Source organism: Schistocerca serialis, chromosome 1 (assembly GCF_023864345.2).
Source record: "Schistocerca serialis cubense isolate TAMUIC-IGC-003099 chromosome 1, iqSchSeri2.2, whole genome shotgun sequence".
Lineage (NCBI taxonomy): Eukaryota > Metazoa > Arthropoda > Insecta > Orthoptera > Acrididae > Schistocerca > Schistocerca serialis.
The window spans coordinates 1,274,734,737-1,275,023,094 of record NC_064638.1 but is presented as its reverse complement, the minus strand read 5'-3'; the positions used below and the strand labels follow the sequence as shown (position 1 = coordinate 1,275,023,094).

Genomic DNA, 288,358 nt, shown 5'->3' with positions numbered 1-288,358 from the left:
GCAACGCAATCTGACTTTCAAAAATCCCTACAAAAAAAAGGCCCTGACTAACATTAACCTATGCGTTTCACAAATCGCTTACCTCACAAAAATCTTGGCTACTCCCGCTACTGCAATACAGCTAGCGCCACTACTGACAGCTAAATAAAAGATTCAAACTATGGAAGGCACTAACTACTGATAGGCATAGTTAGCAAATGAAAGATATTAATAGAGAACAAACAATGTATTTACCTTAATATCATCATAATATATATAGCAGTTCATGACAAATTACAAAACTCCGCCATCTCTCTCCCCACATCCACCACTGCTGGCGGCTCACCTCCAACTGCGCAACGCTACGCGCTGTTCACATCCAGCTGCCGCTGCCCAACACTACAATGGCAGAGAACAATGCAAACTAGCCACAGACTGCACACAGCACAGCCAGTGATTTTTATACATTGTTTGTTCTCTAAAAAAAAATAAAAAAAATGTAGGTAGGCTATTTATGTTTTCTTATTGGCAACGTTACGTAGCGGTCTGTATAAAAATCACTGGCTGTGCTGTGTGCAGCCTGTGGCTAGTTTGCATTGTTGTCTGCCATTGTAGTGTTGGGCAGCGGCAGCTGGATGTGAACAGCGCGTAGCGTTGCGCAGTTGGAGGTGAGCCGCCAGCAGTGGTGAATGTGGGGAGAGAGATGGCGGAGTTTTGTAATTTGTCATGAACTTCTATATATATTATGATGATATTAAGGTAAATACATTGTTTGTTCTCTTTTCATTTGCTAACTATCCCTATCAGTAGTTAGTGCCTTCCATAGTTTGAATCTTTTATTTAGCTGGCAGTAGTGGCGCTTGCTGTATTGCTGTAGCTAGAGTAACCAAGATTTTTGTGAGGTAAGCGATTTGTGAAACGCATAGGTTAATGTTAGTCAGGGCCATTTTTTTTGTAGGGATTTTTGAAAGTCAGATTGCGTTGCGCTAAAAAAAATATTGTGTGTCAGTTTAAGCACAGTCGTGTATAATTGTTCAAAAGGTGACGTTTCACATCAGCTGCAGAACGGAATGACGACAATGAAAACTTGTGCCGCGCTGGGACTCGAAGCCTCATTTCGCGAGCAGTCGCCTTACCATTTGGTTATCTATGCATGACTCAGAGCAAGACGCAAACTTCCATATGTCGTGTACCATGCGTCTACGGCCTGTACTCGTACATCCGTTTTGTATATTCCCCTATAGATCAGACGTTGCACTTGAAAGTCGCTTGCCTGGTATCGGCAGATAAATGCGATATTGCATGTCCAAAGGAACTTTGCATCGTAAACAGAATAACACAGGCACTGCAATTTAGTAAATTAAATGTTTTCCATTAATGTGCAGATGGATATCGTTGAACTTTAGTGTTCGCGAAATACATTACGACTCTTGACTGGAAGGTGTATCGGGATTAGTCGCGAACAAGTTGAAAACGTCACCCCTCACGGAACAGAGAACTCCGAGTGGGAGCAGAAAAGGGGAAGTGTTCTAGGCAGCCTAATCTCGGGATGAAGATTACGTGTCTTTGGACGGCACCGCAAAACTACGTCCATTCAATGTAAACAGGACTCGGTCCGAAGTCCGGCTGCTGGATACACGGACGGACTTGTGGAACCAAAGTTGAGATACCTACTGGGCGGCGAACCGAGTCTGGAGCCGTAAAGTCAGCATCTGCACACAGCCCAAGGGGCAGGGGCTCCTCCAAGTTTGCTACTTCCACTCCGTCCGACACCGTCTCTCTCTCTCATTCTCTTTCTCTTTCTCTCTCTCTCTCACCTACTCTACCCTCCCCCTCCATTTCTCCTTTGCAACCACTGCCACCGGCCACGCCTCTGTCTGTGCACAAGCACAGGCTCTCGGGCACACACGAACGCGTATGCCCGACTACAGCGGTGAAGAAAAATTCGCGCACTCTGACTTCGCAGCGCTATTTCTCACATACCAGCAAAACAAAAATGTCTCTCAGAAAATTTACTTCTGCGCGTATTACCAGCAGTAAATGGACGTTAAACATTAGCAATCTTGCAACACTGTAATCACATGTACGATAATTACCGCTGTCAGGAAATCGCAGTATCGTTGTGCAGTTGTAGCAGTGGATAGCGTTTTAGGTTGCTCTACGAACACAGAAATAGAAGTACAATCGTTTTCATTGGTCAGCTTTTAAAGGAGCCTTTTGCACACCGTGGATGCGAATTGTTTCGCACCAGTGCATCTGCTAGATTCCAAACCTGTTTTCTTTGTACCCTCCCCTAACTGATTAGTACCAACCATTACCCTTGTCACGTTCAGGTCCATTGCATTTCGTTAGGACATTACGTCACCTTTAGAGCTAGCAACGTTCTTTGCAAATAATTTCCAAACTCGGTTAGCATTTGTATATATATTATCACCATAGAACCACTAATTATGCCTTTCAGCATTGCGTCTGATATGCGCATGCTGGTTAGCAAGTATCACCATGCGATTCTACTGTTATTATTATTATTACTACAATCGACGGAAATGTGGAAACATTACGTCCATTACCTTCAGGGAAACAATGTGATTAGAAAACGAACATTTCACGGTTAGCATTGCCGGGATGAATCGTGCAGAAGCTGTAAGAGATGTGATGCGCGTAAGGTGGAGCACCCCGCTGCAACTAATGACGTATTTACACTATATGCGCTGTTCACCAGGTAGGCCCAAGTTCTACATCTACATCTACATCTACATGACTGCTCTGCAATTCACATTTAAGTGCTTGGCAGAGGGTTCGTCGAACCACAATCATACCATCTCTCTACCATTCCACTCCCGAACAGCGCGCGGGAAAAACGAACACCTAAACCTTTCTGTTCGAGCTCTGATTTCTCTTATTTTATTTTGATGATCATTCCTACCTATGTAAGTTGGGCTCAGCAAAATATTTTCGCGTTCGGAAGAGAAAGTTGGTGACTGAAATTTCGTAAATAGATCTCGCCGCGATGAAAAACGTCTTTGCTGTAATGACTTCCATCCCAATTCGCGTATCATATCTGCCACACTCTCTCCCCTATTACATGATAACACAAAACGAGCTGCCCTTTTTTGCACCCTTTCGATGTCCTCCGTCAATCCCTCCTGGTAAGGATCCCACACCGCGCAGCATTATTCTAACAGAGGACGAACGAGTGTAGTGTAAGCTGTCTCTTTAGTGGACTTGTTGCATCTTCTAAGTGTCCTGCCAATGAAACGCAACCTTTGGCTCGCCTTCCCCACACTATTATCTATGTGGTCTTTCCAACTGAAGTTGTTCGTAAAAAATGGTTCTGAGCACTATGGGACTTAACAGCTGTGGTCATCAGTCCCCTAGAACTACTTAAACCTAACTAACCTAAGGACATCACACACATCACACGACCGTAGCAGTCGCGCGGTTCCGGACTGCGCGCCTAGAACCGCGAGACCACCGCGGCGAAGTTGTTCGTAATTTTAACACCCAGGTACTTAGTTGAATTGACAGCCTTGAGAATTGTACTATTTATCGAGTAATCGAATTCCAACGGATTTCTTTTGGAACTCATGTGGATCACCTCACACTTTTCGTTATTTAGCGTCAACTGCCACCTGCCACACCATACAGCAATCTTTTCTACATCGCTTTGCAACTGATACTGGTCTTCGGATGACCTTACTAGACGCTAAATTACAGCATCATCTGCGAACAACCTACGAGAACTGCTCAGATTGTCACCCAGGTCATTTATATAGATGAGGAACAGCAGAGGTCCCAGGACGCTTCCCTGGGGAACACCTGATATCACTTCAGTTTTACTCGATGATTTGCCGTCTATTACTTCGAACTGCGACCTTCCTGACAGGAAATGACGGATCCAGTCGCACAACTGAGACGATACCCCATAGGCCCGCAGCTTGATTAGAAGTCGCTTGTGAGGAACGGTGTCAAAAGCTTTCCGGAAATCTAGAAATACGGAATCAACTTGAGATCCCCTGTCGATAGCGGCCATTACTTCGTGCGAATAAAGAGCTAGCTGCGTTGCACAAGAACGATGTTTTCTGAAACCATGCTGATTACGTATCAATAGTTCGTTCCCTTCGAGGGGATTCATAATGTTTGAATACAGTATATGCTCCAAAACCCTACTGCAAACCGACGTCAATCAAATAGGTCTGTAGTTCGATGGATTACTCCTACTACCCTTCTTAAACACTGGTGCGACCTGCGCAATTTTCCAATCTGCAGGTACAGATCTGTCGGTGAGCGAGCGGTTGTATATGAGTGCTCCTAGCGGAGAAACGCGCTCTTGACAGAATCCGGGTACATTCGTACACATATCTATTTTCTTCTTGAATTACTCTAAAACAGTGTGGCAGAGTTATGGCATACACAAACGATGAATATGTGAATATGCTTCTGATTCTTGGTGCGTCTGATAACCGGCTGGTGTTGCCGCTCGTGATATCCTGGTACACGTCATCCAGATCAAAATGTGTTTCGTCGTCTGGAGCTGCGCCTTCGAGAGACAGCTTCCCTCCTTCCACCGTCGAATAAGAGAGGTCGTGCACGTTCCCTATGGGGTCTTTGATGTCTTTAGCGTCTCTCTTGTCTCCTGTGCTTCTTCCTTCACGGGGTGTTGTGTGATGTCCTTAGGTTAGTTAGGTTTAAGTAGTTCTAAGTTCTAGGGGACTGATGACCACAGATGTTAAGTCCCATAGCGCTCGGAGCCATTTCTTCCTTCACGCTCCTGTCATTAGTCCCTTTCTTTCCCTGACCTCTTCTTCCGCCCTTTTCCTCCCTTCCCTATCAATAGTTTGCCATTTTATGGACATTTTAGTTCCCTCTTCTAATATGGGGTTTTATCGGTTTTAGTTAATCCAAGGTCGGAGGGACTGCTGACCGCGTAGTTTGGTCCCTTCTCCACCCAACCAACTATCCACGGACTCGCCGTACTCCAGCTACCGAGGAAGCACTTCTGGAGGTCATACACCATGGAGCCCAGCGAAGTACGCGTAGCGTAGTGAGTCAGCTGTGCGTATCGCAACGTACTCTCCCTGGCGTGCTGCGCGTGCATGGCTGCTCCCCTGTCATTATTCCTTAACCCAACGCCTGGATGCAGTTCCACCAACAACAGGAAGCCAACGACGATTATATGGTCGGATGAAGCACCGTACACTCGTGAGGGCGTCTTCAATATGCAGAATATCCACCACTGGTGTGACGTTAACCGTCACGTCACCCGCGACCGTGGATATCAAGTTCGCTTCGGCATCAACGTCTGGCCCGGAATGTTGGGAGACAGGAAATTGGGTCCCTCCTTGTTGTCTGGCTGGCTGCTGCATCAAGATATCACGCATTCCTTTCAAACTATTTGCCTGACTCACTGGAAGATGTTCCACCTCCTGTTCGGCAGAGGTTATGGTTCCAACATGATGGTGCACATGCACACCATGGAATTAATGCGCAACGGTATTTAGACAGAACATTTCCAGGGAAATGGCTCGGACGGGAATGTCCTGTTGTACGGCCTTCGCGTTCAGCTGACCCAAATCTCCTGGATTTCTTCCCGTGTTGACACTTGAAGGGGCACGTGCATTCTACTCCACTGACACATGTGAAAGCACTGATATCACGTGTTTATGCAGTTCTTGTAACTATTAATGCAGCCACGTTACGAATATTCCAGAAGTCTATGATCGAGCAGGTCGCGCCATATTTGAACGTACGCTATCCACTGCACCAACTGCACAGCACAATTCCGATATCCGACCGAAGTAGCTACCGTACATGTGATTACAGCGTTACCAGATTGCCAATCTTTAATGTCCATTTACTGCCGGAAATATGTGCTGGACGCACATTTTTGAATTTCTAGTGTGTGAGGAATCGCGCTACGAAGTCCGAGTGTGCGAATTTTTCTTCACTCTCATACAGTGTCAAATATTTCCTGTATATGTGTCTCCGCAACCATAACAAAATGTTTAACAAAAGTAGTTACCCGCATCTGTCTATAAAATATTTGTTGCAACCTGCTATCGGCCAGTTTCACCTCACACGTCATTATCAAAAATGGTTCAAATGGCTCTGAGCACTATGGGACTTAACGTTTGAGGTCATCTGTCCCCTAGAACTCAGAACTAATTAAACCTAACTAACCTAAGGACATCACACACATCCATGCCCGGGGGCAGGGTTCGAACCTGCGACCGTAGCGGTCGCGCGGTTCCAGATTGAAGCGCCTAGAACCGCTCGGCCACACGTCATTTTCAAACGAGTTTTTAACCCGCCCAACGAACGACGGATAATAAAGAGAAACGTGACGGTGTTAGTCACACAAAATTGTAACGTAAAGGTAAAACCCCACCTGTTTAGAGCGTACTAACATTTTCCCGTGCACTAATGTATTGTCTAGTTCCATGCCTGTGACTTCTGTATTACAGTTGTAGTTACCGAAGGGACGGGGAAAACCGATATATTAAAATTGATACCAGTATTTTAATTCTGAGTTATAGTTCTGTTTGATCTCGATTATAACAGTTTTTTCCAATTTTTCACTAATATCGGAGTAAAAAAACGAGATATCAATTAGCCATGGCACCAGCATTAGCCTGGAAATATATTTAAAACGTGATGTAGCAATGGATTACAATGGTTCACGTGCTTTAGAAGATTAAATATTTCTCCGCCGTTTCTGTGAAATAATAAAAGAGGGAGGAAATTATGGTGACAGTAATAAATTAAAAACTTAGCAACAATTCATTCGTAGCATAGAATAAAGATAACGTGTAGCTGATCTACTGCCTGTGACTACGTGACACGGCTTAACCCGCTTATAGCCCTTGAAAACGGACAAATTCACACGAAAAATAGAGTTCTACCTCAGTTCTCACCTTTAGCACGGTCTATTCGTAATACCCAGTTAGTGGTTGTTGTTGTTGTGGTCTTCACTCCTGAGACTGGTTTGTTGCAGCTCTCCATGCTACTCTATCGTGTGCAAGCTTCTTCATCTCCCAGTACCTACTGCAACCTACATCCTTCTGAATCTGCTTGGTGTAACCATCCCTTGGTCTCCCTCTACGATTTTTACCCTCCACGCTGCCCTCCAATACTAAATTGGTGATCCCTTGATGCCTCAGAACATGTCCTACTAACCGATTCCTTCTTCTAGTCAAGTTGGGCCACAAACTCCTCTTCTCCCCAATTCTGTTCAATACCTCCTCATTAGTTATGTGATCTACCCATTTAATCTTCAGCATTCTTGTGTAGCACCACATTTCGAAAGCTTCTATTCTCTTCTTGTCTAAACTGTTTATCGTCCACGTTTCATTTCCATACATGGCCACAGTCCATACAAATACTTTCAGAGACGACTTCCTGACATTTAAATCTATACTCGATGTTAACAAATTTCTCTTCTTCAGAAACGCTTTCCTTGCCATTGCCAGTCTACATTTTATATCCTCTCTACTTCGACCATCATCAGTTATTTTGCTCCCCAAATAGCAAAACTCCTTTACTAATTTAAGTGTCTCATTTCCTAATCTAATTCCCTCAGCATCACCCGACTTAATTCGACTACATTCCATTATCCTCGTTTTGTGGACAACCGTTGTAAATTTGAATCACTCTATTTGTAACTGAAGTTTTATAAGCCGATGTCCTAACTGACTGGACGTAGTACTTTCCTTTCTGCCTTATAACATCTTGATGAACTTTGAAATTTATGTATATTACACAAAGAACAACATGATACGTTTCTGCCGTATAGCATGTTGATGGACACTGAAATTTTTATATTACAAAAAGATCAACATGACTAGCGTATGTAGCAGGGAGCAAATGTGCGTTTTAAGTGAGCTATCGTAGTATTTTTACGCCCTTTATTTCGTAAACAGTGTGATTTGTGGGCCAGATGCAGGTGACAGCTGCCGCTGGAGCGCACTGCCATTGCGTGTACCACGTTCACACACGTGTACCGTATGCACAACGAAGGCCCCGAGAAAGACAGGCCGTGGCGCGTAGGTCGTAGCACGTGACACTGTATGTCTTACGAGTGACAGCAGCCGTCTCCGGTGGAAGGCGAGTAATTATTACACAGCAGTTTAATAATCCTTAACTGGGCGTCTAAATGCATGCGACAAAATTCAGACCTTTAGTGGGTACTTTTTCAATATAATATTGATTTGCCGTGGTCCCTGCACGTAGTCGAACGTGCCCAGAGTGTTGCGGACAAGCCTACAAATGTGACGTCACAAGTTCGTTGCAGGTCCCGTATATCTCGTTGGCCCCGTATGCACAAAGTCGCATCGTTCCTGAGCTTTCGGCAGCACGTTGAACTCGGAAAGCTCAACGCTGACGTTCGAAAGTACCATCCGTATGCCGACGGCTTAATGTGGGCCGTGAGCTGCCGAGCCGGAAACACGAAGGGTGTGTTCTACTCGACCTATACGGTCTCGTGACTTGGCTGCAGAACTATGTTGGGATTATTGATGGCGTTCCCGGTTAATATTGACGGATGTCGATACGACTACCCGACGGTAGGGGATTCTGTCACGCCTAAACTTCCTGGAGGAGAGTTTTATTCGCATACAGCCTATGTCACCACCAGGAACTGTGGAATTAACGGTACGTTTCTTCTACATCTACATCTACATCTACGAGGTGCGACAATAAAGTAATGAGACTGATGTTAAAAAAAATGTTGCTTACCGTTTTAGTCAAGTTTAGTGTTGTCTCCTTCCAAGTAGTTCCCTTCTGATTGCACACACTTTTTCCAGCGCTTCTGCCATTGATGGTAACGTATATGGAACTCATCTTTTGTAATTTCCTCCAAGACCCTCGCCACAGCTTCTTGGAATCTTGTATTGTTTGAAAATTGTGTCCCTTGACCGCCGTTTTGATTCTTGGATATAGAAAAAAAGTCTCAGGGAGCGATATCTGGTGAATAAGGTGGCTGTGGTAATACTGAAATTTGTTTTGAAGTAAAAAAATTGCTTTACTGACAGAGCAGTATGGGATGGTGCATTATCGTGGTGCAGAATCCAATTGTCAGCAATGTTGGCACGGACGCGAAGAACTCTTTTTACAAAGTTTTTCTAAAATTTCTTTGTAGTAATATTCGTTAACTGTTCGTCCAGGAGGCACCCACTCTTTATGAACAATTCCCTTGGAATCGGAGAAGCACACAAGCATGCATTTCACTTTCGACTTTTACATGCGAGCGTTTATAGGTCTGGGTGATCCCTTTGAGCACCATTGCGAACTTTGGCGTTTTTTCTCTGGATCATACTGAAAAAAACCAACTATCATCACCAGTGATAACACGGCTCAACAATTCTGGATTGATTTCCGTTTGCTCTAACAAATCGGCTGCCACATTTTTCCGTGTTTCTCGCTGTTGTGGTGTGAGATTTCTGGGTACCATTTTTGCACAAATCTTTCACATACCAAGATCTTCAGTTATTATTAGACGAACCGTTTCTCGATTGATGTTCAGTTCTTCTGCAATCATTTTCACGGATAATTTTCAATCAGATCCTACGAGTTCACGCACCCTGGCCAAGTTGATATCCGTCCGTGAGGTTGATGGTCATCCACTGTGGTCTTCACCTTCAACATTCGTTCTGCCTTCACTAAACATTTTATGTCAACGAAAAACTTGAGGTCTTGACATAACCTCCTCTCCAAAAGCCTTCTGAAGCTTACCGTAAGTTGTCGCGTTTTCACCCAATTTAACGCGAAAAGAAATGGCGTACAGTTGCGCAATATTATGCGGTTCCATTTCCTTGACGAGTGACACAAACACGTGTTAACTTATTACAGCACAACTCACGACTGAGCAGTTGCATCGATGTGCCCCTTGGACTAGAAGCAGCTTATAGACCAAGGTCAAAGATATTGTTCCTACGCAATCCGGCAGAGTTGCTACATCTTGCAAAGGAAATCAGTCTCATTACTTTATTGTCACACCTCGTACATCTACATGCACTCACTCCGTCGTCAGGTCACAAGTGGCCCATCGGGACCATCCGACCGCCGTGTCATTCTCAGTTAAGGACGCGGATGGGAGGGGCGTGTGGTCAGCACACCGTTCTCCCGTCCGTTATAATGGTTTTCTTTGACCGGAGCCGCTACTATTCGGTCGAGTAGCTCCTCAATTGGCATCACGAGGCTGAGTGCGCCCTGAAAAATGGCAACAGCTCATGGCGGCCCGGATGGTCACCCATCCAAGTGCCGGTCATGCCCGACAGCGCTTAACTTCGGTGATCTGACGGGAACCGATGTATCCACTGTGGCAAGGCCGTTGCCTACATCTACATGGATACTCTGCAAATCACATTTAAGTGCCTGGGAGAGGGTTCATCGAACCACCTTTACAATAATTCTCTATAATTCCAATCTCGTACAGCGCGCGGAAAGAACGAACACCTATATCTTTCCGCGAGAGCTCCGATTTCCCTTATTTCATTATGACGATCGTTTCTCCCTACGTAGGTCGGCGTCAAAAAATATTTTCGCATTCGCAGGAGAAAGTTGCTGATTGAAATCTCGTGAGAAGATTGCACCACAACGAAAGAACTCCTTTGTTTTAATTACGTCCACCCCAAATCCTGTATCATTTCAGTGACACTCTACCCCCTATTTCGCGATAATACAAAACGTGCTACTCTTATTTGAACTTACTCGATGTGCTCTGTCAATCCTATCTGGTAAAGATCGCACATCGCGCAGCTGAATTCTTAAAGCGGGCCGACAAGTGCAGTGTAGGCAGTCTCTTTAGCAGCTCTGTTACATTTTCTAAGTGTCCTGTCAATAAAATGCAGTCTTTGGTTAGCGTTCCCCACAACATCTTTCATGTGTTCCTTCCAGTTTAAGTTGTTCGTAATTGTAATTCATAGGTATTTAGTTGAATTTACGGCCTTTAGGATTGACTGATTTATCGTGTAATCGAAGTTAGCACTCATGCGGATGACCTCACACTTTTAGTTATGTAGGGTCAACTGCCAATTTTTGCACCATACAGATACATTTTCTAAATCGTTTTGCAATTTGTTTTGATCTTCTGATGACTTTGCTGGTCGATAAACGACGATATCACCTGCAAACAACCTAGGACGGCCGCTCGGATTGTCTCCAAAATCGTTTAAATAGATACTCAGACGATATTTCACAAGCACTCAATTTCACTGCTTCGGTAGTACAGTGCCAAAGCCTTCAGGAAATCTAAAAATACGGAATCAATGTGAAATCCCTTGTCACTCGTACTCAACACTTCGTGTGAGTAAAGAGTTAGTTGTGTTTCACAAGAACGATGTTTTCTAAATACGTGTTGACTGTGTGTCAAAAGACCGTTCTCTTCGAGGTAATGCGTAATGTTAGAACATAATATATGTTCCAAAATCCTGCTGCCTATCGACGTTAACGATATGGGCCTGTAATTTAGTGGATTACTTCTACTGCCTTTCTTGAATATTGGTGTGACCTGTGCAACTCCCCAGACTTTGGGTACGGATCTTTCGCCGACCGAACTGTTGTATATGATTGTTAGGTATGGAGCTATTGTATCAGCATACTCTGAAAGGAACCTAACTGGTATACATTCTGGACCAGAAGACTTGCCTTTATTAAGTGATTTAAGTTGCATCACTTCTCCGAGGATATCTACTTCTACGTTACTAGTGTTGGCCGCTGTTCTTGATTCGAATTCTAGAATATTTACTTCGTCCTCTTTCGTGAAGAAATTTCGGAAGGCTGTGTTTAGCAATTATGCTTTGGCAGCACTATCGTGTATAGACAGCTTAGGTCATCGGTCGTTATGCTTACACACTACTTAATCTAACTTAAACTAACTTACTCTAAGGACTACTCACACACCCATGCCCGAGGGAGGACTCGAACCTCCGACGCGGAGAGCCGCGCGAACCGTGGCAAGGTGCCTCAAACCACGCGGCTACCATGCGCGGCCCATAGCGTTTGTCGGGGATGCAGTAGGGAGACTGGTTGCGTCACTTCAGCAGCCACCAATCACTCCCCAAGATTTGCGAGCAACTCCGCAGGAAGAATTGGCGTTATTGCCTCAACACGACAATGATGACGTTATTCACAACGTACTCTGTTGCTGCCAGAGATTGTCACACACCATAGTGAGCTCTTTAACCAGTTGTCGGAGTGTGTGTGCAAATCTGTTACGTTGAAAAAAACAAAGAACATATTCGTCTACAGTTATGCTTGTAGCAGTTGTTTATGTTCTATGTTCTTTACATTGTTTCTACTTCGCTGTCGTCTGTTTACACTGTTTTGTCGCAAAACTTGTAAAATTTTTGTTTGTTGCTTTAATTTCGGACTCCAGTGTAGATGTAGAACGACGTACTTTCCCACAGCTGACCAAAAGCCTCCATGGCAGAAGAGGGAGAGTTGAGGACGCTATTAACGTTCCATCGCTCTTGTACAACGTCAAGTTGTTCTAACCAATGTCCGGCCTAGTTCTGTGGCGGTCGTTGAAACTTCGACAACAGTGGACGCTGCTGCGCTCGGAATTCGCGCGCTTGCAAACGTCAGAGCGCAGAGCAGCGGTGTGGTTCCGCGGTGTGTGGCAGTGGTCGCTTTGTGCCCTTAACGTGCTGTGGCCGCTACCACGCAGTCTCTGATGTGTGAACACTCTACACCTTTTCCTGCGACAGTACACAGGCTTACTTCTGTAGCGCAGTTAACAAACGATTTGCACACGCGTAACTCTTTTACCTCTTGTAACAACAACGACTCTGTACTATTGTACATATAAGTAATTCATTTCATCTGCTTTTACGGTAAACCTGTGTCATTGATGTTCTGATTTCATTTCTTTTTGTTTCATGCCATTATGTTAAGAAAACTGTAAACAAGTTTCAATGTGAATGTTAATGTTTATGTCAAATGTCAAGTAATATTGTAATAGAATTGAAATATAACAAATGTTGAAACTGTTGTAAGATGTTTAAAATTGTAACTGTGCGTCTGGTCCATTCGTAGGCAATGTGTTAGGATATGTAGAATGCAAAACCTCGGGTGAATACGCGGTCTGTCAGGGAGCGGTAAAAGGTGGATGGCAGGCGAGCGCGGGAAAATGCGTCCGAGCACTGCACGCCACAACGGGCACGGTAGTAGTTAAGAGTTTGGCACTGGTCTGAGCAACACCTTCTGGAGCGAGGGGGTTCTCCTGGAAGACACAGCTTCACTGAGCCTCGCGTATGCCGTTCCAACGCCCACACAGCATGGCAAAATTCCATAGGCACTAAATGGAAACGTATTGCTACGCTAAGAAGAATTAAAGTGCCGATACGTCAAGAGCCATAGCTGTGGTTGTATGTGTGCTCTGTGCCTCGCCATCTCGCCGCCCGCCAACCGCCGCATCGATACTAGCAGGTTGACACTTTTAGTACTGTATTCGTATCGATCAGAGTGAACTGTGTTTGTTTGGTGCAATAATAATCTAAATTTTACCAGAACTTTCCCATCATTTAATTATCCTCACAACTAACCTAGACAGGGTCCTTTCCAAACGTTGCGCAATCCGAGTGCCCCGAAATGAATATTAAAATTTGCGTTAATAATAATTAGTTGCAGAACTAGCTATATTAGAAAAATGTTTAAAGAAATTTTTTGTTAATGAACCAGTAAATGAATAGCGAAGGTTTAACGAAGTCGAAAGATAACTTTAATATTGACATAGTAATGAAATATATTATTTCGAGACAGATTTAAAGGCATTTAAATGAGCAGTAAATAAGAAACTTCCTGGCAGATTAAAACTGTGTGCCCGACCGAGACTCGAACTCGGGACCTTTGCCTTTCGCGGGCAAGTGCTCTACGAACTGAGCTACCGAAGCACGACTCACGCCCGGTACTCACAGCTTTACTTCGGTAGCTCAGTTGGTAGAGCACTTGCCCGCGAAAGGCAAAGGTCCCGAGTTCGAGTCTCGGTCGGGCACACAGTTTTAATCTGCCAGGAAGTTTCATATCAGCGCACACTCCGCTGCAGAGTGAAAATCTCATTCTGGAAACATCCCCCAGGCTGTGGCTAAGCCATGTCTCCGCAATATCCTTTCTTTCAGGAGTGCTAGTTCTGCAAGGTTCGCAGGAGAGCTTCTGTAAAGTTTGGAAGGTAGGAGACGAGGTACTGGCAGAAGTAAAGCTGTGAGTACCGGGCGTGAGTCGTGCTTCGGTAGCACTTGCCCGCGAAAGGCAAAGGTCCCGAGTTCGAGTCTCGGGCGTGCACACAGTTTTAATCTGCCAGGAAGTTTCATATCAGCGCACACTCCGCTGCAGAGTGAAAATCTCATTCTGGAGCAGTAAATAAGATGAAAAGAGTAGTAATATATGTATTGGAAATCTTGAACGCACAATAAATTCAGTAATCATTTTTTTTAAATTCAGCGATCATAACAGTTTCGGGGTCCCCCCCTCATTCATTTTAATTCTGAAGTATTCTAAATTGGTTTGACCAGCAAAAGTTAAAGTCAATATAAAAGTCAAAATTTAGCAGTGTTTTACCCTTCATCAAAATTGACATTTTGTGTGTGGCACGAAAGTGCAATTTCTAGGGTAATCTATGCCCGATTTTAATCAGATTAATAGACAGTATAAAGTTTTGTAGTATACATTATAGTTTAGTGTTATGTATTCATGGTTTTCCATGTCAGTACAGAACGTGAAACTATCAGTTCAATAGATTTTCTGGTTCTAAGATTCTACTATATTATGCAGTGTTACAACTTGTTGTTTTGTATAAATATATACCAACTTGTACAGGGAAGAAACTCAGTTAATGCCTAATTAGGCTGTCGACCGTATTATTATCAAATTGGTAGCATCTTCTGGGCTGCTTTGGGTCCATCCTGACGTGTAATTGCATTTCGGACTTACTTGACGGATCATTGTTATTACAGGGTGGATGTAAGTCTGATTTGCCACCATTCAGGTCGATATATATACGAAAATCCTTTCTCATTAGGTGAATCCCGCTCACTGACCATACCACAGGCTTTAACGAGTACCGTGTCAGGGATTACACTCTGACAGACCGCTCGTCAGTTTTCTGCCTCATCCTCCGCAAGGCTTCTAGTCAGCTCCTCCCTCCACACTTAAATTAGTCCCAACTGATTCACTTAATGGATGTTTCCGTTATAACTGAGAGAGAAGTAGTGATGACTGCTCAACATGTGCAATGGTTGGACTAGATTATGGAAAGAAAGGGAGACATGCTTGCTCGGTTGCGCTGTTTTATTTGATTACGAGCAGCACCTGTGCAACGTCCTCAATACGTTGGATGCGTCAGAGGTGGTCAGAATTGTGTTCTGTGTAGTTCAAAGTGAATTTTGTCGGAGCTAAGCGAATTCGAGCGTGAGCAAATTCTTGGTCCGAGTGTTTGGTGTTCTCAGAGGAACAGTAGCGAACATTTATAACGTGTACAGGGAAAGCGGAAAAGCATCAGTCTCTAAGTCACAACGCATACGAAAGTGTGTGTTGAGTGATCGTGACAGACGGTACTGAAGAGGATATTAATTTATGAGAGCCTTTCTCGTGGAGAAAAACGGTCATGTAGCGAAAATATTTTAAAAATGGGTTACAAACAATCTTAACCGCAATAAAATATTTATTTTCAGTGGTTTAGGTCAAAATGTGGCTACCTTCAAAACATTTATACTTATTGACACACACAGTGGTTACGGTTACTACGAGCCACACCAAAAGTTCGGAAACGGGGCCAAATTAATAGTAGTTTACTGTCGAGTTGAGATTTTCACAAATGTTTTATTTGTATCTTACAGAAACTAGCAGTGCGGCAATAAAGAGCCTTTTATACACGCTGCTAACGGCAATCAAGTAATTCATAGCAATACAACAATTTTTTAAAAATTTTAAAAAACACACAAAAGCTAGCAGTACGGCAATAAACAACCTTTTAAAACACACCGCTAACGGCAATCAAGTAATTTATAGCAGTACAACAATTTAAAAAATTTAAAGAACATTAGTAAACAGGCTACTAAAGTAAATACAGAACTTTGTTAATAAAGTACGGTGAGGTAGTGAAGCCACCAACACCGCCATTAAAAAAAATTAAACAGGTCTCAGCAAACACACTTTTAATGGCAATAAAAGGAATTTACAAACTTGGAGAAATTTTAAAAAATTTTAAACAAAGTGTCCTGGAATATCATTAGAAGAAAACAGATATGACGGACCCGTGTAAGGCGGCCACAAATCACCCACTCGGGGATGCTCAGGCTAGACAGAATACTGAGCAATTTAAATACGCCCGTAAACACAATTGCCACCCTCAGGTTGGTCAAAGCACCGACTTTTAGCCAGCGAAAACTTACAAGATGGCTTAACTTGCTGACAGCATTAGAGCTAACCTCGTGCAAGGAAACATTACACCACACCGTCCTGAATGAGCGACCACATGATCAACCAACAAGAAGCACGAATTTACTCATAATACACGACAGAATAGCGAAACAATTAAACTGCCAAAATTAAACCTCCCATTGGACACTAACGAGAGGAAGAGCAAAGATCACTTTCTTCAATTACATCGGTGCCGGGGACAGGAAACCCGGTCGCCGGAGGCCACAAGGCGGAAGAGACGCTGGTTACACAAAATTATTACTCAATGATTAAACCTCCCATGAACTTAACTTGCAATTATGCTCGAACAGGCAGTACACGACCTCCGATGGCAAGGATCCACACATCCGTCCGCGCACGCGTCGCCAGCGTACCCAACACGCCACGGTCACGCGACAACACGCTCTGTCACCGGAGTTCACGTCTTCTCTGCAACGTTGACGGGTAGTGACCGCTCCTTCATGTTAGGTGTCTCCTTTTTTAACTCCAGTGTTGAAACGGAGGATTTAAAGAAGTTTGTTAACGTCCTACCAAGGCGAAATGAACAGCAACTACTCGTGGGGCGATTCTGTATACAACCAAGACGCGGGGAGCTCTTCCGTCAACTCGACCCGCTCGTTACACACAACCGACATACATCACGTGGCGACTCGGTACAACCGACCACGCCTGCTTCGCGCCGGAGAGTCACATTGCCCTCCCGTGTCCACCACACTCTCTCTGCGCGCGACGCCCCTACTTGCGCACCACCACACGAGGTTACAACCGGTCAAAGATCTCACTTCCTCCATAGCAGTTTCCCGGAAGCAAAAACGCAGGTATCGATAGCAGAGGGAAAAGACAACCAAGCAGCCACTTAATGACAGACAACATATCAAACAAACTGTCAGGGGAAGAAAAGGAAAACCAATGCAATCCAAACAAAAGGTGTAGCACGAGTCGATACACGACTCACTTATTTGTAAATACAGGACGAATTTAGAGTGCAGTATGATAATAAAACTAACATGTCAGATCCGTAACATACAACCAAAATTAAAAGAAGAAACTGTACCCTTGATGGTAAGCAGCGGCGACGAACGAAACTGGTGACATCACGAACATCAACAGCTAAAAAGAGAGCCACACAGTTGTTACGTAGATACGCGATGCTCCGCCCACCTCATACCAGATTACGCCAGCGATAGCCAATCAAGCAAGTAGGATGTAAACCAGTAGTTACAACAATGTATATACAGCACTGCCACTACGATCTAGGAGCAGTCTACAACACCTGACACGCATTTCTATATGTCTGCTTGCGCGCCAGTACGGTTATAACATTCATTTGCCGTCGCAGCTCAGAAATCGTCTTCCAATGGATGGCGTGCTTCGACACGTCAACGCCGTATCCATAGGAATCACTGGCGCACTTAACCACCGTCTTTGCTAGCATCCGATCTACGACTTTGTAATGGTTATGGTCAGGTAGTTTCTTATTCTATGTTGTTGTTGTTGTGGTCTTCAGTCCTGAGACTGGTTTGACGCAGCTCTCCATGCTACTCTATCCTGTGCAAGCTGCTTCATCTCCCAGTACCTACTGCAACCTACATCCTTCTGAATCTGCTTAGTGTATTCATCTCTTGGTCTCCCTCTATGATTTTTACCCTCCACGCTGCCCTCCACTACTAAATTTGTGATCCCTTGATGCCTCAGAACATGTCTTACCAACCTATCCCTTCTTCTGGTCAAGTTGTGCCACAAACTCCTCTTCTCCCCAATCCTATTCAATACTTCCTCATTAGTTATGTGATCTACCCATCTAATCTTCAGCATTCTTCTGTAGCACCACATTTCGAAAGCTTCTATTCTCTTCTTGTCCAAACTGTTTATCGTCCATGTTTCACTTCCATACATGGCTACACTCCATACAAATACTTTCAGAAACGACTTCCTGACACTTAAATCTATGCTCGATGTTAACAAATTTCTCTTCTTCAGAAACGCTTTCTTTGCCATTGCCAGTCTACATTTTATATCCTCTCTACTTCGACCATCATCAGTTATTTTACTCCCCAAATAGCAAAACTCCTTTACTACTTCAAGTGTCTCATTTCCTAATCTAATTCCCTCAGCATCACCCGATTTAATTCGACTACATTCCATTATCCTCGTTTTGCTTTTGTTGATGTTCATCTTACATCCTTCTTTCAAGACATTGTCCATTCTGTTCAACTGCTCTTCCGAGTCCTTTGCTGTCTCTGACAGAATTACAATGTCATCGGCGAACCTCAAAGTTTTTATTTCTTCTCCATGGATTTTAATACCTACACCAAATTTTTCTTTTGTTTCCTTTACTGCTTGCTCAATATACAGATTGAATAACATCGGGCAGAGGCTACAACCCTGTCTCACTCGCTTCCCAACCACTGCTTCCCTTTCATGTCCCTCGACTCTTATAACTCCTATCTGGTTTCTGTACAAATTGTAAATAACCTTTCGCTCCCTGTATTTTACCCCTGCCACCTTTAGAATTTGAAAGAGAGTATTCCAGTCAATATTGTCAAAAGCTTTCTCTAAGTCTACAAATGCTAGAAACGTAGGTTTCCGTTTCCTTAATCTTTCTTCTAAGGTAAGTCGTAAGGTCAGTATTGCCTCACGTGTTCCAGTATTTCTACGGAATCCAAACCGATCTTCCCCGTGGTTGGCATCTACTAGTTCTTCCATTCGTCTGTAAAGAATTCGCGTTAGTATTTTGCAGCTGTGACTTATTAAACTGATTGTTCGGTAATTTTCACATCTGTCAACACCTGCTTTCTTTGGGATTGGAATTATTATATTCTTCTTGAAGTCTGAGGGTATTTCGCCTGTCTCGTAAATCTTGCTCACCAGATGGTAGAGTTTAGTCAGGACTGGCTCTCCCAAGGCTGTCAGTAGTTCCAATGGAATGTTGTTTACTCCGGGGGCCTTGTTTCGACTCAGGTCTTTCAGTGCTCTGTCAAACTCTTCACGCAGTATCGTATCTCGCATTTCATCTTCATCTACATCCTCTTCCGTTTCCATAATATTGTCCTCAAGTACATCGCCCTTGTATAGACCCTCTATATACTCCTTCCATCTTTCTGTTTTCCCTTCTTTGCTTAGAACTGGGTTGCCATCTGAGCTCTTGATGTTCATACAAGTGGTTCTCTTATCTCCAAAGGTCTCTTTAATTTTCCTGTAGCCAGTATCTATCTTACCCCTAGTGAGATAAGCCTCTACATCCTTACATTTGTGCTCTAGCCATCCCTGCTTAGCCATTTTGCACTTCCTGTCGATCTCATTTTATTCTATGACTGAACAGAATAGTGTAAGTTGTAATGACATTGTTTAATATTGCAATCTTGTCACGGAAATACGAGCTTTTACACAGTTCACAGTGTGACAATGTTAAGACAGTTGTCCAAATGACGCAGCGCGGCCTCTGAAAGTGAACTAATCCCGAAGCAACACTATTACATTGTAACTGTGAGAAAGTTAAATAATCCTAAACACAACAATATTAAATTTTAACTAGAAGTTTCTTTACATAATTATTCTTACAGTTATATTATGATGTTGGTCAGTAATACGATAAATCATCCGATTCCGGTTCAAAGTTCGGTACTATTTTTAGGATGACAATGAAGTCTATGGTGGATGGTTAGTTATGTGACAAATTGAGCAAAAGATTACCCAAGGTCGCTCGAGTTTACAGTGGACGCAAGCTGGTGAAACAACAAGTTTACACCTCTGGACGCAGTATTTACCTTAGCTGTGATGAGTTGTCGTGTACATGGCTGCTCTCGCCCACTGAAATTCCTATAAAGTCTAATTACGCCTTTGCTGAATTTTACAGCAGAAACTCTCCCTATGTTTCCCAATATGCAAGAAAACATGAACTCTTCCTTAGTCTCAGACTAAGGTGACATACACGCGCATGGCTGGAGCAGCGTGCATATTATAATGCCCTCTCCATTCTCCCAAGAACAATTAACTAACTGGCTGGTTCGTTTCTCCTCAGTTGGATCTCAACGATGCTACAGCTAATTTCTAGCTGGAGTTCAGCCGCTGTGAACGCAGCATTCACACAAATTTCTTCTCTGCGTCGTACAGAGCGTTACGCACTCCGTTCTGCACTTGACGACAGTTCAGAGAAGAGTCACCGAAAATTTCGCTCTCGTCTTTTGCACAGCCGAACTCTCTCCCCACCTGGGTTCTTTCGTTCTCCACGTCACGGCTTTTTTTCGGCCACTTTTGTGGAAACTCTCTCTACCAATCGCAAGGGTCCTACCATTGAACTACGTCGAAATCTCGGCACTTTACTCCTTCCCGGTGTGTTTCCGCCAATCGGACGTTTTGTACCTGCTCCAGACGCCCAAATTGTATGTGTGAAATCTTATGGGACTTAACTGCTAAGGTCATCAGTCCCTAAGCTTACACACTACTTAACCTAAATTATCCTAAGGACAAACACACACACCCATGCCCGAGGGAGGACTCGAACCGCCGCCGGGACCAGTCGCATCCAGAAGCCTAAAAAGTTATACATGTCTATCACGTGCATGCCACTTGCAGTTCACATGATCGAATGCGTCACTGGTTTTGTTCGTACCCCTTTGGAATTCCGAAACGCAGTTTTCTAAAGCTTCTTTCTGTCCTACTTCTGGCGGTCCGTTACTCGCCCTGCAATATGCATCACCTGTCCGGTCACTGACCCACCACTGTGGGACGCGCCCCCTTAAGAGTTTTCTGTAGTGCCTCCCGGGGTGCGACCTCTGCATCTGCCCACTCTGGCTTCCACACAAAACGTTTCCTCTCGCTGCTTGTTTCACCTTCTGCTCATTGGCATGCATTATATAGCAGTGGTATGCTAATACCGTCGATTGAGTGTCATCTCTTTTGCATTACATACTTATAGGCAAATCTCCTCATTACTGGACTGAGATTTTCACTCTGCAGCGGAGTGTGCGCTTACTTTCATATCAGCGCACACTCCGCTGCAGAGTGAAAATCTCATTCTGGAAACATCCCCCAGGCTGTGGCTAAGCCATGTCTCCGCAATATCCTTTCTTTCAGGAGTGCTAGTTCTGCATGGTTCGCAGGAGAGCTTCTGTAAAGTTTGGAAGGTAGGAGACGAGATACTGGCAGAAGTAAAGCTCTGAGTACCGGGCGTGAGTCGTGCTTGGGTAGCTCAGTTGGTAGAGCACTTGCCCGTGAAAGGCAAAGGTCTCGAGTTCGAGTCTCGGTCGGGCACTCAGTTTTAATCTGCCAGGAAGTTTCCTCCTAATTACTGCTGAAGTAGGATAGGTGCCATATTCACCTTCCCATCACGATGTATGAACTCTTATGTAAGGTGCGAAATTGACCTTCATTTATTCTGCTACCTTACAACTTTTCAACAAATCCTCGCAGAGGGATAGCATTGTTCTCGCAACAGATTATTGTTGGCTATCTCTTCTACGTATATTTTTATCACATATTGTCGCAATGCTGTCTACAGCAGTTATTTCATATAACGTAATGTAACTATTTCTTCCATTGTTTTAGCTTTTATGTAAATATTCTGCATGTAACGTAGTAACCACTGTGTTACGTCCTGTATCCCTGACTGGCTATCGCTGACGTAGCTCTGTATGCAGTGGGCGAAGCATCGCGTGTTTAAGCGCTTGCTCCGTTCACCGCCACGGCCTAGCGTCATAGCTATAATTTCTTCTTTTAGTTTTGGTTATATGTAATGCATTTTATATGTTACCACTATTACCAGACTTCCCTCTAAATCCATTCTGTACTTACATTTCAGTGTAAATGGTCTGAAGATGATCAAATTCTGACCAAAGCCAATGGCCATTCCATTTTTTTATTGCGCTCAAGACTGTTTTTAATCCATTTTTTTTAAGAAAAGTAAGAGGAGGGCAGTTGCAAAATTCACTGCGTAACTGAATGTCGCACCCGCGAATCCTGTCAGTATCAAAACAACACGAAGTTAGCTCCAGAATCAGGGAATGGAATTCCAAAACCGCACATCAGTGACACTAAAGCCGGTAGAAGGAAAAAGTGGTGCCAAAGTCATAAAGACCGGACCGTGGAGCGATGGAAGATAGCAATTTGGTCACATGAGTCTCGTTTCACATTGTTTCCGACTTCTGGCCGCGCTTACGTCCCAAGAGAGAAACATGGCGGGGGTTTGCTGATGATTTTGGCAGCCATATCGTGGCATTCCATGGGCCCGTGTTGCTGTGCAAGGTCGCATTACGACCAAGGACTATGCGAAGAAAATGAATCAGTGGTGACACGAAATTTAGCCGTAATGGCCATAGCCACAAACTGAACTATGTGTAAAGAAAATGGTTCTCAGACATTTACTTCGCGTAATTTTGACCGTGGATTTCCATTATTCAAACTCAAAAGAACCCGTTTTACTTCCAAAGCTAACTAAACTAACCACGTCAGAATTTGGTAACAAACTGCTAAAGAACACGAACACAAAAAAATCTCGTCAATAATTAAGGGAACTACTGTAATTTTGTTCATTTACTGCGAAAACCAAATACATCTACATCCATAATCCGCAAGCCACCTGACGGTGTGTGGCGGAGCGTACCTTGAGTACCTCTATAGGTTCCTCCTTCTATTCCAGTCTCGTATAGTTCGTGGAAAGAACGATTGTCGGTAGGCTTATGTCTGGGCTCTAATCTCTCTGATTTTATCCTCATGGACTCTTCGGGAGATATACATAGGAGGGAGAAATATACTGCTTGACTCCTCGGTGAAGGTATGTTCTCGAAACTTTAACAAAAGCCCTTAGCGAGGTACTGAGCGTCTCTCTTGCAGAGTCTTCCACTGGAGTTTATCTATCATCTCCGTAACGCTTTCGCGATTACTGAATGATCCTGTAACAAAGTGCGCTACTCTCCGTTGGATCTTCTCAATAATTGTGACAACAGCTGCAATAAAACAAATGAGAAAAGGCAGGTAGCAACTAGTATGAACTACTGTTAATGGAGGGGAAACAATGTCAACACAGAAACACTCTTTGCAGAAACTAAATTTACTTAAAGTAAGCAAATAATGACGAAGGTTCGTTATAAAAGAAAAAGAAATTACTTTTGAAACTCCGTGAAGTGCTTTAACTGCATACAAAGGGAGAGCGGTTGGCGTTGCAGCTTACCTGAGTATGTGGCTCTTAAAACGGCAGCTAGTTGGTGCTGGCAGCGTCATTAAAGTAGCTCCATCAGTTGTAAAACTGCTTATTATCTTTCTCCGGTTCGTGATATTGCCGTTCTTGGCGTTCCTTTGACCACAGTCCGGTCAGACGCAGCTGTTGATGTACAAATCCAAAGTCGCATCTGCACGGCAACAACGTTCCTTACACACACGTAATGTCCCGTAAACAGTTTTAAAATAGCATAACATACACTTCACCTCGCCGATCCCGAAACTATATCCGTCTGTTTTTAACAATCGTGATCGCGAATTCTCAGTTCTGGCGAAAAGATTGAAAGTCTCCACGACGACAATTAATGCTATACGCGACAAACAATTCACTGAGTTGTAAACAAGATCAGTTTTTTAAAGTATATCAGTTCGTACAACTCATTTAACTACAAAACGGTTTTCACCATGATGATCACTGACCATATCCATACAAACATTTTCTTTCACGAAATCCACGTCGAAATTTAGTTTAATCCGTGGCCGAAACATACGAACACAGCCATAAATTTTCGTATGTTTCTATCCAGCACGATTATACAACACATCTGCAGACAACTCACTGTCAATGTTGGTCTGCAACTATCGATATTGCGCTCGCATCACATTTCGTGTACACTAACCATTTGGCATATTACACTTAGTTTTCCACAGTGCATTTATGAAAAGCATTACAAAGAAGGTAAAACATACATTGCTCTCGCATCACATTTCGTGTACACTAACCATTTGGCATATTACACTTAGTTTTCCACAGTGCATTTATGAAAAGCATTACAAATAAGGTAAAACATACATTGAAAATTTGCAATATCAGTTAATAGATTCATGTAGCAATATCAACAAAACTTTTAGAAAGCATTCTTCCAATGAAGAGTGAACAGCGATCGGCGTAAAATATTTTACAAACGTTAGCAAGACAGTCTTGATCTCAACAGATGTTTATTTTGGATGGCTACCGGTTTCGGTCTATGATTTAGACCATCTTCCGGTTGTAGGCAACATGATGGTGACTGGTTGCGATGGACGGACCAGGATCAGTAATGATACGGACTTCAGCTAGGTCCGTCCAGCGCCACCATAGTGGCTACGGCCTGAAGATTGTCTAAATCATAGACCGAAGCCTGTTGCCAATCAAAATAAACATGGTGGGGTCAATATCAATAAAGCAAAACAGTTATATTTCATATTGTAGAACAAAACAAAAAATATTCTACACCATGAAATATCTATGTACAGATTAAAAGAAGGCAAAAGGAAAAAGAAAGAAGAAGAGAAAATTATCTCTCATAACTAGCAATTTCTTCACAAGGTCCACCCATGGTACAACTTTTATTTTGTAATTTCTAGTTACATGGGCAGTAATAAAATGACAATGTGTTCATTAATGTTAACACTAATCATATGCAACTGCACGCTTTCTCGGCGTATTTCAGCTACGAAATCTTCATGGGTTATCAGCCGAGTGGCGTTGTCTTCTAGTTGCAACGTTTCAATGGATTGCATATCCATTATATTTGCCCGAAGATGATGGATACGCAATGCATTGAAACGTTGCGACTAGAAGACCACGCCACTCGGCTGATAACCCTTGAAGATTTCGTAACAGAAATCATGTATACATATCCTGTAAACAGACTTGTTCCACAACATTTCGATACAAGACTCGTTCAAAAGGTCTGTGGGACCTGTAACTAACTAACTTCGTGATACTGTGCTCCAAGGCAATAAGGCCGCTGCTCACGCAGCTCGCATCCTCAAGGACTGTCGCATCCCCCCTGTCCACCAGTCACCAGACCTCAATATTATTGACCTCAATATTATTTGCGGTCTTCTTTGGAGAGAAGAGTGTGTCATCGGTATCCATCTCGTTAATCGTTAACTGAACTTGTAACTATTTTGCTGGAAAAATGGTATAGGTACCCTTCAGAACCATACAAGACCTGTTATTTATTCAATCCGAGACGAATGGAAGCGTCTGTGAATCCCACAGGGTTTCCTACACCATATTAGGCACGGTAGTGCGTTTTTGGTGTTTCCATATTTTTGACCACCCCTTCTATGTAAGACTGGTGCCGTATATGTAAACTGTCGCTTACAAATTTTGAAACCAGTTAAACCAAACTCATCCAAACGAAGAATTTTTTATAACAGTGATCATTTGAGTGGTACGGTACATAAATACACTACTGGCCATTAAAATTGCTACACCAAGAACAAATGCAGATGATAAACGGGTATTCATTGGACAAATATATTATACTAGAACTCACATGTGATTACATTTTCACGCAATTTGGGTGCATAGATCCTGAGAAATCAGTACCCAGAACAACCACCTCTGGCCGTAATAACGGCCTTGATACGCCTGGGCATTGAGTCAAACAGAGCTTGGATGGCGTGTACAGGTACAGATGCCCATGCAACTTCAACACGATACCACAGTTCATCAAGAGTAGTGACTGGCGTATTGTGATGAGCCAGTTGCTCGGCCACCATTGACCAGACGTTTTCAATTGGTGAGAGATCTGGAGAATGTGCTGGCCAGGGCAGCAGTCGAACATTTTCTGTATCCAGAAAGGCCCGTACAGGACCTGCAACATGCGGTCGTGCATTATCCTGCTGAAATGTAGGGTTTCGCAGGGATCGAATGAAGTGTAGAGACACGGTAGGACCTGTAACATGCGGTCGTGCATTATCCTGTTGAAATGTAGGGTTTCGCACGGATCGAATGAAGTGTAGAGACACGGTTCGTAACACATCTGAAATGTAACGTCCACTGTTCAAAGTGCCGTCAATGCGAACAAGAGGTGACCTAGACGTGTAATCAATGGCACCCCATACCATCACGCCGGGTGATACGCCAGTATGGCGATGACGAATACACGCTTCCAATGTGCGTTCACCGCGATGTCGCCAAACACGGATGCGACCATCATGATGCTGTAAACGGAACCTGGATTCATCCGAAAAAATGACGTTTTGCCATTAGTGCCCCCAGGTTCGTCGTTGAGTACACCGTCGCAGACGCTCCTGTCTGTGATGCAACGTCAAGGGTAACCGCAGCCATGGTCTCCGAGGTGATAGTCCGTGTTGCTGCAAACGTCGTGGAACTGTTCGTGCAGATGGTTGTTGTCTTGCAAACGTCCCCATCTGTTGACTCAGGGATCGAGACGTGGCTGCACGATCCGTTACAGCCGTGCGGATAACAACAACAACTGGTACCATGTGCACTGAGAAAACTGCAGATATGGGAAATTTACTTGACTGTTGCTAATGTCAAGATAAAGGGACACATTATAAGAGTAGCAGAACTGATGCAAACCCTCGTACGTGGTGATATGTCAGTCGACGGCGGAACGCGTAAAATACTCAGATTACAATGACTGAACAAATTTATTTGTCAAAGATTAGTGCCAAGTCTATTCCCATGTGGGAACAATAATGCTTCTGGTGGCTCGAGGCCGGTTAGACTGTCATTAATTTCTCAAACACCCAATTCGTAAAAATCAAAGTCCTATAGGACACTCAGTGTAAAAGTACAAACTGAACAAACAAAGTTTCAGTGCCATAGGTAGCAAAATTGTCTAAGTACGGCGTGTAGTCGCTTAAATGTTTAACAGGAATAAATTTACAAGTTCACAAGTCTGGCACAACGTGGCCGTGGACGCTGTTAAGACCACAGTGGGCAGCTCCTGAGTTCGTGGAGTCAGGCGTGAACGGTAGCAGCGTCATGGAGACGGCTGTCAAGTGAGAATCCTGACTGGTGGAATCCTTGTGGAATTTGCGCCTGGCCCAGGAAACTCACTCGGAGTGAAATGGTATGGTCTGGCCTTAGCGCTGCCCTAATTACTACTTCGCACCAGGATACATCTTGCCACTAATTTCTATTACGGGTCTTGCAGGATAGAATAGGTTGGTGCATCCCGAGGCCTCTAGTGCCGTTTAGTTTGGCTCCTGATGGACTATCGAAACATACCCACCTGTCATCCGGAAAATTGTCGCCTGTGTGTAGGTAGCTTCGAAACACTGATGTGATGTTGGTTGCCGATACTCCAGGGGTTAGGCCTCTATACAGCACTGGACACACCAGGTGACGGGTACAGAAACAGCAGCATGTGACAGCCACGTCAAGTAGAACGTAGGGTAATTCCATGGGTTGGTCTTTTAACTTTTCGCTGAGTTTGGGAGGTCGATGTCACGTGACACTTGTTTTCTTCTTAACGAGATATCACTCAAGGGAATGATGCTCATTTAACTGCATGACGCAAGATATCAAGAGGTTTATTAGATGTACGTTGTCGCAATTGATGGCTGACTCATTTAAAATCTAAATGGGAAGAACTCTGAAATATTATAAAACAGTCGATCTTTATATCATTCTAGGGCAGTAATGTGTTTAGTTTCTTCAGGACTGTACACTTGCTCCACGCAGCAAGTGGTACACAAGTAATGCTCTGCTTGACAAAAGAAAGAAATGAAGCACTCGTAACGGGAGGAGAAAACCAAATGAAACTTCATGTGTGCAGAATGTATGTGATGTTATTGCAATGATAACAATGTCAAGCAAAACTGACAAATTTCTAGGCGCTACAGTCTGGAACCGCGCGACCGCTACGATCGCAGGTTCGAATCCTGCGTCGTTCATGGATGTGTGTCATGTCCTTAGGTTAGTTAGGTTTAAGTAGTTCTAAATTCTAGGGGACTGATGCCTTCAGAAGTTAAGTCCCATAGTGCCCAGAACCATTTGAACTTGAAAACTGAGAAAGAACTTGGCAATTTGAGTCTAGGCTGGATATATGAACTGACTCAGTTTGGAAGAGTCTCTTAAAGCCGTTGCCTCCTCTCCGGAGGTGAACTGGCTCAGAACCTTGTAACTTCTCCTTGATATAATGGATATTGACACTGAGATATCTAACATTCTGTGTCGTGTCTGTTTGTTCTAAGTCGTGTCTCCCTACCAATTTCGTGCAACGACGCTCTGAGCATGTTTTTCAGCGAATTTACTAGTTTGAACCTGGGACCTGTTGCTGATAAGGAGACGCCAGACCACACATGACATGTAGAGTTCAGAAGCGTTAAGTGAGAGTGATATAATCAAATACTTCATGATTTCAGCATCAGCTCCACAGCACTCCCTGTAAAAGAATCTTCATACTAACTAAATTTTGTGGAAGGAGTTCAAGGCTTTCCTATTTTGTAGTTAGCTGGTAAAATAACGGCGAAAAAGCAGTTACGTTTACCATTGGAAATTTTATTCTACTCACAAAACATTGTTTATAAATTGCACTATTGATAAAAGGAAATATTTTAATACAGGATGATAAAAACCAACTGCGTTCAACAAAAATGTGAACGAATATTCCCTGAATGGGTTTCAAGTTCTACAATGGATTGAAGGATGACCTATGTGTTGTGGCGTAACAAGCTAGCTACGCCACACTGAGAAGGGAGCCGAAAGGCACGCGTACACACACGCCGACTGGCGTCAAGTCTGGAACAGGATAAGCAGTGAATTCTAATAAGGAAAGTATGCAGCTCCTCAAATACTTAATTTTATTCCATGTTGTGGTACATCGCTGTTGATAATACAAATAAGACTCTCTTCAGATACGGTTAATGGCACCTTGCTAGGTCGTAGCCATGGACTTAGCTGAAGGCTATTCTAACTGTCTCTCGGCAAATGAGAGAAAGGCTTCGTCAGTGTAGTCGCTAGCAAAGTCGTCGTACAACTGGGGTCGAGTGCTATTCCGTATCTCGAGACCTGCCTTGTGGTGGCGCTCGGTCTGCGATCACACAGTGGCGACACGCGGGTCCGACATGTACTAAATGGACCGCGGCCGATTTAAGCTACCACCTAGCAAGTGTGGTGTCTGGCGGTGACACCACATTCCTCCCCCGCAAATCGGCGAACGGTCGTGTGATAAGGCTTCCGCCCGCCGTGGGGAGGACCCCATGTTGACGGATGCGATGAGGTGGGGAGCCTAACAACAGGCGAGGCTGTGCCACCCGCACCCAGCCATTCGGTCCGAGGGGAGCTAGGAAACGCCTGAAAACCTAGTCCAGGGTGCACGCCAAAATGCGGTGTATGCGCCCGGAAAGAGACAGGAGGGGCCGAAGGGTCGACCTCCATTGCGTCGGGGTATCCGACGCGCGATGACGTCATGTGGTCCGAAGCGGGCAAGAGGTCCATGGCGGAGGACAGCTGGTCACGGGAAGCGATCGGCGGCGCGTGACCCAGGGAGGCGCTTGGCGGCTGCAGCGAAGCGTCGAATGCGGGCGGCGCCGGCGGGAGAACAGGCGGCGGCGGCGGCGGCTGCGGCGGCGCGTCGCCATGGGGCAAAATGGAAGGCATCGTCGGTAACACCTGGGGATGAGGCGAGCCAGTAGATGGGTCCCCAGGGCGCTGACCGGACGGCACCGTCGCTGAAAGCAGACGGGGAGCGGCAGAACCCGTACGACGACAGAGGCGCAGCTGATTGAGATGCCGACGCACCTCACCAGAGGCCCCCAAAACCAAATACATCGCGCGGCCGAGGCAGCGAAGAATGCGCCCTGCGAGCCAACGCCGTGAACCTCGATAGTTGCGATAAAATACAACGTCGCCTGGAGCAAAAGCAGAAGTCTGCCGCTGCACAGGAACCTGATGCGGCGGGTGCAGCAAAGACATCAAGGTTCGATGAGGACGATCGTGGAGCAACTCAGCCGGCGAGCGACCATCTCGGGGCTGAGAGCGATACGAAGACAAAAAGAGCAACAATGCGTCCTCCCGAGAATGCGACTCTTTCAACTTCAACATCTGTGACTTGAAAGTCCGGACCAATCGTTCAGCGGCACCGTTTGACTGAGGCAAAAACGGCGCGGATGTCAGATGTTGAATACCATTGGCCTGGCAGAATGACTGAAATTCTGCGGACATGAATTGTGGGCCATTGTCGGAAACAAGAGTCTGCGGAAGACCTTCAATGCAACAGATAGCAGACAACGCTTGGATGGTGGCAGAGGACGTCGTGGAAGACATCCAGACAACAAAAGGAAAATTACTGAAGGCATCTACCAGAACCAACCATCGAGCATTCCAGAATGGACCAGCAAAATCTATGTGCAAGCGTTGCCAAGGGGAAGTGGCTTTTGGCCATGCAAAGACTTTCCGCGGCGGTGCGGATTGTTGTTCGGCACACGCCATGCAAGAAGAGCACATATTCGTAATCGCAGCATCGATTCCGAACCAAGTACAGTGCTGACGAGCAAGTTGTTTCGTTCGCACTATACCCCAATGTCCTTGGTGAAGAAGCCGTAAGACAGAGGACTGTAACGAACGTGGGACCACGACTCTGGACTGATCATTATCAGAACGCAACAACAAAACACCACGTCGAACAAACAGTCTCTCCCTATGAGCAAAAAATCGGCGAACCAACGGATCCTCGATCAGAGACTTTGACAAAGGCCATTGCGTAGCAACAAAACGCAAAACGGTAGCAAGGACAGGGTCAGCAGCTGTGGCTGTAGCTACACGACGAAAATCAATCGGAAACGATTCGACCACTTCATCGATTTCCGAATCAATGAACATGCAAGCAAGTTCGGAAGAATCGAATGCTTTATCCTCAGCAACAGGCAAATGGGACAACGCATCGGTGTTTCCGTGCTTAGCAGTGGACCGATACAAGATATCGTAGCGGTACTGCGAGAGGAAAATAGACCAGCGAATGAATTTCTGCGCTGTACGCGGAGGTACAGGATTGTGCGGATGAAAAAGCGACGTCAAAGGTTTGTGGTCTGTGATGATGGTAAAGTGACGACCATACAAGAAATCATGGAACTTAGTAACACCATATACGAGAGCCACAGCTTCTTTCTCTATCTGTGAATAATTTCGTTGCGCAGACGAGAGCAATTTTGACGCAAAGGCAATAGGGCGATCATGCGAGCCAACTTTGTGCGCAAGCACAGCACCGATCCCGAAATCCGATGCATCTACCATCAACAAAAGGGGTTTCTGGGGATCGAATGGCGTAAGGCAAGTATTAGAAAGCAACGCCGATTTCAACTGGCGAAAGGCGCGTTCGCATTCCGTCGTCCAGACGAACGGAACACCCTTACAGCGTAAGCTATGAAGCGGAGCTGAAATAGAAGAGGCATTGCGCAGAAAGCGATGATAATAGTTAATTTTACCCAACACACTCTGTAGCTGTTTCACATTTTGTGGTGAAGGCAAATCTTTTATGGCACAGAGGTGCTCTGGACTCGGATGTATGCCTTGGGCATTGATGACATGGCCCAGGTATGGTAAGTCACGAGCAAAAAACACACATTTTTCCTTCCGCAAGCGAAGACCATTTTGTCGCAATACCTGAAATAATGTACGTAGGTGTGCTAAATGCTCGTCGGCTGTCTTTCCGGAGATCACAATATCGTCCAGATAGTTCGCAGCAGAAGGGACCGACGCACAAATAGTTTGTAAATATTGCTGAAACAATGCAGGGGCGGATGCACATCCGAATGGCAGTCTTTTGAATCGGTACAAACCAAGACGCGCTGGGATTCGGCGTCCACTGGGATTTGCAAGTACGCATCTGCTAGGTCCAACTTGGAAATGTATTTACCCGGGCACAGTTTATCAAAAAGATCTTCCGGGCGGGGTAAGGGAAAAGTTGCAGTCACTAGTTGTGGATTCACTGTTGCCTTGAAGTCCACACAAAGTCTCAGTTTTCCGGAAGGTTTTGGCAAAATTACTAAGGGTGAGGCCCAGAGAGAAGCTTGCACACGTTCAATTACACCCTGCGATTCTAAATCGTGTAATGTTCTTGCGACCTCATCACGCAATGCGTGGGGAACATTGCGCGCTCTGAAAAATTTCGGTTGCGCGTTTACTTTCAGTTCCAAACGTGCTTCATAGTTTTTAGCGCAACCTAAGCCCGGTGCAAAAATGTCAGCAAATTCTTCACACAAACGAGAAACACCGTCTGAAGGCACAGTCTGATTCACTGATAGGACCTGATTTACAATACACATGTTAAACAATTGAAATAAATCTAAACCAAACAAGTTCACTGCAGTAGAAGAACGAAGAACGTAAAATGACACAAGTTTTGTTTGTCCCTTGTATGTTGCAAGAAGAGTGCACTGTCCTAACACAGGGATCTGCTGTCCTGAATAACTTTTTAACTGAACATTTGTGGCACGCAACAGAGGTTTGCCCAGTTGTTTGTACGTGTCGTGATTGAGCAATGAAACTGGAGCTCTGGTATCGAGCTGGAATGGTATGACCTTGCCATTAAAGTCCAAATCTACAAAAAGTTTATTGTCCTGCTGACGACAAGAGGGACTGTTTTGTGCAATTTGAACAGACACTGGTACAGAATCACTCGCTAATTGACGTGATTTCCGGCGACGTCGACGCACACTGTTTGTGGGACGAACACAGTCACTGATAGAGACAGCGGCACTGGACGAAGTGGAATTAACTACATGAATGTCCATGGGCGAAGGTTCACGAGCCTGAGTGTCCTTGGTTCGATTCCGGCGCGAAGCAAAAGGCCTGGACTGATTATGATTGTCTGATCGGAGCTTTTTCTGGCAAACACTTTGAACATGTCCTGTCTTATTACAGAAAAAGCAAATAGCTTGGCGTGACGGGCAATTCGCACGCGAATGTCTAGTTGCACACCGCGGGCATGATTTCACTGCATTTGTGTGCTGGCGCGGCACACCTGGTTTAGAGCGTGGCGGCAGCTGTGCTGACGTGCGCGAGGGCAGTGGACCAGGCCGCTTAGCGCGCCCGGTGGGCCGGTTAATGTTACACACGGCTGGCGAAGTTTCAAAAGATTCCTGAGCACAGTCAAGTGTGTGTTGTCTATCTAATATGTCTATCACTTGCTGAAGGGAGGGATTAACTAGTTTCAATATCTGTTCCCGTATACGAACATCAGAAACGTTCTGTGCAATTGCATCACGCACCATAGTATCTGAATAAGGAAGGCCACAGTCACATTCAAATGAACAATCCCTAGTAAGGCCTTGCAAAGTTGCAACCCACTCCCTATTAGTTTGACCGGCTGTACGTTTTGTACGAAAGAAAGTATACCTTTTTGCAACTACATTAACTGTTTCTTTGAAATAGGCGTCCAATGCCGACAAAATTTCATCATAGGACAGAGTTGCTACGTCGCGTCGGGGAAACAATTTCACTATCACACGGTAGGTGGACACACCTACACACGACAATAAATGGGGCTACCGCTCGTTACCTTGAATTCTGTAGGCGGCGAGATGAAAGCCAAACTGGCGGGACCACTCAGTCCACGACTCATGCGCCTGGTCGTAGTGCCTAAAAGGCGGTGCAACTGCGAGTTGTGGCTGTGGTAGCGGTGAAGCGGCGGCTGCCGCATCGTGTTGCAGTGCACGTTGACCCTGGACGAGCTGTCCAAGGGCATCCAATAACGCCTGCGTCTGCTGATTCTGCAAGCGATAAAATTCGGACAGTACATCTGGAGATTGTGGCGAAGCCATGACACAAATAAATCAGAGCAAAGCAAGTAGAAAGAACACGATCCTTTAAGCCTCGTCGCCAATCTGTTGTGGCGTAACAAGCTAGCTATGCCACACTGAGAAGGGAGCCGAAAGGCACGCGTACACAGACGCCGACTGGCGTCAAGTCTGGAACAGGATAAGCAGTGAATTCTAATAAGGAAAGTATGCAGCTCCTCAAATACTTAACTTTATTCCATGTTGTGGTACATCGCTGTTGATAATACAAATAAGACTCTCTTCAGATACGGTTAATGGTGCCTTGCTAGGTCGTAGCCATGGACTTAGCTGAAGGCTATTCTAACTGTCTCTCGGCAAATGAGAGAAAGGCTTCGTCAGTGTAGTCGCTAGCAAAGTCGTCGTACAACTGGGGTCGAGTGCTATATCGTATCTCGAGACCTGCCTTGTGGTGGCGCTCGGTCTGCGATCACACAGTGGTGACACGCGGGTCCGACATGTACTAAATGGACCGCGGCCGATTTAAGCTACCACCTAGCAAGTGTGGTGTCTGGCGGTGACACCACACTATGCCATATCACATCTATAATCTAGGTTTAAGATAAGTTTCATAAAAGAGAAAACTATCAAAGTGGTCTACAGTGACCCTCAATTATCTTTAATTACTTATTTAACTTGTCGTAAATTACAGTGGTTGATGTGGCTTCTCAATAATTATATAACAGAAAAATCATCGCGTTTCAGATTTTAACTTCAAGTAGCAAATGTGAACACCATGAGATTTCATTTACGATTGACACTAGTCTTACGTAAAGAGGGGATGTAACACATGAGACTTCTGCAGTTCTGAGTGAAGTCTTATGATTCTTATATGGCATCACGTGCGTTCATTACCTTGTCGTTGGTTAGGCAGCGTCAGGGGGCAGCGGGTGGAGCAGCTCCACACACCTCGCCGTCTCGAAAGCAATTGCCCTTAATTTCTCTTTACTACAATTTACCAAAGCTGGTTTAAGAAAAAGGTATCTGGCTGTGTTTCCAACTGACCAATCAGGGTCTCAATGTTAACCTTAAGCTCCGCCTACAAAAGTTCTGTCTATCAAATGAGAAACGTTATACTTTTCGTGGTGGGGCAATGTTTTTAACGTTTGCAACGTAACAGAGACGCGTATATTCTCACGCTAAAACTTGCAGGTTGTGTGGCCCTTTTAGTGTTATCGTAAGATCTATAGTGTTCCTCTGGAGGGTTCTATCTTTTAACATGGGCTGGGGGTGGTCTTGGCGGTCGGCTGGCGACGTGGGTGTCCTATTGTCCGCTCTTATCGTAGGGCCTTCTAGCCTACACAGCTCTGCTCTCGACTTCTGTTCTCGTTTCTCGACTCGGAACTGCGTCTGTTTCATGGTGGGAAGGTATGACATGCATTTAGGCATTCTTGTGTTAGTCTGTGGTATTCCAGTTGCTCACTCGTTGATCGTATTACTTTGATTAATTTAATGTCAGTATTTATTCGGAGCTATGTGACATACTGCCGGATTTGCTATCATGTCAAGGTTTTCATGGAAGGTGTAGGATTTGCCTGACACCTTACAGATATAGTCGATTCCATGCTGGTCCCACACATCTTCAATCAGGAAGAGATCTGGGAGTAGCTCAATGCAGGCAAACAATTCATAGAGACATGTGTCTTGTGTGGACGTGCATTATCCTGTTGAGAAATGGCATCACAATATTTTCACATGAGGGCACAAGTTGTCCATGATCTAGTGTTGTGCTATCAAAGTTCTCTCAGTCATTACCAGCAGTTTCCAGAAAGAGATTTTCACTCTGCAGAGGAGTGTGCGCTGATATGAAACTTCCTGGCAGATTAAAACTGTGTGCTGGACCGAGACTCGAACTCGGGTCCTTTGCCTTTCACAGGCAAGTGCTCTAACCAACTGAGCTACCCAAGCACGACTCACGCCCCGTCCTCACTGCTTCACACCTGTCAATACCAGGTCCCGAGTTCGTGACTCGGTCTGGCACACAGTTTTAATCTGCCAGGAAGTTTCATTACCATCAGTGACCTAACGCCATGCTCCCCACACCATGATATCAGGAGTAACATTGCTACACATCTCCAGAACGTTGGAAGAATGGGGCCTCTCCCCATGTCCCCATCATAATCATTGACGATGGTCATCTGGTGTAGTGCAGAACCGTGATTCGTCACTGATCCGTGATGTCATTCATCATCAGTACATACCTTACAGTCTTAGCACCCCCCCCCCCCTCCCAAATGCAGCTATCTGTGCTGTGGTATAAAAGACACTATGCGTGGGACGGCAGTTCCTTGGTCTGGCTGTTGCTAGTCTCCCACCAACTCTGTGGGATGACACAGAGTGATACAGGGAGTCAAATAGTTGTCTCATATGGCAGGTGAAGATGTGACAGAGCTACAATGTACTTGGTGTATTAAACGGCACCCTCCCTTTTAGCAGTTACACAAGGTCAGCTGGAACCTTGATGGTGAATACCCCTGCCCACAATTTCACATTGCAGTACAACATCGGGCCACACTCACATATGAAAGCCCCTCAGATCTGGATATTGTATGAATCGACCAGCGAGCCAAACGGAGACTCACAATGACGCCCCATTCAAAATCTGTCAGATGCTGATAGCGCTGTCTCACATGAGTACGAGGATCCTCCATCCCTTTACAGTAGTCGCTCAAGATGTGACACTTTTCATGCATCTAGGTGGGTTCAGTGTGCTAACCACTGCGCCACCAAGCTCGGTCTAGTCATTTATTGCACTTATTTCGCTTCCAGAAAGGAGTTTCCTACAGCTTTATAAAACTATAACATTTGAGTTGTGTTTCTATTCTCGTTCTTTATTTCAGATTTCCATTAACTGTTCCACACATAGCTCGAAATACGTATGTGTAGTTTTGCCGTTTTCGTCTTAATAACTAACATCACATCATTATCATCATAATCATCATCTAAAGGCTAAGTCTTGTCGATGCAGCCGCTTTTGTCTATTTAATACTGTCATCTTCATTTCTTGATGATTCTGACGCTTTGTTGCTTTGATAGAGCTTAGGCAACTTTATTTAGTGGCCTCCCCTTGGTTCTCTAGCCCAAATTTTTCCCTTCCAATATGTCTGTCAGAAACTTGCGTCTAATTAAATGTCTAAAAAGTTGTTTTCGTTCGGTTTTTTTAGATAGGTGATATGAGGTTTCTTTGGCTATTTGACTTCTTTCGAAACACCTTCATTTGATTTTCGTTCTCCAAAGTCACAATTACTGCTTTGGTGTGCTTCTTGCACAGCCCTGTGGCAGTTCGCACCATAAGAACGTGTTGACATCGGTTTTTTCTTTCCATTTTGTACCAAATAACTTGTTCAGTAGTAGTTGTTATCGTTCATTAAAGCACGTTTAGCTGTTGCACTTCTTTTTTCTGCTTTCCATGCCGGATCTGTTTTTTTTCTGCAATTAAGGTGCCTAAATAACAAAAGTTATGGACTTTTCTCTTTGTTACAGTTGCTATTAGTTGTCCTTCTCCTCTTTTAGTTGCTTACTTTCAGGCATTCCTGTTTGCCATAAATTTTAAGTTCAAAATTTTTATCTGAAAATTTAGGTAGTATGTTCCACATACGTTTTTCTCTGTCGCTTGTTAAGGCACTATCATCTGTAAATCTTGTGCATTGAAGGGGATTCCGTTGTCTATATAATCAAATTTTTTCCTTTGATAATAGTCATAGTTTTTCAGTTAAAAAGTTAATTAACTAAGAAGATAAGGAGGACCCTTGTGTTCCTTCTTTCTAATTTTCGCTTTACGTTCTTCTCTGTTAATCTGTGTCGTTGCATGTTGGTTTCTTATATGTACCTTTAGAATGTTGTTTCCCTGTTGCCAGTCTAAGTAAGAAAATTTCGAGATTTCGAAGAGTTTCTTCCGCGTATTACTGTCGAATATCTTTTGTAGATCATTAAAAATTTCGTAATTATCTCTATTTAATTCCAACCTTCTCTCTAGCAAGTTCTTGAGTCCTATGAAACTTCTCTGATCCCTTTTTTTATTTAAAATCAAACTGATCATCTCCAAATGATAGTTCCATTCTGCATTTTATTATATTTCTCTGTAGGATGGATGTGAATGTTTTTGGTGCATGAGAAGTAAGTTTTATCGTAATGTACTTGGAAGCACTCTGTTGTATTCCCTGTTTTTATGAATCAGTATTGCGTTACTTTCTGAAACATCTTGTGAAAGTGATCTGTGATCATAACAATGGTTTGCAATTTTGGAAAGTTCATCTACCATATTTTTCCACTATTCTGACCAAGATCTGATGACAGTTCATCTGTATCTGGTGTGTTCTTTACTCTCAGTTCTTTCAGTGCTCTTTCAGAATCCATGTTCATTGTTAGAGAACTAACTTTGCTTGCCAGCACTTCTTGACTTTCTTTGGTGTATTCTTCATCTATGGTAACGTCTTTTCCTTTGAAAAGTTCGTCGAACTTTTCCTTCCATCAGTTGGCTTCTTCAACTGGGTTTAATAATAACTTTCCTTGTTTATCTTCTACCGCAGATGATCTTGTCCTTGACTTGGATTGTAATCGCTTTATCTTTGTGGATGCTTTATCGATCATTCTACTTTTTATATCAGTTTGTCTATCCATGCACGTATCATTTATGTAATGTTTCTCAGCCTCTCTGCATTTTGGTGCTATTGTACTCTTTTTGACTTTATCTTAGTTGGCCTCCTATTGTGGCTCTTTTTCTGTACATATTCCTTTCTCTCCCATCCTGGATAGCTATGGGTACCATTTGTTAGATTTCTACACCTTCCATTCACTAATATAAAATCAATTTGGTGCCCGTCATCATCACATGGAGCTTTTTGCTTGTACCTCTTTCGTGTATGTACTTTGAAGGTCGTGTTTTTTTCTGCAATTTCATGCTGGCAACTGCCTGTAACACGCCCGGGGGTACTAATGGTGGGGATCCCTTTAAACTGTTTTCGTCTCTTGACCGTGCGCCCTGTCCACACCACGTACCTGATACTCCATCGGCGGTGGTACTGTTCTGCTCCACACTGCTGCTGGCTTCCCTGAAATTATGTATCTCAATATGCAAGCGGATTTAGGGTAGCCACTCAACACTAAACACAACACTGTCCTACGTCTGGTATGAACAACTGTATTCTGAGGCGATAAGAAAATCGCAGGTTGCACTGTTTACATTCTAAGTCGTAAGTGTTTATCCGAATTAACATCTTGATGATTATCTGTCCACAATTATCACTTGGGCGATCGTACGTGTAACCGACGTGACCTGAGTGATTGTCGATGATGCGGAAGCCGAATGATAGAACGAAAGTTCTTACGCTCGTCACGCATACACAGATATTTGCCACCAGTCCTCCTTGACACTAGTAATGATATGGCACTGTTCATAAAGTTCAATTTTCAGATCTCACTTGTGCGAGTGACGATACGGAACGCGATGACCGAACGCACGTCCTCACGCTCGCTACAAGACACTGGCACTTGAATGCTCTCTTTTGTGGTAAATAGTATTACTGGTTCACGTTAGTTCATCTGGGAGACCGAACACGGCGCGGATGATTGGTGCTGTACGGTACTACACGCAAAGAGTGGATACACAAATACGTTATCGGTGGCACTGCTCATATTTAATTACTTCTTTGCGCCCCTTTTCACTGAATTCATTTCCACATCTCATCACTTCACCGTAATAGCGCTTGTAGCAACACTTAATTGTCCACAATAATACCTTTCACATGGAGAGAAACCCACAACACAACATAACAGCTCTGTGACCCGGCTGGACACTGCAAAACGCGGCCACCCGCAAAGATACTCCACAACCAAACCAGCGGTATGACAATACGCTCACAAGCCCAAATACTTAAAATGATAATCTCTTCTTAAACTGGTTTATTATCAGTATTTGTTACTTGTGTCTACCAAGTTCAATAGCCAGGGGAACTATTTGAAATGATATACGATCCCTTTCCCAGTCTCGGCTGAATACACCCACTCATAAATGGGTTACAAGTTGTAAGTAGGCTGTTTAGGTTTTTTTATTGGTAACGCCACCCTTGTATAAAAATCACTGGCTGTGCTGTGTGCAGTCTGTGGCTAGTTTGCATTGTTGTCTGCCATTGTAGTGTTGGGCAGCGGCAGCTGGATGTGAACAGCGCGTAGTGTTGCGCAGTTGGAGGTGAGCCGCCAGCAGTGGTGGATGTGGGTAGAGAGATGGCGGAGTTTTGAAATTTGTCATGAACTGCTATATTTATATATATATATATATGATGATATTAAGGTAAATATCTTTCATTTGCTAACTATCCCTATCAGTAGTTAGTGCCTTCCATAGTTTGAATCTTTTATTTAGCTGGCAGTAGTGGCGCTCGCTGTTTTGCAGTAGTTCGAGTAACGAAGATTTTTGGTGAGGTAAGTGATTTGTGAAAGGTATAGGTTAATGTTAGTCAGGGCCATTCTTTTGTAGGGATTTTTGAAAGTCAGATTGCGTTGCGCTAAAAATATTGTGTGTCAGGTTAAGGACAGTCATGTATAATTCTTCAAAGGGGACGTTTCATAAAGTGAATTGATTCCTAGAGATTGATGTAGGGTAATTACTTGTAATATGGTACCGTGTTTCCAGTTTCATCCGCCGTCACTGGATAGACAAGTGACAGATGGGGTCCGCCTTGTTTACAGTACTCGCCCTAAATAGCGCAACACATTTGCTGATTTCCTGCCGTTATAGGGGTGCCCCTGTGCAGGGTAGCAATGTGCGATGTTAGCAAAGCATCGCGTCTTATTTCTGTTTCATAACAGATGGTCGGTAACAGTCGACCCCAAAACATCTACTTCTTTAACATCGATGACTTTATATAAAGTGATAATAATCAAAATTAAAAAGAAATATATATTTATTAATAAATACTTCAGTAAGTAGAATTAAGTCAGGCACGATCTTTTTGTCTGCAGATTATAGTGCTTTTTCCACTACCTGTTCATGGTTCCAGTACTGATCCAGGTATTAATTGAGTCTTACTGTCCACTCTACATTCAACGTAAAACGGAAGTCTCCACCATTTTTGTAACGTGTTTCACGTCCGCCCCCGGTAGCTGAATGGTGTCGGCACGGTAGCTCAGCGTGTTCGTTCAGAGAGCTGGTTGTCCTCTGTAATAAAAAGCTTAGTGAAAGGATCAACAAACGAACTTGAACGGATGTCATGTGACGCTCTAACGACCAAAAAACGATTAGCAACGAACAAAATGCAAAAAAAAAGAAAAAATGGTCAGCGCACCGGAATGTCCATCCTAAGGGCCCGGGTTCGATTCCCGGCTGGGTCAGAGATTTTCTCCGCTCAGGGACTGGGTGTTGCGTTGTCTTAATCATCATCATTTCATCCCCATCGACGAGGAAGTCGCCGAAGCGGCGTCAGATTTGAAAGACTTGCATCCGGCGAGCAGTCTACCCGACGGGACGCCCTAGTCGCACGACATTTTTTTAACGTGGATCATAACAAGCGTAAGAATCAACAGCCGTTTTCAGCACTCTTCGTGGAATACGACGTCCCTACACTGTCATATCACTTTGTAAACATCTTTAATGTTACCACAGATTGCATGAGAATGAAAGAGATTTGAAAGTGTTTCTTATTTGTAGTAATTATCTTTCGAAGTAACAAACAAAAGAAATTATTCGAGTACTGACGTCTGAAAAACCTAAAGTGATGATATTTCGGTTTCCTTCGTACAGGTACTGTATTAATATAGAGTCTTTAGAAGAAGAAGAGAAAAAAAAACTGTCGAACTTTTAGAGAGGTGGTAGTACTTACGAATACAACAAAAAGAAGTGTAATAAACATACGCTCTAACATGCATGTCTTAAGAGCTACGAACATTCGTTTGTCTTCGATACTGTGAAACACATCTCATCTACGGAACAAGTGGTCATGACTCTTATGGCACGCATTTTAGAGCCCATGTTTACTGGCCATTTTTTCTTGTTCTGATGGGTACTACCACCCCTCAAAATATTCGACACTTTTTTAACACCATGTGGACCAAATGCAACGTATCATAAACGGAACATCGACTTACATAATACGAAGTATCATTTTTAGCGGTTAAAAACGAACTTTCGAAACAATGGAACGCGCCACTAGACGCTTTGAAAGCATGAACTGAATGAACAACTAAAGGCATTATTTCACAACAGCAGCCAATGTTCCTACCTTGGTACGTCCAAAAATATTGCTGCACCCCTCCCTCTCCCTTTGCACCTCCTCCCCCACGGCCTACCATGGGCAAGCTTGACAAGTCACAAACACGATCCACTGGTTTAGTTATGTTCACAAAAAAATTGTAATAAATGACGAAACAAATGATTCACAGTGATGACAAATTGCCATCACAGAAGATACAAGTACATCGCTGCTACGATCATTCACAGACTTCATTGTGAATATCAAAGCATTGATTTTCAAACTTCTGTCGTTGGCATTAGTAAAAATCGGTCGTCATCGAATAGCCCTAGTGCAAAGTGATTACGTCATATGGTGACGTGGCCAGGCAGCTGTCGCCTCTTCGATACGTAGTTCTGATCTGCAACGCTCCGCTGTGCTCAGCTGGGCTGCAGCCTCAGGAGGCGGCGGGACCGCGCAAAGGGTCCTCGGCTCCCGGGGTGGCGCCAACAAATTCATGAGCAACCCCTCCACCCTCCCCTCTCGTAAATACGAGGCACGCGCAGCACCCGCTGGCGGCTGGTCCTTAAAAACGAGCTGCCTCTAGCAGCCGCGCCGGTGCGTGACGTAACGGGTTTAAGGGGGCTGCTGGGTAGGCAACCCGCTGCGCCACCTCGCCTGGGGACGTGGGGAGCGAGAGACTCGGATGTCTGTGCACTTCACGTGTTTCCATTCACCCTTTGCACAAAGCACCGCTGCAGTACGTTACGTTACATTAGTAAACATCCACACCACCCCGACGAGTGGGTTTTCTGAGTTGTGGAAACTAGTCGAGGAGATCTTGTTGTACGTCATGAGCTACACTTCGAAAGTATTTTTTTGTCACACAGGTATTCGGGCGTACAGTTCATCGTCGGTCGCATCTGATACAGAGGATAAACAACAGAAGTATGTGTACATATGTCGGTAACACAAGAACACTTTGTACATCCTAAAATAGAAAAATAAGTTTACTCTCGAACTGTGCGCCTTTGCATCAACGACGTGCACATCAGGCATGAAATCTTGATGATAATTATAAATGACATCAGTCTAGAAAACACAGTACGCTCATGAATACTTGAAATATAATGCATACATGATCACTGCAGAGCCCAATAGCTCTTGTTAAAAATAAAGTGTCTTATTGTGGGTCGTTACCTCGTTATGTCTTTATGAAAAGACTCTTAAAATGACTGTACGCGCTTTCCAGCTATGTTCGCTGTCCACAGGAGCCTGAAAACTATTTTTGCAGTCAACCAGAAAGCGATAGAGAACATACTGACCCTAATTTCCAGTTTTCAAGTCGACATTACTCTTTGTGCTCACTGAAAGAATTTGATTCTACTTGCTATATACCCAGAGTGATAACGAACTATGACTATAAATAAAAGTTTTGAGTTTTAATTAATTGACGTGTACTGTAAAAATTCACGCACACAAAATACGAATCTTAATATTGTAACTAATACTCCTATCGGAAACAGAACTATTAACAGTCCAGAGGCGACCCCTACCGGAAGTTCCAAGTAAAGTGGTCTACCCCCTGACTTCTCATCACCAAAAGTGAATTGCTCGCCATAAAAGTGGAATATAATGTCGCTACTTGCCACGTGGTTTTGTCAACGTTAGAGGTGGCACACAAACAGTTATTTCCGTGAAACCTAAGAGATCCAGGACGGCGTACAGTCCCCACGAGTTCACTTCCTACTTTTACCAAAAACGCTTGTGGTTAGTGACTAGCACTGACGTCATCCGAGGCACAGCGCATGCCGTCGTTTGACTCACGCAGAGAGATTGATATTCCCCCACCCCCCCCCCCCCACCCCCCACCCCATCCCCACGGTGTAGTAAAACGCTGAAACTGGTCGCCAAATAAAGTAAAGTTGGAAAGGTGTTTAATTTGACATCCACTTAACTTTGTTGTCACTCCACCTAATAGCAGCATTGGCATACAATATTTAAGTCACGTACCAAATAAAAATATTCAATTAAACAACGGTTTCACGACTTCAGCAGATATGGGTCATATAATCATTCATTAAAGACTTCAAGAAAATCAAAATTTTGGCCTCAATATGTATTAAATGTGAAGGGAGCGGCACAATTACGATTAACAAACATCATCCACAGCAGACGCTACCATGTAGCCGGTTAGTAATAACGGTTGCCATACGTAAGGAGAAACACTAACAGCCGCTCACTAAGCTACACCAAAGTTAACTCTTAGCCTAGAGCGCTCATTTGATATTCGTTAACTTTAACGCAAGGTAAAACTTATTCAGTTAGTAAAGCAAAGCTAACTCCATTGATATAAAAATTAAGAAGTTTGTAAATAAACAGCTTTCCAACTTTGCTTTATTTGGCGACCAGTTTCAGCGTTTAGTACGCCATCTTCAGGCCCCTGGCCTTCGTGTAGGAAGAATCTACGTCGGTTGAGATCAAAACAGGGGCCAGCAATACTGTTATTTGTAGATACTTGCTACAGTGATCGGTTCAACTATCACCTGCCGACTGTTCAACAGAGGTAGATTCTTCTTACTCGTCGGCCAGGGGCCTGAACATGGCGTAGCAAAACGAAGAAACGTTGCCAAATAACATAAGGTTGGAAATTTGACGTCTGGAAGGTGTTTAATTTGACATCCTCTATCGAACAACCGAGTCCTGCAACCATTTCTAAAAAGATGGAATTACAGAGACGAAGTTAAGTGTTCAATAGAGCACATTACTTATTCAGATACCCGTTTCGGATAAGAGCCCTTCACGCCGTGGTTCATAATGACGCCAAGCTGGTCGAGTTGGGCCCGCTTCTGATGTCTGGAGCCTTGAAAGTTTGATTCTGAAGTTTCAAAACTGCGTGTATAAAATTTTAAATTGAGTAAAAAAATGTTATTTAACCCAACTGACTTCCAGTCACAGAAACGCGGCGCTCTGCTCCCCAGTCACATCCTGTGGCACATTGGCATGGCATATGTCACCCAATAACGTGATTAGTAATTAGAAGTGCCACTACTTAAGTCAGTTCTACACATTCACGAGTGGACTGGTGAGGACCGACCAAACTGCTGTCGTAATTCCGACCTAAATACGACTCGAGCCTCCATACAACTTACTGGGGCGGCGTGATGACCACCCAGGGGCGGCACTTCCACGGACATTGGTTCAGGCTGCAGGACGGGCGCCAACCTCGGTGACGTCAGTGATGACGGCGGCGACGGGGTGTCGACCTCCAATGGGCGCCACTCAGGATGGCGCCGGCAGCGACTGGAGGAAGAGCGGAGGTGACCACTGGAATGGACACCAGCGGCATGCTGAGTCTGTGGGCAAAAATTCTGCAGCAGAACCACTGACACACTCGGAAACGCGCCGCAGATGGTTCTAAAAAAAGTTCAAATGGCTCTGAGCACTATGGGACTTAACAGCTGAGGTCATCAGTCCACTAGACTTAGATCTACTTAAACTTAACTAACCTAAGGACACCACACACATCCATGCCCGACGCAGGATTCGAACCTCATTAGATCATTAGATTGACGGCGAAAAGATGCAGTAGACACATGGTGAATGCAGTAGGCGACACAAAACTGTTGAAAATCGGCTGACGTGACCATGCTCCATTGTCCAGGAAGACCTTTGTTAAGAGTTTTTGAGGCAAATGCGAAAGGTCAGTCAGAAGAAATACTGTGGGAAAGCCCATAATAAGCTGCATCCACAGGCGAAACCAATAATGTACTCTCAGTAGTGGTGGATCTCATGGGGACAACAAAAGAAAATTAGCGTGTATGTCTGTCTTCAACAACCATCGCGTGTTCCAGAATAGATGCAATAAATATGGATGTGTTTCCATGGTCCGGATATATGTGCCCACTCAAAGAGGCGTTGAGGTGGTGCTTACTTATCTTCAGTACAAACATGGCAAGAAGAGGTTATTTGATCAATCTAGGTCTCCATGCCCTACCAAGCACGATAATGTCTGGCTACTTAATTCATGTGAACCACACCCCAATGGCCTCGACGCAATATAGACCAAAAGTCCCGCTGCATGGAGTGAGCGACCACAATATGTGCATCATCGCAACAGCAGAGCACCTGACCACGTGGATAGCGTGTGACGGTGCAAAATGTAGCGATGCGCCACTGGGTAGGGAATTTCTTGCAAGCTCTGTGGCCGCCCACAGCACATCTGTTACAAGAGAATCTGAAGAGCTGATTCAGAAGCAGTTGCTGTGGCAACACATCGAAAATCGAGAAGAAAGTTTTGAAGACTCTCATAGTCCTTTGTATCGATTTGAAAACATGATCCCTGTAACGTCTCCTGGCAAATCACGTATTATATGTGGTAAAAAAAAGAGTAAAGAATAATTGAACTGGATGATTGTAATTGCGTGGACAATGATTGTGTGAACTTTATGTAATAAAGAGAAACCATTATGTGTCATGTTTTATACTTGTATAGAATTATGTACCGATATTTTTTTTTCTTTTTTTGAAGATAATAGCTGTGTTGACGAGTACTGAAACCGCCACAGACGATACTTATTAAATATCAAACAAAGATGAGAATATGTCACAACAAGTATAAATAGTAGTGACCTAGCATTAATTTCTCTGTCGTCTTCTTGGAGTTACGTGAGTAGGAAGAACCTGTGGCGTTATATTGTATGCTTGTGTAACATTATTTTGTCAAGATTGAGAGAAGGACGCCATTAGGTACTGATTTGTAAAGGTGTGTAAGAATTTAATCTGTCTAAATGTTTTGAATGGAACTACTTAGTGAACACTTGCATTATGATTTATAATAACCTTGCCTGGTATTTTATCCCGTCCTTTTAAGACATTTTCAGCTATTTAAACATTATTCGTGGTGCAGAGCTGCGGTACAAACGAATGAGCCGCTGCCGCGGCGCATTCAAACTCCATTAAATGAAATCAATCATACCGCAAAGAAGCGGACAGGTAATAGTGAACTAAAATTATTTCTTTCAGATTTCGGAGTTGCAGGGCAGAGCAGCAGATTTTATGATGTGTTTTACAGGTGGACGCAGGCTGCGTATATCATTAACAGTACAAAAAGATAATTTACCTTCATAATATAAAAGAAATCTTGCTGTGCGTAGTTCTGGTCTGGCAAACATTATAGTAAAAACATATTTTTCTCTGATAATAGTCTCATGTTCTCGTGTTAGTCGTGGTACTTATTGGTGTTTTACTGTTTACAAAAATCCACTGCAAAATTTTGATGTTGAACAAACATTGCGTACTGTATCATCAGTATTGATAACGAAATAATTTTCAGTAACCTTTTCAATAACTGTAAAGTAAGGAAGATATGTTGAACTTTATAGCGAGTTACAGTAACGAAACAATGTTCCTTTAATAGAAAGCCAGATCCAGAATAATAAGAACATAATATATTTTGTTTTGTTGAAAATTAATGCTCCAAAGAAAGTCACAGCGAAGCATCCCTAAAAAGTATTTCAGGGCTCTTTTCGTAGCAACATATTTTATCTCATATATTAGTTGTTACGCGAGCAATAGCAAAGCAGAGAGCCAGCGAAATCCCCCATATGAATCAAATACTGTGTCCGTACCAGCTAGTAACTGAGACAACAATTCAGCATTCGAATGTTGGGCAGTGGGCCTGTACAACAACTCATACTGAACATTAGACAATATCAAAGCCCAACGTCGCAATTTCTGCCCTTGGAAGAATTGAAAAAGGCTATTAAAGGAATTTTCAACCATTCAGTTATTGGTGGAACTTGGTAACAATGTACATAATGACGCGCACTTCTTTCCAAGCAGACTGAAATTGCCCTGTGGTTTGGTAAGAGTTTTTGAGGCAAATGCGCTAGGTCAGATGAAATCCTGTGGGAGAGCCCATAAGAATATGCGTCCACAGCTAACACAATAGGCTCAGCTGGATCAAATTGAATCAAACACTGACGACTTAATAATGCTTCCTTTAATTTCAGAAGTGCATGGTGACGTTCTTGGGACCACACAAAAGGAACATTCTTCTGGTGCAGCTAGTTCGGTGGAGCAGCAATCTGCGCTGCATTTGCAATGAATTTAATATAACAGGCGAGCTTCCCCACGACAACGTGGAGCTCCTTAATGTCACGGGGCGCAGCAGATCTCTAATCTGAGCCAAGTGCAAAGTAGCTGGATGAATACCCTGCACATTTATTAAGTGTCCTAAATAGTCAAGTTCTTCTCTCGAAGAAGGAGCACATTTCCTTGTCACAGAAAGAATTTGAAACAACCAGTCTAAATTTTCCAAATGCTCAGTAGGCGTACAACCCACCGTAGTGATATCGTCCAAATAGTTTGTACAAGAAGGGACGTTTGCTGTTAATTGTTCCAGGAGCCACTGCAAAATAGCAGGAGCTGAAACGCTTCCAAACGGTAGCGTCGAAACTGGAACAATTCCAGGTGAGTGTTTATCATAAAATATTTCTCGAACTCCTCATCTAACAACAAACGTATGTATGCCTCAAGTAAATCAATCTCGGAAAGGAATCCGCCTGTTCCACTCGATCCATTATCTTCTCCGGTCGTGGAAGAGGAAATGACTCTAGAGTTTTTAACATTTTTGAAATGTTAAGGATAATAAGTTGCCGTCTCTTCATCTAAGAATAGATGATGAATGCAGCTAGCCGCTAACTTTGTGTAATGTTTTGTCTGTATAGACGTGTATCTGTTGCCTTTAAGATCCCTTCACCTTCACACATAAATCTATACAGTAAAGTAAGGGCCTCCCATTTGTTGGCTGATCCGTGATAAGACAGGCGAAAAGTTAGACTAATGGAGGATTATTAGTATTAGCTCTATTTTCATTCGCTCTCTCTCTTTCTCTCCTTTATCTATGTACAGTTTTAATATAATATTTCATTACGTGAAATCAGCCAAATAGAATCTTTGGTGGAGTCCTTCGTCTTGGTATTCAGCAGCTGGCTTGCTGTAAGAGATCTTTACATTTATTATTACTGTTAAACACTACATTCAGTCGGGAGAATCAATCGTGTGGACAATTTGTTCCTTTTATGGAAGATTGCGAATTTCTGATGTGTACGAAGCCTTTTTGGACGATTTAACACAGACTCAGTGATTGTAGGCTCTTTTCGACACAACTGAAACTTCCCCACTAATTACAGGGCCAACGTGATCATCAAATTATTCAGAAAAAACTCATTCGTCCATTCACTCCAGAACAAAAAAGTCACAAACCTTATTTATGAAGGAAATTGTGTATTAAATCCATCTCCATTACATGTCCAGATCTCCGGTGATTCCACGTCTTAATTGTTATCCGTTTACAGTCTCTTTCTCTTCAAACAAACCGCTAGCGGCACAAATGTTAATTGGCTCGCTTTACCGAGAAGAAAAGCAGAATATGTATCTCTCAGAAACTCGTCAATCCCTCAACCGATACTCCAGAAGCTGTCCTAGTTACCACTCTAACAACCATGGAGAATGCATATATGCATCTCTGTTATTTCAAAGAATAAACGCACTAGAAAATACTTTGGCGTCGTCGAGCTGTCGCCTCATATGTTACGAGAAAATCAGATCAGATACTTTTCCAAAGTGAATGAATGTGGATGGTTTGATTGACAATGATTAATTGGTGCGTGGTAGAGGGTATTTTCTGTGAGGACATTACAATGCCCCTCGCAGCGAGCGAAGTTTGTGAGCCTAATTTTGATTTACCGAACACACTTCGCGAGCTATCTATTAGTGTGGGTAACCCGGAAGTGATGAGTGTCAGTCCTCCGACTGAAAAAAAAATTATGTTTAAGACAGACGAAGAAAAGAAACATTGAAAACAGAAGAAATGAAGAGACAGGTACCGCGGCTGTATTGCTTTTACGTGCATCAAGGTGTTATGTCTGTTGTGCACAACCAAGGAAGATGATCGTTCATGAAACTGTTATCAGGGTCTACCCATTCGGGAACTTTCTTAAGCAGGGAAACCTTGGAAAACCTCTTAAGCCTAGACCCCCAGCCTACGGTACATGGAAGATAGGAAAGCCTACAGAAGAGAAAAATTAATTTTGAAATTGATCTCTAAAGGAAAGATAGGGATCGATTTATATAACGATTTGGAGAAGAGTAATTTGTTCCTCTAGCTAAAAAAAATTTACAATAAATAACTCGAAGTTTTTTTTTACAATCTTGTTCCCAGGACAATATCTTGCGGTGCTGAAACTCCCCCGGATCTTGCATGTCCCCGACGTCCACCTTTGTAGTCGGTCTTCTACGCGGCCCACAATGGGAAGAGTAGAAGGGACAGGGATACCAGATTTCACATGTAACATTCATTCCAAAAGAATTAGCAATGACCGAAAGGGAAACTCTTCCTGTAAAAGAACTGGTTAGGTTGCACCGTCCAAGATTCTCCTTTTTGAAAACAAAATCCCTATGGCTTCATGCATCCTTTTTCTTACGATGTACTGCAATGAATTTAGCCATTGACTTAAAGTTTCCATTTATCCATTGACTAATGGTGTTGCCGAAAACATCATAATATTTACTCTAGTTTGAATTTTCTTTTGGACTTCGCATCACCACTTGTGCTTGTAAGTCCAAAAATTCTGACACATTTTCTGTCAATGATTTATTCTTCGTAATTTAAAGGATTCATGCAACTTGCAGTAGATTTTGGATTTAAATCATCGAATAATGGAAAGTGTGGTTCATTTTATACAAAGACATAATCCATCATTTCCTTGAAAAGTCATATCATTTATCTATGCTCATAAAATTTTTATCCTAAACACATATATTTCTCCGCTTGATTGCTGTAATGTAAAAGTTATTAGTAGTGAGGAATGGAAATGTATTTTCAAACAAAATTCCAAAGTGAACAAGACCCGTTAAATAACTACTAATTCTATGAATCTTAGTTTCTTTTGACATTCAACAATAAAGCAAGAACTCTTAACGTCTAATTATGACACTTTTTTGAAGTTCAACATCAATCAGTTTCACCTCGCGTTTGATGCGAGTCTCTTACAAAGCATATCTGTGTCGTCTATATCGATTCTAACTCTCGCGCCGACGTCAATTGTTTTGCGCGGGAAATTATCTTTGCGGCGTTAACCGTCACTCATGATTCACTGCCTAAACGCATCACTTCACACGTTTACACATCTAAGCGTGCACTTGAAATTATATATGTACATTCACTGGGAACCTCTTTTGATTATGCAGCGTCATTTTCGGGAAACATTTCTTTCTTCTTGAAGGTCATTCAGATCTTTTATAAATCTTGATGACATTAGCAATGCTAAAGTTCCATATTTACCCAAACACAGGGGAAGCCTATCTCCACTATCTTCTTTGCAGCACTCGATAGTAATAGTAACTATTTCTACAATCTGTGTCACAGATTAATTATTTCAGTTTAAAGTTTTCTAACAGTAAACACACACAATTTATTGTTATGTTTTTACGAGCGTTCATCTCTGTCACTCGCAACACCATTCCTCCCTATCTTCTAATCTTCATTAAATTTTTTCAAGTCGTTATGGGAAAATAACCCTTTCATTTTGTTAGATCCCGGGTATGCTAACAGATAAGCCCCAGGGTTCGGAATTTGTAGAATGAGGTATGGGCCATTCCCATTTCTTTATACTCTTCTTTCTTAAGGATGATTTGGTATGTCTTTCGACTAGTACCTTCTCTCCGACGTGGTACGCCTTACCCTCTTGATTAATTTGTCATATTGTTGTTTTCTCTGATCAGCCTTTTGCGTCATATTTATGATGGCTTGTCTTATTTTTTCTTCCCAAGGCATCTCAGTTTCCTGAGTTTTGGGGATACGTTCAGTCCAGAAGTTTTCTTCTTTTGCCTCGAACATCAATTCATGAGGTGTATATCCAGTGGAGGAGTGGGGCATGGTGTTGTATATCTGCTCAAATTCTTCCACATAATTTGCCCACGCAGTCTGCTTATTATGGCAATAGGTCCTCATAAATCGATTGAAATCTCTAAAAATTCTCTCAACCAAATTGCCTTGTGGGTGGTAAAATGATGTTAGTATGTGTTTCACACCGACTTGAGACACAGCCTGTTTCCATCGGAGTCCCGTGAATATCTTAGCATTGTCTGTTATTATCGCCTTAGGTATACTAATATGTGGAAGATAATCCCTTGTCAATCTTAATACAATTACTTTGTCTGTAGCCGCCTTTATCGGGTATAGCTTTACGTATTTCGTACACACATCAAGAAATGCCAATGCATATCTAACACCTCCTCTTGAAGTAGGTAACGGTCCACACAGATCGCACGAAATTAATTCTTTTGGTTCTCTGACTAATATAGAGCATAATGGGTGCTTACTCCATTTTGAATCCGGCTTTGCTTTTTGACAGATTATGCATTTCTTCAAGACCTCATGCACTCTGCGCTTTATGTTGGGAAAATAACAGTACACACTTATCTTGTCTGCACATTTTGTCGCACCGAAATGTCCCCAGGTTAAATGGGTGAACCATACGAGTTTCTCTATTTGCGCCTCAGGTATACAAACACACCAACGAACTTTGTTTGGCCTTCCACAGCGGAAAAATAATACGCCATTTACCAGCTTGTAATAATTTGCCATCTGATCCGAAGGTTGCTGTTGTAACCTTTGAATGACACTTCCCCATCTCTTTTCTGTAACTGTGCCATATGCGCACACAAATTGACGTAGTACGTCTTATATGGATTTTCCTGCAGCAGCAGTACAGGGAATTCTGAGTTATTATTTACTTCAATCTCTTTGGTCAAACCCTGTGGTGACCTTGATAGAGCGTCAGCAATAATGTTTTGCTGTCCTGAGACATGCACGATCTTAAATTGGTATTGTTGCAGAGCGAGAGTCCATCTAGCCAGTCTGGGGTGTAACAGTTTACATGTTTGTAAAAACGTTAATGATTGATGATCGCAATATACGATAGTCTTTGACCCACATAGATAATAATGAAATTTTTTAAATCCCCAGATGACCGCAAGAGCCTCTAATTCTGTCGTCGTGTAAGTTCGTTCACAGTTGGACAAAACACGACTAGCAAACGCAATAGGACAGAAGGAGAGTTGTCCATTTATCTTGCGTACTTGGAAAAGGCACGCTCCAATACCCACATTCGACGAATCTGTTGACAAGTAAAATTCTTCTTGCATGTCCGGATGGTACAAAAGCGGTGCATTTACTAATTGCTTCTTTATCTCTTCGAATGCTTCTTGACACTCTAATGACTAGAGCCAGGGCACATCCTTCTTTAGCAGACTATTTAGAGCTGCTGCGTTCATCGCCTGATTTGTTATGAATCTTCTAAAAAATGAGGCCAGGCCCATAAACCCTTTTAATTGCCTCCTACTCCTGGGTGTTGGAAACTTACTAATCGCAATTAGCTTCTCCTTGGTTGGTAAAATTCCCTTTGCGTCAATTATATGCCCCAGGCACTTGATTCTGTTTACTGCAAAATGGGATTTCTGTAGGTTAGCAGTTATTCCCGTGGTTTTGAACACGTCCAACACTCGGTTCAGTAAGGTAATATGCTCCTCCCAAGTTTTCGATGCAATAAGCAAATCATCAACAAACACTGTTATACTGCTTCTGAGTTCTGGGCCTAGTGCATAATCTAGAGCTGCTATAAAGATTCCGGCACTAATGTTGAGTCCGAAAGGAACTACGGTGAATTGGTAACTTCTTCCGGAATAAATGAAAGCCGTATACTTCCTTGATGAGTCATCCAGATTGACTTGCCAATAAGAGCTCTTTTACGAAAGATTGCGAATTCCTGATGTGTACGAAGCCTTTTTGGACGATTTAACACAGACTCAGTGATTGCAGGCTCTCTTCGACACAGCTGAAACTTCCCCACTAATTACAGGGCCAACGTGATCATCAAATGATTCAGAAAAAACTCATTCATTCATTCACTCCTGAACAAAAAAAGTCACAAACCTTATTTATGAAGGAAATTGTGTATTAAATCCATCTCCATTACACGTCCAGATCTCCGGTATTCCACGTCTTAATTATTATCCGTTTACAGTCTCTTTCTCTTCAAACAAACCGCTAGCGGCACAAATGTTAATTGGCTCGCTTTACCGAGAAGAAAAGCAGAATATGTATCTCTCAGAAACTCGTCAATCCCTCAACCGATACTCCAGAAGCTGTCCTAGTTACCACTCTAACAACCATGGAGAATGCATATATGCATCTCTGTTATTTCAAAGAATAAACGCACTAGAAAATACTTTGGCGTCGTCGAGCTGTCGCCTCATATGTTACGAGAAAATCAGATCAGATACTTTTCCAAAGTGAATGAATGTGGATGATTTGATTGACAATGATTAACTGGTGCGTGGTAGAGGGTATTTTCTGTGGGGACATTACAAGTTGTTTGCTGGTTTAACATTACCTTAAATTAGCACACAGACATGAACCTACTCATGGTTTTTGAGAATGACCAAGGGTTATAACCATTGACTTGCAGAAACGGGTTGGGTAACCCCATTGTGTCCCGTCTTTGCAGTTCCTAAGCAATTTGCAAGGGAGCAAGCGTTGCATGAAAAAATCGCGTTAGAGCGTTCTCTTTAACAGTAATGTGGCCTTCAAAATCATTAACCCTTTCTAAACGTGGTTTAAACAAATATTTATTCTCATTACACAAGTCAGAAACATTAGTACGAAGCACTGAAACACTGATTTGTAACACACTGTCTTGTAAGCACAGGTTGAACAGATCAAATAACTCTAAAACAAAAGTGTTTTCACTTTATTTAGAAATGAGTAGGCCTACATAAAACGACACACATTTCATAACACCACGAAAAGTTTCTGACAAATTATTGCACACGGCAAGTACTGGAATTTCTTGTCTGTCGGATGCAGATAAAACAGAAATAAATACGATACTGCAGCGTTTGTGTTGTTCAGAAATACAATGCAAAGCTCCTTTGGACAGGCAGGCACGTCTGAAAAAACTTCGCCGCATACAACGAGGTTGGCTATGGCAATGCGTCATGCTCGGATGGCCTAACGGTAAGGCGACCGCACGCAAGAAATGGGAAATCTGAGCTCGAGTCCAGGCCCTGCACAAATTTTAATTGGCGTAAGTTCTTTATACAGCTGCAAATAAATTTCATGTAAAACAGAAGTAGGTTGCTGTAATTGCGGGCTGCCGGACCTGTTGTGTGCCTTTATTAATGAGATAAAGAGAAGCACCAGCGTCTAGCTACAATTTTGTCTTTTGAGCCACTCTTAACTGAACAAAAAGTTTGTTGTCCTTTCCGCGTACGGCAGCAGAAGAGTTCCGCGATGCGGACGTGCAAACTGTTCTCTGCGCTGGCTTTAATGACCTAGCCGGTACAGGAAGCACGAGGGCCGGCCGGTGTGGCCGTGCGGTTCTAGGCGCTTCAGTCTGGAACCGCGTGACCGCTACGGTCGCAGGTTCGAATCCTGCCTCGGGCATGGATGTGTGTGATGTCCTTCGGTTAGTTAGGTTTAAGTAGTTCTAAGTTCTAGGGGACTGATGACCACAGATGTTAAGTCCCATAGTGCTCAGAGCCATTTGAACCATTTTTTTTGAAAGCACGAGTTAATAGCTTTGCTGCAGCCGTGCATCCGGCCAGCGCCGGTCGTTACCTTATGAACACACTTGACCCTGCTTTCCACAATGTAAATGCTTTGCATCACAAGGACAAGCTTTATGGTCACGATCTGAAAAACACTGAGGACTTCTTCACTGTATTCTGTAGTACATGTCGTGTATCACAAGACTGACTGGAAACTTTTCCCCGTGTTTGCACTACTTGTCAGTGCCATGTTTTGAGCCTCAAAATCAACTTCAGTTTTGTCCACAGCAGTTTGAGATTCCACAACAGAGGAGACTGTTTCCAGGTCGGGATCTGGCAATTTTAGAATGGCAGTGTGAAAACGTGTGTTTGACACATGTTACGTGATTGCACCACGTAACTTGACATCACTAGAACTGAGTCCACAAGAACACCTAAACCTACAATGTCTCGTTAGCCCCCTGAGCTCAATAGTCCTCTATTTGAAAGTTTGTGCTGACGCTGCTTGAGGCCAAAAAAATTAAGCCTTGCCGATGCGACGTGTACCTGACTGTCACAATGTTTGTTTAGCAGCCAAACAAATTTGTCATAACTTCTAGTCTTGGGACAGTTTGACACACAGACCGTACAGATCGACTCCGACTTTGAAAATAAACAATTCATTGCACTCCTTACCTGTAATGTTGAGGCAAGACAAACTCCAGGCGACTAAGACACGTGAACAATGTCCACACCGTAACACTTTCTGTTGTCTTTAAATGCGAACACAACACACAAACAGATTTATACCAGAAAAATGTAAATCCACCTGATGATGGAGGTCTAAACCTTTGAAACGCGTCGTGGAGATAAATAAGCAGTTACTGGTAACAGTAAACTTGTTGTTTCATTTAATACTTTCTGTTGTGTCCTGCCTACTCGTCGAATATGGGGTGCCTAGGAAACCTGCTTTCTCGGATCGCTAGGGCAACAATTCAATCGAATCGTATTAATGAACTTTTATTGCAGTAAGATAAAGGATGAAACTTTGAGAATTTACAGTGGTGTGTCGCAACAATGGGCGACACACAGAATAAGAAAATCACTTCAGTACACAGAATTCCTAATACGAGAGAAACAGTACAGTTCTCAAGTCGCTGCTGTGTGGCTCGTTGAACGGCTAGTCTCCAACTCGGCCGCTGCCAGGCGGCGCGGCGCTAGTGTTCTCTTCGCCTAGAGGCCGCTGCTGTCTCGGTGTCGTCCTAGAGAGGGGTCGGTCAGCGTGCAGTTGGCTGACGTCTTCCTTAACAGCCCCCCTCAGCTCTTTCGTTCCTGACTGTCGTGCCGGCGCTTGACTTTTATGCCGGAACACTTTCCAATCAAACCAAGTCCATAGAAACGACCTGCCTCGCCGCCATTTGTTGTACCGGACGAACAAACGCTCCTCGGAAGAATGATCGGTTCTTTTTCTGGACACCGCGAGGAGATCTAATGGATCATCGTAGATCGTACCACTCGCTCCTTCCGGCTCCTGGATTTTCTCCCTTACCATCTGCGCCCGTCCTGTCCGCCTCTCCCCCACCCTCACCTACTTTGGCCACACCATTGACCGTCACCTCACCTGGATCCCTCATCTCCGCTCCATCCAATCCAAAGCCCACAACCGCCTCAGACTCCTCAAACTCCTCTCTGGCCCGACATGGGGGTTGCACCCTTCTACCATCCTCCACACCTACAATTCCTTAATTCGTCCCATCCTATGTTATGCCAGTCCTACCTGGATATCCACCCACCCCCCCCCCCAAAATTCTATAAGTCCCTCCAGATCCTCGAGCACCACACACTCCGCCTCGCCTTCCGTATACGCCTCCCGTCCCCCACGCAGATCCTCCATGACCTCCTTCCTTTCCCCCATCTGCTCCTATTCTCCGCCTACACCCTTCATCTCTACACACTTCATCTCCTTTCCCAAGGTGGCTTCCGTCAACTTCCCCTCCCGGATGATGCCCTCCATCCCTCCATTTATCCCTCCTATCAACTCTGATCCTCACCCCCCCTCCTTTCCTCTGTCGTTTCCCCAAGCTCCCTCTGCCCCCTTTCCATCCTGTTTTCTCCCCACCTAACCTCTCTCTGCCTCCCCTCTCCCCCCCACCCCACGAGTTCTTTTGTATACCCCTCCTCTGCCTTTCCCCACTCGCTGTCGCATCTGCCCAGCATCTGCCCCCTCTTATGGGTCCTCGTCCTCCATCGACTCCTTTCCCCCCTTCCCCCCACTTCGTTTTTTCCTCTCCTTCCCCCCCCCCTTTCCTTTCCCGCCATCTGTCCGGGTTCCCCCCGTCTGCCCTCGGCTGTGGTGTCTCATATTTGTGCCAATTTTTTAGTGCAGTGTTCAAGTGAATGTTCCGTGTTGTTCTTCTTTCCAAAGTGTTGCGAACAGAAATCTTTCTGTCGCTGGATGTGAATTTTTATATCTCTTGCGAACAGAAACCAGACCGTGTCCATGATTTTTAATTGTCTGTCTATTATTTTACCTGTCTGCTTCATATGTATTTTATTAACATCATCAACCCTTTCTTCTATGTTTTAAGTTCCACGATTTTCCGCCATGTTACCGTTTAAGTCTCCGATTTTATCGCCTGTTTTTATTATTTATTATCTTCATCTTTTTAAAACAAATTCTGTACGCTGAGGAGCGGCGTACTAAGCTGCTTCCAGCCCGCCCCCTATGGGGGGGGGGGGGGCGGGGGGGGAATCGAAACTCAATAAAGAAAAAAAAATCGAATGGATGCAGACAGTCAGTAGCAACAAAAAAGTTTCTGAGACAAAGAAACTTGTTAACATAAAATGAAAATTTAAGTGGTAGGAAGTTTCTTCTAAATGTATTCGTATTTGCCTGAAGTGTAGCCTTGAACTGAAGTGGAACTTAAACGATACACAGTTCAAATAGAGAGAAGACAGAAGCTTTTCAAATGTGGTGCTACAGAAGAATATTAGTGACTACATGGAGGGATCAGATAACAGATAAATTGCTGAATCGAATAGGAGAGATAAGCAATTTGTGGTACAACTTATCTAAAAAAAAAAGTGATTGGTTGATGGAACAGATTACGAGGCACCAAGGAATCGTCGATTTAATAATAGGGGAATATGACGGGAGAGGCCGAAAATTGTAGACGGACATCAGAGTTTCAGTGTAGTACTCTGGTTACAATTGATATATGCTGCAGTAGGAACGCAGAGATGGAGAGGCTTGCACAAGATAGATTATCATGGAGACCTGCATGAAACCAGTCAAGGCCGCAACAGCGCTACTGCGGATGTAGACAGTGTAGATGTAGATACAGAACAAACCATAATTCTACATCACATTAGATAATTGTAATGGAACTAGCTGATAATAACCATCTCTGGGGTTTCACTTTTCTGTCAGTAGTTTTATAAAAATAATAACAGACAAGAAAACTGCAGCGACAGACCTTTTCGTTTCTTTTTTTTTTTTTTCTTCTGACAAGTATCTTACATATGCAGAAAGCCTTTACATTAAATTACATTCTTATATACTATATCTGATGTTTGGTTGTGTGACGCATACACATGTATATTTTCTGCTTGTCTGACACGCGAAAACGCAAGGTAGAGCTGACCATGTGAGAAACAGGGTTCCTCCAAATTCAGTCCGCAGTAGTGAAATGTTTGGCCTCAGCCTTATTGATTGGCATACTATAAGCTAATTTCATAGGAAATTGTAATCTTTTAGAAGAAAATGGCACATGAGTTGAGATCAGTGGAATTCTTGGTATGAACATCGATTTTTCTTTGCGTTTACCTGTTAAAATTATTACTTCAATAATATTATAAAGTAGTTGTTTGACACACACAATCTTGTGCCATTACATAATTTGGGTGAGTTAATATTTCCTAATAGGATTATTGGCAATCCAGTTTTCAGTTTTAGTGCATGCAGAGATATACTGGACGGCTTTAAACAGTTTGAAAATTCAGTTGCAAATTTGACGCTTTCTTCTTCATCCATTGCTGCATCTGTCGATTTATGTATTGTTTCTGTTGTGTCTAGACAAGACAGCCTAGACACAATGAGAGGAAGCCGAAAGGCACGCGCTTAAACTCACGCAGGCTGGCGTGAGGTCTGAAACATGATACGTAATGAATGCTATAAAGAAAAGTACGTAGCTTCTGGAATACTTAACTTTAATCCATAATTGTAGAACATCGCTCTTGATGATACATGCTTCATATAATAAATATCAATTGAATACGGCGCCTTGCTAGGTCGTAGCAATTGACTTAGCTGAAGGCTATGCTAACTATCTTCTCGGCAAATGAGAGAGTCTTCGTCAGTGTAGCATCGCTAGCAAAGTCGGTTGTACAACTGGGGCGAGTGCCAGGACGTCTCTCAAACCTGCCGTGTGGTGGCGCTCGGTCTGCTATCACTGACAGTGGCGACACGCGGGTCCGACGTATACTACCGGACCGCGGTCGATTTAAAGGCTACCACCTAGCAAGTGTGGTGTCTGGCGCTGACACCACAGTTTCTGCCCCTGAAATCATCTTTTATATCATTTAATTTATTTGTTGTACTACGTCATTCCTTGGTGTTAAAATTGTTCATTGACACAACCAGTCTTTATTTAGGTAGTTCATATCTATCGATGGGTACGCTTTGTCGATAAGCTGTTCCTCGGCTTCCGCCACACTGCATAATTATTGTGTTAAAATGAGTGTACCAGGGTACAGATCAAGATACTAAGTACCATTTACCTTTTCAATAAATTTGTGAGCTTTTGGATTTCCTGTCTCTACTGCACGCATATTTCTTTTTTTAAAGATAACTTTTCAACCTTATCCCAAATTATTCATCTCTTTAAGCTCGCGTTTATTTCATCTGCCGGTTAGCCGGTATTGATTTTGGAATTACCGGTAATGTTTGTCGAAAGTCTCCTGACGGTAGCAATAAAATCCCTCTCATTATTCCGTTACTTTTCCGAATATCTTGTAATGTTGTAACGATTGCTTGAAGACTTTTTTTTTTTGCCCATTGTACATTCGTCTTTTATAGTCATTTTGCATCGCGTCTTAAGTTTACCACGCACCGAAGATCTCTTTATATCACTGGCTGGAAACTCTAGGCAGAGATTACACCCCGCAATTTGTGTTGCATAAAAGCCATTCGTCTGCATGAACAGTATTGGCTACAAAGTGAAATATACGGACACACGCCCCATATTTTATATATTTTCTGATTCTTTCATTTGCAAAAATTAGGGATGCCACTAAGAAAAAGAACTGTAATTTAAACGTTTATTTAGTAAGCTAATGCAATAAAATCTTCTTGAGCTTCTTCTCGCATCTATCCGCAGTGTATCTGCGACGTTTCAGAAGTCATGTTCTCTGGCGATCTCGTACCCAGAGGATGGGGTAAGAGAACATGCCTTCCGAAACGTTACGGACACACTACAGCTATACGCGACAAGAAAGCTAAGAACATTTTACAGCAAAGAGACACGGGGAGAACCTCCATTTGAGTATCGTTTAATCAGTGTCTCCCGCTTATCGTCTCATTGAATTGTGGCTGCTGCATTGCTTCGTTTAATTGGTGGTTAGCGTTGAGTTTCACAGATGCAGGTATATACATTTTGCGCTGACAAAACGCAGGGTGACAGTAATTGTCTTGCGGAGTCCTTTGGAGCGAGAGTCAGTCACATCTTGGTCGGCGAAATTTTGAAAGCCACTTTTTACTTTAAGACTTGCGGTGAAATTTCAGAGCCGAACGAACACAAATCTAGATGGAGCTGACACTGCTTTGGTTTGAGAGATCGCACAATATTTTTGCACGCAGGGAACACATTGCTATTACAATCTTCTGCTCTAACTTCGTTCTACTTCCTATATTTCTTTGAAATTTCGTAAATTCAGGGTGTAAGACAGGGATATAGTCTTTCGCCACTATTGTTCAATTTGTACATCTCAGAAACAATGATGGAAATAAAAGAAGGGTTCAGGAGTGGTATCAAAATTCAAGGTGTAAGAATATCAGTGTTACGATTCGGTGATGCTATTGCTGTCGTTAGTGAAAGTGAAGAAGAATTACACTCTCTACTGAATGGAATGAATAGTCTAATAGCACAGAATATGCATTAAGAGTAAATCGACGAAAGACTAAATTAATGAGAAGTAGCAGAAACGAGAACAGCGAGAAACTTAACATCAGGATTGATGGTTATGAAGCAGATGAACTTAAGGAATTCTGCTACCTAGGCAGCAAAATAACCAATGACGGACGAAGCAAGGAGGGCATGTAAAGCAAACTAGTACTGGAGAAAAGGACATGCTTGTCCAAGAGAAGTCTAGTAGTATCAGACACACGCCTTAATCCGAGGAGGAAATTTCTGAGAATGTACGTTTGGAGCACAGCATTCTATGGTAGTGAAACATGGACTGTGGGAAAACGGGAACAGAAGAGAATCGAAGCATTTGAGAAGTCGTGCTACAGAGGAATGTTGAAAATTAGGTGGACTGATTAGATAACGAATGAGGAGGTTCTGTGCAGAATCGGAGCGGAAGAAGTATGTGGAAAGCACTGAAAAGGAGAAGGGACAGGTTGATAGGACATCTCTGAAGACATCAAGGAATGATTCCCATGGTACTAGAGGGAGCTGTAGAAGGCATAAACTGTAGAGGAAGACAGAGATTGGAATACATCCAGCAAATAACTGAGGACGTAGGTTGCAAGCGCTACTCGGAGATGAAGAGGTTGGCACAGGAGAGGATATTCGTGGCGGGCCGCATCAAACCATTCAGGAGGCTGATGACTCGGAAAAATGATTCAGAAATGTTACTGAAAGTGTGGCGAAACAAGCGCTGTATCAGGCGACCGAGTGTGCCGGGACTTAACCAGCTCACTGCTACAAGCTCACGTCATCATATTGCGCCTGTGCTTGGCATACAAGTATTGCATCATACTCTAAGGATGAAATTAAAAATTAAAATAGCTTTTCCAAGTATTGTCACCATATGCTTCAGTATATTAATGTTTAAATTGTTAAACCCCAATGTGATCAAATGGATATGTTTCCTTAAATACATAGTTTTAAATAAAAAAAATTGGCGCTAAATAATAAAGCTAGAATAACAAAAATTGTTCAGAATGTGCAAATGTATGTCAAAATAAACTGTTACAAGTGTCAACTTGATCGGAGTAAGATTTTGGTCAAAATCTGCGTTTTTACGAAAAATTGAAGGCACTAAATATTGGACACAGAAAAATGAAAATTGGTATGAAGCTTCTGTTTGATGTAAAAACACTGACTATGTGACCCCATTAAGCTACCTCTAATAGTTTTTGAGTAATTTACTAACAATTAAATTTTGAACGAAAACGTCGTTTCTTGTAGCAGATTAAATATTATTTACATTAAGGACAGAAGGTTGTGATGACTGCACTTGATTACATTCATTAAATAATGGAGATATAACAAGTTTCGAGACTTTGATTTTAGTGACAATCAATACAACGTCTCTTAAAGATGCAGTTCAGAGGTCATGTTCTACTGCCTGTCCCATTCTAAAAATTCTAGACGCCATAGTCTACATGCAGTCGAGCTAAACCTTTTCTGTAATTAAAGCCAACTTAACCCCATTCACGTAAAAGTTACGAAGATTGTAAATTGATACACAACAGCGTCATTAAATAATTTGTGTCCGAGAAAGCGGCTATTATATGCTGCTCTCTAGGCATACAGCAGATAACGACAGATGTTCCCTTCGGTCGTCCGCTGCGCCCATATATAAATACGGTCTGAGAGGCAGTGATACCCTCAATTCGCACCCAGCTATCAATCGGTCCGCGTCAGTCAAACGCCGGCTGACGCGCTGCCTCGCGTGACGTCACAGCCAGGCTGCTGCTAAATGCTAGCCAAACCGCGTGTCAGTTTCCACTTTTGTGGCGAGCAACTAACTTTGACGATTAGGACTCAGGGTGAAACAACATTTAATTGCAACTTACCGTAGAAGTCGCCTCTGAAATGCTCATAGTGCTGTTTATGATAGAGACGTTATTATTCTTATTGTCAGGAATATTAATAGGTTTGTACGTGTGAACTTTCACTAAATACACTAATCAGTTAGAACTCAAAGCTTTTATCTCTAATCATAGTTTCATATTCCGTTGAGTAAACAGAGATTAGAAACATTTCTTTCGGAGAGTACAAGAAGAATATGAAATTGCAGACTGGCAATTATGGTCAGTGTGTGCTCCATCACTTTCTGACTGACCGCAGAAATAGTCTCCAGTCTCTTGTGAAAGACGGCGAAGCTTTAACATTCTTACACAATATTTTACTAGCCCCCGCACAACAGCTCACATAATACCGAACTCTGTTCTTTTCTTCGTATACACACTGACGAGAATATATACATAGTCTTTAATAACCTGTTCTTGCATAATTCTTACATGATACCTCAGCTGCAAGCTGTTGTAGCAGTTATCTGTAGGACATTATCTTACAGTGTTATGAAAATGTTGCTGAATAATTGTCTTTCATTGTGGAAGTGATGTCCACGTGTATGAACAGCGGCTACTACTGTTAGTCACTTCTTGCACTAATGTTTCTTGAGTAACATAAACTGTTACTTGTGGGCACTTCCAAGGTAAGTGGACTTAACACGTTCTCTTGATGAATTTTGTAAGTTGTTTATGTCCGGGCACACCTTACAAGTTAGACTTATTTTGTACGAGGTTACGGAGTAAATATAGGTAAATTAAAACTTATCTCGTGATAGTGTCTCCGAGATTTATTCCCATTTGCCTCACTTACCACCTATCTTGCGCCTTCATAACCCTACAACAGGCGATGTTACGCATATTATACTATTTAAGAGTACTTTCCTACCCTGATTCCTAGCATCAGTAGCCGTGTAACTCAACAGTACGATCGCCTGTAATTGTCAACACCGGAAGGTAAGACGGCGAGCAGTGCATCCAGTAATCACATGCAATCTGTTGTGGACTGGCAAGACAGCCAATCCACAATGGACGGGAGACCGAAAGGCACGCGTTTAAGCTCACGCAGACTGGCGCGAGGTCTGGAACAGGTAAAGTAATTATACTATCAAGAAAAGTACGAAGCTGCTGTAATACTTAACTTTAATCCATAATTGGTGAACATCGCTCTGACGGTACATGCATGACAAGATAAATAGGAATTGACAATGGCGCCTTGCTAGGTCGTAGCAAATGACGTAGGTGAAGGCTATGCTAACTATCGTCTCGGCTAATGAGAGCGTATTTTGTCAGTGAACCATCGCTAGCAAAGTCGGTAGTACAACTGGGGCGAGTGCTAGGAAGTCTCTCTAGACCTGCCGTGTGGCGGCGCTCGATCTGCAATCACTGATAGTGGCGACACGTGGGTCCGACGTATACTAACGGACCGCGGCCGATTTAAAGGCTACCACCTAGCAAGTGTGGTGTCTGGCGGTGACACCACACAGTCCATTCCTTTGTGTCAGATCAAGACGTTTCTCTTCAAATGCTTGCAATTTGCACTCAGTGGCATACCCTTTATTGTTGGTTTTTCAGTATATTCAACCCTCTTTTGTTGGTTTTTCAGTATCTTCGTGTAAAGTTACAAGTTATGCAAATTGCACTCACATGTGTATTGCACGTTTGAATTCTGTAAGAGTCCAGTTACGTTCTCAAATTCTTTTTTGGGGCTGAAACCTTTCACTTGGCTGTCCTGTCATCATTAATTATATCGCAAGATATAATCGGTGTCGGGCGATGGATGGGCGATGGATGGGTGACCATCCACGCCGCCATGCGCTGTTGCCATTTTTCGGGGTGCACTCAGCCTCGTGATGCCAATTGAGGAGCTGCTCGACCGAAGAGTAGCGGCTTAGGTCAAGAATACCGTCATAACCTCTGGGAGAGCGGTGTGCTGACCCCATGTCCCTCCTATCCGCATCCTCCTCTGAGGATGACACGGCGGTCGAATGGTCCCGGTAGGCCACTCGTGGCCTGAAGACGGAGTGCAAGATATAATACATAATGATACCTTGCATGATTAGAACACACTCTCAAGGACATTCCGCCTGACACAATGCCTTCGCACTATGCTGTACCTTTTACCGTCGTACCTTTATCATGCCTTGACAGGGCTGCATGTCTTGCTTGCGCTGGTTCGAGAACCTGCTTTGCTGTGCTCCTTGTGACCTGTGTCAGGTTCCTGTCGCTACGGCCAAAGTACCTGTGGTTTGTATTACGCGAGCAGTTCTGTGCTTCATCTGCCTTCACGCTGTCAGCCTTACCCAACCAGAGCAGTGAGTACATATTTGATGTGGTTTTTCTGTGCCACCGGGAGTGCACTGCGCATATTTTTGAAACTGGCGAACTGCGTGTTGCCGTGAATAATTTAAGTCGCACAAATAATGCAGAGTGACACGTGTCAATATGTCCTGCAGACGACCCACGACGCGTGGCGAGGTGGTGTTCGTGAATTCCGAAACGAGTGACAAAATTTGTGTCGTCATTCCAGCCGCTGATGAAAAATTAAACGACCGCGTGTTGTTCGTGGTGCCTGGATGGGACTGTATAACCTGACGGCGAAGCTTCCACGGCCTGAAATCGAACTGCGCAGTCATACACCAGCAGGCGATGTTCCTTCACGTTACATTACTCGTTCTCCACTGATGTAGCAGGTCTCTGGGTGAATGCCGGACATTTGCCACGCCGGACGTTTGTCACGCCGGACATTTGCCACACTTCCCCTTCGCCAGCTAGCGATCCCTCAGGTAAGGGACGCCCTTCCTCGTACTACTTCTGTCAGATTTCAAACCGCCGTCTACACATCTTGCTCGATATAACCAGTACCTAAGGGACCTTCTCCTTCGACATCTTGGCCAAATACAGAGATTCTTTTCCGAAATAGAAATATTTATAACTTCTGGGAAACGAAAGCGATACCGACGATTATGTCAGTATGTAATTAGTTCTGCCAAGTATAAATATAGATCCCTCTGCCTGTACGGTAGTTTCCTTTCACGCTTACTGATCGCGATAGAAACAGTCCATCGCCATGGGAGCAACAAGAAAAGAACGATGAAACGAGAATGCAAATGTACGCTAATCATTTATTTTTGATCACTGCATTTGTGCCTACTTTAATTACTACAACTGCATGCCCAAAAGACAATAAGGAACGAAGAAATGGGTATGTGAATGTTTGAAAAGAAGAACGACATACTCCATATTAATTTACTCTCTAAAATGCGATATCCCTTGCGGCGAAACATTTGTTAATAAAGTGTAGCGGGACAATGTTCAAAACATGACTGAAAGTACGTTCATTAAATAGAGATAATAACATTTATGAGTCACATGTCATCTAAAGTCGACGTACAATTTTAAAATGCTAGAAATAAGGAAATGAAGTAATACAGAATGCTATGCTTGTAACGTACGTCGTTGTTCTACATTGTTTAGGTCTGGTATTTACAGGGTCACAGAGAAAACGTCATAGGTTTTGGAGGGAAAAGCCGTAATTGTAATGATCTGCACTACAACAGAAACAAGAAGCACAACTTAAGGAAAAATAATGTAATGTGTGTTCCAGCTCACAAGCGACATTGAAGCAGATAGTTCCTGTGACTTAGTTTGGGCAGAGGTTATAATCGACAACCGGAATAAATTAATAACTGGCTCCTTTTACCGACCCCCGGTCTCAGTTGCTGAATAGTTCAAAGAAAACTTGAGTCTCATCACAAATAGGTACCCTACTCATACAATTATAGTTGGCAGTGACTTCGAAATGAAATGTGTGTGAAATCTTATGGGACTCAACTGCTAAGGTCATCAGTCCCTAAGCTTACACACTACTTAACCTAAATTATCCTAAGGACAAACACACACACCCATGCCCGAGGGAGGACTCGAACCTCCGCCGGGACCAGCCGCACAGTCCATGACTGCAGCGCCTTTGACCGCTCGGCTAATCCCGCGCGGCTGGCAGTGACTTCAATCTACCTCCCGTATGTTGACAAAAATACATTTTCAGACCCTACTGTAGATAAAAAACAACTTCCGTAATTGTTCTAAATTCTTTTTTAAAAATATTTTGAAGAATTAGTTAACGAGGCCATTCAAATTGTAAATAGTTACGAAAATACACTTGACGTAGCCACAAATAATCCTGAGCATCACGACGGATACAGGGATTAATGAAGACACGGTCGTATCGAGACTCAATTCCGTAACAAAGAAATTCAACAAAACTAAACGCGAAATACATATATTTACAAAAGCAACTAAAAATTCGGTTGTCGTCCTTCTAAGAGACAGTCTCCAATCCTTCCAAACTATGTAAGTGAACACCACATGGGGCTTAAGAAATAGTATCAACAGCGCTCGTGAGATTAATACCAAATAAATTAATAAGAGACGGAACTGATCCCCCATGCCAGCCGGGGTGGCCGAGCGGTGCTAGGCGCTACAGTCTGGAACCGCGCGACCGCTACGGTCGCAGGTTCGAATCCTGCCTCGGGCATGGATGTGTGTGCTGTCCTTAGGTTAGTTAGGTTTAAGTAGTTCTAAGTTCTAGGGGACTGATGACCTCAGAAGTTAAGTCCCATAGTGCTCAGAGCCATTTGAACCATTTTTGGGCTGCATATGTACCACTCTTATTTTTAACTGAAGTGGTAATATTCATACATTATTATAAGCACCCAACAGACTAGCTACAGTAAGGGCACGGTAAGCTGAATTCCGGTCCCCAGGTACTGGTCTTTAAAAGGCGGTAATATGAGATACAATCACAAATGTTTACTAAATGTTTTGAATGTAATTGTTCTCCTACTGCCAAATTTGCACCATAGCACCTGACCGGTATGAGTCGCACACCTTTGAGGTGTCACTGCTGGAAGGCAAGCAATAAGTCATTCACCCCCTCTAACCCCATAGCGGCTGCGCTACTTGTCACTCTGCCCTTGAAGTAAGCGGCCAACTTTACTTAGCTCTAAGCCAGTTCACCATTGTCAGTTAAAATAAAGCACATTTTAAAATATCACTGCCTCTGCACGAATTTCTGTATCTGAACAGGAAAACTATACCTTTAAATAGCTCTTAACGTTAGTTGACGTTTCTGGATTCGGTTGTTAGTTGCTACATGCATAATATTCTAAAATACGGCTGAGAACCACTGGCCGCGAGACTACCTCATTCGGGCCGTGCAGTTTGATGACCAAGGGCCCAGAAGGTTTTAAACACATGTGTAACTATGTATCTGACTCCTTTCTTACTAATGTTAGCCCCCTGATCTCTTTGTAGAGGATGTCTTTGCTCCCAGTGTTAGAGTAATGAAATTCACTATTTTTTGAGAAAAGGCAAATGTTGCAAACGACATTTACGAATGTGTTTATTGTGAAGTGGTTGCCAAAATACCAAATTCTCTGCAGGATGTTGCAGAACTAACATCAAATACAATTATTTTAATATTCTTCTATATTCCATAAGTACTATCTTGTATCTTCAGTATCCCCAATAAAAAGTTCCACAACTCATTAATGAACGGAAATATGTTGAATAAAATAATTTCTTCACTTTTAAATCACCTGTGGTAGTTCAACAAATTTAGTACTTACTATGCCGGCCGCGGTGGTCTAGCGGTTCTAGGCGCGCAGTCCGGAACCGCGCGACTGCTACGGTCGCAGGTTCGAATCCTGCCTCGGGCATGGATGTGTGTGATGTCCTTAGGTTAGTTAGGTTTAAGTAGTTCTAAGTTCTAGGGGACTGATGACCTCAGATGTTAAGTCCCATAGTGCTCAGAGCCATTTTTTAGTACTTACTATACCTTTTTCTCATTACTTGAGAAGACTACTTTTAAAGCCAGTGGGATTCTATGAGCACTACTGAACTCTGTGTACTGAGGCTTGCCAAAATTCAATGATAATCCTTTTGTCTTGAACCATTCGTTGATGTTCACTTAAAACTTCCGGGCTAATAAGTCGTGGTCGATGTGTAAAACTCTCTCCTGACGTTCCGTCTCCGACTGCGGGAGACATTCTCCGAGGTACAGCGGCGAACTGCCGCAGCCGGAGACGAAACGTCAGGGGAGAGTTTCACACCTCGATCCAGCATATCAGCCCGAAATTCCAATCACCAACTTTCTCCTCCGAATGCGAAAATATTTTGTTAACACCGACCTACATAGGGAGGAACGATCTCCACGGTAAAATAAGAGACAGAAAGATATAGGTGTTCATTCTTTCCGTACACTATACGAGATTGGAATAATAGAGAATTGTGAAGGTGGTTCGACGAACACTCTGCCAGGCGCTTGAATGTGATTTGCAGAGTATCCATGTAGATGTAGATGAAGTGAAGACAATACCGGCTGTGAAAGCCTACATTGCATGATCATTAGTTGATGTTTTCGAGTGTTTCCTAACCTACTTTTTCAGTAAGGGAATGATACCGCTTTTTGTTCCAATATTTCAACTCCAAAAGCGGATGAATTTTGTATCTTCTGAAGCGACAAGCATAAAATCATTTATGTATCGTATATCAGAAACAACATAGGACCCAAAATAAAACCCTGTGGTACACCATGTCTGATTGCTTCAAAGTCTGAGTGCCTGTTATGTGACAGACAGGGAACTGCTGCATTATACTTTCTCTCATTCAGATGACATAAAAACTATGAACCTGTTGTTAATACTATTTCATAATATTTTAACTTTTATCCTACATATTTCTTGAGGAAAAACTATGAACATAAAATTAGAGGGATTCGATTGCATACAGAGGCATACTTACAATCGGTCTTTCTGCAAAAAATTCGCGACTGTAACAGGATAGTGGTGGGGGTGGGGGGTGGAGTGACAGTGATCCAATAACTTTTGTTATTATTCTTACCTTCAGATAGCTTGATATTGATCAAGCTAATCGTTAATCAAAAAAGCATTTCGTATAGAGAAATGATCTAAGCAGGAAAATGGCATCTTTAGATAAATTTATAGTATCTGTTCACCTATGCATAAGGAAGACTAACAAACATAATCCATAGAGTGTGTAACAACTCACTTCTAAAAGTTACAAACTCTATCAATCGTTTCCTGTAAGCAGAATTTGCATGGCATTTTGAGAAGTACAGCGTCCTGTAATAGGGAAATGAAGACAATGAGCTTACCAAAGATAGCAATAAAATTGCAGAAACTTTAAATAACGCTTTTTCTCTAAGTAGCACATCTTTATGTTTGAACACTTCCTTGTACATAGCGTACAGTTTTTAAGAAACTACTCTAAAAACGGGTTTGATAAAATTCAACTTTGCCTACATCTAATTGTACAAAAGAATTTTTTAGAGTTATACTCCCTTAGCAGTAAATGTTCAAGTGGTTGTGATGGAATCAGTAGAAAAGTATTGCAGTGGTATTCAACTTAACTTCATAATATACTACATTATGTACTTAGTGAATTTTTTCACAGTGCTATGTTTCTCTGACAGGCTAAAATATATCACGTCATTTCACAATAAAGGAGACAAATCATTAGGAAAGAATAACTGACTCATCTCATTACTGCCAGTATTTTCACATAATTGCGAGAAGATGATATACAACAGATTGTATAAACTATTGGCATACAAAATACACAGAGCAGCAAAAAGTCTGGATTTCAAAAAGGATTATGAACTTAGGCAGATTTATATTGACACATGATGCACTAGAATCGACAATAATAAGTTACTGCCACTGGGAACATATTGTGGCATGGCTAAGGCTTTTGACTGTGTGAACCATTATATCCTTAAGCATCTACATTTACACTCTGCAAGTGTCGGAGGGTGCAAACATGTAGATACATATGAAAAATGTTGTAAACAACAATGTGTATGAATAAAAATCAGTTGCTAAATGTATGAAAAATCATCACATGAGAACGGATTGAACGATTTTGTTGCGTTTTTGTTATTGCGTTCGTTATTGTCGGGACAAGGTTTGTATGAAAGAAAAATCTTGGGAAAAGTATTATTTTATGCGTATGTTAGTAACTGCGGATGGTAATATCATTTTTAGTATGAAAATGAAAATAAAAAATATTTTTGTGTTCAGTTTGACATTTCTGCTGTCACCCATTTTCATAACAAAAAAAATCATTTTGACAGTTATATACATAATACACAAACACATTTTGGAAAAATTCGGGAACTACCCTAAGTTACTGCATGTATGAAATATCATCAATTGAAAATGCTTTTAGTCTTCATTGTGTTCGTAATTGTCAGGACAAGGTTTTTATGAAAGAAAATTTTTTGGAAAATCCACCTGAGAAGTCTAAAATTAAAATCAACTGTGAAAGAGCATCGCTTGTGAACGGCTCGAACGATCTGGGAGGTTTTTTCCATGTGTGTGTTCATAACTGTGAATGGTAATATCATTTTTGGTATCAAGAAGGAAATAAATTTTTTGCGTTCAGTTCGATAGTTTTGCAGTCACCTGTTGTCATAACAAAAAAATCTGTTTTACGGTTATCTACTTAATATATATATACATATGTAATACATAAAAGATAAGTGTTCAGTTTGACAGTTCTGCAGTTCATATCAAAAAAAATCTGTTTATAGTTATGTACTTAATATATAAATATATATGTAATACATAAAAAGTAACGTTGTTACCGAAAATCTCGAATCGGTTCTTGACCGAATTACTACAAATTTTTACACGATACTCTAACATTCGGATGAACATAGGCAGATAGGCTACATATTTATGTAATATACAGGAGAAAATACTGTTATCGCACATATCGAAAAGCTCTTCACCGATTTACTTTCAAATTTTACACGATACTCTAACGAACATTCGGACAGACACATGCAATATATTTTTGTAATACATTACATACCGGTATATAAATATATATGTAACATAGAGAGGGGAAACTCTGTTACCAATAATCTCGAAAAGATCTTGACCGATTTCCTTCGAATTTTTACACTATACCCTACTGAATATTCGGAGAGAAATGGATAGAGAGGGCGAGCTGGAGATGGACAAACAGAAGGGGGGGGGGGGGGGGCAAGGTTATGCACAGAGAGAGTGAGGGGGGGGGGGGGGACACTTACGGAGCTACTGAACTTTCAGACGGAAATGAACGGAGGAGGAAGTGGCATCATATGCTGCATAATCGAGAGTATAATAGCGGGAGAGAAGATGCCAACCTGCCACTACAACGCGTCAGATGTAACTGAGCTATTTGGTTCGTTCGTACGTCGAATGGAAGTCAGCAACAGCAACAGCAGCAGCTGCTGTCACTTGGCAGACGTGTACCACATACTCGCTAGGGTGAGGCATTTCCGATTTCGGAGTATAAGTGATTTCAGTTGTAAGTAGGCTGTTTAGGTTTTTATGTTGGTAACACCACGCAGCGCTCTGTATGAAAATCGCTAACTGCGCTGTGTGCAGTCTGTGGCTGGTTTGCATTGTTGGAATATTCTAGTGTTGGGCAGCTGGATGTGAACAGCGCGTAACGTTGCGCAGTCGGAGGTGAGTCGCCAGCAGTGTTGCCAATTTAGCGACTTAGTCGCTAGAAATGGCGACTTTTGCCTTCGTCTTAGCGACAAAAAAAACTTTTTAGCGACAAAAATTATTTAGCGACTTATCTGGCGACTTTTGGAGCACTGACGACTTTTGAAGTACAAATCAAAACCATTTTAGGCCAGTATTTTCATTAACAAAACTAAGAATGGATACTACACTAACTTTGTTCTAGATTTACTAAGTTAAATTAAGTTCTTAGCAGATCATGTAGCATTGTTCACCATTTAGTAAACCTGAACGTGGGAATTCCCTACAGAGAAAGAAAACCTTAACTATAGAACAATTCATTAGTATTACCCACTATCCTGTTATCGTCGATAGCGTATCGATCTATAATTCTTCAACTTTTGACCTCCCTTTATTTTTCGAATTGGCAAAAAACATACATAATATTAAGTATAATAAAGTACATTTCTGTCCAGCAACCTGTAATTTTTCGAAATGTTAATTCGCAGTCAAATTATTACCACATGCACAGTGGTAACGCAAGAACAATTCGGTGGGGGTATCTCAGACGTTATTACGTTTTAAACAATGAACAATAGGACTGATATCGAGTTACCGAGTGAGTAGATTGTTTCATGACCTCTAGTTCGCCTGAGTTTTAATATTTTCTCAGTGATTATAAATTGGTGAAACTTATGTTGTGGTGGCTTACATAACGGATTTACCGCAGAAGAAGAAGCAGTACGCTCAAAAATATCGGGATGCGTGGGAGGCAGAACTTGAATTCAATGGGTGGCTGAAACCAGTCGTTGGAGACTTATCCAAGGCAAGATGTCAAGTATGTGTAACAGAGTTTTATGCTAAATTGTGTGATATTAGAAAGCATTCGAAAACTGTTAAGCGTAAACAAAAAATTGATTTAAAAAAACACAAACAACCTTAACTGTGAAAATTGTTCCGAAAACTACAGGTAGAATTGCAAGCAGAGCGGAAGACGCCCTTTCTTTATTATTGCTGAACATTGTTCTATTTTAGCTGTAGATCATTTAGGAATACTGTGCAAGGAGGTGTCTTCAGGTGATGAGGGCGCTAAAAACATGCAATTACATCGTACAAAGTGCCCTAACATTATAATTGAAGTTTTGGCTCTGTATTTGGTTGAAGATAGGTAACCAAAAATACAGTTTACTAATAGACGAGTCCACAGATGTATCAATATCTAAAATGCTAGGTACCGTTATACGGTACTATAGTGTTAACAACCAAACCATTAGATCAGCATTTATCAAACTCGCTGTAGTAGAAACTGAAGATGCAAGAAATCTGGCTGCTGTTCTTGTGAATTCTTTGAATGATCTCAAACTTCCAACCGCTAATATGGTAGGAATTGGCACAGATAATGCTTCTGCAATGGTTGTCATAAACAATGGGCTTACTCAATAGAGAATATGGTTTGAAGCATTTGGTATTGATCCACTGCATTTGTCACTCTCTTCAGCTTGCAGTTTCGCATGCCTCAGTGAATACCATACCTAGAAACATATAGGGCCTTGTACGGGAAACCTACAATTGGTTCTCCATTTCACCCAAAAGACAAGAGGAATATAAAAGGGTTTATGAGACAATAAATTGAGGAAAACAGCCACTAAAAATTTTGAAGGTCTGTGCAACACGTTGGCTTTTAATTGAACCAGCAATACGAAGAATTCTGGAGCAGTGGGAAGAAGTAAAGCTACATTTTTCACTTGCCATGGTTCAAGACAATTGTTACACTGCCGATCTTTTGTACAAGATGTATTGTGACGACTCAAATCATCTTTACGTGTTTTACCTTAAACATGCTTTAAAAGACGTACAAATAGCAATAAAAGCTTTTGAAGGAGAAGACAATGACCCCACTAAATTACTAGATACACTTGTATTTCTAATGCAGTCACTCGGACAAAACATAGTTTTTCCAACAGTTGATTTGTTGACAACACCAGTTGCAAGCGAATGTATGCACGCAAATCCGAACCTTGGTTTCGTGTTTGAACAGAAATCGTCCGAGTCAAGTTTGTCTGAAGAAAATAAAGTTTATTTGAAGAAGAGATGAATTCTGTTTAGTCTGAAACTCATAAAAGAAATTCAACAAAGACTGCCAAGTAACGTTACGATCCTGAAAAAAAGTCGATGCTGAATGTTGAAGAAACACTAAAAATAGTGCTGTAGCGGATGTAGCAAAAGAATTGGGTTTTAGTGGCGATTTCATAGACGGTATGCTGCAAGAATGGTATAATATCAACTTCATTAGGTGCATTAACACTATTAACACTGTTCGATTTTGGAGTGAGGTTTTGCAGTATAAAAATGCCGCAGGGGAGAATCCTTTTTCTTTGATTTCACAGTTAGCAATGACTGTTCTATGCCTACCGCATTCAAATGCAGAAGTGGAAAGAATATTCAGTTCTATGAACGTTATAAAAACTAAACAACGTAACAGATTATCGTTAAAGAGAATTAATGCTTCAATCATATTGAGAGACCAGCTGAAGAAACAAAATAAAGATTGTGCATCTTTTGACATACCGTCAGACGTATTGGAGCTTATCGGAACGAACAAAAGTTACTCTTTTGTGACAAAACCAGTCGAACTGCAACATCATCTTTTGAGCGACGTTCAACCCTCTACATCAACTACAGTTCTGTCAGAGCATGAAACAGAAGAGTTATTCGATCTTCTGAGTGACGACGATGAATAGTTCACATACCGGTATGTATATATTTTGTAACCTGAGTTCTTGCTTTCGTTTGTTACAAATATAGTTGTATATTTCTAGTATATTTGACTACTGTGATTGAAACAAAAATTTATGTGTTGCGTCAATTATGATAACATGTTTAATTAGACGTTAGCGTATTTTATATGTATGTTGTTGCAAGCGATGCGTCATTTAATTAAGACAATACAGCAATTACGTATGAGACAATTTTTATTAATACTTTATTACCCCCACTGGCTTATTGCACCATTCACACTAGGAAATTTTCAGTACACCCCTAGTAAAATCAGTTTTAGCGACTTTCTAGCGAGTTTTGATATTGAATCTAGCGACTCGGGTTTTTTAGAGTTAGCAACACTGGTTGGATGTGGGGAGAGAGATGGCGGAGTTCTGAGAGCGGATGATATGGACGTGTGTCCATGAGAAAGAGTAAATTCGTGAGACTGGAGCCGGCCGAAGTGGCCGTGCGGCTCTAGGCGCTACAGTCTGGAACCGAGCGACTGCTACGGTCGCAGGTTCGAATCCTGCCTCGGGCATCGATGTGTGTGATGTCCTTAGGTTAGTTAGGTTTAATTAGTTCTAAGTTCTAGGTGACTGATGACCTTAGAAGTTAGGTCGCATAGTGCTCAGAGCCATTTGAACCAATTTTTTTTTTTTTTTTGTTAACACTGGATGTCATGACCTCATATATATATATATATATATATATATATATATATATATATATATATATATATTGATTTTTGAACACTATCAAGGCAAATACATTGTTTGTTCTCTATCAAAATCTTTCATTTGCTAACTATGCCTATCAGTAGTTAGTGCCTTCAGTAGTTAGAATCTTTTATTTAGCTGGCAGTATTGGCGCTCGCTGTATTGCAGTAGTTCGAATAACGAAGATCTTTGTGAGGCAAGTGATTCATGAAAGGTATAGGTTATTGTTAGTCAGGGTCATTCTTTTGTAGGGATTATTGAAAGTCAGGATGCGTTGTGCTGAAAATATTGTGTGTCAGTTTATTGATGATCTGAATAAGTAAAGAGAGAAATGTCTGTGCACGTTCAGTTTTGCTCAGCTGTTTGAAAATCAAATAACGTAAGGGGTTTATCAGCACAATCGTTCATAAATTTTTCTAAGGGGAGGTTTCATACAGTCACAGCTGGGCTCAGGTCGCGCGCTGATAGACCGTGGGGTTCCTGCTCAGCAATATGCAATCACTTTACTGTTAAAAATATTGCTTCTCTTCCGCGTAAAATGTGAAGAGAATGTCTAATAAAATGTTATTTCCGTAGTTTAAGCCCTGGCGTACCTTTTACTAGTAATAAGTCCGTCCGTCAGGAAACTGAAATAAAATTTTTGGATCACTCCCTGCTTAACCCATGTGCGCACTGATGCTGACCAAGGGACCAATGCATTTTAAGTGGAATGAGCAAGGCAGGGTTACATCAGTGTTCGAATTTCCGGTACGCGGAGCTGACAGTTGCTTGCCGTTGCAGGCGCTGAAGAGTGATTATTTATAAATTATTATAGTTCACGTTTATAAGAAAAACTTGTCAAGTGTAAACATCCGTATAAAACAAAACGGCGTAATACCATCCACTGGGCTCTGCCAGGTAGTCAACATCGCGACGCATCGACACTAAAATATACATACAGGGTGTTTCAAAAATGACCGGTATATTTGAAACGGCAATAAAAACTAAACGAGCAGCGATAGAAATACATCGTTTGTTGCAACATGCTTGGGACAACAGTACATTTTCAGGCGGACAAACTGTCGAAATTACAGTAGTTACAATTTTCAACAACAGATGGCGCTGCAAGTGATGTGAAAGATATAGAAGACAACGCAGTCTGTGGGTGCGCCATTCTGTACGTCGTCTTTCTGCTGTAAGCGTGTGCTGTTCACAACGTGCAAGTGTGCTGTGGACAACATGGTTTACTCCTTAGAACAGAGGATTTTTCTGGTGTTGGAATTCCACCGCCTAGAACACAGTGTTGTTGCAACAAGACGAAGTTTTCAACGGAGGTTTAATGTAACCAAAGGACCGAAAAGCGATACAATAAAGGATCTGTTTGAAAAATTTCAACGGACTGGGAACGTGACGGATGAATGTGCTGGAAAGGTAGGGCGACCACGTACGGCAACCACAGAGAGCAACGCGCAGCTAGTGCAGCAGGTGATCCAACAGCGGCCTCGGGTTTCCGTTCGCCGTGTTGCAGCTGCGGTCCAAATGACGCCAACGTCCACGTATCGTCTCATGCGCCAGAGTTTACACCTCTATCCATACAAAATTCAAACGCGGCAACCCCCCAGCGCCGCTACCATTGCTGCACGAGAGACATTCGCTAACAATATAGTGCACAGGATTGATGACGGCGATATGCATGTGGGCAGCATTTGGTTTACTGACGAAGCTTATTTTTACCTGGACGGCTTCGTCAATAAACAGAACTGGCGCGTATGGGGAACTGAAAAGCCCCATGTTGCAGTCCCATCATCCCTGCGTCCTCAAAAAGTACTGGTCTGGGCCGCCATTTCTTGCAAAGGAATCATTGGCCCATTTTTCAGATCCGAAACGATTACTGCATCACGCTATCTGGACATTCTTCGTGAATTTGTGGCGGTACAAACTGCCTTAGACGACACTGCGAACACCTCGTGGTTTATGCAAGATGGTGCCCGGCCACATCGCACGGCCGACGTCTTTAATTTCCTGAATGAATATTTCGATGATCGTGTGATTGCTTTGGGCTATCCGAAACATACAGGAGGCGGCGTGGATTGGCCTCCCTATTCGCCAGACATGAACCCCTGTGACTTCTTTCTGTGGGGACACTTGAAAGACCAGGTGTACCGCCAGAATCCAGAAACAATTGAACAGCTGAAGCAGTACATCTCATCTGCATGTGAAGCCATTCCGCCAGACACGTTGTCAAAGGTTTCGGGTAATTTCATTCAGAGACTACGCCATATTATTGCTACGCATGGTGGATATGTGGAAAATATCGTACTATAGAGTTTCCCAGACCGCAGCGCTATCTGTTGTTGACAATTGTAACTACTGTAATTTCGAAAGTTTGTCTACCTGAAAATGTACTGTTGTCCCAAGCATATTGCAACAAACGGTGTATTTCTATCGCTGCTCGTTTAGTTTTTATTACCGTTTCAAATATACCGGTCATTTTTGAAACACCCTGTAAAAACTTAACGGAAGTACGATAGAGAAACCTCCTGCAACGCCACAGCGCTTCAACTTAAAATTAATATATGGAACATAAAATTGGATCTGGAAAACAGCACAAAATTAAGTAAATTTTTATTGATTTAAATCTAAAGGAATAGTTACACTTTTGGAGTAGTCAGGTAGTAAGACCGTTTCACTTCGAGAGCTAGGTCATGTAGGGCATTCATATCTCCTAAAGGTTTTTAAGTGAGCTCTGTTAACAGTGTAGAGGAAACAATTTCTGTCGGCAATGCTGTGGCGTAAGTTGTAATCATGGGCGGTAGATTACAGTGGAAAAAACATTAAAAATGTAATATGTAAAATATGCTTTACCAAAAGCAATACGACGACTTCTTCTTCAGATATTGATAAATACGCACAAATTGATGCCAAGATCTGTTATTCTCACTGTTGCACAGCCACTGTTGCACATAATTCTAAATACTACTATTATTTTCGGATCAAACTGGCTAACAGATAATTTTTCCCAGAAAGTTGTACAGAACGCCTGTGGACGGTGGGGAAGCTAGAGGGATGCGGGGGGTTGCGGTCTGCACCGGGTACCAGCTCTGTGGGGTTGACAAAACTTCTAGGTTCTCTGGCAAGAGATGTAAAAAATGTGATTTTTCGCCTTTTCATTCCTAACACTTATTGGAGCGGACAGGTAGAGAGAGAGCTTATAAACTAGGCCGACTCTTTACCGTCTACACTCGCGTTTTACCGCTAAAATAGCGCGTAAACAAAACTTATTTTCTCACAGTACCTGAGACATTGATGACAGCGATCTTAGGTCGATATAAATATTTTTGCAAGTGGCATTGTTAACGTAACTTGGCAGTGACTAAACTGTTTTTACGATTTAGCTGTGCTTAGAAGATTTCGTGCTGTTATTATTTCGCTGTTTAAGTACAGATTTGAAATTCTAAAATTCAAGAAAACCAATCCTTTATTAGTAACAAAGGTACTGTAATTACAAAAAAATTGAGGATGTATACTGGGGAGATATCCGGTTGTGGGTCTCATGGAACCAAATAAATATTTTTTCACAAAATTCGCAGTTGACTACATGTACCAATGTGAAAATATTAAATTACAGTTTCCTTCAAGATCAGGTTATCTAGTCGCTGGTATCGGTTTATAACAAAGACATGGGCGTTACCACAGTTAAACCGTGTATCTAAAATACCACGTTCTTGGATGCGACGCCTTTTCCAGAACCGTTTTACAATTTTTACATTCATTATGTAACACCAGTGGATGAGTATGGTACCCGTGTCGGATCAAAATGAACCGAGAGAATTTTCTTTTCTCTATTCTTTCTACAGCAATGTATTTTCTCTTATTGTCGACATGTTTGGAATACTGTAATGCGAGTCATTGTTGGTATTATTGTTCCACGTTTAACTGCTGTAACTATGCGTCTGCCCTGAAGCGAGTGTTGGCATTCTTGTATCATATCACTTTTCTTCGCGTAAAGGCAAGAAAAGTGACAAGAGGTTTCTTTTCGTCTACTGAAAAAGCCAGAAAATTCTTGCGGAATTACTTTGTGACGATGATGATGCATCTATAACAGGTTTCCTTAAGTTTGAATATGCTAAGGTTAAAGAAAGTTGATACGATACTTATTTAGGTGTAACCGCCACTTGTACATCTACATCTACATCCATACTCCGCACGCCACCTGACAATGTGTGGCGGAGCGTACCTTGAGTACCTCTATCGGTTCTCCCTTCTATTCTAGTCTCGTATTGTTCGTGGAAAGGATTGTCGGTATGCTTCTGTGTGGGCTCTAACCTCTCTGATTTTATCCTCATGGTCTCTTCGCGAGATGTACGTAGGAGGGAGCAATATACTGCTTGACTCTTCGGTGAAGGTATGTTCTCGAAACTAACAAAAGCCCGTACCGAGCTACTGAGCGTCACTCCTGCAGAGTCTTCCACTGGAGTTTATCTATCATCTCCGTAACGCTTTCGCGATTACTAAATGATCCTGTAACGAAGCGCGCTGCTCTCCGTTGGATCTTCTCTATCTCTTCTATCAACCCTATCTGGTACGGATCCCACACTGCTGAGCAGTATTCAAGCAGTGGGCGAACAAGCGTACTGTAGCCTACTTCCTTTGTTTTCGGATTGCATTTCCTAAGGATTCTTCCAATGAATCTCAGTCTGGCATCTGCTTTACCGACGATCAACTTTATATGATCATTCCATTTTAAATCACTCCTAATGCGTACTCCCAGATAATTTATGGAATTAACTGCTTCCAGTTGCTGACCTGCTATTTTGTAGCTAGATGATAAGGGATCTATCTTCCTATGTATTCGCAGCACATTACACTTGTCTACATTGAGATTCAATTGCCATTCCCTGCACCATGCGTCAATTCGCTACGGATCCTCCTGCATTTCAGTACAACTTTCCATTGTTACAACCTCTCGATACACCACAGCATCATCTGCAAAAAGCCTCAGTGAACTTCGGATGTCATCCATAAGGTCATTTATGTATATTGTGAATAGCAACGGTCCTATGACACTCCCCTGCGGCACACCTGAAATCACTCTTACTTCGGAAGACTTCTCTCCATTGAGAATGACATGCTGCGTTCTGTTATCTAGGAACTCTTCAATCCAATCACACAATTGGTCTGATAGTCCATATGCTCTTACTTTGTTCATTAAACGACTGTGGGGAACTGTATCAAACGCCTTGCGGAAGTCAAGAAACACGGCATCTACCTGTGAACCCGTGTCTATGGCGCTCTGAGTCTCGTGGACGAATAGCGCGAGCTGGGTTTCACACGACCGTCTTTTTCGAAACCCATGCTGATTCCTACAGAGTAGATTTCTAGTCTCCAGAAAAGTCATTATACTCTAACATAATACGCGTTCCAAAATTCTACAACTGGTCGACGTTAGAGATATAGGTCTATAGTTCTGCACATCTGTTCGACGTCCCGTCTTGAAAACGGGGATGACCTGTGCCCTTTTCCAATCCTTTGGAACGCTACGCTCTTCTAGAGACCTACGGTACACCGCTGCAAGAAGAGGGGCAAGTTCCTTCGCGTACTCTGTGTAAAATCGAACTGGTATCCCATCAGGTCCAGCGGCCTTTCCTCTTTTGAGCGATTTTAATTGTTTCTCTATCCCTCTGTCGTCTATTTCGATATCTACCATTTTATCATCTGTGCGACAATCTAGAGAAGGAACTACAGTGCAGTCTTCCTCTGTGAAACAGCTTTGGAAAAAGACATTTAGTATTTCGGACTTTGGTCTGTCATCCTCTGTTTCAGTACCATTTTGGTCACAGAGTGTCTGGACATTTTGTTTTGATCCACCTACCGCTTTGACATAAGACCAAAATTTCTTAGGATTTTCTGCCAAGTCAGTACATAGAACTTTACTTTCGAATTCATTGAACGCCTCTCGCATAGCCCTCCTCACACTACATTTCGCTTCGCGTAATTTTTGTTTGTCTGCAAGGCTTTGGCTATGTTTATGTTTCCTGTGAAGTTCCCTTTGCTTCCGCAGCAGTTTTCTAACTCGGTTGTTGTACCACGGTGGCTCTTTTCCTTCTCTTACGATCTTGCTTGGCACATACTCATCTAACGCATATTGGACGATGGTTTTGAACTTGGTCCACTGATCCTCAACACTATCTGTACTTGAGACAAAACTTTTGTGTTGAGTCGTCAGGTACTCTGTAATTTGCTTTTTGTCACTTTTGCTAAACAGACAAATCTTCCTACCTTTTTTAATATTTCTATTTACGGCTGAAATCATCGATGCCGTAACCGCTTTATGATCGCCGATTCCCTGTCCTGCGTTAACTGTTTCAAATAGTTCGAGTCGGTTCTCTAAGTCTAAGGTGTAGTGTTGAAAACGGTCACTTTGAATAAAGGCTCCTTTTTCTTGATCTGAAGTTAAAATCAAATGGAAAAAAAGTTAGACAAAGAGACCCTGCTATAAAAAGATCGCAACAACTATCAGTATGGTAAGTTGTGTTGTACAGTGTAACAATAACACATTCAAAATTACAAGGAAATACAATATGGATTAATTATTTAATGCAATTGTGACGTCAAATAATTGTGGTTTCACTCAGTATTTACATATTGAGCGCGTGATTTTAAGATAAAGAAATCTGCCTAATGATTCCTGTTCTTGAATTTCTGACACTTATAGGAAAAAACTACAGGAAAGCATATACCAATACAAAATATCTGACCATTGATCAGTAATTAATTCCATTGCGGGTGCGGTGCTTATTTCAGCAGTATTCATCTAACAACCCAAAGAAATCTGGAGCAAAAGGTAGGTGCTATGCTAGAATACAGATATTTCTACTTGCACACATTTGAGCTGTATGCAAGAACGCAGCCTGCACGACTAGCGGAGAAACACAACCATTGATAACTACACTAGTATTCCTCTTGAACCTTGATCGACTTGAATCTGGCTTTAATGGGAACATTACGCAAAAATAAGCGTGAAATTTCTGCTGACGTCCTGTCCAGTGAACGGAGAAATGTTGAGCTCAAATTCGCTTGGTTTTACAAGTGAGTAAAGTGTTTTATGTCCCGAGAAAATCTCGGTGTTTAGTTCAGATATAAGCAATGCAAAGCGATGCCAACATATTGAAGACACAGGTGCCTGTAAGAAAATGTGACTTTCTATGCCAGAGATAGGGGAGTGTTGGACACGTGAAAACATCTATGGCACAACCGTAGTCTTAGGTGCAAGACAGGTACATAGCCCCTTACTGTGTTGTAATTAAAACGTCTGCGCATTAATCTTCTATATCATTTAAAAAAACAGTAAAAGTTCAAAGAAGAGTATGTTTCAAGGAACTTAAAACTGACATGACATGGAGAAAGGTATTAGGAAATTGATAATAATTACACATACCATATTATCTGAGAAAATGCAGTTGTTTTGATGGATAGAGGAATACAAGCACCCTCTCTTCAGCAGTACAAAGAGTAACAAAAGCACCAGGAGATGATAACTGGCGCAACATACCAAAAAATTAAGAGAGTTCACATCTATTCTAGCACGAAAGTTAACTAGCACTCAACACAGTGTGCTAGGAGGGTGGGAAGTGTGTGCTAAGTGCTTTCCAAAGTTGTATGTACAAAATGTTTACCTAACTGAAGTAGTTCAATGCTACAAAATGTTTAGTGCTCTAATTACGGAATACCGTTTGTATACTAAGTTATCTTTCATACGATAAAACCTTTATTTGCACATAATAATTTCAGTGTAGTTCAGTGCTGATAGGTAAATGTTGTTAGCACTTCAGCAGTTAATACTTATTTATAATTATTTTGTTGCATCAATTAACAATTGTTCTTATTAAATAAACTTAATAAATTAATATAATTTGAAATATGTACAGAAACATGAAATGAGAACGTCCAAGTGAAGGACAGCAAAGAAGAAAACAAAGGGATAAAGATTGGGAAGACCAGTGGCTCCCCAGCTCAATCCTGAAATTCTCGAGTATTCAAGAAGCATCAGACCAAAATGACATGGGAGATGTAAATTTAACTCAGTCCGGGGGCGCATTTGTAGATGACGAAAGAACTAGCAGAAGTAACAAAAGTGAGGGGATGGTTTGAGAAAACATTCACTAAAAAACTAAAGAGCTTAAAGAAAATGTAAAAAATCTTGTAGCTATTTCTAATGTAAAAGAAAATAGGTTGGAAGGCAACGCACCATGTGAAGAGGGAGCAAATGAAGGAGAAACTATTTAAAGAAATAGTAATATTTTGTTTTGTGACATTTCTCAGAGATCTTTTCCCGTTCCACGGTTAAGGTCATTAAAACAGGAAGTGAACCATTTCAAAACAAAAATGGACAATCGTTTCTGTTAACAGACAAGGGGATACGGACAAGACGAAAAGTTAACGGATGTTGTTTCCATACCAATCAGCCAAACGTCGACAAAATTCTGAGGAACTGGATAGTCAAAGCCTGTACTGTTTTTTTTTCTGTATGCTCTTTGGTACATGCGTAAGTCTGAACAATACATGAAAATTTGTTATTGGTTTTTGAGCTTGGTGGATACTTAGTCCGAACTCGTATAATTAAGAAACCTCAGAAAAATATCAAATTTGTTTTCAAAAGAGGGAAACCTTAATAACAGGTTTGATTGCCATTCGAACAATTGATAATATTTCTCAGGCAGAATCTGAAACAGAAAAAATGGAATGGAGAGATATTTTAAAACGATTTGTAGATACTTCTGTGTTGTTGGCTGTTTACGAAATAATTAACATTATGAAACTTCCTGGCAGATTAAAACTGTGTGCCCGACCGAGACTCGAACTCGGCAAGAGTCTCGGTCGGGCACACAGTTTTAATCTGCCAGGAAGTTTCATATCAGCGCACACTCCGCTGCAGAGTGAAAATGTCATTCTGGAATTAACATTATACTTCTGTTACTTAACCGCTCGTGTTAAAAATTGCTTCCCTTGACGAAACTGTTCGATATTTTTTGGGATTCGTGGGCTTCTGAGAGGGAGAGGTTGTAAGAGGGGTACGGGATGGGGGACTGATGACAAGTTAAAATTCCGCACAGAGTAACAAGCAACTACCCACTCCACTGTCTGCAGGATTCTGTGTGCCACATGAGTAAACCGCCTCTGATTTCAATCAAACTTAGCTTTTCATTTCACCATAAATTATGTTGTCCTTCCTACACGTAGTTCCTCTGTACTGAATAATACTAGTATGCATCAGCCATTACCGCTACCGTATATGAGGTACTCCGAAAAGAAGCCTACACATTTATTCGCTCAGACTTGAACAGATATTAATCAGAATCAACACTGCACTGCATCTGGCAGATTCTATTTAAAATTACAAATTGTGTTGGCGTACAAATTGCACATACGTAGTTGTCATTGTCTTTTCTGATTACCATTTATCTCAGTTAGTGTGATTGCCAGGCGTAATTAAAGTGTGTCTGCGCAAGTAAAACGTGTGGATGCGTACGTTTAATTATTCCGTTCTTGATGTCGGTGTATGTTTACTGCGTTATATGTAGTACGGCTTCGTGAACAGGCGTTGCAAATAAATGTGCTCCATTATTAACATTCTGTCTCTTGTTCTCAAGGTTTTCAGTGTGTCTCCGCGCAGTTAATTATGGGCAGAGCTATTTCGTGTTTGATTACCGTGTCTTGTTACGTGATGGATAATAATCAGTGATAGTCCAGGCTTCAACTAGACCTAATTACAGTTAATTATGCACAATCGGCAAATTATTCGGAGAAACTAGGGTTGAACGTGTATAGCAGTTCTGTTGTGTATTACGATTCCGACACATGGGCCTCAGTAAAATATTTTAGGCAAGTTTAGAGAACGTTACCACAGTCACTATTCTTCTTTACAGGAACTGCAGATGAAAGCAATATTTGGCAAAAGCATCAGAATAGTTTTGTCTTGCACCTTCGATCTGGATAAAAGCCCTTCTGTACAAACTCAAAGAGCGGATGCCCTATATCCAGAACGCAAGTATCTCATATTGCAGTGTGTGACCTGACGATATATTCAGGAGCAGCACATACCAATGACGGTGCGTTTACGAGAGATTTTAACGTGCTAGTGCTCTCGAAGAGCATAAATCATATATCCGTAGGGCGTAAGTTATAATACAAACAAAATCCATCAATTGTGGGCTTCAGCTGGAAACTGCAAAATCCAATAAGGCATCACACAATTTCTGCTTTTGGCGTAGAGCTCGATCTTGCCTCTCACTGGCCAAATTCCTTTCCGGGAAGCAAAAATCTGACTTGTCGTATTCAGTATGTTATTCTACAGGATACTCTGGACCGTGAAATTCCATGCTGTGCCGTCACAAAACTCCACCAGTTGCACACCAACGCTTGTCTCCTTGTTCCGTGTTAGGACAGAGTCAGTGGTTGATTATTATAAAGTTTTGTGAAATTTATTCTTAGTTGAAGCTTAAGATAAGTCGCACATATTCCCCCCAAATTACTTGTTTCTCAGACCAGTTATATATGAGGGTGAGTCAAATGAAAACCTTAAATATTTTTTTAAATATTATTTATTGTGCAGAAGTGGTACAAAGCTGTATCAATTTTCAACATAATCTCCCCCACGCTCAATGCAACTCCTCTAGCGCTTACAAAGTGCATAAATTCCCTTAGAAAAAATTTCTTTTGGTAGTCCACGCAATCACTCATGCACCGCGTGGCGTACCTCTTCATCAGAACGGAACTTCTTTCCTCCCATTGCGTCTTTGAGTGGTCCAAACATATCGAAATCACTTGGGGCAAAGTCTGAGGAGTATGGTGGATGAGGAAGACACTCAAAATGCAGGTTCAAATGGCTCTGAGCACTATGGGACTTAACTTCTGAGGTCATCAGTCCCCTAGAACTTAGAACTACTTAAACATAACTAACCTACGGCCAACACACACAGCCATTCCCGAGGCAGGATTCTAACCCGCGACCGTAGCGGTCGCGCGGTTCCAGACTGAAGCGCCTAGAACCGCTCGGCCAAAATGCAGGTCTGTGATTGTTGCAACTGTTGTACGGGCAGTGTGGGGCCTTGCATTGCCATGTTGCAAAATGTCACCTGCTAACAGCAATCCACGTTGCTTTGATTTGATTGCAGGCCGCAGATGATTTTTTAAGAGATCTGTGTATGATGCACTGGTGACAGTGATCCTTCTATGCATGCAATGCTCCAAAATGACGCCTTTTTCTTCCCAAAAGAGAGTCAGTATAACCTTCCCTGCTGATGGTTCTGTTCGAAACTTCTTTGGTTTTGGTGATGAGGAATGGCGCCATTTCTTGCTCTCTTTGTTTCCGGTTGGTGGAAGTGAACCCACGTTTCATCCCCAGTAACGATTCTTACAAAAAAGCCTTCTCTTTCAAATCGCCGAAGAAGTTCTTCACAAGCATCAACACGTCGTTCTCTCATTTCAGGAGTCAGCTGCCGTGGCACCCATCTTTCAGACACTTTGTGAAACTGGAGCACATCATGCACAATGTGGTGTGCTGACCCTTGACTAATCTGTAAACATGCTGCAATGTCATTCAATGTCACTCGGCGGTTTTCCTTCACTATGGCTTCAACTGCTGCAGTGTTCTGTGGAGTCACAACTCGTTGTGCCTGCATCTTCCACTGAAGTCACACCATTTGCGAACTTCCTACTCCAAGCGTAGACTTGCTGCTGTGACAAACATGCATCACCGTACTGAACCTTCATTAGTCGACGAATTTCAAATAGGTTTCACACCTTCACTACGCAAAAGCCGAATAACAGAACGCTGTTCTTCCCTGGTGCAAGTCGCAAGTGGGGCGGCCATCTTTATACTGATACTGCGACGGTATCTGTGCATCTGCACTATGCTGCCACCTACAGACCATTCTGCACTTGTTTGTAGCACACTTACCAACTTACAGGATATCGGTGCGAAATTTCGATTTGTTATCACAAATGTAAGTTTTTCATTTGACTCTCCCTCGTAAAAACCTTCAAAACTCCGTTTCAACACCACAGGGGTCGAATTTTGGGTCTATGTCACACAAATAATGAACCCTTCAAATTTCATATCCTTGGATAAATGATTTACGGTGAGTGTATCAATTCCCACCGCTCGACAGTGATCAGTTTCAGGCTATAAGGGGTTGGATTTTACAAAATCCGTCCCTAGTGGGAACTGACGGCAGATGATAAGCATTCCCAGCAAATTTCATGTTTCTGAGTCCAATTATTAAGCTAGGTATGTTGCAACAAAAGCCAAGGGCCTTGCCATATTGCTAATACCTGTTCCCGCCGGATCAGTGAAGTTCAGGAACGCTGGGCGCAGCTAGTATTTGGATGGGTGACCATCTGGGGAAAACCGGATGCCAGTGGTTTTAAGGACAGACAAGTCATAGAAATGGCGTGAAATTAAAAGACTTGCATGAAACTGTAGTGCCACAAGACATTTTTTGTTCGCCCCCATAGCTGAGTGGTCAGCGTGCTCCTTTACTTGTGGGTTGAAGTGACTGCACATACAGGGTGTTTCAAAAATGACCGGTATATTTGAAACGGCAATAAAAACTAAACGAGCAGCGATAGAAATACACCGTTTGTTGCAATATGCTTGGGACAACAGTGCATTTTCAGGCAGACAAACTTTCGAAATTACAGTAGTTACAATTTTCAACAACAGATGGCGCTGCGGTCTGGGAAACTCTATTGTACGATATTTTCCACATATCCACCATGCGTAGCAATAATATGGCGTAGTCTCTGAATGAAATTACCCGAAACCTTTGACAACGTGTCTGGCGGAATGGCTTCACATGCAGATGAGATGTACTGCTTCAGCTGTTCAATTGTTTCTGGATTCTGGCGGTACACCTGGTCTTTCAAGTGTCCTCACAGAAAGAAGTCACAGGGGTTCATGTCTGGCGAATAGGGAGGCCAATCCACGCCGCCTCCTGTATGTTTCGGATAGCCCAAAGCAATCACACGATCATCGAAATATTCATTCAGGAAATTAAAGACGTCGGCCGTGCGATGTGGCCGGGCACCATCTTGCATAAACCACGAGGTGTTCGCAGTGTCGTCTAAGGCAGTTTGTACCGCCGCAAATTCACGAAGAATGTCCAGATAGCGTAATGCAGTAATCGTTTCGGATCTGAAAAATGGGCCAATGATTCCTTTGGAAGAAATGGCGGCCCAGACCAGTACTTTTTGAGGATGCAGGGACGATGGGACTGCAACATGGGGCTTTTCGGTTCCCCATATGCGCCAGTTCTGTTTATTGACGAAGCCGTCCAGGTAAAAATAAGCTTCGTCAGTAAACCAAATGCTGCCCACATGCATATCGCCGTCATCAATCCTGTGCACTATATCGTTAGCGAATGTCTCTCGTGCAGCAATGGTAGCGGCGCTGAGGGGTTGCCGCGTTTGAATTTTGTATGAATAGAGGTGTAAACTCTGGCGCATGAGACGATACGTGGACGTTGGCGTCATTTGGACCGCAGCTGCAACACGGCGAACGGAAACCCGAGGCCGCTGTTGGATCACCTGCTGCACTAGCTGCGCGTCGCCCTCTGTGGTTGCCGTACGCGGTCGCCCTACCTTTCCAGCACGTTCATCCGTCACGTTCCCAGTCCGTTGAAATTTTTCAAACAGATCCTTTATTGCATCGCTTTTCGGTCCTTTGGTTACATTAAACCTCCGTTGAAAACTTCGTCTTGTTGCAACAACACTGTGTTCTAGGCGGTGGAATTCCAACACCAGAAAAATCCTCTGTTCTAAGGAATAAACCATGTTGTCTACAGCACACTTGCACGTTGTGAACAGCACACGCTTACAGCAGAAAGAGGACGTACAGAATGGCGCATCCACAGACTGCGTCGTCTTCTATATCTTTCACATCACTTGCAGCGCCATCTGTTGTTGAAAATTGTAACTACTGTAATTTCGAAAGTTTGTCCGCCTGAAAATGTACTGTTGTCCCAAGCATATTGCAACAAACGGTGTATTTCTATCGCTGCTCGTTTAGTTTTTATTGCCGTTTCAAATATACCGGTCATTTTTGAAACACCCTGTATGTATATATACAGTGTGTTAGGAGTACAGGTATAACTGCTGTTTCCTGCACGCTCGTAACTGGTCCACAAACTAGACTACACCTGTCTATGTCCATGCCACCCACACTTCAGTAGTTGACCTGCAGCCCAGGGCAAAATAAACGGTAATACCTTGCTTGTGTCAAACGTACTTGGAGGTACTAACCAACCCAAAAACGTAATAGTTGTATTAGCTATAATTATTAATTCTGCAAATGAAGTAAATACTGATATAGTGTTGTTCAGCACGCTATCGTCACATCAATAAAACTTCTGCTCTTAAAACCCTGTATACGGGGTGATTCAAAATCACTATTACAGGTTTCTAGGGCCTGTAGAAGGACGTAGCACATGAAGTTTTGATAATAAGCCCATGTCCGAATATGTAACGTTTGGCTACAAAATAAATTTGAAATTCTGACCTCCTTCAAATTCCGTACTTCTTGGTACGCACAGAAGCTGAGAATAGAGGGCTGACGTCTGCACCTAGTGAAATTATGAGGTTGAAAGATTTTCTTCTCCTACTTCTACATGTGATACGCTTACCTCAATTTTAAAATACTCCGTACTGATAATCCCAATTCTCCAGGTTTCTCTTCTCTCCTCTACGAATCTGCATGGCCTGTATTTGCAGGTAAGACACTGATCTGTTAGCTTTCTTGACCCTGCTATCGTCGGCGGTGTTGCAAACACACCAGGATCTATACTAACTCTCTTCAGCACTTCAATTCTGCCATTATTTCCGTTATTGTGACATAAAACTGCATCATAGACACTTTTTGGGGTATTTCTCAAAATTTTCCGCGCCGTGTGCCTTATATTAAATTACTTTTTGCAGTGACGTCTATGTCGCTTCGGGTGTTTTTAAACCTTTCGTGGGCAAAATAATTGAGTAGTTTTTTTAATGAATGGAGAGCAGATAGCAGTTAACAGATAGGTATATTTATCATACAGAATATCAAATTTCCTCCACACAACAAGGTGGGAAGTATTCTTCCCACTGCCCTTCCTTGGAGTTAAATGACAAAAACAACTTTTTCAATATATGTCATATTTGTTTTATAAATTTACTTCTCTTGTTACAATGATTGTTCACAATTACTTGCCATGAAATTTTCTGAAACATGTGTCTATGCAAAGTGGTATTTGAGAATACGCACAAACGTAGCGAGTGCTCTTTTCTGCAGCTTTGCTACTACAATGACGGCACGTCCAGTAGGTTTCTCCTAAAATGGGTTGATGCTCCCTTACAGCCACATGACGGAAATCTTCAGGTACTTTACCCATTTCTGCCAGAAAGACAGGTTTTTGTCCACGCCTTTTTTGGGATGAGAAGCAAGCTATCAGTTGTCTGGCTAGATGGATCCTGTATGTGAGCTGATCATGCTCTCCACTTTCTCTTTTACTTATTTTCCACAGGAAAAAACTGTTCACTGCAGCAATGTCCACCAGGATAAAATATTCTGTGCCACCATCTTAGACAACGTCTGCCAATAGCATACCTTTCTCGTAATTGATCAAACTTACCGACACCACCCATTGTTTTGTTGTATTCTGCCACAACTTCAGGACAAGAAATCTCTGTACTAGTACCATTCTTGTTTTTCTTTTGCACTGTGGCTGTTTCTCATGGGTCATGAATTGAGGACAGGAAAGTGACTGCAGAAATGGCTCCTTTTGTTTCAAACTGGAATTCGCATCGTTCTAATTTTACGTTTTCCTTCATAAATTTTGGTAAATCAGAAGTATTTACCTTATACTATAGCTTTGAGGAAAAAATCACAAAATGTCACGCAAACAGCATTAAAAGGCTCCTCTACAGAGCGACACTCAGCTATACAATGCCTCTGCGCGAAGGTACAGCAAAAACGGCGGGAACTTCGGATTAGAAGTAGTACCCTATACTATTCACGAGGTGGTAGCACCGTACAGAGGTGGGAACTGTGAATCCCACGGGACTAGGAGCGAGATCATAGTGGAAAGCATGTTTCCCACGGCTCACGAAAGGGTTAAACGTTAATACGAATCAACTTGCAGAAGCACCTTCGTCATAACTACAGCAACGGCAGCGAGAAACTGGTATGTTCCATACTTGGAGGGCTGGCTGTAGCGCTCCTCTGATGCTCTGCACTCTCCACTTTGTTGAGGACGTCATTCGTCATTTAGAAGAGAACTCGAGGACAAGTACTCAAAATATGGCCCATGCAATGCGCTCTTACAGCACGCAGGTCAGTATTCATTATCTCTGCTGTGTGCGTACCGTGAAGCGGGAGACTTGAAAGTGATCCAGTTCTCAAATTGATTTTACAGCCAAGTGGTATATTTCCAGACATGGGTTCCTCGTCTTAACGTCATCTACTAACAAGGGGAGGCCGCCAATTGTGAAATTCAGATTCGATTCATACTGCGCATAATACAAGCTCATGGCCAGAGGTGTAACGTGGCAAAGCACCAAGATGCACTTCTCAGCCGTTGTCGAGAAAATCGACAGTTAAAAGAAACAGTTGCCGTGAAATACTCTCTACGGTTAATAATTTTCTATAGCGTCGTGGCGCAGCGGTAAGCGCTCGGGTTCATAATCCGTAGGTCGCCGGATCGAATTTATTAAAAAAAAGTTGCATGCCGCGAATTAATGAATTGCTTATGCATGTTGGTGAAGGCGGATCGCTCTCCAATTGTACCGCCTCCATTTTTCCGTTTGTTTAACAGGGTGTACCAAAGCTCTCACGCCCGCACTGATTTTCGACGATGTTATAAGTTGCGCTAGGGACCGCATCTACCTTCTTTCGATGTTAGCAGGCAACTACGCTGTTATGCGGCGGCTCGTTTCGGCCCATTCAACATCTGTCCATCAAGTGTAACGAGCGAGTAACGGAGTTTATATTTCATACCTGCCACAGCAAATTTGTGTTCGTGGGGTCTCTATTCTAATTCGAACGTTAGACTTACGCTATACTTATTCGATTCGGAATATCGTTTCTACGTCTTCCGTTAACTATACGTGGTTAACATTATGGAGACAATTAATAACATTTGTGAAATACAACTTTGTTTGCGGAAAACATAATGATGTTCGAAGTCGCCAGTTTTTCCACGACAAACGACTTTCAACATCTTATTATATGCATAATTGTTGCAACTGATTGCCGGGAATTATATATATGTGTGTGTGTGTATATATATACACATTTGAATAACAAAAAACAAATACTAAAAAAAAAGAAAGTTGCATGGCGCGAGATTCGATCCGGCGACTTCCGAATTACAAACCCGAGCGTTTACCGCTGCGCCACAACGCTGTAGAAAATTGTAAATCGTAGAGAGTATTTCACCGCAACGGTTTCTCTTTAACTGTCGGTTTTCTCGACAACGGCTGAGAAGTGCATCTTAGTGCTTTGCCACATTACACCTCTGGCCATGAGCTTTTATTATGCGCAGTATGAATCGAATCTGAATTTCACAATTGGCGGCCTCCCCTTGTAAGAGACCTTTACATCTTCTGGAAGCCTGTAATAGTAATTCTGAATCACTTTGTACATATAGGGGCACGGTAAATATACAGAAACGCCGCGTGAAACGCGTTCTTGAACGTAAACGCAGGTTCTAGCCAAGCCTGCAGATTGTGTTGTTGTATTTAACTAGGAACAGCACCTGTGCAACTTTCTCAATACTTTGCAGGTGTGAGTCCTGCTCAAAACAGGGTTTTGTATAGTTGTGAGTTAAGTGAATTCGAACATGGGCAAATTGTTGGTGTTCGTAAGGGGCGTGCTTCATAACCAAGGTAGTCGAAGTGTTTGACACTGCAAGAAACGCCATATCAAAGATCTTTACCACCCAGAGGGAAAGTCGAAAAACATAATCCACGAGTCACAGGGCGGATAAAAGTGTGTGTTGAGTGATCGTGACAGACGGTCGTCATTGTGACGAAAATAAGATCATGACAGCTGTAAAAGTCACTTCAGAACTGAAGGTCACAATCGCTAGCTAAAGAGAACACCAGAAATTGATAATCGGAGGGATAGCTACAATTCGAAACCCATCATCGGTGATGCACATGTCCGTCGCAAGAAAACGTGGTGCCGAAGCCATAAAACTGTGGAACAAAGGAAGAATAGTATTTGGTCAGATATGTCTTGTTTCACACTATTTCTCTACAAAGGAGACGTCGATGATTTGACACTGCTGTTAAAAGGCAGAAAATATGAAATCCACGCTTGGACTGGAAAGCAGATAACACAACATCTGAGCATAAAGTTTGCAGAACCAGAATTGTAATTCCTAGGTATTTAGTTGTATTTATGGCCTTTAGATTTGACTGATTTATCGTGTAACCGAAGTTCAACAGATATTCGTTTTAGTACTCATGGGGATGACCTCACATCTTCAGTTATTTAGGGTCAATGGCCATTTTTTGCACCATACAGATGTCTCTGCTTTGATCTTCTGATGACTTTATTAGATGATAAACAACATCCTGAGACAGTTGCTCAGATTGTTTCTTAAACCATTTATATAGATAAATTTGGTAGGTTAAATTAGCTGGCATTCGTACAAACACTGTTTATCAGTATAATGTGAGGTTATTGTTGATACAAAGTTGTTGTTGTTGTTGTGGTCTTCAGTCCTGAGACTGGTTTGATGCAGCTCTCCATGCTACTCTATCCTGTGCAAGCTTCTTCATCTCCCAGTACCTACTGCAACCTACATCCTTCTGAATCTGCTTAGTGTATTCATCTCTTGGTCTCCCTCTACGATTTTTACCCTCCACGCTGCCCTCCAATACTAAATTGGTGATCCCTTGATGCCTCAGAACATGTCCTACCAACCGATCCCTTCTTCTGGTCAAGTTGTGCCACAAACTTCTCTTCTCCCCAATCCTATTCAATACTTCCTCATTAGTTATGTGATCTACCCATCTAATCTTCAGCATTCTTCTGTAGCACCACATTTCGAAAGCTTCTATTCTCTTCTTGTCCAAACTATTTATCGTCCATGTTTCACTTCCATACATGGCTACACTCCATACGAATACTTTCAGAAATGACTTCCTGACACTTAAATCTATACTGGATGTTAACAAATTTCTCTTCTTCAGAAACGCTTTCCTTGCCATTGCCAGCCTACATTTTATATCCTCTCTACTTCGACCATCATCAGTTATTTTGCTCCCCAAATAGCAAAACTCCTTTACTACTTTAAGTGCCTCATTTCCTAATCTAATTCCCTTAGCATCACCCGACTTAATTAGACTACATTCCATTATCCTTGTTTTGCTTTTGTTGATGTTCATCTTATATCCTCCTTTCAAGACACTGTCCATTCCATTCAACTGCTCTTCCAAGTCCTTTGCTGTCTCTGACAGAATTACAATGTCATCGGCGAACCTCAAAGTTTTTATTTCTTCTCCATGAATTTTAATACCTACTCCGAATTTTTCTTTTGTTTCCTTTACTGCTTGCTCAATATACAGATTGAACAACATCGGGGAGAGGCTACAACCCTGTCTTACTCCCTTCCCAACCACTGCTTCCCTTTCATGTCCCTCGACTCTTATAACTGCCATCTGGTTTCTGTACAAATTGTAAATAGCCTTTCGCTCCCTGTATTTTACCCCTGCCACCTTTAGAATTTGAAAGAGAGTATTCCAGTCAACATTGTCAAAAGCTTTCTCTAAGTCTACAAATGCTAGAAACGTAGGTTTGCCTTTCCTTAATCTTTCTTCTAAGATAAGTCGTAAGGTCAGTATTGCCTCACGTGTTCCAGTGTTTCTACGGAATCCAAACTGATCTTCCCCGAGGTTGGCTTCTACTAGTTTTTCCATTCGTATGTAAAGAATTCGTGTTAGTATTTTGCAGCTGTGACTTATTAAGCTGATAGTTCGGTAATTTTCACATCTGTCAACACCTGCTTTCTTTGGGATTGGAATTATTATATTCTTCTTGAAGTCTGAGGGTATTTCGCCTGTTTCATACATCTTGCTCACCAGATGGTAGAGTTTTGTCAGGACTGGCTCTCCCACGGCCGTCAGTAGTTCCAATGGAATATTGTCTACTCCGGGGGCCTTGTTTCGACTCAGGTCTTTCAGTGCTCTGTCAAACTCTTCACGCAGTATCATATCTCCCATTTCATCTTCATCTACATCCTCTTCCATTTCCATAATATTGTCCTCAAGTACATCGCCCTTGTATAGACCCTCTATATGCTCCTTCCACCTTTCTGCTTTCCCTTCTTTGCTTAGAACTGGGTTTCCATCTGAGCTCTTGATATTCATACAAGTCGTTCTCTTATCTCCAAAGGTCTCTTTAATTTTCCTGTAGGCGGTATCTATCTTACCCTTAGTGAGATAGGCCTCTACATCCTTACATTTGTCCTCTAGCCATCCCTGCTTAGCCATTTTGCACTTCCTGTCGATCTCATTTTTGAGACGTTTGTATTCCTTTTTGCCTGTTTCACTTACTGCATTTTTATATTTTCTCCTTTCATCAATTAAATTCAATATTTCTTCTGTTACCCACGGATTTCTACTAGCCCTCGTCTTTTTACCTACTTGATCCTCTGCTGCCTTCACTACTTCATCCCTCAAAGCTACCCATTCTTCTTCTACTGTATTTCTTTCCCCCATTCCTGTCAATTGCTCCCTTATGCTCTCCCTGAATCTCTGTACAACCTCTGGTTCTTTTAGTTTATCCAGGTCCCATCTCCTTAAATTCCCACCTTTTTGCAGTTTCTTCAGTTTTAATCTACAGGTCATAACCAATAGATTGTGGTCAGAGTCCACATCTGCCCCAGGAAATGTCTTACAATTTAAAACCTGGTTCCTAAATCTCTGTCTTACCATTATATAATCTATCTGATACCTTTTAGTATCTCCAGGGTTCTTCCATGTATACAACCTTCTTTCATGATTCTTAAACCAAGTGTTAGTTATGATTATGTTGTGCTCTGTGCAAAATTCGACCAGGCGGCTTCCTCTTTCATTTCTGTCCCCCAGTCCATATTCACCTACTATGTTTCCTTCTCTCCCTTTTCCTACACTCGAATTCCAGTCACCCATGACTATTAAATTTTCGTCTCCCTTCACAATCTGAATAATTTCTTTTATTTCATCATACATTTCTTCAATTTCTTCGTCATCTGCAGAGCTAGTTGGCATATAAACTTGTACTACTGTAGTAGGCGTGGGCTTCGTATCTATCTTGGCCACAATAATGCGTTCACTATGCTGTTTGTAGTAGCTTACCCGCATTCCTATTTTCCTATTCATTATTAAACCTACTCCTGCATTACCCCTATTTGATTTTGTGTTTATAACCCTGTAGTCACCTGACCAGAAGTCTTGTTCCTCCTGCCACCGAACTTCACTAATTCCCACTATATCTAACTTCAACCTACCCATTTCCCTTTTTAAATTTTCTAACCTACCTGCCCGATTAAGGGATCTGACATTCCACGCTCCGATCCGTAGATACAAAGTACATATCAATTTTATAAGAATTTTATGCCTTTTGTTACCATACCGGTATACCTTGAGTTATTCCACTTCCTTGAAGAGTCTTCATCTGAATGAATGAAAAACACTGACCAAAATATGTTCTAGTAGCCAGCAGCTCGCAATAATGCCCCTCAGGCATACAGTATGAGAGTAGATACCTCTGCCAGTGCATGGTGTGAAACAGAAAAGCGTTTCGAAAATTAACACCAAGTTACATCAGAGAATCAAAATTTTAGGCAACTCTTTGTTTTCATTCTTATGTTGCAGTGCAATCTTAAATATAAACTGCAGTTGTCAGATTTTCATTTAGAGAAATCTAGTTTTGTGGTAACAAAGCTAATTTGTTGCTCTAATAACATATTAGTCCACTTTTTCACAAAACTTTCATTTGAACTAAGGTATTTTCATCAATTCCCACTGAGCTGGAAGTGGGACATAAGGTATCCCCATTTAGAACTCTAACAGATGGAACCAATAGATTTTGCATTTACCTCAGAACCTACAGAAATATTACCAGATTTTGTAGTCACAAATGGGGCGTTGCACCTTTTGCTATTTGTTACTGGAACCTTACTGTCAAGGAAAAAAGTAAGTAAAGCTGCCATCAACTCAAAGGTTGGCTTGCAGATCACAATGCTTTACTAGGCACTGCCCTATTGGAAGTGATATTCATTTGTCTTTAGAAATGCTGAACACAGACAATTATAACTACAGCTTAAAGTAGAGTCTGAATGACACTACATTTTCCACATTAATGAGTAACTGTCAGACATGAAAGACAGGAAGAGCATTATGAAAAATCGTAGGGTCACCAGTAACTGAACCTTAGATCCTTGATTTGTATTCTGGCAACCACTAAGCAAAATGTATAAGAGACTGAAACCACTGATGGAATGGTATGTGTGATGCAATAAACTGATTTGATATGAGAACACTCTTTATTCAATAATGTTCAGTTATAGTAACTATAAAACTAGTTATACAGGACATTTTGTTCTCATCCATACACATCTGTCAGTCATCTTTCACTCTCTCTGAATAACAGGGAACTGGACATATGTTCTCAATAGAATGGAATCACAGATATAAATAGCATCTTCAATTTTACCACCATATTTTATGGGTATAGTCTAGGATGAAATTGAAGTTTCTTATGATGTTTCAGAAATTATGGGTTGATACAAAGATGTAGATGCAGCCACACTTCTCAAATGGAGCACATTCTGAAAACAGCATTAACAGGTAATACGTATATATGGAGAAACATAAAATCTTGCAAAATGATTACACAAGCAACGACACATAAAGTACATTTTGTTAACATTACAGTATATGCAGATTTGTTAATGTGTGGTACATCAATTATTTTAATTAGCACCATGGAATTGCAACAGCATACACTTTATATAACATATCACATAATCTGACCAACAGCAATCACCAGCAGCATATATATTTCTCTCTCTTCACGTCTTGATGATATTTTCTGCTTTCTCCCCATCCAGCTTCATTTTTTTCTCGTTTGGGGAACTGTTGTAAGAAGGATCTTCACGTATCTTTCTTATTTCTGGAGAAACAGATCGATTCTCCTCCACCATCTGCAAATTATGATAATGCAGAGTAGAAAGCTGTTGACATTTCTACATATTTAAGTAACATATATCAAAACTGAGCCATTAAAATTGTAATTTAAAGTAACAACACAGTAACACTTACATCTTCATCATCGTTCAGTTCACTCAGAACTTCATCCAGTATTCTGGCCACATGATCAGCATTTTTCTGGCTGAAGACCATTGGCGGCTTGAACTTCAACACATTTCTGTCTGGGCCATCTGCACTTAGGAGCACACATTCTTCTTTCAGCCTATTTAAAAATAATTGAGCATTAGAAATAGACTGGTACATTTGGTACATGAGATAATAGGGAGATAAATTGAAGTTACAAATTTCAGTTATTAAGTTACTTTCATGCTCCATGATCATATTGCACAGTAAATCGCCATGATGTGGAACGAGTTATTTTACATTCATATTGCAAATTAATTTGTACATATATTTTCACTCTAATCATCACCTCCCCCGAAATGAAGATTGAGTTAGCAATTCCTGCCCACAACCTTTTACACGTTACAAATATAGCAGATTTTCTGTGGGATAGAAGGAGTTGTCATGGAGAAACTTTTCAATTTATTTTTAAATTTTACCTTGCTGTCTATTAGACATTTTATAGCACTGGATAAGTGGTCAAAAATTTTTGGTGCAGTGTGGTGCACCCTTTCTGTGCTAAAGACAACCTTTATGTTGAGTAATGAATGACAATTTTTCTTCTAGTGTTGTAATTATGTACCTCATTGTTCCTTTTGAACTGTAGTGGATTATTTACAACAAACTTCATGAGGGAATAAGTATACTGTGAAGCAGCAGTCAGAATGCCCAACTCCTTAAACAGATGTCTACAAGATTGTTGCAGGTGAGCACTTTCTTAAAGATGAGTTACCCCAGAACATTATTCCACATGACATTACTGAATGAAAATAAGAAAAATATATGAACTTACTGATTTCTCTCTCCCCAAAATTTGCAATGATTCTAAGTGCAAATGTGGCTGAACTAAATTCTTTTATGGGTTGTGATTTATTCATCTCATTATGTACAATTTTCAAATCATTTGATTTGATGTACAGGAGACAGGAGTTCCAACATGTGTTTTTTTTCCAATTTAAATTCTTATCAATATGGACACCTAAGAATTTTGAAGCTTCCACCCTATGTATTATTTCATCACCATGTGTTACACTTATTACTAGTGCAGTACCCCTAGAGGTGCAGAACTGAATATGATGTGTCTTTGTGAAATTCAGGGTAAGTCCATTCGCAGAAAAACAATCAATGATACTTCTGTGAACTTTGTTTACTATTTCTTCCATTTCTGCATGTATACTGGAAGTGAATACCGTACCAGTGTCATCTGTAAGAAGAATGAATTCTGCTTGTTGTACATTAGACAGTAGATCATTTACATATGTGAGTAACAGTAGTGGACCTAAGAGTGAGCCTTGAGGAACCCCATACGCGATTTCTCCCCAGTCAGAATTGATTGATGACTGTTCTCATTAATCAAGGACAGAAACTGAATCTGTTTGATTCACATTGCTGTTAGTAAAGTCTTAATTTCCCATTAGAGATAATAAAGTATCAGTTTTGTTATTAAATAAATAGCTGTAAATGGCACATGTTCAGGAATGTGTTTTTCTGTACTCATATGAAGTTAGTGCTTAACGGGTAATTAATTAATATGGCAATGGAAAACTGCAGATGGAACAAAAATATTATACGAATAAAGCTGGCTGGCCATACGTACCTGCAGGAGGCAAAAATCTTTGTACTGCCTCTAAAAGTACAAGTAGGTAACCTAGCTTTCAGAACTAGTAGTTCCTTCCTTGAGGAGAAAGGAGGAATATGTAGGATGAGTACATTGAGAAGCACTTCTGTCCAGAAATGATGAAGTTGGAGTGAGAAGTATAGATGGATTAAGACGAAGAGAAATAAAATTAATAGTAGAGTTACAAACTAGAAGGAAACGAAGATTGATTAGGGAGGGGGTGGGGGAGGGACTAAAGCAGGAAGGGGGGAGAATTAAGATTAAAAAAATAAAAGGCAAGTAAGAAAACAATAAAATGAGACACCAAAAAATAGAATAACAGTACTGAAAAAGAAGGTATGGAGAACAGCATGATTGTATGTTGTTAAAGTTATGTAAAGAAGAGTATCAGGATGTGAAGATATATGCTGTATGTGTAATATAAAGAAGGACAAGGGTTTGAAAACTGAATTACTCTATTTGACTTCCTATTTATGTGCTTATCTACTGCTCAGTGAGTAGTTGTCTTTCATGATACCATTGCAAATTATAAATGATAATGTAAATTTTAGTATGGAAACAACATTCAAAAACTACAACTGCCTTTCGAGGGCAAGTGCTCTACCAACTGAGCTACCCAAGCATGACTCACGCCCCGTCCTCACAGCTTTACTTCTGCCAGTACCTCATCTCCTACCTTCCAAACTATACAGAAGCTCTTCTGCGAACCTTGCAGAACTAGCACTCCTGAAAGAAAGGATATTGTGGAGACATGGCTTAGCCACAGCCTTGGGGACGTTTCCAGAATGAGATTTTCACTCTGCAGGGGAGTGTGCGCTGGCAAAGGTCCCAAGTTCAAGTCTTGGTCCAGCACACAGTTTTAATCTGCCAGGAAGTTTCATATCAGTGCACACTCCACTGCAGAGTGAAAATCTCATTCTGGATTCAAAAATTAGGTCAGGTATCTACTCAAATCATGAATGGTGGTTGATACTGCATACATGTACTTAAAGATTTTACACACACACACAAACAAACAAAAAAAAATAACTTTAATGTAGGGGAGCATTTGGATGCCAAAATGCAATTCTTATGCTTGAGTTTTTCAGTATTTATGTGCAAGTCTCCAGGAGCTGTAACAAAGGATAAGGAGAAGTGGAATATCAACATTGGGATCTGAAGGGATACTACAGTAAATATTAAGTACATAAGAATTTTTTTTTAAGGCAAATTAAAAAGTAAGCCAAAATAAAAATGAATTGGGTGAGAACATGTGAATGAAAGATACAAAGAAACACTTGTTTTAATACAGTATACTGAGAATATAAGAGATGGAATAAAAGGGAAGAAATTACCATAACTTTTAAATATTCGTCTTCAAACTGTTGTTTTAAATGTACTGTCTAAGTAACTTAAAAAGGGATTAGCATCTGGGGAAAGCTATGTACCTCTGCTTGCCTAACAGCTAATAAATATCTGCTGGACAGACTGCTCAGTAACTGTAGGTGTTATTTCTAAGTCAGGCACTGTTTGCCAGTAGCCATGTATTCTGGTTGACAGTCTTGTTGGCAGACAGGCAAAAGCAGAAGCCAGGACAGTAATAGCAACACAGCTGGCAAACAATGTGACTGCTGCCTTGTATTTCTTTATAACCAACTGCACTGATGTCAAGGGGTGCAAAAAAAGGTGTGGTTGTTAGACTGGTGGGATGAGTTTTTAAATCTGCAATATTACAAAAGTATGGTTTGATCACGGGAAATCTAACGATGTGAAATTACTGAGTCACAACAGAACAATTACAGAAAAGTTTAATATAATAATGGAGGAGATGCTGCGTTTCTTGGGTGAGAAGAGATTGTTAGTGCAGCAGAAATGAACAAAGGATTAGGAGAATTTCCAATATTTTATCTGAGAGCGTAACTGAGATATTTAGTCCACAATGATATACAAGTTGAGAACAGTAGCTTCTTGAGTTCTGTGGACAGTTAATGTGGGTTAATCTGTAAACATGATGTTACTGTATGTGTAGCATGTAAAGTCACAAAAAAAACTGCAACAGAACAATGTATTTGTATCATATGTGTTTACTCTATCAAAATTACAAAATAATTATTTTTTCCAACAGAGAGACTGCATGAAAGTAGATCAGTTTCAAGAAGTAATAATCTTCAGACAAAGATATTAGGAGAAAACAGATCTTGGAGGTATTTTATATGCACACCCATACTTCAGAAGCCATCTTGCAGTGTGTGGCAGAGTGTACGTGTATTAACACTATCATTTTCCCCCTTTTTTGTTCCATTTGTGGATGTTGTGTGGGAGGAACCACTGACAGTAAGCTTTGACTTCACTGTTGTGTTCGTTTTATGAGATATATGTAGCATACAGGGTGTCCACAAAGTCACACTATAATTTCAAAAAATCAAACTTGGAAACCATTAGAGACAGACATCCGTAGTTTGTTGTTAAATGTTTAACGGCTCTCCAAGTTTTTCCCTTTGTCTTTTGTTGTAAATTTGTCTCTGAATGTATAAAAATAGTGACATACCAGCAGAAGGTGTAATATGTCATCTGGTATGCAGAATCCAAATATATGACCCCAGTACTGCAGAGTTATCAACGACAATATGGGAGGGCAGCAATGGTAAAAATGGGCATAATGAGATGGTTCAAAAACTTTAAAAAGACAGGCAGTGTCCAAGACCTTCCTTGAAGTGGATGCCCCTGTGCCTTGAGCATGTGTTGCAGAGTGCAAGCTGTATTTCAACACAAGCCCCAAAGTCAGTTGTCATGCATCACGTGAACTGAAGAAACCGAGACCAGTTGTCCATTAAGTGTTACGTATTTTGTCGTCAAAGTGCAAATGTCCAAGCATTGCAGTCTGATGTCCATGCTGGCTTCACAATGACATTCCACACTTTTGGTCTTGTGGATTGCCGCAATAGTAGGATTTAAGGCTCTGATAATCCAGACAACACAAGTGAAAAAATCAATGATAGCACAAACCTTAATGTTTGATGTGGCTTAATGCACAATAGGGTGATGGACCAATTTTTCTTTGCAGAGAAAGCCATAATGGGATATGTTTATATGGACATGTTCGAACAGTTCCTGCTCCCACAGACTGAAAAGCTGCATCTGTCCATCATTCTCCAGCAGGATGGTGCACCCTTAGATTGGAGTATGAAGATGTGGGATGTGCTTAATGAGACATTTCCTGAGAAGTGGATGTATTATGATGATCCCATTGCATGCCCCCCCACAGTCTCCTGATGTCACACCATTAGACTTCTTTTTGTGAAGTTATGTTAAGGATCACTGTAAAAAATACCAGTCAATGACATTGCTACCATTTCTGCATGAATCAGTGAAACAATCAGAAATATTGATGCTGCAACAATGACCCATTCATGGGCAGAGCTCAAATATCACCTTGATGTTCTGTGAGTGATAAGTAGACCACACATTGAAATATTGACATAATAGAAAAAAACTTTGAGGGCTGGTAAATGTTTTACAACAAACCATGATGCTCTGTCTCTAATAGTTTCCAAACTATGATTTTTTGAAATGTCAGTGTGAACTTATGACCCCTACCAGAATTAGGTGGACTGATAAGGTAAGGAGTGAGGAGGTTCTGTGCAAAATTGGAGAAGAGAGGAATATGTGGAAGGCACTGACAAGGAGAAAGAACAGGATGATAGGACATCTGTTAAGGCATCAGGGAATCACTTCCATGGTTCTAGAGGGAGCTGTAGAGGGCAAAAACTGTAGAGAAAGACAGAGATTGGAATACATCCAGCAAATAACTGAAGATGAAGGTTGCAAGTGCTACTCTGAGATGAAGAGGTTGGCATAGGAGAGGAATTGTGGTGGGTCACTTCAAACCAGTCAGAAGACTGATGACCTAGAGTTTTAATAGTAATCATTTCTCTTATGTGCAATGCCACCTGCCACTGGAGTTTGGTGAACATCTCTGTCATGCTTGTATTAATCCTATCAGCTAACTGTTCCAGACTCATGAGCTATATGCAAGATTCAGTCAAACAAATGTTGTTAAGCCACTTCTTTTGTGGCTAGTTTCATTTCCTTAGGACCATATCAATAAATCTGTCTTGTATCTGCTTATCCTACAACTAATTTTATGTGGTCACTCAACTTAAGGTCATTTAACAAAGTCACTCCTAGTTATCTTACAACTGTTGCTGTTTCCAGTGATTTATCACCAGTACTATGATTCAACAGTAATTAGTCTTGCTGCCTATTGTATTCAATGCAACAGAACAGTAATGAGTCTTTCTGCTTATTTGTACTCAATGCAAAACATTTATTTATGCTGAGGGCCAACAGTCAATCTATGCACCAAGGTTTTCCTGCATTTTGCTACTGTTTCCTGACATTGCAACTTTTCTGTGTACAACTGCCTAATTTACAAGCAGTCTAATAGAGCTTTCAATGCCATCCCATTGATCATATTTATGTTTTGTGAACATTGTTATAATTGAACTTCAGCATTTTGTGGACAGAGTAGATTCAGTGCTGTTGGTTATAAGAAAAATATATATTTCAGCATTACAGATGATTATATGGTTAGCAGGTTTGAAGGCAATGATATTGGTATTGATGGTACTCTGCTTGTAAAGGCAACTTCATGGTGGTTAAGTTCATTATCCCTATACAATTCTGCTAACTTGTGGGAGCTTGAGACAGTAGGATGTAATGAATATTAGGTGAAGGTAGGATACAGCCAATATGAGAAGAAAAGAAGACTTCGATAAAAAAAGTCCCCCTTGTGGAAATATAATCAAAGGGAGAGTCTCATGTTCTTGATGCATGTTTAACACAGGTCAACTGCGGCAAAATTATTGCAACAGACTACCAGAAACCTTAAAAGTACTGAAACCAGATGCTGTCAGAAAATTTTGTTACAGGTTTCTAGTCATGAATGAGGTCATTTTCAACAGTAGAAGCATGGGTATGCCTGTGAATTATCTGCAAAGCAACATCAAAGTTGCACACAATCTCTTTATTCATCCATTAACAATATACATTGTATGGATGTAGTCAATTACAATATAGTTTCTTATATTTAATTTGTTTCAAAAACTTGTATAACAAATACAAATATTTTATATCAGTACATATAAATAATATTACTTTTCCATATTCAGATATTCTTCAATGTTATAAAAAATAAGTGCTAGTAAAAATTATTGAAGATCTACCTTGAATTTATGAAATTCTTTAATTTTCTTTATTGTACAAGGCAATGCACTATAAAGCATTCCAAGCTGGTAGTTTACACTTTTTTGGTAGAATGCTCCTTTGTGGGTGTCTCTGTGAAAATCATCCCTGTTCCTTGTTTCATGGTTATGAACCTGCTTATTTAATGTTGAAAATTTCTGGTGAGTTTTCAGAAAGCATACACATTCATAGATGTATAAGCTAGGAAGAGTCATTATTTTAAATTCTTTAAATATTTCCCTGCATGACACTCTGCAGGGAACCCCTTTCATTATTCTAATAGCCCTTTTATGAAGTTTGAAAGCTTGTTTCGGCATACCTGTATTTCCCGAGAAGATGAAACCATATCTAAGCAAACTGTTCATATAAACATAATAGGCACACAGCAATGATTCAGTGTTGCAATATTCCCGAAGCATTCTTATCACATAGCAGCATTTACTTAATTTTTTACTCAAAACTTCTAAATGCTTTTCCCATATTAAGTGCTCATCCACCCATATACTGAGGAATTTTGTGTATGGAGCTGTGCAATAACATAGTTCCCCAATTCAGCTTTTACTCTTCTTGTAGCTTTACTTTTAATATTACTGAAATTCATCAATACCTTTTTCTACTTATTTATGATCAAAGCATTATCGCTAAACCATTTTCCTGTCTCATTTATTGTCATAGAGACACTCTGCTGTAGATTATCCTAAGCGTATCCTTTTATAAAAATGCTAGTGTCATCAGAGAACATCACCATTTCTGCAACTGTCAGATGATTTGGCAGATTATTTATGTACACCAAGAACAACAGAGGGCCTAACATGGACCCCTGGGGCACTCCATAGCTAGTTTTATAGAAATCTGAAAGATACTCTTTGCTGTCATGACATATTTGTACTTTCTGTTGTCCATCAGAGAGATAAGACTTGAACCATTTGAAGGCAGGTCCTCAGAACCCATAAAATTCTAGCTTCATAAGCAATAAGTTGTGGCTGATTAAATCAAATGCTTTAGATAAATCTAAGAACATCCCACAGCTTAATTTGTTCTAGTCCAAGGCATTTAGAAACATTTTCATGTATTGGAAGACTGCCGTTTCTGTGGATCTGTACTTTCTAAACCCATTTTGAGCATTAGCCAGTATTTTATTTTTATTCAGGAAGTCAGCAAGCCTTTCATACATTACTCCTTCAATTACTTTAGAGAAACCTGACAATAATGACACTGGCCTATAATTATTTATGTCAGCTGCACTATCCTTTTTGTGAACTGGCTTTATCATGGAGAGTTTTTGTTTTGATGGGAACACCCCTGTCCTGAAGGAAGTAATAATAATGTCAGTTAGCTGAGTATCTATACTGGTAGAAGTATGTTTGATTTCCTTGTCTGGAATTCTTTCAATACCATAAGACATTTTATTTTTTAGTTTATTAATAGCATTTGTAACTTCACATTCTGTTACTGGGTACAGAAACATTGTCTTTTCACAAGTTGGTACTTTTATGTTTTTGTTGTTTGAATTGCACAGACTTTTAATTAGGTTTGGTGCTATGTTCACATAATGTCCATTGAATATATTGGCTACCTGTTGAGCATCTTCTATCACTTTGCCCTCACTTTTAATTTTGAAATTATGGGTCTTGGTTTTACTTTTTCCCATGCTATTGTTTATAACCTTCCAGATCGATTTTGATTTATTGCTTCCCTTATTAATGTATGAATCATTGCTTAGCCTTTTTGCTGCCTGTAAAACTTTCCTATAGACCCTTCTATATTTCCTATAGTATGGTTTTATTGTTGTATTTATTTTAGCATGTTTGATTAGGTTTCTAAGGGTGGTTGCTGATTTTTTTATCCCTTGTGTTACCTATGTGTTTGTCTTCTCACTTACTTTAATTCTTTTTAACAGGAATGCTACATCGTAGCAATAGTTATAATCAGTGAGAAAACTGTCATACATTTTGTCTGCATCATCAGTTTTTTCTAAGCCCCACTGCACCATTTTTAGCATACTATTACATACCCTTATGTTGTTTGCATTCATAAGTCTTCTTTGTACATATTTTTCAGTGACTGTGCATTTCTTATTGTTCTCATTCTTTATCATCAATTTTAAAAGCCATATGGTCAGAAAAGCCTGACTCTGTTATTTCAACTTTGTACTCACAGCTTTGTTTGTTGGTAAATATCTGATCAAGTGTTGTTTCAGACCCATCCCCATATCTGGTAATTTCCAGCATCATAGGCTGCATGTTGTATGTGTTAAACAAATTTAATAATTGTACATTGTTCTTATTACTTTTGTTAAAATTAATGTTAAAGTCACCAAGAACTATTGTGCATTTTGACCAGCCTCTCAATTCATTTAAAAGATCATCTATATCTATATAATATAAGAATTGGGTAAAGTCACCTGATGGGGACTTATAGATGGAAGAAATGATAGTTTGACAGTCTGTAAGTTCACAAATACAACTTTCAAAATCTTTTTCTGTGCACTTCACCTTGCTAAGTTTTACCTCCTTAGATTTAACATTACTGCTAACATAGATGCATACACCTCCACACTTATAAGTTTTCCTGCAAAAGCTACTTATTAAATCAGAGTCTGGTATATTTGCTGCACAAATCTGAGTGTCCTGAAGCCAGTGCTCACAGATACACAGCACAGAAACCTCCTTAAGATTACAGTTTAAAATTACTTCTACCTCATACATTTTGTAGCCAGGTCCTTGTACATTCTGATACAGCAAAGTCAAGCCACCTAGATTTGGTACACAGCTCACCTTAGTGTCCCCTTCAGGTTTCAAGCAAGTCTGACACATTTCAGGCTTGGTCAGCCTCATACGTTTCCCTGATCTGGTTTTGAGTTTTGAGATATATGTTCCTAATTGCTGTACAAGATAATTTGTTATTTACCATGCTAAGTACACTCCTGGAAATTGAAATAAGAACACCGTGAATTCATTGTCCCAGGAAGGGGAAACTTTATTGACACATTCCTGGGGTCAGATACATCACATGATCACACTGACAGAACTACAGGCACATAGACACAGGCAACAGAGCATGCACAATGTCGGCACTAGTACAGTGTATATCCACCTTTCGCAGCAATGCAGGCTGCTATTCTCCCATGGAGACGATCGTAGAGATGCTGGATGTAGTCCTGTGGAACGGCTTGCCATGCCATTTCCACCTGGCGCCTCAGTTGGACCAGCGTTCGTGCTGGACGTGCAGACCGCGTGAGACGACGCTTCATCCAGTCCCAAACATGCTCAATGGGGGACAGATCCGGAGATCTTGCTGGCCAGGGTAGTTGACTTACACCTTCTAGAGCACGTTGGGTGGCACGGGATACATGCGGACGTGCATTGTCCTGTTGGAACAGCAAGTTCCCTTGCCGGTCTAGGAATGGTAGAACGATGGGTTCGATGACAGTTTGGATGTACCGTGCACTATTTAGTGTCCCCTCGACGATCACCAGTGGTGTACGGCCAGTGTAGGAGATCGCTCCCCACACCATGATGCCGGGTGTTGGCCCTGTGTGCCTCGGTCGTATGCAGTCCTGATTGTGGCGCTCAACTGCACGGCGCCAAACACGCATACGACCATCATTGGCACCAAGGCAGAAGCGACTCTCATCGCTGAAGACGACACGTCTCCATTCGTCCGTCCATTCACGCCTGTCGCGACACCACTGGAGGTGGGCTGCACGATGTTGGGGCGTGAGCGGAAGACGGCCTAACGGTGTGCGGGACCGTAGCCCAGCTTCATGGAGACGGTTGCGAATGGTCCTCGCCGATACCCCAGGAGCAACAGTGTCCCTAATTTGCTGAGAAGTGGCGGTGCGGTTCCCTACGGCACTGCGTAGGATCCTACGGTCTTGGCGTGCATCCGTGCATCGCTGCGGTCCGGTCCCAGGTCGACGGGCACGTGCACCTTCCGCCGACCACTGGCGACAACATCGATGTACTGTGGAGACCTCACGCCCTACGTGTTGAGCAATTCGGCGGTACGTCCACCCGGCCTCCCGCATGCCCACTATACGCCCTCACTCAAAGTCCGTCAACTGCACATACGGTTCACATCCACACTGTCGCGGCATGCTACCAGTGTTAAAGACTGCGATGGAGCTCCGTATGCCACGGCAAACTGGCTAACACTGACGGCGGCGGTGCACAAATGGTGCGCAGCTAGCGCCATTCGACGGCCAACACCGCGGTTCCTGGTGTGTCCGCTGTGCCGTGCGTGTGATCATTGCTTGTACAGCCCTCTCGCAGTGTCCGGAGCAAGTATGGTGGGTCTGACACACCGGTGTCAATGTGTTCTTTTTTCCATTTCCAGGAGTGTATTTTTTGGGCCAGCAGTGTCTTTCGTATTCCACTTAGGCCTTGCATGACAAGTTTTCGAGAAGTTACAATTGTCAGAGGGTTCATGGTTACAACTGACAAGTTTTCGAGAAGTTACAATTGTCAGAGGGTTCATGGTTACAACTCTAAGACTAAATCATTGTATAAAATGATCAGAGGAAGAGTAAATATTATTATTATTATTATTTCTTTCTTTTCTCAGACGTTATGTCTGGTCAAAAATGGAAAGTGATGCGGACCTTGATCAAGTGTGACTTCCTTTTAACTGTACGGTATATGTTATATTGCTTTTAGGAACTTTCGGGTAATTGAACATGTATCAATAATTACGGATTTCTGTAGTTGTATATATAAGTTTGGATGTAGCTGTATTGCATTGATGTATTGGTGGATATTGTGTGGTATGACTCCTGTAGTTGATAGTATAATTGGTATAATGTCAACTTGATCCTGATGCCACATGTCCTTGACTTCCTCAGCCAGTTTGATGTATTTTTCAATTTTTTCTCCTGCATTCTTTTGTATATTTGTTGTATTGGGTATGGATATTTCGATTAGTTGTGTTAATTTCTTCTTTTTATTGGTGAGTATGATGTCAGGTTTGTTATGTGGTGTTGTTTTATCTGTTATAATGGTTCTGTTCCAGTATAATTTGTATTCATCATTCTCCAGTACATTTTGTGGTGCATACTTGTATGTGGGAACGTGTTGTTTTATAAGTTTATGTTGTAAGGCAAGCTGTTGATATATTATTTTTGCTACATTGTCATGTCTTCTGGGGTAATCTGTATTTGCTAGTATTGTATATCCGCTTGTGATGTGATCTACTGTTTCTATTTGTTGTTTGCAAAGTCTGCATTTATCTGTTGTGGTATTGGGATCTTTAATAATATGCTTGCTGTAATATCTGGTGTTTATTGTTTGATCCTGTATTGCAATCATGAATCCTTCTGTCTCACTGTATATATTGCCTTTTCTTAGCCATGTGTTGGATGCGTCTTAATCGATGTGTGGCTGTGTTAGATGATACGGGTGCTTACCATATAGTGTTTTCTTTTTCCAATTTATTTTCTTCGTATATGTTGATGTTATGTGATCTAAAGGGTTGTAGAAGTGGTTATGAAATTGCAATGGTGTAGCCGATGTATTTATATGAGTGATTGCTTTGTGTATTTTGCTAGTTTCTGCTCGTTCTATAGAGAATTTTCTTAAATTGTCTACTTATCCATAATATAGGTTTTTTATATTGATAAATCCCCTTCCTCCTTCCTTTCTGCTTAATGTGAATCTTTCTGTTGCTGAATGTATGTGATGTATTCTGTATTTGTGGCATTGTGATCGTGTAAGTGTATTGAGTGCTTATAGGCCTGTGTTGCTCCATTTCACTACTCCAAATGAGTAGGACAATATTGGTATAGCATAAGTATTTATAGCTTTTGTCTTGTTTCTTGCTGTCAATTCTGTTTTCAGTATTTTTGTTAGTCTTTGTCTATATTTGTCTTTTAGTTCTTCTTTAATATTTGTATTGTCTATTCCTATTTTTTGGCCGTATCCTAGATATTTATAGGCATCTGTTTTTTCCATCGCTTCTATGCAGTAGCTGTGGTTATCCAATATATAATCTTCTTGTTTAGTGTGTTTTCCCTTGACTATGCTATTTTTCTTACATTTGTCTGTTCCAAAAGCCATATTTATATCATTGCTGAATACTTCTGTTATCTTTAGTAATTGGTTGAGTTGTTGATTTGTTGCTGCCAGTAGTTTTAGATCATCCATGTATAGCAAATGTGTGATTTTGTGTGGGTGTGTTCCAGTAATATTGTATCCATAATTTGTATTATTTAGCATGTTGGATAGTGGGTTCAGAGCAAGGCAGAACCAGAAAGGACTTAACGAGTATCCTCGGTATATTCCACGCTTAATCTGTATTGGCTATGATGTGATATTATTTGAATTTGTTTGGATATTAAGTGTGGTTTTCCAATTTTTCATTACTATGTTTAGGAACTGTATCAATTTAGGATCTACTTTGTATATTTCCAATATTTGTAGTAACCATGAGTGGGGTACACTATCAAAAGCTTTTTGGTAATCAATGTATGCGTAGTGTTGTTTAGTTTTAGTTTGATATGTCACCTCTGCATCTATTATCAGTTGCTCTTTACATCCTCGTGCTCCTTCTTCTTCTACTTCTTCTTCTTCTTATTATTATTATTATTACTGTTATTATATTATCATTATCTTTGTTTTTATAGATGAGTGTCACTACTATGTACTTAAGTCTGTTGATTTTGGATTGACTGTTTTCAAAGGCATACCAACAGTAGCCCTGTTAAGGCAGCACAATATTTTAATATTGTGCTATAAACACTGGCGTAGCCCAAAGAATGGCCAGTGTGTGTGTGTGTGTGTGTGTGTGTGTGTGTGTGTGTGTAGGCCATGAAGATCCTGAGAAAGCTTACTTACAAATTTTCAGGAACAAGCCTTGATTGATGAATCTAGGAATACACAAAACACCCATATGTATTGCTCCCTTAGAGATTGTGAGGACAACATTGATTACAATTTGCACAGGGACATTTAAACAGTCATTCTTCGCATGCCCCACATGTATGTTTATATGCAGTTTAAAACTGTCACATAATTGCATAATTATGTGAATTTTTTTGACAATTGTCTTTGACATGTGCTAAAAAACCAGTATCCATAGGATACCACTGATGAAGGGCATGTGCACCCAATACTAGTCCAGCAATAGATAAATTGCCTCACTGAGCATTCCTTCTGATGTACGAGGGTTCTGCTTTTTCTGCTCCATGAAATCTCTTTCTATTTATAGACCACTTTGACCCTAGTTTCTTTAGGACTTCATTTGCTGAAATAACATTCCACTTGTATATCCTCTCTCTGTTTATGTTTCTGTCTTCAGCTTCTATTGGCCCAATTTGTGGTTTTTCTAGGCTGAGTTTGGCTTAATGTGTTGACTTGATCCCTTGTATGTGTCAGAATTTTGCCAGTGATTCTTGTTGGTGGCAGCCTGCTAATGTGCTCACAGAAGTTTAACCTTCATTTTCTGTCATCTACTGCCCAGTTTGGCACATTCACTGTAGTTTTTCTAGAGTGAAATATGTATCCCTCTTCTACCAGCTTTGGTCCAAGAATGTGCTGCATGCTGCTTTTTGTGTAGAGCATTAGTGTCTCATTTGCATACAACGTTTCAGCCTTTGTTATTGTATATTTTGTTATAGGGTCTGATCTTTGTGTGAATGGATATGCAGTTCTTATTACATATGTCCTGTGTCTTTCCATATGCTCACTACATTTTTTGTACTCAAGTCTTCAGTGAGCTCTCTCCTCTTGTAGATTCGAAGGTTTCACTTAGACTTTTGTTTATCTTGTCATATTTTGTGCATATTTTTGTATATTTAATTTTAAGCAGAAAATTCAGACTCCTAGACAGAGATTTGCAGGCCAAATTTTGTGTGTATTCTTTTAGTATTTCTCTTTGTTTGGTAGCTGTTACTTCTATACCTTAAAGTATGACTAGATCATCATCTTAAGATTGCCCTAGCCACATTGGTTTCCAATGTCCTTGGATTTTCAGTTCTTTTTCCCATTGTCTCATTACTCTGTCCAGGACTAGGTTGAACAATTGTGGAGATAATAATCCTTTGCCTGTGCATGCTGCAGTGTTGATCATGACGGGATCATAGATTTCATTCATTAAGTTAACTTTTGATGTTGTGTCAGGCAGTGTCCAAACAAAATCTGTTGGTCAAAGAAATCATATGCCTTCTTCTAATCTATGAAGGTGCAAATGATTGGAGCATATCTGATCACATTTATTTTAGAAATGTTTTAGATTAAATATTTGTTCTCTGCATGAATGACAACAGCAGAAGCCTGCCTCGTATTCACCAGTTTTGTGTTCTAATTGTTCCAGTGTTCTTTTCAGTAAACATGGTGAAGGAATTTTGTAGATCACTTGTAGCAGGGATATTCCTCTGTAGCTGTTAACATTCAACCTTACATCAGTGTAACACATCACTTATAGATTAGGTCTTAAGCCTGTTCCAAATGGCCAACTGATGCCTACAGGGCAGTACAAAGTGTGATCTGTGACTGTGAGACACGCAATAAGTATGTTGCCAATCTCTCTAACTGTTATTGCTAGTAGAGGAATCCTGTGATATTGCTGTTTCTTTATTCACAGCTCCTCGTTTGGCCCCATGCAGCTGAGTGGACCTTGTTCCAGACCTCCCTACCTTATAAAAAACTTGAGGAGGTACCAGCGATCAAACACGGATCCTTCCTCAACAAATATAGCAATGTTATCCAGTTGGTAATGGAAGTAGCCACTCCCAAAAAATAAATAAAACAAGTAAATAATTAGAGTTGCAGTTCTCTGTGACAGGCACTGTGGCCATCAGAGTGTATTAGTGTTATTCATGATTAGTGTTGTTACCAGTCTTGGTAGGGTATATAAGGTACAACAAAATCAATAGATGTTGAGTGATCACTAAGTGACACAGAGATGCTGCATTCTCATGTGAGACAGTGTTATCAACACCTGACAGAGTTTGAGTGGGACTCCATTTCGCCATTTGGTAGAGTCAGGCAATATCCAAGTTTGTAGGGCATTTGGGTGAGACAATGGCCTGATGTTGTACTGCATGGGAACGGGAGGTCAGGCATAGGCATCACTGACGTTCTGGTTGACCACATTTCACCTATGCAAGGTGGGATCACTGTATTTCACTCCACGCATTTTGTAACCCCTTCACATCTGCAACTGCTATCCAAGGAAGAGTAAAGGACGCCTTGCAACATTCTGTGCCATACTGTACCATGGGTCAGAGACTAGCAGCAGTTAGACCAGAGAATTACCATCCCGTGCATAGGCTGCCATTAACACCGCAAAGCAAGCAGCTGTTTTTTGAGTGGTGCCATGACCAAGAAGTATGGACTGCTGTTGCATGCCACCGTTTAGTGCTGAATTGCAGTTCTGCTTTATATCAAATGACCATTGTTGGCAAGTACAGTGGTAACCTGGGGAGAGGTACCATTCTTCCAATGCTTTGGAGAGTCAGAGTTATTTTAGTCTTAGTATCATCCTTTGGGTATGACTTCAGGTCACCACTGGTAGTGATTTAGGGAACAATGATAGAACAATTGTACATCACGGACATCCTTCCTCTTCGTGTGCTTCCTCTCATATGTCAGTATCTGGTACTATTTTTCAACAGGGCAACATTCACCAATGTACAACATGAGTCTCTATGAATTGCTTGCATGATACTGAGGTACTTCCCTGGCCAGAAAGATTCATTGATCTGTGCATGTGTGGGACCAGTTTGGATGCTGACTCTGTGTACCAGTGCCATTATCCTGATGTACTGCCAGCGACTTTTTCACTATGAATTTCAATTACAGGAAGTAGCCTCTCCTTCCAGGAGTGTGCAGGAGAACTGTTAAGTCTGGAAGGTATGAGATGAAGTAATAACAGAAGTAAGGCTGTGAGGGCAGGACATGAGGCATACTTGGGTCCCAGGTTCAGGCCTGAGGGCAGATCCTTCTGCATTATATTATTTCTATTGTCTCTGGCATCTTGCTAAAGCTCAATGTATTTCCTACAGGTAGGTTGTAAACCGTCAGCATCACTAGTCTGCACATTTTTGGATCCACTCTTGTACATAAAGAGCTTTCCAATACCAACATTTATCACATAGCATTGCCTGTCACTAAAAAAATTGTATATGTATGCAACTACTCCCCTTTTCCTTTTACTATGTCTACGTAGTATGATATTAGCTTGCTCATTTCAGTGATTTCCACTGATGTGATAAGTATAGCACAACTGCTGATATTCCATTTGACTTTCCACTTACAATATTGATATTATAAATTACTCCTTTTTATTTATGGGGGTTTTTGTGGTGTCACCGCCAGACACCACACTTGCTAGGTGGTAGCTTTAAATCGGCCGTGGTCCATTAGTACATGTCGGACCCGCGTGTCGCCACTGTCAGGGATCGCAGACCGAGCGCCACCACAAGGCAGGTCTCGAGATACGGGATAGCACCAGCCCCAGTTGTACGGACGACTTAGCTAGCGACTACACGGACGAAGCCTCGCTCCTTGGCCGAGCAGATAGTTAGAATAGCCTTCAGCTAAGTCAATGGCTACGACCTAGCAAGGCGTCATTACTAACATTGCATGTATCTAAAGAGTCTCACTTGTATCGCCACAATCTCCAGATGTACCACAAGGATGGATTAAAGTTAAGTATTCCAGCAGCTACGTACTTTTCTTTATAGCATTCATTACGTATCCTGTTTCAGACCTCACGCCATCCTGCTTTAGCTTAGCGCGTGCCTTTCGGCTTCCTCTCATTGTGTCTAGGCTGTCTTGTCTAGACACAACAGTTTTTATATTGTGAAGAAAGATATTAAATGAGTTTTCTTTGATATCTACAGCTTTTTCCCAAGCTCCTGTGCAATTAGCTATTCTTTCAGAAAAAAATCCATAAAAACTTCTACAGAAAGCGTTGGAAGTAAGTGGGATAGGATGGTGTTATAAGATGGATTAAAAAAGAAACAAGCTGGAGGCTGTAAATTAAAAACTGCTGGAGGGATCATAATGTCATTGCCTTCAGAATATGTGATCCCTATAAGAGTGCTGAGGCCCTAAATTCTCTGCTAGAATGGCATGGAGACACACTCATGTGACTACAGAATGAGAACATGCACTCATTGACTCTCCGCTGCACTCACTTATACTGAAAACAGACAAATGGTGGTTTCAAAAGAAGAGCAAAGGGGTGTAATGCATTTACTTAAATCAGACTGTGGGGAATGGAAATTTAATAAAGACGGGCACAAGTATATGGAGAGACAGGAGAGTACTCCAAATGTTAGAATAAGGAAAGGTTCTCATAAAAGTATAAATAAAAATAATGTAAGTATATTTCATCAAAATATTGGGAGTTTAAAGAATAAAATAGATGAGCTTCTGGTTTGTTTAGAAGATTTAGAAGCTGAGGATGAAATAGATATACTATGCCTGTCTGAGCATCACATTGTTACTGATATGGATAAGGTAAATGTAAGTGGATATAAGCTCTCTGCACATGTAATTAGAGAAAATATGGAGAAAGGAGGAGTTGCCATATATGTCAAAAGTTATCATTGTGCAAAAAGTATAGAAACAAAAAAGTTTTGTGTAGAGAAACATATAGAAGCATGTGCCTGTGAGCTTAAATTAAATAAAGGCACATTTATAATTGTAACTGTATATAGGTCCCCATCGGGAAATTTTCATCTATTTCTGAAAAATTTGGACTCCTTGTTGTGGTATCTGTCAGACAGGGGGAAGCAAATTATTATTTGTGGGGACTTCAATGTAGATTCTCTGAAAGAGGGTAATAGGAAAAATGACCTTGAAGTATTACTCGGTTCTTTCAATTTGACACCCGTTATTGATTTTCCTACTCGGGTGGTAAAGGATAGCAGCTCACTGATAGATAACTTCTCTATAGACCAAGATAAGTTTAACCAGATAAATGGTCAGCCTGTTGATTTCATTTGATTTCATTTCATTTTATTATCTTCCTGTAAATCATTTACGTGATGTAGGAATTGTCACAACAAAGTTATCATACTAGTACAAGTACTACAGACATAATAATGGAATATCACTTTCAAGGCATTTTTTAAAAGTACAAGTTTAGACATACAAATTAAAATTTTTGGCAATAAATTTACACACAATCAAAGTACTCATCTACGTCATAGAAAGTTTTGCTTAAAAGGTAATTTTTAAGTTCAGTCTTAAATTTTACTTCATCTATTATTGCCTTCATGTACACTGGCAGAGCATTGTAGAGTTTTATTCCAAAATAACTTACATGCTTTTGGGTTTGTGTTGTCCTTACCCTTTCTACATACTAATTCTTACGAGTTCTAGTATTATAATTATGGCAGTCCTCATTTGTACGTAGATTTTTCATATGTGCTCTTGTCCACAGAATGCACACTGGAAAGTTTCGGATTCATTATTGAGATTTCAGAACCTGATTTTAAGTTGTAAGGCATTTCCAAGGTCATATGTGCACTCTGACTGCAATTTATTGGTTACAAACTGTAGATTAAAACTGAAGAAATTGCAAAAATGTAGGAAATTAAGGAGAAGGGACCTGGACAAGTTGAAAGAACCAGATGTTGTTTAAAGTGTCAGAGGAAGCATTAAGCAATGATTGACAAGAACAGAGGAAAGGAATATAGTAGCAGATGAATGGGTAGCTTTGAGAGATGAAATAGTGAAGGGATCAGAGGATCAAATAGATAAAAATACAAGGCCCAGTAGTAATCCTTGGATAACACAGGAGATGTTGAATTTAATTGATGAAAGAAGAAAATATAAAAATGCAGCAATTAAAGTAGGTTAAAGGAAACAGAAGCATAAAAAAAATGAGGTTGACAGAAAGTGCAAAATGGCTATGCAGGAATGGCTGGAGGACAAATGTGAGGATTTAGAAGTGTATTTCACTAATGGAAAGATTGATACTGCTACAGTAAAATTAAAGAGGCCTTTGGAGAAAAGAGAAGCAGCTGCATGAGTATCAAGAGCTGAGATGGAAAACTGATCCTAACAAAGAAAAGAAAGCTGAAAAGTGGAACGAATATATAGAGGGTCTATACAAGAGAGATGAACTCAAAGGCAATGATATAGAAATGGAAGAGGACACAGATGAAGATGACATAGAAGATATGATACTGTAAGATGAATTTGACAGTGCACTGAAAGACCTAACGTGAAACAAGGCTCCATGAGTAGATGACATTCCATCAGGACTACTGACAGGCTTGGGAGAGCCAACTGTCACAGAACTCAAAATACATTAAGACAGACAAAATACCCTCAGACTTCAGAAAGAATGCTGACAGGTGTGAATATTACTGACCTATCAGTCTAATAAGTCATGGTTACAAAACACTAATATGAATTCTTTGCAGAAGAATGGAAAAGCTGGCAGATGCTGACCTCAGGGAAGATCAGTCTGAATCGTGGAGAAATGTAGGACCATATGAGGCACTACTCACCCTACAACTTCTCTTAGACGATAGGCTAAGGAAAGGCAAACCCTGGAATACTCTGAAATTCTGAAGGTAGCAGGTGTGAAAACAAGAAGCAAAAGGCTGTTTACAACTTGTACAGAAGCTTTAAGGGGTGAGGTGCATGAAAGGAAAGCAGTGGTTGGGAAGAGAGTCAAACAGGGTTCTACACTACCACCAATGTTATTCAATCTGTACATTGAGCAAACAGTAAAGGAAACAAAAGAAAAGTTTATAGCAGGAATTAAAATTTAGGAAAAAGAAATAAAACTGAGGTTTGCCAACAACATTGTAATTTTGTCAGAGACAACAAAGGACTTGGAAGAGCAGCTGAAAGAATGGACAGTGTCTTGAAAGTAGGATGTAAGATGGGCATTAGCCAAAGCAAAATGAGGGTAATTGAATGTAGTTGAATTAAGTCAGATGATGCTGAGGGAACTAGATTAGGAAACAAGACACTGAAAGTGGTAGATGAGTTTTGTTATTTGGGCAACAAAACAACTGAGAGTGGCCAAAGTAGAGAGGATATAAAATGTAAACTGGCAATGGCAATAACAGCATTTCTGTAGAAAAGAAATTTGAAATTTGTTAACACTGAATATAGAGTTAAGTCTTGGGAACTCTTTCCTGGAAGTATTTGTATGGAGTGTAGCCATGCATGGGATGATGAACAGTTTAACCAGGAAGAGAATATAAGTATTTGAAATGTGATGCTACAGAAGAATGCTGGAGATTAGATGGATAGATCACGTAACTAATGCAGAGGTACTGAATAGAACAGTAAAAAACAGAATTTGCACCACAACCTGACTAGAATAAGGGATTGGTTGATTCTGAGACATCAAGGGATCACAAATTTAGCGTCTGAGGTATGTGTGTAGATTAAAAATTGTAGAGGGGTTCCAAGCTTTGATTATAGTAAGCAGGTTCAAAAGGATGTAAGTTGCAATAGTTATTCAGAGTCAAAGAGGCTTGCACAGGATAGAGCAGAATGGAAAGCTGCAAGAAATCAGTCTTTTGACTGAAGACCACAACAACAACAACAGCATTATTTTCACAGAGGGAAACATAATGGAATAAAAAAAATAACAAAAATGTGACCAATAGGTGGTGCTGTAAGTGTCAAAATGTGAACACCAACAAATGCACAACACATAGCTGTTCCTCAGTTTATGTCCGAGTTGCCTAATATTACTGTCTCCATGAAAGTTCACATGCTGCTGGTAAAACTCTTGTTCAAGAATAGTGGCTGTGTGCCAGTAGCCCTGCAGGCATTACAGTCTTTCAAAGGCAAGAAAAAAGGTATTTGAAGCACAGCGTTGCAGAGCAAGAAAAGCAGTTGTTCTTACATCTGTCAAAGATATTGCCACAGTATTGCAGTAGGACAGAGTGGCAGTATGCAAACATGCAGTGCATAGGGAATTGCTTGAACATTGGACATGCCTGTTAGCAAAGCGCATAAAATCTTACAAAACACCCTCCGTTGCTGTCCATACAAAATCACCCATTTTCAGGAGTTGCTTCCTGCTGACCTACCAGCAAGCCAAATGTTCACTAGAGAATTTCTTGCTCACATTGAAGTGGACAATGAATGGGCATGAGATATTCTGTGGACAGATGAAGCCCATTTCTATCTTCAAGGATGCGTCAATATGCAGAATTGCAGAACATGGGCAATGGAAAATCCACACACACATCGACAGGTACCACTTCATTCTGCAAAGCTGAGTGTGTGGTGGAGGTAGATGCCATCATTTATTGTAGGGCTGTATTTTTTTAAGGAGGAAGGTCCTGGGGGTCCTGTTACCTGTACCATCACTGGTAAGTGCTACGACAGTCTTGTGCATCAACATCATTCCAATTCTTCAACAGCATGTATGTGTTGATAGGATCATTTTTATGCAAAATGGCTTTCATCTGCACATTTGACAGTCAGTGAAGTGGCAGCTACACAGTCATTTTGAAAATGCTAGAATTATCAGCTATGTTTTCTATACAGTCTGGCCATCCACACCATTTGACCTTAATTTGTGTGCCTTCTGGCTTTGAGGTTATCTGAAAGATGTTTTGTTCAGTGCTCCTACTGTGAATGTCACTGAATTGAAGGCATGCATTGTGCGACGAATTCTGAACAGGACCCCTAAGACACATCGATCTGTTGTGGAACATACTGTTTCTTGATTTCAACTTGTGGCAGAAACCGGTGACGGGATGTTGAACATGTCATGCACTAGTCTCATGACAATTAGAAACTGGCATCATTTTGCTTCTTATGTGGGTTTTGGCCTCAGGAAAATTAAAAATCAATATCATTTAGATTTTGTGTACTTTTTAGTCACACAACAATTAAAAACAGATGTCATTGTTGATTTTTATTCTGTTTTTGGCCTCATAACAGTTAAAAACCAGTTTTTCCCATCCAGTGTGGTACCACCTAGCCACGATGGATGTTCTTACCCAACTAACAGTGTCACAACTATTGACTGCCAAACTTGTGCAATCATGCACATTAAACAGTACAAATGGTATAATGTGTGATTCACCTGTCATTTGCAACCGACCCCATTTACATCAAGACACTTACAGGCATCAATAATATGCTGTCCAAATATGATGGCATTCTGAGCAGTGGTGCTCCTTCTATAACATTCTGAAACTGGAACTTTAATCATGGACACCCCACACTATCACATCCTGTGTAGGGTTTGGTAGCATAATCTGTATTCTGGAGCAAAAATCTTTAACAGATTGGCAGTAGACATCATGCAGGCAACTGGAAATGCCCAGATATTCAAAGCCAAAATAACTGAGTACTCCTTCCATAATTAACAGAATACTTGGGCATGGAGATTAAATGCTGGGTAAGACCAGCATTCATAATAAGTGACCAAAATATGTTGTAGGACTATCAGTGACTACAGAGTACCTACTTTAGCATTATATGGACAGCTGACTGTGGCCTGGGTAGTTACGTATGCTTAGATTGAACAGCTAGATAAAATTAGAATTTTAATAGTGTAAGGGAAAGGACAGTGTATTTTCCCCCAAAGTAACTTATTTTCTAGAATGAAATTTTCACTTTGCAGCAGAGTGTGCTCTGATATGAAACTTCCTGGCAGATTAAAACTGTACACCAGAGCTAGACTCGAACTCGGGACCTTTGCCTTTCGCAGGCAAGTGCTCTACCATCTGAGCTACCCAAGCATGACTCATGACCCATCCTCACAGCTTCAATTCTGCCAGTACCTCATCTCCTACCTTCCAAACTTCACAGAAGCTCTCCTGAAAAACTTGCAGAACTAGCACTCCTGGAAGAAAGGATATTGCAGAGACATAGCTTTGCCACAGCCTGGGGGATGTTTTCAGGATGAAATTTTCACTCTGCAGGAGAGTGTGCACGGGTATGTAACTTCCTGGCAGATTAAAACTGTGTGCCGGACTGAGACTGGAGCTTGTTGAACACTTGCCTGCAAAAGGCAAAGGTGCGAAGTTTGAGTCTCAGTCTGGTACACAGTTTTAATCCTCCAGGAAGTTTCATATCAGTGCACACTCCTCTGTAGAATGAAAATTTCATTCTGGAAACATCCCCCAGGCTGTGGCAAAGCTATGTCTTTGCAATATCCTTTCTTCCAGGAATGCTAGTTCTCCAAGTTTCACAAGGGAGCTTCTGTGAAGTGTGTAAGGTAAGAGACGAGGTACTAGCAGAAGTAAAGCTGTGAGGACAGGTCATGAGTTGTGCTTAGGTAGCTCAGATGGTAGAGCACTTACTCGTGAAAGGTGGAGGTCCCAAGTTTGAATCTCTGTTTGGCACACAGTTTTACTCTTCCAGGAAGTTTCAACTTATTTTCTGCTAAATAATTCCCAAAATTACCATTAATTGTAAATTGTTGCCAATATACTCTATAGAATCAGCCTGTAGTGTCTGCTTCTGCCTGGTTAATGGACTTGTTCCACATTTTGAAGGCTCTGCCTCATGATGGGATTTATGGAACACAAGTTGCGAATGAATGATTACATTCTGACACATCAGTGGCATTTTGAGAGAACACATAAAAGGTAACATAATGTGCAAGCTTTTGGAGCCAGCAGTTCCTTCTTCTGGCAGAAGGGTTGAAGGGGCAAGAAGAAGGATGAAGGAAAAGGACTGATGAGGTTTAGGAAATGGGGAGAATTGCAAGAAAAGTCACCCAGAATCACGGGTTAGGGGAGACTTACTGGTTGCAATAAAGTGGCCAAAATATGTTGTAGGACTATCAGTGACTACAGAGTACCTAAAAAAGCTCATAAAGCAGCAAAAGAGCTTAAATCGTGTGAGAGATGATTCTCAATGAAATGGGCTACAGGGAACATATTATGAATTTCACAAAATTCCAGAAAAAATTACAAGAAGGAAAGGAGACCAAAGTAAAAGAAGAAATTAAAGAACAAAGAAGTTCTGGGAGCAGAGATTGTTGGGAAGGGCCTTTAGTGACAGGAACACCACAGCTAGGCAAATAGATAAGGAATGGAATAAATAAATGGAATTTCTTTCACGTATAGGTACACGTGGTAAAGCCTGTGATTCACATAGAAAATAAGCAGTGTACAAAGTTACATTCAAACCTTAACCAAAGTGTGCAATATCTGCATGAAAGATATGTGATGTAAACTATGAGAATATGAGCAAGAAGTATTCAGAAGTGCTCAGGGTGTAATGAAATAAAGTTTGACACATGTCACTGGTTATTTTCACATCAACACAATCTCTGTTTTAGTTTCTCTATGCAACATAAATAATATGTTTAAGAGCTTGCCTCTACTCAGGATAGACTTTAACCCTTTCCCTACCCTTCTTTTACATTATCACCCACAGGAGTGCAAACATGATAAAACACATAAAAATGCTCATCACATTCAATCATGTAACACAGATTAATAGTTGAGACACTACATGGAGAAAGCACTGCACAGAGGAAAGAAGAAGGCCCAGTATCAGTCTTGCATTGTACAGTAAAATGGATACAGGTCCCAAATAGTGCCCACAATGATAAAAGAGAGTTTCTTATGGGTTCCTGACCTGGATATAACATGCTGTGCCTCGGCTGTGGCTGGTTCCCTGGTCTCGCGGTCCCTGACCAGCTCGACTCCCACAAAGAGGCCGATGCCACGCACGTCCCCAATGATATGATGCTTGTTGGCCAGCTGCCGCATCAGGTTCAGCAGGTGGTTCCCCACCCTGGTTGCGTGCTCGCGCAAGTTCTCCCGCTCCAGAACATCCATCACTGCATTGGCGACTGCACATGACACTGGATTGCCACCGTACTGCAAAAAGTGATAACTTAATGTATTTTGTGTAAAACTTTCCATTCTTAAGGGGACTAGTACATGAATAAGTGCCAAAAGTCATTTTTTTAAATTTTGGTAATAAAAAATTATGTGTAGTTTTCTGAACAAGAAAAAACTCACTTTGAGGAAATTGTACCAAACTAAGCCCCAAAATTAGAGGAGTTTGAAAGTGTCCGCAGACATGAAATACTTTGAAACTAACTGTGCTGGATGTTCTGCTATGTTTCAGTGATGTTGCAGTCAAACAATTTAGGGTTATGGAATTTACGGGAAAGCCTGATGGACTAAATATGAAAAGAACTTCAACTGCCATTGACCACAGGAGACTCTTCAAAGCAGAGAATTCAGTGTTGATTAGATTAGATTTACTTTCATTCCAATTGATCCATAGTGAGGAGGTCCTCCAGGATGTGGAACATGTCAGAAAAACAACAATACATGACAAATATTTACAACTAAACAAATAAGCTAATGTACCATTCCACATCCACACTGGTAACCACCAGTGAAGCAGGAATAAGAAGAAGACATCTGAAAAACAAATGGGAGGTGGTACAGCACCAGTAACAAGATGAATATGTACCTGGGATGCATTAGTGTTATGCAGGGTAGGTAGAGAAACAAGCACTGAATTTCCTAGAAGTTCACTTTTTTATTTTCAGGTAGACATTAGTTAGAAACTATTAAAGACAGGGGGCTGAAATTTTATATACTGTCTTAAAATATACACAACTAGAAAGTATATTACCCTTATGACTTAAATTCGAAAATTAAAGACTGTTAAAGACAAAGTATGAGTTAATTACACATATTTTTGATAATCACTGTTAAAAAAATTTTTTGATTGTAATTTATGACAGCACCATCTCTTGAAAAGTCTTCTTTAAACATAATAATGTAAAAGCCTTCCAGAAAAATCAAGCTTCTAATTTGTTTTTATTTTGAGATATAAGCATCTATGCTGTACATAAATACACTCCTGGAAATGGAAAAAAGAACACATTGACACCGGTGTGTCAGACCCACCATACTTGCTCCGGACACTGCGAGAGGGCTGTACAAGCAATGATCACACGCATGGCACAGCGGACACACCAGGAACCGCGGTGTTGGCCGTCGAATGGCGCTAGCTGCGCAGCATTTGTGCACCGCCGCCGTCAGTGTCAGCCAGTTTGCCGTGGCATACGGAGCTCCATCGCAGTCTTTAACACTGGTAGCATGCCGTGACAGCGTGGACGTGAACCGTATGTGCAGTTGACGGACTTTGAGCGAGGGCGTATAGTGGGCATGCGGGAGGCCGGGTGGACGTACCGCCGAATTGCTCAACACGTGGGGCGTGAGGTCTCCACAGTACATCGATGTTGTCGCCAGTGGTCGGCGGAAGGTGCACGTGCCCATCGACCTGGGACCGGACCGCAGCGACGCACGGATGCACGCCAAGACCATAGGATCCTACGCAGTGCCGTAGGGGACCGCACCGCCACTTCCCAGCAAATTAGGGACACTGTTGCTCCTGGGGTATCGGCGAGGACCATTCGCAACCGTCTCCATGAAGCTGGGCTATGGTCCCGCACACCGTTAGGCCATCTTCCGCTCACGCCCCAACATCGTGCAGCCCGCCTCCAGTGGTGTCGCGACAGGCGTGAATGGAGGGACAAATGGAGACGTGTCGTCTTCAGCGATGAGAGTCGCTTCTGCCTTGGTGCCAATGATGGTCGTATGCGTGTTTGGCGCCGTGCAGGTGAGCGCCACAATCAGGACTGCATACGACCGAGGCACACAGGGCCAACACCCGGCATCATGGTGTGGGGAGCGATCTCCTACACTGGCCGTACACCACTGGTGATCGTCGAGGGGACACTGAATAGTGCACGGTACATCCAAACCGTCATCGAACCCATCGTTCTACCATTCCTAGACCGGCAAGGGAACTTGCTGTTCCAACAGGACAATGCACGTCCGCATGTATCCCGTGCCACCCAACGTGCTCTAGAAGGTGTAAGTCAACTACCCTGGCCAGCAAGATCTCCAGATCTGTCCCCCATTGAGCATGTTTGGGACTGGATGAAGCGTCGTCTCACGCGGTCTGCACATCCAGCACGAACGCTGGTCCAACTGAGGCGCCAGGTGGAAATGGCATGGCAAGCCGTTCCACAGGACTACATCCAGCATCTCTACGATCGTCTCCATGGGAGAATAGCAGCCTGCATTGCTGCGAAAGGTGGATATACACTGTACTAGTGCCGACATTGTGCATGCTCTGTTGCCTGTGTCTATGTGCCTGTGGTTCTGTCAGTGTGATCATGTGATGTATCTGCCCCCAGGAATGTGTCAATAAAGTTTCCCCTTCCTGGGACAATGAATTCACGGTGTTCTTATTTCAATTTCCAGGAGTGTAATTAATATGCTTTATTTCATTTACAACACAAAATACAATTGAGAAAAAAGTGAGAGATCAGAAGCTGTTGTTCATACGTCAGGTGGTTCCCAAAAAGATCTGTTGAAACATGATAAGCATTACATGGGTTTACAACTCTTTTTCTTTCAGCTGCACTATTTACAAAACTGACAAATTTTTCAAGATTTCATTTTTTGTTGATGAACCAGACCCCTTAAGAGTACTGGTACCAAAAATTGGCCAAAAAATGCTAAACTAAAATTTCATTGTTACGTATTGTAAGTGAGGTCACACCACAACAGATGAAAATTCTCTATCAATGGCAGTTGCCTACATATCAGGAAATCACGCTGAAGACAACACTGGCAGCCAATCTGTGCAGGCACTAGTCTATTCTGGGATGTCTTTCCTGTGATATCAGATGCTGTCACCATCTAAGAAATATTATGTTCAAAATACAATGGTCATTGTCCTGGGGGTTGCAAATGGAAAATATGTTCAGCCAACAGGACCTGTGTTGTGAGAATAACTGTCAATTATGGAAAACATCCCTGTAAATTGGTGGATTTTATTAGAATGCAGCTAGGATAGTCCTTGTATGGGGCTTCTTGTTGGCTTCATAAGCAATGATGGACTGTCAAAGATTTGAGCTTCAGATGGTAAAGTTCATGCAACAGTTGCTCTAGAGGATTTTCTATCACTGAAGACACACTTATTCCATCATAATCAAGAACACAGGCTCCAGTGAATAGTCTGTCCACTCAGTTAAATAGCCAGGTGCAAAGAGGTACTCAGTTTCACAAAAAAGACCTATTTTCCAGCAATGATCATAACCATCACAAGTCAACAAGGAGATCTGTGGATTAACAGCTGCCATTAACAGCGATTACTCATATTTATGGAAATGAGTGTAGGAGCAGCCAACCCAACCCAGGAAAGTCAGCTCAGACCATCAATGGAAAATCAAGTTTTGCTACTGTTACTGATGACCTGCCAGAAGAATTTACTGTCCTGCCACCAGTAGTAGCTGGCTAGACTGAGGAACAGTTATGGTAGTTGTTGATCTTCAGAATCGATTTTCAGGTGCATTCAGGTCGAGAGTGGAGATGAGGCAAACTAAATGTGAAAACCCTCGGCAGCACTGGCGAGTCATCCCCCTCATGTGGTCAAAACTCCCCTCCCTCCTCCCCATGGTCACAGCACCCCTCCCCCCTCCTGCCCTAGCATGTCAGTGGTCATACAGGAAGTTTACAACTGAAAGGTGGAGAATCAAAACAAAATGGAGATGACATCATTCAGTCACCAGTTAGTCCTTGGTCTTCCCCTGTGGTCCTCATGAAAGATAGTGCATGGCATTTGTGTGTCAATTTACAGCAGGTGCACAGAATCGCAAAAAAGGATGTATAACCGTTGCTATGAATTGATGACACCTTGGAATGTTTGACAGAAGAAAAGTATTTCTCCACAACAAATATCCAGGTTGGCTACAGGCAGATTAAGATTCATGCACTGACTGGGAAAAGACTGCTTCCCTAACATCTGATAGCCTTTTAAAGTTATGCCATCTGATCTGTGCAGCACTCCAGCACTCCTCAGCACATGGTGAAAAATTTCCTTTAGTATCTTAAAAAGGCAAAATATCATTGCTACAGGGACGACATTGTTTGTTATTTTCTCAAAGACATTTCAGAAACACCTAAGCCACTTGTCAGCTGTGATGAAGTGTGCCCTTGATGCAGGTCTTTGTCCTGTAATGATTCTGCTGTATTGGACAATATTTTTTCCTAAAGTTATCAAATATGGTGTAATACTGTTGATGGTACAAAGATGGATGTGTGATATCACAATTAACCTAAGACTAAGACTGAAAATGGTAGTGTGGAATATCTCTTGGTGAACCCACATTACCTTTTTGTTCACTATTCCACATACTGTGTATCCTCACTGTGCATTTTATGCATTCTTCCAGTAAATTAATAAAGTGTATTTTATTGTGGATTGACACTCCTACAGGTGGTGACATGGCAGATGACAAACCATCAAACCTGATGATATTGCCATTCACACCACCTCATCAGGACAGTCATTTGGTAATTTGAAGGAAGTGACAACTGTTCCACCGGTGGCAATAAATTTTGGACAGGTGCCAGGTACTTTGTGTGATTTGCAGCTTGTGGACAACTCACCAATAAGCTGTACCACATCTTCCACAGTGGTAGAAAAACATACATGCCACAACAACCAGACCCATGGTTCCAGCTTCTGGAAGTTTCATTTGACACCTGTGGTATTATTGATGAGAACCTAAAATTCACTCTGATGTTCAATAGTTTAGACACTCAAACCTAATTGTTATTGGCTGACATTGTGCATAACACACCATCGGTGTGCAAATACATGCACCTTATGGACAATGTGCTTCATCGAATACATAAACTGACAGAACTTTGAACCCAGCAAGTTTTGACAAGCAAATTTATCAGTCAGAAATCACCTTCTGCATTTTGCTGTAATCTTCAATCCCAGGTGACAGAATCTGAAGTGTCTGAGGCAATGTTCAACAAGTAGTAGTTTAACCACTCACCTTTTGCAGTGAAAATTGCTGCGGTTTCATGTAACACCACCAATTTACACTCACAGTTACTTATTGCTGACAAGATATATAATATGTTGTTATGTGATAACTGAGGTAGGGCCCCATGAATAGGGCGTGGTGTTGCAAGTGTAATTATGGTGCACACCTCTAGAGGTGAGTGGCCTCCACTGCCAGAACAAGGAGAATGACACTGCAACATCAGTACTGTCCAATGAAAATTCTGTTAAGTTTCAGTGGGTCCCTGCAGCCCTAAGCCTGCCAGACAGTAGAGTGATAGCTGTGACGTCAGTCAGCTCTTAAGACTGTTGGTACCACTCTTGATTTGGACAGGTCATTAGAAAATACAGCCCTCTGTGTAATGGCTGACAAGGAGGTGTAGGCACAACCAGTTGCTCTAATGTAGAATACCTACACTCCACCATCACAGCAACTAAAGGATCTTCCATTTCATGTGATATGGTGTAGGTTCACAACAGTCTTTCTCAAGAAAGCAAATCCCTTCATGCTATCAGAGACGTGGCTCTTCTGTCAACTCAACAATACACAGGTCACAATGTTGATACATCATATACTTATATGTCAAGCTGCATTTCCTGAAGAATTTAATTGACTGGGCATTGGATGTTAGTTTTCTGCCAATGATCTTCTGTTGCCTCCTGGCTCACTGCCATGAATAATTTTAAGATACCTACTTTTGGCCAGTGCGGAAAGGTGGTGAGTTTCAATTTCACAAAGAAATTGCTGTGGATCTTCGTGATTGCCGATGTCACCAAACTATTCATGGAATGGATTTTCTGCACCATTTTTCACTTTAATGTGTTGATACAGAAGGGTCACCTCCATATAAATGTTGAGATAGTTTACAGACATACAAGATGTTCAAGCATTCCTCCCAAAATAAAAAATGCCACTGTTTCAGATGTGGAAGCCTACGTATTCAGCTGTCAAGACAGAAGCGTCACTGAAAGATGAATTTTGTATCATAGTGAACACTGGCAATGAGTTGCTCAGGAAGATGATGGACTTACAGGAAGTGACAACAGATGTAGTCAAGACAATGAACTGTTAAGCATTTCAATTGCCATACACACGACTATCATAATGACAGTTAAACCTAAACTACAGAATTTAAAAGATGACATCACACCCTGTTGACTTTGGCCAACATAAAACAGCTCCTGGCACCTCTCACTGGCATGCCACAGAACACATGCATTAACATTCCTACTACAATGGGACCACTGACTGCTTTTAAACCTTCCAAGTTTGTATCTGGAAAGTGTACCAAAGTGAAGAAAAGAAAGAGAAAGTAAATGATTATTGTAAATTTCAAATGTCCCATACACATCACTCCTCTGTACAGTTCCTGGCATATTTGAGGGCCTGCCATACTCTGTATATGCTGACATCTCCAGACTGTTATCCTATTTGACACCAACAATAGGGCTACCCAGCTCCAGGCCTTCTCTTCTTATTACAACAACACAAGAATGGTAAATCCAGCCAAGTTTCAATCAAATGTTTGCTCTAGGCAGACGATGCTGTGAGTCAGGCAACTCACTGTCACTCGAGCCTGCATCAACTGACACAACCACCTACGAGGTTACACCTTTGCCAGACCAGCCTGAACAGTATGCTTCCCCAGTTTCTCCTGTTTTATGACCAGTCAGCATGAAGGCTGGCAGGAGCTTACGGCAGGACTACTCATTTATCCCAGGAGCTCCCCTTCCTAGGAGGGGGCTACTCACCAAACAGCAGCAGAAGAACACGCTTATAAAAGGTATTACAATTTGTGAGCTTTCAGAGCCAGTGGCTCCTTCTTTTGGCAGAAGGGTTGAGGGGGAAGGAAGAGGGGTGAAGGAAAAGGACTGGTTAGGTATAGGAAAAGGGATAGAGATCGGAAAAGTCACCCAGAACTCCAGGTCAGGGGATATTTATCGAACAGGATGAGAAGGAAAAACTCTGAAATTGTCATTTGTCAGGTAGTTCCTGCTTTATGATTGTTTGATGGTCATTATCAAAAAAAGTTTTTTCACAGATATAAGTTGAAATCATCAGCATATTTTAATGCATTATTTACCTATAACTTATAATTTGTTTCTACTGACACAATAGCAGAAATTTAATAATTTGTTCCATCAAATTTAATTCTCAGTTTCTCATAGTTTTGCATGCCAGTGAGTTCCAGCTGCACTACTTCTGTTGCTTTTCCAGGCAAAATGGCAAAGGGTTTGTTAAATAAATCTATCAATGGAAAATCCAGGAGGGAATGTAGCAATACCAATGGCAAAAAGCTTTAATTGTGAAAGTCTTTTTGTTGTGCCAATGTGCGACTCAACATCTCTGCTATAAATCAGTGAAACTATTTCATCGCATATACTTTTAAAGCAGGCTTACAACTTATTTGGCATTTTGTTGTAATCATGAAAATGAACATAATTGCCCAACTTCAGATGTGTTTAAAACACTCAAAAGATGTAGTAGGATCATAAAGCTGAGTAATCAATTGATTTTTGCCTTGAAGGCACTTATTTGACATATTTAAATGATTTGTAATGTTAGGAATGCTAAGTCACATAAACAAACCATATTTTTTAATTAAGAGATTTTTTTTGTCATGAAAATTTTTCTTTCATCAATTGAATTCAGAAACCAAACAAGAATTTTACCACAAATTAGTCGTCTCATTTCTGTGTAAAAATGGAGACACCAGATTTGCTGCTGTCAGTGTCTTTAAGAGAAGTTAAACTTTCATAAGATATGCAGAACCTATTTGCTTTGGGCACAAAGTCTCCTGGCGGATTATACGGTGTAATTAATTGTATAAAATCATCACCATACTCCCCTAAATGCTGTTTCAATAATAATACCAATACAGAATTAATTCCTACTATACAAGGTGATTCACCACTCATAATGCCTGCTAACTTAGTCATATTTAAATGAAAGTTTGAACACTGTCCCAGTGCTGTAGTGAACATATCACCACCCTTAATTTGCCCTGACAATGAACTCATTCCAATCAATTCATTACATATTTCAAGTATGTGTGTTATCCCATGTCCAAATACAATCATCTGGGTTGTGGAGGTGATGTCATTTGATTCAGCAGTAGCCTGAAAAATAACAAATTTTCTTTGAGCAAGTTTTTGTTTGATCCATGATATTTACCATCACTGCAATAACTCTCCTTTGCACAGTCATCCAGTTTAATTGAATTTTCTTGAAATATTTAACTGATTCCAGCCAAATGTTTTTAGCACCTGTTGTTGTTGTTGTTGTTGTGGTCTTCAGTCCTGAGACTGGTTTGATGCAGCTCTCCATGCTAATCTATCCTGTGCAAGCTCCTTCATCTCCCAGCACCTACTGCAACCTACATCCTTCTGATTAGTGTATTCATCCCTTGGTCTCCCTCTACGATTTTTACCCTCCACGCTGCCCTCAAATGCTAAATTTGTGATCCCTTGATGCTTCAGGACATGTCCTACCAACCGATCCCTTCTTCTAGTCAAGTTGTGCCACAAACTTCTCTTCTCCCCAATCCTATTCAATACCTCCTCATTAGTTACGTGATCTATCCACCTAATCTTCAACATTCTTCTGTAGCACCACATTTCAAAAGCTTCTATTCTCTTCTCGTCCAAACTATTTATTGTCCATGTTTCACTTCCATATATGGCTACACTCCATACAAATACTTTCAGAAAAGACTTCCTGACACTTAAATCTATATTCGATGTTAACAAATTTCTCTTCTTCAGAAACGTTTTGCTTGCCATTGCCAGTCTACATTTTACATCCCCTCTACTTCAACTATCATCAGTTATTTTGCTCCCCAAATAGCAAAACTCCTTTACTACTTCAAGTGTCTCATTTCCTAATCTAATTCCCTCGGCATCATCCGACTTAATTCGACTACATTCCATTATCCTCGTTTTGCTTTTGTTGGTGTTCATCTTATATCCTCCTTTCAAGACACTGTCCATTCGGTTCAACTGCTCTTCCAAGTCCTTTGCTGTCCCTGACAGAATTACAATGCCATCAGCGAACCTCAAAGTTTTTATTTCATCTCCTTTATTTCTTCTCCCTTCTCTCTTTAGCACCTATCTTGAAAAAAATGTTGACAAGATCTCCATCTGTAAATGGCTGGCAACTTTTTGCTATAGGCTGAGATATTTCAAAATTTATTTATGTTGCAGTTTCTGAGTCTTTAACAGATTCTCTGAGTATTGCATGCTGACATATAAATTCTCATTTCAAGGAATAAATTTTATGTCATGTAGTTCTTCTGGCAATTCAGAATGCAGACTCTCATACTGTCTCCTTAATTTGTAACGTAATGAATGAAAAATCTGTAATCCAGCAGGCAGGGATAATGCTGACTCTTTCCTCCCCTCCCTTCCCCTTCCCTCCTAGAGTATCTCTCACTATTTGCCAAAACACTTTTCATAGTCTTCCAGCAGCTGCTTCAAGCAAGATTTGCTTCTCCATACTCTCTTAACTCTGTACAAAATCCTACCATTAAACAAATATCTGTCCACCCACATAAATGGCCATTGCCAAACTGTAGCTAACCAAGTACTCCATCACCCAAATAAAAGTGTGCTCTCATTAAAAATGAATAAGCTTTTCTTGTGTTTAGGCTACTCCAGCAATTTCAGAAACTTCTGTTTTCCTTTCATTTCCTATCTCTCTCATTCTCTTAAACAAAGTGCAGAAGTTCTGAAAGCTCATAAATGACAGTAACTTATTTCCTTTTGCATATTTAATTGTTGTCATTTGCTCAGATAGTGTTAGTATTTGTTTCTTCAATTTATAACTGAAGTAATATTGAAATGTTCAAAAAGTGATAAACATCTCGTTCAATAAATACAGAATTAATCCTACAATAGTGATGTAAACTGAAGAAATGAATTAAAATTTGAGCTACAGCCAGGACTTGAACACGGGTCTCCTCGCTTCCATCATTATCATAGATAAAGATGAGACTTAAATGTCACAGGGAAAACTTGATTATAATTAATCCTGTGGAAAAGAAATGAAGACCATGAAACACGAGGAGTCTTAAGAAAGAGTCTTAATACAAGAAAGTGAAAAATGGAAGCATGCACATTTATGTTAGGAAGACTTCAAGCAAAATATACTTCTACAACTGAAACAGGTCTCTGAAGTTATTAAGATAAAAATACTTCTGAAAACTGAGACAAATTCTTCACTTTTAATTACTTATTGTGCTTTGATTATGTCACTGATTTTATGGTAATGTACAGCACACACATTCCATAAAGTCATTATTATGAGACTTAGCTAACAAAATGTAGCTTTCAATCTGTCCTGTAATTTTAATTAAGTGTATACTTACAGTATTGAAATATTCAATTCCAGTGTTCTGGAAACTTTGAGCAATTTCTCTGGTTGTAACAACTGCTGCCACAGGATGGCCATTCCCCATTGGTTTGCCAAGAGTAACAATATCAGGTATAACATCGTCACCTTGCAACTGGAATCCCCACCAGTGCTTTCCCACTCGGCCAAAACCCACTTGAACCTCATCTGCTACGCACACACCACCAGCTTCACGGACATGCCTGGTGATAATAAAAAGAATAAAATAAGGAAACAGTGAATGGTTTCATCACCAGTAAAAAAAAGATAAGAGCAATGATTTGTTATAAACACATTTCATGTAGAATCTTGCATTTCTTCCTTCTAGACATTTGACTTGATGGAGTACTGAGTAAATTAATGTCAAGTCATAAAATTGTAAATCTGGTCGCACTTGCAGATATAAACATCAACACTTTACATGAGTGCCAGGAAAGCAAATGTTTTACAGATTTTATCCTCTCTTGTGGGGCTAAAGATCAACATGAACTTGTACTCAGTGCAATAATAACACATACAGTATAAATGGTGTTCTATAAGTAATGCAACACTTTTTTCTCAGCCAATTTAGGTTTAAAAATACGAAATTTGTTTTAGAGCATCATGCAATATCCCCACCTCAGCCCGTATAGTTTCATGAAGTTCCAATAACTGGCGGCACTATGTGTAGCTTTCAAAATGACAACTGTAATGGAGGTGCATTTCAAGTAGAGAGCTGTCATTGAGGTTCTCTTGGCCGAAAGCCACAGAATCATAGGTTTCCATAGGCACTTGCAGAATGTCTATGGAGACCTGGTAGTGAACAAAGCATGGTGAATCACTGGCTGAGGCATCATTGCAACAATGGCACACAGACCTGTCCAGTCTTCCATGCGGCAGCCGGCCAGACACAGCTGTGATTGCTGAAATGTCAGAATGTGCAGACATTCTCATTCAAGGTGACCAATGCATCACAATCAAAAACTTCACTGTTCAATTGGTCATCTCTGTTGGTAGTGCTGACACACTTGCCCATCAATTGTGGTACACAAAGGTGTGTGCCCAGTGGGTTCATAACTGTTCAGAATATCGTAAAGAGCAGTGAAGGACCATCTGTGCAGAATTGCTTGCATGTAATGAGGCATCACTTTGAACCAGAAACAAAGTGGCAATCCATGGAGTGGCACCACACAACTCTCCTCCAAAGAAAAAGTTCATAGCCGCACCTTCAGCCAGTAAAGCCATGATGAAGGCTTTCTGAGACTCTGAAGGGGCTATTTTGTTTGATGTCATCCCTCATGCCTTAGTGATCAGTTCTGAAATATAATAAACTGTGTTCTTGAAGACTGTTTATTCCCTGACAAGTTGAAACTCGCTGTAGTCAAACCCTTGCACAAGAATGGGAAAATAAAGCATGTTCAGAACCACAGACCTATTGCTCTAATCTCAACACTCAGCAAACTGATTGAGGAAATAATATTAAAAGGAATCTTGGAACATTACAACAATGCTAACATCTTAAGTGATTTCCAGCATAGTTGCAGAATAGTTCAAACTACCACAGCATCTGCAGTACTGTTTGACCATTATGTACTTGAAAAAATTAATTAAACGTCCCAAGCAGCAGGAGTATCCCAGGACCTCTCAAAAGCTTTCAATAGAGTGCATCACGAAGCACTCTTTTCAGAAACTGCAATGAGCATTGTCACTGTAAAATGTATGCAATTGCTATAAACATTTTAAAGGTAGGCAACAGCGTACAGAAACTGTGTGTGATAATAAAGGAGTATTGGAGAGGAGAAGGTCAAGAATTAGAAATAGATATTTGGTGCTCCTAAGGGCTCTATTTTATTTTTATTCATATATTTCCCAAGTTCTCTGGATCATAAGTGTTTGATCACTTTGTAAGCTGATGACATATCTGATGTCTATTGTGCAGACAGAGCTTGGCCTTATTGAACAGATTATAAATTTTATTAAAAAGGCAAGAGCTCACTTTAAAAATGACAATATGAAAGTTAATGTAGAAAAAATGAATATTATTCACTTTAAAGAGAGTATTCCAAATAGGTATAATACTGTGAATGATGAGATTCTGTCAACAACCTATTAAGAATATACATTTTTGGGTTTATACCTAAGTGACCAACTTTCATCAAAGCAGCAAGTTGAAACTGTCTCCAAAGAATAACGTCCAGTTTATATGTATGGTGGAGATTATCACCACACATTAATTCTGAATACCTGAGGACTGTATATTTTGGGTTAGTATATCCTTTCTTGTCTACTGGAATAATGGCACGGTGGCAGAGAGAGGGGAAAGAAAGGGGGGGATGTGCCACACTAATATGAAAAGTGTTTTAATACTGCAGAAGAGGGGCTTAAGGATCATACCAAAAATGAAACAAAGAATGCCTTGTAAAAGTCTGTTCACTAGTTTCAGTAATCTCCTCGTTTATGCAATGTATATGCTACACATGATTGTGCTAGTGAAAGAAGAAACTAAGTTCAAAAATAGCAACCCTAAAATTCACAACCTTGAAACTATGCTTAACACAGACTTTCATATGATCAACAGAAGATTAACTTTAATGGCAAAAAGCATATATGTCAAAAGAGCTGTTTTAGTAATTTGTTACCTAATTGTCTTACAATGTTGTGTGGAGATACCTTTAAAAAATGACTCAAGAGCAGTGGCTTATCCATAAATGCTCTTACAACTTGTATGTAACATGACTAATATTTTAAACAATGACCTATTTCTAGAAATAATTGTAATAGTAAATTGCATGTAACACCGACTGCTCATTATCAAACAAAGGAAAATCCAGGATGGAATGTAACAGTATTGTGAAAGTGAAAGTTGTCACTCACTATATAGAGGAGAAGCTGTCACAGACAGGCACAACAAAACGACTGTCACAGCTTGCTTCAGTTGCCAGAGACTGCAGTCACATGTGTGTGAATTTTGTTTGTGTGCGTGAGTGTGTGTGGGTGTGTGCATGTGCATGCATGTGTGTGTCATCTATTTCTGATGAACGCCTTGCTGGCCAAAAGCTTATTTGTGACAGTCTTTTTGTTGTACCTATCTGTGACTCAGCATCTTCTCTATATGGCAACAGCTCATCATGGAATAAATTATTGTCCTACTGTTTGAATTATTTAAATATAGCACATTGTAAGAAGTAATGCTGTAACTTATACTTTCATGACATTGCACATGCATGTAAAATTACATGTTATGACCAGAGAATAAATTAGAAACATAAACTATGGAATGCCACAATATTTAGTACTCTGTCTGCTCTTCCTTTTGCACATTAATTAAAGTATTATACTTTCATTCATTCATTTCATTTTCATTTTATTATCTTCCTGTATATCATTTACATGATGTAGGAATTGTCACAACAAAGTTATCATACTAGTACAAGTACTACAGACATAATAATGGAATATCACTTTCAAGGCATTTTTTAAAAGTACAAATTTAGACATATAAATTAAAATTTTTGGCAATAAATTTACACAGAATCAAAGTACTCATCTACGTCATAGAAAGTTTTGCTTAAAAGGTAATTTTTAAGCTCAGTCTTAAATTTTACTTCATCTATTATTGCCTTCATGTACACTGGCAGAGCATTGTAGACTTTTATTCCAAAATAACTTACATGCTTTTGGGTTTGTGTTGTTCTTACCCTTTCTACATACAAATTCTTACAAGTTCTAGTATTATAATTATGGCAGTCCTCATTTGTACGTAGATTTTTAATATGTGCTCTTGTACACAGAATGCTTTTATAAATATACAGTGATGGTATTGTGAGTATTTGCAGTTCTTTGAAAAGGGGCCTACAATGAGTTCTTGGAGAGTTATGTGTTATGATTCGTATAGCTCTTTTCTGAAATTTGAAGATATCTGTTAAGCTTGATTTAGTTTTACCCCAGAACACTATGCCATAAGACACGATGGACTGAAAGTAAGCAAAATACACTAGTCTAGTACAGTCTGTGCTGCATACTCTAGATAATATCCTCAATGCAAAACATGCCGAATTGAGCCTTTGGGATAAGTACTTGAGATGGTCTTTCCAGCTTAAGTTTTGATCAATGTGCATGCCCAAAAACTTTGTGGATTGTACACTCTCTATCTTCTTATCCATTAGTTTTAACTGGAGGTCCATATCTTGAGTTGCTTTGCCATACTGTATATAATTTGTTTTACTTAGATTAAGTGTTAACTCATTAGCATTAAACCAATGTTGAATATATTTCAGGACTATATCAGTTGTGGTAGTTAATGATTTTTTATCATCACTTATAATTATGCTAGTGTCATCTGCGAACAACATTATTTTGGTAGAAATATTAGGATTTTTTATGTCATTTATATAAAGCAAGAATAATAAGGGACCAAGAACACTGCCCTGTGGGACACCTATTTCCAATTTCTTTGCATCTGAGACCCACTTGATTTTCTGATTTTTATGTTCTGCGATGACTTCTACTACCTGAGTTCTATCTTGAAGGTAAGATTCAAACCACTGCTTCACAACTCCCCTTACACCTATTGCCTCCATCTTGTTTAACAGAATTTTGTGGTTTACTGTATCAAAAGCTTTAGATAAATCTAAGTTAATTCCTACTACACATTTTTTAGTGTCGAGACTCCTGACAATCTCTTTGGTATAGGCATGGATAGCTGATTCTGTGCTGTGGCCCGAGCAAAAGCCATGTTGATTGCAGTTTAGAAGTTTGTGAGCATCTAAGTAATTTATGAGTCTGGTTTTCATTAATTTCTCTAGAATTTTTGAAAATGATTGGAGAAGGGATATTGGTCTATAATTTTCTACCTTGTATGGATCTCCTTTTTTAAACAGAGGTCTAACCTTAGAGATTTTCAACCTCTCAGGAAAAACACCTTCACTGAAAGACAAATTGGCAATATGTACCAGGGGCTTTATAATTTGTTTGGCAACTTTTTTTATTATTGACACAGGCACTTCATCCACACCTGCAGACATTTTTGATTTTAGACTCTTTATCACCTTTAATATTTCATTATCATTTGTGGAAGTTAACAACATACTACTGTCTACTTTTGGGGCTGTTAATTTCTCATGTTTGGTAAAGTTTTTACTTAATGACACTGGTACACTTAAAAAGTAATTATTAATGTAATTTGCCAGAGTTTCATCTTTTAATTCAATATTTTCACTATTTTTTAGTACTATTTCCTGATCCTTGAGGCCCTTACCTGTTTCCCTTTTCACAATTTCCCAAATAGTTTTTGATTTATTGCCTGATTTTCTTATTAATTTATCATTGCTTAGTAATTTTGCTTTTGTAATTACTTTTCTATATATTTTTTTGTAATTTGTTACATATTCTTTAAACTTGGTGTCAGTCCAACTTTTCAGTCTATAGTTAAGCATTTTCATGGTCCTGGAGGAATTTCTAATACCTGTTGTGATCCAGGAGTTAGCAAGTGTATGCCCAAATGTGTTTGTTTTGACAAGTTTCTTAGGAAAACACATTTCAAAATTCAACATAAACAGGGAAGAAAAAACATTATATGCAGTGTTTGTGCTAGTTTGTAACAGTACTTCTGCCCATGATTGGTTAGTCAGTGTATTTATGAAGTGACTGCAACTATTTGTGGAGAAGGTTCTTTTGTACATTTGGTATGAACTATTTTTGGTCACAGGGGCTATGGAAAATTTAAGGGTAAGTGCATTGTGATCAGATATTCCTAGGTCAACATTTATTACATCTATATCTGTGGCATTTATATTTGTGAAGATATTATCTATGAGACTTTTTGAAGAGTTTGTTATTCTTGTAGGGTTAGTTATATGTGGATACAAATTGAAGCTATGTAAAACATTCAGGAACTGATCTTTGGATGCACCTTCAGTCAATAAGTTGACATTAAAATCTCCACTTATAATTATTGTTGATTTTTTATGATGTAATATTTTGAGCAATGCCTCTAACTTATTTCTAAAAATTTCAGGATCACCACATGGTGATCTGTACACTGACATTATTATTAATTTACTCTTTTGCATATTCAACTGTATTGCTGCAGCCTCAAAATGTTTTTCTTCATTCAAGGATTCAGTTACAGTCATATTTTTAACCTTTACTCCAGGTTTTACATAAATGCAAACACCACCATGTCTTGTTTCCTTCCTGCAAAAATGGCTTACTAATTTGTATGGAGAAATGCAAATATTTTCTAGTTCATAATTCATGCACCAATGTTCTTGAATGCAAATACAATCTATACTAGCTTCACTGGCTGCAATCTCAAGTTCTAATATTTTATTTTTAATGCATTGTATGTTAAGGCTCATTATTTTTAAATTATTGACATTAGATTGAGAGGAGTTTGTACTCATGTTTCCCAATGTTACCGGCTGTTCCTTGCTGAGGCTGGGTACTAAAAATCCTTAAGAATTCCACGTTTCCTGCTCCTTGTGTTTCTTACCCCTGGACGTGTCACCATACTTGTTGTATCTGTAGTTGTAGCTGCTGTTTCAGTGGATGCTGGAGGTGTTTCTGAAGCTGATGATTCAGTGGATGTTGGAGATGCTGCCAGTTTTGATGCTGAGTCTGGTTTTGTAAGTGATGTTCCAATTGATACTGGAACTTTTGCTGAAACTGTATTTTCGTTTAAATCTTGAACTACATTTGGCACTGACGTTACTGTGGACGTTGAAGCTGCGTATGAAGCTGATAAATGATGCTCCGATGGTGTTGATTTTTCTTCTGTTGATGATATCTGAGTGGCATTTTGTACCACTGTTCTTGCCTCTGTTCTTCTGATTGATGGACTAGTCACAGATTCTGGACTTGATTTTGAACCTGCTGGGGAGGGTGGTACATCTGCTGCTGATGATAATGGTTCAGCTGTTTTTGATGATTTCGACACTACTGACAATTTGGCTGATGTGGCTGCTGTACTGGACGACACTTCAGATTTTTTTACTTCTTCTAACGTCAAAGAATCTTCTGTTGCTACCAATGATTGTGGGACATCAGCTCTTCCTATTTCCACTAATGTTGATACTTTAATAAGTCCGTTTTCAGACAGTGTAATAGTGTTTCGTTCTACTTTAGAGTCTTTAATAGCATTCGATATTTCAGCACTCATGGCTTCTTTCCCTTTCATGTTTCTGTGAAGTCCATGCTCTGTAAAATGCTCTCTGCAATCACTATTTATCCCAACGTATGTAGCATTAGGATAACCTCGACATATCTTAGTGAAAATTCTGTTGGCGGTAATAATCTCAGTATTCACGCAAGAGTTTACCATGAGATCATACCTATGAGGGATACTAAACTGTAATGTTTGTGGAACATGAACATGTAGCAAATAGAGAAAGGGCTCAAACTCAACAATACTGTTCACACCCAAAGTTATCTGAAAGTTGATTAACTTTGAATTCAAAGACAGCCTTTGTGATGAACATAAGAATGACTGCCTTTTATAGAGACATAGCATGAATGAAACCACCAAGATTTAGGCAATGGATTTTTTATAAGTTTTTTGGATAAGTAAAGAAAAAACAGACCTACAAGAGATGGAGATCAGGTGTAAAACATCTGGATGTGTGAACCACGAAGGAAGAAATGCAACATCAAAACCTCCCAGATGAACCAAAACTTAAACAGGGAAGACAAGTCCCGCATAAAAAAAGAAGTACACTGGTCTATATGCAAGAGTCAGAGAAAAATGTTCATAAAAATAAAGATTTGAAATATCATGGCCCTTGTGTGTCCAGAATGAATAAAGTAGTAGTATAACTCCAAATTTCTGTACCTTTTTGAGATAATTGCCTTAAATAAAACTGATCATTACTTAATTTTAGTGATCTGCTAACCTGAAGGCTTCACGTAGGTAGTTTTGTGGTGGAATTATCTGCCCACCACAGCTAATCAGACTCTCAATAAAGAATGCACATACTGAACGACCATCATCCCTGATTTTCCTGCAGATTTCCTTGACGTCTCCAGCGTACTTTTTTCCCATGTCTTCTCCAGGGTAGTCAACATCTCGGTATTTCCCTCTGTAAACATCTGGGCAAGGAGCCTGAAATGTATCAGAGAACTAACTTATTGTATGTTAGTGGAACATAGTTCTCACTATAATTTTTTTTAGCTAAAATAAGTTTCATTAACAATATATGTAATGAACATTTGCTCATTATCAGACAAATTATGAGCTCTAATATTTAAGTATTATTGATAGTTACCTGTTATACTGACTTTGTATCTTAATGTGAAAACTTGCTCAAATTTAATATGAACCCTAATTGTTTGAGCTAAAATTATATTTGTTTTATTTAATACACTAATGGAAAATCCTGGATGATGGTGTTGTTTGGGAATACATTGAATACATTCTTCCACAGCCAGTGTTAGGGCTTCTTTTGTTTATTGGTTTAATTCATCCAAAAATCTTCATGATTGTGGGATGGGTCATCATGCATTTACAAATGGCTCTGAGCACTATGGGACTTAACATCTGTGGTCATCAGTCCCCATGCATTTACAAATATCACACTGGAAGGTGTTCACTAACATTCTTGTGCACGTATATCTGTACGCTTCTCTCTCTCTCCCTCTTCCCCTCCCTCTCCCCCCTCTCCCTCTCCCTCTCTCTGACACACACACACACACACACACACACACACACACACACACACACACACACACACACACACACACACACACGTGTACACTAGAGGAAATGTTTATAATAATATTGCAGCAAATTAAAGTAGATGAATTTTGGCTTTATCTGGAAGAGAACTTACACTAGTTGCAGTAGGAAATATTGAACTTGGTTGTCTAAATTCCCCCGTTATAAATGGTTGGTGAAAGCCTGTGACCAAAAAAACAAGTCTCTTGCATTTCAGATGTTTTAAAAATTCATATGTGCATACAAGTGTTCTAAGAGGAATGGTCTTAGGGTTTAATTAAACAGTGAACATGATGAAATATTTATTATCTTTTGAGTAAGACTATTGTAAATTGTGGTGCAAGTTTTGAAAGCTGATGTCTTTACTGGCTGTATATTGAAACTTTAATTTTGCCATGTATCATGTTCATGGATATTTAAGTATTTATATATGTCTTTTAAATCCTTTCTCATATACTTAAAAATTTTACTATATAGATACTGAATAGTGGCAGGATTGAAGACTTTTGATAAAGGTACTTAGAATGACCCAGACAAAATAAAAGCAGTCACAGATTTTCCAACTATTTGGCAGGTTCATTGTGAGAAGTTTTGTCAGAATGAGCTCATACACCAGTCGATTCGTGAACAATTTCTGTAGCTAAGTATATCTCTTGCAAGTACTGCTGCATGCAGAGAGGTGTCAAAATTTTCCTGTATCTTTCCTTTTCATTAGTGAAGCACAAATATCTTCTCCAGTTCTAGTAATGTATGACAAGAATACCAGGACAGAACTTCACAATGATGCTAGCAGTTATGGGATAGGTGCAGTTCTAGTGCAAATTCAGAAGGGTATTGAAAAGGTGATAACTTATGCTTTCAGGATACTCTACAAGTCTGTGAAGAACTACTTTACATCTGAGAAAGATTGCTTTGCAGTTGTCTGGGCCATTAACAAGTTTCAGCCATATCTCTTTGGCAAACCATTCACCATTGTTACAGATCACCATTAACAGTGCTGGGTGACTAGCCTGAAGGATACATAAAGTTGGCTGGTGAGGTGGGCAATGGGGCTTCATAAGTACAGTATCATAGTTGTTTACAAAAACAGACACAAGCACAAGAACACTGACTGCCTTTCAAGGTACACTTTGGTGGAACACAGCAGTGTGGATGAAATACCATTCATCACTGAATTAAATGACATTGTTGCTGAACAGAGAGATGATCCAGCACTCCTGAAAATCTTAGAAGCTTTGAAAGAGGAGGAACCAACCAAAGGAGAGATTCAGTTAATGCATAGACATCGCATAAGTGGAACTATGATCCAGTGGGCCAGAAATGGTTGCTCATCATCCCACATCATCTGCCGTCAGCTATCCTGAAGTATTTCCGCAATGCTCTAACATCTGATCACCTAGGGTTTGTAAAGTCTCTAGATAGAATCAGACACAGGCATCCCCAGCCAGGTCTCTACCAACCCTTTAGAAACTATGTGAACCACTGTAAGGAATGCCAGTGATGGAAAATCATGCTGCAGTTACCTGATGAGCATCTGGTACCAACCCTGCTTGCAGCAGTGCCATTCCAGTGAATTACAATTGACCTCTTGTGGAGGTTTCCGAATATGACAAATGGAAATCAGTGGATAATAGTCTGCACTGACTATGTTACTAAATATGCAACCACCAAAGATGTGCCAATTGATGAAGTTCCAGAAATTGTAAAGTTTATTGTAGAAGATACTTTGAAGCATGTAGCACCCTGTGTGTTGATCTCTGAATGTGGAAAAGCTTTCCAGTAAAGACTAGTATCAGAGTTAATTTTATGTTGTGACACCACCCACAGTGGCCACCAACCACAGAAATATGGCTTCCCAGAATGTTTTAATAAAATCTTGGTAGATATATTCTCTATGCACATTAAAAAATCATTTCACAATGTGGCACAAATTGCAGCAAGACTTTAACACACATCCTTCTTCAAGTTATTCTGAACAACCTTTCAGCAGCAGATTGCTTAGAAAGGTACATTTGGAACGCTTGTGAAAGTAAGAGATACCCTTAGTCCAGCCCAGAATGTCAGTTGGTGAAGAAGGGAAAGAGAGACAAACAGTGGACCAGATGACATTGGAAATTCATTGTCATATAATACACATCATTTGGTGTCCTCACTAGGCAATCCATGACAAAATGAAATAATTCCATCTCCCTCCAGATGTTGATATAGATATGGTCATCCCAGACTGTGATGTACCTCACATTGACAAAGCCCACAGCTGTACGTGACTTCAATAGACAGACCCTCTCAGATACATGCACAATCACGTGGGCAGTACAGGTGCCATGTTTCTCAATTTCTATTGGTTTGTAACTGGACAGTTCTCCAGGTTTATGACGAACTTGGCTTCCAGCCTCAGGCTGTATCGGGCCACAAAACATTCAGAGCATTTGCTCAATTTTAACAGCCCTGCCCGAACTGGACTTGTGATTAATTGCAATGTAGCTGCTCTTGTAAGTCACTCTCATGATGAAGTCACTAATGAAATATTCTGTGAGACACTAGATATTACAGTTCTGCTAATATGTGGATGACATTTGGTGCCAAGATTGTTGTTGATACCATGAAGTCTACTCAAGGATTGCCCCCAGTAGTAGTTGTGTGCTGGAATAGGCTATGTAATGATCTAACAATGCTTTAGTAATGTGAAAACCAGAAAGAACATATGCTTTGAATAAAAATATTTGTACTGAAATACTATAAAGTCACATTTTGCCTTTTGATCTTAATAGGAACTGTAACATTATTAGCCCTGTCATCTGAGATGACAAATTTACATCTCCAGGGCTAAAACCATGATTTCATGAACAAAACACAGACTAGATCATGTTGGTAAGAGAAATGTTCAGAATCAATCACACGTCTTGACTGATGCACAAAGTTCCAGTAACTAAACATTTTTTAAAAATCTCTGAGATCACATAGAACAATACACCTAATGCCAGCACTAATGTTTAGACATTTTGGCCAGTCTGGGCTTATGGTTGCATGAGGATACTTGGACAATGCTGTTTACTACATACAGAATTACATCAAACCACATCTGTTATCGAGGTGTGGAATAACAAATTATTATGACAAAGCTAACTAATATTTTATCATTTGAAATTGTTTTTTATTTTATTTTTCTGTGTAATGACTGGAATTTTCTACTTAAAAGACATTTTATACTAGGAAACTGCTTTCTGTACTTACCACATGTACCCATTCAGGCTTCCCCTGTCCTCCTGGCTTATTGAACTTGTACGGCGAGATGTCAATCAGGGAGGATAGATGACCGTGGTACGCACTGCAACAGGTGTGCGTGTACACTCATAGAATCTCTCCTACAATAGGAGGAGAGGGAACAGGGATAGTACTGAACAAAGCCCTATTGGGAAATTCAGCTAAAATTATATATCCAGCTAGCTAGTGAAAAAGGATGTAACGCAACTCCAACATTCAAAGAATGTTGTTAACTGTTGATGTAGTAGGATGACTATCTTCTTATCACTGCTTAATTTTTTTATGCTGAAATCAGAAAAACAAATAAAATAGAGGGATTAGTGCCAAAGTACTCAGCAACCACTAGGAAAAACAATTATTTTTTTAGAAATAATACCAAAATGGCTGCAAGTTGTGGTTTGATATTAGTTTAGAGCACCAAGTGGAGTCCATCACCTGCAACAAGCTCAAGAGTTTTCTGCACAGTTGGCAGAGAGTATTTTGACACAGAGACATACGAGAAGCAGACTTACTGGTCCACAGTGACGACATTGTGGTTGCCAGTGTGGGTACGGGCGAGCCGCAGTGCCAGGTCGTTGGCCTCGGAGCCCGAGTTGACGAGGAAGCAGACCTGGAGTGGCTCGGGCAGTAGGCTGGTGAGTTTCTGGGCGCACAGCACCAGGCTGTCGTGCAGGAAGCGGTTGTTGGTGTTGAGCAATGACAGCTGGTCGCACGCTGCTCGCACCACCGCTGGGTGGCAGTGCCCCACTGTGGGAGGAGAGAAACATCCCAGTCTAGTCACTCATTCATATACGATATTCCGCAAATGCCGTCATGAAGGAGAGCCTTCCAGATTGTGGAAGAAACAACTTTGAATAGGACCTGACAAATAAATTATTGTCAAACAATGGAAATTCCAGGTTTGAATAACAACAAACTCTGGTTTACCTTCAAAACAACTAAATTATTGTGGTATCAAGGTACACAAATTGATTTTTGTGTGAGGTAAATTGTGTCCAGTCAGTGTGTTGTTGGGATCATATTTTTTTTTTCTTTTCTACTGTAATATTGAAATATGACTATAAAATGCAATGACCTTCAAAAATGTCTTGATCAAATGTGTTCCATTCGCCATAACTCCTACAAAGACCTGTACAACTGAGAATCACTAGAGAAATGTTGAGTGTTATTCACATTGCATCCTGAGATGTTTCTGTAGTGATGGGGCACCTCCAGTACTAATGGCAGCACAAGATGTAAGGTAAAACTAAAATTATGGCAAATCAGAGAAAACATTATACAAAATTATAAGATTTTGATTCTCTGGGTAGTCAAGGTCTTCAGGTGTCCATAACCCCAACAAGGACACTCAAAACCAGACCTGTATCTGTTTTGTGCAGGTGTGCAGTAATAAGTTCATTTCTGACTGTTAGGCAAGTGTGAAAGCAAAAACAATTTGTTGGTTTACTTCTAGCTGGACATTATTCCTCTGGTTGAAGTATGATTCTAAGCATTTAAGGTTGTCCACTACCTTCAACTTCATTTGTCCCACGTGTAAATTTCCAGGCACATTGTGGTTCATCTTTCTACCTAGCTCCATTCCTTCTGTCTTTTCTGGTTTGATTCACAAGCCCACTTTCCCTGAACTCAAATCCTCCTCTTTTTTTTTATCATTTCTTCTCTCTGCTCTCATACAGCTATTATATCAACTGCACATGCTGATACTTGCAGATTTCCATTCAGATTGATGCCCTTTCCTACTCTTTTGATCATGTGACTAAACTTTTTCAAGGGGACGGCTTGATAATATGGGTGACAACACCTCACCTTTTTGTACCCCAGTTCAACCTCCACTTCCTTTGACATTCCTGACTGACTGGCACAGAAGAGACTGTTAATGATGTTTTTCAATGTATTACTAAGTGGTCATCTGGAAATCAGCTCTCCCATAATTTTGAAACAAACACTCGACTACAGCTATTGTTGAGGAATGATGGTGGACATATTGAGCATTTCCTGTAAAGAACATCATCTTTGATTTGTCTTACTTTGTTATGCTATTCTGATCAGATGAAACCCCAGCTGTCGGACATGTTTTTATCTTTTGTATTTTTTTGGTTCTAATAAAACCCCATGTCATTCCAAGCATGTGTGTCAATTTGTACCTCTCTATCTACTGACTTTTTGATCACCCGGTAGATCTTGCTGGAAAGAAAACCGCTTTTGTTTTAGTGACTGCTACCCCAACTCGCGTACCATATCAGTGACACTCTCACCCCCATTGCGCGATAGCACGAAACGAGCTGCCCTTCTTTGCACTTTTTTGATGTCCTCCGTCAATCCTACCTGGTAAGGGTCCCATACCACGCAGCAATATTCCAGCAGAAGATGGACAAGTGTAATGTAGGCTGTCTCTTTAGTGGGTTTGTTGCATCTTCTAAGTGTTCTGCCAACAAAGCGCAGGAGAAAAAGTCAAGTAAACATGGGGGTCTACGAGCAGTACTTCATCTTCGACTCTGTGAAGTAAATCTCTTCTACTTAAAGCTCTTTGCCTTCCATATTTTGGGAGGAGGTAGTATGGACCAAAACAAGAGAAAGTTGCCTGCTAAACATGGGTTCTAAAATGCACATCTTAAGAGTTATGAACACCTATTCAGTAGAAGAGTGAACAAGTGCTCAAAGCGCTTAAGGTATACACTATAGACCCAATGTATACTGGACGCTTTATTCTTGTTGTGGTCGACACTACCAGGAAGCAAAGAGCTTGCAATAGAGGAGATTTATTTCACGACATCCAAGATGAAAAAATGCTCATAGATATTGTGGTCTGCTCTTTAGAGCCCATGTTTACTAGATATTTGTTGTTTGGAATGATCGTTTCTGTAACATCCCTGAATATTGAGTTCCTCCCAGGATACAAAGTATAGAAGTGTGGAATCATATCGAACTCCTTCCGAAGTCAGGAAACACGGCATCAAATTGGATGCCATCTAATGAACAAAATACGAACGTATGGAATATCAGACTAGGTTTGTAACTGGATTCAGGAAAACACAGCATGTCATTCTTAACGAAGAGAAATCTCATCACGTAAAAGCAACTTCTGGCATACTCCAAGGCAGTGGTATAGGTCCATTGTTGTTTCCAATTACTGTATAATATAGTGCTGTTCCTGATTTACATAAATCACCTAGGTGATAATCTGAGCAGCCCCCTTAGATTGATTGCAGATGACGCTTAATTTACCGTCTAGTAAAATCTTCATACGATCAATTCCAATTACAAAATGATCTAGAGAAAATTTCTGTATGATGCGAAAAGTGGCAAGTGGCACTAAACAAAGAAAAGTGCGAGGTCATCCACATGGGTACTAAAATAAATCCGATAAATTTTGGGTATATGATAAATCGCACAAATCTAAGGGCTGTCAATTCGATTAAATACCTAGGAATTACAATTATGAGCAACTTAAATTGGACAGACCACATAGACAATATTCTGAGGAAGGCGAAACAAAGACTGCGCTTTGTTGGCAGAACACTTAGAAGATGCGACAAACCCATTAAAGAGACACCCTACATCACACTTGTCCGTCCACTGCTGGAATATTGCGACTCGGTGGGCGATCCTTACCAAGTGGGATTGACGGAGGCCACCGAAAAATTCAAAGAAGGGCCGCTCGTTTCGTGTTATCGCGCAGTAGGGGTGAGAGTGTCACTGATATGATACGCGAGTTGGGATGGCAGTCACTGAAACAAAGGCGGTTTTCTTTGCGGCGAGACCTATTTACGAAATTTCAGTCACCAACTTTCTCTTCCGAATGCTAAAATATTTTGTTGACACCCACCTACGTTCAAATGGTTCAAATGGCTCTGAGCACTATGGGACTTAACATCTGAGGTCATCAGTCCGCTAGAACTTAGAACTACTTAAACCTAACTAACCTAAGGACATCACACACATCCATGCCCGAGGCAGGATTCGAACCTGTGACCGTACCGGTCACACGGTTCCAGACTGAAGCGCCTAGAACCGCAGGGCCACACCGGCCGGCCCCACCTACGTAGGGAGAAATTATCATCATAATAAAATAAGAGAAATCAGAGCTCGAACGGAAACATTTAGGTGTTCCTTTCTCCCACGCGCCATTCGAGAGTGGAATGGTAGAGAGGTAGTATGAAAATGATTCGATGAACCCTCTGGTATTTAAGTATGAATTGCAGAGTAACCATGTAGATGTAGATGTAGAAAGTGGGAAGCTTTATCGGGCCGATAGTGTCGTGTAAAGAGAAGACTAAAAACTAGAAAATTGTACAGATATGAAGGAAGACGTTGGGAGGATCGACACTTAGTGCATGGATTGACAGTCGAGCCCGAAAGTAGCGAATATAACATATTGCGCACAAATATGTGTGAATATCCCTTGCTGTATGACAGACGAATGGCCCTTGAAAGCAGTCACATCGATTAAATTTCTGGGCGTATGTGGAAGGAGCGACCTGAACTGGAACGACCACATAAAACTAACTGTAGGTAAGGCAGACATCAGACTGAGAGTCACTGGAAATGTTCGGGAAGTATAGTCCACTCAGGAAGGGGTAGCTGACAAAATCCCTCATACAGTCATACGTGAATACCGCTCGTCAGCCTGCGATCCATAGTAGATAATGTTGAAAAGGAAATAGGGGGTAAGCAAAGAAGAGCATGCGTTTCATTATAAGTTTCTTTGGTAGCGTAAGATACTCATCCAACTCCGGTGGGAGACGTTACGTGAGAGTCATGTGGCATCGCGGAATTCTTTAAGATTAAAATGCGAGAACGTATGTTCCTAGAAGAGTGAACCAACAGTTAGTCTCCTACGTGTATATCCCGAAAAGACCATGAAGCGAGTGTTAGCGGTTTCCTTTCTCTGCTCAGTGGTTAGCACACTGGACTCGCATTCGGGAGGACGACGATTCAAACACACGTCCAGCCATCCAGAGTTAGGTCTTCCGTGCTTTCCGTAAATTGCTCCAGGCAAATGCCAGGATGGTTCCTTTGAAACGGCACAACCAATTTCCTTCCCCATCCTTGATACAACCCGAGGTTGTGCTCCATCTCTAATGACCTCGATGTCAACGGGGCGTTAAATTCAATCTTCCATCCTTCCTTCTTTCCTTCTTTTCTCTGCCGGCACGACAGTGAACCGTTCTTTGGCAGATTCATTGTGCCCCCGATCCTCGCGCGTGTCGAATTACAAATAAGATGCACGGACCTACACAGTTTCAAGGAAGTTAGAACGCGTGTAGTCTGTCAGTGCTTCAGCCAAAGCTCCCAGTCACACTTTACACAGTTCTACGTACACTGATTTACTAGTGACAATGGCAGACTATGGGCACTCACGAATGTCCCGCGGTACTTAACGCGAGATTCCCTTTGTAACTACCCAAATCGTATTAGCTTTAGTTTATTCCTAATGCTCTTGAAATACATATCAAAGGTGAACCGGAACGGCAGTGTGCTTCCAACGGAAACTGGTAGGAAAAATATCATACGACCAGTAGGGGTTGAGTCCTGACCTTGTGTCTTGTAACCGGTCAGATACCGATCTGAGAAAATGTGTTTACCTTTTTTGTGTATTAAGTCAGCTTCTATCTACTCTTAAAAAACGATTTGACAATCAGTGTTCACATTTTGGACCGTCAGCTTCTATCTACTCTTAAAAAACGATTTGACAATCAGTGTTCACATTTTGGACCGTAAGAAGCGAGAAAGAGAAGTTAAAAGAAGAGTGGAGTTGAGTCTGCTCTAAAGAAAGATATGAAACGAGAGGAGAGAATTGGGGGGGGGGGGGGGGGGGGAGGACACTACAGAGGGTGTGCAGTCCCGTGTCTATTGGTATTCTTCGTTACTTTACCCAGTGGTAATATGACACACTTTCCTCTGTGCTTTGATTCTGACGAAAAAAAAACAGAGTTCGGCAACATAAACTGTTAAAACCTATCAAAGGAAGAACGTGAGCTTTAGCGTTTCATGACGGCTTAATGACGCACTGCTAGACAGTAGCATAGTGAGGCCAGCACGTAAATGTATCTGATGTTAATATTGCCGCCCGCCAACTGCAGCAGTTTCTAATCACACAAGCCCGCAATCATTCGCCAGGAGAAAGTTGCCTTGCAAGTGAACTGTGAAAGCAGATCCCAGCATCGTGATCTCTCGTCTTCTCTCTCTCCCTTCTCCTCTGCTCTCTCTCTCTCTCTCTCTCTCTCTCTCTCTGTCGCTGCATATAACGTCCCTTTACCAGCACAACCGGCAGGGCGAAGTCCTAACGACAGCCTATCCTTTTCTAACTAGCTGGAAACAAATAATCAATAAAAAAAGTGGACAGAAATATCAACTTGACTCGGTTTGTAGGTACTTTTAGGTAACTTTCTCATATTCTCCTCAGGTGCATGTGCAACTTATCTAAATTTTCAAAATATTGTCAAAATCTGGTTATGCCACATCCCACGTTTTGTCATCACATGTGGTATACGAAAGTGTCTTCTACGAGAAATTTGCACTTTTAAACTAACAGATGTTACAATATTTCTTCCAGTTGATGATCGTTTAATTAACTGTAACAGGTCAAGAATAAATATTATGTATACGACTAATGGCAAATAAAAATGCATTTCTACAAACAGCTCTCAGCTGTAACTAGATACATACACACAGATTAAGTGCTGTATGATCCCTGTAAAGCTGCTGAATTATTTTCCCGCCTCTGTGAACCAGCGTAAAATTTTCACCATTTTAGGCCAGTACAAAGCCTTTTCTAAATCGCTAAAGCCTATTAACAGTAGTTTATTAATTCCGATCATTTCTACGCACAATGTTCATAAGCTGATTATTCCTTCTCTAGTTCCTCTATCTTTCCTAAATGCATACTGATCGTCAGCGAGGTTTTGGTTAATTTTGTTTGACATTTATGATATTTGTGAGAATCTTGGAGGAATGGATTAGCAACATTGTGTACGATGGTCTTCATACTTATCTGATGTGGATTTCGTAGATACAAGATTTCTGCTTAGGGACAGAGATTTCTGCTTTTCCATACCTCACATTGATGAGCCCATATACATAAGAAATAATTTCGACCTCCAGTGCTGCCAGCACCTCTCTAATTATTGCATCACATTCAGGAACCTCTTTTGGCTTTAGTTCCTTAATGCTTTATCGAATTCTTCTCTGAACAAAAAACTGGTTCAAATGGCTCTAAGCACTATGGGACTTAACATCTGAGGTCATCAGTCCCCTACACTTAGAACTACTTAAACCTAAGGACATTACTCACATCCATGCCCGAGGCAGGATTCGAACGTGCGACCGTAGCAGCAGCGCGGTTCCGGACTGAAGCGCCTAGAACCGGTCGGCCACAGTGGCCGGCCTTCTCTGAACATTTTTGGTCTAAGTTCATCCTGTAATACATCTTCTAACTTTTTCTTTCATCCAGCGTTCGGTATCCGTCATGTAACTCCTCTATGTATTCCTTCCTTCCGTTAAATCATCATTGTCTACGATACTCTCTCCAATTTCTTTCCGATTGTGGCCCCTTCTGTTCTTCTGCAAACTGTGCCTTAACTAGTTGTTAGGCTTTTTTTACATTCCGCCTCTTTCTAATTTCTTCAATTTTAGTGTACTGTTCCTTCAACCAAGGCTCTTGGGCTTTCTTTGATTCTCTGCTTACTAACTTTTTCTTTCTCTGATAGTTTTCTCCTCATTCTCCATTCCTAGAATTTTTGAATTCCTTTCTTTCCTCAATGAGCATAGTTACTGAATTATTTATACATAGTTTCTTGGTGATGGTGGCGTTATGAATCAGCTGTTGCTTTGCAGTATCTGGAATGACGTTTATCTGGTTGATCCAGTTGTCATTTGTTGTGCTAGCTGCCTTTTGATTGAAGCTTTGTTGTGCTTAATTTTGAAATACTAACCTGGAGTTCTCGTTCTTTAGTTTTGTTACCTCAAAGCGTATTTTAGACCTTTTTGTTTCATCTTGTTTTTCATGCAGACACGGTCGTGCTCACTGGAAACAACTGCACCAGGTTACGTTCTACACCCCATCGAGTGCCCTAAACTGAAAACAAACTGATAGCGTGCTGCAGACGTTTCATCATACCACTTACGTTCAACGTGCGGTGTCAAAAGATAGCTCAGCCGATTAACGTTTATTATCGACAGAGCGATGACGTTCTGTGCGGGCTGTGCTGCGAACGACAAACGAACCGCGTGAACAGACTTTCTCGGCGTTGCCAATCACCCTAGATAACCCTATGAAAACTTTAAACTAAATTTATGCCCACGCAAACATTATAGGCCTTATGTCGATTCAAGGTCAAGGCCTTTTCCCCTTTTTGACAAGTAGAAATCTTTCAATATGAAGGAAATCACCAGCACCTGATAACATTATAATATACAGGGCTCAGACGATATCCGTGGTACCCAATAGAACACTTGGAGTATATACAAGAGCCCAAACCTACTTAGCGAACAGAAAAAGGGGAAAATAGCGAAATGGCATTCCTTCCTTTCTGTGAAACAGTTTACACCAAAAGAGTATGCATGCTAGATTAGTACGCCATAAGCTTAGAGTTCCATACACCGAGTAAAATTAAAGAAATGCTGCGTTCAGCAAAAGTCTGCCTTGGTTTGAACGTACATGCCTCTTACAAGCTGCCATGTTAAGTTTGCGAATATTAGATTGGGCAGGCAAGCCATGTCTTGTCCGAGCCCTGTCAACAACATAAACATCATATCAAGTTCGGACAATCAGAAAAGTCAAGGGTAGCGAAACACAGATTTACGCGAGAAGATGGGCTTCGTCTTGTTGAACTCTGAAGCGGTAAAAGTTCGGTTGTGTGCCCAACCCCACGACGTCTGGACCTGGCTGCACCTTGATCTCGCCACAGCACTCCTCAACACCCGACAAGTCGTACAGTCTGCGAAATGCACGTGCCGAGGCTCCGGGCCATCCTAATCTGCCCTCGGTTAAACTCTCCATCCTATACACTGACAGGAGGCTCGCTGATAATACATGCACCGTGCGTGTGTCTGGCTATCAGTCATTCCTCGCCAGGTGATGCTACTATCGCCTGTACGGGTTTAAATCGATAGTAGATCGGTGGTCGTAATGTTCTGGCTGATCAGTGTACAGTGGCCATAACCTTGGAAGAGAAGGTTTCGGAGCCGAGAACGGACCGTTCACAGAGAACCAAAATTAAAACCTTGATTTCGGAGGGAACGTGTGGTGCAGGAGGCGATCTCCGTTCTCTCTCTGGCCTTTAATTCCGGCCGGGATATGGAGAAGGAGAAGAGACAGCTGTAATCTCTCGTTTAGATGTTGCTTTCCGTACCCAGCCGTTCTAGATAAATACACGTGCCAATAGAAGAGTGCTGAATTGATGGAGCAAAGTCCAAAGGCAGTACAGCAGTACAGAGCCCGTACCAAATTGCGCCGTAGCCCACCCAGCATTTTTTGGACAACCAATCAGGTGGTGGGGGGAGACGTCACTTGATTGTTGGGGGGGTTGTTTTGTGGGAGGAGACCACACAGCGAGGTCATCGGTCTCATCGGCTTAGGGGAGGATGGGGAAGGAAGTCGGCCGTGCCCCTTCAAAGGAACCATCCCGGCATTTGCCAGGAGCGATTTAGGGAAATCACGGAAAACCTAAATCAGGATGGTCGGACGCAGGACTGGACCGTCGTCCACTTGATTGCCCCTTGAACCCCACTCTCTTGTATTTAGTATCTATTAAGCGTCTCCTGAGGTGCTGACGGCCTTAGACCAAATGCCTCTCTCTGTCTTGTAATTTGACTGCGTCTGTCTATTCTTCCGAATTCGCCCTGTAATATTACATTCCTTTCGAACAGCTGTTAACCGTTGCCACCCATCCTGGATCCATGAGACTGGCGCTACAACACTGCCCTTCCTGGAGGGTCATGTCGTAAACCAACACTGCAATAAACGTAGAAATTATTTGGACTGTGCTTATATGTTTCAGTCGCTTCTGACTGCCATCTCTCCCATCGTGTCCACATCCGACACTACGACCTGTACATCTCTCCATGGTCCATGTCCTGCATTTGAGCATGCTATTCCCTGCCTGGGCGAAGTCACTTCACCAATAGGAAACCAGACCTCCACTTTATGAGAGACACATACACAGGTCCCGGTAGTCAGTCAGCCGCTGAAGAAGGGGGTGATAGTCTTCGAAAGCTCGAATTACAATTGAGACATGGCGCAGCTTACGCAACTAGCGAACTGTGTACATAGAATCCACATTGTACTGTGTAAGTCAGATATTTATCTACAACCTTTGTCACTGATACGTTAGCTACGATCCAGGAACCGGTACCCAAAACTATTTGCAAGTTGCGTATCTAACGGCTTCCAGAGGCAACATAAATTTTACTCTCAATTTTTCGCGTAGTTATTGGCAGAATTTAAAAATTTAAAATGCTGTCATAATCTACTCATTAAGAGGTACACTCTTATTTAAAAATTTAACACAATGATACAAGCACTACAGTTAGAAACTGTTTGTTCGTCCTGAAGCAGCGTAAATACCCCAGTGCAAATACCCGGACTTCATTAATTATGTATTCGGGAATAAGAGCACATAGCGACTTGCAACAAACTTTACACATAATTTCAAACCTTGTGAAATTTTCTCTCGTTGATACCGCCCTACAAGATGACGAAAGGGAAAAAAAATGTTTGCTTCATTTTCGGTATTCCTGCTGTAAAACTTAAGCAGCAGACATGACTTAATTTATTATTTCCTTACTAAAGACTCTGTTCGCAGGAGTGTCTACACACATTATCCGCATATGCCAGTAAATGTATCTGCAAAATTATACGAGGGTTGACCAGAAAGTGACGCACCGCATTTTTTTCTCAACCGAAAAAATGCTACCAATGCGAAACGTTACGTATGTGTTATCTGAAGTCTGCTGAGTGAGCGCGCCAAGTTTCCGCCACTTCCGACAGATAGCGCAGCTGCAGGACATTTTCAAAATGGCGTCCGTAGGTGATGTACGTTACAAGCAACGTGCCGTCATTGAACTTCTCACTGCAGAGAAAGAAACTGTAGGGAATATTCACAAACGTTTATGCAAGGTCTACGGAGCATCTCCTGTCGACAGAAGTACAGGGCTATTACAAATGATTGAAGCGATTTCATAAATTCACTGTAGCTCCATTCATTGACATATGGTCACGAAACACTAGATACGTAGAAAAACTCATAAAGTTTTGTTCGGCTGAAGCCGCAGTTCAGGTTTCTGCCGCCAGAGCGATCGAGAGCGCAGTGAGACAAAATGGCGACAGGAGCCGAGAAAGCGTATGTCGTGCTTGAAATGCACTCACATCAGTCAGTCGTAACAGTGCAACGACACTTCAGGACGAAGTTCAACAGAGATCCACCAACTGCTAACTCCATTCGGCGATGGTATGCGCAGTTTAAAGCTTCTGGATGCCTCTGTAAGGGGAAATCAACGGGTCGGCCTGCAGTGAGCGAAGAAACGGTTGAACGCGTGCGGGCAAGTTTCACGCGTAGCCCGCGGAAGTCGACGAATAAAGCGAACAGGGAGCTAAACGTACCACAGCCGACGGTTTGGAAAATCTTACGGAAAAGGCTAAAGCAGAAGCCTTACCATTTACAATTGCTACAAGCCCTGACACCCGATGACAAAGTCAAACGCTTTGAATTTTCGGCGCGGTTGCAACAGCTCATGGAAGAGGATGTGTTCAGTGCGAAACTTGTTTTCAGTGATGAAGCAACATTTTTTCTTAATGGTGAAGTGAACAGACACAATGTGTGAATCTGGGCGGTAGAGAATCCTCATGCATTCGTGCAGCAAATTCGCAATTCACCAAAAGTTAACGTGTTTTGTGCAATCTCACGGTTTAAAGTTTACAGCCCCTTTTTCTTCTGAGAAAAAAACTTTACAGGACACGTGTATCTGGACATGCTGGAAAATTGGCTCATGCCACAACTGGAGACCGACAGCGCCGACTTCATCTTTCAACAGGATGGTGCTCCACCGCACTTCCATCATGATGTTCGGCATTTCTTAAACAGGAGATTGGAAAACCGATGGATCGGTCGTGGTGGAGATCATGATCAGCAATTCATGTCATGGCCTCCACGCTCTCCCGACTTAACCCCATGCGATTTCTTTCTGTGGGGTTACGTGAAAGATTCAGTGTTTAAACCTCCTCTACCAACAAACGTGCCAGAACTGTGAGCTCACATCAACGATGCTTTTGAACCCATTGATGGGGACATGCTGCGCCGAGTGTGGGAGGAACTTGATTTTCGGCTTGATGTCTGTCGAATCACTAAAGGGGCACATATCGAACATTTGTGAATGCCTAAAAAAACTTTTTGAGTTTTTGTGTGTGTGTGCAAAGCATTGTGAAAATATCTCAAATAATAAAGTTATTGTAGAGCTGTGAAATCGCTTCAATCATTTGTAATAACCCTGTACAGTTAATCGCTGGGCACGGAGGGTGAGGTCATCAGAATGCGGTTAGGTGGAGCTCCACGATTTGCAGCGGTCGGGGAGACCATCCACGGCTGTCACACCTGACATGTTGCAGCGAGCTGATGTTGTCATTCACAATTAAATGATGCCATTCGTGGAAGACATTTTGAGGACGATGAGGAGGTGATTCACACAGTGAAGCATCGGCTCCGCCACCAGGACAAAGATTGGTACCTTCAGGGCATGCACGGCCTTGTTTCGCCCTGGAGGAAAGCCCCAGAACGGGATGGATATTATGTAGTAAAATAGGGTGTGTAGATAAAACACCATTCTTTCGAGTGTGTAATTCTCATTATGTTCAATAAAGAATTGATGAAGAAAAAACATGCAGTGCATTACTTTCCGGGCAAACCTCATATGATTGTACGACACATAATTCTGGAGATACGTCGTCGTAAGCATCTAGAGGCGTGAAAAAGTTGCTTCTGCTTAAAATGAAGCGCAAATTACCCAGACTATATTCATCCATCGTAACATAATGAGAGCACTTAGCGACATCCAACAAACTTGAGCATAACCTCAAATATTTCCTAATTTTTTTTTTCGCTTGCATGCTTAACGTTAAAAGTGTAACATATCAAATGATTTGTAAAGTAATCAGATGTTTTAAGCTGAGAGTTCGATTCTTTAAAGAATCGACGGTTTACTGGGAAGTACCGGGTGATCAAAAAGTCGTATAAATTTGAAAATTTAATAAACCTCGGAATAATGTACATAGAGAGGTAAAAATTGACACACATGCTTGGAATGACATGGGGTTTTATTAGAACCAGGCGCTCCATCGTATATTGTTAGACGTGTGAAAGACCTCTTGGGCGCGTCGTTTGGTGATGATGGTGTGCTCAGCCGCCACTTTCGTCATGCTTGGCCTCCCAGGTCCGCAGACCTCAGTCCTGCGATTATTGGCTTCGGGGTTACCTGAAGTCACAAGTGTATCATGATCGACTGACATCTCTAGGGATGTTGAAAGACAACATCCGACGCCAATGCCTCACCATAACTCCGGACATGCTTTACAGTGCTGTTCACAACATTATTCCTCGACTACAGCTATTGTTGAGGAATGATGGTGGACATATTGAGCATTTCCTGTAAAGAACATCATATTTGCTTTGTCTTACTTTATTATGCTAATTATTGCTATTCTGATCAGATGAAGCGCCATCTGTCGGACATTTTTTGAACTTTTGTATTTTTTTTTTTTTTTTTTTTTTTTTTGTTCTAATAAAACCCCATGTCATTCCAAGCATGTGTGTCAATTTGTACCTCTCTATCTACATTATTCCGTGGTTTCAAATCAAATGGTTCAAATGGCTCTGACCACTATGGGACTTAACAGCTGTGGTCATCAGTCCCCTAGAACTTAGAACTACTTAAACCTAACTAACCTAAGGACATCACACACATCCATGGCCGAGGCAGGATTCGAACCTGCGACCGTAGCAGTCACGCGGTTCCGGACTGCGTGCCTAGAACCGCGAGACCACCGCGGCCGGCTATTCCGTGGTTTATTAAGTTTTCAAATTTATACTGAGTTTTTGATCACCGGGTATATAGTGTACCTTACGGTAAATAATAAATACCCACAGTCACTGAAGCAACAACAGCGAGGAGGAGGATAGGAAGTAGCGGTAAAGAAGAGAAGGAGAAAGAGAGAGAGAGAGAACAGGCAGCTGGCGTGGACTCACCGTGGGCCACGTTGTTGATGCAGTCGAGGTACTGGCCGCCCTTCTCGTCGTACATGTACTGCCCTTCGGCGCGCACGATCTTGAGGGGGTCGGCCCGGTAGAACAGCTTGCACGACTGCCTGCAACACGAAGCGCGGGAGGTTAAGAGCTGCTCAGACAGAGAGCGCAGGCGTGCAGCAGGCGCCTGGGACTGCAGCGGCGTCGGCAACCGGAGGCTCGAGCGAGGCAGGCCCACACCGGAAAGCGCGGCCAAAGAGGCAACAAGCCACGTAGTTCCATTCCCGACCACTAGAGGCGCTAGGGGTCAAACGAAGCTGGAACTGACCAATGAGAGCTGTCTAAACTCCAATGGTGGCTGTTTTGCAATATTCTATCGTCTTGCTCTGCACTGAAGTCTGTGGTCCTCGGTTACAGTCGTCTTTGTATTTGTTTCATATTTACATATTACTCATATTCATTATAAACAGATTTTTTACTCTAAATTCATAAAGTTCACTGTGGAATTGAAGAGATTTCCCGCTGAAAAATGTCCACAATTAATTGTAAGGTAAGACATTTAATTTTTCATTAAATAATCTTGTAGCCTATAAATGAAATGTATTCTCTTCTATCGTGAATTAAGCAGTGTGGTTTCTGTTTGTTTATTTAAAGAACTGTGATATGTCTGTAATAGTATTATTCAATGAAGACTTTTATGTTGTTTTTTTTTCAGAATATTCAACACAACAGATTGACGTTGAAATGCTCCTGCAAGTTCCCCAGCGGTTCATCTGGCTATTACGTGGGTTCAACGGAGGGAATTTGCAACAAGCATTTCTACAGGTTTCCAAAACAACTTCAAGAGTTGCTTCTAAAGTGGAAGAGTGTTTGTAAACTGTCACCAGATGTGAACTGTGCTTCTTATTTTGTTTGTGATGATCATTTTCTCGAAGAAGATTTTATGAATAAAAGTAGGCATAGGCTAAACAGGGGTGTGTTTCCAAAACATGTGACAAGTGTTCCTTGTGAAATTGCCAAAAACGGTAGTGAATCAGGTGACACTGTTGTTAATAGTGAATAAAAAGTAAGTTTTGTTTTCATTTCACTGTTTTTATCCACCTTTCCTGCTTCTGGTACTTGATATTGATGTTTTCTTTTTTGTGTTGAAGGATTTACAGTAGTAAGATGTAGGAACCTTTTTAAGAAATTAATGGTCAGTAGTGCAAGTTTGCTGGGCAGTTACTCAGAACTTATAGTCCTGAAACATAGTTGTAACAAATTTTAGAATTCTTCATTAATTAATACTGTGATAAATATTTCTTAATTGAACCTCTTTAACTGCTGCTTATTCTCTTAATAATAGGCTTTTTTCCTCCATTGATCCAGCAGCTTGTATGACGTAAAAATTATGACATTATTCAGGAGAATTTGTAGTCCAATTTAGCTGCTACAATGTTATTTTTCTTTTGCTTCAATTATTTACAGTACAAGCTTGTTTCGACTTACTCTCAGTTTCAAGTGTTGCATCTAGTTCTTATGAACCATAAAATATGCTGCAGCTTTCACATGTTGATGGATAACAATATAAGCATGTCAATTTAAAAGTCTATTTTTGATGTTTGCGCCTGACAGTCCCTGCTCCTATCATGTTTTATGTCTGTCAGACGCAAACGTCAATGTTTGCGCCTGACAGTCCCTGCTCCTATCATGTTTTATGTCTGTCAGACGCAAACGTCAAAAATAGACTGAAAATATTACTGAATAGGTTTCTCTCTGCTGTAGTACAGTGTGGTATAGCTGTGTTTCAATTATTTTATTATGATGCCAGCCAAAATAATTACATAGCACGCCCAGAAAAATAAGGTAATAGAATTAAAAGAAAAAGAAAAACCTACAACGTAAGTAAACTAGGGGGGGGGGGGGGGGTGCAACATGCAATGTTTTCATATTTTAGTTCATCTCAATACCACTTGGGGCGCTGCTGTCGGTCCGTGTGTCCCACTTTTAACATGGGAGTTGCGTTTCTCTTTTTTCTTGTTCTGTGGCGCAGCCAACCTTCCTAGTGGCAAGACCTGGCTAGCTGCTCAAACACATCCCATCGAGAACGCTGCAGGAGCGCCGCTGTTGTGCCTGCAATGTGCGGCCGAGCATTGCCGTGAAAGAGGAAACGCACGACAGTTACGTTATGTGGGCTGCATGTAATCAGGCGGAAACCCTTTAGCAGGTACTTCACCCTTGGGCGGAGACTCTGTTATTCTGAACATCTTTACGTGCTCACTGTGCACTCGGAACTGAAAGTGTGATGTGACACAGTCGACGAGAATATTAGAGACACTGTACAACACAACTACACAAAGTTTTATCGGATTTTCGCTTCGTTTTTAATTTCGCAACGGATCAGAGGTTGATAAAAAAGACTTGTGCAGTCCAGGTGGTGTTGGGTTCCTAAAGTAGTGCTTGTCACTATATGTCTTCAGATGTCAATAAGTTTTATACAAGGGTTGGAAATTAAATAGTGGCAACTATTTATTCACAACCGGTACAAAAGAGTCAGATGTTTGCACCTGTTACTGTCCTTGAAAGTAGTCACCAGCGTTGTGTAGAATCCCTTGTTAGCGATGAGTAAGGCGTAGTATACAGTTAGCAGAGCCTGTTCTGTTGATGGTGCGAATGGAGCAGTCTACTGCCTGTCGAATCTCCGGAACAGTTGTGAAGCGAATGTCACGAAGTGGTTCCTTCATCTTCGGAATCAAATCAAAGTCACAAGGACTTAAGTCCGGGGAGTATGGTGGATGGTACAGTACTTCCCAGTCCCATCGACCGAACAGAGCAGCCACAGCTTACGCTGTATGCGCCCGCTCATTGTCGTGCAAAGTGACGGGTGATGCTCCAAAAACGTACAGTAGTACTGTGCATTGACGGTCTACCGTGGACGAACGTAACGCGTTAGGATAACAGCATCACAGACGTACACGAGAATCACCACAGCTTTATACCGCCCCATTCGCACAGAACAGGCTCTGCTAACGGTATACTACGCCTTCCAAATCACTGGCAACGGGTTCTACACAACGCTGGTGACTACTTTGAAGGACAGTAACAGGTGCAAACATGTAACTCTTTTTTACCGGTTGTGAATAAATAGGTGCCACTATTTAAGTTCAAACCCTCGTACTTCCGATTTTTTTTCTCCTGAGGACACCCATTTTGTTTGTTGTGTGTAGTAAATACACTAACCAAATGAGACACCAACTGACTTGATTGCTGAACATCGTTTTCAAAAAATATCATACTAGTATATTCGTTTGTGATATTAAGTCCCACAAAAGTTTATATCTGGAGAACGAATATAATTGAACAGATTCCGTAGAGGAGTGCGATCTTAGCAAACTGAGAAAGTATCAAGAGAATTGCCAAAAGAGTAACTCTGAGAGGAGCAGACATATTGGACCTGATGTCCTCATTCCACAGCACACCCAGAACCAAGGTACGATGGCCTCTTCTAACCTCCTGACTGGACGGAGAACGTTTGCAGCCGAAATGTTCCTCAGTCGTGGCAAGCAGTAGAAGTAAAAGAGAAACTCGCTTGCAAATACGGTGGATTTACCATCAATTCCCCTTTGTTTCATCGTTGTCGATGCGATTTGTGGCCAGGGGCGTTGTATGAGGAAAGATTTCTTCTCTCTCTCTCTCTCTCTCTCTCTCTCTCTCTCTCTCTCGCTCGCTCGCTCGCTCGCTCTCTTTGGATTTTCTGTCCCTTTCAAGGCATATTTTTTCATCCACTTAGTTCTAAAGAGGAGTTCGGGAAGTACGTTTCTACCACGAACTTTATTTTATTTGGACCATCCAGCTCGTTACATAGTGAAAACTATTAGCAGTTAGGTCTTTTAGAAGAAAATTAGTGTAGAAAGTCCTGGCAGCGACGAAGTTATTAAAGACGGAACACATGCATGTATTGGACAAGGATGCAGCAGGAAATCAGCTGTGTCTTCCAAAGGAACCATTCTATCATTCGCCGTAGTGTAGGGAAAGGAGAGACAGCCTGATGTCCTCCGAAGTGATAATCCAATGACGTATAACCACTGTAGCAGCTCGCATTTCAGAGCGATTTTTTTTTTATGACGGACGCGTACAGAGACGTGGATTCTGAGATGGAACAGTGGATGGTGAACGGATAGCCGCAGTGGAAACGCAGCTGTCGTGTCTTCCTGCACCCGGGGAACGCATCAGACAGTGGCTGTGCAGTTCCAGGTAGGATCTAAATGTGGAAAACATTGCAATACTTTAGACGAGTTAATTGCGCAAGATTAAGGGTGACCGACAAAAGGAGATGGTATGCCGGAGTCAAGGTAGCCCCTGAGGGCCGGCAACCCATATTACACCACAGAGGATGGGGTTGTCTAAGTCCAAGGCATACCAAAAGGACCATGGTAAACACCGGCTATTTACATACAAGATAATCGAAACAGACATTCCGAGCCCTACTTCCTGCAGGGGGAGCTCGAGCCACGGCCTGCAGGAAGTATCAAAAAAAATGTTCAAATGTGTGTGAAATCTTATGGGACTTAACTGCTAAGGTCATCAGTCCCTAAGCTTACACACTACTTAACCTAAATTATCCTAAGGACAAACACACACACCCATGCCCGAGGGAGGACTCGAACCCCCGCCGGGAGGAAGTATCACTACGCCAAAACCTGATTGGCCAGAGACAGCTAGAACCAGCCCCTAAGTTCAGTTCACGCTGGATGCCGACCTCGCGGACTTCGACCACTGAAGATTACTTCTTCGTCTCTGAATTGGACTTTTACTAGTGTGTGTATTAACACGAAAATTTGTGGAAAATTAGAAGTGAACTTTTGTTTGCCTCATTTAGGAGACTTTTACTGGCATCGTTATTGTTACCTTTCTTTTGTTGTTCAGTCATCAACATTGTAAACGTACGTAAATAAAAGTTGTGTTTGTGAAAAATTGCGAATTGTACGTCACTATAGGAGATAAATGTACTGATGATAACAATCACAGTGGCACTGTGGTCAGTAACAGTTTTGTGAAAGAAGGAAGTAGTTTTCAATTTACCGGTTTTTTTTTGCATCAGTTTTAGCGCATCAGTAGGACATAGCAAGTTGTAATAATTATTGTAAAGAAATATGTGAGTTTTATGGCCAACTTTATCTATCCAGATAACAGGCTATAACCGCGAAGTAAATAAAATAAATTTTTTTAAAAAAAATTAGATATGTGCGTAGACGTATAAATGAAGCTAGTGGAAGGTTGCCACCGAGACAGTGATGTGAAATGATCGTATGGCATTGTTGGCCGGGAGGCCCCGTGCGGGGTTGTTCGGCCGCCGTATTGGAAGTCCTTTTCAGTTGACGCCACTTCGGCGACTTGCGAGTCAATGATGATGAAATGATGATGAAGACGGTAGTAGCAGTTTATAAACATTAGGCAGAACTTAATTTGACGCGCTTGACTCATTTCGCTGAGATCGTCCGACTCAATTGCCGCGAATGAAATGGCACATCCGCTGTTGCTGGAGGAAGGGAGTCAATGACTGACTCGTTTATCTCAAGGAGGAAGTATTACGCAAGAGCTCGGCAACCGCATGTTGTTTTAAAATGAAACGACCTTGACAGAGAGGGCATCCCGGCGTGCGACACACCCAGGGACCCTAAGTCCTCTCACCTCAAATAGCTGCAGTTCTGTTCCCCTCACTTCATCTGCGGTAGGTTTCTCTGGAGCAACGACAGATTCCAAGAGACTGGAAAAAAACGCAGGTCATTCGCATTGCCTAAAAAAAAAAGGCCGTTGGACAGGTGCGCGTAATTATAATATATGCGTCGCTGAAGCCATTGTGTTGTGGAATTACGGAACACGTTTCAGCTCGAGTATTATGACGTTATTGGAGAGCTTCTCTATTTAGAGGGAGAGGAAGATTAGAGCTTAACGCACTGTCGATGCCGAGGTCATTAGAGCCAGACCACAACTTTGACTGGGGAACGGCTTAGAAGGAAGCTGGCAGTGTCATTTTCGAAGGAACCGTCCCAGAATTCGCTTTGAGCGATTTAGGGAAATCGTGAGTGTGTGAGTCCAGTGTGTCTGAACACTGCCTCGCCCACCTAGGATCTGTATCTTCTATGTAGGTATCTTCATGGCCGCAGCAAACGAAGATCTTGTGAGGCTCCGCTCGCTCTGTTCGGCCGCAGGTCCCCCAGATTGATGGCGAGTGTCCTGACTGCCGGAAGACATTTGCTCGCTACAGCTCCTCCCCCCCCCCCCCCCCCTCTGTCGGGTAGTGAACAAAATAGAAGCTCAGGGAACATCGGACCAGCTTTGAGGCTGGGTTCAATTTTCTAGCAGGCAGAACTAAACACGCAAAGTACATCGTGGTTACCGCCAAGAGTTGATAAAATTTCCTAATTTAATAATCAGTTTCGGTCCAGACAATCATCAGGTTCGTATATTCCAACTGAAAGAACATATGAAGAGTACTGCAAGATTCCCACAATCACAATCCTATTAACTCTTGCAAATATTAATGGAAACCACATGCACTAAAATGCCACATACATAGAAGTGCATACAAAATCGTATTAGGCGATGTAAAATAATAAAATCCGTGAATTCGCCACTGCAAATAAAAGCACGACACACAGAATAATGTAACCAACTATGAGCAAAGCATATAATAAAACACAGACATAAATCACATCGTCAATCGTAACCTATGTCATAAAGTGCACTCATTCATGCTGCATTAACAGTCAGCACTACCGATAGGAACGAAGGCATTCTGCATACTGCAGAATCGCAGCTGATCACTATTTACCAGTTGAATCCAAGCTGATGTAGAGGTTTGTATACATCGATAGTTCCAGTACGCCGCACCGCTGTAGCCGCGTGGTCTGCGTCGCCTTGCCACGGGGCTCCCCGCTTTACAGCCTGTTCCTCAACTTCGAGCAGTGCTAACGTTAGATACTTTTGGTGATATCCAACAAGATTTTCTCAATCGTTCTGACTCTTTCTGTTTCAGTTCGCTTCATAGCTCATTATGAGGCTACAAATATAATTTTCTGTAAATATTTACTAACTTTATTTCATGACGTAATATTCCCTGGATTTAATCATATTAGGATGAAATTTGAGATCTTTGAATCAAAAAGGTGGAATCAATATTGACACTAGTAATAAAAAAACTACTTTGCATATAAAGCTGATTATTCTTACCATTTTGGTATTAAAGTAACCTATCTTAAAAATACTAACATTCGTTTGATGTGTAATAAGCTTCGTGCACTTTGAAGATAATTTTCATTTACTGTTCCGTCTCAGTTGCACATTTTTAATTAGATTACATGTGACTATCCCTCTGGAACATCTTCAGATCTAAAACAAAGTAGACCTAAATAATTGCGTCAGCTGCCCTTCTTGCCTACTAAGAAGCACATGTAAGAGTACGGAGGCGGAACAATAAATGAGAATTATCTTAAATTTGGATACAGTTGATGAAATCTCTCAAGACGATTATGTCGGCTGCAGTGCTCGTGTCGAAATTTAGTTTCTGGGGCAAAAACACATATTCAGACTCACCGAATCATATAGATCAGAAATGGTAATTTCAGAATTTTGCCTCCTCTTGTGAAAATTTCTGCGGGAGCCCATTCTGGGGAAGGTCGTCCATTTTTGATGACTTAACATAATCTGGTACAGACATTTAAACGAAGAACTTACCGCTGGTGTATGTTTTATCAATGTAAATACTCGTAAACTCCGCATGATAATCCAGTGTTTTATTTGCAGACAATCTGAGCGCCCGAAATACCCTCGGTTTCGTAAACATTTATCTAGATGCCTGTTTCGCAATGGAGGTTAAAAATGTTAGCTGCAGTGCCGTAATCTGGAAAGCCAAAACATTTTGCACAAGTATTTTGATAATCGCTCCACTCGCGGGACACATTCGGCCATTCAGTCTGGCGGAGAACCGGTTTTGAGCCGCGCGCAGATACGGAGCCGCTGGTATCCGGCTGTGGGCGGCTTCGCGCCGCTCGCCTTGAGATTTGCAAAAGGAGAGCAGAGAGCAGCGAAAGCCAGGAAGGGGGAGGAGGAGGGGCAGGAGCGGCGTGGTACGCCGCTGCGACTTACCAGACAATCGTAACGTGAGAAAGGAAAAGGTTTTAGGGAGGGAAGTACATTCACTAAGGTCCTGACCTCGAGATCTGCAGACGGCTACAGTGGATCAGTCATTGCCCATGTTGTGTCGTACTTGCGACTTTGCGTTGCCCCAGATCGTTTATAAATAGCGTATCACTGAGGAACTCCGACAGGAAGCCGCGCGGGATTAGCCGAGCGGTCTGAGGCGCTGCAGTCATGGGCTGTGCAGCTGGTCTCGGCGGAGGTTCGAGTCCTCCCTCGGGCATGGATGTGGGTATGTGTGTGTGTGTGTGTGTTTGTCCTTAGGATAATTTGGATTAAGTAGTGTGTACGTTTAGGGATTGATGACCTTAGCAGTTAAGTCCCATACGATTTCACACACATTTGAACAAACTTTTCCGACAGGAACTTTGCATCGTAATTCAGAATAATACAGCACTGCATTATCGTACTTATCCGCCGACACCGGGCAAGTACGGGAATATGCCTAATGGCTATGCGAGTACAGCTTGTAAACGCACGGTTGACGAGATATGGAAGTTTGTATGTCAAGTTAAATACCCTTCAGCCTGCTGGTCTCCAAACTCGCTGTATCTGGCTACCAGTTTTAGCATTTCACTGCGCCATCTTCAGACGACGCGTAGCAAAATTCGGTTCTGCTGAAAACAGGGGCCAGCAATACTGGTATTAGTAGATTTTTGCTGTAGCGATCACTTCAACCATCATCTGACGACTGTCATCAGCTGCGAACGATCGGCATATCTACATCTACATACATACTCCGCAATCTACCATACGGTGCGTGGCGGAGGGTACCTCGTACCACAACTAGCATCTTCTCTCCCTGTTCCACTCCCGAACAGAACGAGGGAAAAATGACTGCCTATATGCCTCTGTACGAGCCCTAATCTCTCTTATCTTATCTTTGTGGTCTTTCCGCGAAATGTAAGTTGGCGGCAGTAAAATTGTACTTCAGTCAGCCTCAAATGCTGGTTCTCCAAATTTCCTCAGTAGCGATTCACGAAAAGAACGCCTCCTTTCCTCTAGAGACTCCCACCCGAGTTCCTGAAGCATTTCCGTAACACTCGCGTGATGATCAAACCTACCAGTAACAAAACTAGCAGCCCGCCTCTGAATTACTTCTATGTCCTCCCTCAATCCGTCCTGATAGGGATCCCAAACGCTCGAGCAGTACTCAAGAATAGGTCGTATTAGTGTTTTATAAGCGGTCTCCTTTACAGATGAACCACATCTTCTCAAAATTCTACCAATGCACCGAAGACGACTATCCCCCTTCCTCACAACTGCCATTACATGCTTGTCACACTTCATATCGCTCTGCAGTGTTACGCCCAAATATTTACTCGACGTGACTGTGTCAAGCGCCACACTACTAACGGAGTATTCAAACATTACAGGATTCTTTTACCTATTCATCTGCATTAATTTATATTTATCTATATTTAGAGCTAGCTGCCATTCTTTACACCAGTCACAAATCCTGTCCAAGTCATCTTGTATCCTCCAACAGTCACTCAACGACGACACCTTCCCGTACACCGCAGCATCACCAGCAAACAGCCGCAAATTGCTATCCACCCTATCCAAAAGATCATTTATGTAGATAGAAAACAACAGCGTACCAGCCACACTACCCTGGGGCACTCCAGATGGTACGCTCACCTCTGATGAACACTCACCATGTTGGTTGAAGTGATCGCTATAGCAAAAATCTACTAATACCAGTATTGCTGCCCCTGTTTTGATCAGAACCGAAGTAGAATCTTCCTACACGTCTGTCAGTAGCCTGAAGATGGCGTAGAAAAGCTCTGAAACTCACATTGATATCCTGTATCGAACAGCCGACTCCCGCAATCATCTGTAAAAAGACGCTCATATAGGGACATAAAAGTTTGGGTCGGACCACGATCCGTGCACGGATAGCCGAATGGTGAGGCAACCACCAGCGATAAGCGGAAAATCCGGGTTCGAGTACCGATCCGGTACAAAATTTCATTGTCATTGTGAATACATTTAATGTACGTGATACACAGCAGACTTTAACCTTTGATATCAGTCAGACGGATGACACAGTGCCGAAAACGTTTCGGTAATCTATGAATACGGGAAGTGACTATTAGCGTATGTCCGCTATTGATGATATATGCCGCGCGGGATTAGCCGAGCGGTCTAAGGCGCTGCAGTCATGGTCTGTGCGGCTGGTCCCGGCGGAGGTTCGAGTCCTCCCTCGGGCATGGGTGTGTGTGTGTTTGTCCTTAGGATAATTTAGGTTAAGTAGTGTATAAGCTTAGGGACTGATGACCTTCGCAGTTAAGTCCCATAAGATTTCAGACACATTTGAACATTTTTAATGATATATCTTGCGTGAACAGTGCGTCTAGCGTTTCACACAATCATAAAACGTATCAAAGCAAACGCGGCATTGCATTTTATGAGTACGCATCTCTGCCTTACATATGTCGCAGTACCTTGTTTTACGAATCATTGTAGGTCGGGATATGCAGCCGCAAACTGTGCCCACCGGATTCCTTTCCACGTAGGTAATGCGGGGTTCTTCATCTACATCCATACTCCGCAAGCCACCTAACGGTGTATGGCGGAGGGTACTTTGAGTGCCTCTATCGGTTTTCTCTTCTATTCCATTCTCGTATTGTTCGTGGAAAGAAAGATTGTCGGTATGCCTCTGTGTGGGCTCTAATCTCTCTGATTTTATCCTCATTGTCTCTTCGCGAGATATACGTAGGAGGGAGCAACATACTGCTTGACTTCTCGGTGAAGGTATGTTCTCGAAACTTCAACAAAAGCCCGTACCGAGCTACTGAGCGTCTCTCCTGCAGAGTCTACCACTGGAGTTTATCTGTCATCTCCGTAACGCTTTCGCGATTACTAAATGATCCTGTAACGAAGCGCGCTGCTCTCCGTTGGATCTTCTCTATCTCTTCTATCAACCCTATCTGGTACGGCTCCCACACTGGTGAGCAGTATTCAAGCAGTGGGCGAGCAAGTGTACTGTAACCTACTTCCTTTGTTTTCGGATTGCACTTCCTTAGGATTCTTCCAATGAATCTCAGTCTGGCATATGCTTTACTGACGATCAACTTTATATGATCATTCCATTTTAAATCACTCCTAATGCCTACTCCCAGATAATTTATGGAATTAACTGCTTCCAGTTGCTGACCTGCTATATTGTAGCTAAATGATAAAGGGTCTTTCTTTCTATGTATTCGCAGCATATTACACTTGTCTACATTGAGATTCAATTGCCATTCCCTGCACCATGCGTCGATTCGTTGCAGATCCTCCTGCATTTCAGTACTATTTTCCTTTGTTACAAGCTCTCGATATACTACAGCATCGTCCGCAAAAAGCCTCAGTGAACTTCCGATGTTATCCACAAGGTCATTTATGTATATTGTGAATAGCAACGGTCCTACGACACTCCCCTGCGGCACACCTGAAATCACTCTTACTTTGGAAGACATCTCTCCATTGAGAATGACATGCTGCATTCTGTTATCTATGAACTCTTCAATCCAATCACACAATTGGTCTGATAGTCCATATGCTCTTACGTTGTTCCAAAGATAATTTCTGAATAGTCACATTTATGCCCTGCATTGCCAATGTACGTATTGGGGTCAAACTTCAACGATTTACTTGCATTGTCACTAGGCAGATTTGGCGTAAAGTTTACCTTCATATGCCGGTTACATTTTTCAGAGACACTTTGATTAGCAAAATAAATCGTTGCGCTTAATGACAGCAGCCAGATAGAAGACAAATCAGGATACCTTCCTAGCATTTTGGAATCTATGCAGAACTTTCGAGAATGTAAGATGGACTAAGATGTTCAGAATCCTTTGAAGATTGGGGCAAAAGTACAGAGATTGAGGAATAATCTACAACACCTATAAAACCCAAGTGGGACTAATGAATGTGGAAGTTCAATCAAAGACAAGCGCGTGTCCAGATGGGAGCAAGGCATCGCTGCAGCTTCTGACGACTGTTGTTCAACTTGTTCGTGAGGGAATAATGAAGGAAATGGAAGAACATTTCTGAAAAAGAATTAAAGTGATAGGGGCACAGTACCCGTGCTAAGGTTCGCAGTGAAACACGGCCTTTCTGGCAAGAGGCCTGCCCGCGTACGCCTTAGCAACAGGTACAGTACGAGGTGCTACCCAGTGTTGATAACACAACAAGGCCAGCACTGGCTGTCTGCTATGTTGTGCCAGTGGCTGGTTTTCCTGCAACGTCGGGACAAGCTTTGAAGACCGGCATGCTTGTCATTGGGAGCTTCAGCGTTAGGCGGACAAGGGATCTCCTCAGGAAAATAACAGGCAGATCGGGAAAGAGTGCCGGTGTGCACCAGGCATATTTGCTGGCGGTCTCGTCCGAGACGTGGAATACGCCCTGTTAGGGGATACTCAAGACACTGGGTGCGACCGACTACAAAGTGTAGCTGATTCGAAGCAAAAAAGTCAAATATTCATGCATAAATTAAGAGCTCTGAGCACTTCTCCATCTTCGATACTTCGATCTCTTCTACCGAAAGTCTTTGCTTTCTATATTTTGGGAGGAGGTGCTGCGAATCAAAGCAATAAAAACGGCCTACTAAACATGCACTCTAAAATGCATGATTAAGAGCTATGAGCATCTCTTTTAAAGATGCGTTTCACAGTAGTGAAGATGAACAAGTGCCCATATCTCTTAAGGTGTGCACTTTAGAGCCCATGTTTACTGAACATTTTGTTCTGGTTTTGGTCCATATTACCCTCCTCTCAAAATATGGAAACCAGAGCTGCAGTCGAAGAGATATCTTTCACAGTATTGAAGATGAAGAAGTGCTCACAACTCTTGAGTTATGCATTCTAAAGCACATGTGTCGTAGATCTTTTTCCTTGAATGGTCGTTCTTGTCATACCTCCCGTATATCGCACTGTATATCGCAAAGGAGGGCAATATTATGGAAATGGAAGAGGATGTAGATGAAGATGAAATGGGAGATATGATACTGCGTGAAGAGTTTGACAGAGCACTGAAAGACCTGAGTCGAAACAAGGCCCCGCGAGTAGACAACATTCCATCAGAACTACAGACAGCCTTGGGAGAGCCATTCCTGACAAAACTCTACGATCTGGTGAGCAAGATGTATCAGACAGGCGAAATACCCTCAGACTTCAAGAAGAATATAATAATTCCAATCCCAAAGAAAGCAGGTGTTGACAGATGTGAAAATTACCGAACTGCCAGTTTAATAGGTCACAGCTGCAAAATACTTACGCAAATTCTTTACAGACGAATGGAAAAACTAGTAGAAGCCGACCTCGGGGAAGATCAGTTTGGATCCCGTAGAAATATTGGAACACGTGAGGCAATACTGACCCAACGATGCATCTTAGAAGCTAGATTAAAGAAAGGCAAACCTGCGTTTCTAGCATTTGTAGACTTAGAGAAGGCTTTTGACAATGTTGACTGGAATACTCTCTTACAAATTCTGAAGGTGGCAGGGGTAAAATACAGGGAGCGAAAGGCTGTTTACAAGTTGTACAGAAACCAGATGGCAGTTATGAGTCGAGGGACATGAAAGGGAAGCAGTGGGTGGGAAAGGAGTGAGACAGAGTTGTAGCGTATCCCAGATGTTATTCAATCTGTATATTGAGCAAGTAGTGAAGGAAATAAAAAAAAATCCGACTAGATATTAAAATCCATGGAGAAGAAATAAAAACTTTGAGGTTCGCCGATGACATTGTAATTCTGTCAGAGACAGCAAAGGACTTGGAAGAGCAGTTGAAGGGAATGGACAGTGCCTTGAAAGGAGGATATAAGATGAACATCAACAAAGGGAAAACGAGGATAATGGAATGTAGTCGAATTAAGTCGGGTGATGCTGAGGGAATGAGATTAGTAAATGAGACACTTAAAGTAGTAAAGGAGTTTTGCTATTTGGGGAGCAAAGTAACTGATGATGGTCGAAGTAGAGAGGATATAAAATGTAGACTGGCAATGGCAAGGAAAGCGTTTCTGAAGAAGAGAAATCTGTTAACATCGAGTATAGATTTAAGTGTCAGGAAGTCGTTTCTGAAAGTATTTGTATGGTGTGTAGTCATGTATGGAAGTGAAACGTGGACGATAAATAGTTTAGACAAGAAGAGAATAGAAGCTTTCGAAATGTGGTGCTACAGAAGAATGCTGAAGATTAGATAGGTAGATCACATAACTAATGAGGAGGTATTGAATAGAATTGGGGAGAAGAGGAGTTTGGGGCACAATTTGACCAGAAGTAGGGATCGGTTGGTAGGACATGTTCTGAGGCATCAAGGAATCACCAATTTAGTATTAGAGGGCAGCGTGGATGGTGAAAATCGTGAAGGGAGACCAAGAGATGAATGCACTAAGCAGATTCAGAAGGCTATAGGTTGCAGTAGGTACTGGGAGATGAAGAAGCTTGCACAGGATAGAGTAGCATGGAGAGCTGCATCAAACCAGTCTCAGGACTGAAGACTACAACAACAACAACAACAACAACATCGCAAAGGTACTTAGACGCCAATAGCGGCGCCATATTTGCTGCCGTAAAGAATTCGATAGTATCCAGTAATGTTCTTAAAAATTCCGAATATTAAACAATCTGAGTGAAGTTAAGCATCAAGCATCAGGAGCTGTAGTGGCGGAGCACTCCACATAGAACTAGCAGAAATCATAAATTTCGTGACAATGTTGTTGTTGTGGAGAAAGACTTCAGTATGCCAGCTACAGAATGGAAGAGTCATATGATCAAAACTGGTGCCAGACACAGGGATTCGTGTGGCTTTATTCTGAGTGTCTTGTCCGAAAATTGCTTTCAGCTGGTAGTTAGTAAGCCAGCTCGTGAGGGACAGTTTTAGGCCTTCGTACCAACAAGGAGACTTTAACTTTTAGAATCAGCTAATATAGAGGACAGCGTAAGTGATTAGAAGGGTGTGATAGCATGAATGACTATAGGTTTTACAAGGAATGCTAAGAAAGATAGGAAAATATTTTTAATCAGGAAGTATGATAGGATACAAATTAGAAAGTATAAGAGTAGTCAATATCAAATATTCAGTTCTGTGAACGAAGACGTCGAGCACATACTGACAAACTTGAAAAGTAATGCTCAGTACGCCTCAAACCGGTATGGGCCGAGCGAGATTTTAAGGGACAGGAAACCCACTATCGTTCAACAGCCGCGCTAGAAAGTTGCCACGAAATCAGAGAAAGGATTCTTCATTGACTTAAGCGAAGTCACAGACCTAGGTGACAAACAGAAGCCGGTCGTATCGAAAACGAGTGTAAGAGGAGCAATGCGAGAAGCATTCAATGAATATGAAAGTAAAATTTTTCCAACTTATCTAATGACCCTAAATGTTCTAGTCTTACGTAAAGTTAGTAAGTGGATCGAAATCATCAGTTCAGTTTCCTAGGGATCATACTGGCATCGGAACAGAAGATGAAGGAGAGAGGGTAGAAATACTCAATAAGGTCTTCCGAGACTGTTTGAAGGTCTTAATACGGATCATCCTTTCAGTCACCGAACGAACACATAATTGGCAGATAGTTCCATAAGTGATCGAGGTACAGAAAAGCAACTACAATCGCTTAACAGTGGAAAAGTATCGGGATCGAATGACATGCCCGTCACCACATCGTACAGAGGTTACCCGAAAGAACTTGGTATCCGTCTTGCAGTAGTTTCCCAGTAAAGCATTCGGCACAGTTTCGCACTGCCACCTTACGAAGAAAATAAGAGTGTGTAGAATATCTGACCAACTGTGAGATTGGACTGAAGAGTTTCTAACAAACAAAACACAGCTTGTCATTCTCAGTGGAGAGAAGTTTTCAGAGGTGAAAGTGACTTCGGGCGTGCCTCAAAGGAGTGTTATAGGTTCATTCATTTTCACAATATATAGTAGGCAACATCGGAAATTCCGCGAGGCTTTTCGCTGATGATGCTGTTGTATATGGAAAAGTCTCAACGCTAGGAAAGAGTGGCGAAATACAGGAAGACCTCAGAGGGTCGATGCTTGGTGCAGGAACTGGCAGTTGACCTTCAACAAAAACAAATGCAAAGTATTGCGTGTACATAGAGAGAAAGACCCACTGGAAGCAGTTGCTTCCATAAAATATTTAGGGGTATGCATACGGAGCGATTTAAAGAGGAGCGACCACATACCGTAAAAGTAATGGTAGGAAAGGCAGATGCCAAACTGAAATTGATTGGATGAATCCTCAGGGAACATAGTCCCTAGCTTACAAAACACTCGTTCGGCCAGTACTTGAATATTGCTTGTCAGTATGGGATCCGTACCGGATAAGATTGATAGAGGAAAATAGAAAAGATCCAAAAGAGAGTAGCGCGTTCGCTTGCAGGTTAATTTAGTAAGCGTTAAAGATTCACGGAGATTCTCAACCAACTCCAGTGGCTGTAAGAGAGGCGTCCCGCATTACGGTGTGGTGTACTGTTAAAATTCTGAGCGTGTACATTCCTAGAAGAACCAAAAAACACACTGCTTCCTCGTACGTGTACCTTGCGAAAAGACCATGAAGATAAAATTAGAGAGATTCGAGGCCACACGAAGGCTTTCCAGAAATACGTCTTCCCGCAGAACTATTCGCCACTGGAACAGGAAAGAAGGGGGGGGGGGGGGATTCACAGTGCAGTGGTACACAAGTACCCTCTGAAACATACAGCAAGGTGTCTTGCAGTGTACAGATGTAGATGTAGCTACCTAGCGGCTGGGAAAAAGTGAAGATCACTGTCGTTTTCAATAAGGCTCATAGAATAGATGGTCGTAATCATAGACTTATACCGCAGACGCCAGTCTGTTGTAGAATTATGAATAATGATTTACGATCACGTATTATGACGCTTTTGGACAACGAAAATCTTATCTATAAAAACCAAAATGGATTCCGCAAAATAAGATATTACGAAACTCAGCTCGTTCAGTTCGTTCACCGCATCCACAGCGCAGTAGGCATCGACACCCACGTTGATGCTGTGTCCCTTGACTTTTGATACAGTTCCGTGTTGTCGTTTAATGAAGAAAATACCGCATATCGGAACAGATTCGTGATTGGATTCAGGAATTCGTTGCAGACAGAGCTCAAGTCCTCCTCCTTAACGAGACGAAATCGAGAGATGTACAGGAAATGTGATAGAATTGTTACTGTTTACAATTTGTGTAAATAATCTGGTGAATAACATTGGAAGCTTCACGAGCCAGTTAGAGATAATGCAGTTGTCGTAAGGTAGCAACCTCAGAAGACTGTAGCGAAATGCAGAAAAAGCTGCAGAGGATCGATGAGTGGTGCAGAGGTAGTAAATGAATGTAGCGTATTTGGCATAAAATCAGAAATAAATCCAACACTTTTCGACAGACTAATGGCGACGAATTGTTGGCGACTCGAACTAGCGTAAAACGCCTACGAGTAACCAGCCAGAGCATCTGAAGTGAGATGACCACATAAAATAGACAGTAGGAAAAGCTTGTGTCAGGCTGAGATTCATTGACAGAATAGCAAGGAAATGTACTTCAGCCACGAAAGCGGTAGCATACAAAATATTCGTTACATCGATTCTTCAGTATTGTTCCTGAGGGATTCTCATCAAGTAGGATCAATTGGAAAGATAGAGAAGATCCAACGAACAGCGGCGCGTTGCGTCACGGGATCGTATAAATTCAAATGGCTCTAAGCACTATGAGACTTAACATCTGAGGTCATCAGTCTCCTAGACTTAGAACTACGTAAACCTAACTAACCTAAGGACATCACACACATCCATACCCGAGGCAGGATTCGAACCTGCGACCGTAGAAGCGGCGTGGTTCCGGACTGAAGCGCCTAGAACCGCTCGACCACATCGGCCGGCACGGAATCGTAGAGTCGGCGCAAGATCATTATAGAGATGCTCAGCAAACTGCAACGGCAGGCGCTGCAAGAGGGGCGTGGTGCATCACGGAGAGGTTTAGTACAGATAATTCGAGAGAGAGCTTTGCGGAAAGTGGCGGACAAACACATTTTCCTCCTATACAGGTGTCTCGAGATGATCACACGTAGAAGAGCCGAGAAATACAGCTCACGCCGACAGTTATTCCTAGCACCCGCCATTCGCGTATAGAACAAGGAAGTGGGGAATAGCGATATTCCCTGCCGTAGACCATTAGCTAGCTTGCGCAGATGCAGATATACACTCATGTTCATAAATTAAGGATAACTGCAGAGAGTGTTGCCACACAACGTGGCACTACACAAGACTGGCGCTAATAGCATAGGCACATGGGGAACACACACGACTCAGATCTGTAAGTCCACGGTATTGGCGATAAGTTGAGAAAACCGTCTTGAAACACATGTGCTACTAAACGCCACTGTTTCCTGCGCATGTACCCCGACATCAATATGGGATATGATCAGCATGCACACGTACACAGCCCGCACAACTGGTTGGCGTACTCTGGACCAGGTGGTCGAGCAGCTGCTGGGGTATAGCCTCCCATTCTCACACCAGTGCCTGTCGGAGGTCCTGCAGCGTCCTAGGGCTTTGAAGACGTGCAGCGATACGTCGACCGAAAGCATCCCAGACGTACTCGATGGGGTTTAGGTCTGGAGAACAGGCAGGCCACTCCATTCGCCTGATATCTTCTGTTTCAAGGTACTCCTCCACGATGGCAGCTCGGTGGGGCCGTGCGTTATCATCCATCAGAAGGAAGGTGGGACCCACTGCAACCCCGAAAAGGTGGAAATACTGGTGCAAAACGACGTCCCGATACACCTCACCTGTTGCAGTTCCTCTGTCAAAGGCATGCAGGGGTGTACGTGCACCAATCATAATCCCACCCCACACCATCAAACCACGACCTCGATACAGGTCCCTATCAAGGACATTAAGGGGTTGGTATCTGGTTCCTAGTTCACGCCAGATGAAAACCTAGCGGGAATCACTGTTCAGACTATACCTGGACTCGGCCATGAACATAACCTGGGACCGCTGTACCAATGTACTGTGTTCTTGACACCAGGCTTTACGGGCTCTCCTGTGACCAGGGGTCAGTAGAATGCACCTTGCAGGACTCTGGGCGAATAAACCATGTCTGTTGAGTCGTCTTTAGACTGTGTGTCTGGGGACAACTGTTCCAGTAGCTGCGGTAAGGTCCCGAGCAAGGCTGCCTGCAGTACTCCGTGGCCGTCTGCGGGCACTGATGATGAGATATCGGTCTTCTTGTGGTGTTGTACACCGTGGACGTCCCGTACTGTAGCGCATGGATACGTTTCCTGTCTGCTGGAATCGTTGATATAATCTTGAGATCACACTTTGTGGCACAGCCTCCAGTCGCCCTAGTATTCTACCCCTCATAACGTCATCAATATGCGTTCTTTGAGCCATATTCAACACACAGTCACCATCATCACGTCTGAAACCGTCTGCACACTTACTCGCTGCACCGTACTCTGACATGCACCAACACACGTCTGCGTATGTGGCCTGCTGCCAGCGCCACCGTGCGACGACCGCAGTTCAAATGTACCGCACGGTCATACCCCGAGGTGATTCAAACCCGCAAACCGCCCACCAGAGCGGTGTTTCAACGTGTATCAGCATTATCCTTAATTTATGAGCATGAGTCTAGAATGTAAGGATGGCTTAGAATACCTCTTGAAACGAATGGTCAGCATAAAGAGCACACGTAATGCTTACGCATAAACAAAGCAAAAACGAATTTGGTGAACGACACATAAACCAATAAAAAATTTAAAAAATAAAGAAAGTGAAAAAATTATCATCTATTGGAAGCAAATTACACAGCATCGCCGCAGCAAGTGTGATGTAAGCCAAAGGCAGGTGAAGTTTTCATCAGTAAAAGAGCTTCACTTGTATCAGATATTGATGTAATAACGATGAAGAAGTTCCTGAAATTGTATGTCTTGAACACAGCATTATATGGAAGTGAAACATGAGAGTCGGTGATACCAGAGGATGTCAGAAATAAGTGCGCAGGTAAGTTATCAAATCATTAAATACCGAAAGTTACAGGTGAGGACATGAATCTATGAAACTTCTTTACTAGATGAAGGGACACGTTAGTGGGACATCTGGTACAGAATCAAGGAGCGACAGATAAGCAAAAAGCAAGAGAGTTGAAAAATACGGAGTATGAACGGACAAAACTGTTAGCAGAGGATGTTGGTTAGTAATTACTTAAAGGTGAAAAGTTTAATTCTAGACAGGTAGACATTCCGGAAAGCATCAAACCACTCGAAAGACCAAAGACTTTAAAAAACAAAAACAGAAAGAAAACTCAAAAAGCTGATGACGCAAGTGGCCACGCTGAGAAAAATATCATTCTGTTCGATAAGCTGACCGGACTATCTAAGCTGTTGTTTATTATACGGACTTTGACGGTGACCTGGAAACACACTTTTAGGAATCTGGAACACAAAATTAAAAAAAAAAATGAAAGAACGACCGGGATTAAAGAAGGGGGCGTTTGTCTGTACTTAACGTAGCACAAGTAAGTCGTTAAAATACAGTTATGACATCATCTTCAAAGCAAAAGACAGGAAAGTGGTAAGTAACTATGTTTGTGGAATATGTTGTAGTATTTTCGAAGGGAGTTATATCTACAGCGTAGTCTTCTGTTTCCGCTGTGAATGACCATGAAGGTGGCACGGGAGCGAAGGTGAATCAAGGAATGTTGCTGCTAACAGCCGTACCTCTGCTGAGATGTGTGTCAGTAGTGTAGCACTAGTGTGAAGAACAGCTTTATTCGTTAAAATGCGACAAGGTCCTAGGCCCCAGTAGAGTTACTATACAGTGCTATATACAACTTGCGAGTGAATTAGCTCCACTTGTACCATAACTGAGCACAGAAACATGTTTTCCCAGGATAGAAAAAGAGCGCTGGCTACGAATAAAGTGTTGTACGGTATTATTAGCCTCAGAGTTGTCCGATTTGGTCTTGTTCATGGCTCGCGTATTAACTATTAAACTATAGAGTATTTAAGAGATGGCAGAATGGACTTATTCCCTTCCGTCAATTCTCTTTCGCTTAGGTGAAGGCTGAGTCTCTAAAGACCACATCGTCCACTGGGCTTTAAAGGCTAATTTTCCCTTGTTCTTCGGGCGAAAATTGAAACGCTGTAAAAGGATGAAGGAATAGGTGAATATCCTGATGTTATTGTGAAATGTATACACATGGTTCATAACGCAATAACTGATAAAGAAGGCATTACGGGCAACAATCACTGGTGATAGTTCAGGCATTGTTGGAAGACTACGTAATTTATTTTAAAGCGGGGACGTTACGAGAGCATACTATACGAGAATTGCTTTACAAAATAACTGTTTTGCTCACGATAATCGACGCACGTTTTTAGTAGAGGTGAAATGCAAGGGATGCTTCAGTATCCAGCGCCTGCATCAAGATACCATGAGGTTTTCTGAAAGTGGCATTAGACAGTTATAAAGGCACAGCTTTGTAGAGAGAGGAACCGCAGATTGTGTGTCTAAAGTCCCGTCGACGACGAGGTCATTAGAGACGGAACAGTTGCTCAGTCTGGGGAAGATGGGGCAGGAAACGGAAAAATTATGTAAATAAATGTAATAAAATTCCCTTTCGAAAGATTTCTGTTATTGAAAAACTTTTTATAGATTCAAAAACCTATGCGGTACAACCTATAAAGCATCGGAATGCACCCTACGTTCTCCTTCTTTGGGTCTTCCCTCCGAAACCGCTGAATATTGTGCACCAGTTTAACTAAACAGCTCACTTGCTCAAAACTTAAGGATCAAACTAAATATCGCTATCAGAATGATTGCTAGCGTTATCAAATCAACACTTGCAGAACGGAGCATAAAAAGCTCATGTGTATTTAAAAATCTACCAATAGGCCAAGATGTCGACTCCGCTCTGGATGACCATCGATAATAATAACCGAGATAGCTGTGGAAGATGAGTTCAACATTGCTAACGCACGAACTCAAAGAATGGACTGGAAGCACAAAATAATAATATGCCGCGTATCAAAAAGAAGCCATCAGTATTTGACTTGCCAAGCAAAACATGGTCATTGCTAAACAGAATTTGAAACCAACGCGGCAGATGTCCACATTTTTTACACAAATGGAGTAAGAAACCATCCCCACTTTGTGATTACGGAGAGCCACAAACCGTCATACGCATCACAGAAGAATGCCCCACAAGATCATACGATAATACACAAGAAGACTTTCTACTGGCAAATCCAAAACCGATAGGCCACATAAAGGCACCAAACGTTTGGAAATTGGAAATTTGTGGTAAGTTCCTGTGGGACCAAACTGCTGATGTCATCGGTCCCTAGGCTTACACAAAAATTAATCTAACTTAACCTAACTTACGCAAAGGACAACACACACACCCCTGCCCGAAGGAGGACTCGAACCTCCCGCGCGAACTGTGACAAGATGCCGAAGACCACGCGGTTACAACGCGCGGCTGCCAAATGTTTATTTATAAGATTTTATATTATAAATATTATGCTCCACATTATATGTACCTTTTTCAATGCGTCAGAAAGCCATACATAAATAATTAAAATAAATAAATATACACTCCTGGAAATGGAAAAAAGAACACATTGACACCGGTGTGTCAGACTCACCATACTTGCTCCGGACACTGCGAGAGGGCTGTACAAGCAATGATCACACGCACGGCACAGCGGACACACCAGGAACCGCGGTGTTGGCCGTCGAATGGCGCTAGCTGCGCAGCATTTGTGCACCGCCGCCGTCAGTGTCAGCCAGTTTGCCGTGGCATACGGAGCTCCATCGCAGTCTTTAACACTGGTAGCATGCCGCGACAGCGTGGACGTGAACCGTATGTGCAGTTGACGGACTTTGAGCGAGGGCGTATAGTGGGCATGCGGGAGGCCGGGTGGACGTACCGCCGAATTGCTCAACACGTGGGGCGTGAGGTCTCCACAGTACATCGATGTTGTCGCCAGTGGTCGGCGGAAGGTGCAGGCGCCCGTCGACCTGGGACCGGACCGCAGCGACGCACGGATGCACGCCAAGACCGTAGGATCCTACGCAGTGCCGTAGGGGACCGCACCGCCACTTCCCAGCAAATTAGGGACACTGTTGCTCCTGGGGTATCGGCGAGGACCATTCGCAACCGTCTCCATGAAGCTGGGCTACGGTCCCGCACACCGTTAGGCCGTCTTCCGCTCACGCCCCAACATCGTGCAGCCCGCCTCCAGTGGTGTCGCGACAGGCGTGAATGGAGGGACGAATGGAGACGTGTCGTCTTCAGCGATGAGAGTCGCTTCTGCCTTGGTGCCAATGATGGTCGTATGCGTGTTTGGCGCCGTGCAGGTGAGCGCCACAATCAGGACTGCATACGACCGAGGCACACAGGGCCAACACCCGGCATCATGGTGTGGGGAGCGATCTCCTACACTGGCCGTACACCACTGGTGATCGTCGAGGGGACACTGAATAGTGCACGGTACATCCAAACCGTCATCGAACCCATCGTTCTACCATTCCTAGACCAGCAAGGGAACTTGCTGTTCCAACAGGACAATGCACGTCCGCATGTATCCCGTGCCACCCAACGTGCTCTAGAAGGTGTAAGTCAACTACCCTGGCCAGCAAGATCTCCGGATCTGTCCCCCATTGAGCATGTTTGGGACTGGATGAAGCGTCGTCTCACGCGGCCTGCACGTCCAGCACGAACGCTGGTCCAACTGAGGCGCCAGGTGGAAATGGCATGGCAAGCCGTTCCACAGGACTACATACAGCATCTCTACGATCGTCTCCATGGGAGAATAGCAGCCTGCATTGCTGCGAAAGGTGGATATACACTGTACTAGTGCCGACATTGTGCATGCTCTGTTGCCTGTGTCTATGTGCCTGTGGTTCTGTCAGTGTGATCATGTGATGTATCTGACCCCAGGAATGTGTCAATAAAGTTTCCCCTTCCTGGGACAATGAATTCACGGTGTTCTTATTTCAATTTCCAGGAGTGTAGCTTAAAACTGATTGCCAGATCGAAATTCGAACTCGGATACCTACCTTACGTTGCCGACGTTCTTTCCAAGTGAGCTATCCAAGCACGATCCATAACCCTTTGTAGCAGCTTCATTTCTACCGCTAAGTCTCTCCTAGTTTCCTGACTTCACAGAAAAGCTATCCCCCATGTGTTAGTCGACTACCGCTCCAGTTATTGTTCCAACTTAGAGGTTGTTTCAGCAACACGTACTGTGTGTTTTCTTTTCGGACGAAATCTCCGCCATTCGACTCTTCGTCGGCCATGGCAGCGATACTCATGTTTTAAATCTCCTTAGTCCCACAAAGATCTGCATTCGCAAATTACGCTATTGAACTCTCCTGTCCTCATTGCAAACAACTGAAAGGTTGCGTATCTGCGCTTAAAATTCCAGTACGTCGCATGTATACGCAAGAAGGTGTACGAAGGATGTTTACGCAGTATGAAAGCATCGATTGCTATGTGCGTATCGGGAACGATGATGCTGTGTCGTACGATTTCGAGTGACTGAAAATCGTACAGCTGCGCTCCACTGGACGCGCAGCCTTCGAGAACTTCGTCGTGTCTCGCAGATGGTGAAAGAAAGAATTGGACTTGTCCATTTCTACGTCTACACCTAGATCACACTCCGCAAGTCACCTAATGATGTCTGGCGGAGGGTACTTTCGGTACCACTAACTGATCCCTTCAGCCCCGTTCGAATCGCGAATAGTGCGTGGGAGGAATCATTGTCGGTAAACATCTGTATTGGCTCTAATTTCTCGAATTTTCTCCTCGTGGCCAATACGCGAGATTTATGTGGGGGCAGTAATATGTTGTTTGACTCCTCCTGAAAAGTACTGTCCCAAAATTTCAATAGTAAATCTCTCCGTTATGCACAACGCCTCTCTTGTAACGTCTGACAGTGGAGTTTGTTTAGCACCTCAGTAACGCTCTCTCGCCAGCTAAACGACCCGGTGACGAAATGCGCCGCTCTTAGTTGGATCTTCCTTATCTGCTCTATCAGACCTACCTGATAGTGATCTCAGATAGATGAACAATACTCAGGAATCGGGCGAATAACCGCCTTATAAGCCAGTTCTTTCGTGGATGAGTTACAATTCCTTCAGATTCTTCCAATGAATCTGAGTCTGGTGTCTGCTTTTCCCACTGTCTGTTTTATGTGGTCATTCCACTTACGGTCACTCTGGATAGTTACGCCTCGATATTTTACTGCAGACGCCGCCTCCAGCTGTTTGTCATCAGTAGTGTTGCTGTACAGTAGTGGATTTCTTTTCCTATGTTAGCGCAATGTGTTACATTTATTTATGTTCAGGGTCAACTGCCAGAGACTGCACCATTCATCAAATCTCTGCAGGTATTTCCGCAAATTCTTACTATCTTCTGGCATTGCTGCTTTGGTATAGACAACTGCATCATTTGCGAAGAGCCTTAAAGAGCATCCGACGCTTTCTAATAGATATATGTTGTAAACAGAAACGGTCTTATCACATTTCCCTGTGGTACTCACAATATCACCTTTACATCTGTCGATTTAGTTCCGTAAAGAGCGACGTGTTGAGTTCTGTCCGCAAAAAGTCTTGAATCCAGTCGCAGGTCTGTTCCGATACTCCGTAATGCGTGACGGTTCAAAAAATGGCTCTGAGCACCATGGGACTTAACATCTAATGTCATCAGTCCCCTAGAACTTAGAACTACTTAAACCTAACTAACCTAACGACATCACACACATCCACGCCCGAGGCAGGATTCGAACCTGCGACCGTAGCGGTCGCGCGGTTCCAGACTGAAGCGCCTAGAACCGCTCGGCCACATCGGCCGGCAATGCGGGACGGTGTCAAATGCCTTACTGAAATCAAGGAACACGGCATCACGAACTAGGATGGCGATACCGCGATCGATCGATCGATAAGTTCTGATTGCATCAGGCACACAATAAATTCGCGCGCATGCGCCCTCGTCTTTCGTACTGCGTGGGCTACCGCCCGTTGACGGTGTGGAAAGCGTTCTGCTGATGTGGAGACGCTGTTGGTGTTTTTGCGATGTGTTACTGTAATGATGGTGCGCCGCAGCAAGATCCACCATTGGCACACCTACGCAGATTTGCGCTATTCTCGTCCCGGACGTTGGTCAGCGCTGGAAGCGAGGCTCCGAACGGGACGTGGCGTGCTCTGCGTCGCGACGCCCACGCATTTCCGCCCGCTACGTCGCAGCCTTCTTCGAACACATGTCTCGCGCTTCTGCTGCCCTGTCCACTTGAATGAGGCTCCAGCACGTGACACGTTCCGTCTCAGTTAAGGCCACATTATGTTATTCCTACTCCCCCACCTGTCGAAGAAAGCGAACGACATGTAGATGTGCGCTTTGCAAGGCAACATACTGTGTTTGTGGCGGAGGGTGCATAATACACAGGTATCATTTCCTTCTTTCCTATTCCGTCATGTCTCTCTTCCCCATTCTTATTCTACGCGCGGGAAGAAAGAATGGCGATACCCTTCTACACTGGCCCAAATTTCTCTCATTTTAGCGTCATGCTCATTAAGCGAGATAGTGCGTTGGAAGAAGGAAGAAGCGGTGTGTTTGTTCACTCGTACTGTAACGTGAGCTCTCGAAATTTTGTACCACTGTCCGTGATGCACAACGTCTCTCCTATAGCGCATCACGTCTACAGTTCGCTGATCTTTACTGTGACAGTGACTACAGAAACCAGGGGCGAATCGAGTAGCTTTTTTCCTTAAATCCGACTCAGGAATTGCCCCGATCCCCTAACACCTCTCGAGAGTGATCCCTAATGACGGTTTTGCGAGCGACGTGTTTCACGCACGAATTGTTCTTCTTTTGGACTCTTCCAATAAACGTGAGACTGGCATCCGCTTTCCCCACGTTAGATTTCTGTGGTTTCGCCACGAATCATCTGGGCAGAAACTCTAGATACTTGAATATTGTGACTCATTGCCGACTGTGTGGTCAAGCGGTATCGAATGCTTTCGTCTATTTAGGCGCATTACCATATACGAGGGCCGTTTAGAAAGTACGTGCAAAGTCCGAAAGATGGCACCACCGGCGCGTATCGGTCGTGTTTAGTTAGTAGCATCTTTGGAAAGAACGCACACCAAGTTTCAGCCACATTGGTGTATTTCTTTGTGTTTGGCATTCGTGTGAATCAAGGAAGTCGAGTGATTGTCCAAAAATGGACGAAAAAGAATTTCGTGTGGTGATTAAACATTACTTTATGAAAGGCAAAACGCCTCAGAAGACTTAAGAGAAGCTTGATAAACATTACGGTGAATCTGTACCTTCGATTAGAACAGTTTATAAATGGTTTCAAAATTTTCGGAGTGGCCATATGGGCACAAGTGATGCTGAACGTTCTGGACGCCCTGTGGAGGTTACGACTCCAGAAATCATTGAAAAAATCCATGATATGGTGATGGATGACAGAAGAGTTAAGATGCGTGAGATTGCTAGTGCTGTGGGCATCTCGAATGAACTGGTACATAATATTTTGCATAAACATTTGGACATCAGAAAGCTATCAGCAGGATGGGTTCCGCGATTGCTCACGCTTGACCAAAAACGGAATCGTGTGAAGTGTCGCAAGGATGGTTTGCAGCTGTTCAGGAAAAATCCGCACTTCGTTTCGTCACTGTTAATGAAACATGGATACATTAGTATACTCCTGAGACCAAACAACAATCTAAACAATGGGTTGCCAAGGGATAATCTACACCAAAAAAAGGCGAATACCATTCCTTTGGCCGGAAAGGTTATGGCGACTGTCTTTTGGGATTTGCAAGGGATAACCCTCATCGACTATCTGGAAAAGGGTGCATATTACAGGTGCATATTATTCATCGTTATTGGACCGTTTGAAAACCGAGCTGCAAAGAAAGACGCCGGCGACTGGACAGCAAAAAGGTCCTTTTCCATCACAACAATGCACCAGCGCACACCTCAGCAGTTGTGGGCGAAATATTATTGGAAATACGATTCCACCTCGTTTCATATCCCCCCTATTCTCCAGACTTGGCTCCCTCAGACTAATATTTGTTCCCCAATTTGAAGAAATGGCTGGTGGGACAAAGATTTTATTCAAACGAGGAGGTGACTGCAGCAACTTATCGCTATTTTGCAGACTTGGACAATTCCTATTATTCGGAAGGGATCAAGAAATTAGAACAGTGTTGGACGAAGTGTATAAGTCTAAAAGGAGACTATGTCGAAATACATAAATAATACTACACTACTGTCCATTAAAATTGCTACACCACGATGATGACGTGATACATAAGCGAAATTTAGCCGACAGGAAGAAGATGCTGTGATATACAAATGATTAGTTTTTCAGAGCATTCACACAAGGTTGGCGCCGGTGGCGACACCTACAACGCGCTGACATGGGGAAAGTTTCCAACTGATTTCTCATACACAAACAGCAGTTGACCGGCGTTGCCTGGTGAAACATTGTTGTGATGCCTCGTGTAAAGAGGAGAAATGCGTACCATCACGATTCCGACTTTGATAAAGGTCGGATTGTACCCTATCGCGATTGTGGTTTATCGTATCGCGACATTTCTGCTCGCGTTCGTCGAGATCCAATGACTGTTAGCAGAATATGGAATCGGTAGGTTCAGGATGGCAATACGGAACGCCGTGCTGGATCCCAACGGCCTCGTATCACTAGCAGTCGAGATGACAGACATCTTATCCGCTTGGCTGTAACGGATCGTGCAGCCACGTCTCGATCCCTGAGTCAACAGATGGGGACGTTTGCAAGACAACAAACATCTGCACGAACAGTTCGACGACGTTTGTAGCAGCATGGACTATCAGCTCGGAGACCATGGCTGCGGTACCCTTGACGCTGCATCACAGACAGGAGCGCCTGCGGTGGTGTATTCATCGACGAACCTGGGTGCACGAATGGCAAAACGTCATTTTCTCGGATGAATCCAGGTTATGTTTACAGCATCACGATGTTCACATCCGTGTTTGACGACATCGCGGTGAACGCACATTGGAAGCGCGTATTCGTCATCGCCATACTGGCGTATCACCCGGCGTGATGGTATCGGGTGCCATTGGTTACACGTCTCGGTTACCTCTTGTTCGCACTGACGGCACTTTGAACAGTGGACGTTACATTTCAGATGTGTTACGACCCGTGGCTCTACCCTTCATTCGATCCCTACGAAACCCTCCATTTCAGCAGGATAATGCACGACCACATGTTGCAGGTCCTGTACGGGCCTTTCTGGATACAGAAAATGTTCGCCTCCTGCCCTGGCCAGCACATTCTGCAGATCTCTCACCAATTGAAAACGTCTGGTCAATGGTGGCCGAGCAACTGGCTCGTCACAATACACCAGTCACTACTCTTGATGAACTGTGGTATCGTGTTGAAGCTGCATGGGCAGCTGTACCTGTACACGCCATCCAAGCTCTGTTTGACTCAATGCCCAGGCGTATCAAGGTCGTTATTACGGACAGAGGTGGTTGTTCTGGGTACTGATTTCTCAGGATGTATGCACCCAAATTTCGTGAAAATGTAATCACATGTCAGTTCTAGTATAATACATTAGTCCAATGAATACCCGTTTATCATCTGCAATTCTTCTTGGTGTAGCTATTTTAATGGCCAGTATTGCATTTATCTATGTTTTGTGGCTGAGCAGCCAGTCTTCTCGCCAGGTACTGATAGTTGGAAGTGTGTCTGGATTTTGCTTCTAACGACTCCACATCCCTGTACACAACTTCGCCGTCACAGAGCTACGGACGTTATCCACCCTATCATTTAGACGAGTGTACATCGCGAATATCTGCAGCTGTACCACAGTGCATTAAGATACGCCAAACTCTACCTACTTCCGTGGCTGGCTGCCAGAGAGTGGACTTGACTGTTGGCTGTGACGAGTTGAATCCCGGGAAGAGTAAAGGTGTGACGTGGAACAGTGGAAATACCTGAGGCGGGCGTTGCCGCCAAATGGCTGACCTTGGGTGTTCGCCCAGTCAGGGAGCCAACGCCTGCCCCGTGGCAGGAGCAATGACCTGACGCAGTTGCAGGGGGATATACAGAAAGCAAATGCCCCAGAAACATCAATAAATAATCCAGAGTTTAGATTCACTCGCTTCTTCTCTGATTGTCAACACTGTTGTTAAAGTCATTGAGCAGAACTGCTACTTAAGAATTCTCCGAGGCACTGACGTATCAGGGAACTAATTCCGTAATTTTGCACCTGTCTGCAGTCGGGCATGCGTCAAACGCTTTCCGGAAATCTAAAAATCTACCTGTTGCCCTTGGTCCACGTTTTGCAGGATATCAGGTGAAAAAAGGGCTAGCTGAGTTTCTCACGAGCGATGCTTTCTAAATCCGTGCTGATTTATGGACAGAAGATCTTCCGCCCAAGGAAACTGACTATGTTGTTGCTGTGGTCTTCAGTCCTGAGACTGGTTTGATGCAGCTCTCCATGCTACTCTATCCTGTGCAAGGTTCTTCATCTCCCAGTACTTACTGCAACCTACACCCTTCTGAATCTGCTTAGTGTATTCATCTCTTGGTCTCCCTCTACGATTTTTACCTTCCACGCTGCCCTCCAATACTAAATTCGTGTTCCCCTGATGCCTCAGAATATGCCCTACCAACCGATCCCTCTTCTAGTCAAGTTGTGTCACAAACTCCTCTTGTCCCAAATTCTGTTCAATATCTCCTCATTAGTTATGTGATCTACCCATGTAATCTTCAGCATTCTTCTGTAGCACCACATTTCGAAAACTTCTATTCTCTTCTTGTCCAAACTATTTATCGTCCATGTTTCACTTCCATACATGGCTACACTCCACAGAAACACTTCCAGAAACGATTTCCTGACACTTAAATCTATACTCGATGTTAACAAATTTCTCTTCTTCAGAAATGCTTTCCTTACCATTGCCAGTCTACATTTTATATCCTCTCAACTTCGACCATCATCAGTTATTTTGCTCCCCAAATAGCAAAACTCCTTTACCACTTTAAGCATCTCATTTCCTAATATAATTCCCTCACCATTACCCGACTTAATTCGACTACATTCCATTATCTTCGTTTTGCTTTTGTTGATGTTCATCTTATATCCTCCTTTCAAGACACTGTCCATTCCGTTCAACTGCTCTTCCAAGTCCTTTGCTGTCTCTGACAGAATTACAATGTCATCGGCGAACCTCAAAGTTAGAAGGTAGATTAAGGAAAGGCAAACCTACGCTTCTAGCATTTGTAGACTTAGAGAAAGCTTTCGACAACGTTGACTGGAATACTGTCTTTCACATTCTGAAGGTGGCAGGGGTAAAATACAGGGAGCGAAAGGCTATTTACAATTTGTACAGAAATTGACTATAGTCGTACGGAAAATATGCCCAACAATTCTGCAGTAGACCGTCGTCGAGGATATTGATCTGTAATTTTGCGGGTCGTTTCTTCTTTTACCTTTCTTATACCGCGTGTCCGCAAAGTCTCTACGCAGCGGCGAGCCTGACGTGGCTCGGCTTGCGCGGCGCGTAACGTTGGCAGCTCATTCAAGCAAGTATAGCCCGCACGTGTTCCGCGGACCTGCAGTGGTAGGGTGGGGGCAGTCGTGTTACGTGTGCGTCGCAGCTATTAGCCGTGTTATTGACTAGTTCTTGTGCAACATGGGTATAGTGAGAATGCTTACTGTTTCAGAGAGAGCGCGTTTAGTGGAAGAGTTCCTCCGTGCAGGAAGAAACTTTATAGAACACGTGAGGTGGCAATTGAGACTGCATTTCCCTGCATCGCGGTGTCCATATCGTGACACTGTACGTGATTTAATTCGCAAGTTCCAGACAACTGTTTCAGTTAATGGTGCGCCACGAACTGGTGGGGGCAGAATTTTCGTAGGACGGAAGTTTGACACATTTCGGACATCATGTTGCAGAGACCAACAAAATTGGTGAGGAGATTATCGCAAGAGGCTATAAAGTTTCTCGTACGAAAGCACGTAAGGCCGTAACTAAGGAGCTAGGGATGATATATCTGTACAAAATTGATGTTGTGCAACAATTACCATGCGAACCGAATGGCGTATTGTGAATGATTTCAGCGATTTCGTTAAACGACATGTAGTCGGCGTTTTAGATCGAACCTTTTTCACCGATGAGGCTTGGTTACACATATTTGGCTACATTAATTTCCAAAATTTACGAATTTGGGGGTCAGAAAATACACATGCCTTAAGAGAAACGCCATAGTAATGGTTCAAATGGCTCTGAGAACTATGGGACTTAACTTCTGAGATCATCAGTCCCCTAGAACTTAGAACTACTTAAACCTAACTAACCTGAGGACATCACACACATCCATGCTCGAGGCAGGGTTCGAACCTGCGACCGTAGCAGCAGCGCGGTCCCAGACTGTAGCGCCTAGAACCGCTCGGCCACTCGGGCCGGGAAACGCCATAGCACACAGAGAAAAGTGGAGTGTGGACTGCCATAACGCGATCGCGAGTTATAGGGCCGATCTTTTCAATACTACCGTCACTTCAAATGTCTATTGTTCCCAGCCGCGCGGGATTGTCCGAGCGGTCTAGGGCGCTGCAGTTATGAACTGCGCGGCTGGTCCCGGCGGAGGTTCGAGTCTCCCTCGGGCATGGATGTGTGTGTGTGTTTGTCCTTAGGGTAACTTAGGTTAAGTAGTGTGTAAGCTTAGGGACTGATGACCTTAGCAGTTAAGTCCCGTAAGATTTCACACACATTTGAACATCTATTGTTCCCAAACACTTCATCCATTTATTGCCCTGCTGAATGAAAATGATATCAGTCATTAATTTTTCAAAGATGAAATCTTTGGAGACGCAGTAATTACGGAAGCTCTCTGGTCCCCGTACTTGCCGGATCTGTCTCCGCCCGATTATTTCGTTTGAGGTGCGACTAAAATATTTTAGTATCAAAATAATCCAAAGACAATATATGAACTGAAGACAGCGATAATTGGTTCTCTGCATTGGATTACACGTGAAACATAGTAAGGCTGTTCGCAAATAAATGTAAACATTTTGAATTATGCCTGCAAGAAAGAGGAAAACATTTCCAGAATCTACTGTGGTATTCACACGAAGGTGATATCTGTTTTTTCGGACATGTCCGAAAGAACAGGTACCATTGGTGATCTTGCAGCTTTCGAAGAATGAAATTACAATGACGTCCAGGCAATTAGCTGCTTACAGGCGTTGATAAATAGTTCAAAATGCGGATCTCACAGGGAACGAGACAGAGTTAAGTCCCTGGGGTCGCACTACCCGGTGTGACCTCGATGGCTCAGTTCCCTGCACGGTAGCTCAGCGTGTTCTGTCAGAGAGCTGGTTGGCCTCTGTAATAAAAAAAAAAAAAAAAAAAAAAAAAAAACTGAGTGGAAGAATCAACAAACGAACTTGACCGCAAGGCACGTGACGTCCGCAACGACCAAACACAACGATCAACAACGAACAAAACGAAAAAAAGGTCGGATAGAGCATGTGCCATGTGAGCAAAAGATCGCGGGTTCGAGTCCGGGTCGGGGCACACATTTTCAGCTGTCCCCGTTGATATTTATCAACGCCTGTAAGCAGATAATGGTCATGATTTCATTGTAATTTCATTACTGTGATATTAGTGAATACAGTGTAATACTTACAATTAATAACATTAATTAAATGTTTTTTATTTCAGGCTTTGCTCACAATACGAATTCTTTAGACGACGACCGGTTTCAGTCCGTAATGACCATCCTCAGATCTTTTTTACACCATGTCCTAAAGTGAGGATGGTCATTACGGACTGAAACCGGTCATCGTCTAAAGAACTGATATTGTGATCAAAGACTGGAATAAAAAACAATTGACAGTATTGGATCACTGTTTGTGTACGCGACTACGTCGCAGTTGGTAAAATTAATTAATTTCATTGTTGTAACTGTAATAAAGTTGAATCCCACTTTTCAATATAACTGGAGCCAACAGCAATGAATCCTAGCCCTCAGTTCACACAGAGAGATGATTGTGCTGCCAACCTTTCGCGCCTCGCAAGTCGACACACGCGGTGGTCACCCCTGCGAGAATGCTTTGCAGATTCGCTGTATATAGGACTCACTCTTTTCTGCCAGTCGCTTGGGCCTTTTCGCTGCGCGATAGACTCGCAATAAATGTGTGCTACGTAAGGGGCCAATGCCTAAGATTACCCTCTGTAAAAGTGAACTGGGGGTCCACCCGGACCTGGAGACTTGTTTGTCTTCAAATCTTTCAGCCGATGGTGGTGTTTGTTAGCGATATAAAGACGAGGACGAGAACGGAAGAGGTGGAGAACCGCATCGAACCAGCGGAAAACTGACATAGAAAGAAAGTGTGTAGCGTGCGGCTCTTTACGAACATGAGAAAAGAACGTAGCACCTAGACAGAAGCTTGTGAACCTGCCGCGGAAGCTCCTCTCGGCTTGGCAGACGTGCAGCCTGTAGCCTTGATGCAGGCGAGAGGAGGCTATATCTGTCTTGCCACGCGTCCTCTAGAAGGCCAGGGAATGTGCAAGCGCGGAGCTGCGCACTGACAAAGGTGGGCCGCCCGGCTGCTGCGAACCAGCTGTGTGAGGCACCCCAGCCACTGGCAGGCGAGAGAAGGTGGCCCACCGAGCAGCACTGCACAACTTCTCCAGTAACATCCTCCACAACACCTTCACTGCACTCTTCACTTTTAATTCGTGTACTCAACACGTTTCGAACTTTATGCTCATTATCGACAGTCTCCTATCTAAACGAAAGTTGCGTTAGAGCTTAATTACGTATGAACTTCAGTAGAGGAAAGTTGCAGACACGTAGGGTTGTAGGAATAAAAGTGTGAGTTTATATGAAATAGAAAATGGGAAAAGAAAGGGGAGGGATGGGTGGGAATTCGTGACCTCCAGCCGCACAGGGCACTGTGGTACTGCAATTGGCGAATTTGAAAATTCGTACCGGATCGGGACTCGAAAGCGGATTTACCGCTTCTCATGAGCCGTTGCCATATCCGTTTTGGTCATCCGGAGACGGGCCCTGACCAACTCAAATTTCTAACTAAGCGCCCGTTAAACCTCTACTCGCAAATTATGGATTTCAGTGGGAGTTCGGACGAATGTGCATATACAAATGTTGGTTAAAAAATGTTGTTGCCAATTTTGTCTGTCACGTAAGTCTCAGGGGATGATTTCCAGAACCGGCCGGAGTAGCCTACCGGTTCTACGCGCTACAGTCTGGAACCGCGCGACCGCTACGGTCGCAGGTTCGAATCCTGCCTCAGGCATGGATGAGTGTGATGTCCATATATTAGTTAGTTTTAAGTAGTTCTAAGTTCTAGGGGACTGATGACCTCAGAAGTTAAGTCCCATAGTGCTCAGAGCCATTTGAGCCATTTTGATGATTTCCAGACTTGGTGCATTAGTACACTGTTCCACAACCGCGCATTCGTTATAGTTTTTGAATTAATATTCATGAGTACACTTTATGCTAGGGAACAAAAATTAGGCTATTATTATAGGAAAATCAGTTTTTCACGACACGGTTCAATCACTATTTATTGGCGTTGCTCTTTTCATTCACTCAGTGAAATTAGCACTGGTCAGACGGTTTACAGTTTTACTATAACAATAATTTGACTCCGAGTCCCCAATAGCAGTAATGTAGGCTGCTATAAACGAAAATTACTCAATCAATTCGTACAGAACCACAAGTCCCAGTGTCCTCTTTGTTCTAGCAGTTTTGACGCGAAATCACAGATCGCCACATGTTCACTTACGCTGATGTATACCTCGTAATTCGTACTCACACAAATAATCGTAGCAAAAAAAATGTTCAGATGTGTGTGAAATCTCATGGGACTTAACTGCTAAGGTCATCAGTCCCTAAGCTTACAGCCGGCCGGAGTGGCCGTGCGGTTCTAGGCGTTACAGTCTGGAACCGAGCGACCGCTACGGTCGCAGGTTCGAATCCTGCTTCGGGCATGGATGTGTGTGATGTCCTTAGGTTAGTTAGGTTTAATTAGTTCTAAGTTCTAGGCGACTAATGACCTCAGAAGTTAAGTCTGTTTTAACTTGTTTATAAAGACTTTTGAATGCCGGCCGCGGTGGTCTAGCGGTTCTAGGCGCTCAGTCCGGAACCGCGCGACTGCTACGGTCGCAGGTTCGAATCCTGCCTCGGGCATGGATGTGTGTGACGTCCTTAGGTTAGTTAGGTTTAAGTAGTTCTAAGTTCTAGGGGACTGATGACCACAGATGTTAAGTCCCAGAGTGCTCAGAGCCATTTGAACCATTAAAATACGTGTGATGACACCCAAAATATTATAAAGTGCCGTTATTTACGTCATGAATTTTCTATTGAATTTTATAAACAATTTTCCCTCAAACTTTGTTTATTGCTCTTTACGGGCTTAATTATTTATGAATGTTAACATATGACTACGGCACTCGATCCGCTATGACGAGACGTTTTTAATGAGTGCTCTCTCATCCCTGTAAGTTGTTATTTACTACTTTTATAAATCTTTCAGTATTCCTGATATTAACCGATTTTGAGGTTACTATAACTTTTGCGTCTCGTGACTTGAAATAAAGATCGATCTTTCAGAAGGTGCATATTGCTGACCACAATCCACTGCCGCATCGCTCTTCACCGTAAGTTACTTAGTTTTCGCGTAATGTGCGAAAAACCAATCAATGCCCCAAGCTGCAGGCCACGTGGCCGCCCCCCGGCGGAGACCATCCCGCCGACACGCAAATCTCGCGCGGGCGCGCCACGCGCTTCCGAGAATGGCGCACCATGTCGCGCGCTCGCTCTCCACAAAGCAATCCTTGCATACTACACCTATTCATCTAGTAACGGGCGTTAGTACTGTCACAATCCGCACTAAAACAAAGTCAAGGAGTCACCGCGCTCTTACAGAAATGTACACATTTGAGTGGTGTATGTTCTGTCGGACATGTTTGCCAGCTTTCACGATCGTAGCAGTCTTCCTCGTCATTCTAATTACTCCAGCTCTCCACGTTAATCTCGACCATTCACGCTTCTTCCTGCCTGGCGGCGACCATTCCAGGATTGCTTTCAGCCGTCGTCCTCGCTCCATGCGCCGCACATGGCCATAACATTGAGGACCTCTATTCTCAGTTCCTTCCTCGACTTATTGTTTCATGTCCATTATCTCCTTAATTTCCTCATTTCTTCTCAGCTCTATTCTGAATATCCCGGCTGCCCTCCTTATTCCATCTATCTCTACCGCCCGTAGTCTGGTTCTCTGCCGCTTCCACAGGGTCCATCCTTCTGCACCGTATGTTAGTATACTTTCCACCACTGTTTGCTGAACCTCTTCTTTGTTTCTTTTGATATTACCCTACTCCACAAAATTCCATTTAGCATTTTAATTGCTCGTCTTACCTGCTGGATCCTGCATTACATATCTGCTTCACAGCTTCCCGAGGAATGGATAATCGATTCTAAGTATTTAAACTGATTTATTGTTTTAATAATCCCTACCGGCAGTATTACATCCCTTCCGTCTCCTCCCAGTACTAGATACCCTGGTTTTCTGATGTTTATTCTAAGCCCGCTTCGTTCAAATGTCTCCATTAACTTCTTTATCGCAAATTTTACAGCCTCTCTGGTAATGATGGCACAAAGTAAATTAAAGCAAAGTAGAAAGTAGACAGACACCAGCCAAATAGATGCAAAAGTGTGAGTCGCATTAGACTGATGCCATCGGCCTTCGATATTTCTGGGTGCAAATCTTGCATTGTAACGTAAGGAAAACTACTGTATACAACAATTATCAATCTAAACATACATACAGAAACAGAATAAAATGGTACATAATGTCCGTAAAAGTATTGCCGAGTGACTTTCTGCGAATGGTCTGACTCTTGGTGTCAAAAAGGCACAACTTACTCAGTTCTGCACATCTAGAGGTACTACACCAACGAGAAGTTTAACATATGATGAGAAAATAATAACTAGTGTGGAAACTTCAAAATTTTTAGATGTCCACATCGACGAGAATTTAAACTGGGAAAAACACATTTTGGAACTCTTAAAACAACTCAGTTCAGCCAAATTTGTAGTTAGAATCAGAGCAAATCTTGGGGAAAGATTGCGCGTTTTCATTCAGTTACGCGATATGCCGCATGGAATATGCTCTGTAATAATACAACTTTAGGAAAATGTTAAATTACTCAAAATTGTGCTCCAGGAATAATATGTGGTGCTGACCTCCCAATCATCTTGTAGACATCTGTTTAAGGGGTTACGCATTTTGCTGTTGCTTCACAATATATATTTGATTCTCTCATGAAGTTTGTTGTAAATAATCCACTGTAGTTTAATAGGACATAACTACAATACCAGAAGAGAAATTGACATTCATTACTGCTTATTAAAGTTCTGTTTAGCACATAAAGAGGTACACGAGGGCTGCCACCAAATTTTTGGTCACTTACCCAATGATACAAAATGCCTGACTGACAACAAAGGTTCAGTTGACACCAACTGTCAGCGCTATAGGCGGACCCACCCACGAGTTGGCTAGACACCTTGCCTCATTGCTGCAACCTTATGTTGGTAGGACGGACGGTCATACTAAAAATTCAGCTCATTTCATTGACAAGTTAAAGGGAATGAGCGTGGGCCCAGATGACATCCTCGTCAGTTTCGATATTGTGTTGTTATTTACCATGATTCCGGGAAACGAAGCTATCTTGTGCATAGCGGATGCTGTGGCCGAGCGGTTCTAGGCGCCTCAGTCCGGAACCGCGTTGCTGCTACGGTCGCAGGTTCGAATCCTGCTTAAGGGCACGTACGTGTGTGATGTCCTTAGGTTAGTTAGGTTTAAGTAGTTCTAAGTCTAGCGGACTGATGACCTCAGGTGATAAGTCCCATAGTGGTCAGAGCCATTTGAACCATTTGACGGAATTCCTCATGGTGCAACGATCAACTCTGAAGTGCGCTACCCTCAGTGAAGAAAACGACTTCGGTGTGTTCTTCATCACAAAAATGTAAACTAACTTCTCCTTCTTCGTGGCAATGCAAGGCCTCAGACAAGTGTGCGCTTCCGAGAGGAGCTCACAAAACCTCACTGGACTGTTTTTTTCTCATCGTCCATACAGCGTGGATCTCGCACCTTCAGACTTCCATATGTTTGGTCTGATGAAGAATGCAGTCCACGCGCAGCAGTATAGGAATGGTGGGGAGGTCACTGATGCAGCAAGACGGTGCCAACGACGTAGACCAGTAGGGTGGTACCATTCGGACATACAGGCCCTCCCAGTAATGTGGCGTAAGGCCGTCGCATTGAACGGAGATTATGTTGACAAACAGGGTTTTGTAGTCGTAAGTGTGGCGAATAATATGGTGTATTGGAATCCTGAATAAAACCAACCTGCTTTCAGAAAAAAAATGTGTTGCATTATTTATTGAATGCTCGTCGTAAATGAAAGAATATCTTGACCTAAGGACAAAGGTGTCTTACGCAGTTAACTATGACACCAGATTAAGAAATTCTCTGTCGGGAACCAACTTTGCTAAGCAAATCAGATTTATTACAGTTGTGGGGACATTAAAGACAGTGGACAGATCTAGGCGTCAGTGGCTAGTTTTGGCTTCCAGCGCTGGGTGATTTATCCGGTTGTTTGTCAGCAGCCACCACTCGCATCATTAAAGCCAGCAGAGGAGCTACATCTGGCTACGCAACGGCGCGTGCCTGGCGGACCCCACGCCGGGAAGTGACACGGAGGCGTGTTGGTGTTTTGGAGGGACTGACTGGGTTATCGGCCGGTTGCGACACAAACAGCACGCGGGCCGCGGCCGCTGTTGGCCAACCGCAGGGCGCACGTGAAGGCGGCGAGGCCCGGAGACTGGGGACTGGCTGGTGGTGGCGGACTGGGGAGAGGGGCTGCGGGCTGCCCGCTGACGTACGACCGCGTCACGGTCGCCTACTGCGCCCACACCACTAACCTCGAGGGCCGACAGCCACAGCTGGCGTCGTCGACGCCTCTGTGGATGGCTACCAGCCGGGGCTGGGTTCATTTAAACTTCCGCTGGGCAGCTTAGCCACGGCGAAAAGTTCCTACATTACGGAGATAAACGTAGCACTTAATCATGATGTATACTCCTTAGTTACCTATGATTCTCTTCCGACGTTGCGATAATTTATCAGTGGCACTTCTTAAGCTGTCTACTCTTTCTCCATTTACTTATACCACTTCTGCGAGTTAATAATGCCTACCCATTAGAAATTCTTCTGCGGCTTCAAATGGTTCAAATGGCTCTGAGCACTATGGGACTTAACATCTGAGGTCATCAGTCCCCGAGCACTTAGAAGTACTTAAACCCAACTAACCTAAGGACATCACACACATCCATGCCCGAGGCAGGATTCGAACCTGCGACCGTAGCGGTTGCGCGGTTCCAGAGGAAGGCCTTCAAACGGAATAATACCTTCAGAGTCCAATAAGACAATCGCCATGACTTTACAGCTAAGGGTGCGCCTTAGAACGTTTTATTTGGAGGAGAGGTGTCTGGCGCCACTCCATAGATTGTTCTCACTAGATTACGCTATGTGTCATTCTGGCTTATTTACCGTAGGGTTTATCGTAATTATCAAAACACTTAAGATAAATAAGCCAACGTGACATACTGTACAAGCCAATGAGAACAAATTCTCCATTGTTTATAATATCCCCGCCACATGGATCACATCAGGCTGAGTAACGAAGATTTAAGTGTGATGACGTAAATCGATCTTGCCACACCAAACATATCCTAATTACAAAACATGTGGCTTATGAAGATAGGCAAAGCCCGAAACCAGTCAGCCAGTAAATAAATAGCAGCTTTGGAGTTAAACTTTTAAAAAACATTTTTTCTTCAGTATTTGAGAGCTGCAAGATGCGACGTACTGCAAACGTTTATAGGTGTACCTAGGTTCGGTACCTGCAGCTTCCACAAGTGTGGGTTAATACATTTTGTAGCTGATTTTAATTCGGCATAGTTTCCAATTTCAGCTTGAACTTGCTCAATGCATACGTCTTTCATGTGGTACATATAGGGTGATTGAGCTGCCCCTACCCCTGTCGTTTTAGGCAAACCGCAATGTTACAGCCGACCTTCACAAACCATTCGAGGAATTTTCATTTCTCTCACTCGTTACGTGCAAACTGTTCGTCCAACAGAAAAAGTGAGCTGGACCATTTTGTAGGAAACTGGAAGCAGTTAAACTTTGTACTGGAACACGTTTCTCCTGGAGGTCACAGTTTTCGAATTATTCACGAAAAACTTACAGAAACGACCTTCAAACGCAGCTCCACCCCACGCTCATCCCTCACCAGTGAGGATTTCTAGAACGTTGTTCGTGGCACTCGCTCTTACCACTATACAAAAATTTTCGATTAAAGTAAAAATGTTCAAATGTGTGTGAAATCTTATGGGACTTAACTGCTAAGGTCATCAGTCCCTAAGCTTACACACTACTTAACCTAAATTATCCTAAGGACAAATACACACACCCATGCCCGAGGGAGGACTCGGACCTCAGTCCATGACTGAGACCGCTCGGCTAATCCCGCGCAATTACAGTAAGTAATCCCGATATTCGACATATTTTGGTCTCTATTCATTGGGCTATTATGCCACCAGTAAAGTCGGCTATTTCGTTAACGTCGTTAATTTAAACTTTTGTAAACGTTACGCTAAAAGTAATTACGTTGACAATTCGATCCAAACTGAACCCCTACAAACAAAGTAGTTTCGTAGTCAGAAGGCCTGACGAATACAACGATATAATTGTTTAATTTATGCAGTTAAAAAATCACAAAACTGTTAAGTAATATTTACACGAACATGAGTTTTGCAATTTGTAAGTACTCGAATAAGCCGGTGGCGTAATAGGGCCAGTCAATAAAGACCAAGGAAGGTCGAATATAGGAAATAATTCATGCAAATGGCTCTGAGCACTATGGGACTTAACTTCTGAGGTCATCAGTCCCCTAGAACTTAGAACTACTTAAACCTAACTAACCTAAGGACATCACAACACATCCATGCCCGAGGCAGGATTCGAACCTGCGACCGTTGCGGTCGCGCGGTTCCAGACTGTAGCGCCTAGAACCGCTCGGCGACCCCGGCTGGCATAATTCATGCAGTCGGAAATATCTGTACAGCGGTAGGAGGGAGTGAGTGCCATGGCTGGTGGGGGGGCTGAATGCGAGAGTGGAGGTGCGTTTGAAGGTCACTTTTGTAAGTTTTTCTGCAATAACTAGAAAATACGGCCTCTAGCGAAAATGTATCTCAGTACAAAATTCACTACATGAAATTTTCAACGAAAAGCCTGTTCATTTTTTCTATAGGACTAATAGTTTGCTCGTAGCGAGCGAGAGAACATGAAAATCTCGTGCGTGGTTTATGAAGGCACCTATAACATTGCGGGTTGCATAAAACGACAGTGGTAGGGGCAGGTGAATCGTCATCCCGCCTAATCAGGTTCTGCCCGATGCTAAATAGAGCACGGTGGTAGCTCACACATAGTTTTCTGAGGATTTTCGTATTATAAATTGAGTGATATTTATGGACTCACAGGTGGCAGCCGTGGCCCGTAGTTTGAGTGCAGAGGGAAAGTGAAGCTGCATTAATCTGCCTGTGCTCGAGTACAAGCACATGTGGAATGGGTGGAGCACTACTTTACCAAGGAGATCCAGTGGAGCTTCGTAACCTAGCGCCCAAGTAAATTTAGCAAACAATGGGTCAGGTGATGTTCGGAGGCGACTGGGTCTTCAGCCATTCATCGCGAGTAGGAGGGCGCTGGCTGGCTCTATTTCCGGTGTTTGAGTAACGGCGCTGCTTAACCACCCGCCAGCGAAGCCGTCACGGCCAAGGACTGCTGCGGGTTGCGTCACCTGGCCGCGACTCGCCTGGGGCCGCTATCAGCTGTTTTGCTGCTGCCGTAATCAGCTAATCACGGCAACACGCGAGCGCCAGCCGAGTCCCTTTCGTAACGCACGTGACGCCGCCGCATTGTTCGCGGCGTAATTATACAGAACAGGGAAATAACGGTGCGCAAAGCAGTCGACTTGTCGTCAAGCAGACCCCAGCGCCGACACATCTTGTGGCGACGCTCCATCTTCACTCGAGGGCCGTGCAGAAACTGATTACCACGTACATCTTACCCTCTGCCCACAAGGTGGGGTGCAAAACTACCCACCCGCCCTATCTGCCTTAGTGCGCAAGCGCGGTCTAGCTCGGGTCTTATCCCCAGTTGGTGTATCCTTCTAGATCAAAAAAATGGTTCAAATGGCTCTGAGCCCTATGGGACTTAACATCTGAGGTTATCAGTCCCATAAACGTAGAACTACTTAAACCTAACTAACCTAAGGACATCACACACATCCATGCCCGAGGCAGGATTCGAACCTGCTATCGTACCAGCAGCGCAGTTCCCGACGGAAGCGCCTAGAACCGCTCGGCCACATCGGGCTGCATGCATGTAGCCCATCATACTGACAGTAATGGAGGGGCCAACTACTCAGTGGCAGGTACTACCCGGGTGGGACTACGTCCGACTTTCTTGTTGACGCCCTCCCCATCCACCTTGTAGGCAGAGGACTAAGTGCATGGAAGAGGGTACTTCTTATTATACCACACACGGAGTGACAATTATTGAAGCGAACGAGGTGGCGCAGTGGCTAGCACACTGGACTCGCATTCGGGAGTTCGACGGTTCAATCCCGCATCCGGTCATCCTGATTTAGGTTTTCCGTGGTTTCCCTAAATCGCTCCAGGCAAATGCCGGGATGGCTCCTTTCAAAGGGCACGGCAGACTTCCTTCCTCGTCCTTCCCTAATGCGATGAGACCGATGACCTCGCTGTCTGGCCTCCTCCCACAAACAACCCAACCCAATTATTGAATTACGTGAAAGAAAACCGTCATAACTTCTGAACCGTTTGCGTTACGACGCTCAAACTGCACGGTTGGCCGCGTGGCATGATGGGGACTAGTATGCGCATGCGCGAGCGCCTTGTTGTTGTCGGCCATTTGCACGTGAAAATGTCGTTAATAAGCAAGAGTGGGAGTGGCGCGTTTTAGGGACTGAGAATCCGCATTTCGCGATCGAGAAGTCTCTTCACCGTCAGTGGGTGACTGTGTGGTGTGCAACATCCAGACACGGAATAATCGGTGCGATATTCCTTGATGGCACGGTCACTACCGAACGGTAAAGTGAAGATTTTGGAAGATGATTTCTTCCCCATTATCCAAAGTAACCCTGATTTCTACAATATCCGGTACATGCAGGACGGAGCTCGACCCCATCGAGGCAGTACAGTAGAGTGTTTGATGTCCTGGAGGAGCACTTTGAGGACCGGATTCTGGCTTTGGGGTGGTCACTGACATGGGCCTCGATTGGCCGCCATATTCTCCGGATCTGAAAACATGTGACTTCTTTTTGTGCGGCTACGTGCAACAAAAGGTGTACAGCATTAACCCCATACCATTTCTCAGCTGAAAACCGCCATTTCAGGAGGTCATCTACTGCACCGATGTTCCGATACTTTAGCAGTTCATGCAGAATTTCGCTATTCGTCTGCGCCACATCATCGTCAATGATGGCAGGCATATCGAACATGCCATAACCTAAATCCGAATATCTGTAGTGACGTTTACATGTTGAAAAAAGCGTGTGCACGCTGTAATTTGTAGATAATTTACATTTTTTTCATATAGTTGAATAACGGTCATCCTACGTCAGTCCGCCCCCAGTAGCTGAATGGGCAGCGTGACGGATTGTCAATCCTCTGGGCCCGGGTTCGATTCCCGGCTGGGTCACGGAATTTTCTCCGCCCAAGGACTGGGTGTTGTGCTGTCCCCATCATCATCCTCATCGACTGCAGGTGCCGAAGTGGCGTCAAATTGAAAGACCGCCACCCGGCGAACGGTCTGCCCGACTGGGAGCCCTAGCCATGCGATTAAACAAATAATCCTGCGTAAGGCTTTTTCACCGTGATCGGGAACGGTTCAAGGAACAAGTGACATAAGCGGCCGTTTTGGGCGCCAAGCTGAGAGGGCAAAATTTGTAGCCAGAGTGTGTCATAATTTGTAGAGAAAATAATCATTTCCACACTCACTAAATTTACCTTTATTTTTTAAAGTCCTTACCGAGAGCCCAAGGTACGGTGGCAACTAAAACACTGGGGTGGGAGACAGGGGGAAGGAGGGAAGTGTCAAATGATATGTCGCTTGTGCGGAAAAATGTTCCCGTACCGGCCATGTTACCGTTCCATTCGTGGACTGACGGAGGACATCAAAAGGGTGCAAAAAAGGGCGGCTCGTTTTGTCTTATCACGTAATAGGGGAGAGAGTGTGGCATATATGATACGCGAGTTGGGATGGAAGTCATTAAAGCAAAGACGTTTTTCGTCGCGGCGAGATCTATTTACGAAATTTCAGTCACCAACTTTCTCTTCCGAATGCGAAAATATTTTGTTGAGCCCAACCTACATAGGTAGGAATGATCATGAAAATAAAAGAAGAGAAATCAGAGCTCGAACAGAAAGGTTTAGGTGTTCGTTTTTCCCGCGCGCTGTTCGGGAGTGAAATGGTAGGGAGATAGTATGATTGTGGTTCGATGAACCCTCTGCCAAGCACTTAAATGTGAATTGCAGAGTAGTCATGTAGATGTAGATGTGGACAAACGTGAGAAAGATGACTGCTTGTACGCCCCTTTGAGAGCTGTTACCTTCCAAATTTGAATAGCACGATCTCTACAGAGAGTTATGAAGGAGCCTGACTGTTATTTGTAGCTTCTGCCCGAGAGAAAACGTTTCCGGAAGTTTTCTAAGTACGACCTCACAAGATGTACGGCCTCTTTCTTGAATTAATTGCCAATGGAGATTTTTGAGCATTTCTGTTACACTCTCTCGCCACTGAAATAAGCCTGTTCCATTCACACATATACAACTACATCATACTCCGCAAGCCGCCTAATGGTGTCTGGCTGAGGGTACTTTCGGTACCACTACCTGATCCCTCCAACCCTACTTCCACTCGCGAATAGTGCGTGGGAAGAATGATTGTCAGTAAGCCTCTGTATTAGCTCTAATTTCTCGAATTTTCTCCTCGTGGCCAATACGCGAGATTTATGTGGGGGCAGTAATATGTTGTTTGACTCCTCCTGAAAAGTACTGTCCCAAAATTTCAATAGTAAATCTCTCCGTTATGCACAACGTCTCTCTTGTAACGTCGGCCCGTGGAGTTTGTTTAACATCTCCGTAACGCTCTCTCGCCAGCTAAACGACTCTGTTACGAAACGCGCCGCTCTTCGTTGGATCTTCTCTATGTTCTCTATCAGTCCTACCTGATACGAATCCAAGATAGAAGAACAACACTCAAGAATAGGGCGAACAAGCGCCTTATAAGCCAGTTCTTTCGTGGATGAGTTACATTTCCTTAAGATTCTTCCGATGAATCTGAGTCCGGTGTCTCCTTTTCCCACTATCTGTTTTATGTGGTCATTCTACTTAAGATCGCTCTCGATAGTTACGCCTCGATATTTTACTGCAGACGGTGTCTCCAGCTGTTTGTCATCAGTAGTGTAGCTGTACAGTAGTGGATTCCTTTTCCTACACGCGTGATGTCTGTTCTGACAGACACGTTCAACAGAACGGGTACCACGCATATGCATATACAGTGTGTTAACTGTAAGACGGCAGAGTTGTGAGGGGAAGTGCGGGGTGAGGAGGAAGCAAGCATTGGCTGGCGAGGGGGGGGGGAGCCGATGGGGGGGGGGGGGAGGAGGGGAGACAAGGCACGCCTACCAGTTGCTGTGCTGGCACTACAAATTGCGCGTCATGCTTACACGAAAGCAGACGAAAGGCTTGGAATTAAAACACGCTCTAAATGTTGTTATGTTGTTCGTAAACGAAACTGAAATCGTCATGTACATTAATATATATATATATATATATATATATATATATATATATATATGTCTACTACAACTCGGATGAGTTGTTCTCCGTAGGCCTACCGGCTAGGACATGTTGGCGACTCCCGAGATGGGCCAGCAACTGCCTCTTCACTCATTTTGATAATGTTTAGCACAACTGCACAATAAAGACACGCAGAACAGTACAGCGCAAAACAATAACGAAGCAGACGACAATGGCTACCTTGTACAACACAGTCAGCTACGTAATGTTGGCAGCAGTCGAAACTGCTTGCCTACCGAAGCCTCCCGACGTTAACCGACTTCTACCGATTCAGGACTAGGGGGAGGTCTGCCATCTAAAAGTTTACACACTGTACAGTTATTTCAGTGCGGATGCACATCACGTCCGAACTGCTGTGGGAGTCAGGGTGAGCTGCCAGCAACAGAGACGCTGCTTGCGTACGACAGGACGGGAATTTGGGTCAGCTGGGAAGCGTACCAGGATAGCCGAGGCGGTCAAGGCGACCGACCGCGTTAACCGGGAAATCCGGGTTCGAGACCCGGTCCGGAGCAAATTTTCACCTGTCGACTTTGGAGTTATTTCAGAGCCCGAATGCGGCTCATTTCATTGGCGTCCCTTAATTTATTTATTCTTTGTATCCTGTTAGTCCGACCTGATGTGGATCCAATACACTTGAGCAGCAGTCCAGTGTTTCCTGTGCGATTTCTTTTGTATACTGACTGCAGTGCCCCAGTATCCTAACAATTACTCGTAGCCTGCCGTTTGCTTTACTTACAACTGAGCCTACGGGGTCGTTCCAAATTGTCAGTCCCAAATACAATATTCGAACGGCTCGACTTACTCTAGTCGCGACTCGTTAACCGTTTACTCAAAGAACGCCACGTTTCTTCTTTTCGTGAACTCCACAACTCTTTAGTTCTCTGCACTGAGAAGTAGCTGGTAGTCTTTACACAAGGCAGCGAGTGACACTGGACTGGTTTTTGGGAGTAGCAGGGGTCAAATACATCTGTGACCACACCGATTTCCACGGTTTCTTTAAGTCATTCAGCGTAAGGCGATGATTTTTCTGGGGAATCCTTTGTGTGAATCAGCGTTTCCGGAAGCACCATTCGTGTCAAATCGAACTTGGTCTCTTCATTCATGAAACGCAGAGCTCAGCCTGATGCTGTGTCTCTTGACTTCCGCGCTTCCACCTATAAACAAAATTGTGCATACGGCGTATCCCAAACTCCCTAGCTGACAGAATTCAGTAACTCATTACTAATGGGTATACATTATCAGAATCATAGTAGCGTCTGGTGTAGCTACGGGTTATGTGGTGGGGCCGCTATTGTTCACGATATGTACTGGCTCAAAATGGCTCTAAGCACTATGGGACTTAACGTCTGAGATCATTAGTCCCCTATACTTAGAATTACTTAAAGCTAACTAACCTAAGGATATCACACACCTCCATGCCCGAGGCAGGATTCGAACCTGCGACCGTAGCAGCAGCGCGGTTCCGGACTGAAGCGCCTAGAACCGCTCGGCCACATCGGCTGGCCATGTACTGGCAGTATAGACTAATTCGAATACAACATTTCGTATATGTCCGGCTTTTATTGGTTGCAGAGATACAGCTGTTACTTTGTAACCCTAACAAATATTCACAGAAAGTGTTAAGCAAAGGCAAATGATTTTAAATTCAGATTTGATTTTCGTTAATTCCACTTCCGACTTCAAAGCACTTTGGAATTCTCTTGACAACACCAACTAATGGTCTTATGGGGGCATCACTATTCATAATCCGAACGATCAATTCGTCACTTGTATTTACTTTCTCTTTGGGAACCTCGCCTTTCAACCATCCCCCACAGGCAATAAATGAAAAGAGCTAGGCCCGAGGATCTTGGGGCAACAAACGTGATAATCCACCCAGGAAACAAATGTGATCGTTTCTGGGGACCCGCCTTCCGGTGAACGTTTGGTTCAGATGACGTGTGACCTGACGACTAGAATGTGCAGGGGCTCCACCGTGCGGGAAGAACTTATACATCCTCCTAGCCAAAGGAACCTCTTCCAGTAATGCTGGAAGATGGTTTTCAAGTTAAGTCTAGACAAGGGAAATCTGTATGACTATGCGGTAACACTACAGGTCCAATGAACTGACAGTTACAATGTATCTCAATAAAGCCATGTCGGTTTCTTCGAACCACCGATGCGAGTTGCGAGAGCTTTGATTCCGTTGCGACAGAAAGTAATTTCACCAGTAAACAGTATTAAAGGGGTTACTCGGCAGCTTGCATTTAGCCAATGACAAAATTCCAATCGTCTGTCGTCATCTCCTTCTCGGTCGGGTCTGATGGTCTAGCGGTAACTGGAAACCGAGAGGTCGTGGGATGTAATCCCGGTCGGACAGTGGAAATTTTCATTCTGCCATTAATCAAACCTTCACAGATCAGTGACGTGAGGTTAATGAAATTTTCACTCTGCAGCGGAGTGTGCGCTGATATGGAACTTCTTGCAGATTAAAACTGTGTGCCGGACCAAGATTCGAACTCGTGACCTTTGCCTTTCGCAGGCAAGTGCTCTACCGTGTGAGCTATCCAAGCACAACTCACGCCCCGTCCTCACAGCACTTGCCCGCGAAAGGCAAAGGTCCCGAGTTCGAGCCTCGGTCCGGCACACAGTTTTAATCTGCCAGGAAGTTTCAGTGGCGTGAGGTGTCGCCAGGAACGAGACGTGGTTTGGGTTGCACATTAAACTGTAGATACGCATTCCCAGTTGGATAACAGGGATAGATTAGGGGCACACAGGATGATGAATTGATGTCCAGTTGAAATACTTGCATCCGCCTGTACAGCCACAGGAAAAATTATCTCCTTCTGGAAGCTATCGGATCAGCTGTAAATAATAATGGTGGAATCCGTGCCTACATACCGTCCGCCACATTCTTCTACTGATACGTGTAGACATTCTGCATGTTCTTGTTGAAGGTCTATATCCCACCAACTGAATAAAGGTTTCAACTTCACACGCATTAGTCCTGTGCACATTCAGATGAGACACGGTTGTTGAACACTGCACAAGTCTCGCGCAGTTTAGTGAAAACACGAGTAAACACTCTTGAACCCGGTTCTCTGCAGTTAGGAAATCGTGTGCCGTATTATCTACAAGCAGCTGTAGCGTTTCCAGTACAAAACCCATACACAAATACCATAACGGCATACTCGGCATTTGTAAATACGTGGGACATGCTTAGAAGGTCGGAGTCGTACTACGGTGTATATACACTGTAGCAACGCCCTCAAACAGGACTTTGTTTCTTGCTAACTGCTAAATAACTTCGAAAATTATTTTTCTCGTCAAATAATTATGACTTTTTCTCTACTGAAATAATTTTTCTTAGAACACTATCATCTGCTTACGTTGTTATTTATGCACAGTGTAGGCTCTTTCTCCGTAAATACTTCATCTCTTCAGACATTTTGTCTCTCTTGTAGGAAAACGCTAGCAGGGAAAATACCAGGACGCCGTGCAACGTTTTCAGTGTGTCACGAAAACAAAGAAAGCAACACATTAAAGATTGAAAAGATACGAATATAATAGGCGCGGGGTCGGTCAGAATACGTTATCTTCTGATGTTAGCAGACGCGGCAGCGGTTTCTGCGCATGTGGAGTATGTCGTTTACTCGGAAATTTAGTAATCCTTATTTGGCACGATCTTTGACGTTCACTGACGTCATAGACACACTCGCGTCGTGGTCGGTTGCTGTTTTACACGCAGGCACGAAAGGCGCGCGCACTTAGAGCAGTCGCTTTTAACCAGAAAGTCGCCTCGTGTGAAACAGGCTTATTAGAGACAAAGGCGCGTCGCGGCCTTCAACCGCTGCCACCGCGCATGCGGAAGGTGCGCTGATGACGTCATGCGGAAGTGGACGGCTGCACGAGTGCGCGCCTTCATTTCCCCCCCCGACCCTGTCCCGTTCGCGAACAATGCGTGGGTTGGTTCAAATGGCTCTGAGCACTATCGGACTTAACATCTGAGGTCATCAGTCCCCTAGAACCTAGAACTACTTAAACCTAACTAACCTAAGGACATCACACACATCCATGCCCGAGGCAGGATTCGAACCTGCGACCGTAGCGATCGCGCGGTTCCAGACTGAAGCGCCTAGAACCGCTCGACCACACCGGCCGGCCAATGCGTGGGAAGGATGGTTGTTGGTAAGCCGCCGTATGACTTCTGCTTCCTCTGGTTTCCCCGAGCTCATTTCGCGAAACACGTGTGGGAGGAGTAAATAACCGTCTTACTTTTCTAGGACTGCACGCTCTCTGACTTTTGGTAGTAAGTAAACCTCTCCGTGAAGCGCAATCCCTCCCTTGTAGCGCCTGCTACCATAGTTTGTTGAGCATCCCTGTAAATCTCTCGCTCTTACTTAACGATCCTTTAATTAAACGCGTCGTTCTTTGTTGGCTCTTCTCTGTCTTTTCTGTTAATCCAACCTGCTCTGGTTGTCCAGCGTAGCCGGCCGATGTGACCGAGAGGTTCTAGGCGCTACAGTCTGGAACCGCGCGACAGCTACGATCGCAGGTCCTTAGGGTAGTTAGGTTTACGTAGTTCTAAGTTCTAGGGGAATGAAGACCTCAGATGCTAAGTCCCATAGTGCTCAGAGCCATCTGAACCATTTGTCCAGCGCATGAGCAATATTCAATAATCATTTGAACGACAGTTCTGTACGCTGCTTCTTTTATGAGTCCCTTACATTTCTCTAAGATTGCCGTAATGAATCTCAGTCCGACACCTGCTTTTTCTACAACTAGTCTTAAGTGCTCATGCTGCTACGTATTTTACGGTTTTTGTCGTTTCCATTGATTTACCACCGATAGTGTAATCGAACAACTGTGGATCTCTCCGTCTATATACGGTACAGTTATTTAGTTCAGGGTCAGGTGCGGGTCTCGGACGATTCCGCAAGCCAAGGCGAACACCCGGTGTATTCTTAGCTCCCTGAAAGATCAGCAGACGGATAAAAGAGCAAGCGCAATAGATGTCGATGCTGGTGACGTCGATCTGCTAGATGTAAACAAGACTCTGACCTGATGAAAGGAATGGCCACCACGCTTGACACAACTATGAATTACGGATGAACAGATGAAAGGCAAAGGTGGCCAACAATAGCACAGGACATGCTTAACATCAACAATAGCGGCAGAATTAAAGCTAAAGAAGCACAATCATAAACGCCGGCCGGGGTGGCCGAGCTGTTCTAGGTGCTACAGTCTGGAACCGCGCGACCGCTACGCTCGTAGGTTCGAATCCTGCCTCGGGTATGGGTGTGTGTGATGTCCTTAGGTTAGTTAGGTTTAAGTAGTTCTAAGTTCTAGGGGACTGATGACCACAGATGTTAAGTCCCATACTGCTCAGAGCCATTTGAACGAGCCAATCTTACGGTAATCGTGTGTAGTGGACAGGGGCACTACAAGTGTAGTGTGTGGACAGTAAGTTGGAGATGTAGATGTCATGGGGGAGCGTGCCAGAGATAACTGCAGTCTTACTACCCTCTGTGCCCTCGATGACTCAAAAAAATGTTTCAAATGGCTCTGAGCACTATGGGACTTAACATGTGTCGGGGCACACATTTTCAACTGTCCCCGTTGATATTTATCAACGCCTGTAAGCAGCTAATGGTCTGGATTTCATTCTAATTTCATCTGAAATGTGGTGCTGTCGAAGAATTTTAAAAATTAAGTATTTAGGTAAAGTATGAAACAAAGAAGTACTAAAAATAATGTGCGAGTACAAGGAAAGGAGTCTGTAGAAGATGGGGTAGGTTGGTGCAACATCTGCCACGGCATTGAGGAAGAGATAAGGTTGCGCTGGAAGGAGCATGGGGCGGGAGGGGGTGGTTCAAATGGCTCTGAGCACCATGGGACTCAACTTCTGAGGCCATCAGTCCCCTAGAACTTAGAACTACTTAAACCTGACTAACCTAACGACATCACACACATGCATGCCCGGGGCGGGATTCGAACCTGAGACCGTAGCGGTCGCGCGGTTCCAGACTGAAGCGCCTAGAACCGCTCGGTCACAGTGGCCGGCGAGGGGGTGGTGACAAAAGCCATGGGATGCCTCCTTTCGCCCGACGTACTTGTAGCAGCTCGACGTTGCGCGGACTCAACAAGACGTTAGAAATCGCCTGCCGGAATTCTGAGCTACGTTGCCTCTATAGCCGTCCAAAATTGCGAAACTGTTACCGTTGCAGAATTTTGTGAACGCTGCTTTTCATCATCTAGCTTACATTTATCACTTCCGAAAGAGGCACATTTTAACTATTAATTACGATTTCAACAAGTGGAAAAATCACGGACTCAAAAAAAAAAAAAAAATGCATTACGGCATTTTAACGCGTACAAGTGCTTGAATTTACGCGAGCGTCGACTTGATTGGCTAAGTTCAGTGCTAAATAACCTGGAAATATCACAACGTATCGAATTTGTTATCAATTGTTTCTCAGCACAACCTCCCGCCAACACCCTTACAAGCTTTTCAGGCCGTTTCCGGTCGACCTGTGTACCCTACGAGGCGTGATAACAGCACTAATGCCTCTGGCGGCCGTTCTACGTGTCACAGAGAACTGCAACTCGAACCACTGACACACCCGCCGATGGTTTGTACGTATACGAAGTTACACTGACGTCCGACCGTCTTCTGGGTGCTTCACTTATTTTATTTTATTTTTTTCATCACGAAGTGCACGTAAGCTCTATCTTCTCTGACGGGCACTTCAGTCTCGGTTTCTTCTAACAGGAGTTTTAAAAGTTGCGCTTCTTGCCTTGAGGCTACGTAAACAGTCCAAGCGCCACCTCAGCCAGAGGCAGGTGCTGTTTTGCTGGTTGCAATTAGGGGAACAATGCACAATTTGAACTGCGCTGATAGCGAAGCGAGGTTTTTCTGGCTCTGTTAGATAAAAGTGAACAGCCAGGCTGATACAAGCCACGCTTTGAGCCGCAAACCTGTACGCTGCGCAACGCCGCGGCACCTCCACTTGCAGCGCTAACGACCCGGCGGACAAAGGACTGTGAAGAGCTGATACCTGTGTCTCCGTGTGCAGTCTTTACGTAACCTAAGCTGGTCCCTTATCGCTTCTTAAGTGCTTACCAATGCATGTAATCCATTGTTTATCGGGACATAATTCGCACACTCACAGAAGGGCGTGGCGATAACGTACAGCAGAAATGCTTTTAACAACAAGCCACAAATAAGTACGTCAGTGACAGTGACAAAGTACCCTAAAGACCTTAGGCTGTTACCAACTGCATTGATAATTTCTCTCTTACGCAACAGCTATACGAAAAGAAAGGAGCCGGATGCAGCTGTTCACCCTATATTGCTACACAGCAATCAATCGCTGCAGCTCATTCCACTTGTACTGCCATTTGTATGCAACACAAGAAAATTATGACAAACCCCTTTGTCTCGTATTTTTTATACCACTTAAATCAAGATTTCGTTGAGTGTATCGGAACGCCCTTGGTCGACAGCGAGCTGTAAACTGCAACTTTTGCATGATGTGCCACTGCAGCATAACATAGCTGGATGAAACTTGGAGTATACATAGAAAGAACTGCTACATTATAGGACAGAAGGTAACAAAGAGATAGACACTGAGACGAACAGAAATGGCACTTTTATTCGAAGCCATTAATTACACCGCGATTCATGATGGTCCGCTGGACATCCATCACAAAAGGTGGGATATGGTTCTTAATAGGGTGTGTGATCACCAGAGGAAGCAATTCATGTTCAAAAATTGGTTCAAATGGCTATAGCACTATGGCACTTAACATCTGAGGTCATTAGTCCCCTAGAACTTAGAACTGCTTAAACCTAACTAACCTAAGGACATCACACACATCCATGCCCGAGGCAGGATTCGAACCTGCGACCGTAGCAATCGCGCGGTTCCGGACTGAAGCGCCTAGAGCCGCTCGGCCACCGCGGCCGGCGCAATTCATGTTCTGCAATCTGCTCCCAAGCTGGTCACGCGGCTGGTAGTGATTTCGTGTGGTAGAGCGTTCCATTCGTCCACTAGCGTTGTTGACGACTGGGGATGGTCGTTGGTGAGTGCGGACGTTCCGCAAGACGTTTCCTCAACGCATTCCACACGCGCTTGATGGGGGGATGGGCAGGCCAACCCACTCGCCGAATATCCTCTCGTTCCAAGAGCTCCTTCACCTGTGCTATTCGATAAGGTCCCGCATTGTCATCTTTAAAAACAAAATCAGGGACGGATGCACCCCTGAAAAGCTGCACGTGAGAAAGTACAGCCTCACAATGACGTTGACCAGTGAGTGTTCCGTGTTCAGTGGTTTGATGGTCACCACACCTATAGGCCATTGTGCCGCCACACATCATTAACACCTGGACCACCAAAACGACCATATTCGACAATGTTTCTAGGTGTGCTGCGTGTTTCCAGCTCTCAACATGCTAGGGTATGTCCAGCATTCTCCAACATGTAGGTGCAGATTTAGATGATCGTTTTGGTGGTCCAGATGGTATGATGTGAGGAGACAATGATCCGTGGAGGAAGTGACTTCTCACTCTTTGAACAACGTTGTTGTGACGTTGTACTCCTTGCCCAAATGGGTTTTTTAAGGAGTGCATTTGACTCTGACTTCATTTTTGTGGATAACAATGCGCAACCGCATCGAACGAAATTGTGTATGTGGTTCGATGAACCCTCTGCTGGGCACTTAAATGTGATTTGCAGAGTATTGATGTAGACGTAGATATATATGAACAGCGTGAGGAGCTCATGGAACGAGGGGTATTCGGCGAATGGACTGAACTGCCCGTTTCCCCAACTTAAATCCAATCAAGCACGCGTAGAATCCGTTGGGGGAGGGGGGGGGGGGGGGGGAACGTATTGCGGAACGTCCAAATGCACTGACAACTATGCAGCAGTTGCCAACCGCAGTGGTGGACGAATGGAACCCCTTAGGCCGGTATTACACTATCAAATTTCTCCGTCAAAGATTTGATCAAAGATGTGATCAAATATTCCGTCAAATATATTTGACAAAGATCTTTGACGTAGCTCTAGAAGGGGTATTACACTGTCATCATATTTTTCGTCAAAGTTCAAGATGGCTGACAACAACAACTTGTTATAAACCGCAGCAGTTGCATGTACCACAATTGCGCTGTGCGCACATGCGGAACAGAAGCGGAGGAAAAAAAGGAAACATACCTGGGTGAAGCCGTGGGTTTTACGACGACACGATAAAAGCATTCAACAAAACTTGTACATCAGCTTATAGTGGAGGACGTCAAGTCGTACATCAATTACTTAAGAATGGATGAGCGTACATTTCAGTATGTGCTCAGTGAAGTGTATCCTCATATCACAAAGCACAATATTCACTTAAGAACTGCTACATCTTCAGAAGACAGGCTCACTGTAACACTCCGATTCCTTGCTACAGGAGAGGGTTAGGTTAGGTCAGGTCTCCACACTTCGTAATCTATTTTTGTACTCAGCGTGCCTCACGTTGTAAAGCGCCTCACCAGCTTCATACATCTCTATTAATTTTGTAGTTGTCGGCACACACCAATTGTATTTACCGGCAATGATTATTAACATACTACAGACGACAGAACGCTGCAGCGATGCTAGCGCTCCATGTGGTAACATGTCACACTGCAGTGAACAGAAGACAGGCGACTTCTTTGATCAAATCTACAGCGAGGCCCTAGATTTGATCAAATATTGGACGCCGTTTGACAAAGTTCCCTATTACACCATCAAATATCTTTGACAAAGATACTGGACAAAGATATTTGACAAAGAAATTTGATAGTGTAATACCGGCCTTACCAAACTTGCGCCAGTTAGAAGCACGTTTGCAGGGCGTGCATAGCCGTGCTTGGTGATCACACACCCTATTAACAACCACGTCCCGACTTTTATAACGCCCAAGGGATCATCATAAATCGGTGTCACTTGAGTGTAATTAATGTCTTTGAATTAAAGTGTCTTGTCTCGTTGCGTATTTATATCAGTTACCTTCTTAGTATACTGTAGCACTTCTTTCTACGTACGGTCCAAGTTTCATCGAGCTATGTTACTTGGCAGTGACTTCAGTTCTTAAGTTTTCTACGCCAGTGTATGTGAGGTCCTTGTCGTCCTCTTGGAGATACACTCGGTATGCTCCAGAAATCAAAAATCAATCCCAGTGCCGTCATGCGGGCAGCGTAGCCATAAAACTGGAGGCGATGGTAAACAGGAAAAGGTGTGAAATGGGTTTCTGGCAGTATTAGTTTCCCAGTCTCCCAAGTCGGTTGCTTTAGGGGAAGGATGTCAGCCCACTCGGCCAGCGTGACAGCAATGTGGGCTGCCTAACTCCAAGGCAACTACCTGCTCGTATTCCACCCGAAAAACGCGTTTTACTGTTCAACGGACAACATTAGCGCTTACTACACAGGTGACAGCTGTAATTGCTTGTTTCCTGCAGTTTCCTAACATGTCATATATACCACTGTAGGCAATTTCATGGTGCGAATCCCTGTTCAATACATAAATGGATATCGTCTCGCCGTCTTGTATGCTGACGTGAGCTGTGCAACTTTGCCTGTATAACTGTTGCCGTCACTTTATCGCAGACGGTTTCCATTTTATCGAAGAGTAACACGTTTTCTGTCGCCTTTTGCGGCACGTGGCTCCCCCAAACCTTGCTTTGAAACCTGTGTTGTAGTTTGCGTGGAACAAAAATATAGCGACAAAATTTGAGGCACTATAGAGGGCAGATTAAGGACATAAATAATGGAGGATAGGAAGCAGTGTCTGGTATAGTCGTCAAACGGCTCTACGAAGCGTCCAAGTTACAAGGAAAGACGCATGCACACTTACTGTGTGTGACAACGGGGTTGTATGTTACCTCTATAAAGTTAGCTTCCTGTTTCGTGGCAGAGGTGGTGTTCGCCACCTCTATAAAGTTAGCTTCCCTTTCCTCTCCATTCGCGAGCGCTGCATGGGAAGAACAGCTGCCGGAAAGCCTCCGTTCGAGCTTTGATTCCTCTGATTTTCCCGCCATGGTCTTTTCGCGAAGCGTATGTGGGAGGAAGTAACATTTCACCTGACTCGTCTTGGGCCGCTATCGAAAGATCAATAATAAATCTCTCTGTGATGCACAACGCATCTCTTGTAGTGTATGCAACTGCATTACGGTGAATTACTCAATAAACCTACCGCGGTTACCAGAAGCACCCGTGACGGAATGCGCTGCTCTTCGCTGGATCTTGTCTGTCTTCTCCATTAAACCTACATAGTCTCATAGCGACACACTTGTTAGGTCCATCTATAACACAGGAGAGATACCGACAGACTTCCAGAAATGCGTCATTGTTCCTGTGCCAAAGAAGGTAGCAGCTACAAAATGTGAACAGTACTGATCTTTAAGCAGAATATCACATGCATCAAAAATTCTCATAAAAATAATTCTTAAGAGAAATGAAGAGAAGGTGGAGGATACGCTGAGTGAAGATCAGTTTGGTTTCAGAAGGGGCCTGGGAACTAGACAGGCGATTCTGGCACTGAGACTCCTTATCGAAAAGCAATTACAGAAAAATAAACCAACTTATACCGCATTTTCAGACCTGGAAAAGGCTTTTGATAACGTTATCTAGCAACAGATGTTCAGAGTGCTGAGGAAAAGTGGAATAAAGTACAAAGATATCCGCGTGACACTCAGCTTCTATAAGAATGAGGTGGCAGTGATTAGGAACTGTCACCAGGAACAAGAAGCAAATATTAGAAAAGGGGTAAGACAAGAATGTGCCCTCTCTCCTATTAAATCCGACGCTTACATCCAGGAAGCTATAGACCAAGTTCGAGAAACTACTGAGGTGAGGATCAAAATTAGTGGGCAGAAGATAGACATGCTACGTTATGCAGATGATACTGCTATAGTCACGGAGGCAAAAAGAGATCTAGAGTAAGTTCTCAGAGCAATGGAAAGGATTCTATGCAATCGGTATGGAATGTCAATAAACGAGAAAAAGACTAAAGTGATGGTTTGCAGTACAGGAGCAGAATATGAACCTCTGAGAACGAGAATTTGAAGAGAGGAGCTGGAAGTAACAGAGGATATTACCTACCTGAGAAGCAATATCACAAAATATGGCAGAAACCGAAAACAAATTGTGAGCAGAATACAACAGGCCAAAGCATTTAATCTGAGGAGGAACTTACTCACCAGCATGAACATCAGTCTGAAAATAAGGAAAAGTATCATGAAAGCTTTCGTTTGGAGTGTGGCCCTATACGGATGTGAAACTTGGACAATGGGAAGAGAAGAGAGAAGGCAGCTAGAGGCCCTGGAGATGTGGTGCTATAGAAGGATGATGAAGATCAGCTGGAGAGACAAAGTAAGAAATGAAGAGTACATGAACCCAGAGCTCCGTGGAGGCACATCCAAACAAGAAGAGACAAACTTGTAGGGTACATCCTAAGACACAACAACGTTATTGGAGCAACGGCAGTAGGAGCCATTGAAGAAAGGAATCGGCCGGGGCGACCAAGGGTATTATATATGCAACAGATCATGAATGGTGTTAGGTGAACGCATATGTAGAAACGAAGAAGAGAGAAATGGCGCTCTGCTGCAAACCAACCTCAGGGTTGAACACTAAAAGAAGAAGATGAAGGCTCAGTATGACGAGAAGTGTTCAAGAATAGGTCGAACAGGTGTTTTGTAAACCATCTTTTTTACGGATAAATTAAATTTTTTTTGACTTGTTCCAGTGAGTCTCAACGTGGCATCTGCTTTCCCTAAAACTAATTTTATGTGGTAGATGCAGTTTGGGTCGCTGCTGATGCCTACTTACACATGTTTTACAATTTTGACTATAGTAATCGAACAGATTATATTTCTCCTTTCATTCGCCGCTCGGAATAATAGGGATGTCCTCATATGCCTGTTGTGTACATAGTTCCGCGTAGTGAGCGCGTACACAACTTTCCCACTAGAGCGCGCCCCGCTAAGCACAACAGCGCAGGCGCAGCGCTCGTCCGTCTCCGCTCTACGAGATGGCGCTGCCATAAAGACGGACCAAATTCTGCTTCCGCCGATCCGCGTATTAATATGTAACGCAGCCAATGAGGTTGCTGCTAACGTAGAACCTTTTCTCCTCGCGGATCACACTCGCGCAGTGATACCTGAACGCACGAGGTTTTATAACGAGTGTACAGACCTCCTATTAGTCAGTCTGCATTAGTCTGCATTTGCTGTACCAGTCTACATTAGTCTGTAGTCAAGTTTCAGTCTGCGCCTAATAAGATTATCATATTCCTGTACATAGCCATGAAGAGAAATGTATAGACACTTTGTCAAGTATCAGAGATATGTGAGAATAAGATTAACGTACCAAGACCAAAGGAACTTCAGATTGTGAATTGCAAACAGCATCCAGAATCAAGTTACTTAATGTCTATATTTGTTATTATTTTAATAAATGTGTGTGAAAACTAATGAGGTTCTGTTTAAAGTTGGTCACCGTCAATCTGCTACTCTAAGCGTGCAAGTGGCATTTCTATCGTCTGACCTAACGGCAGAAGATAAACACGCCGCGATAAGACCACGAGACATATTGCTGACACTCGCCTACTTCGTTGGAGCGACAAGTCAATCTGATGGTGTGTGTACCGAAGGTCTTACAGTACGCACAACACAATGCCCCACGCTGCCGCGTTTGCGTTATTGAACAGTAATTCGTCTTTCCACCTGTTTATGCGTAAATACGGCACATTCATTTACCTTCCAATGAGTGGAGAGCTTCATATTTTCGACTTCCAAAACAATTTCGACGCGTTCAATGGAAACTCAAGTAAATGGTGACTTTTAGTAATGATCTCCAAGGAATCATTATGACAGATAGTTCCATGTGGAACAAGTCTCACAGCAATGTACTATCGTAACTTCATGCAAAACCTGTGCAGAAAAATGCACAAAACCCGACCTCAGTTGCTCGAGCCAGGGCCGCTCATTCTCCACGACGATGTTAGCCCGCATATCAGCAATGATGTAGCCCAAAAACTGCGCTAATACGGGTGGGAAGTGTTGCCTTATCCTCCCTACAGCCCGGACACGAGCCCACCAGACTTCGACCTACATTAAATGTATTCGCAGTTTCTAATATGGGCTACCACCAGCTGTATAATGGGATGGCAACAATGAAAATTTGTGTCGGACCGGGAATCGAACCCGGGTTTCCCGCCTATCGCGAGCGGTCGCCTTACCATTTGGCTATCCGTGCACGACTCAACTTCCAAAAGTCGTCAGCCATGTGTCTATCAACCTATGCTCGTACATCCATTATGTATATTCCCGTACAGTGGAGAAATTTTTCTTCAAAGTCGCTTGCGCGATGTCGGTGGATAAACACGTTATTTCATGCGAGTATGGAGGAATTTTGCATCATAATTCGGAATAACACAGGCACTGCAATAACGTACAGACTTCGACTTGTTCCCGAAGTTGAAGAAACCTATTCGTGGACGTCGTTAGCATTCTCTGGAAGATCGTTCTACCACTGTTACCGAGCCATTCATGAGATGAACAGAAGTGGTGTCCTGGATGGAATAATAGAGGTCCCGAGGAGTTGGGATCCAGTCATAGAGAAGCAGAGAGAGTATAGTGAAGGACTGTAAAGAGATATTGAAAAAAAAATAAACGTGTAAGTAAAAAAATTGGTGTGGATTATTTATGAATTGTTCCTCATAACAAAGGATAGGAAGGTAGCGAGGAACCTGTAGTGAAACTCACAAGGGGACCGGGACTACCCGTCACCGCCGATTTCGTCCAAATTAGGTGTATATGGGAGGTTTGGCCGGAAATGAAAGTGATCGAAATGAGAACTCTAGATGGCCAAGCGTTTTAGTATTTTTGACGCGGAGTGGGCGAGGCATCAGTTATTTATTTAAGGGTATTTCCTAAGTAGCATTTGACGCTGAAGAAATTGTAGAGAACGGTAATTCGAGGGTCGGTGGGTCGAGCCCCTATGTGGAAACTTCTTTTTCATTTTCAGCTTTTACGTCACACTGCAAATAAACGAAAATAATGCTCAGTACATTGTATTCATTAATATTTTCGTAACAGCCATGAAAAGGAAAATTTGGGATGCAAGTAAAGTACCATGAAGGGATTTTGAGACCTACATGAGCACTTGGTATATAAAATAAGATACTTTTGTTATTTTACAGTTGATGTTTTACCCTTGCTGGATAGAAATTCATCGTAAATTCAGGGAAAGCAGTACTTTTCTCGGATTCATGCACAAGTTATAAACCGTGCATTTTTAAGATTACATGGTTATTTTAAAGATACTATAGGAAGACAGACTTAGTTTACATTTATAAAAGGTTCTCCCCCAACGCATAGTTTGGAAGTAAACCACGCCAAATATTGGCGAGGTTAGCTAGTGATGGACAGTGGAATGTATCTTGATGCTGTCTTCTCGAGGTGTGATTTCTGTGACGTAAGATCAGTTTTGAAGCTTTTCGATCAAATTCGTTACCTGTCGATAAAAATAGACGAAGCGAGTGCATTTAGAGAGGCGGTCGCTTTAATACGGCACAATGGCAACTCTTATTTTTCTTGAAGAATCTCGTCGGTTAATTGTGGATTTCCGGCCGCTGTAGCCGAGCGGTTTTACGCGCTTCAGTCTGGAACCGCGCGATCGCTACGGTCGCAAGTTCCAATCTTGCTTCGGGCATGGATGTGTGTGATGTCCTTAGGTTAGTTAGATTTAAGTAGTTCTACGTTCTAGGGGACTGATGACATCAGATGTTAAGTCCGATAGTGCTCAGAGCCATTTGAACAATTTTTTAAATTGTGGATTAGTTTCTTCTCGCTACGCGTCAGTTAACAGAATAAATTTGTTCTCCTGCGCATGGGCTACATCTATCAAAAATTTTTTGTAGGCAGGTGTTGTAAATCTCCTAGATTTTGCTGAAGTAATAACGACGTTCCTGTATTCTGTCGGGTACTCATTTACTGTTTTTTGTATCCTCGGTACAAAAATTGTCCTTTGCATTCCCTTTTGATGCCTTTTACGAAAATTTTTATAAATACAACATATCGAGTATTATTCCGGTTGATTTTCAGTGGAAGTAAAGTAAAAACTGAAAATTAAAATAAGATGCCGCTTGGGACTCGACCCCACGACCCTCTGTGCTCTTTCCGTTGCGCTGCTTGGGAACTACGTGAACATAAATGGTTCATGCCTCGTGCGACCAGCGGCAAAATGCTATTTTTTCTAAACGCACGTCCATCTGGAGCTGTCTCTCCTGTCAAGTTTATTTATGACCAAAGTCTGCATGTAGCATAAATTTGGACCTAATCGGTGATGACAAGTAGGCGCGGTCCCTTTGTCAGTACATGTAATAGTTAGACAGTCCTTAAGAGATGTAGTTGGTCATGACGCAGATTTAGAACACTAGTGTAAATTGCTAAAGTTTAATTTGCGTCCAGCTTTTACTTCTGGTTCATCAACGATCGGGCTTGATGCTGCTAAAGATGCGAATGCTTCGATGAGTTACACGTGTTGCAGTAAACTTCCTCTCAGTCGTCTTCTGTCACACCAGCGGCTAAAAACGGAAGGCCAGCTACAGGGGTCTTCACAATGCGACGAGCAACCTACGTCCTGAAAACCCTGTTAACGTTACTGTTTGTTTGTCTGAGCGCAGTTCTCTTTAGAATGTGAATGGTTAAGAACTTGTGGATTTCGCTGTTAGTGCAGTAGTCTCATCGCGACCACATACGACTTGGTTACTTCGCTGTTTCAATTGGTCACCAGTTAACTTCAGTACCGTACCGTGGACCAACTGGTTACCATTCCTGCTTTGTTACGTGGCTCAGTGTGCTTCTGATGAGAGGGAATTCTCATGTGGCAGTCTTTGGGTCGCGCACCCATAAGCGACGATACTTTGTGCGCAGAGTGCGTCAGAGTAATCCTTGAAATGTTCCCACGGAGGCCTTCGCAAATCGCCTTGAGCCAATTGGCGCTTATCAAGACCACGTAACGTATCAGTGTTTAATGTCTCCGGACGCGTCACAAGCCGATCAATTGCCTCATAAACCACTCGTTAATTGCGAAACATGCCCGGTCACTGAACGAAGTTTGAACTGAGGAACATAAATCTTATCGCGAGATAAAGTGAGTATCACGTGTCGACCCTAATACGTGCGATCGCCGGATAAGTTGTTGAGTGTTTAGAGACGTAACAAGGCGGAAAACTGCGAGGTCTTGATAAAACTACGGAGGACACGGTCCGTTGCCGGACTGTTACAATGCAAGGTGTGTACGATCACAACAGTACCCACCAATCTGCTGCTTGCCTTTTGGAAGAACACTAGAGACCTAATTGTACTCTGTTTGCTGGACAGGGCCTGCGCGTCTGACTGACAGCATTCAACCACGCAGCTGCCAACAAAAATGTAGAGGCGCCTGAACCGCCGCAGAGCCAGGCACGCAAGATGCAAAGTGTCCAGCACACAGCCCTGAAAGTGTGGCGCTATGGAGCAAACAGGGGACCACGCCATTCCTCAATCACAATAAGATATAAAGTAGACTGGAACGAGTTGATGAAGGCTTCTCCTAAGGCTGTGCACAGTTAAGCTCAATGCACTTGGAGCTATGACGCGACTGCGAAATTAATGACACCTCCAAACTTCCACTTGTTACAGCTTTGTAGGCTACTAGTGTGTTAGTATTTTCATATTTTTGTGTCCTTTCTTTAGCGTTGTTGACCGTCTGTCTGTCCATGTCTTAAGACCGTTTTTGTCAGGAACGGGTAGAGGTACGAAGTTGAAATTTGTGTCAAATACTAATGTCCAAGGTCCCTTGGCGGTGCAAAACAAAAATTAAGCTTCTAAGCCAGTAAAATCAAAAGATACAGCCATTTATGTCACATTTTTGATACTCGCAAACCCACTCATCAAAACCTGTCGACGAACTATCTGTATACATAATAAAGTTTGCACAGAACGCTCGGAGTGCGAGTGCTATTCGTACTTGTCCGGTTATTTTACAATTTTCACATTTTTTCTGTAGTGTTTGCAATATGCTAAATAAATAAATAACCTTGCTGACGTCGTGCTGAACGATTCAGTCATCCACCTCGAGTCTCGCAAGTAGAGATAATCATCACTACTGTTCTTCGAATAAGATGAGAAGAGATTCTAGTGCACTATCTTGACAGTTTCCCCTGATGATGGTACAAGCTAAATGAGACAGGCAGATTTTACCGCTCTGAGATCAGATAACCTGGTCCAGAAACGAATGAATCAACACTTGAAAGCGAAAGTGATATCATGTTAGTTTTAACTTAGTCTGCTGATGATGCTGAAAACCCATTTAGGTGTATTTTTGTGAGAATATTTATTATCATCACAGATCGCACAAGGTGCTAAACCCAAACAGTTTATCACAGTCTCGTGCCGCAGTTTCTGAGCATGCCTGGAATAGCCGCACAAGGTACTGCCGTGACTGTTCAGAGAACCCGGCTTTGTTGGAGTAACAGCAGTGTCGTAGACAGCCAAAGTTCGTGCCAGGAGATGCTCTAAAGTTTCGACAGGTGTCACGCACACACGACTTCTCATAAGAAAGGAAAGCAAGTGAATGAGCTGCTTGCGAAACAGGACCTCCTCTCTGTCCAGCTTTCAGAGAAGATTTGACGCAAGTGTTCACGAACAGGATGTGCGACGTGAACGGAGGTCCACCAGGTTGAAGTCACCAAACGTAAGCTTTAAGATGGAATGGGATATCAAGCTTGTTACTGTTGCCGGTTTCCACAGCTAGAGTATACATACTCGTTTCAAATCTAAACGCCCTTTTCTTGCTGAAATACTAATAACTAATGTTTAGCTTCCGGATTCGTGAAGCCAGTATATCAATCCACTGAAAATGCCTTTAACAAAAAAATTAAAGCTAAACGTGCTTGCATATTAAATATTACTATTGCAGCAACAAATGTGAGATCTTCCATCAACTTGGGGATAATGTCTCCCAGAAACACGCTGTCGGCTGGTGCAGTTACGCAGAGAACGACGAAGAAGCAGGTATGAACCAGTTAACCAATCAGCGACAATGCCCGCCCACAAGTCCACTGCAAATGTGTTTTGGTGGCTCGTCATAACTACACTACTGGCCATTAAAATTGCTACACCACGAAGGTGACGTGCTACACACGCGAAATTTAACCGATAGGAAGAAGATGCTGTGATATGCAAATGATTAGCTTTTCAGAGCATTCACACAAGTTGGCGCCGGTGGCGACACCTACAACGTGCTGACATGAGGAAAGTTTCCAACCGATTTCTCATACACAAACAGCAGTTGACCGGCGTTTCCTGGTGAAACGTTGTTGTGATGCCTCGTGTAAGGAGGAGAAATGTATAATGTTACTTAAAATCCGTCTTGATTGCAAATTTTTTTTATTATTCGTATGACCGGTTTCGGTTCATTCAGAACCATCTTCAGATCTGACGTGACGTAGCATGTGAAAGTTGCTGGATTTGGACGGGTTACTCCTGTAACTGAAATATCAGATCTGAAGATGGTTCTGAATGAACCGAAACCGGTCATACGAATAATAAAAAAAATTTGCAATCAAGACGGATTTTAAGTAACGTTATAAAATCACTGATTGCTGTTATCCCATAAGACATTATGTCTGTTTTTGCAAAGGAGGAGAAATGCATACCATCGCGTTTCCGAGTTTGATAAAGGTCGGATTGTAACCTATCGCGATTGCGGTTTGTCGTATCGCGACATTGCTGCTCGAGTTGGTCGAGATGCAACGACTGTTAGCAGAATATGGAATCGGTGGGTTCAGGAGCGTAATACGGAACGCCGTGCTGGATCCCAACGGCCTCGTATCACTAGTAGCCGAGATGACAGGCATCTTATCCGCATGGCTGTAACGGATCGTGCAGCCACGTCTCGATCCCTGAGTCAACAGATGGGGACGTTTGCAAGACAACAACCATCTGTAAGAACATTTCGACGACGTTTGCAGCAGCATGGACTATGAGCTCGGAGACCACGGCTGCGGTTACCCTTGACGCTGCATCACAGACAGGAGCCCCTGCGATGGTGTACTCAACCACGAATGGCAAAACGTCATTTTTTCGGATGAATCCAGGTTCTGTTTACAGCATCTTGATGGTCGCATCCGTGTTTGGAGACATCGCGGTGAACTCACATTGGAAGCGTGTATTCGTCATCGCCATATTCGCGTATCACCCGGCGTGATGGTATGGTGTGCCATTGGTTACACGTCTCAGTCACCTCTTGTTCGCATTGACGGCACTTTGAACAGTAGACGTTACATTTCAGATGTGTTACGACCCGTGGCTCTACCCTTCATTCGATCCCTGCGAAACCCTACATTTCACCAGGATAATGCACGACCACATGTTGCAGGTCCTATACGGGCCTTTCTGGATACAGAAAATGTCCGAGTGCTGCCCTGGCCAGCACATTCTCCAGATCTCTCACCAATTGAAAACGTCTGGTCAATGGTGGCCGAGCAACTGGCTCGTCACAATACGCCAGTCACATACTTTTGATGAACTGCGATATCGTGTTGAAGCTGCATGGGCAGCTGTACCTGTACAGGCCATCCAGGCTCTGTTTGACTCAATGCCCAGGCGTATCAAGGTCGTTATTACGGCCACAGGTGGTTGTTTTGGGTACTGATTTCTCAGGATGTATGCACCCGAATTGCCTGAAAATGTAATAACATGTCAGTTCCAGTATAATATATTTGTCCAATGCATACCCGTTTATCATCTGCATTTCTTCTTGGTGTAGCAATTTTAATGGCCAGTACTGTATAATATGGGAATTCGCTGACAGGCATAGCAATGGAGGTGACTAAGCCAGTGGTAAGTAACTAGATCCTTAATTAGGACAGCGGTTCCAGTCGCTATCCAGATTTATGTTTCACGTGATTCTCATCAGTCTCTTAAGGCACTTCCCATTTCCTCCCACCCTGAACTTGTACTCATGCTCTAATGACCTCGTCACCGACATGACGTTAAGCCCCAGTCCTCCTTTCTTTCTTTTCGACAGCCCATACATCGCTGTTGCAACGGGCAAGCGTCCCGTCTCTGGTGGAAGAGACTTCGCCCGGAGAAGAGTATGGGCGCTGGTCAGTGACGAATCAGATCCCACACACAGCGATGCAGTAACCATTGGCTCACCACGACATGAGGACCAAAGTCAGCAGCAGACTGAGGTCACACTTTCTGTGGGCGCTAGTGGATACCTGATGTTCTCGTGTTGATTTCCACTCAGTAGTGTGCACGACTTCCGCTTCACGTGTAAGTGATCGAGTGAGTGCTGATGGTAAGTCTCTCATTCGCACAACGTTCTTCCTAGACGGGAACGAGTGCACGTCGCTGCCCACGTCGCGCACTATAATGTGTTACCAATTGCCGTGATCCCATTAACTGTCGGAACAGCTTGGAAACATGTTGTGTGTCGGATATCCCTTACATGAGTCCTTGGCTCGATGCAAATTGTCAATTTCTCTGCAGTTCCCATTCGTTCACCTGTACAATAAATTGTCTCTGCTAATTCTGTAGCCGGGTATTAAGCACATTCTCTAGAGCCGATCGATTGTGCATTTTATCTTGTGCACACAGAGTGCTACATTACACAGCGTTACATCGACACTGACCATGTTGCTATACACGAGAGACCACCTGCAGTGCTTTTATCCAGTTTCCTCTTTCCACCTCTCATAATGTATGCGTATCTGCTGATCATGTTTGTCTGTGTTAAGTACCAAATAAATCTATTACATCGCACAAGAACCTCTTAGTAAGTTCTCCAGAAGTACTGTCACATTTATCCTACATCATGTTCGGTCTTGAAACTTTTATTTTGCCAATTCTGGCCTTATCTACACGCCTGGAAGTTCGTGTCCTCATCGCCGAAACAACAATACATTTATTAATAAATTCCAACCAACTGAGGGCCTCCCCTACTACGAAAGTACCTGATGATTCTAATAGGCTACGAAGCTATTTGGAAAAGCCGGTATTGACAGTGCCTCAAAGTAGTTTAGTCTTCGGTTTCTAGAATGTTTGCGGCTACGCCAGAATAAGAAATTTATTTATTTTGCTGTGCGAACCAGATTAAACACCTGATCATGCTAGATTTACAGACTTTTGCCTAATAAATACAACCAAATTATAGTCGAAAGATGTCATGTAATAAAATTTGAATTTTTAGCTTGAAAATGTGACTTCGCACCAGATGGTAACACAATAAACAACAAACTCACTTAACTGAAGATGAAATCCGTGAAAATGGGATCTAGCTAGCAATCGCAGCTGTTGCTATTTTGCCGAAAACTGACAAATGCATCTGAAAGATTCGATAAGCTCATAGCGGCTGGAGGTGATGTAGTACTATCAAAAACTGCAACCTAAAGAAGACGCCGCTGATGTCAAAATTTCGGCGAAAGATATTTGTGTGTAAAACATTTTTACCAAGGTGGACGAACTCATGTTATTATTGTGTTGCACTCCAAGCACGTTAGCACAAAGGTTAAGCTACATAATACGCTCACATTTGTGTATGTGTATGGAAACGGATAAAGACTGCGACTTCTTACGAACTTTATGCACAACACACATTTTTGCTTCAATCGCATTTTAACACAACCGTAATATTTGTAGTATGGGGGATGCGTTTTAGTACTAGCCTGCCATTATTAGGTATCCATGTGGTGATTACACATAAATTTAAAAAACAATGTCGAGGAACGACCAAAAGCCACCATCTTCAAGTCACCTAAATAATTGTTCATTACAGTAGCTTCCGGTTGTTCCACGACAGTTTGAAGCCGCGCAGCACTGTCTACAGAGAATAGTGACGGCAAATTATCTTGCCCGATTATATCTGCCGCAAGTGCAACATCTTTGTGTGAATGTTAGATTGCTCGTGTGCCGAGATTAGACATTATAAAGTACGGTATAGTACGGGCAGCCTGCTGGTGCTCACCCCACGTGCCGCTTGCGCAGCCGGATGGTCTCCTCCTTGGGTATCTGCTCGAGCGGGTCCATCTGGCCCGCACGCTGATTGCTGTCGGTCATTGTCGCCCCACGTGTTGATGCGCGCTGCTCGGAGTCTGCCGGCCTTCTGCGCCGCTCGCGCTCGCCGCTGCTGCTCTAGTGCGGTTGCGCGCGCATCTCCGCCTACCCCCACCACCGCGGCCAGCGGCCCCCTCCACCATCTGGCGCGGCTGGACTGGGCCAACGGCCGTGTCCGCGAGAAGGTCAGAGCCGTGGCCGCCGGCCAGGTGCACCTCTGGATCCAGCAGAGCCCTGAGGCCCTACGTCACAGGCTCGCACCGTGTCCTGCAGCCAGTAGCGTGAGCAAGTCAGCTGGGACAGGTTCGTTACTATAGCGAAGACATACCGACTGCCAATGCACCTATTACGGTGCTTTAACCCTTCTGCTATCTTGGATCTAGTATACAGGGTGTTACAAAAAGGTAAGGCCAAACTTTCAGGAAACATTCCTCACACACAAATAAAGAAAAGATGTTACGTGGACATGTGTCCGCAAACGCTTAATTTCCATGTTAGAGCTCATTTTAGTTTCGTCAGTATGTACTGTACTTCCTCGATTCACCGCCAGTTGGCCCAATTGAAGGAAGGTAATGTTGACTTCGGTGCTTGTGTTGACATGCGACTCCTTGCTCTACAGTAGCACATCAGTACGTAGCATCAACAGGTTCGTGTTCATCACGAACGTGGTTTTGCAGTCAGTGCAACGTTTACAAATGCGGAGTTGGCAGATGCCCATTTGATGTATGGGTTAGCACGGGGCAATAGCCGTGGCGCGGTACGTTTGTATCGAGACAGATTCCCAGAACGAAGGTGTCCCGACAGGAAGACGTTCGGAGCAATTGATCGGCGTCTTAGGGAGCACGGAACATTCCAGCCTATGACTCGCGACTGGGGAAGACCTAGAACGAGGTCACCTGCAATGGACGAGGCAATTCTTCGTGCAGTTGACGATAACCCTAATGTCAGCGTCAGAGAAGTTGCTGCTGTAGAAGGTAACGTTGACCACGTCACTATATGGAGAGTGCTACGGGAGAACCAGTTGTTTCCGTACCATGTACAGCGTGTGCAGGCACTATCAGCAGCTGATTGGCCTCCACGGGTACACTTCTGCGAATGGTTCATCCAACAATGTGTCAATCCTCATTTCAGTGCAAATGTTCTCTTTATGGATGAGGCTTCATTCCAACGTGATCAAATTGTAAATTTTCACAATCAACATGTGTGGGCTGACGAGAATCCGCACACAATTGTGCAATCACGTCATCAACACAGATTTTCTGTGAACGTTTGGGCAGGCATTGTTGGTGATGTCTCGATTGGGCTCCATGTTCGTACACCTACGCTCAATGGAGCACGTTATCATGATTTCATACGGGATACTCTACCTGTGCTGCTAGAACATGTGCCTTTACAAGTACGACACAACATGTGGTTCATGCACGATGGAGCTCCTGCACATTTCAGTCGAAGTGCTCGTACGCTTCTCAACAACAGATTCGGTGACCGATGGATTGGTAGGGGCGGACCAATTCCATGGCCTCCACGCTCTCCTGACCTCAACCCTCTTGACTTTCATTTATGGGGGCATTTGAAAGCTCTTGTCTACGCAACCCCGGTACCAAATGTAGAGACTCTTCGTGCTTGTATGGTGGACGGCTGTGATACAATACGCCATTCTCCAGGGCTGCATCAGCGCATCAGGGATTCCATGCGACGGAGGGTGGATGCATGTATCTACAGCTACATCCATACTCCGCAAGCCACCTGACGGTGTGTGGCGGAGTACCTCTATCGGTTCTCCCTTCTATTCCTGTCTTGTATTGTTCGTGGAAAGAAGGATTGTCGGTACACTTCTGCGTGGGCTCTAATCTCTCCGATTTTATCCTCATGGTCTCTTCGCGAGATATACGTAGGAGGGAGCAATATACTGCTTGACTCCTCGGTAAAGGTATGTTCTCGAAACTTCAACAAAACCCCGTACCGAGCGTCTCTCCTGGAGAGTCTTCCACTGGAGTTTGTCTATTATCTCCGTAACGCTTTCGCGATTACTAAATGATCCTGTAACGAAGCGCGCTGCTCTCCGTTGGATCTTCTCTATCTCTTCTGTCAACCCTATCTGGTACGGGTCCCACACTGTTGAGCAGTATTCAAGCAGTGGGCGAACAAGCGTACTGTAGCCTACTTCCTTTGTTTTCGGATTGCATTTCCTTAGGATTCTTCCAATGAATCTAAGTCTGGCATCTGCTTTATAGACGATCAACTTTATATGATCATTCCATTTTAAATCACTCCTAATGCCTACTCCCAGATAATTTATGGAATTAACTGCTTCCAGTTGCTGACCTGCTATTTTGTAGTTAAATGATAGGGGAACTATCTATGTATTCTCAGCACATTACACTTGTCTACATTGAGATTCAATTGCCATTCCCTGCACCATGCGCAGATCCTCCTGCGTGTCAGTACAATTTTCCATTGTTACAACCTCTCAATACACCACAGCATCATCTGCAAAAAGCCTCAGTGAACTTCCGATGTCATCCACAAGGTCATTTATGTATACTGTGAATAGCAACGGTCCTATGACACTCCCCTGCGACACACCTGAAATCACTCTTACTTCGGAAGACTTCTCTCCATTGAGAATGAGATGCTGCGTTCTGTTATCTAGGAACTCTTCAATCCAATCACACAATTGGTCTGATAGTCCATACGCTCTTACTTTGTTCATTAATCGACTGTGGGGAACTGTATCGAACGCCTAGCGGTAGTCAAGAAACACGGCATCTACCTGGGAACCCGTGTCTATGGCTCTCTGAGTCTCGTGGACGAATAGCGCGAGCTGGGTTTCACACGACCGTCTTTTTCGAAACCCATGCTGATTCCTATAGAATAGATTTCTAGTCTCCAGAAAAGTCATTACACTCTAACATAAAACGTGTTCCAAAATTCTACAACTGATAGACGTTAGAGATGTAGGTCTATAGTTCTGCACATCTGTTCCACGTCCCTTCTTGAAAACGGGGATGACCTGTGCCCTTTTCCAATCCTTTGGAACGCTACGCTCTTCTAGAGACCTACGGTACACCGCTGCAAGAAGAGGGGCAAGTTCCTTCGCGTACTCTGCGTAAAATCGAACTGGTATCCCATCAGGTCCAGCGGCCTTTCCTCTTTTGAGCGATTTTAATTGTTTCTCTATCCCTCTGTCGTCTAGTTCGATATCTACCATTTTGTCATCTGTGCGACAATCTAGAGAAGGAACTACACTGCAGTCTTCCTCTGTGAAACAGCTTTGGAAAAAGACATTTAGTATTTCGGCCTTTAGTCTGTCATCCTCTGTTTCAGTACCATTTTGGTCACACAGTGTCTGGACATTTTGTTTTGAGCCACCTACCACTTTGACATAAGACCATAATTTCTTAGGATTTTCTGCCAAGTCAGTACATAGAACTTTACATTCGAATTCATTGAACTCCTCTCGCATAGCCCTCCTCACACTACATTTCGCTTCGCGTAATTTTTGTTTGTCTGCAAGGCTTTGGCTATGTTTATGTTTGCTGTGAAGTTCCCTTTGCTTCCGCAGCAGTTTCCTAACTCGGTTGTTGTACCACGGTGGCTCTTTTCCATCTCTTACGATCTTGCTTGGCACATACTCATCTAACGCATATTGTACGATGGTTTTGAACTTTGTCCACTGATCCTCAACACCATCTGTACTTGAGACAAAACTTTTGTGTTGAGCCGTCAGATACTCTGTAATCTGCCTTTTGTCACTTTTGCTAAACTGAAAAATCTTCCTACCTTTTCTAATATTTCTATTTACGGCTGAAATCATCGATGCAGTAACCGCTTTATGATCGCTGATTCCCTGTTCTGCGTTAACTGTTTCAAATAGTTCGGGTCTGTTTGTCACCAGAAGGTCTAATATGTTATCGCCACGAGTCGGTTCTCTGTTTAACTGCTCAAGGTAGTTTTCAGATAAAGCGCTTAAAAAAATTTCACTGGATTCTTTGTCCCTGCCACCCGTTATGAACGTTTGAGTCTCCCAGTCTATATCCGGCAAATTAAAATCTCCACCCATAACTATAACATGGTGGGGAAATCTACTAGAAATATTATCCAAATTATCCTTCAGGTGCTCAGCCACAACAGCTGCTGAGCCAGGGGGCCTATAGAGACATCCAATTACCATGTCTGGGCCTGCTTTAACCGTGACCTTCACCCAAATTATTTCACGTTTCGGATCTCCGTCAATTTCCTTCGATACTATTGCACTTCTTATCGCTATAAACACGCCTCCCCCTTCACTGTCCAGCCTGTCTCTGCGGTATACATTCCAATCTGAGTTTAGGATTTCATTACTGTTTACGTCTGGTTTCAGCCAACTTTCTGTCCCTAGTACTATATGGGCGTTGTGACAGTTTATTAATGAGATCAGTTCTGGGACCTTTCTATAGACGCTCCTGCAGTTTACTATTAGCACATTAATATTGTTATTCCCTGTTTCATTTTGCCTACTCCTACCTTGCCGCGTCTCAGGAAGCGTCTTGTCGGGCCTAGGGAGGGAATTCTCTAACCTAAAAAACCCACATGTGCACTCCACACCTACTCCGCTACCCTTGTAGCCGCTTCCGGCGTGTAGTGCACGCCTGACCTATGCAGGGGGACCCTACATTTCTCCACCCGATAGCGGAGGTCGAGAAATTTGCACCCCAGATCTCCGCAGAATCGTCTGAGCCTCTGGTTTAAGCCTTCCACTCGGCTCCAAACCAGAGGACCGCGATCGGTTCTGGGAACGATACTACAAATAGTTAGTTCTGATTCCGCCCCGCGAGCGAGACTTTCCGCCTTCACCAATTCCGCCAACCGCCTGTACGAACTGAGGATGACCTCTGAACCCAGACGGCAGGAGTCATTGGTGCCGACATGAGCAACAATTTGCAGTCGGGTGCACCCAGTGCTCTCTATCGCCGCCGGCAGGGCCTCCTCCACATCTCGGATGAGACCCCCCGACAAGCAGACAGAGTGAACACTGGCCTTCTTCTCCGACCTTTCCGCTATTTCCCTAAGGGGCTCCATCACCCGCCTAACGTTGGAGCTCCCAATAACTAATAAACCCCTCCCCCCGTGTGCCTGCTCGGACCTTGCTGAAGGAGCGGCCACATGTCCACTCACAGGCAGAGCGGGCGATGCCACACGGCCAGCCTCCACATTGACCCTCCGCCTCTTGCGCCGAGAACGAAGCTCGACCCGCCACTCCCCTCGGGGAGAGGGTGGCCCAACCGCGCCCGGTACCCGCGAAGATGTCTCGACAGCAGGGACAGTGGGTGAATCATGTAACACCTGGGGTGTACCTTGCGACGCACCAGACTCCCCACTGCCGCTACACTCCGAGGCAGCAGCCTGAAGACGGCTGACCGCGGCCATCAACACGTTCAGCTGTTCGCGAACAGTGGCCAGCTCCTCCTGCGTCCGTACACAGCAGTCACACATCCTATCCTTCCTAAGAAATCAATTTACTGTAGAGAGTTAATCAACTTTTAACTAGACTGCTAATTCACTAAAGGCAGCTGACTAAACTGACTAAACTGTGGTTGCTAGCCACTTCTTGTAGAAAACAATGAAAATAGCATTACCTGTCTCTGGACTGTATTGAAAACAAACACTAGCACTACTGGCACTATGGTTAACTAAAGGGACTCTCTCTGACTGTATTCAAAACAAACACGAAATCTATGTAACACTATTACTAGCACTCGACAATTAAAGCTTCCTAAAAGCAAAAACACACGGAAGAAGAAGTGACAAGTAAGAAAAATACAGTTAATACTTAAGGTAGCTCGGTGCACAGCAGACGTGAAGCGGACGGCAGTTACGACAACACTGACACTACTGGCACTATGGCTGAGTAAAGGGACTCTCTGACTGTATTCAAAACAAATACGAAATCTATGGAACACTATTACTAGCACTCGACAATTAAAGCTTCCTAAAAGCAAAAACACACAGAAGAAGAAGTGACAAGTAAGAAAAATACAGTTAATACTTAAATTAACGTAGCTCGGTGCACAGCAGACGTGAAGTGGACGGCAGTTACGATGACACTGACACTAACTCGCTAACGGAGGACATTTTGAACATTTCCTGTAACAAAGTGTTTGAAGTCACGCTGGTACGTTCTGTTGCTGTGTGTTTCCATTCCATGATTAATGTGATTTGAAGAGAAGTAATAAAATGAGCTCTAACATGGAAAGTAAGCGTTTCCGGACACGTGTCCACAGAACATATTTTCTTTCTTTGTGTGTGAGGAATGTCTCCTGAAAGTTTGGCCGTACTTTTTTTGTAACACCCTGTAGAATCAAGCATGTCTGTTGACAAGGAAATTGATGCTCGCATTAGAAGAGCTGCGATAACTTTTGGCAAACTCTCTACATGTTTTTGGAAAAACAACAAACTCTCTTTGATCACCAAAATTCTTGTATATCAAACTTGCATCCTCAGCATCCGTTTGTATGCATCGGAAACATGGACTACCTATGCCAAACAAGAACGTCGCCTTAATGCTTTCCACATGCGCTGCCTAAGATCCATCCTCGGAATAGCGTGGAAGGACCGAGTGACCAGCGAAGCAGTGCTATCTGAAACTAACTGCAACAGTACTTCAGCTATCTTGAAGCAGAGACGACTCCGCTGGCTGGGACACGTCCACTGTATGGATCCTGACAGATTACCACGTGAGATGATGCATGGAGAGATCTCTATAGGCAAAAGACCTGTAGGACGTCATGTATGGAGGTTCAAGGACTCCTGTAAACGAGATGTGGAGAGCTTTGGAATCGACACAGACAGATGGGAGGCACGGGCTAGCATGAGACCAGAGTGGCGTGATGATATATCATCTGGAATGTCGAAGCATGACGAAGGCTTGTTAGACAGATTAAGGCAAAAAAAGCTTCGCAATGCTACCACTGCTCCTGCCTCAGCAGCCAGATACACTTGTGACAATTGCGGCAAGAGATGCCGTGCTGCCATTGGCTTGAGATGTCATATGAAATAATGCAACCAATAAACACACACACTGGAACAATCATCTACCAAGATGTCGTGGCCAGTATATAACCCTTTCGGTCATGGCGTTCTCATATAAGGACGTACTAAATAAATGCTTAGAATATTAAAATTCGTTTAAATTTTCCCATTTGTAACTGTTGTCCTCATATTGTCACAAACAGAGAGTTTATTTGAAAACAGTGTCGACATCTACTGTCAATCTGTGGTACCACAAAACGAAGCTGAATGTGCACAGTAACACGGACGCTTCCCAGTGATCTTTGTATCTCCTATCAGCCGGTTAATATCTTCTGAGTTTAGGTAAAAAAGATTATTTGTGTATAGAAAGGTGCATTCTTGAAGGTGAAAACTAAAGGTGTCTTTCAGAACGAAAGGTAAGTAACATACTTATAACTTTATTCATGTCTCCAAACGAGGACATTGTGACTGAAAGGTTGTAATACCATAGAAATTTAGGACGTTATTTCGCGCTGTCTTTTTAGTCGTCTTACGACTGTTTCACTATGCCCCGAGTTCAAGCTACACGAAGCACACTCACAGAAGAAGTTACAGAGCTCCTTAATTTATCTGAAACTGACTATCTAACCGATGATCCTGGTGATAATTTTGAACAAGAAGACAATGATGGAGGTAATGTTAGACGTTTTATGCCATACGGTAAACTGTAAGCTGAGTTGCCTAGGCGCAAAGGCCGCTAACTGCGTGATAAATGACACTCAGATAATCACGAAACACTCGTCCCATCCAAACGACTACGCATTGCGTACGAATTTGTTACAGCGCAGCCAGTCTAAAGCTGAATAACAAAAATATTCATTCTAATCGTAACAGACTGAAACGTAGCTTTGAATGTCTTGGTTGCTAAGTCTGATGTCTGTTCACATGCTTTGCATCCGGAAATGACACGGCGACAGCCACGACTGTTAGGCATTTAGCGGGCTTTGCACCCGAAGACAGCAGTTAACTGCTTTTGAAACCGAACACGATTTTCGACAGCCATTTTCGACGGTTTACAGCCGGTCTTGCAACCTGAAACACATTCCATCACTTAGGTGCTGAAAAAATCCAAACGGCCTCAAAATCGACATAAAATGAATTTAGCGGCTTTTTCGTTTGGGTTACTCAGATGTGCGCTTTTTATGAGTTCTCTTTTCGTAACAGCATTTTTTTATTATAGGGTCTGGAAGAATATGTTGAAATCGGCCGGCCAGAAGTTATTCAAGTTTGCATATGGGAGGGGATCGACAAAATGGATTTTCTGATCACAGTTTGTCGAACATTGGTCTGATCGCGAAAGTGGACGCTTCGCACGTTTGCTCATGCAATTGATGTTGCGTGTCTAAATGCGTGGATTGAGTGCAAGAAAAATGCATCAGAATTAGGCGTAGGTGTTGCTAAAAATAAGACTCTTGATTTGCTTCACTTTACGACATGTGTGGCCAAAGTACTGACAAAAATAGATAAGGCAGCTACCAGGATCAGGGAGCGCCCGTCTTGTGAAAGTCCAATACCATTTCCAACGAATTCAAAACGAGCCACTGCGGAAGTTCGTCCAAAAGCCGATGTTCGTTTGGAAACGTTGGGCATCTTCCAGTGGTCAGCGACAAAAAAATCATTTGACAGGAGCAAGAAACCGGGTTGCGAGGGCAAAACCACATTTTATTGTGTAAAATGTAACATCCACTTATGTCTGGATACAAAAAAATTGTTTGATTATCATTCTTCACAAGAGTAAAACCATAGTTTATGTACGTAATCATTAATTAAGCTTTGTGAAATTTATGTAGTTTGGTGAAATAAAATAAGATGAAATACTTTGACTTTTCGGCTTATACTGCTGCATCCACTTGAACACAATGTCCTCATTTGCGGACACGTTGTATCCCCCCTTGCAGGGCACCTCGGAATATTTCATACATTTGAAAAATTCGAAGAACTGGATAGAAAAGCCATGATTTTTTTTTTTTTCAGGAAAAAAATGATTCGAGACGAGAAGGGTTAAACCACCCCAGACACGAAGAATACAGACCAATTCTAACTTCCCAAGGTGTCATGTGATAAAGAATATTCAGTTTCGAAAGCGGGGAAAAAGTGTACTCGATGCGAGATATAAGCTCTGTGCCAACATACGAAATCTATCCGTATTGGAACGCTATAGTAGTAGAAAGAATAGAAGTCTTACGGGAGGATTCGGCCCCGACAGAAGAAATGAAAAAGGACAAAGACTCCTTGAGCACTGCAATAAATTTCAGCTAGTAATATAAAGTACGATGGAACTGCATAATAAATTAACACTGTGAGCCGGATGGGTACTCGAATCTGGGGCCGTCATCTTTCGCTGGCAAGTACTCCACCGTCTGAGCTACCCAAACACGACTCACGACCCGTCCTCCTACCTTCTCTTTCTTACATTCCAAACTTAGCAGAAGCGCTCCTGAAAACCACTCTCGGAAACAATCCACTCCCTTGGCTGTGATTGAGCCATTTCTCCGCAATACCTTTTCTTCCAAGAGTGCTAGACCGTCAAGGTATGCACGACAACTTCTGCGAAGTTTGGGAGCTGGGAGAAGGTGTGAGCGTGGGTCGTGATTCGCGCCTGGATAATTGTCAACAGAGCAGCTGCTCGCGAAAGGCAACGCTCCCAGTTTGAATCCCGGTCCATTGTACAGCTTCAATCTACCACGAACTATCATATCACTGCCCTCTCCGCAGCAGACTGGAAAACTCCTCCACAATGTATGCTGTTCAGTAATCACAAGAGAAGGAGGTATTCTGTTCAATAATCACAAGAGAAGGAGATATACACTACTGCCCATTAAAATTGCTACACGAGAAAGAAATGCAGATGATAAACGGATATTGGACAAATATTTTATACTAGAACTGACATGTGATTACATTTTCACGCAGTTTGGGTGCATATATCCTGAGAAATCAGTACCCAGAACAACCACCTATGGCCGTAATAACGGCCTTGATACGCCTGGGCATTGAGTCAGAGCTTGGATGGCGTGTACAGGTACAGCTGCCCATCCAGCTTCAACACTATACCACAGTTCATCAAGAGTAGTGACTGGCGTATTGTGACGAGCCAGTTGCTCGGCCACCATTGACCAGACGTTTTCATTTGGTGAGAGATCTGGAGAATGTGCTGGCCAGGGCAGCAGTCGAACATTTTCTGTATCCAGAAAGGCCCGTACAGGATCTGCAACATGCGGTCGTGCATTATTCTGGTGAAATGTAGGATTTCGCAGGGATCGAATGAAGGGTAGAGCAACGGGTCGTAACACATCTGAAATGTAACGTCCACTTTTCAAAGTTGCGTCAATGCGAACAAGAGGTGACCGAGACGTGTAACTAATGGCACCCCATACCATCACGCAGGGTGATACGCCAGTATGGCGATGACGAATACACGCTTCCAATGTGCGTTCACCGCGATGTCGCCAAACACGGATGCGACCATCATGATGCTGTGAAGAGAACCTGGATTCATCCTGTCTGTGATGCAGCGTCAAGGGTAACCGCAGCCATGGTGAACGAGCTGATAGTCCATGCTGCTGCAAACGTCGTCGAACTGTTCGTGCAGATGGTCGTCGTCTTGCAAACGTCCCCATCTGTTGACTCAGCGATCGAGACGTGGCTGCACGATCCGTTACAGCCATGCGGATAAGATGCCTATCATCTCGACTGCTAGTGATACGAGGCCGTTGGGATCGAGCACGGCGTTCCATATTACACTCCTGAACCCACCGATTCCATATTCTGCTAACAGTCATTGGATGTCGACCAACGCGAGCAGCAATGTCGCGATACGATAAACCGAAATCGCGATAGGCTACAATCCGACCTTTATGAAAGTCGGAAACGTGATGGTACGCATTTCTCCTCCTTACACGAGGCATCACAACAACGTTTCACCTGGCAACGCCGGTCAACTGCTGTTTGTGTATGAGAAATCGGTTGGAAACTTTCCTCATGTCAGCACGTTGTAGGTGTCGCCACTGGCGCCAACCTTGTGTGAATGCACTGGAAAGCTAATCATTTGCATATCACAGCATCTTCTTCCTGTCGGTTAAATTTCGCGTGTGTAGCACGTCATCTTCGTGGTGTAGCAATTTTAATGGCCAGTAGTGTACTTGAAAACGACCTCGAGACTCTGGAAGATTCCAGCTGGATTACATGGTGGTGACACAGAGATTCTGATATCAGAATGATATTGGATTTTGTAGCGTATTCAGAAGCAGATACAGACTCAGATCGTAATTTAACAATGATGAAGAGTAAACCGTTCTGGTAATCCGTTAGTGCAGTGTCTATATTTCACAGTATTGCACGTCTGAATGAACAGACACTGCAGACGATTGGTACCCGTACTAGCTGACAAATCCGGCATTACCCGGTTATTCATTTTACCTATTTTCTATTACAAACGAAAATAAAAAATAAACTGTTTTTGTAGCGTTAGATTGAAAAAATTTCATTCCAAGTATTCGTGAAAACACCTTTGATATTATGAAACAGTTTCTGTAGGCTGGGTGCAGCTGCCTCACGACTCTACAACGCGATTTTCTACTAGTATACGTCTCTATGGCAGCGCCTCTTCGTAACTCTATAGACGACTATTGTTTTCGCCTACAGCCGTTTGTGCTTCGCGGTTGAAAGCAGTCAAAAGCGCTGTCATGTGTCAGGAATTAAGTTGGCTCGACCGCAGGAGTGTGTTAGTAGGAAAGAATAAATCTATTAAAACTTCACGCATGATGCGGCATTTTTTCAAGCATCACAGTGTTTGTGACGTAATATCCCTTGAACTACGTGGCCAACCATGATATATTTGTGTAGGTACATTCAGCGGCATATTGTCTGCAAAATGTGTTGCGAATACAGTTAGTATTAAAGAAGTACTAAATTTAAACGTCATCAAAATGCAGCAGTTTTTCACTCACTTCAGTGTCTATGACGTTGTACTTCCTAAATCGTAGCCTACGATAAATACACGCCTAAGCTTACGGGTGTGACACGTCGGCAGTGCAGTGTTTAAGAGAAGGAGGGAAGCTTTTAGCAAAGGTCTTTGATACAAGCGGCCATTGTTTACATGTCGCTTCGCTTGCTTTAGTGCATTTTATAAAATGACAAAGCATATTTGGTGCGTGCATACCTCCACAGTGGTCGTTGCAAAGTGTGAAAATACGAAGTTCATCATACCACAAAGCACGCTGACTACAAAAACAGTCATAAGCGGGTGAAATTTGCAAAGAAATAGCTGGAGCAATTAGCTGCATTCGAATTTTTTGCACTGTTGACGATGTTAAGCTTACATACAAAAATAAAGGATCTGGCAGGAGATGATGGTGTGAAAAGTCAAGTGTGTTCAAGGTATACGTAAGTGAAATAGATGGTTTGTTTGTATTACTTGTTCTCCAAATAACTTAGCCTTCATGAATTCCTCATTGGTTCACATGTTTCTGGAGTAATACGTACAACAATACATTGTGGTATCCGAGTGTTATATTGAAAGCTGGAATAGTTTTCGCCTGTATCTAAAAATTTTAAATAACCATGAGACCATCTTTAGCAGAAATAGCATTCATGGTTTAAAGAATGAAACATTGTACGAGTTATGCATTTTCTTATGATCTGCACACAACTTTGCAGAATTTATTCTTATGATTAAGTACAAAATATACATTGGTATTTTATGTGACGTTTCGGAAAATCGTCGTAAGGAAATTTGTGTCCGACCGCAGTTGACCTTAATATCAGCTGCAGGGCAAGAGAGGCAGAATAACACACACATAAACAGCACATAAAATACCCATGTGAATACTTCCTTTTGATAATGAGAATGAATTATATAAAAGTGCCATATGAAGTATGGAAATAGTCTCTCATATTTATATACACGATATTCATTTAAGAAATCCCATTTCTTAATTGTACTCATTGTAATCGATGTTTTTGGAAAGCCTTATTCATGATATGAATAATGAAACACTGTACTAATTACGTATTTTATCATGATTCATCTAGATGTAGATGAAGCGTGATAAAATACGTAATTAGTACAGTGTTTCATTATTCAAATCACATCTAGATGTAGATGAAGCATGATAAAATACGTAATTAGTACAGTGTTTCATTATTCAAATCACATCTAGATGTAGATGAAGCATGATAAAATACGCAATTAGTGCAGTGTTTCATTATTCAAATCACGAATAAGGCTTTCCAAAAACATCGATCTATTTATCGACCATGTTTCACTTCCATACATGGCTACACTCCATACAAATACTTCCAGAAACGACTTCCTGACACTTAAATCTATACTCGATGTTAACAGATTTCTCTTCTTCAGAAACGCTTTCCTTGCCATTGCCAGTCTACATTTTATATCCTCTCTACTTCGACCATCATCAGTTATTTTGCTCCCCAAATAGCAAAACTCCTTTACTACTTTAAGTGTCTCATTTCCTAGTCTAATTCCCTCAGCATCACCCGACTTAATTCGACTACATTCCATTATCCTCGTTTTGCTTTTTTTTATGTTCATCTTGTATCCTCCCTTCAACACACCATCCATTCCATTCAACTGCTCTTCCAAGTCCTTTGCTGTCTCTGACAGAATTACAATGTCATCGGCGAACCTCAAAGTTTTTATTTCTTCTCCATGGATTTTAATACCTACTCCGAATTTTTCTGTTGTTTCCTTCACTGCTTGCTCAATACATAGATTGAACAACATCGGGGAGAGGCTACAACCCTGTCTCACTCCCTTCCCAACCACTGCTTCCCTTTCATGCCCCTCGACTCTTATAACTGCCATCTGGTTTCTATACAAATTGTAAATAGCCTTTCACTCCCTATATTTTACCCCTGCCACCTTCAGAATTTGAAAGAGAGTATTCCAGTCAACATTGTCAAAAGCTTTCTCTAAGTCTACAAATGCTAGAAACGTAGATTTACCTTTCCTTAATCTAGCTTCTAAGATAAGCCGTAGGGTCAGTATTGCCTCAAGTGTTCCAATATTTCTACGGAATCTTCCCCAAGGTTGGCTTCTACTAGTTTTTCCATTCGTCTCTAAAGAATTCGCGTTAGTATTTTGCAGCTGTGACTTATTGAACCGATAGTTCGGTAATTTTCACATCTGTCAACACCTGCTCTCTTTGGGATTGGTATTATTATATTCTTCTCGAAGTCTGAGGGTATTTCGCCTGTCTCATACACCTTGCTCACCAGATGGTAGAGTTTTGTCAGGACTGGCTCTCCCAAAGCTGTCAGTAGTTCTAATGGAATGTTGTCTACTCCCGGGGCCTTGTTTCGACTCAGGTCTTTCAGTGCTCTGTCGAACTCTTCATGCAGTATCTTATCTCCCATTTCATCTTCATCTACCTCCTCTTCCATTTCCATAATATTGTCCTCAAGTACATCGTCCTTGTATAGACTCTCCAAATGCTCCTTCCACCGTTCTGGTTTCCCTTCTTTGCTTAGAACTGGGTTTCCATCTGAGCTCTTGATATTCATACAAGTGGTTCTCTTTTCTCCAAAGGTCTCTTTATTTTTCCTGTAGGCAGTATCTATCTTACTCCTAGTGAGATAAGCCTCTACATCCTTACATTTGTCCTCCAGCCATCCCTGCTTAGCCATTTTGCACTTCCTGTCGATCTCATTTTTGAGACGTTTGTATTCCTTTTTGCCTGCTTCATTTACTGCATTTTTATATTTTCTCCTTTCATCAATTAAATTCAATATTTCTTCTGTTACCCAAGGATTTCTACTAGCCCTCGTCTTTTTACCTACTTTATCCTCCGCTGCCTTCACTACTTCATCCCTCAAAGCTACCCATTCTTCTTCTACTGTATTTCTTTCCCCAATTCCTGCCATTTGTTCCCTTACGGTCTCCCTGAAACTCTGTACAACCTCTGGTTTAGTCAGTTTATCCAGGTCCCATCTCCTTAATTTCCCACGTTTTTGCAGTTTCTTCAGTTTTAATCTACAGTTCATAACCAATAGATTGTGGTCAGAGTCCACATCTGCCCCAAGAAATGTCTTACAATTTAAAACCAGGTTCCTAAACCTCTGTCTTACCATTATATAACCTATCTGATATCTTTTAGTATCTCCAGGGTTCTTCCATGTATACAACATTCTTTCATGATTCTTGAACCAGGTGTTAGCTATGATTAAGTTATGCTCTGCGCAAAATTCTACCAGGCGGCTTCCTCTTTCATTTCTTAGCCCCAATCCATATTCACCTACTACTTTTCCTTCTCTCCCTTTTCCTACTACCGGATTCCAGTCACCCATGACTATTAAATTTTCGTCTCCCTTCACTATCTGAATAATATCTTTTATTTCATCATACATTTCTTCAATTTCTTCGTCATCTGCAGAGCTAGTTGGCATATAAACTTGTACTACTGTAGTAGGCGTGGGCTTCCTGTCTATCTTGGCCACAATAATGCGTTCACTATGCTGTTTGTAGTAGCTTACCCGCATTCCTATTTTTTTATTCATTATTAAACCTACTCCTGCATTACCCCTATTTGACTTTGTATTTACGACCTTGTATTCGCCTGACCAAAAGTCTTGTTCCTCCTGCCACCGAACTTCATAATTCCCACTATATCTAACTTTAACCTATCCATTTCCCTTTTTAAATTTTCTAACCTACCTGCCCGATTAAGGGATCTGACATTCCACGCTCCGATCCGTAGAACGCCAGTTTTCTTTCTCCTGATAACGACGTCCTCTTGAGTAGTCCCCGCCCGGAGATCCGAATAGGGAACTATTTTACCTCCGGAATATTTTACCCAAGAGGATGCCATCATCATTAACCATACAGTAAAGCTGCATGCCCTCGGGAAAAATTACGGCTGTAGTTTCCCCTTGCTTTCAACCGTTCGCAGTACCAGCACAGAAAGGCCGTTTTGGTTAGTGTTACAAGGCCATATCAGTCAATCATCCAGACCGTTGCCCCTGCAACTACTGAAAAGGCTGCTGCCCCTCTTCAGGAACCACACGTTTGTCTGGCCTCTCAACAGATACCCCTCCGTTGTGGTTGTACCTACGGTATGGCTATCTCGCTGAGGCACGCAAGCCTCCCCACCAACGGCAAGGTCCATGGTTCATGGGGGGAAACAAAGCGGAAAAGTTAGGTTCCTGTCCCAGTACGGCACAAATTTTCATTTTTTCCCAATAAATTTTGTAGTTGTGGTTGTACTGTATTCGCAGTTTTTGAATACATTTCATCTTTCATATAATCGTCGGAAGAAACAATGTGTAAAATAGTGGGGTACTGAATTACTGAGGAATGACGCTGTGTATTTGAAGTTCTCTGGGACTGTAGGTATTGGAATAAAGAAAACCAAATAAGCAGTTCAGTTGCAGGGGGATGGACATCTCTGACAGACAAATTTAGGCACAAGGAAGGCAACTATGGATTAGATTAGATTAGATTAGTACTTATTCCATAGATCATGAATACGACACTTCGTAATGCTTTGGAACGTGTCAGGTTATTAAAAGGTGTCTATACAAGATATTACATTACACAAAATATTACATGACACTCAATATTTTTAATTTTTTTTTTTTTTTTTTTTTGGGATGGGGGCGTGGGTTGGCAAATTACCCACTTACTATATCCAAAAATTCATCTGATGAGTAGGAGTTGCCATTAAGAAATTCTTTTAATTTCCTTTTAAATGCTATATGGCTATCTGTCAGACTTTTGATGCTATTAGGTAAGTGACCAAAGACTTTTGTGGCAGCATAATTTACCCCCTTCTGAGCCAAAGTTAGATTTAACCTTGAGTAGTGAAGATCATCCTTTCTCCTAGTGTTGTAGCCATGTACACTGCTATTACTTTTGAATTCGTTCGGATTGTTAATAACAAATTTCATAAGTGAATATATGTATTGTGAGGCTACAGTGAAGATCTCTAGCTCTTTAAATAAGTGTCTGCAGGATGATCTTGAATGAGCTCCAGCAATTATTCTGATTACACGCTTTTGTGCAATGAACACTGTTTTACTCAATGATGAGTTACCCCAGAATGTGATGCCATAGGAAAGCAGAGAATGAAAATAGGCATGGTAAGCTAATTTACTCAGATGTATATCGCCAAAATTTGCAATGACCCTAATAGCATAAGTAGCTGAACTCAAACGTTTCAGCAGATCCTCAGTGTGTTTTTTCCAGTTCAACCCCTCATCAATGCATACACCTAGAAATTTTGAATATTCTACCTTAGCTACCGATTTATGGTCGAAGTCTATATTTATTAATGGTGTCATTCCATTTACTGTGTGGAACTGTATATACTGTGTTTTGTCAAAGTTTCATGATAGCCCATTTGCAGAGGGCCACTTAATGATTTTCTGAAAAACATCATTTACAATTTCACCAGTTAATTCTTGTCTGCTGGGTGTGATAGCTATACTTGCATCTTCGTGAATATAGAATGGCAAGTCATTAATATATATTAAGAACAGCAGAGGACGCAAGACCGAACCTTGCAGCACCCCATTCTTGATTGTTCCCCAGTTTGAGAAATCACCAGTTTTTGCATATTCTGTGAACTGTTTATTTCAACTTTCTGCACTCTTCCAGTTAGGTATGATTTAAACCATTTGAGCACTGTCCCATTCATACCACAGTACTTGAGCTTATCTAGAAGTATTCCATGGTTTACACAATCAGAAGCCGTTGATAGATCACAAAAAACCCCAACAGGGGACTTCCGGTTACTCAGAGCATTTAATATTTCATTAGTGGAAGTATATATAGCATTTTCTGTTGAAAAACCCTTCTGGAAACCAAACTGACATTTTGTTAAAACTTTATTTTTACAAAGGTGTGAAGCTACTCTATAATACATTACTTTTTCAAGAATTTTGGATAAGGCAGTCAGAAGAGAGATTGGGCGGTAGTTGTTGATATCAGACGTATCCCCTTTTTTATGCAGTGGTTTAACAATGGCATACTTCAGTCTATCTGGGAAAATACCCTGCTTCAGAGAGCTATTACATATGTGGCTAAGAATCCCACTTATTTCTTGGGAACAAGCTTTTATTATCGTGCTGGAAATGCCATCAATTACATGTGAGCTTTTATTCTTGAGAGAGTTTATTATCTTCCTAATTTCAGAAGGAGAGGTGGGTGGAATTTCAATTGTATCAAATGGTGTGGGTAAGGCCTCTTCCATTAACTGCCTTGCTTCTTCTAATGAACATTTAGATCCTATTTTCTCTACAACATTTAAAAAATGATTATTCAAAATGTTTTTGACATCCGGCTTGTTTTTTACCGAGTTTCCATTCGCTTTGATGGTGATGCCGTCATCCTGTACTCTTGGTTGCCCTGTCTCCCTTGTAACAATATTCCAAATTGTATTAATTTTGTTATCAGAGGTATTAATCACAGACATGATGCACATGCTTCTGGACTTTTTAATGACCTTTCTTAATGTAGCACAGTAGTTTTTATAATATTTGGCTGCTTCTGGGTTATTACTCTTTCTTGTTCTTAGATACAGTTCCCATTTGTGGTTACAAGATATTTTTATTCCTTTAGTAAGCCAAGGTTTTTTGCATGGTTTCTTATAATTAGATTTAATTACTTTCTTGTGGAAACAGTTTTCAAATTTTCTTACAAGTCAATCATGGAATAAGTTACATTTTAAACTAGCACTGTGTTCCTTGTACACCTCATCCCAGTCTAACTGCTGAAGATTTGCTCTGAAATTTCTAATTGTTGAGTCATTAATTGAATGCACAACTTTGGAGGGTAGTTTTGAATTACTGAATGGAGCTATGTCATATACTCTAACTAGCTGAGCATCATGATCAGAGAGCCCATTCTCAACAGGAAAAGAATTTATGTTTTTAAACCTACCTTGGTCTATAAAAATGTTATCTATCAATGTGCTGCTGTCCTTTACAACCTGAGTAGGAAAATTAATGACAGATGTCAAATTGAAAGAACCAAGCAAGACTTCCAGGTCAATCTTCCTATTACACTCTTTCAGTAAATCAACATTGAAGTCCCCACAAATAATGATTTGCTTTCCCCTATCTGACAGATAGCACAACAAGGCATCCAAGTTTTCCAGGAATAAATAAAAGTTTCCTGAAGGGGACCTATATACTGTTACAATTATAAAAGAGCCCTCCTTTAGTTTAAGTTGACAGGCACATGCTTCTATATGTTGCTCTAGACAAAACTTTTCTGTATCTAAGCTTTCTACACAGTGACAACTTTTGACATATGTGGCAACTCCTCCTCCCACCATATTCTCTCTACTGGTATGTGCAGCTAGTTTATAACCACTGATATTTACCTTTTCCATATCAGACACAATGTGATGCTCAGGCAGGCATAGTATACCTATTACATTATCAGATTCAATGTCATCTAAACAAACCAGGAGCTCATCTACTCTATTCTTCAATCCCGGAATATTTTGGTGAAAAATGGTAACATTATTTTTTACTTTACTTTTGTGAGAATCTACTTTTTTCTTTAATCCACCAATATTTTGGTTAAATATGGTAACATTATTATTTACTTTCCTGTTCTGAGAATTTTGTGAGTTTTGGACCTCTTTCGCACCTGCCTGTCTGAACTTCTCATTGGACACTGAAATTAGCCTAAAAAAGAGGTACATCCATGAGTACTAGTGTCCCCCTTATGGATTTCGCTAACAACCCTCCCAGTTTACCCTTCCCTTTCCTGTTGAGATGTATTGGTATGTACTCAGGCTTTATAGTTTTTTAAAGTTAGTTGCTTCAACTTCATATAAGAATGAAGTATTTGATTTCCAAAATGTAGTAAATCTTTGTTTCCTCGCAGCAAGGTCTTCTCGTTGCAAGGAGTCAATGGAAAAACCTTATGTGACAGAAGAAATACTTAGCTGATCGACGAAAGAAGGAAATGCAGATATGTTGAGGTAAGGAATGAAATACAGCAATATAGCTGCCTTGGAAATCAAATCAATAGCAAGTGCAGGGAAACCAAGGCGAAATGGATGGAGGAAAAACGTGAAGCAATAGAAAATAAAATGGTTTTTGGAAAAACAGTTTCGGTACATAGAAAAGTTAAAATATCTTTCTGTGAAATTAAAAGCAAGGGCATTAAAATTAAAAGTGGAAGAAAAATTGCAGAGGAGAGCGGATAGGTGGAAGGAGCATATAGAAGGCCTTTACTAGCGGGAGGGGCTGTCAATTGGCATGATAGAAGGAGAGATTGGTGACGACTTGGACTACATGCGGGATCTAGTAGTCTATTAATTTCAGAGTATGAAAGAGCTTTCGAAGACTTGGGAACAAACAGCATGAAATGGATAGATAACATTCCTTCGGAATTTCTGACAGCATTGCGGGAAGTAGCAACTGAATCGCTATTGAAGTTGATGTGTAGTATCTATGAAACTGGACATATACCTTCAGGGTTTCGGAAGAATATCATCCTTAAAATCGCGAATATGTAAAAGGTAGATAAATTAACCATCGTACAATCGACAGGGCAATTCATGTAGCCAAGTTGCTAACAAGGGAACCTCCCCATCGCAACCCCCTCAGATTTAGTTATAAGTTGGTCCAGTGGATAGGCCTTGAAAAACTGTACACAGATCAATCGAGAAAACAGGAAGAAGTTGTGTGGAACTATAAAAAAATAAGCAAAATATACAAACTGAGTAGTCCACGTGCAAGATATGCATCATCAAGGACAATGTAACCTCACGAGCGCCGTGGTCTCGTGGTTAGCGTGAGGAATTGGGGAATGAGAGATCCTGGGTTCAAGTCTTCACTCGAGTGAAAAATTTACTTTTTTTATTTTCGCAAAGTTATGATCTGTCCGTTCGTTCATTGACGTCTCTGTTCACTGTAATAAGTTTAGTGTCTGTGTTTTGCGACCGCACCGCAAAACCGTGCGACTAGTAGACAAAAGGATGTGCCTCTCCAATGGGAACCGAAAACATCTGATCGCAAGGTCATAGGTCAACCGATTCCTCCACAGGAAAACACGTCTGATATATTCTATACGACACTGGTGATGGCATGTGCGTCGCATGACAGGAATATGTTATTGACCCACCTAACTTGTACACTTGGCGAATGGGTAAAACAATTCTTCTACCTTGCAGATTTAGATTTTCTTGTGGATGTAATAATCACTCCCAAAAAAGTGATGAAAACATAAGAGTTTGTCACATAAACTGCAACAAATGAATGCAACAGTTTCGCAGTCGCACAGTTTTCCCTGTGCTCTGTCAAAACATATGTTTTTCATACAACGTCCCCATACTACGGCGCAGTTACCTCGCATCGGACGAACAGATAATAATTGTCTGAAAATAAGAAATTAAACTTTTCACTCGAGGGGAGACTAGAACCAAGGACCTCTTGTTCTGCAGCTCCTCACGCTAACCACGGGACCACCACGCTCTGGGTTTCGGATTCCCCTAGATGTTGCCTAAATTGCGCATGCACTACTCAGTTTGTATATTTTGCTTATTTTTTTCATAGTTCCACGCAACTTCTTCCTGTTTTCTCGATTGATCTGTGTTCAGTTTTTCAAGGCCTATCCACTGTGCCAACGTATAACTAAATCTGAGGGGGGTGTGATGGGGAGGTTCCCTTGTAAGAAGCATAACACACAGATTAATGGAAGCAAAGGTGTTTATATGTTGAATGGCAATTAGTTTAGCTTGAGGAAAGATAAAGCCACGACTGAGGCAATTCTGTTGCTGCCCTTGATAATGGAATCAAGTCTTGAGAAAAATCAAGACGTATTCGTGGGATTTGTCGACCCATAAATAGCTATTGACAACGAAAAGTAGCGCAACAGGTTATAAATTATCAGAAGAGTAAGTATAAGGTATGGGGGACGGGTAACATACAATATGTACAAAAATCAAGAGGGGCCAATAAGAACGGAAGAGCCAGAGCAAAGTGCTCGGATGAAAAAGTGTGCAAGGCGGCGATGCAGTCTTCTTCCACAACTATTGAACTTGGACACTGAAGAAGCAATGACAGAAATAAAAATAAAAAGTGTAGGAGTGGGATTAAAGTTCAGAGTGAAAAGATATCAATGACAACATTGGCTGATGGCACTACTATCCTCAGTGCGAGAGAGGATGAATTACAGGATCTCTTGCATGGATTGCGCAGTTAAGTGGTAGGTCAGTGCGCTTAGTATTACGATAAGGAAAGTGACATTTGTTTCTCAAACATGTTTCAAATGGCTCTGAGCACTATGGGACTTAACATCTGAGGTCATCAGTCCCCTAGAACTTAGAACTACTTAAACCTAACTAACCTAAGGACATCACACACATCCATGCCCGAGGCAGGATTCGAACCTGCGACCGTAGTGGTCGCGCGGTTCTAGACTGAAGCGCCTAGAACCGCTCGGCCACTCTGGCCAGCATTTGTTTCTCGTTCACATACAACAGCCGTTCAAAATGAGTGTCCGCAGCTCATGGTCATGCGGTAGCGTTCTCGCTTCCCGCGCCCGGGTTCCCGGGTTCGATTCCCGGCGGGGTCAGGGATTTTCTCTGCCTCGTGATGACTGGGTGTTGTGTGATGTCCTTAGGTTAGTTAGGTTTAAGTAATTGTAACTTCTAGGGGGGCTGATGACCATAGATGTTAAGTCCCATAGTGCTCAGAGCCATTTGAACCATTTTTGTTCAAAATGAGCGTTGTAAGTGACAGTCCTGTTCAATGTGAAGCCCGTTGCGCGACAGTGGCTAAATCTCAAAACAGCTGACATTCATGGTGTTTTTTGTTCAATACACGAACCGAATATGAGTAGTGAAAATGCTGTGCGTCAGCTTTTGTCTTTTCTTTAAGAGCGGAAGGAGGAATTTTCGTGATGATAAAATAGGCTCTCCGTCTATTGTCATTAATGAAATGGCACAGAAAATTTACTAGAACTGTTCGTGCAAATCGGGGTTTCATTATATTACAACTTACCGCCGATTTCTATGCGTTTAGCGCATCAGAGGTTCTATGGGCATTGTGTTCCAAAACTTGTTTCTGTAAATCACTAAAACTGGACGGAGCGAGGTGGCGCTGTGGTTAGCACAGTGGACTTGCATTCGGGAGGACGGCGGTTCAAGTCCGCTTGCGGACATCCTGATTTAGGTCTTCCGTCATTTCCCGAAATCACTTCATGCAAATGCCGGGATGGTTCCTTTGAAAGGGCTCGCTGTTTGGTCCCCTCCCCCCAAACCAACAGACCAACCAACTAAAACTGAATGGGATTTCTTTTTCGTTACAGTACCGAAGAAGGCCTGCTGAACAAAATTGTGACGTGTGACGAGACTCAGGTTTCCTATTCTAAGGGGCAGAAGAAACAGCAGTCCGTAGTGTTGGGGGCCATACCGCTAAATTAATATTGTTTATTAATGTTATGAAACACGGAAGGACATCCAGTTCTGAAGACTACCGTGGGATATTAAGAAAACTGAGAAGATCTGTTCAAAAGAAGCTATATGTCGCTACTTCTTGATAATACTCGGCTACACTATGTTCGGTTAACACAAGAACAGTAACATCAGTTCAAATGGGACGTTTCCGAACATCCAACGTACAGCTCAGGCCTGGCTTCAACTCCTCTTCACGCACATGAAAAGCGACTTGGCCACTATAACCTTAACTCCGACGAAGAACCTTAAATGCGAACATGACTGTTATTAGTATCGGTTGAAAGTAGAAGTTTACTGATACCAGTAACAATTTAGTTTATTTCCACTTCCCGCGTCAAAAGTTTAAACTATCATCATCAGCTGGAGCTATGACAACTATTGAGGCTTATATGTGTTGCCTGTACACACACGCACACACACGTCTCATAAATTAACATAAATCCATTTAATGATGGAGGTCTAAACCTCTGAAATTACAACTCATCCCGGCAATCTGGCCCAGAAGTTCCGACCAGCTGCGGCGAGTCCTGAGCCACGTGGTGCCATTTTAGTGCGGTATGGAGGGGCTTGGGGTCGGCGCACCCCTCTTCCGGTCTTCTCGCGCTCCCGGACTTTGGAATCGCTACTTGTTACTCAAGCAGCTCGTCAATTAGCACTATGAGGCAGAGTGCACTTCGTACCAAGGGAGAGTGCTTCGCAGTGTCCGGGTCATCCACGTGGCACCCAAGGCACTGGTCACGCAGTCGAAACTCAAAGCAGAAATAAAACAAATTTTGAGTCAATTAGTTACATGTTCGATACATCATATGAACAATTTTTTTTATCGAAATGATGTAGAACGAGGTAGTTTACAGAATATGTGTACATGATTAGTGTTAATATTAATGAACACCTTTTTATAGTCCTACCCATGCAACTGCACTTAAAAAACAAGTTGTTTTTTACTGACTATCAGTTTTTAAGTAGAAATTCGTCACTGAACTAGAAAGAGATGTCCAGGAGGAACGATTTTAGGTTAGATTTAAAACTTGCACTGCCACCTGTCAAACATCTTATGCCATTGGGCAAATGATGAAAAATTTTTATTGTTGCATATTGAACTCCATTCTGAGCAACAAACAGCTTTAATAATTGCTAATAAAGGTCACTTTTCCTTCTAGTGTTGTAGGTATGGACATCACCGTTCTTATCCAATTGTGACAGATTATTTATGACCAATTTCGTTAGCGTTTATATGTGTTGTGATGGAGCAGTTAAAACGCCCAGCTCCTTGAAGCGGTATCTACATGTCTGTGGGGGACACCACATATTATTCTTACTGCTCGTTTTTGTGCAATCAAAACTTTCTTTCTAAGGGATGAGTGACCCCAGAAAATTGTTCCATAAGACATTATTGATCAGAAATATGCGAAATATGTCAAGAGGCTGATTCGTCTGTTTGCAGTATTAGCAATTATATTCGCACGAAAAGAAGCACAAGTAGCCGAGCTTAACTGCTTGAGAAGCTCAGTAATACGCTTGTTGGCGTACAAGTTTTCATGAATATATGCACTAAAAATTTGGGGCATTCCATCCTATTTACTGACTCCTGCTCATGTAACAGTAAATTTGTTTCAATTGATATCCGAAAGAAGAACTTGAAGACACTGCGACCAAAGCTGACAGAATTTGCTGCAGAGGGAATTTGTCTCCTGGCAACGAAAAGTGAAAAATGCTCAAATCCGAATGATCATTATTCACAGAAGTAATGCAATAGAGTAGTTTAAATTTTCCTAATAAGTTTGCTCGCTGTTCCAGTATTTTATTTATAGCCTAACGGAGATTAATCTCCGGATAGCGCTCGCAATTAAAGAGCAAATCTGCAAAATTGAAGCGTTCCTCTTGAATAAAGACCGAAATTCGACGTCGTATTCAGCTCGCAGCAGATATGCAGCCGGCTGCGGTGGTCTAGCGGTTCTAGGCGCTCAGTCCGGAACCGCGGGACTGCTAAGGTCGCAGGTTCGAATCCTGCCTCGGGCATGGATGTGTCTGATGTCCTTAGGTTAGTTAGGTTTAAGTAGTTCTAAGTTCTAGAGGACTGATGACCACAGATGTTAAGTCCCATAGTGCTCAGAGCCATTTGAACCATTTTTAAATCATCATAAGATGACTAAAAAGACAGCGAAATAATGTCCTAAATTTCTATGGTATTACATAGATTTAGATTTTTTCAGCACCTAAGTGATGGAATGTGTTTCAGGTTGCAAGACCGGCTGTAAACCGTCGAAAATGGCTGTCGAAAATCGTGTTCGGTTTCAAAAGCAGTTAACTGCTGTCTTCGGGTGCATAGCCCGCTAAATGCCCAATAGTCGTGGCTGTCGCCGTGTCATTTCCGGATGCAAAGCACGTGAACAGACACCAGACTTACCAACCTGGACATTCAAACCTACCTTTCAGTCTGTTACGATTAGAATGAATATTTTTGTTATTCGGCTTTAGGCTGGCTGCGCTGTAACAAATTCGTACGCAACACTATCATTCTCGCTGCCAATGCATAGTCGTTTGGATGGGACGAATATTTCGTGATTATTTCAGCGTCACGTATCATGCAGTTTGGGGGATTTGCGTCTAGGCTACTGAGCTAACTGTATACCGTATGATATAAAACGTCTAACAGTACCTCCATCATTGTCCTCTTGTTCAAAATTATCGCCAGGATCGTCAATTTCAGATGAATTATGGAGCTCTGTAACTTCTTATGTAAGTGGGCTTCGTCTGTCTTGGTCTCGGGGCATTGTGAAATCATCATAAGAGCCGGCCGGAGTGGCCGAGCGGTTCTAGGCGCTACAGACTGGAACCGCGCGACCGCTACGGTTGCAGGTTCGAATCCTGCCTCGGGCATGGATGTGTGTGATGTCCTTAGGTTAGTTAGGTTTAAGTAGTTCTAAGTTCTAGGGGACTGATAACCACAGATGTTAAGTCCCATAGTGCTCAGAGCCATTTGAACCATTTGAACAGATATGCGATGTGGCCATCCGCCGATATCGGACGTCCATGGGCCTTTTCTTTATTCTTCCTACTAAGTAATAAGGCTCGAGCGACGGGAAAAAACTTGCTAAGCGACAGAAATATGTGCGGAATAAGGAACATATTAACTATTTTGAAAATTGTTTTAGTAAGAAAATGCGCCGCCATGCAGTAATTCGACCCCCCGGGGAACGCGGTACCTGGCCGTGAGCAATGACGGCTGCATCGCAATGGGTCTATGGCAGTGGATCCCAATCCCAGGATAATTCCCCCTGAGGGGCGAAATGTAATTCTCTGTGGGGTACAAGCAAAAGGGTTAAATCGTGTTTCGATCACGAGACTAAATTATTTTTAAAAGATCGTTTCCACAGCGTGGAGCAGAGGAAATGCATGTTTTTCAGTACTGAATAACTTAATCCTAGTTTTATTAAAAATTATTGGATTTAGTAACAGTACTTTTATTGCTTTTTTGAAATCTACATACCTTAATGAGGTTCGGAAAATAGTATCTTTGAGATGACGCCCTTCTCTCCGGAGCCTCTCCTGGAAGTTATGCATGCTCTCTCCAACATTCCATTCGGGGCAGCTTGAAACTTCTTTATTAAAATATTTTACTTAAACTGCTGAGTGAAGTTGAATGCAAGTGAACATGCTTTCTCTTTACTTATTTTTATCATGTCAACACTGAGCCACAATATTCTAGCGCAACACACTCTGACTGCACAAAAAAATTACAACCTGACTTCGAATAATGAATTCAAAAGAATGGCCCTGACCAGAAAGAAATCTTAACAATAACCTATACGTTTCATTAAGCACTTACCTCACAATAATCTTCATTACGCGAACTACTGCAATACGGCGAGCGTCAATACTGCCAGCTAAATAAAAGATTCTAACTACTAAAGCCACTAACTTCTAATAGGCATGTGGTTAGAAGCGGAAAGATTTTGTTAACCGAATAATGTATTTTTTACCTTGTGACATCCACTTCAGACACAAACATAATTCGTCATTGACATCTAGTAGAAAGATTTCTTGTGGAGAGCATGGAGGCTATGTAAGTAGGCTGTTTAGGTTTTTATGTTGGTAACGCCACCTAGCGCTCTGTATGAAAATCACTGCACACAGCACAGTCAATCTGTGGCTGGTTGGAATATTTGCTATTGTAGTGTTGGGCAGTTGGATGTGAACCTTGCGCAGTTGGAGGTGAGCCGCCAGCAGTGGTGGATGTGGGGAGAGAGAAGACGGAATTTTGAGAGCGGATGAACTGGACGTGTGTCCGCCAGAAAAAGGAAATTTATAACACTGGATGTCATGAACTGATATATATATATATATATATATATATATATATATATATATATATATATATATATATATATATATATATATATATATATATATATAGACTTTTCAACATTATTAAGGTAAATACATTGTTTGTTCTCTATCAAAATCTTTCATTTGCTGACTATCCTATCAGTACTTAGTGCCTTCCGTAGTTAGAATCTTTTATTTAGCTGGCAGTATTGGCGCTCGCTGTATTACAGTAGTTCGAGTAACGAAGATTTTTGTGAGGTAAGTGATTCATGAAAGGTATAGGTTATTGTTAGTCGGGGCCATTCTTTTGTAGGGATTATAGAAAGTCAGATTGTGTTGCGCTAAAAATATTGTGTGTCTGTTTAGTGATGATCACAATAAGTAAAGAGAGAACTGTACGTTCAGTTTTGCTCAGCTGTTTGAAAATAAAATAACGTAAGAGGTTTACCAGCACAGTAATTTATAATTTTCCGAAGGGGACGTTTCAAGTCCTCTTGTATTGATACATGCCTGTATTCGTCGTGGCATACTATCCATAAGTTCATCAAGGCACTCTTAGTCCAGATTGCCCCACTCCTCAATCGCAATTCGGCGTAGATCCCTCAGAGTGGTTCGTAGGTCACGTCGTACATAAACATTTCTTTTCAGTCTACCCTAGGCACGTTCGGTAAGGTTCATGTCTGGAAAACATGCTGGCCACTCTAGTCGAGCGATGTCGTCATCTGAAGGAAGTCATTCAAAAGATGTGCACCATATGGGTGCGAATTGTCATCCGTGAAGACGAATGCCGATATGGTTGCACTATCGGTCGCAGCATGGCATTCACTTATCGTACAGCCGTTACGGCGCCTTCCATGACCACCAGCGGTGTACGTCGGCCCCACATAATGCCACCGCAAAATAGCAGGGAACCTCCACCTTTGTGCACTCGCTGGTCAGTGTGTCTAAGTGGTTCAGTCTGACCGGGTCGCCTCCAAACACCGACGATTGTCTGGTTGAAGCCATATGCGATACTCATCGGTGAAGAGAACGTGATGCCAATCCTGAGCGGTCAATTCGGCATGTTTTTGGGTCCATCTATCATCTATACCGCGCTGCGTGGTTACTGGTTGCGAAGATAGGCCTCCCTAGGGAGGAGACCTCCCTTTATTCAACGTGGTTGTGTTGCTGTCAGGCTTCCTTCGAGCCATAAACCGTAAGTAGCGGTCATCCACTGCAGTAGTAGCCCTTGGGCAGCCTGAGCGAGGTATGTCATCGACAGTTCCTGTCTTTCTCTAACTCCTCCATGTCTGAACAACATCGCTTTGGCTCACTCCGAGACGCCTGGACACCTCCCTTGGTGAGAGTCCTTCGTGGCACAAAGTAACAATGCGGACGCGATCGAACCGCGGCATTGACCGTCTAGGCATGGCTGAACTTCAGACAACACGAGCCGTATACCTCCTTCCTGGTGGAATGACTGGAACTGATCGGCTGTCCGATCCCCTCTGTCTAATAGGCACTGCTCATGCGTGGTTGTTTACATCCTTGGGCGGGTTTAGTGACATCTCTGAACAGTCAAAGGGATTGCCTCTGTGATACAATATCCACAATCAACGTCTATCTTCAGGAGTTCTGGGAACCGGGCTGATGCAAAACTTTTTTTGGTGCGTGTATATGCAGATGCTAGCCAAGCGGACAAGTACTATTATATTTCATCACGATAGGCAACTGCCCAATGTGCTATATACATAGGAAGTGTCAGCCTTCTACAGAAAAGAGTTCGGTGTAGTTGTGAGTGCGTTATGTCTGAGCAAAGTGAATTCGAACGTGGCAAATTATTGGTGCTCGTACGGTGGGTGGTTCCGTAACCAAGCGAGCCGTAGTGTCTGGTGTTTCTAGAGGCACCATATCGAACATTTATACGGCATACAGGAAAAAGCGGGAAAATATCATCCGCTACGTCAGCAAGGGGACGAAACTGTATGGCGAATGGTCGTGACAAACGGTTGTTGAAGAGGGTTGTGACGAAAAACAAGAGGATGGCAGCTGCGAAGTCACTGCAGAACTGTATGTCGCATTCTCGTACCCTGTCAGCATCAAAGCGAGACGAAGGGACCCCATAAACAAGGAATTTCAGGGCAAGCTGGAATTACTGCGAATGGTTATGTGACCATTTTGGCTGATTGGGTACAACGTTTGTTCTCCAATAGTGGTGCTGCGTTGCAAGAGGACAAGGCACCTGGCCACACATCTCGCATCGTCCAGGCCGGTTCTGTGAGCACGAAGGTGAAACATCGCATTTCCCCGTGGCCACCACAGCCACCAGATCTCAGTATTATTGAGCCTTTGTGGTCTACTTTGGAGAGAAGGATGCGCGATCGCTGCCCGCCTCTATTGTCGTTCCCCCCGAACTCGTCAGTATTTTGCAGCAGGAATGGTATGAGATTATCTTGAAAACCATACAGAACCTGTAGAGAGTATTTATCCTTTCCGAGACGTCTGGAAGCTGTATTGTTGGCAGCGGGTTTCCTATAATCGTATTAGGCATGGTGATGTGTTGCGTTTTGAGTGTTTCCATGTTTTTGACCAATCAAATCAAATGTTCAAATGTGTGTGAAATCTTATGGGACTTAACTACTAAGGTCATCAATCCCTAAGCTTACTCACTACTTAACCTAAATTATCCTAAGGACAAACACACACACCCATGCCCGAGGGAGGACTCGAACCTCTGCCGGGACCAGCCGCACGGCCCATGACTGCAGCGCCTGAGACCGCTCGGCTAATCCCGCGCGGCACAACACTCGTAAAAGAGTATGCAAATTGGCAATGTGTTCCTCTTGTGTACGACCTGAGACAATATCGTCAAACTAGTTTGAACAAAATGGTACTTTTGCAGCCAGATTTTCCAAATAACCTTGGAAAATGGCGGATGAGGAAGCATTGCCGAAGGGCAAACCTACATACTTCAACAGTCCTAAGTGTGTATTTACAACAAACACTTTCTGTAATTCTTCATGCAATGGAAGCAGGCACTACGCAAATCTGTCTTAGGAAAGTAACGTCCTGCACCAAGCCTGTGCGTGAGTTCCTCAAGGCGAGGTAACAGGTAAGTGTCAACTACTGTCTGTGGGTTGACTATAGACTTGAAGTCAACACAAATGCGAATGCCGCCAAAAGGCTTGAATAGGAGCAATTACGCCATCATCTTGCAATTCTTGTAATCCGCTGGCTATTTTGTCCCTTAAAGCAATTGGTATGGCGCGGGTCTGGAAAAACTTGGGCTGTGCATTGTCTTTCAATGTAACGTACAAAGTTATTAGCTTCTCCCATTCCTTCTGAAAATAGTTCAGGAAATTCTTTAAGCAAGGTAGCGACACTGTCTTCTGGTGCACAGCCCGATACTGAGATTGGAGGCGGTGCACAACCTGACCGTTTATCATATGACCTGAGTACTGTAATTCAGTATGAAAAAATTCACTCATTTCTAGGGACACTTGAGTCCTGGTTCTGACAACAGTCGAAAAAAAAATGTTCAAATGTGTGTGAAATCTTACGGGACTTAACTGCTGAGGTCATCAGTCCCTAAGCTTACACACTACTTAACCTAAATTATCCTAAGGACAAACACACACGCACCCATGCCCAAGGGAGGACTCGAACCTCCGCCGGGACCAGCCGCACAGTCCATGTCTGCAGCGCCTTAGACCGCTCGGCTAATCTCGCGCGGCTTTTGACCAATCCCTGAATATTTCAGTCATCAAGTGACATTCGAGGTCTTCCTGATGTTGTGCGGATGGTACGAACCTTCTTGCTCACCAACACACACACACACACACACACACACACACACACACACGTCGAACTTCCTTCAGAAAATGTAATAAACCACTGCTTGAATCCCGCCTGTAACTAGAGTCGAGTAAGATTTTTTCAACTCTATACGGATAGGAATCTCTTTCCGCGTATTCCATTTGTTAGGGGACTGCCGTCGGGCGTGGTAGTCTAGTGATAAAAGTACCCCGGGTGGCGCACGATAACTCACCCGATTGAATTCTGATCCTACATGTATACTATTGGGCCAATAGCTTTCAAATTGTGCGCTCAACTTCGTACAGTTCATGGAAATTAAGGCCAGATGTCGTTGCGAGTTCATTGCTTCCGTTGTGAGTCCCCCATTTCAGTTTGCCGCGATGGCGGACAAAGGACGGTCGACTGTCGCGCAAAAGACGAGCGCTACATTGACACAGAGAAGGTTTCGTGCTATTTTCGGCGCGCGGTGGGCTCCCAGCCCACAGGCAATACGCAGATTACACCAAAAATTTGAAGGTACTGGATCTGGTTTGGAGTGTCAGCTGCCACATCCACGTACCGTACGTTCGCCGCAAAATATTGAAGCAGTTCGAGTGGTTTTAACTCGTAGTCGTAGTAAATCAATAAGAAGAGCCAGTGCCGAGTTGGGAATTTCGCGCCGATCTGTACAAACAATTATTCAATCCGACCTTCGCTTGTAACCAAGATGACTGTGGCGCATAAGCTTACTACGAGAGATAAGGAGCGGAGACTGCAGTTTGGAAGATGGGCAATCGAGCAAGACCAAGAGGACACGCTACACAACGAATGGTTTTCTGACAAAGCTTATTTTCGCGTGGACGGTGTTGTGAACAGACAGAACGTTCGATTCTGGGCACGTGACCCTCCGCGAATAAACCACATGAAAGTGTGTGTGTGGGTCGCGATGTCAAGCCATGGAATCATCGGTCCGTTCTTCTCCGATGCTACAGTAACCAGTGAACGCTATTTGAACATGCTGCGAAACCAGTTCTCACCTCAACTCATGGCCTCATGTCTCCCATTGCAGACACAATGGTTCATGCAGGATGGAGCATGCCCCCATACTGCCAATGTTGTGCTGGATTTCCTGCACGAAAGAATTGACCTGAGGGTATTGTCAAACAGATTTCCAGAACAGGAGGAGGAATATGGCTGTCCCATAGCCCGGACGTTAGCCCAAGTGACTTCTTCCTTTGGGGGTTCCTTAAAGAGAAGGTGTACCACAGAGAACTGGAAAATGCAGTGCAACTTAGGGCCATCATTGTAGAGTTATGCCGCGCCATTCCAGAAGATTTATGTTGGAGAGTCGTCGGAAACGCACGTGTGTGACTTGAAGTTTTAAACCAAAACAGCAGTCTTACTGAACGTGTGATTCATTAGGTTGTATTACCAGGCTGTATACTTTACTTCTACATCAATAAATTACGAGTCTTGTCAAACAACAAATGTGTTATTCACGAAACAAATCATGTGACTTGTCGTGTGCCACCCTGCAGTTTTTGGAAGCAGAAACGTCCTGGGATCCAATCCCAGCCGACTCCGGAAATTTTTCGTTCTGCTTTAAGCTAGCCTTCACCTTTCATGACTTGTTGATTCCTAGAAGCGGCACCGAACTGTGTGTGGCTCGCGTTGCTGCCGTAGGTAGGTTGGCATCGTGTAATAGGGGTAGTAGCGTCACGTTTTCTTCTTATGTTTACGCCCCTGTTATCTGTCCTGAAGGTTTGCGGCAGTGTACTTTTCCTCGTCTTGCTGATACTGTCCGGCATGACGTGTAGTTCGACAGCCTCCTTGATTCTTTGTCACTAAACTTTGAAAAAACACACTACATGCAGTTCAGAACTTGTAAGGGGTGTCCCACGAGTATATGTCTAACAGTCGATTACAAGAAGATAGAAGAAGTGGACAGTGTTAAATTCTTGGGATTACAGCTTGATAATAAATTCAACTGGGAGGAACACACCACAGAACTGTTGAAGCGTCTTAACAAATCGCTATTTGCAATGAGAATTGTGTCAGACATAGGGGAGATAAAAATGAAAAAGCTGGCATACTATGCTTACTTTCATTCCATAATGTCATATGGGATTATTTTTGGGGTAATTCATCAAGCCAAGCTAAAGTTTTCCGGGCACAAAAACGTGCAGTAAGAGTTATATGTGGTGTGAACTCAAGAACATCCTACAGAAACCTGTTTAGGGAACTAGGGATACTAACTACTGCTTCCCAATATATTTATTCCTAAATGAAATTTGTCATTAAAAATATATCACTTTTTCAAACCAACAGCTCAATTCATGGAATCAATACTAGAAATAAGAATAATCTTCACAAGGATTTAAAGTCACTTAATCTTGTACAAAAAGATGTGCATTATTCAGGAACACACATTTTCAGTAACTTGCCAACAGCCATAAAAAGCTTAACAACCAATGAAATTCAGTTTAAGAGAAGCCTAAAGGATTTATTGGTGGCCAACTCCTTCTACTCCGTTGATGAATTTCTCAGTAAAACCAACTGATTTGTATATAAGTACAGTATAACTTCTGCACAATTTCAGTGCAGTAATGTGATCAGTGAAAATTTGTGTGTGTATGTGTGTGTGTGTGTGTGTGTGTGTGTGTGTGTGTGTGTAAGTACAATCTAACTTCTGCACCATTTCAGTGGAGTAATGTGTTCATTGTAAATAAGTATTATAGTAGTTGTATTACATGTTTATTACCTTATAAATAAATAAAAAACTTTTTTAATTTAAATTGAGTGCATTAGTATTTGTAAAATGATTCTTTCATATAGCGTTCATTAAAAAAATGACGACCATGCCACTTGGTACCTGTGGAATGGTACATTAGCTTATTTGTTTGAGTTGTAAATATTTGTCATGTATTGTTGTTCTTCTGACATGTTCCACATCCTGGAGGACCTCCTCACTACGGATCAATTGGAAAGAAAGTAAATCTAATCTAAATCTAATCTAATCTAATTGCGGTGTGGATTGTGGTTTCTTTTGTCTACCTGGGTCGTAGTGGTTCCTTCTGCCTTTTGATGTTTTAAACACTGGATTCTGAAGACGTAGTGCTGTCTGTCACTTCGTCCTCGGTTGAATTATTCCATCGTTGTACTGGTTATCACACGTTAGGCGGATTTGGTAAGAGGATTGATCGGCGTTTAAACTGTCCTTAGTTGGAGTTGCCATCCTGTGAGGTGAGAGTAACTCTTGGCCGCCTATCTCACCGCTTACGCAGCTCAAGGGATTTTTCTCAGGTCGTTTCTTGAAGCACTGCCTTTGGATGATTCCTTCTTTATTTGGCCTGATTGCGTCAATTGTTTAAAAATAATATTTTGTTTAAATTATTCCTATTGCTTGTGGCCTTCAGCCGACAAACAATTTGAATTCTTTCTTAATAAGGCCTTCAGCTGTCAGTGTAGTTTGTGTTACAGTCAATTTCTTTTTTAAATGATTGTTTTAAAAATTATTTTTGGTATTTTCAGCATGTAGTCGTCTTCCTCTTGTAATTCAAGTCTTCAGCCACTAATTGTTCTGAGGTATTGCTTGTGGTCTTCAGCCGACAAAGAATTTGAATTATTCCTTGATAAGGCCTTCAGCTGTCAGTGTAGCTGTGTTACAGTCAATTTTTTTTAAAGTGATTGTTTTTAAAAAATTATTTCCTTAAATAAAGTGTATATGTGTACCGTGCAACCAACGGTAACTGACTAGGCCTCGTCTACACCTTTCGCTGCTTTCCCTGAGTCCCACATATGAGGCACGTGGTTTGGATTCCACGTTAAGCTGTAGGTTCTCTTTCCGCAGTAGTAATACTAGGATAGGTTAAGGAATCGCAAGCTGCCGTACTGGCGTCCAATTGGAAGACTTGCACCAGGCCCTTGCGCCACTCGAATAGGTTATTATTAGAAGAAGTGACGAGTAGGTTATGTGCATAGCCGCACTCTGATACAAGCAAAGTGGTATTTGATGCATGGGGTCGCAGAGGTCGGCAAATGGTTTAAAATTGGCCGCACAGCCATGGCTGTTGTTTATTTGAAGGCCCAGTCAGCACGATATTAAATCAGACTGTTGCAAAACTCGGTTCAAGGCCGTTTACCGACACTCGCAGCAAAAAACAGATAACAAATAATGCGATATCGCGAGCGACCTCAGCTGCGCCGCTCATTCCCAGCGTTTTGTCAACATCGCGAACGAACATACATTACACCGTCATCGGAACAGTCTAACTTCACAAGGCCGCCCCGTCAACTGAGCAAACAAAATTAAGTTTCTCCTCGCCGTTTCCAGATAGCACTAGGAGCCGCCAGGAACAACCAATATGTAGCCTTTCGGCTGACTGTCCCAACACATACAGCAACTTGAAAAACATCTTCGGGGGGAGGGGGAGCTGTGAAGGGCACCTGACAACTGTTTCCGAACACAGACGTGTACCGTGTAACGCGGACATGACCTGAAAGCGGAGAGAGCTGCATAGCAGATTGCAACGCGGTCGAATCCGTTTTGGAAAACAAAAGCTGATGGAAGTCAAGAGGGTATTTTTTTTACATTTATTTATCTTTATTGATGGTCAGTTACAGTTTTTTTGGACAACTTGGGGTATTAATCGCAACATAATTCACAGTTATCCAGGAAAGCGGTTTTTTTCTCATTCCAGTTACGAGCAACAATCTTATACAAAAGGTAATTAATTAGTTTCTGTCTGTAATGACCATCTTCAAGACCTAAAACTATAAGACAAAGGCACCCTGCCGCTCAATATGAAGAAGCGTTCTGTAATTTTGATGCATTTTGTATTTGGTCGTTTCGAACGACAGGATGCTTCTGTCTTATTTTTAGGGCTTGAAGATGGTCATCTTAGGTCAAAAATAATTAATTGCCTGCTGCACGACATTGTGAAGCGTAACTGGAATAAAGACACAAAAGGACCATTTTTATACGTTACATTCTGAAACAAGTTATACAAAAAACACACACTTCCCTGTTGCTATTTGCTAGTGTACCTGTGACATCGTGCTAGTGACATCGTTACCTTCCAGTGTACCACAATTCCTGCAGTGTTCATTTCTCTGGGATTATTTCTCCTACGAGCTGACTATTACTAAATTTATGCTATTTTGTCGAAAACTGACATTCGGAGCCCGTGGCCTGTGTACAAAATATAGGTTGACTCGTACACAGAAGCTAACAGCAACCAGCCACTTTTTACAATGCTATTTATTTATTTAAATAGCTCCGTTGCCGATTTCGAACATTTCAGGTTCATCTTCAGACGGCTACTTCACGTTAAGATACATTTTACATTAGCCCTCTGAAGATGAACATGTAATGTTCAAAACCGGGAACGGCGACATTTAAATAAATAAATAGCATTGTAAAAAGTGGCTGGTTGCTGTTACCTTCCATGTAAGAAATTTTTGGTAAGTTCTATGGGACCAAACTGCTGAGGTCATCGGTCCCTAGGCTTACACACTACTGAATCTAACTTAAACTAACTTACGCTAAGGACAACACACACGACCATGCCCAAGGGATGACGCGAACCTCCGACTGGGGGGGGGGGGGGGGGGGGAGCTACGTGAACCGTGGCAAGGCACCTAAGACCGCACGGCTTTACCGCGGGGCTCCATGTAAGACTCAGCCTATGTTACTAGATTTTCCATTACAATTATCCGTTAAAACCAAGCTCCACCTAACATCACAGAAGAACTAATAATAATAGCTACTAATTGTTAACTATATGAAGTGAGAGAAAGGGAACAGGAAGAACAAGTGAGATGAAATGATTGTGTGGAATCATGGAGCTGGAGTGCTCCTCTGGCGTTGTTCGGCCACATGGTGGAAGTCTTTCTATTTGACGCCACTTTGGCAACATGCGTGTAGACGAAGATGTGGTGAAATGATGACGACAATACAATCATCTAGTCCCCGAGCGAGTAAAATCTTCAGCTCAGCTAGGAATGGAACACGGGATCCTGCGATCTAGAAGCAGTATGCTAACTGCTAGATGATGAGCTGCGGACAGTAAGAAGAACAGAGATTTTGTCATTGTTACACAAATATTTGCTCCTATATTGCACCAACTCCTAAATTGTTGTTGTGGTCTTCAGTCCGGGGACTGGTTTGATGCAGCTCTCCATGCTACTCTATCCTGTGCAAGCTTCTTCATCTCCCAGTACCTACTGCAACCTACATCCTTCTGAATCTGTTTAGTGTATTCATCTCTTGGTCTCCCTCTACGATTTTTACCCTCCACGCTGCCCTCCAATACAAAATTGGTGATCCCTCGATGCCTCAGAACATGTCCTACCAACCGATCCCTTCTTCTAGTCAAGTTGTGCCACAAACTTCTCTTCTCCCCAATCCTTTTCAATACCTCCTCATTAGTTATATGGTCTACCCATCTAATCTTCAGCATTCTTCTGTAGCATCCTAAATTGTACCAGCATGAATTATGGAGTCATATTCTCAGCTCTGATTTCTGTGTGTTGAGGAACATATCGTCTGAAGACAGCGTTGCTTTCGTTGTAGTGTTCAGGTAACTTTTTGCGAATGCAGTGAAAAGAATCATTGTTTTAAGGTAAGTGCTAACGTAATTTCTTACTTATGTGTGAACGTACAAGAAATAGTTTTACTTTTCAGACGGTCACGAATGTATATTCGTTGTGATTCATTTGTAGGAATTTGGCAAAGAGAAAACGGTGCTGTTTTCTCTTATGTACCACTATAAATTTCCGATATTATAAAGGTAAAATCTAAAAAACTTGCTCGCATAATGAATATGCAGCTATAGGGAGTGGTAGAACTGGGTTGATCTGTGAGTGTTGTTGCTCCTTGCTAAAACAATATTTATTTATTTAAAACAAGTTCTTAATATTTATTTTCTCATAAAAAATAGCATAATTTAAAAATTTAAAAGGTAATCACTTTTTCCAGACCAAAACTGTTACAGTATGGGTAAACAAATCAGCTTTGTAGCTACTCAACGAGAAGAGATAGCTCAACACCAAAGTGCTCGCGTAACAGTATACAATTCCACTACAGTGAAAACACATGAATTTTAAGTGCTGCTCTGTAACAAAAAAAATTGATTTAAAATACATACATATTAAAAGATACACACAAAACCGTTATGCAAGGACAAAACTTTACTTCAATCCTTAAGAGAATTTCATAACAAAAATACAATGCAAATAAGCATCACCTACAATGTGACAGTTAAATAAGGAGTGTGTTGACTGTGTAGAACGCAACGAAAAATCAAATGAGATCAAATCCAGCGGCCAAAATAATAAGCATCTGAAAAACTTATGTAATTGATCGAGAATTGACAGATATGGGCACAGTCAGAAGACAAGTGCTGGTTTCATAATGTGTGCTTATCACACTGGATTCCATCAGTAAGCACAGCAGTGCACACTACTTATTAACACCTGCACACCCCCAACACAAGAAAACACCACTGTCTAGCAACACACTCACACAGGCAATTCCGCTGTCTCCAGGTTCTGCTTCGGTAACAGCCAGCCAGATAGCCCTGAAGCATTAGATGAGCATCTGCCAAGCAAGATCGTAAGAGATGGAAAAGAGCCACCGTGGTACAACAACTGAGCTAGAAAACTGCTGCGGAAGCAAAGGGAACTTCACAGCAAACATAAACATAGCCAAAGCCTTGCAGACAAACAAAAATTACGCGAAGCGAAATGTAGTGTGAGGAGGGCTATGCGAGAGGCGTTCAATGAATTCGAAAGTAAAGTTCTATGTACTGACTTGGCAGAAAATCCTAAGAAATTTTGATCTTATGTCAAAGCGGTAGGTGGATCAAAACAAAATTTCCAGACACTGTGTGACCAAAATGGTACTGAAACAGAGGATGACAGACTAAAGGCCGAAATACTAAATGTCTTTTTCCAAAGCTGTTTCACAGAGGAAGACTGCACTGTAGTTCCTTCTCTAGGTTGTCGCACAGATGACAAAATGGTAGATATCGAAATAGACGACAGAGGGATACAGAAACAATTAAAATCGCTCAAAAGAGGAAAGGCCGCTGGACCTGATGGGATACCAGTTCGATTTTACACAGAGTACGCGAAGGAACTTGCCCCCCTTCTTGCAGCGGTGTACCGTAGGTCTCTAGAAGAGCGTAGCGTTCCAAAGTATTGGAAAAGGACACAGGTCATCCCCGTTTTCAAGAAGGGACGTGGAACAGATGTGCAGAACTATAGACCTATATCTCCAACGTCTATCAGTTGTAGAATTTTGGAACATGTATTATGTTCGAGTATAATGACTTTTCTGGAGACTAGAAATCTAATTTGTAGGAATCAGCATGGGTTTCGAAAAAGACGATCGTGTGAAACCCAGCTCGCGCTATTCGTCCACTAGATTCAGAGGGCCATAGACACGGGTTCCCAGGTAGATGCTGTGTATCTTGACTTCCGCAAGGCGTTTGATACAGTTCCCCACAGTCGATTAATGAACAAAGTAAGAGCATATGGACTATCAGACCAATTGTGTGATTGGATTGAAGCGTTCCTGGATAACAGAATGCAGCATGTCATTCTCAATGAAGAGAAGTCTTCCGAAGTAAGAATGATTTCAGGTGTGCCTCAGGGGACCTGAGGCACACCTTGTGGATAACATCGGAAGTTCACTGAGGCTTTTTGCGGTTGATGCTGTGGTATTTCGAGAGGTTGTACCAATGGAAAATGGTACTGAAATGCAGGAGGATCTGCAACGAATTGACGCATGGTGCAGGGAATGGCAATTGAATCTGAATGTAGACAAGTATAATGTGCTGCGAATACAGAGAAAGAAAGATCCTTTATCATTTAGTTACAATATAGCAGGTCAGCAACTGGAAACAGTTAATTCCATAAATTATCTGGGAGTAGGCATTAGGAGCGATTTAAAATGGAATGATCATATAAAGTTGGTCGTCGGTAAAGCAGATGCCAGACTGAGATTCATTGGGAGAATCGTAAGGAACTGCAATTCGAAAACAAAAGAAGTAGGTTACAGTACGATTCTTCGCCCACTGCTTGAATATTGCTCACCAGTGTGGGATCCGTATCAGATAGGGTTGATAGAAGAGATGGAGAAGATCCAACAGAGAGCAGTGCGCTTCGTTACAGGATCATTTAGTAATCGCGAAAGCGTTACGGAGCTGATAGAGAACCTCCCGTGCAAGACTCTGCAGGAGAGACGCTCAGTAGCTCGGTACGGCGTTTTGTTGAAGTTTCGAGGACATACCTTCACCGAGGAGTCAAGCAGTATATCGCTCCCTCCTACGTATATCTCGCGAAGAGACCATGAGAATAAAATCAGAGAGATTAGAGCCCACACAGAGGCATACCGACAATCTTTCTTTCCACGGACAATACGAGACTGGAATAGAAGGGAGAACCGATAGAGGTACTCAAAGTACCCTCCGCCACTCACCGTCAGGTGCCCTGCGGAGTATGGATGTAGATGTAGATGCAAACTGCACCCAGTCTCGCCATATCACAAGTCTTCAGTCATCACCCTCTTCCTTGTTGTTGCTGTGCTGGCGTAAGCTGTCACTAGCATATTGGTCTGCAAAGATGTAGCAAGAAGATCGATAGTAGGTGCTAAGCACACCTATCAGGAGAGGGGCCAAAGACAGACTCGCAAGAAATGTGCCGCCAACGCCCTGGAGGGCTCAGTCAGTCTCAGTAACTAGTGCAGTCTCTCCATCACTACCTCACTCACTGGGGCACTAACTCGCATTCTAGTTTGGCATCTGTCATTCATCACACAGTGGGACTGGTACTTCACCTGCAGTGAGGCTAACGTGGACTATTAGTGAAGAGCTTGTACCACAACACATGGACGCTGTTAAAGTTAAGTAGCAGCTATCTGTTTAAGTAAATAAAGAATCCTATTGGTTCATGTGTGCAGTTGTGTTGTAGGAATAGGATACGGGCCACCAAGCAGCATCCTCTCCCTTGATTCCTGTGGTACAAGATTCTACAGTTGCCGTCCGCCATGGCAGCCACGGCGTGCAGTCATATTCTTGACATTTGTAAAAAATATAGGGAATCCGGTATATCGAAATTTGAATTATTCCGTTTTGGATATCGATATATCGAAAAGATTACCAGTATATCGATATGTCAACGGAGAAAGTGAAGACGTACCTGCCAAAAGAAATATCGGCTGCACATTGTAAATGTACTGCCAGTTTTAGGACTGTATATATAAGTACTGATTTATTATTAGATGTTCTGCACATCAACAAGCTGCTTAATCCCACTTAGAGCAAGAATTGAAAGGAAAACGATGCACGTTCACACTTCACGATAAAGACTTTGGTAACAATGGTAAGTGTAAGTAAGTGGAACAATAAAAGTTGTGTGAAGGGTCCGTCGTTCAGTTTTGTCACATGCCGAATTTGTCTGTAACACTTCATGTCGGCTTCCCTGTTCTTTCATTACTGCAAATGCCAGCGATCTAGCAGGTGCAGTGTCAAAATTGCGTGGTGAAGCTAAAAGTTGCAGTTTCTGTTGGCAGCACAGAGCGCCGATTATGTCAGCATTTCCACTCACACGCCTCCGCCCATCTTGTCATTTGGATTTTTGTTCATCGGCTTCAGCAATTATTTTTTTGGAGAATTCCGATGTGAAGAAATAGCACAATTGTTGCGTTAAAAATTATTTTTAACACAGTTGGTGTGCTGTTTCTTCACCTCAGATATCTTGTTATTCCATTCACATCGCCAATCGCCACTCTCCCCCCCCCCCCTCCCCCCTCCATTGCAATCGGACTTCTTCTTCGTGCCGTCTGTACTTGCTTCACATAGTCAGAGAGAAAGATTGGACGTGACGTAAGCTCAAAAAGTAGTAAGACTCTTTCACACAGTGAAAGTAAAATTAAGTTCTACTACAATTTCAAAAGAACAAACAACTTCAAATATTTATAGAAAATTGCGAAAAAATACAAAAATCGGCACCCGAAATTCCCATTTCGATAACGAAACATCCGTGAAAAAAATATCGGCCATACATATCGGTGTTATTTGAAAAAGTATCGATATGTCGATATTTTATCAACAGCCGCAGTAGACACCGCTTCCGTCAGAAAACCAGACTCCCCGTACTGCCTGCTAGCTTCTTTGCGAAGGTTCGCTGGGTGGCGCCTGAGTCTCGATGCACGCGGCGCAGCTCCGCCTCCGAGTTGCTCGTCCATGTAACGTGTGGCGGCTGCCTGCTATCTTGCGAAGGCACAGTGAACGTTAAAATAATGATTTTAGCATATTAGTGCATCATAATGTTTAGAAAGGATGTGGCGAATTTTCTAATGCATTGTTTATCCTCAGTTATTAATTAAATAATTTGGAAAGAGAATACAGATGAACAGCATTTACCTGTAACAGTATATCTAAACGGGGATCATGGCTTAAATGAATGTGCACGCATACAAAATGTGCCTACCCCAAAGCTGGCCGTTGTGACCGAGCGGTTCTAGGCGCTTCAGCCTGGAACCGCGCTGCTGCTACGGTCGCAGGTTCGAATCCTGCCTCGGCCATGGATGTGTCTGATGTCTTTAGGTTAGTTAGGTCTAAGTACCGTAGTTCTAAGTCTAGGGGACTGAAGACAACAGATGTTAAGTCCCATAGTGCTTAGAGCCATTTTTTAAGCCTAAGCCAACAATTAAGAGGGGCGCTGAAAATAAAAGCGAACATTCGAACTTGGATGCAAAAATTTTTTGCCGCAGTGAAGCGTGGAAGAGTATATTCTTAAATTTGGAGAGAGGATATTCGGTTTTTGCACGTCGGATGTAAGAAAACATGCTTTCCACATTGCAAAACCAAACGGATTGCCCCATAGTTTCAATATAGATGAAACCACGTAGGCAGAAAGTTGGCTAAAGACCCCATCCAAGAAACGAGTTGTGTGGGGAGGATCGAATGGACAAAATTGTCAGATGCATGAAATGCAAACATGTGGATTCACGGAAACTGTGAAAGGGTCGGGAAAAGAGTGAAAAAGTGATATTGTGTTGAATGCATACAGTGATGCCAGAGCTAACGAATGGAACATTTTGTTAAACTTAGACTAGTGCATTTCTTCAAGCTCAGGAACATAGTTTATAACGGTGATAAAATTTATGCAGACAAAATTACTAAATTATACCACATGTAAATGCTTAGAAAGTCTAAGTGTGTTTATTTTTCTCAGAATTTCCATTGCGTAAATCAGATACCAAGAATAACATCCAGCAGTTGAGGATGGCGTTGTGACTTACCTGTTTAGGCTATAATAAATGAAATCTCAAAAGTGGTACAATTTAGACAACTTTCCCCTACTGGATTGTTTTTTTTTAATAAATTCCGTTGCCAATCCTTTTCAGAGTAGATTTAGGAGCCTCGTGAATCCTAAAGCTGATCGACAATAAAACGAAATTTTTCGGGAACGAAAACAAGCTGATGGTCTACTAAATATTTTTACCTCCACTGCTACGTTGGTATCTACGCATTCCCGCCTCCACGGCATGTAACTTCCTTCTGCCTTGGACTCTCAGGATCCGATCTGTGCCGGCGGAAGTGGACGTGCGGTTAAAGGCGCTGCAGTCTGGAACCGCAAGACCGCTACGGTCGCAGGTTCGAATCCTGCCTCGGGCATGGATGTTTGTGATGTCCTTAGGTTAGTTAGGTTTAACTAGTTCTAAGTTCTAGGGGACTAATGACCTCAGCAGTTGAGTCCCATAGTGCTCAGAGCCATCTGATCTGTATGACGTCTTTTTACCGTCAATGAGCAGCTAATTGTCATCTCATTATGCGCAGCATCGTAGATAGAGGATCCTGGTCTCCCACTAGTGACTCTTAAACTGCACATGAAACCCACACATTGCATGTTGTACCACCATACAGCAAGACCTTCTCAGAGGTGGTGGTCCAGATGGCTGTACACATCGGTACCTCTAATACCCAGCAGCACGTCCTCTTGCATTGATGCATGCCTGTATTCGTCGTGGCATACTATCCACAATTTCATCAAGGCACTGTTGGTCCAGATTGTACCACTCATCAACGGCGATTCGGCGTAGATCCCTCAGAGTGGTTGGTGGGTCACGTCGTCCATCAATCTATCCCAGGCATCTTCGATAGGCTTCATGTCTGGAGAACATGCTGGCCTCTCTAGTCGAGCGATGTCGTTATCCTGAAGGAAGTCATTCACAGCATGTGCACGATGGGGGCGCGAATTGTCGTCCATGAAGACGAATGCCTCACCAATATGCTGCCGATATGGTTGCACTGTCGGTCGGAGGATGGATTCACGTATTGTACAGCCATTACGGTGCCTTCCATGAGCACCAGCCCCGTACGTCGGCCCCACATAGTACCACCCCAAAACACCAGGGAACCTCCACCTTGCTGCCCTCGACGGGCAGGGTGTCTAAGGTGTTCAGCCTGACATGGTTGCCTCCAAACACGTCTCTTAATATTGTCTGGTTGAAGGCATATAAGACACTCATTGGTGAAGAGGAGTTGATGCCAATCCTGAGCGGTCCATCTGTACCGAGCTGCATGGTGTCGTCGTTGTAAAGATGGACGTAGCCATGGACCTTGGGAGTGAAGTTGCGCATCATGCAACCTATTGCGCACAGTTTGAGTCGTAACACGACGTCCTGTGGCTGCACGAAAAGCATTAGTCAAGAAGGTGGCGTTGCTGTCAGGCTTCCTCTGAGCCATAATCCGTAGGTAGTGGTCAACCACTGCAGTAGTATCCCTTGGGCGGCCTGAGCGAGGCATGTCAGCGACAGTTCCTGTCTCTCTGTATCTCCTCCACGTCCGAACAACATCGCTTTGGTTCCCTCCCAGACGCCTGGACACTTCCCTTGTTAAGAGCCCTTCCTGGCATGAGGTAACAATGCGCTCGCGATCGAACCGCGGTACTGACCGTCTAGGCATGGTTTAACTGCAGACAACACGAGCCGTGTACCTCCTTCCTGGTGGGCAGACTGGAACTGACCGGCTGTCGCACCCCCTCCGTGTAATAACGCTGCTCATGCATGGTTGTTTACATCTTTGGTCGGATTTAGTGACATCTCTGAACAGTCAAAGGGACTGTGTCTGTGATACAGTGTCCACAGTCAACGTCTATCTTCAGGAGTTCTGGGAACCTGGGTGATGCAGAACTTTTATTGATGTGTGTAGAACCCAACGGGCACCAACAGACACGCTGTGCCCTTTCGTCTGTCGAGTAATTTGACCTGTTTAACAGTTCGTACATAAGCGACCTTCAAGCAATTTTTTCTTGATTAACTCGATAATTGTGGCCTCCAGTGGGAACGTATCCCAGGACAATATTTAGCTGCTATAAATTTCCTTCAAAAAGGTCCTATTTATTTTTCTGTGGTATCTATAGTTTGCGCCTAGCGAGCGAAAGAATATGAAAATCGCAGGCATGGTTTTTGAAAGCTTTGAGGACTGCATAAAACTCATAGGTAAGGGCAGCTGAATCGCCCTGAATACACAGTAGCAAAGAGCAGTGTTTCTCAACCGCTGTGTTGCAACATACTGGTGTTTCAAGATTAAATGTCATGTGTGACGTGACATTTTAATGTCTTCTAATCATTCGCAGATAAAATGTCCAGAATATAACAAATTTATCGTCAAATCGCCAATTTGCAAGAAATCGCCCATCATTACACTTGATTATACGCATTAAAATATGTTTCTTATCACATGAGGGACATGTAATAAGTAAGTTTCTCAATTTCATGCAAAAGCATTACACACAATTTATCATGTGGAAATAATTTTGCTGACACTGTACAAAGCTTCTGTTTCTCTTCTACTTGGTTGTCATGTTTTTTCAGGCATTTTTGGTAACGTGACACTAGTTCTCCCAAACCAGTGTTGTACCAGGTCGGGTCCGGTGCTCGTAACCAGCTCTTCATTGTTGATGTGATTTCGTTATTGCTATTGAAGTGCTGAACTCCAAGACGATCTTTTAGTTGGGGGAACGTGTGAAAGTCGCATGGCGCCGCAAGATCTGGTGAATATGGAGTATGTGGGAACACATCCCACTTCGGTTTTTCGAGCTCTGCCTAGGTCATTCGAGCTTTATGAGGCCGTGCTTTGTTATGAAGAAAGATAATTTTTTTTGGAAATTTGTGGTAAGTTCCTATGGGACTAAACTTCTAAGGTCATCCGTCCCTAGACTTACACACTACTTAATCTAACTTAAACTTATGCTAAGAACAACAACAACATCCATGGCCGAGGGAGGACTCACTCGAACCTCCGACAGGGCGAACCGCGCGAACCGTGGCAAAGCGCCTGAGACCACGCGACTACCCCGCGCGCCAAGGAAGATAACTTTGCGCGACAAAAGTCCAGGACGTTTTCTTTTGATGGCAGCTCGCAGATTCCTCAAGACATTGCATTACTTCCCTGTATTCCCTGTGGTGTTGCGAGGCAGGTAATGAACGAGCAAAAACCCCTGACAGTCCCGAAAGATGGTTGCCATAACTTTCCCTGCTGAATGTATCATCCCTGCCACTTTTCGCCATGTTTCTTCCACATTATGCCCAGACGTTTTGTCTCAGCAGTTGATTGATGGACTCAGTTTTCATCCCTAATGAAAAGCCATTTGAAGAGCAGATCCCTGTCTCTCTTATACATTTCCAGAAATAGTCTGGTCGAATCCATCCGTTGTTGCTTGTGGACACTACTCAGAAAACGTTGCATCCAACTTGCACGGCAGTTAAGATGATGTGTAAGAATTATTGCGATGGATGAGCTACCAATTCCAGCCCCAGACACTAGGACGCTGCCAACTGAAATGCGACGATCTTCCTTCAGAATGTTACGAACTGCAATAATGGCACAATAACGTCGCTATGGTGGGCCTCCCTGTGAGCTGTTAGTCACGGACACTTTGGCCCTCCCACAAACAGTACACGCCTATGTCGAACCGATTGTGTGTTCATACAGCCTTCCCTATAGAAAGAAGTTAACTCCCGGCGAGATATTGCTGCGAAAAAAATGAATGCCTGAGAGCAGCTCACGAACGGACACATTTTGTAGCTGTAGCTCTGTGACAGCTGGCAGCGTATTGGCAAGACACCGCGGTATGCATACTAAGCTGGTATGAACGTTGTCAACACATACCAATCAAACTCGCCAGCTCTCATGTCACGGGCACAGTTCATTTTGCAGAGAAATAAAATAGGGGGTAACTTACTTATCGTACGATCCTCGTAATACACTACTGGCCATTAAAATAGCTACACCAAGAAGAAATGGAGATGCTAAACGGTTATTCGTTGGACAAATATATTATGTGGTGTCACCGCCAGACACCACACTTGCTAGGTGGTAGCTTAAATCGGCCGCGGTCCATTTAGTACATGTCGGACCCGCGTGTCGCCACTGTGAGATCGCAGACCGAGCGCCACCACAAGGCAGGTCTCGAGATACGGACAGCACTCGCCCCAGTTGTACGACGACTTTGCTAGCGACTACACTTACGAAGCCTTTCTCTCATTTGCCGAGAGATAGTTAGAATAGCCTTCAGCTAAGTTCATGGCTACGACCTAGCAAGGCGCCATTAGCCTTACATAGTTTGATAGTTACAGTATGAAATGTCTCATCCGGAATGCTGTATTCACAACAAGGATAAATAAAAGTTAAGTATTCGAGGAGCTGCATACTTTTCTTATTAGCATTCAATACTTATCCGTTCCAGAATTCACGCCCGTCTGCGTTAGATAGCTTCCATTTCGGCCTCCTCTATCTACAAGGTGTTGGCACATTTACCAACACATCATTGGCGACGAGACAACGGAAAGGGTCTTGTTCTTTCTAATTGCTTACATTTACTTGTGTCATGGCTTCGCCAGATGTACTGTCCGAATTTTATCGCTTGCAGAATCAGCAGACGCAGGCGTTATTGGATGCCCTTGGACAGCTCGTCCAGGGTCAACGTGCCCTTCAAACCGATGCGGCAGCCGCCGCTTCACCGCTACCGCAGCCACAACATGCAGTTGCACCGCCTTTTAGCCCCTCCGACCCAGACGTGGAATCGTGGACCGAGTGGTCCCGCCAGTTTGGATTTCATCTCGCCGCCTACAGAATTCAAGGTAATGAGCGGCAGCCTCATTTATTGGCGTGTGTAGGGGTGCAAACGTACCGTGTGATAGTGAAATTATTTCCCTGCCGCGACGTAGCAACTCTGTCCTACGAGGAAATTTTGTCGGCGTTGGACGCCTATTTCAAAGAAACAGTTAATGTAGTTGCAAAAAGGTATACTTTCTTTCGTACAAAACGTACGGCCGGTCAAACTAATAGGGAGTGGGTTGCAACTTTGCAAGGCCTTACTAGGGATTGTGCGTTTGAATGTGACTGTGGCCTTTCTTATTCAGATACTATGGTGCGTGATGCAATTGCACAGAACGTTTCTGATGTTCGCATACGGGAACAGATTTTGAAACTAGTTAATCCCTCCCTTCAGCAAGTGATAGACATATTGGATAGACAAGACACACTTGACTGTGCTCAGAAATATTTTGAAACTTCGCCAGCAGTGTGTCGCATTAACCGGCCCGCCGGGCGCGCTGCAAGGAACTGTAAACAGCCTTCGCGCACGTCCGCACAACCACGTGTCCCGCGAAAGCGAGCAAATGCAGTGCTGAAATCATGCCCGCGGAGTGCCACTAGACATTCGCGTGACAATTGCCCGTCACGCCAAGCTATTTGCTTTTTCTGTAATAAGAAAGGACATGTTCAAAGTGTTTGCCAGAAAAAGCTCAGATCAGACACTCTTAATCGTTCCAGGCCCTTTGCTTCGCGCCGGACTCGACCCAAGGACACTCAGGCTCGTGGACCTTCGCCCATGGACATTCATGTAGTTAATTCCACTCCGCCCAGTGCCACTTTCTCTAACAGTGACTGTGTTCGTCCCACAAATACTGTGCGTCGACGTCGCCGGAAATCACATCATTTAGCAAGTGCTGCTGTGCCTGTATCAGTTCAAATTGCACGAGACAGTCGCTCTTGTCGTCAGCAGGACAATAAACTTTTTGTAGATTTGGACTTTAATGGCAAGGTCATTCCATTCCAGCTCGATACCGGAGCTGCTGTTTCATTGCTCAATCACGACACGTACAAACAACTGGGCAAACCTCCGTTGCGCGCCGCAAATGTTCAGCTCAGTACATATTCAGGACAGAAAATTCCTGTGTTAGGACAGTGCAGCCTTCTTGCAACATACAAGGCACAAACAAAACTTGTGTCATTTTACGTTCTTCGTTCGTCTACTGCAGTGAACTTGTTTGGCTTAGATTTATTTCAGTTGTTTCACATGTCTATAGTAAATCAGGTCCTATCAGTGACTCAGACTGTGCCTTCAGACAGTGTTGCTCGGTTATGTGAAGAATTTACAGACATTTTTGCACCGGGCCTAGGTTGCGCTAAAAACTATGAAGCACATTTGGAACTGAAAGTAAACGCGCAACCGAAATTTTTCAGAGCGCGCAATGTTCCTCACGCATTGCGTGTTGAGGTCGCAAGAACATTACATGATTTAGCATTACAAGGTGTGAGTGAATTTGCGCAATGCCTTTTCGATTTCAGCTCCGCTTCATCGCTTGCGCCGTACAGGTGTTCCGTTTCTCTGGACGACGGAATGCGAACGCGCTGTTCGCCAGTTGAAATTGGCGTTGCTTTCAAATACTTGCCTTACGCCATTCGATCCCCAGAAACCCCTTTTGTTGATGGTAGATGCATCGGATTTCGGGATCGGTGCTGTGCTTGCGCACAAAGATGGCTCGCATGATCGCCCTATTGTCTTTGCGTCAAAAATTGCTCTCATCTGCGCAGAGAAATTATTCCCAGATAGAGAAAAAAGCTTTGGCTCTCGTGTTTGGTGTTGCTAAGTTCCATGATTTCTTGTATGGTCGTCACTTTACCATCATCACAGACCACAAACCTTTGACATCGCTTTTTCATCCGAACAAGCCTGTACCTCCGCGTACAGCGCAGAAATTCATTCGCTGGTCTATTTTCCTCTCGCAGTACCGCTACGATATCTTATATCGGTCCACTGCTAAGCACGGAAACGCCGATGCGTTGTCCCGTTTGCCTGTTGCTGAGGTTAGAGCATTCGATTCTTCCGAACTTGCTTGCATGTTCATTGATTCGGAAACCAATGAAGTGGTCGACTCATTTCCGATGGATTTTCGTCGTGTTGCTACAGCCACAGCTGCTGACCCTGTCCTTGCTACGGTTTTGCGTTTTGTTGCTACGCAATGGCCCTTGTCAAAGTCTCGGATCGAGGATCCGTTGGTTCGCCGATTTTTTGCTCATAAGGAGAGACTTTTTGTTCGACGTGGTGTTTTGCTGTTGCGTTCTGATAATGATCAGTCCAGAGTCGTGGTCCCACGTTCGTTACAGTCCTCTGTTTTACGGCTTCTTCACCAAGGACATTGGGGTATAGTGCGAACGAAACAACTTGCTCGTCAGCACTGTACTTGGTTCGGAATCGATGCTGCGATTACGTAAATGTGTTCTTCTTGCATGGCGTGTGCCGAACAACAATCCGCACCGCCGCGGAAAGTCTTTGCATGGCCAAAAGCCACTTCCCCTTGGCAACGCTTGCACATAGATTTTGCTGGTCCATTCTGGAATCCTCGATGGTTGGTTCTGGTAGATGCCTTCAGTAATTTTCCTTTTGTTGTCCGGATGTCTTCCACGACGTCCTCCGCCACCATCCAAGCGTTGTCTGCTATCTTTTGCATTGAAGGTCTTCCGCAGACTATTGTTTCCGACAATGGCCCACAATTCATGTCCGCAGAATTTCAGTCATTCTGCCAGGCCAATGGTATTCAACATCTGACTTCCGCGCCGTTTTCGCCTCAGTCAAACGGTGCCGCTGAACTATTGGTCCGGACTTTCAAGTTGCAGATGTTGAAGTTGAGAGGCGCATTCTCAGGAGGACGCGTTGTTGCTCTTTTTGTCATCGTATCGCTCTCAGCCCCGAGATGGTCGCTCGCCGGCTGAGTTGCTCCACGGTCGTCCTCATCGAACCTTGATGTCTTTGCTTCACCCGCCGCATCAGGTTCCTGTGCAGCGGCAGACTCCTGCTTTTGCTCCAGGCGACGTTGTATTTTATCGCAACTATCGAGGTTCACGGCGTTGGCTCGCAGGGCGCATTCTTCGCTGCCTCGGCCGCGCGATGTATTTGGTTTTGGGGGCCTCTGGTGAGGTGCGTCGGCATCTCAATCAGCTGCGCCTCTGTCGTCGCACGGGTTCTGCCGCTCCCCGTCTGCTTTCAGCGACGGTGCCGTCCGGTCGGCGCCCTGGGGACCCATCTACTGGCTCGCCTCATCCCCAGGTGTTACCGACGATGCCTTCCATTTTGCCCCATGGCGATGCGCCGCCGCAGCCGCCGCCGCCGCCGCCGCCGCCGCCTGTTCTCCCGCCGGCGCCGCCCACATTCGACGCTTCGCTGCAGCCGCCAAGCGCTTCCCTGGGTCACGCGCCGCCGATCGCTTCCCGTGACCAGCCGTCCTCCGCCATGGAACTCTTGCCCGCTCCGGACCACATGATGTCATCGCGCGTCGAGTACCCCGACGCAATGGAGGTCGACCCTTCGGCCCCTCCTGTCTCTTTACGGGCGCATACACCGCATGTTGACTTGCACCCTGGACTAGGTTTTCAGGCGTTTCCTAGCTCCCCTCGGACCGAATGGCCGGGTGCGGGTGGCACAGCCTCGCCTGTTGTTAGGCTCCCCACCTCATCGCATACGTCAACATGGGGTCCTCCCCACGGCGGGCGGAAGCCTTATAACACGACCGTTCGCCGATTTGCGGGGGAGGAATGTGGTGTCACCGCCAGACACCACACTTGCTAGGTGGTAGCTTAAATCGGCCGCGGTCCATTTAGTACATGTCGGACCCGCGTGTCGCCACTGTGTGATCGCAGACCGAGCGCCACCACAAGGCAGGTCTCGAGATACGGACAGCACTCGCCCCAGTTGTACGACGACTTTGCTAGCGACTACACTGACGAAGCCTTTCTCTCATTTGCCGAGAGATAGTTAGAATAGCCTTCAGCTAAGTTCATGGCTACGACCTAGCAAGGCGCCATTAGCCTTACATAGTTTGATAGCTATCGTATAAAATGTCTCATCCGGAATGCTGTATTCACAACAAGGATAAATAAAAGTTAAGTATTCGAGGAGCTGCATACTTTTCTTATTAGCATTCAATACTTATCCTGATCCAGAATTCACGCCCGTCTGCGTTAGATAGCTTCCATTTCGGCCTCCTCTATCTACAAGGTGTTGGCACATTTACCAACACATCATATTATACTGGAACTGACATGTGATTACATTTTCACGCAATTTGGGTGCATAGATCCTGAGGAACCAGTAGCCAGAATAACCACCTCTGGCCGTAATAATGGCCTTGATAGGCCTGGGCATTGAGTCAAACAGAGCTCGGATGGCGTGTACAGGTACAGCTGCCCATGAGCTTCAACACGATACCACAGTTCATCAAGAGTAGTGACTACCGTATTGCGACGAGCCAGTTGCTCGGCCACCATTGACCAGACGTTTTCAATTGGTGAGAGATCGGGAGAATGTGCTGGCCAGGGCAGTAGTCGAACATTTTCTGTATCCAGAAAGGCCCCTACAGGACCTGTAACATGCGGTCGTAACACATCTGAAATGAAACGTCCACTGTTCAAAGTGCCGTCAATGAGAACAAGAGGTGACCGAGACGTGTAACTAATGGCACCCCATTACATCACGTCGGTGGTACGCCAGTATGGCGATGACGAATACACGCTTTCAATGTGCGTTCATCGCGATGTCGCCAAACACGGATGCGACCATGATGATGCTGTAAACAGAACCTAGATTCATCCGAAAAAGTGACATTTTGCCATTCGTGCATCCAGGTTCGTCGTTGAGTACACCATCGCAGGCGCTCCTGTCTGTGATGCAGCGTCAAGGGTAACCGCAGCCATGGTCTCCGAGCTGATAGTCCATGATGCTGCGAACGTCGTCGAACTGTTCGTGCAGATGGTTGTTGTCTTGCAAACGTCCCCATCTGTTGACTCAGGGATTGAGACGTGGCTGCACGATCCGTTACAGTCATGCGAATAAGATGCCTGTCATCTCGAGTGCTAGTGATACGAGGCCGTTGGGACCTAGCACGGCGTTCCGTATTACCCTCCTGAAGCCACCGATTCCATATTCTGCTAACAGTGATTGGATCTCGACCAACGCGAGCAGCAATGTCGCGATACGATAAACCGCAATCGCAATAGGCTACAATCCGACCTTTATCAAAGTCGGAAACTTGATGGTACGCATTTCTCCTCCTTACACGAGGCATCACAACAACGTTTCAACAGGCAACGTTGGTCAACTGCTGTTTGTATATGAGAAATCGGTTGGAAACTTTCCTCATGTCAGCACGTTGTAGGTGTCGCCACCGGCGTCAACCTTGTGTGAATGCTCTGAAAAACTAATCATTTGCATATCACAGCATCTTCTTCCTGTCGGTTAAATTTCGCGTGTGTAGCACATCATCTTCGTGGTGTAGCAATTTTAATGGCCAGTAGTGTAATTACATTCAACCCTTTGCATCTAGGAAAAAAATTACGTGTAGGGTTGTGGCGAAGGTTGGATACATACGTTGGTATGGACAAGCTTACGAGGCAATGCTGTACACGACGTTATGCCAATAAACTTGGTAAGATCAGTGTCTCGCGCACAGGTTGGTGGCTGATTCTAAACTAATCTCTCTTACTAGGCGACTATCCTGGAGCGCGGAACCCAATCCAACTGCAGGCTGCCTATGTAATGGCTTCTAGGGACACATATTTGATTTTCAGTATTTCGCGTAGTCATTGACTGAATTTAAAAATTCAAAATGCTGACATAGCTACTCACTAAGCCATGTAATCTTATGATAGAATTTTAACAGAATAAGACAAGTATACGGCGGCGCAGTTAAAAGTAGTCCGCCTCCCCTCTGAGTGCGACTTCTGAAACAATGTAAACAGTTACAACAATGGACGGATTTTATGGAATAATCGATAGTTGGCATTCTTCTGTCAGCATTTCATTTTATTTCATCGCCGGCCGGTGTGACCGAGCGGTTCTAGGCGCCACAGTCTGGGACCGCGCGTCCGCTACAGTCGCAGGTTCGAATTCTGCCTCGGGCATGGATGTGTGTGATGTCCTTAGGTTACTTAGGTTTAAGTAGTTCTAAGTTCTAGGGGACTGATGACCTCAGAAGTTGAGTTCCATAGTGCTCAGAGCCATTTGAACCATTTTTTTTTTTTTTTAATTTCATCAGGGAAGTTAAACGTTTCACTTTGCGGTCTGCAAAACGACTTTCTCGGCAGAAGGAAGAATTAACACCGTGGAAGCATACATGGAAAAAGATTCGACTAAGAAAACTCGCGAAATGATCGAGGTCAAGTATCCGGTAGAGGACTACCAGCAAAGAGAACAATACGGAGACTGCATAAAAATTGGCGCACCTGCGGATCTGTCCGAAACGTAAAATGGCTTGAAGAATTCCTCGAGTTGGCACACCAAAAGTTATTGCAGACATTCGCCGAAGAATTATTCGGAGCCCAAAGAGGTCTACACGTAAATTGGTCCAACAGGCGCATGTAAGTAGGGGGAGCTCCCAGCGGATTTGAAAAGTCTTAATTCGGAGCCATATCGCGTGACTGTATGGTTAAATGATGATGGCGTCCTCTTGGGTAAAATATTCCAGAGGTAAAATAGTCCCCCATTCGGATCTCCGGGCGGGGGCTCCTCAGGAGGACGTCGTTATCAGGAGAAAGAAAACTGGCGTTCTACTGATTGGAGCGTGGA

At 42.8% G+C, this 288,358-nt stretch overlaps 1 protein-coding gene and 1 pseudogene across 1 annotated transcript; both read right to left on the bottom strand.

Annotated features, from left to right (window-relative positions):
• Nucleotides 1–10,193: 10,193 nt before the first annotated feature.
• LOC126426929 (5S ribosomal RNA) lies at nt 10,194–10,311 on the bottom strand (annotated as a pseudogene).
• Nucleotides 10,312–99,455: 89,144 nt separating this feature from the next.
• Nucleotides 99,456–232,913, bottom strand: LOC126419566 (5-phosphohydroxy-L-lysine phospho-lyase-like). Its single transcript, XM_050086757.1, has 9 exons — nt 232,759–232,913; nt 162,516–162,634; nt 148,791–149,025; nt 148,249–148,342; nt 144,194–144,402; nt 136,303–136,528; nt 125,678–125,922; nt 100,253–100,403; nt 99,456–100,134 (listed from the first exon to the last, which is right to left on the bottom strand). Exons 1-9 carry the CDS (start codon nt 232,848–232,850, stop codon nt 100,003–100,005), a joined length of 1,503 nt encoding a protein of 500 aa, XP_049942714.1. The 5' UTR covers nt 232,851–232,913; the 3' UTR covers nt 99,456–100,002.
• Nucleotides 232,914–288,358: the final 55,445 nt, after the last annotated feature.

Bases quoted from the DNA above. Each gene is read 5' to 3' on its own strand.
- LOC126419566 (XM_050086757.1), bottom strand. From the start codon at position 232,850: ATGACCGACAGCAATCAGCGTGCGGGCCAGATGGACCCGCTCGAGCAG. The intron at 149,026-162,515 runs GTGAGTCCACGC...CTCCTCCCACAG, and splicing joins CATCAACAACGTGGCCCACG to TGGGGCACTGCCACCCAGCG. The intron at 148,343-148,790 runs GTAAGTCTGCTT...CACCTGTTGCAG, and splicing joins AATGTCGTCACTGTGGACCA to TGCGTACCACGGTCATCTAT.